Consider the following 243,793-nt stretch of genomic DNA (forward strand, 5'->3'; position numbering starts at 1 on the left):
GATTGTCATTTCATACGCCAAAGAATCCAAAAAAGGGACATATGCACTACTTTCACTAGATCAGTAGATCAACTAGCTGATGTATTTACCAAGCCCTTAAGTAAAGCTAAGATGAATGACATTTGTAACAAGCTAGGAATGTATGATATCTACATTAGAGCATGATGGGGGAGTGTTAGAAGTGTATATGTGCCTAAGGGCACTATGGTCTTTGTACCTTTTTCCTCTTTATATAAATACTTATAAGTGAGGGGGAGCTAAACTCCGACTCACTCTCTTCCAAAAAAAAAAAAAACCCTCCAACTCACTCTCTCAAACTCTTCTCCTCTCGTCTCTTATCTTCCCCTCTCAACACTAACTTAACTCCTAAAATGGACAATGCACTATGTGCCTTAGTTCTTTTAATTTTTTTCCTTTGTAGAACATGGAAATCTGCTTAGACTTGACCCAAGAAATTAAACAATGAACCATGAAAATCCGTGATAAATCAAAATGACTCACTCCTTACTATTTCAGTCCACACCTAATTGTTTTGATGCCACTGAGGACTTCAGCATGACTCATGATGGCACCGAAAGCCACTTTTTGGCCCCTTTTGTTTGGTTTTCTGTTCTTCATGCTGAATCACTGATATCTGTACTTGCATAATCTCTTCACTTTTGTCAATATTTCATACAACTTCCTGGATGGTCTAGTACTTCGTCAACTGCTCTACAAACAGAATTTTGTGTCTTTGGTAGTTTTAAGCCTTTTAATCTTCTTAGTTACAGCAGCACATAATTTTCTTTTTTTTTTTTCCGGTTTGGACTATTTTTAATAGGGAAGTGATATATCCGCCCCTTTTCATTGCTTGGGACACCCAAAATCAGTGTACGTGGCAATCTGAGCCATTGAACACTTCCCCAATGATGTTAGTCTGGCCTCTGCCAGTCATAGATACACCAGATTCGGGGATCCCTAGTAATGGAAAGGGGCGGATATATCACTTCCCTTTTCATAGTGCCAAATTCTCTTAGAATCTGAGTTTACAGATTTTATCATAGGTTTTTGGTGTTGGTAAACTTCACTAGAAATGGAAGAAAATTATTCTATTTTCTTTTTCTCATCAAATGCCGTTGATATATTTATTCATTAAATAAATCTTTTTTGCTTCAGCTTGGTTTGCCAGTCAAGGACAACAGTAAGTATATGTGTTACTTTGCTTTTTTACTTGATTTCGACTCCTTGTGGGCCAAAAAAAGTGAAGCAAAAGATTTTTTGTTGTTGTGTTGAAAATATCAGTTTCTTTCTGTCGATCTGAATAGATTATTTGAATTCCTTGATTTCAGTTCATTCTTGTTTCTCTGGAAAAGGAAAAGAAAAAATGTTCTGTTGTGTTGAAATATGTCGGTTTCTTTCTGTCTCTGAATAGATTATTTGGCTTCCTTGATTTCAGTTCATTGTTCAGCTGGAGCATCAATTGTTTTTCTCTTACAGGGGTAACTTTATTCTAACTTTGTCAGATGTTCTCATTAACTCAAAACTGTGATGCAGGCTGTAGTTACAAACCACTTGGTAGTAAGAGGCAGCTATCGGAGCCTCACATTGGTTATATATGGCAACACCGCAGAGGATCTGGGACAGTTTAACATAGAATTTGATTTGGATAGTTCTTTGGTCAATCTGGTTTCTTCACCTTCAGAAGGAAAACTTGAGGACCTCCCTCCTGCATTGCATTCAATTAAGTTAACATTTGAGGAGTCCATATCTTTTCTAAAGTCATTTGCTCTTCCAGTTATCGACCCAGCTATTTCCGTTGAAGTAAAACAGTTTTTGCACTTGATTCTTAAGATTTTTCAATTGTCGGATCTTGAGGACACTATTCATAAAGTTGCAAGTGCTCTTGTGCCGGCAGTATCCTCATATGTCACTAGTGAATTGTGCAGCAAAGAAGCTCCTTGTAATCAATACATCCAGGGTAGCTTAGTAAGTTGCCGAAAAGAACCCGAGCTTGTGCTTTCTGATGCTAGAAATGAGCTTCTTGAACTCTATAAACTGCTTCTACATGAATCAGGGAATGCGTCAGCTGAATTATTAGGGGAAGACATCATTCCTAAATCCAAGGCTGAGTTGGTTACTCCTGAATTGCTAGTAGATGGGTTCAATCAGTGTTTTCTCTTTAGAAGGAGATCTCCGACTATTGGGCTCTCATTGTCTTCTCAGGTGATTTATCTTTAGATTCATTCTTATGACTTCTATTGCTTATTAATTATGTCACAAATATCTCCGATATTTTCAAAATATCACGTTTTTATCACGACATTCTGATAAAACGACAAAATCTTGAACTAATTCTGAGATTTTAAAACTTGACTCAACTCAACAAAGCCTTTGTCCCAAACTAGTTGGGGTTGGCTAAATGAATCCTTTAGAAAAAATTCATGAAGAAGGTAAAAGGAATCTACCTGGCTCTAATCCTGGTTCTAGTTGGGTTCTTCTACGTGGATTATTTTCTTCCATTCTATCCTATGCAAGGGTCATGTTCTCTGTTATGTTCCTAGCTATCAAGTCTTTCCTCACTGTTTCTACCGAAGTTGTTTCGGTCTGCCCCTACCTCATTTTACTCCATCAATTTGGCACGAGTCGCCTCTTCTCACCGGAGCATCCAAAGGCTAGAAGAGTGGCAAAGTTTTTCGGCCGGCTGCCAACCTGATGCCAACCCTCCTCCTTTATCTTGGCTTGGGACAGGCTTTGAAAAACACATGTGGAGTTAATTCTGAGATTTTAAAAATATAGCTATATTTTCTTTTTTATCATAAAATATCCCTACAATTTCGCGGTATTATCCCGATATTTTTACAGGATTTTAATTTTATATTTTTTCTTAAATTTAAGGGCAAATGATTAAAAAAATGCAAAGTTTTATGGAAATTGTTAATAAAGGGTAGTGATTTGAAAATTATAAAATAAGGGGTGTGAGGTGAGAGAAAATGTGTTTGAAGACAAATATACCCCTCCTACCTCTTTTTTCCCTCCACTATTTCACCTATCCCTATACACTATTACCTTCTCACCTACCGCCTTCTTCCTCAAGGCATTTCTAACGTGGAAAACTCCATGAGAGGGTTTTGAAGGTTGCCATTTACCTACCACCTTCTTCTTCCTCAAGGCTTCATGGAAGGTTTTTGAAGCTTGCCATTGCCATTGTAGTTTTGGAAAAAAACTCCATTGCCAACGTTTCCAAGCTCCATTGCCAATGTTTCCAAGCTCTATTACCATTGTAGTGTTGAAAAAAAAACTCCATTTGCAACGTGATAAAGGTCCATTGCCATTGTAGTTTTGGAAAAAAGCCCATTGCCAACGTGATATAGCTCCATTGCCATTGTAGATTGGAAAAAAAATCTCCATTGCTTATTTGGGTGCTAAACATAGCTTCGGTTAGGTTTAACATCTTCTCTTCATGTTTTCATATTTTTTGTGCTTTGGTTTTTTCACCCTATTTATGAGACTCTTTGTTTGGTTGCAATGTTTATCTTGACCTCTCTCTATCTCTCTCTATGCATACAATCATGTTTGGTTACATGTTAGAATCTAGTGGTTCCGGGGTATAAAATGTGGTTCCGAAGTGGTTCCGGGGTAGAAAATGTGGTTCCCTAGTGGTTCCGAGGTATAAAATGTGGTTCCATAATGGTTCCAGGGTAGAAAATCTGGTTCCCTAGTGGTTCCGGGGTATAAAATGTGGTTCCCTAGTAGTTCCGAGGTATAAATTGTGGTTCTCTAGTGGTTCCGGGGTATAAAATGTGGTTCCCTAGTGGTTCCGAGGTAGAAAATGTGGTTCCGTAGTGGTTGCAGGTTATAAAATGTGGTTTCCTAATGGTTTCAGAGTAGAAAATGTGGTTGCGTAGTGGTTCCGAGGTATAAAATGTGGTTGCGTAGTGGTTCCGAGGTAGAAAATGTGGTTCCCTAGTAGTTCCGGGGTATAGAATGTGGTTCCCTAGTGGTTCTGGGGTATAAAATGTGGTTCCCTAGTGGTTCCCTAGTGGTTCCGGGGTATAAAATGTGGTTCCCTACTGGTTCCGGAGTAGAAAATGTGGTTCCATAGTGGTTTCGGGGTATAAAATGTGGTTCCCTAGTGGTTCCGGAGTAGAAAATGTGGTTCCCTAGTGGTTTTGGGGAATAAAATGTGGTTTCCTAGTGGTTCCGAGGTATAAAATGTGGTTCCATAGTGGTTTCGGGGTAGAAAATGTGGTTCCCTAGTGGTTCCGGGGTATAAAATGTGGTTCCCTAGTGGTTCCGGGGTATAAAATGTGGTTCCCTACTGGTTCCAGAGTAGAAAATGTGGTTCCCTAGTGGTTTCGGGGTATAAAATGTGGTTTCCTAGTGGTTCCGGAGTAGAAAATGTGGTTCCCTAGTAGTTTTGGGATATAAAATGTGGTTCCGTAGTGGTTCCGAGGTATAAAATGTGGTTCCGTAGTGGTTCCGGGGTAGAAAATGTGGTTCCCTAGTGGTTCCGGGGTATAAAATGTGGTTCCCTAGTGGTTCCGGGGTAGAAAATGTGGTTCCCTAGTGGTCCTGGAGTAGAAAATGTGGTTCCCTAGTGGTTCCGGAGTAGAAAATGTGGTTCCTTAGTGGTTCCGAGGTATAAAATGTGTTTCCCTAGTGGTTCCGGGGTAGAAAATGTGGTTCCCTAGTGGTTCCGAGGCATAAAATGTGGTTCGGTAGTGGTTCGAGGGTATAAAATGTGGTTCCCTAGTGGTTCCGAGGTATAAAATGTGGTTCCATAGTGGTTCCGAGGTATAAAATGTGGTTCCGTAATGGTTCTGGGGTATAAAATGTGGTTCTTTAGTGGTTCTGAGGTATAAAATGTGGTTCCCTAGTGGTTTTGGGGTATAAAATGTGGTTCCCTAGTGGTTCCGAGGTATAAAATTTGGTTCCCTAGTGGTTCCGGGGTAGAAAATGTGGTTCTCACATCGGGCCCGTACGGGCCGGGCGTGTCACCCGGATTTTTGCCGTATTTTTTAAGATGTTTTTGGGAAATGTTATCCGCACTACCAACACTCCTCACTTTATTAAAAGTACGGTATGGCCCGCACCATAGGATGATCCAAACCGTCCATTAGATGGGCCACAGCCTAAATAGGTTGTGCCCCAAAAAGCATTTCCGTAGGTTTATCCTAACCCTCTGATTAGAATGTTAGAGGGTTGGTCCTAACCCTCTATAGATCGGAGGGTTAGGATCAACCTATGGAAATGATTTTTGGGACACAACCAATTTAGGCTATGGCCCATCTAATTGACGCTTTGGATCATCCTATGGGGGGCCATACCGTACTTTTAATTAAATGAGGAGTGCCCTCATCAAAATACAGTAGTGTGGATAACATTTCCCTTTTTTTGTATGGGAATTTGCTAGCCACCTTTGCCGAGGCAACTTCTCGGCTTGTGGCCCATCCTTTGATGCAAAGATATGCAGAAGTAATATGGGTGCAAAGGTGGCTAGCAAAAGCATAATTGCAAAAAATAGTAATCATTACTTGCAAAAAATAGTAATCATTACGGATTTGTGGATGAAGTGCTAAGTTTTAAATGAAAAATTACGAAAAAATGGAAGCAAAGTATTAAAATTACAAAAAAATACCAAAAGGATGCACTAACATATGACAATTACCGAACTACAAAGTTTGACTGTCTTCCGTCGGAAGTCCGAACGTTTGTTCGGAAGTCCGACTCGGAAGTCCGAACAAACCTTCGGACTTCCGAATGGAACCAATATTTTGGTTATGTATACTGGCTTCCATTCGGAAGTCCGAAGTTTATGTTCGGACTTCCGACGGAAGCCAGTAGAATAGGGATAATTCCAAAGATTTTTATTTTCAAATTGAGTAAAAATTCGAAGGATAATAGGGATATACATTGTAATCTTAGTGTCATGCAGGCAACCATAAATTGAAGCTTGATTTTGATGTTTTAGAATAAAAAAATGCAATGAAAATGGATTTATCTTGAAAATGGGGAAAACAACAAAATTCAGTTTTAAGCTTAAAATTCATTTTCTCTGCATTTTGTAACACTCCTTCGATAAGTTTATCATGAATAAACCCTCATGATTACCAAACCCTGTTGTAAAAGGCAACCTTCAAAACCCTTCCATGGAGTTTTCCACGTTAGAAAAGTCTTGAGGAAGAAGAAGGTGGTAGGTGAGAAGGTAATAAGTGCATAGGGATAAGTGCAAAAAGGTGGAGAGAAAAAAGAGGTAGGAGGGGTATATTTGTCCTAAAAGTCTTCTTCTCTCACTTGACAACACCTTTTTTATAAATTTCAAATCACTACCCTTTGTTCACAATTTAGCATAAACTTTGCATTTTTTTAATCATTTGCCCTAAATTTAATATTTTTGTATATTTTTTAAATAATTTTATTTTTGCCATTTCTTCCCAATATAAACCTGAATTTTTTTTTTTTTTTAATATATCCCGAGATTTTCCCTTTGCCGAGGAATTCCCGAGAACGACATTTGTGACATAGCTTTTTATGATATTGAGCATGAATAGAAGATGGGTATTTCTCGTTTTTTCATAGGCTTATGTGTCTTAACTCTTTCCTGACCTTTCTCTTTTGTTTTTTCAGAATGAAAACACGATTGTAGGATTGAGTGTGGCTCTTCTATTGTGCTCTGGAAGTGAAAGTTGCTTTTACTTTGTTAATGGTGGCGGAATGGATCAACTTGCTCGTAGTTTTTGTGATGACATACAGAGATCAACAGCCATTACACTGATGCTGCTTGGAGTTTTTGAGCGTGCTACTCGATATGCTATTGGGTGTGAAGGATTTTTGGGATGGTGGCCTCGCAAAGATGAGCATGTACCAACTGGTAGTAGCAAAGGTTATAGCTATCTATTGAAGTTATTATTGCAAAAACAGCGGCATGATGTTGCCTCTATTGCAACCTATGTCCTCCATCGATTGCGTTCATATGAAATTGCAGCTCGATATGAGGTATAAACCTAAAACTTAGTAGTTGCATGCAGTTGGTTTATGTCAAGGTTTGAAATTTCGGTTTCGGCTGTGGCTGAAACCAAAATTTTGGCCGAAATCCCGAAATTTCGGCATAAATTTCGGATTTCGGAAAAATAAATTATGTACGGCCAAAATTCCGGCCGGCACCGGAATTAAAATTTCAACCGAAATTACGGCATTCTGGCCGAAATTTAAAACCATGGTTTATGTTCAAGGCTTCAGTGGCAGTTTTCTTACTGTCATTTTTTACAGTCTGCAGTACTATCTGTTTTGGGAAGTGTCTCTGATCTTGGCAGCGTTACACATGTTGGTTTAAACTCACTCATCACTGCCAATTCTCAGCTCCAAAAACTTTTGGTCAGTTGCTGCCTTGCCAACTTTCGTATGTTATGTTATTTTTAAAGAATATTCTACTGTTATGCATTGCCCATGTTTTATTGCGACTATCAGTTATTAGTATATGTTTGTTGACAAGTATTGATACAGAAATTGTTAAATTTGCGCGGGCCAATTGAAGATCCTTCGCCGGTGGCTTGTGCAACCAGATCATTGGCTCTTGGCCAATCAGAAGGATTGTTATCTTACAAAGCAACAGGCAATTTGATTGCGTCATCAAAGTATTGTTTTTCTAATTGGGATATCGACGTACACTTGTTATCACTTCTCAAGGTACAGTTCCTTGTTAGCGCTGTGTCTCCATTATGTTTTCGATGATTAGATTTATTTAACATTTTAATAAAGTTTTGATTGTCAAAGTATCAATATGTCCGCCAAACTTCTGCAGTATTAATTTCAAATCTGGTAAAATAATATAGTTTTAAAACTCCCGTGGGGCTATAACTTGCTTCAATACCATGAAAAGAGGTAGGGAAACATAAATCTCACCATAGTTTTAAAACTCCCCCAAGTCATCATGGACTATCCCGAGTCGACTCTCTTTTACCTTGTTCGCGTTCCGCATTTTGTTGCCATGTTCTGCGTTTTGTCCTACAAAGCCAATAAAAACTTCTTTGACTCTCCAGACCGCGTCAACCGAGTACTCGACCGCGTCATGCTGAGTTGACTAGGATTTTGTTTGGCTGTGTTTTGACCCGCATCTACATTTTGAAACACTGAATTTCACTATAAATTGACAATTCAACCGAACTTTTGCAGTAAATAGAAGGGAAAGGTCAATAGATTGGATACTATAATCACTTTAATGAGTGGGGTTTATAAAACTTTAGTTCATAAATCATATAGTCTAAAAAATTTCCACCAAAAGTCAGTGTTGGTCCCCGAATCCTTCTAACACCCTGAGGCCAATCAGAAACCTTAATACATCCATGCATTTTCTAAGCTAAATTAAAAACCCGTGATGTTTACTCACCAACAAAACACAATAGAAGTACACACCAAATCGAAGGATGGTCAAATTAAGGTGTGCATGAGGTATTTTCATATGAATTATACCAAGTATGATTTTATTTAGTTTTCACGAAGTCATTGCATACACAGACAAAAATATCATTGATATTTTCTAAAATATTGCGATATTTAGCAACTTTTTTTTATCAAATGACAAAATCTTGAAAATTTTCCAAGATTATGAAAAATCATCAAGATATCTTCATATTTTATTTTTACGGTGAAAATATTACAAAAATATCGCGACATGTTCACGATATTATTTGGTGTTATAATTTTGTTCTTACAGTTTATTTATTTATTTTTACGAGTTTTTTCCTGATATAAACTCAAAAATAACAATTTTTTTAAAAATATCCCAAGATATGCCCTTCTCGAGAAATTCCGGAGACATTTGTAACTATAATTGCACAACCCCTCCTGATGGAAATTGATAGAATTGGAGTTAATAGGATGTTATGTTTGTATATTCACTTTACCGAGGAAATTAAGCTAATGAATCACACCATGAAGCTTTGGGACAGGGTAATTGAGCATAGACTAAGAAAAGAGACTAAGGTGTTAGAGAATCAGTTTGGCTTCATGCCTGGACGATCGACTATGGAAGCTATCTTCTTGATTAGGCGGTTAATGGAGAGATTTAGAGAAAATAAAAAGGACCTTCATATGGTTTTTATTGATTTGGAGAAAGCGTATGATAGGGTTCCCATGAGTGTTATGTGGTGGGCCTTTGAAATGAAAAAAGTGCCTACTAAATATGCTAATATGTTAAGGATATGTACGATGAAGCAGTAGCTAGTGTCAGAACTACGGATGACACGTCTAGGGAGTTTTCAATTACAATAGGACTGCACCAAGGATCAACTCTAAGCCCTTATCTTTTTACTCTAGTTATGGATGAACTTATGGAGGGTATCCAGAGGTCCGTGGGGTATGTTATTTGCAGATGACATAGTATTAATTGACGAAACCAAAGGAAGAGTTAATGCTATGTTAGAGTTATGGAGAACTACTATGGAATCCAAAGGTTTTAGACTGGGCATGACTAAGACAGAGTATATGGAGTGCAACTTTAGTAATGTAAGGAGGCGGGGCGAGGCGAGGATGTAGTAAATATGACTAAGATAGGAGGTACGTAATAGGGATATCTTTCGCTATCTTGGTTCAATCCTACATAAGGAAGGAGAGATTGAAGAGGATGTTAACCACAGAATAAGAGCAGGTTGGTTGAAGTGGAAGCATGCTTCATGAGTTCTGTGCGATTGTAAATACCTACCAAGTTGAAGGGAAAGTTTTATAAGATAGCCCAGCCATGTTGTATGCCTCAGAATGTTGGGCCACCAAGAAGCAGCATGTGTATAAGATGAGTGTAGCGGAGATGTGAATGCTTAGATGGATGTGCGGCCACACAAGGTTAGATCGAATTAAAAATGAAGACATCCGTAAAAAGGTGGGGGTGGCACCAATTGAGGAGAAGATGAGAGAGCATCGCTTAAGATGGTTTGGGCATATCCAACGTAGGCCTTTGGATGCTCCAGTCAGAAGAAGTGACTTATGCCAAGTTGATTAAGTAAAAAGAGGTAGGGGCAGACCGAAAACAACTTGGGTAGAAACAATGAGGAAAGACTTGAGGGTTAGGAACATAACAGAGAACATGACCTTGGATAGGATAGAATGGAAGAAAATGATCCATGTAGATGAACCCAACTAGTGTCAGGATTAGACTTAGTCAATTTGAGCGGGTAAATCCTTTCACCTTCCTCATGAAAATTTTCTAAAGGATTCATTAGCCGACCCCAACTAGTTTGGGACAAAGGGTTAGTTGAGTTGAGTTGAGTATATTCACTTGACGATGAAAAATATAAAAGGTCAGATACAGATGCAATATGTCTGAATATTAATAGAGTAATTTGGCATAACTGATTAGATATGAAGAATATAATTCAAAAAAGAAATGTTGGAGCTTTCAGCTGTATAGTTTGGGTTGTCAATATCTCAACCTGTGTTTAAAAACTCGGGTTTGGACAAGAACTTAGCCAAGATAAAATTATAGTTGACTTGGGCGAGTCAATGATTGAAGGTTTTTTCTTGTCGAACTTGAAATTGACTGACCTGACATTCTTTTTGTTTATCTAATTTTCATTAACTCAGGCAAGTTCGAGGAGACTTTTGATTGACTCTGGTAAGGCCAAACTCGGTCGAGAACTTGGGCAAGGTAAAACCGAGTTGACTTGGGCATGATCGACACGTGAAGTTCTCAAACAGTGGTCTCCGCAACCTTCCCTTAACAATTATTCTTTGTTCCTGAGTTTGTGACAGTAGAGTCTAATGTTTTCATTTCATGGCATTCTACAACCAATATATGCCAGCCACCATGACACCAATAGCACTAAGTTTCTTCACAAAAGACATAACCTCCAAATGTAATAGGAAGTCACTGAGCAATCATCTTTGAAAGTTTGCGGGTAGTGTTTCTACATCCAAGTTTTATTTTAAGCAATGGAAGTCTAGTAATGAACATTTGCAAATTCACCACGACAAAAATTTAAGTAGCATAATAGAATTATGTGTATTTTTGTATCATTTGTAACATGTGCAAATGTTATTTCTAATTATGAACACTTTTTTTTTATCAAATTTGTTAATTGAAAAAACAAAATTCCTTAGATAGAGAAGGCAAGTGCTAATAATGTATGGCGGTATACTATAATTTGAAAAGAGATGGGAGAGTGTATTTTCGTTGTTTCGTATACTTACTGATTATCTTCTTTTTTAACATACTATGTATATTTCAACTTTGACTATAGTTTCCCTCTATGGATATTCATCTTTCTTTACCTATGATGTTGGGGAAATGCTTTACTGTTTCTTACAATTATTTATGGCTCTTGGAAAACAGGAGAGGGGATTTCTTCCGTTATCAGCTGCTTTGTTGTCGTCTCCTGTATTACGTTCCGAAATTGGCCGTATTATGGACATATTCACGGACATTGCTGCAACAATTGAAGCCATTCTTCTCTGTCTTCTATCTTGTCACTCAGGTCTTCTTGATGTGACCCTCTCTCCTTTATCCTGTTAGTGGTTTTCATGGTAGCTATCTTACTCGTTTTTTGCCGCAGGCTTAGTTTTCCTGCTAAATCAGCCAGAAATCACCGGAGCTCTCATCGTTTCACTTCAAGGTGTTGAAGATATTGATAAGACCGATTGTGTGCCTATTAGATATGCAGCTGTTTTAATATCAAAGGGTTTTGTTTGTCATACGAAGGAAGTTGGAATGATCGCTGAGCTCCATCTTAGAGTGGTTAGTTTCTTCTTGTTCTTTTTGCTGAAGATTTCAGACGATGTTTGAAATTTCGGGTTCGGCCTCAGCCGAAGCCGAAATTTCTGTGTAAATATTAAAATTTCGGTACAAATTTCGGTTTCGGTCCCGGCCGAAATCCGAAATTCGGCCGAAATTTAAAACCATGATTGCAGATACACCTTTCCTTTGTGGCCCTATTGCGTTCAACCATCTTTGATGATTCTTGGGTGCAGGTAAGTACTATTGATCGTTTACTTACTGCATCTCCTAACTCTGAAGAACTGTTATGGGTTCTATGGGAGCTTTGTGCTCTTTCCAGGTATTAAAGGTTCTGTCGATCTTTTTTTTCATTGAATACAAAATGTACTTTTTCGAGAGATGCGGGCTATAATGTGCAGGTCTGATGCTGGACGTCAAGCCCTTTTGGCTCTTGGACATTTTCCTGAGGTATTGCGATTATCAATTTGCCATTTCATGAATTTTCACCTTTTACTTAGAAGTTGGGTTTTAAGATATTGCATTCTAGTTGCTTACCTTTCTTTAGTTGTTGGCCTTTTGGCTCCAACACATTAGAGTTTATTTGCCACTAGAAGGCGAACAAACAAAAACTCTTTGCGTTAGTAGAGTATTTATATCTGTAAGCCACAGTATACTGCTTTCATTGCCTCTCATCTTAAGATTTTCAAGGTTGTGATTGTATAGGCTGTATCAATTTTGGTGGAAGCCATACGTTCTATCAAGGAGTTGCAGCCAGTAACTTCAAATAATGGTAGGCTATGGATTGTGATTGGAAATTTGTTTGGTAACATTTTTAAATTTCTCTCTCCTTCATTTGTGTCCATGTTCACCCAATCACTTGTTTCAAATCTTGAATTTCAGGAACTTCGCCATTAAATCTTGCAATATTTCACTCAGCAGCGGAGCTTTTTGAAGCAATTGTTACAGATTCAGCTGCAACTTCTCTTGTTTCTTGGATTGGACATGCTGTGGAGCTTCATAAGGCTTTACATTCATCTTCCCCCGGATCCAATAGGAAGGATGCTCCTGCAAGGTTGTTGGAATGGGTAGACGCCGGGGTAGTTTATCACAGAAACGGGGCCATTGGACTTCTTAGGTATGCTGCTGTTTTAGCTGCTGGAGGAGATGCTCACCTTACTTTGACAAGCATTCTAGTATCCGACTCGATGGATGTTGAAAATGTTGTTGGGGATTCGGCTGGTGGTTCAGATATTCGGGTTATTGAGAACCTTCTGGGGAAACTTGTTTCCGACAAGTACTTTGATGGGGTCACCCTCCGTGATTCTTCTATTGCACAACTCACAACAACATTTAGAATTTTGGTGATCATTTCAGAAAATTCGGTACGAAATGACTTTGAATCAAGGTTTTAAATTTCGGTTTCGGTTTCGGCCAAAATTCGGAAAAAAATAAATTGAATTACATTTTATTCCAAAATTTCGAAAAATAAATAAAATTGTAAAAAAAAAAATAATTTAATTTTTCCGAAATTTCGGTTGAAATTTGGACAATATCCTAAATTTCGGGTTTTGTGGATTTCGGTTTCGGTACCGTCCGAAATCCCAAATTTTGTCCGAAATTTAAAACCATGCTTTGAATATTCATGTGTTTGGGATCAGTAGACTTCTTTCAGACTGATTATTCTTTCATTGGTGAAGGCTGTGGCTGCTTCTCTCTACGAAGAAGGAGCAATTACTCTTATATATGTGGTTTTGGTCAATTGCAAGTTCATGCTTGAGCAGTCTGCCAACACTTATGGTATGTCCCTTATGCTTACCTTTTTCATTGGTTGAATAACTTTAGCTATGTAAAAAACAGTTGATCAAATCATCAATTGATGGATATCCATATCATGATAACGGAACGAGTTGTGGGTCCCTTGCAAGATAGAACTACTGTATGCATTTTGATTAATCTTCTTATGCTTTGATTGTTGTTAACTCTGCACATGGTACTGAAATGTTCTTGGAGTAGCTTGTGTGAAACTTGTCCACAGTTGTACGTGCTGGATCAGTATTTCTAACTGTTTTTAAAACTAAAATTACCGACGTGTGACCAACTTGTGGAATGTTACATAAAAGATGCAAGGCCTGGTGGTTTATTTCATTTCATAGAAGAATAGAGGTTGTAGGTTTGAAACTTCACAAGAATTTTCTGGGCAGTTTTGTTAGAAATAATATCATCAGAATTCCAAAGTCTTGTGCTTGGGTGGTGGGAGTACTGGAGTAGTACTAGGAGGGGTCCTAGGAAGTCCTCGTTTTGCACCCCTTATGTTGTTGGGCCTGTTGCTCTGTTGGTTGAGGCTTTATACCTCGAAATTGAGGTCACAGGTTCAATCCAGCTTCTCTAAATAAAAATAAAAAAAATAAAAAAAATAAAATAAAATAAAACCTTTTGGGAAGTCAAGATAAGCTATAAAAGATATTGTAAACTACTTTAACATGCATGTACTCATCTTAGTTCGACCATGGGCCCTCTTAATGATAATATTTTGTGTATATAGAAGATCGTTTAGGATTCTAATGTCTGCTTCAGCAAGGTTTTAAATTTCGACCGAAATCTGAATTTTCAGGTTTCGGTCGAGACCAAAATCTGAATTTTTGGGTTTCGGTCGAGACCAAAATCGAAATGTGTAATACTTGAAACGTTACTTTATTTCGATCAAAACATGGGGGGTAAAAGGTGGGCCCCACCATAATGCATAGATTTAGGTAGAGATGGTAGACCCACCACAGCAATAACGTTAGGGTAAAATGGTGGGCTCCACCCTAATGTATAGATTTAGGTAGAGATGGTAGATCCCACCATATGTAGTGATGTTAAACCTCACCACCACTTCAATAACATTAGGGGCAAAATAGTGGGCTCCACCCTATGCACATATTTGGTTAGAGATGGTGGGCCCCACACCCTCAAAACCTGAGGTGTAAAATGGTAGGCTCCACCCCATACAAAATATGGTAGTTCCATCCCATCAATAACATGAGGTGTAAAATGGTGGGCCCCACACTATGCATGGTTTTGATGGAGATGGCGGCCCACCAAATCAAGTGTAAAATGGTGGCCCACACCCATGCTATGCTTGGGTATAAAATGTTGGGCCTCACCCTGTCAAAATAAAACCTGAGGTATATTAAAGAAAAAGTTTTCCAATAAAAATTTTTCTTGGAAAAAAGCGAATGACAACGGAAAGAAACATACTTAGTATATAGAGAGCATTTCAGCTACGTCGCGACGCAGCGTAAACCCATTCGTCGCCACGCGACAGCCGTTGGGTTACGTTTGCGGTCATGATTTAATAGCTTTAAAATCCACTTGAAAAAGTATCCGGTTACCCACTTCATAAATTTTTCCGTTTTTTTAGGACGAAGAAAACACCCATTTTCCAATATTTTTTTAAGAATGGCAATTGCCCAGTTTCCATTGTTGCCCGGTTTCGTGAAACTTCTCTTTCACAGGAACTTTCGTCTGATCGAAACTAAAATGTTTTCCTCCCTCGCGCTTACCCGGACTAGGTATTATGCAAATCGAGGTTGAATGGCGGGGCTGAATCATATGGTATCTGGAATGGAATTTGATTGATTTGGAAGAGATGTTTAGAATGTTTCTGAGTATTCTTTTTTATGCTTGGATATTTATGTACTATGACTGGTTTCACCATCCACAAGAACTTTGAACAAGGAGGAACCAAGCCTGTGAACAAGTGACAATATATTGCGGACAAACTTATGAATATCTGTTCATCAGAATCATAATGCAAGTTGTGGATGGAAGGAAGAAGGGTGAGAGAAAAATCCAAGCTTCATTCAATCCTTGGTTCTTGGGGGTATTGAAAAACTCAACCAAGTGATGGAAGATTGCTTTCCTGAATTGGGTTTGGAACCCCGAGAATTGTGTGGAAATGAGTTGGATTGAGTGGGTTTTCTTCGTCCTTAAAAAACAGAAAAGTTTATGAAGTGGTTAACCGGATACTTTTTCGAGTGGTTTTAAAACTATTAAATTGTGACCGCAAACGTGATCCAACGGCTGTCATGTGGGTGACGAATGGGTTTGCCTCTGCGTCGCGACGTAGCTGAAACGCTCTCTAGTATATATTATAGATTAGCAGTTGGTGTTCCAATCATTCTCTTCTCACCTATCCTTTTGTGTATAGAACCATGTGAATACCTTCTTTTGGCTCGTAATTGGTGTCGTGAATTGTTGGCCAGTTACTTTCCTAACCTTTGGGGTTGTGTTGTCAACCCTAAAACCTCAATTGCGAACTATATTGAGTGGGTTTAGTTGAGAACCAGAAGGCTATCACACTGTTATTGCAAGAAGGCAACTCCCTTAGAATATCTAATGACCTCTTGCATCTCTGCGGTGGTTTGTAAGAACAACTTCTCTCTTGAGGATCATGATGGTGAGCTAGTATGATCTCCAGAGCATAATGTTGTTTTCTTCCTCAAATCATTCTATGCTATGCCTAATATTGCTTCCCCTGGTTCGAGATTTCCCAATGTTTGGAAATCATTCGCATCCCCTAGAGCCACGGCATTCCTGTGGTGTGTTCTTTATGGTAAAATTTTCATTGGGGACCAATTTGTAAAGAGACATATCTGTGAGACTTGGGGTTGTGTGCATTGGGGCTTTCGGCTAGAGAACTCCACTCACTTATTCAATATTCTACAATGATTCAAATCAAGAGCATCTTCTTTGGCCCGTTCAACTTGTAATCGAATATCTCATTGTTGTCATTGCTCAAGTTCCTCTGAGGGTGATCGTGTAAGTCGGTGAGCAATGGAAGATTTGATTGCCTTTGGATAATCTTCCTTAAGCAAATAAGGATATTGTGGAAGGATAAGAATGATCGTATTTTTAAGTCTATAACCCACTTACCATTCAAAAAAATAAAAATAAAAATAATAAGTCTATAACCCAATTGGTACAGTTATTAATTTAATTATCGTTGAAGTTTCAAAGGCGGGCTTATGAAACTAAATGATTTGCTGGTTTTACTGTCCATGATATATAATTTTTTGAACGGTATTACTGTCCATCATTTTTAATTATATTTATATAAGCGTGGACTTCTCCCCCACTGCCAGGCCTGTCGAGGCTTTGGCTCCCCCAACTGAAGGTTGAATCAAGTTAAATTTTGATAGTAGTGGTAAACTCCTTAACCAGAATGAATCTACGATCCGTAAGGCGAGTGATGATCCATAAGACGAATACTGGAGGGTTTTCTCCTGCCATAATTCTCGGGCATCCCCTCCTTTGCAGGTCTCTGTGCGGATTGTGATGCGACAAAGGCTGGCCGAGGTTCGTACTGTATGGAACATAATCAGATTAGTTTCTCATATTGGACCTGCAAAGCTGTGGGTAGAGGGTCATTCCCTCAGCACGATTTGTGTGTTTAAAAGGGAGGCCCCACCTCCCTAGAGATTTTGATAATTATATAGAGATTTTTGATTTATTGAGTGGAGTGTTCCTTTTCATTATCAGTAGAGAAGGAAACCCTTGCGCTGATTAGTTGGCAAATTTTGTGTATCTTGCATAGGATTGGTGTTATGGCATGAGATGCCTAGCTTGTAATTTTTCCTATTTTTTCTTTTCCATTTTGCTTCCTTTGCTTGTATTGTTGTAACCTGGTTTAGTGTGTTGCTTTTTATAAATTGTCTTGGAGGGAGGGACAAAGAAGCAAGTTTTATTTATACCTTCACACTATGAGTGTCTGATGAAAGAAGCATTAATTGCTACAAAATATTGGTGGCAATAATGAAGCTCCATCACCGTTTGCATTATATTTGGCTCAATTGTATCCTCAAATCTTAAACAACATATGATAACCATTTGGACTGACAATCTTATCCTCTTAGAGATAGGTAGTCTATTTAACTTCCTACTCGGAAAATCAATTTTCCAAGGCCTCCTTAAAAAATATAGAAGAAAAAATCTTGGATCTCTTCCTCCAAACGTTTCTTAGCTTTCCACGTCACAAAATTTGAACCAACTTCTCTTTCCTTTATGGGTATGGGCATCTCTCCTGTCAAAAAATTCTGAGTTTTATAGCCTTTGATCTTGTCACCATAAAATCTCCTCTCTTTCCCCCCCTTTTTTTGAACATATGATTCACTAAAAAGGAAAAAAGAGCAAAGAGAACTGGGTAGCATAACCCAAGATACAAAAAATATAACTGACCAAAAGCAAGATAACAACTTCACCTTATAGTTTCACAGAACTAGCTCATTACAGTCTACACTGGAGTTAATTGACATTTCTGCCTACGAGTTCCTTCACAGTAAACATGGGTGAATGGATACTCATTGAATTCTAAAAATAACAAACAATTCTCTAAAATATCTTATGAAGCACCAAGGAGGCCTTGAATCTCCCTTAAGCCACATTATGGTGTTGAGCTGTCACCCTTTCCTCAGCAATTTGGGGTCTTTGATTTGATTGTTCACAGAATCCTGAGGCCATCTAGTATCTTCTCTGACCCAAGGGTGTAATCTCATTGGATGCTGTATATTTGGTGAAGGAGGTCCTGAACAAAAGATTAGGCAAAATTTCCCCTTCGCCCATAGTTCAATTTCCTTCAGGCTTGGATAGGTGAAGTATGGAAAACAAGCGCAGAGGTCACCCCTATGGGGAGTGCTTTTTCTTTTCTTGTTCACATATGTGGACATGCTATCTTCCTTGGATGTTCGAGGACCTTTGGAGGCTATGTCACATACGGGCGAGAAATTGTAACTGTCGTGAAAAATCGCGAGATTTTGATTAAATGATAAAAACGAATTTATCACGAATATCTCGCGATAAGACGAATCTCTCGCACATTTATTGCCATAATTTGCTATAAATTCTTGAATTGGCTTAAAAAAATTAAATTTCCCTTGATTATTCCTTCACTCTAATATCACGATTATAAGAAACAAATCCCAAAGATCCTAAAGCCTTCGACCTGACCCTAATTCCGGGTTAAAAAATTTATATATTTGTTTATATATTTTATATTTATATTTTTAAATAATTTTATTTTTGCCATTTTTTTCTGATATAAATCAAAAGAATAAAAAAATTTAAAATATCCCGAGATTTTACCTTGCCATGAAATTCCCGAGAACGATACATAGCTTGGAGGTTGGCCAATTGAAAATTTGGGTTCTTTGTTTAGTGATAACGAAGGTTGCGGAAAATTCCATCTGTAATAATTAGGAACATTTGATTTTGAGGTAATCAGCTTGGACTCCATGTTTAGTATATATTCCTGCAGTAAATATTTTTGTGATTGATCTTTGAATGATTGTAGTGCCATTGTTAGCATGGGCAATGCCATCAAGTTGTATGAATGCCTTCTATTTTACTTGTGGAGTTATTACTTGAATAGGTCATCACCATTGAGTTAAAATTCGACTTATGTTGTAGCTTGGTATTTGTTCGAAGTCTATTTTTGATAAAAAAAAATCATACAAACATTGGTGAATGATTTGCACATAACTGAAATATTATGATAGATATTACTGTATGCCAATACTCAACTCAACTCAACTCAACTCAACTCAACAAAGCCTTTCTTCTAAACTAGTTGGGGTCGGCTAAATGAATCCTTTTAGAAAAATTTCATGAAGAAGGAATCTACCCAGCTCTAATCCTGGCTCTAGTTGGGTTCTTCTACGTGGATCATTTTCTTCCATTCTATCCTATCCAAGGTCATGCTCTATGTTATGTTCCTAGCTATCAAGTCTTTACTCATTGTTTCTATCCAAGTTGTTTTCGGTCCGCCCATACCTCTTTTTACTCCATCAATTTGGCACGAGTCGCCTCTTCTCACCGGAGCATCCAAAGGTCTACATTGGATATGTCCAAACCATCTTAAGCGGTGCTCTCTCATCTTCTCCTCAATTGGTGCCACCCCCACCTTTTTACGAATGTCTTCATTTTTAATTCTATCTGTATGTCAATATTATTGTATGTCAATATGAGCTATTATTATTTTTGATGTTCAGGTATCATATTTGTAATTTGTGTATATTGTTATTTTTTTAATGATTGGGAGTTGTGCTTTGGATTGGTTTCTCGTACAGATTACCTCGTTGATGAAGGAGCAGAATGCAATTCTACCACTGATTTGCTTTTGGAACGCATTCGCGAGCATAGCCTTGTTGATCTTATGATGCCGTGCCTTGTACTATTGGTTACTCTCCTGCAGAAATTACAGGTATGCAATGTTGATTTTTATGCTTCTCAGTAGGATTGTTCTTGTTTATAGGTGGCCTGATACATTACATTCATTCTCTGTCATTTTTTCCCTTAATTTTTATCCACACACAAATTATCAGCATAAATGCACTAGAGATATATTGAGAAAAAAATATTTGTACATATATGCAGCAAAATGGGTCCTAGGTAAAAACGTTTAGCATATAATAGACACTAATTTGATAATAGATGTGGTATTGAAATCATCCACTCAATAGGTATACATCTTTAACATGAAACTTGTGGATATATGAAGAATCAACAGAAACATGGGCTACATTGTCAAGACATGCAAAACCAAAGAGTATAGAAACAAGGTTTCAGATTTCGGTTTTGGTTTGCATTTCGATTGTGACAAAAAATGGAAATGTGTCAGTTTTTTATCAAAATTTTGGTGGACATCCTGTAAAATCATGGAATTGTATGGAAACATGCAAATGATGACAGTGGGTTGGAGATCTTGATAAATAGATAGTGTGCTTGGGAATCATATCTTGCATAAGTAGGGTAGTTGAGATCTTGATAAATAGATAGTGTGCTTGGGAATCATATCTTGCATAAGTAGTGTAGTTGAAATCTTTACTTAAGTCGATTTCCTCATTCATATTATCATTTCTTAGTTTAGTTGTTCATTTTTTGTCATCAGACCTATTGTCTTGTACGTTACATTGCGTTATTTCGGTAATCCACTAATATGACATCTATGTGATGCAACATATCCAAATCATTTCTTAGTTTAGTTGTTCATTTTTTGTCATCAGACCTATTGTCTTGTACGTCACTCTGCGTTATTTCGGTAATCCACTAATATGACATCCATGTGACGCAACATATCCATTTTGTTCTGAATGGCTACATCCTACATATCCAATTTTGAATTTTATTTTTCCTACTATCTTGCTAATTCAACATGTTTTATTTTAGATTCTTCCAAAATTTATGGAATTACTAGCTACTTTATTTGTTAATACCATGGATTTAAATTTCGGTTTCGGTCTTGGCTGAAATCAAAATTTCGGCCGGAATCCCAAAAATTTGGCCGAAATCCAGTAAAAAGAAATTAATTAATTATTTCAGAAATTTCGGCTGAAATTTCGGAAAATACTAAATTTTTGAAAAAAAAATTGAATTTCTCGAATTTTGGCCGAAATTTGGGAAATTCGAAATTTCGGATTTCGCGAAATTTTGGTTTCGCTCCCAACCGAAATCCAAAATTTCGGACCAAAATTTCAGATTTCAGACGAAATTTAAAACCATGATTCATACTAATCGTTTATTGCATCATTGTATTTGTAGGAAGCAAAGGAGCAGCATCGGAATACAAAGCTCCTGAATGCCCTCCTAAAATTGCATCGAGAATTAAGGTGATTCAATTTTTTTTTCCTATTTATGCTATTTTCAATTGATTTTATTATTTGCATTGAACACTTCATATTATGATTACAGTCCCAAATTAGCAGCATGTGCAGCAGACCTATCCTCTCCATACCCTGGTTCCGCACTTGGTTTGGGAGCTGTCTGTCGTCTTATTGTATCCGCACTTTCTTGTTGGCCAATATTTGGTTGGACTCCTGGCCTATTTTATTGTCTTCTTGAAAGTGTTCAAGTTACTTCATCATTAGCCTTGGGTCCAAAGGAAGCCTGCAGTCTTCTGTGTATTTTGGTATGCATTCTCTTCTCCATATTTTATTTAGAGCGCAAACCCGAGTCTTTTGCTCAAGTTTCTTCGTTAATATTGGATTTTAAGTTTGGATGAGTTGTAATCAAGGATTGAAATTTCGGTTTCGGCCTCAGCCGAAAACGAAAACCGAAATTTTGCTCGCAATTTCGGTTTTGGTGGAAATTTCGGTGAAAATCTTATAATTTGGGCGAAATTTTTAAATTTCGGTCCCGGCCAAAATCCAAAATTTCGGTATTTCGGCCGAAATTTAAAACCATGGTTGTAATGTTGAATTACTATACCATTCAAAAAAATGTTGAATTAATAATTTCCATTATTTCTACTTCATGTGGAAATAATCCAGATTGAATTAGCATTTCTAGGAAAAAACTATACTGAGTTGAAAAATAGATCTTTTTTCATCCTTAATGGCTGATCTGAATTACAATAATTGTGGCTAACATTTATGATTTATTTGCATCACAAGGGTGATCTTTTTCCAGAAGAAGGTATATGGCTTTGGAAGAATGGGATGCCCTCATTAAGTGCTCTTAGAACTTTGGGCATTGGCACATTATTAGGGTCTCAAAGGGAGAGAGATGTTGACTGGTATTTACAGCCTGGACACCTTTCAGTACTGCTAAACCGGTTGACGCCACTACTTGATAAAATTGCCCAAATTGTTCTGGATTTTGCCTTTACTGTATGCACTCGCCCCTAAACTATATTTTCATTTTCTAGTCTTTTTCTTCCCCATATGGAGGGAAATCAAATATTATTGCTGGTTAAACCATCTATTTTCTTTGAATTGTTGTTAAAATTTCCTGTACGACACTTATTCCTTCACAGGCTTTGGTGGTCATACAAGACATGCTTCGAGTTTTCATAATTCGAGTCGCATGCCAAAAAGGTGAAAGTGCTGTTGTTCTTCTGCGACCAACCCTTTCATGGATACACGATCACGTTTTTGATTCATCTTCTCTGTCTGACACAGATGTTTTCAAGGTATATCTGCTGCTGTTGTTTTGATTTATCTTCTCTGTCTAACACTGATACTAGTTTTTTTTTTTTTTGGAATGGTGACACTGACAAGGTGCCCGGCACAATAACCCTGAAAAATCTTGAAATGGGGACACTCATACACACATAAAATTACTAATTATTAATCATAATTTGCAACATGATAAAATTATTCATTTAAGGAGTTATATATGTGAGGATTAAGCAACAATAGGTCTACAACAAGCATGAGATAATTTTATAATAGTGCATTCTTCAACACCCCATGATAGCATGGTTCTCTTTTTGTTTAGTCTTCAATATGCAGAGGGATAAGAGAGACCAACAAACATGCAGTGAACATAATATTAGAAGAACAGTTTGTTTTGGGTTTTAGGTTTCGGGGGGCATAACAAAAAATATTAAATAAAGAAGAACTAATCATAAAAGATGAGTTAAAACAATATTTGATTAATAGGACTGCCAATAAATATTTCACAATTGACAGGGTACAAAAATATGTCAACTCGCCCACAGTAAGTTGACACTTCTAACAATATGCTTACGACTGTCGGAAGGCGTGTTGACATCCGTATGAATGCTGAAGTGCCGATGCACGTGTCAGCTATAAATTCAAAGTATCGGGTAAATCGTAGCTTCTTCAAGATCTAACATCGGAATCTTTTTCTCTATTCAGGTGCATAGGTTGCTTGATTTTGTTGCTAGTTTGTTGGAGCATCCACGTGCTAAGGTTTTTTGATCTAGACCTCATTTTGAAAACCAGAATCATTGTATATTTCTTCAATTTAATATTGTTTTTCTGTTCACCAGGCATTGTTGTTGAAGGAGGGGGTTGTTGGATCACTAATAAAAGCACTTGAGAGCTCTAGTGATCCAATTATTTTAGATGGAAAGCAAACTTCAGAAAGTAAAATTCCAGCTAAAAGTGGCTTAAGCTTGCTTTGTTGGTGCCTTCCTGTTTTCAAGTCCTTGGCATTAATCTGTGATCCCCATTTTGGAGAATATGATAAGTCAGTAAAATGCGTGGTTACATTTCAAGATTCTATTTATGTGTTTAGCTGAAATATATTCATGCATACATATTGTGATTATGTGGTATTCCTCTTTACCATTGTGTAGATGCTCTTTTGAATTATTGAGTACTGAAGATTTCTCCTTGATCGGGTGCCATATCCTTAGATTATGCAAGGTAAGCTTCTTGTATCATGTCATATAATCTGGACACCGCTTTAAATATTTACAACAATTTTCATCTCATTTACAAGTGAACAAAGATACCTTGTTTTTTGAAGCATAGCAAAAATGTTTGGAATTGCTTATGTTCCTTCTCCTTGATGTTTTGGCGTTGATGCTCTTATGTTAAATGTTACTGTTGGACGGTCCTATCTTGACTGTTGGACAGTCCTATCTTGAGAAATCCTCTAAAGAAGTAAATGGGAGTTGCTAATTGTGAACCAGCTTTGGACTTGAAATCATTATGAAAAGCCAAGATTTTGCGATGTTCCCTAGTATTTGCATATGTTCAAAATTTTTTTATCTTGCCCTACTGTTTTTGAAAGAAAATACTTCGTTGAATTGACTGATCTTCTCCTAATTTAAGCATATTATTATTATGATATTTACAAGAGAGTTCCATATCATTTAATGCATGTGTGGGGGTATAGCCCACGAAAGGGCCCGCATGCTCTTTAAGTAAAGCGTAAAGAGACTTTCTTTCTTTTTTCCTAGGTTTAGTTAGCCTTTTCTCTTATTTAAATTGTGTTTTAGTTCAATATATAAGGATATGGTATATTTTAAAATAGGGGGCTTAAGTGAAGGGTAATTGTGCATTTTCACCTAAGATCACGTAAGGTTTATAACGGGGGTTATGCCCCATGCATTTTCGGGGTTTTTAGATTCTATTTTGTTTAGGAAAAAGAGAAAACTCTCTTTTTGCGTGCATCTTCCAATTCGTGGAATTTGAATGGCGCTTAGGGCTGGATTATGAGTATTTTCCTTTAAGTAAGCGATTTTCATTGTCTTTATTCTCTCTTTTTCTTGATTAAGATTTATCTATTGCTATTTGTTTGAATTATTTCTTATTTTTGTTTTTGCCCTATATCTGTCCTCCAATCCTTTTTGGATTCGTTCCATTCTTTTTTAGCCTTGTGATTAGAATTATTAAATTCTCTGATGTTTAGTCTAGTTCCGACAATACTTGACCAGTTTTAGTGGTTTTTTTGCTGTTGAGACTAATAAACCTTATCGAGATATTTGCTCGTGTATTGAATGTTTGTGTGCATTAATTGGACATGCATGGGCTATTTACTGCAATGAGCATAGTAACTGTGACTTAATGTTCTCATAAGCGAGATGTTCCAGAGTTGGACATCATTCCTTACCTTTTTCATTATCCATGAACAATTCGTGTCTTTACATACCACATAAACTTCCGATTGACTGTAACTCGCCTTCTTTCCTTTTCAGGTCCTACCAGTTGGAAAGGAATTAGAAGCTTGTCTTCTTGTTTTTAAAGAATTAGCTTCTTTTAGTCAGGGTAGAAGTGCTATTGCGTCCATTTTACAGATCGATTCTTCTGATTTTGAGGAACCAGAAACAGGGAAAGAAAAGGAAAAGGATGGATGTAGTAATCTCTCAGCTGAATATGATTGGAGAAGTTGTCCTCCATTGCTAGGTTGCTGGAAAAATTTACAGCAATCAATTGATGCTAAGGATCACATTTCAGTTTATGCTGTTGAGGCTGTCAATACTCTGTGTTTAGGTGCTTTGTCACTCTGCATGGAAGGCAAAAAGTGAGTTCTTCTAACGGTACTGGTTTTACTGTTTCTTCTGGCTTCGTATATTAATATGAACTTGAATATTGAATAAATGCACTTTGACAACTTACTGTCAAACAAACTGTGAATCAGTACCTATCCATTCACAAGTTGGAAGATATGCCTTTCAAATCCATCTTTCTCCAATGTAATGCATGGACCGAGGGATTTTTTTTTTATGTAGCATTTTTGAGTTTCTTATATTGCCTAACTTCTACCAAATATTGCGCTCAGATTTGTAGTGTCCATTGAAATTATGGAATTACACTTGTTTCTATGTTTGTGTCATTGTTTTTTTTTTTTAAAGGTAAGGAATTTATTGATGTGGAACAACAGCGTACATACGGCAAGGACAAGGCATCCCTCAAAGTATAAACATCCCAAAAACCCACTGACCAGTCCCTAAGGCGCTGCCTTCCTTTCCTCTATATTAGGATTTACCACCGCCGTCTTTTCCTTTTCTGCTCTGTCTTTAGCCAATTTATCTGCTTGTTATTTGCTGACATATTCATATGGTTGAAACTAGAACCTATAGTTGAATAAAGCTTCTTATGTTGGAAATTATATCAGCTAGTTTCCATGGTCCAGCTGCTTTGTTACTCTCTCATGTTAAGACGTTTGTGGAGTCACCTTCGATGATTGATGGGCCTGACATGGATATTCCGCACCAGCTTAAACCTTCCTAAGGAGGGCTCTAGCTTCCGCCTCGTTAGAATCATGCACCCCCACCGGACCCGAAAAGATGAGGATTATGCCGCTGTTATGATCTCGGAAGATGCCACTAATGCTTGCACGACCCGAGTTGCCTTTGGAACTACCATCAAGAGCTTCACCCAACCACATGGGGGATGCCGCCATCTTGGGATTACCTTTTTCTTTATACCTTTTTCTGTGATGATCGTTCTCTAGTTTCTTAGGATGTCGACCATGCAGTAAGTGGCAAATTGCTTATTGTTCCTTCCCCATGATATAAAGTCAATTTTGATTTCTAATGCAATCCTTTTCAGCCTCTTTTTTTTTTTATCCTCGAATATGTGATTGTTCCTTTCCTTCCAAGTGCGCCAAATCAATGCATCAGATACTAAGCTCCATAGGATTTTTCTCGCTTTTCCAAAAGGCTCCAAGCATTAGTTAAGAATGATATATATATTTTGAATGATAGTTAATAATGATATTCTTGATGTAACTTTAGAAAACTTTGGGAAACCCACAAAATTCCGAAGCTTGTGTTTATGTGACTCCATAATCGATGAGCAAAAGGGTAATGCACCATAAGATGATCCAATGACTTCCTCATTAAAATATGCAGCTGTTAGCAACATGATCCAATGACTCTACGAGTTATCCTTGATCCAATGACTCTACTAGTTATCCCCGTTCTTACAAAATTTTTACCCTTTTTTTTTTCTCCACGACATCTCAAGGTCAAATCTTCCTTGTATTCAACTTATTATAAGCTCCAGTTGTAAATCTATCCTTAATTAAGGACTGCCCATACATAATCACCAACCTAAAACACCACCTTTCGCATATGCTTTTCAGCCGCTGCTTTCTATTGAGCGTAACTGGCTTCAATCTGTTGCCATCTTGGCGCACTTGCTCGTGGACGGATTTAAGGCATTCAATCAAGTGTCTAGCCTTTCCCCCGAGTCTCCACCCGTATGGAATAGGCATCACGTCAAAAGCACTACTAGGATTCTACTCATACACGAACTCAAATGGACTACGCTGCGTCATTACATTACTTGATCGATTGAAGACAAATTTGGCTTGTGGCAATATTTGATCCTATTGCTAGGATTGTTCCCAACTACGCTCCACATTAGATTTCCCATGCTTCTTTTAATACTTTGGTCCGGCCATTGGTTTGGGGATGACAGACTGAATTGAAATTCAGATTGGTGCACATCTTTTGGCATATAGTTCTCTAAAAATGGCTAACAAATTTGTGGTTCCTATCTTATGTGATGAATTTAATGACACAGAAGACGGACAATCTCCTTGAAATAGAGATTGGCAATGTTGGAAGCATCTGTCTTTTCCTGCAGGCACTAAAGTGTCCCATTTTAGACAATCTATCAATGACAACAAAAATTGAATCCGTGTCTCGTGTTTCTTGGCAGCCCCAGCACAAAATCCTTGCCAACATCAGTCTCCAGTGTGGATGGAACAGCATTAGTTGTTCTTAATGTAGACACTTGGCATATATAACATCGCTCCATTTGTCGAGTCACATCTTGCTTTAGCTTGAACCAAAATTAGTCAGCCTCAATTAAAGTCAAACATATTTTCCCCTCCAAACATGTTTCAAATTTCCATTGAAACTGACCTGATCTCTCTCTTTGCATCCCCATTGAAATGCATAACCAAATCAAAACGTTACATACTACATTTTATTATACTGTGACTAATATTTTTATATTTTTATTGAAAAATAAAAAAATCATTAATCACTTTGAAAAAAGCTAACAAAATCAAGGCATGGGAGGATATAACCATCCCTTTTTCAAATCCGAAACTTGACCGAGTTTTGTCGGAGTAGAACACGCACCCCTACATCCCTGGCCCTACTTGAAGTCTACAATTACTTCATCAAGAGACAACTACTTTTCACCCAGAAAATAGAAGGACACGTGTGAAAAATAATAAGAACAAAACAAAACAAAAAGAAAGCTCACAAATAGTAGAAAGAACTTAGAAGCAAGAAACAAGGGGGGGTAGAAGAGTCTAAGGTTGGGAGCGCTATGGGAGTGTCAATGCAATATTTTCTTTGTCTTTCGAAGTCCAAGTACATAAAAAAATAATAACTTCTAACCAACCATATTCAAATATATCTTTCAAAATTTAAGTACATCAAAAAGTAGTAATTTCTAGCCTTCTTCATTTTCATGCCCTCTTTCTTCGTGCTTTATGAAGAGGACTTTGTGCTTGTTCCAATGAAGTAGTTTGAAGAGTTGGAGACGTTTGATGCGCCGGATTTCGAACATACTAGCATAGAATGAGGTGACAACAGGTTGGGGGCGGTGGCGGGAGTAGGGAAGCGTGGGGTGTAGAAGAGTCTAAGGTTGGGAGCGTCATGGGAGCATCAATGTAATATTTTCTTTTTGTCTTTCAAAATTCAAGGACATAATAAAAACGTCATTTCTAACCATATTCAAATATATCTTTCATTATTAAAAAGTAGTAATTTCTTACCATCTTCATTTTCGTGCCCTCTTTCTTTGTGCCTTCTGAAGAGGCCTTTGTTCTTGTTCCAATGAAGTACTTCGAAGAGTTGGAGAAGTTTGATGCACCGGATTTCGAAGATACATGCATAGAATGAGGTGACAACATGCTGGGAGCGTCACAGGGTTGTGCTCCTTGGAAGCTCCTTCTTAAGTTGCGTTGAATCGCGAGCATGTGCGGCACCCATGAGGTAAGTTTCATGCGTCTAAGAGCAAGAATAACACCCAAAAAGCGGAGGATAGAAAAAGAAACAGAGAAACAGAAATGGAGATAAGAGAAGATGAGGAAGATGACACTTTTGAGTGCTTTCACTTTTGGCTCTTCCAATGGGCACATTCCTTGTGGCCTTCCTATGGTCTCCTACAACTGTTGCACATGTAGGAAGGTTTAGTTGTTGAAGTAATAGAACCTAGGGTTTGAGCCTTGCAATGACAATATCTCTATGACTGTTAAGGCTGCTCATGTCACTACGGTTCTAATCGGAGCCTAGCCATCCAATTGTGTAGCAATCCTTAATATTCTCTTTCTTGCTGCATTTGCTTTTTTCCTTCATCAAATTAAAAAGGGCCTTACCAAGATCAGAACAGTGAGGAATGATTTCACTGCCTACTGTTCCGTGCGTAGAGAGTTTGGATACGAGTTTTTTTGGGAATGTGATTCCCCTTCGTTTTTTTTCAGGGGTCCCCTCCCTCTTCCCCCAATCTACATCCTAAGACATGGTGAGATGGTTTTTTGGTTGCCCTTATGTACAAAGGCATTGCCTGTTCCCCTTTCTGCTTTTTTTTCCTTTTTATCTAAGGTGTTTAAAGCTTGATTGGCTGAATGTGCGACGTTATAAATGACGTTTTCAGGGGTTCATATATCATTTCACTTTCCGTAACAATTGTATATAGTTTTAGGAATCGTAAATAGTTTTTGGGAATCTAACAGTTTTGTAGAGAGAGAGAGAGAGAGAGAGAGAGAGAGAGAGAGAGAGAGAGAGAGAGAGAGAGAGAGAGAGAGAGCATTCTTTCCCCTTTTATAGATTAATATTTTATGGAAAGAAAATTTTATGCTTGCCAAACATTGCCAATGTATTATAAGACTTTGTTTTTCTCTCTTTTGACTCATCTTTATTTTTCCGTATATCAATTTCTTTTTCAATATCAAGTGCTAGCATTTATTCTTCTTCTTAAATCGATTATTTGTTCGGTAACTCATTAAAATCCAACTCTACCTCAAATTGCACAAGATACTGCCAAAGTGTTTTTCATTTTTCTTTTGCCTGCAAAAGAGAAATAAAAGAATAAAACAAGACAAGAAATACCAAAAAAGAAGGAATATAAACTGAAAAAGAGTCAAATGAAGAATAATTGGAAATAAAAAGAAAAATTGCGGGCAAAATAATTAACTTATTTGTGCTTGATTCTTTGAGAAAAATGGCAGAACATACGTTGGTCTCCATCCAACTCACTTTTCGCTTCATGGCAATTTTCGGAACCTTATGCATGCACTTTCTTGTATACAGTATACACCCTTGTGCCTCCCCCCATGGTCGATGGGCACGGTAATGGGATGAGATTCATGTCAGATAAATTAGTGTTGTCAGTTCTATACTAAAGTTCATCCAATGTTACCAATTGTGGATTTGAGACATTTTGCTGGATTTGATTTCGCTTTTGAATCGTCTGCGTATCTTTTAACTCAACTTGTTTTGGACCTTCTGTAGTTCCATTATGCATGAGGAATATTTTCAAGTATGAGGTCCTACTGATTATTTTCATGAGGAATGATAGATGCAAGGGTGCCCTTGCATAAAGAGCCGGAAAAGGGCCCTTGATTAGATCCACATCATTTTTGGTAACCTTTTAAAATCGGTTGAGAAAGTAACTTCGGTTACACTTAATGATGTGGATCCAATCAAGGGCTCTTTTTCTGGTTCTTTATGCAAGGTCGCCCTTGCATCTATCATTCCTCTATTCTCATTCTCTTCTTGCCAATCTTTTGTTTGGAGTTCAAAAGTTTGACACTTCTTGCCTGGTTCAATTCTGAACACGTCCACCGGGTGTTTGGTAGTTTAGTCTGATCGTTCATTTTACTTGTTGAGCAGTTTGGAGGGAATTTTGGTATTGAGACGTCTTTTTGGGCTTCCATGTGATTTGAATAGTATGGATAACTGTCACGAAGAAAAGTTGAAGGATGTCCATGAATTGTTAGCTCTGTTGGATCTTAGAAGTATGGATGAAAATTCAATGTTTTCATATACAAACACCCCTTTATATCAGGTAATGTTGTTCTTGAAGTTTTTATTTTTTTAATGCTGCAGTAATGATAATAATTTTATTTTCCTCTTCCGATTACTACTTTACTAATCTTGTATAACATGCTCAGGTTAAAGAAACGATGAAATCAATGCTGCTATTGCTTCAGAAGCCTGCTGTTAAAGTTCAGGGTGAAGATGTGACCTTAGGTGAAGGTTTCCCTTCATCCCGTGGAGTTTTAATTCCTTCAAAAACCTTTTCACCTCATATGTTAATGCCATCTCAAACCATGATGAGCTCCATAGATGAGGACACTGGATTGTCTCTTCCATTGATCAGAAAGTCAGATGGTAATGCTGAAAAAGGCGGCAATTATTTTTCCCTTGGAGGTCTTGCAGACAAGTTTTCGTGGGATTGTCCTGATTCCTCAGCAGACAGACTTTTAATGCCAGTTCTTCCTGTAAAGAGGAAAATGACTCCAGTAGAGGGCTCAAACAGGCGTTCAAGAGGGGACAATATTGAAAACATGGGGGCGTCAAATGCATTTCCTCGAGGGTTGGGGGCTCCTACTGTCCCTTCTGGTCCTAGTCGTAGGGATACCTTTCGACAGCGTAAGCCTAATACAAGTAGACCCCCTTCTATGCATGTGGATGATTATGTTGCAAGGGAAAGAAATATTGATGGTCCAAGTAGTGTCCCAAACATTGTAAGTTCTGTCCAGCGTGGAGGATCTACTGGAGGGAGGCCTCCGTCTATTCATGTGGATGAATTTATGGCCAGACAAAGAGAGCGCCAAAATCCTGTGGCTATGACAGTTGGGGAGGCGGCACAAGCACAAGTTAAACATTCACCGCTTGAGAATGGCAATGACCCAGATAAATTCGATCGATCTAGGACGTTGAAAGCTGATCTGGATGATGATCTTCAGGAACTTGATATCGTGTTTGATGAGGACTCTGAATCTGATGATAAACTGCCATTTCCTCAACCAGATGAAAATCTCCCCCCCGCTCCTGTCATCACAGGGGAAAGTTCTCCGCATTCAATCGCAGAAGAGACCGAAAGTGATATAAATGAAAGCTCTCAGTTTGCTCACTTGAGTACGCCACCCACATCTATAGTTGATGGAAATTTACACCCAGAGTTCCCTTTGAGAAGGTCAGTTTCCCGACCCGAGATCTCAATAACTCGAGAAGCGAGCATTTCTTCAGAAAAGAAAAATCCGGGGACAGAGCAAGCTGATGACACAAAGTGTGCGCCTCCACTTAAAGTCTCCAAGGGATTCGATGCCACTTCAGCAACTAACTTTTCGGCATTTCCTCCTCCATACTATAACAAGGTTTCTACATCATCATCTGTACCATCATTAGGTGATTGGCTTCCTCCAAATTTTTATCAGAGGGACAGTCCACAACAAACAACTAGTGTTTCTTTAGGGTTTCAAGGATTTTATGACCAGAGACCTTCTGTAAACCAGCCACCTTTACCCCCATTACCCCCTCCTCCATCAGTCACATCCGTATCCCCAACTGCCGACCCTGTTCAAACTCATTCATCTACTTATGGACAGCCTATAAGAGATGTGCAGCCACCACTTCCGACAAGTGCCTATCCTTTACAAGCATTTGATGTTAGCGGCTCTAGTTCCATATCAGCTCTCCATGCGAGAGAAGATAAACCTTTCATTCACAATTCCTCAACATCTTTGCTATTGCCTCCAATTAGTACATCTCCATTCCCTTCTCATCTTAATACAGAGTATTTATCTGCAGTTAGCAACAATTCTACATCATTAACAACTCCCCATCCTATTCTGGACTCCAAATATTCTTGGGCTAGTGTCTCTTCTGGCAGTAGATTGCATGATGAGACCAACCCGTCAAGTGGGTCCGGGAGACCACCTCCACCACTGCCTCCTATGCCTCCGCCGTACTCAGCTTCTCCAGTTACACAATCATCTATAATGAACTCAAGTACTTCCTACCAAACACCTTTTAATGATACAAGGATAGGAACATTTTCTGGAAATAATCTACCTTCTTATATGCTACCTACATTTGCCCCACCCATGCTGCTTGGTAGGCCTGCGTCTATACCTGGAACACTTTTTAGTAGTACACCTGGGCAGCAACAGGGCCAGACCCCACCAACTCTATCACATGGCCCCAGTTCTCAACCTTCTACTCAGTCACTGCAACCTCGTCCACCACCGCAGCCACCACAGCCTCCTCGACCACCTCATCCTCCTCAACATCCTAGGCCACCTATTCAAGTTTCCCAACAGCAATCGGAACAAACAGTTACATTGCAACAGAGCTTGAATTCTATTCAAATGCATTTACAGCCATTACAGGTTCCGCAACAACTCCAAATTCCCCAGATGCATATTTATTATCCACCCCAACAGCAAGATCATCTTTCACAACCTCTGCAACCACAGGTTGAACAAGGCCAACCACAGATACCACAGCTAGTTGATAATGCATCCCTGCAACAACAAGATTCAGGGGTGACCTTACAGCAATATTTCTCTTCGCCTGAAGCCATTCAGGTATGCATTTAATAATATTTGTTCTATGGAATTTCTGTATTGAACTTGACCAAGGTTTTAAATTTCGGTTTTGGCCTTGGACGAAACTGAAATTTCAGCCGAAATTTGGGGGAAAAAAAAGGAATTTTATATTCATTTTTCAGCCGAGGTTTCAGAAAATTCGTAAAATTTTGAAAAAAAATTCATTTTTCCGAAATTGAAACCAAAATTTCTGTAATATCGGAAATTTCGGCCAAAATTTGGGTTTTTTGCGAAATTTTGGTTTCGGAGGATATCGGTTTCGGTCCCAACCAAAATCCGAAATTTTGGTATTTCGGCCGAAATTTAAGACAATGAACTTGACCATCATCACTTTTCTTTAGTTCGGTGCTGAGGTGATTATTTTTCCGTGACAGTCTTTATTGAGCGACAGAGAGAAGCTTTGCCAGCTTTTAGAGCAGCATCCTAAATTGATGCAGATGCTTCAGGTTTGACACTACTTAGTGTGACTGTTTTTGCTTTCTTGTTTTATGGTTTGCTTTTCTACTTTGATATCAGCGGTAAAATTCATTATACAGGACAAAGGGGACACAGAAAAATTAAAGCAGTTAAATCGATTACTGTACAATAAAGTCCATAGTTTTAAATCTGATTTAGAATTTGTTTTTTCTTACAACGGAAATATAGTGAAGTTGAGGTGCCCAATCTGTAGTAGTGTTAGGATCCTAGAAGGATTATAAATTTTTTCTGGTCCAGTTGATGTCAATGAGTATCCTTCAATCCCAATATGATTTTCAAATGCCAACTGAAACTTTTACCATGTTCAAGTGGACATAACTTTGCTGCCATTGCCGCCTTTTCCCCAGCCAATCCTCTATGACACCATACCATGTTACATTTTTTAACATCACGGCCCTCCCAACCCTCGTTTCCTGCTCCAAGTTTCTAATATTCCACTCTTTCCTAAATTCTTTATAGTACTATAAAATGAAGCTGACACCTAAATTTCAAAGTGCTCATTTTTCAGTTCTTTCACATAGTGACAATCAAGAATGCCTCGTATTGTTGAATGTGCTTTGTAAAAAAAAAGAGAGAGGGCTCATTTCACATAGTGACAATCAAATGTGCTTGCTCACATTTGATTTGACTGTTTCATACTTCATTCATCTGTCATTCTCTCATTTGTCAGCTTCTCTCTCTCTCTCTCTCTCTCTCTCACACACACACACACACACACACACACACACACACACACACACACATGATTTGAAATAAAATCCAATTTGAAGACATTTTATCCTTGCAAGTTGGAGAAATTCTAATGTAATCCACTTTCTTTGTCAGTGACCTAACACTTGCTTGATTTTGTGTGATTAATCAGGAAAGATTGGGCCAACTTTAGTCATTAATGGAACGTTTGGCATCAAACCATTTATTGCCATTCTCTGCTAACGTAGTGGAAGAAGCTTCTTTTACATCTGGTGGAATAACCAACTCCACCCGGCAGATTGATGGTGGTGGTTTTGACTTTCTGAGGATAAATCCACAGGCAAAAATGTTTCTTTTGTGACATTCATGTATCATTGAATTCCTTAATAATTAGAATTTTATATGCACGATCTTACCTTTTTTTTCATATGTGAATAATTTTTGCTTTGCTGGGAACTACCCAAAGTATCAATTTTTCTCATCACTCATGGTGGTGGTGACTACTGTGTTGATATATTTCATCCTATAAGGGGTGGCTAGTGGCTAAGATCACAAAGACCAGCCACAACTTTGCTCGTCAAGATTTTAGCAAAATACCTTGGCTAGGGCCTAGGGGAACCTCCCCAGTGTGAATGTGGAGCACCATATTGTCTTTCTTTTTCACTTTTTTTTTATCTACTTTTCTTATCACTTTTCCTGTGTCGGGAACTTGATGGTTTCTGCCCTCAATGAATCTTGCTCATATTCCCTTACTCTTACCATTTCTAAAACCCTGGAACTTACTTCATGTATGCAAGCAAGCAGCCCCTTAATCGTATTAAATGAAACAAAAAACGTTTACATGCTGATCAGCTTTCATAAATGACCCAGCTCTTTCAAATCAACACTAACCCACGGAAAAATCAAAAGAATGCCAAATCTGATCAGCATTTCTCAAGCCTTCAACCTCCATTATCATTATGTGAGCTTCTTTCTCTTTCTCCCATAAGGATTATATATATGTGAAAAAGCCTTCTCATGCACATTCAATCAAAGTAAAAGATGTTCAAACATAGTAGAGGTGAGCAAGTGGTGTTTGTAATCCTCGACTAAATCCTGGTGCCCACCCCATCGTCAACCAACACGAAGTGATTGGCCCATCGAAAGATTGCCTGTGGCACCTAAAGTTCAGCCAAAAATGGTTTTTAACAGAGAAATAGAGCAAAAAGTTGATAAAATAATTTGGAGAGCAGGCCGAGACGACGACCAAACCCGTGGGTCGGATCTGACCGGCCCAGCCCGCAAAATGTCGCGTGCGTTTTCTTTTATGGTTGAAAACTTGAGCCAAGACAAGTCAGCTCGAACCGAACAGCTCTAGACACAGTGTTTGCCCGAACCATCCGGACAAGAGCTGTTATTGGAGTGGTTTGACCGGTTCAAGGACTCGTGGGGATCAATTTTAATGAGTAGATCAGGTCTTGGGTTTTTTAAGACCTTGTAGATCTGTTTTGAGGTCTACTAGGACTTTTGAGGCCTGAATGATTTAATTATAGTAATGCAGGACATCGATGTAGACGAGTAGCTAGACGCGATGATAGAGTTTATGATGTGGTCTCTGATGGATTCGAGATGCAATCCCCCAAACTAGAAGGAGGCGATGTAGGAAATCGATGTGGACAAGTACCTATACATGATGAAATCCAAATGGATTCTTTGTATTCCTATGGTGTCTGGATTCTACTGAATGCACCAGAGGGCTACGAGCCCGAGTGGATATGAGTGGATTTATGAGAGGAAGAATGACCCGAAATTGAAAGGTGGAGACCTATAAGGCTAGGCTACTAGCAAGAAGGCTATAGTCAAATGGTTGGTATTAATTATGATAAAGTCAATTGTGATTTTATTGGCAATAGCATTTGAAATCCCGGTTTGGCAACTAAGAGGGAGGTGAATTAGTTGTCTGTATACATTTTTGTCCTTTTGAAACTTTCACCAAGTTTACCCTAGTTTAAGTCTTAGATTAATCAAGTTGAATTTGATAGGTAAAGGTGACTAATGTGAAATGCACTCAATTTAATTAACAACTGGATTAACTAGGTGTTTGTCCCTATTAGCAATTATAAATGTGCAAAGGTTGATTCAAGTACTAATCAATAAAAGCATAATCCAATAAAGCATAAACAAAGTGAAGAATGAGATAAAGAGATAAATACCACACAAGAACACGGTACTTGAACTAGAGGTTTACTCCACTCCCAAAATTTGTTCTCCTTGGGATCTCTCCACTATTTTTCTCTTTGGCTTGGAACCAAGAAGATGAAGAATGGTATCCTCCATGTCTGTGGCAATCAAAGGAAGCCACTGATTCAACTTCCGAGGCATCTGTTTTGAGAAAGTGTGAAGTTGAGCGAGGAGTAGATCGAGCTGAGGTTATCAATTCAGATAACCAACTCGGTGATGTTTTCTTATTCTCCTATATTTTTATTTGCGTCATCATTGATAATCTAGTAGTCTAGGGTTTCTGGGATAAAGAACAAGGGGAAGTTTTGTTTTCATAGTTTCCACAACCTCTTCCGTTGTGTCTGGATCCCTTGTTCGATTAACAAGAATAGCAACAACCTTCTAATTTGGGATTTTTTTCCTTATTTTCTAGCATGATATCCTCACTCGGCATCCTCTCAAATCTCTCTCTCATCACCCTAGCTGCTCCTCTCTCAAGCTAGGTAAACATTGGGTGAATAGGGGTTGAAGTTTCTATATTTGAAAGTACCAAGGTGGTTTAGTAGTACGGAATTTTAAATGTTGGGTGGACTCTCGTGAAATTTCAATAACTATCTAAGGACTTGGACCTTGAATGCATGGACTCTCGAGTTACAAAGACTTCAATCGGGACTTTTTAGTCACGCGGACAATGAAATTGCACATCAGTCATCAGCAACTACACAACTTTGTAGTCATAGAGGTTTAATATTCATTTTCTTACTATTACTTAGGGGTTTGTAGGTCCTGCTAATAGATCAAAATGCTATGTGCGTTTGTGGGCCCATTAATAGATCAAAATACTAGTATGCATTTGTGGGTCTCACTAGTGCCTCCAAGTTGTTGTATGGATTTGATATTTTTGTTTTTTTGTACTGAAAACTTGCCTTGTTTCCCCTGTACCTTGTTATGGTGGGAACTAAAATAAGAAACTGGCATCTTTTAGGTTTTTCAAAACCTGTGAGAGAGGTTTTGCTCTTGTTACGAATAAAAAGCAGAAGAGAGAACAAGTGAGAAACGTTTCTACTTAGAACGTGGAGACTCTTTGTGCAGCGGCAGATGCAAAAAGGAGGAGAGGGGGGGGGGGGGGGGAGGTTTCTTCTCTTGGTGTGTTTTTTCTCTTGTGCTCTGTTTGGATGCTTGTAGATGTTGGGAGGATTTGGAGAAAAAGAAGTCAAGGGGAGATTAAAAGCAAATCAAAAGGAAATCAGTCAACGGGGAGATTGAGAGCAAATCTCCCATATGTTGTTTGGTTGCGTTAGGAGATGTAAAGGAGGTTTTTTGCGGTATTTTTTAAGATTTTTTTGGGGAAATGTTATCAGCACTACTGTTTTTTATGAGGGCACTCCTCACTTTATTAAAAGTAAGGTATGGCCCGCACCATAGGATGATCCAAACCGTCCATTAGATGGGTCATAGCCTAAATAGGTTATGCCCCAAAATTATTTCCCTAGGTTGATTCTAACCCTCCGATCTATAGAGGGTTAGGATCAACCCTCTAACATTCAGATTGGAGGGTTAGGATCAGCCTATGGAAATGATTTTTGGGGCATAACCTATTTAGGCTATGGCCCATCTAATGGACGGTTTGGATCATCCTATGGTGTGGGCCATACCATACTTTCAATAAAGTGAGAGTGCCCTCATAAAAAAACAGCAGTGCTGATAACATTCCCCTTTTTTTTGTATAGGAATTTGCTAGGCACCTTCTCCGAGGCTACTTCTCGGCTTGTGGCCTATCCTTTGTGCAAAGATTGGCACATGTGCAAAGGTTGCTAGCAAAATATAAAGTAATCATTACGAAAAAAAATAGTAAAATAGTAAGTTCTAAGTTTTAAATGAAAAATTACGGAAAAATGGTAGCAAAGTAGGACAATTACGAAAAAAAGAGGATGTAATAACATATTACAATTACCGAAAAATCTACAAGTGAAAATTAAAAAGTTATTACAATTACATCCCGCGAATTTTGAGGGTTCCACGTCGCGCCCGACACCCCGGCCGTTAATTTCTCTACCAAACACCCTTCAGCAAATCTGAAGAATTACAATCCCCCCTATTTTTCTCAAAAAAACGCAACCAAAAAGAGCAATAAGGTTTTTCTTGGGTTTTTCTTGTGTATGATTTTGGTTGAGATGACAAGGGAAGAGGACAGATTGTAAGTTTGCGGGTTAGTCCCATTTTAATCATTTTATTTTGTTTTCTGATCGTGCTCTCGCCCTTAGAGGTAGGCATCTTGGCCGAACCACGTAAAATTTTAGTGTTCATCTTATGGTTTAGGTTTATGTTCACCTTTTTGTTTATTTGTGCACGATCAGATTGGATTTGCTCCATGGATTTTTCTCATCACAAGTCAATGCCTATAAGATCTTGGTGTATTTGAACCACCATCCTCTTGAGAAACTTCATGTCATACCCAATTTCCAGGGTGCTCTACTACTTGACCTAAAGATCCACATTGTCTTCATGAAATTCAAGCAAGTGTCAAGTATGGGAAAAAATAAAACTTGAAAAGCAAAAATATCAAATCTGAAAACGGTTAATATGAGGTTCAAAAGCAGAGAAATTATGTGGTGTAAGGGCTTACAACAATAAGACCTTTGTACTATGGAAGTACCACCCTTTGTCATTTGATCCAACAGCAGCTCATCAAAAAGCTCAAAAAGTGAGCTGCTGTTGGATCAAATATCAAGAGCGATTCCCCTACCATATTGTTGTAAGCCCTTACACCATATAAAATCTCTCGAAAGCAAGCTTAGATTAAAAGGTCCCTGCAACCGAATTTCAAACATTGACCTTGGGAGTTGGGACTTCCTTAACCAGTACAACTTCATTAATCAGTAAATGGTCAAAATGTAAAGGGCTGAAGGAGACAAAACCTGTTGCCTTGGTTTTTGAACCAAGAAAAAGTAAAAAACAGTGCTTTCCCTTGGATTAAAAATCAAGGAAGTGAGGGTTTGTCTCTCTCCGCCCTTTATTTTGACGGTCGGGCAGACATGATACATTGATACTACTGTACTTTGGATAGAATTTGTTCTTTCTTCCTAGTGAAGTCAGCAAAGATGGCCTGCCTAGATCACAAAGATCCCAACTTATAGAATAGAAAAACAAACAAAAATACCTCTTGGGACTACAAATAGTCGTACTAGGCTAATAAAGAAATTTCTAGAGATACTTCTGATCCCAACTTATAGAATAGAAAAACAAACAAAAAGACCTCTTGGGACTACAAATAGTCCTACTAGACTAGTAAAGAAATTTCTAGAGATACTTCTGACATTAATTACCTTTGCCTCCCAATCTGAAAAAGGATTTTAGATCATTAGAGACTAACTTTTACAAAATGGTATTGAACTCAAAATTAAACGTCCTTCCCCATTATCCACAAACCCATCCTTAATTTCTTCTTTAACCCTCTAAACAGCTCTTTAAATACTAAAAGACAAGATGAGTAAGAGAAAATATCAAAATATGGTTGTGCTGATATCATTTTCTTTTCGCCAATATCTACTATTAAAAAAGGCACCCGCCCTTAGCGGTAATCCAACTACGCAACAAAATCCATTTATACTCAGACCTTGAGGACCAAACACACCGCCATTAAAGCCATCTTTTTACTTAGTGCACCAAACCCTCGTCACCTCTTCATCTTCAAACATGTCTCTCCCCCAAAATGAAACCCGAAATGGAGAACCCCACTTAGAAAGCTTCAAACCCTTCTTCCATGAATGGATAGTACAACAAGATCACTACCTACAAGAACTCCTAACCTCTTCAAGAAACTTCATAAATGGTGACAACGAAGAAGAAAAACTCAGACCCTTAATAAACAAGGTCTTAGAGCACTACGAATACTACTACAGAAACAAAACTTGGTCAGCAAATCTCAACATATTTTCCATGTTATCACCCAACTGGACAAGCACTCTCGAAGATGCTTTCCTTTGGATAGGTGGGTGGAGACCCAGTATGGCTTTTCACCTTCTTTACTCAAAAGCAGGCTTACAACTCGAGACTCAATTCGAAGATCTTGTAAGGGGGATTACAAATGGAGATTTGGGTAGTATTTCACCGAGTCAACTCGCTCGAGTTGACGAGTTACAGAGGGAGACTATTAGAGAGGAGAAAGAGATAAGTGAGAAGATGGCTAAGGAGCAAGAAAAAGTGGCTGATCCTTCTATGGTGGAATTATCAAATTTGGTGACAGAGAATGTTGGAGAAAATGAGAATGGAGGGGAATCTGTGGAGTCTACTTTGAGGCCTAAAAAGGAAGGTTTTGAGATGACTTTGGAAAGGGCTGATGATCTACGGTTGAGGACGCTTAGAAGGGTGATTGAAATACTTGGGCCTTTACAGGCCGTTCATTTTTTGATCGCTGCTGCTGAGTTGCATCTTAGGCTTCATGAGTGGGGGATGAGAAGGGATGATGAAAATGGGGGTGCCCATTTGTGAAATTCTTGGCCATGTTATCTCCTTATTATGTGCTACTCTTTAAGTCTTAACTAGAAAATTTGGGCTTTTTGCATTTCTTCTTCTTCTTCAATGTCTGGATTTAGAGAGTAGGATACTAAGATGATCGGGACCTGCATCTAGTTTTATGTACAAGCACTTAGCAGTGGTATAGGACAAATTTTGAGAAAAAAAATAACCTTTTCAAAATTTTCTGCTTTACCATTGTTTCATTGCACATGAAGAAAGTGACTTTAAGAGTTCAAATTATAGTTGTATTTGGAGGGACTTTCAATTTATATTGATATCCTTCTAAATAAGCCATACTCATAGCATATGTCCCTAATTCATGTAAACATAAAATTTCATTGGAATTTTTTTTTCCTTTCTTGCAATCCAAACCAATTAGTCTCTACATCACTTGTGAGGTTAAGCAGAACTGGGGCCACGTTTGGATACCGGCAAGATTTAGATGTGGATTTCTCACATTTGCAGTTGAAATTTGGAACTGGATCAGATCTTTAGGCTCCCAAATATGCTACAACAATGAAAAAAACCCGATTTTGAAATATGTTCTGTAAGATATTATTTGGAAATCAATATTTGTGGCAATTACCTTCACCCTCGCTGCTCCTCCACTTTTGCTGCAACAGCAACCAGACACCCCTCCCTCCCTCTCTCCCTCTTGTACATCATGAGGATGATTGATGTATTTTGTATCCAAAACTCAAATCCAAATACAAATACATGAGGTATCGAAATATGGACTTAAATAATTGTCAGATACTCACATAAAGAAAATCAAGTACAGTAAGACTAATTGGTTTTAGAAAAAAGAAAAAAAAAAGATAGTGTTGCCCACAATTAGGAGATTCCAACTATCTTCAGGTGACATTGGCAGTGCACCTCTAAGCCAACAGTCAACACATGAGTATGAGAAAATGAAATTATCTTTATAGGAGTAAGAAAGTTATTACATACGCTGATACGCAAACACGCAATTTTTATGCGATGATCCTAAGCAAATTCCACTTTTGATTGATGCTTATTGGATTGATTGAGTATTAATCAATATTCGATTGATTGGTCCGAGGTTATCGACAAACAAGATTTGTCCACATATATTACTCAAAAGAATCGACACAATACGCCCTTTTCCCCTCCCCTAGTTTATTAGTAACAAAACGGATTCTTCCGATGTATAAAATAAAAATTCCAATGGCTTTTGCTACTATGACCTTCCCAACCACGACCCCGTTATAAGTTCTATCCATATACGTTCTGATCGCCAGTTCATACTAGATCCAGTTGCATTCTATTGAAGACTTTACTGATATTGGCACTACCAAAATTTTATAATTGCACAGACCCTGTTTGTCTTCTTTCTTTAAACATCTGTCCAATGTTATTATATTTCCTAGGAGGCTATTTGAAGCCAATTAAAGAAAAGACAAACAGAGTCTGTGGGCCCCACCTCTCCTGTACAAGTTCCTAGATTGTTATGCTCCATCCTAAAAGTACTTATTGGGGCCCACCTCTCTTGTACGAGTAGTAATCTCTTCGGTGCCCACAGATTTCTTTGAAATCTAGGGTGGTTTGTATCTAAGAAGTTTGAGAAAATCCAGGACAACCCCTTTTCCCCTGGGAGTATAGATGGTGTTCAAGCAACTCCATTAGCGATTACATTCAATTTGTTTCAATAAAAAACAAAGGGCGATGATATTGTCACCCCCCTGCGTACGCATTCGCCCCCCTTATTAATGCTTTTTGACGTCAAATCAAGCCAAAAGGGGAGCGAATGCGTAATTTAGGGGGGGGTGACAATATCATCGCCCAAAACAAATACATGTGACTTGGATTGTCTCTTTTCTCTTATACAGGTTGTTATGCTCCATCCTAAAAGTACCTATTGGCCCCACTTCTCTTGTACAAGTCCAATCACTTCGGTGCCCACAGTTTCTTTGAAAAACTAGAGTGGTTTGTTGTATCTAAGAAGTTGAGAAAATCCAGGACAAGCCCTTTTCCCGTGGGAGTGTAGATGGTATTCAACCAAACTCTTCATCTTGTTTTCAATAAAAAACAAATACATGTGACATGGATTGTCTCATTTTCTCTAAAATTGGCAAAGATGGACTTCAGTTATAACATCTCTCTCTCTCTCTCTCCACGGTCAAGGTAGCAAACATGCCCGGCCAGGCAGGATACGGGCCGGCCTTTGTCCACGGGTCATGCCCGTAGTTAACAAAACTCCGCATTTTATTGGTGCGCCGTTTAAAACTTTCACAATGAATAAAACTCTGTTTTTTTTGGGCAAATATTTTAAACACATTTAAAATGCGTTTTAAACACGTTTTTTTGGGCCAACTTTCCAATTTCACCCCACCATAGTTTGTAAATGACAAAAATTCTAAACTCATTTTATTGTGTTTCTTTTGAACCAGTATCGTATTAAACTCGAATTTTTGTCGTCCCATTTTTTAGGAATGCACGCCATCTAGATAGTTTACAATCAAATATTATGGCAAATTTAGACACATTGCATACATAAACACATACAATATGCAAATCTACACACAAACCGCGATCAATCCAGTTAGATTTCATACCCAAGCAAGGGAAAACTTTGTCAAATTGTCATAGAGTGCATGAATCGATAGTCTCACTCTGCTTCTGTTGCTAATGACATTTACACACCCGGACTGGTTACCTTGCCCGAACGGTTTAACATAAAAAAAAAAAAAACAGGTAAACTTCATGAATACAAAAATAAAATATTTACAATCAAATGCCAAATGAATGGTCACCGAAGGTGACTTTGAATGATAGAAAGAATAAGAAAATATAGTTTCCTTGGAGATCCTATTTGGCAAGGCATAGACGACAAAATTTTGGCCTTCTTGGGGATCCTACCTGCTCTTTGTAACTCACTGGTAGGATATAGAAGCTAAATCACACCAACAAGCCTCTTTTTACAAGCCCAGGGAAGATGCCCCTTCTGAAAACCTGAACTGTCAGTGATTTTCTATGACTTGAAGATGAAGCTTTGCAATCATACCAGGCGTGGTTGGCCAACATTGATGAAAGTGCCAAAAATGTTATGGGGGTTTGGATGTTTTGGGCACGTCCTTGCTGCTTTTTAATAGAACATCATAATTGATAGAAGCCAGTTGAGACAAGTTCTGAGCACATAACAAAAGGCTTAAGAGATTATATTGAGATCAAACAAGCCATGAAACTACCAGGAGTGGTAGAGGGTTTTACCTTGAACGAAAAATTACTGAACGAGTACTTCACAGAAAGTGTGGCGGCTCCAAAATCCGCCAGATTACCACATTCATCCCCCTGTTTCAAACAAATAAGAAAGCAAGGATCAGAAACACTTGGACAACATATACAGATCCATAGATCCAACTGATAAAACCGTGTTTAAAAAATTGGGTGGGGAATAGTCCCACCCTAAAAATTGGGGTGGGTATACCCTATGTCCAAAAAAAAAAAAAAAAACTATTTTTACATCTTCATCTTGCAAAAAGCTGGCTGTGCTGCAGCTACAGCTACTGCTGCATGTATCACTCATATCTTCGAAATCATCAGCTACATCAGGGGCCTCATGGCCATCTTCTGCTGGATTCCACACATAACGGCTTGTGAAGTAACTTGTGTCATAGGCATCTTCAGCTGATGGAATAAATGCAGCCTGCAAGAAATTATCATACAAGTTAATAGTCATGGAATGGTTGCAAAATGCCCAACTCAGTAAGGAGTATGTATGATTTCATCACCTTTTGCCTAGCCAGCGTATCCCAGTTGATGTTTTTGAAAAAAGCATGTCTCTTCACCTGTGAGAGACTTAGAATTATTTTATGTTTATGTGGGATTGTGATCATTATAATAACTTCAGAACAGTATATCTTCAACAATAAACAATAAGGTTCTCACCTCTCCAGCCCCTGTTGCTCCTAGTCTTTGGACTGGGTTTTCAATCAGCAATCTGAAAGCACCAAACAATAATATCCAGCCAATCATTTGTTAATAAACATGTTTCTGGATTGTTAATAGAGAGTCATATATATATATATATATATATATATGAGGAAAATGATTGTGAGCTTGAAGCTCATATAGCTTATATGAGCTTGAGGGCCCAAACACATATGGGCCACATTGTTAGGATGATCTAAAGCATTCATTTGAAAGGGCCTTACATAGATAAGGTGTGTACAAAAAATCAGCTCCATAGGGTCATCCTAACACATCCAAAAGTGGAGGGCAAAATGGACAGACACCGTTTGCCACAAATCTGCCCATTTTTGCCCTCCGCTTTTGGAGGGGTTAGGATAATCCAATGGAGCTGATTTTTGGTACACACCCTATCTATGATGGGGCCTTGCAAATGAATGGTTTGGATCACCACATAAAATGTGGGACCCATGTGTTTGGGCCCTCAAGCTCATATAAGCTATATGAGCTTCAAGCTCACAATCATTTTCCTCATATATATATATATATATATATATATATATATATATATATATATATATATATCAGCGACATGTAATGAAAGTATTATAGAAAGAAGTCGCATAAAAGATGTTCCATTACGTAGAAACAATACTACCCATGCCAGATGTTCACTGAGGTACAGAAACTTTGATGGGACTTCAAGCTGAAGGTAAGTGTCTGTTCCATTTTGGAAAGGGCCCTATCGACAGTGGAAGCAGACAGGATTCACAGGAACCCGTGAAATGATATGGGACCACTATTTATTGATACACGTTCCGTCACACCAATACAAATGAAAACTGGTGTATTATTTTTGGGGTGATATTTCATTATTTTTGGGTTGTATTATTTTGAATTTTGTTGTCTGTCCTATTATTTCCTCGTTGCGTTGTTTGGAATTTTGCCTTCTAAATTTGTATCAATTTTTCTGCTACTTATTTGTTTATGTTTTTGTAGTGCTAGTGTTGAGATTATGTCATGAAAATCCATGGTTTTTTAAAGGTGCTATGCTATGATTTTCTTGTAATTTTTGCTTCGTATTTGTTTTTAGTTTTTGCTGCTCTTGATTGGTTTGGATTTTTTTATAACTATTTAAATATTTTTTCGTAATTTGATTTGTGTTTCTTACTTGTTTTGAATAAGTTGTTGATTGTTTTGTATCTATTGTTGATTATTTTTTCTAGGATGTTTTATTTAGATTGTTTTTTTATGAGATTAAGTGAGATTTTTTAGGTTTATTTTGCTATTTTATTTGTGGGAATAGTTATTTAAATGTTTTGACTCGCTTTTGATTTGTAGCTGACAGTTTTTGTCCCTATTTTTTATTTCTTCATTGTTATGCATATTTTCTCTCATTGCAGAGTTCTTTTTAATTATTATCATTATATTGGAGTGATATTTTGTTATTTTTGGGTTGTATTTTGGATTTTGTTTTTATTTGTTCAATTATTTCATTGTTGTGTTGTTTGGACTTTGGAATTTTGGCTTCTAAATCTGTATCTATTTTTTTGCTATTTATTTGTGTATTTTTTTTGTAATGCAGTGTCCGTATTATTTAATGAAAATTTATTAGTTTTTTAAAGGATAGTTTTATGGGCTATTTATTTATAATTCGTACAGTAATATGATTTTTTTTTTTTTTTGCTTCTTATACGTTTCGATTTGTTGGTGCTCTAGATTGGTTTTGCAACAATTTTAATCATTTCTGTAATTTGATTTCTTATGATCTTTACTTGTTTTAGATAGGTTGTTCATTGGTTCGATATCTGTTCTTGATTATATTTCTTGCATGTGTTGTTTAGATTGTTTGCTTATATGATTAAGTGGGACTTTGCAGGCTTCGTTTGCTATTTTATTTGTGGGAATAGCTATTTGAGTGTCATGACTTGCCTTTGATTTGTAGTTGACTGTTTTTGTACCACTTTTGTGTATATTTTACTTGTGCGGATGGTTCTCTGCAGGTATGAATGTCTTATTCAAGAGTTATGGTTTTGAGGTGTATTGGATGTTTGTCGACTACTTTCTCAATTTACTTCTGGTGTTTGTATTATTTCATGAAAATTTATGCATTTTTAAAGGATAGATTTATGGGTCATTTATTTATAATTCGCATTGTAATATGATTTTTTGTGAATTTTACTTCTTATTTGTTTTGATTTGTTTCTTCTGTAGATTGGTTCGGATTTTTTTGCAACTATTTTAATCATTTTTTGTGTGAAATTTTTTGGAAAACTAATGAAGATATAAGTGTGAAATTTTGCAGGGCTGGTCAACCAGGCCAGCTCGGTTGATCGAGGCAGCGTGACACTGAGACCAGGCAAACAAAAAAAAAAACCAGTAGCCTTCGGGCGGTCGACCGGGTCTAGGTCGGTTGACCAGGAATGGCTGAAAAACTAGTTGTTAAAGCTACAACGGCTGGTTCTTGGGAACTTCACAGAAATTACCAAATAACCATTCAAACGCTAGTTTTAGTTCCTATGCTTATATAAGGGTTCCTGAACCTTTGAAACCGAACTCTAACACTCTCTAAACCTATTTGAAAATGCTTAGAGTGATTTAAAGCTTGTTTGTGCCTCTCTTGACCTTAGAGCAAAGGATTGGAGCTAGGAATCATTTGTACATCATTTTTCAAGAAGATTGTAACCCTTGTGAAGGGATTTTTGTTTCTTTCTTTCAATCATCAAGATTGTAATTGGGGCGAGTGTGGAGACGCAGAGCCATCTCCAAAGCGAGTGTAGGAGACGCAAAGCTATCTCCGGTTGGCGAGTGCTGCGGTGCATAGCCATCATTGTAATTGGTTTAATTCCCACCATTAAGGGAATTGGGTAGAGAAGCCACCAAGGGTATTGGTGGAGTGGAGTAGGCCTTGGTGTGGATCCTTGGACCGAACCACTATAAAATCTCTCGGTGTACTCTTATCTCTCTCTCTCTCTATATATATATATTTCTTTGTGCATTGTGATTTAGCTTCCGTTGTGATTTTAATTTTCTTATTTGTTCTTGTTTTCAATTTGCGATTAACAAGGGAAAAAGTTTTTAAAACCCAATTCACCCCTCCTCTTGGGTTGCCATCTTAAGAATTGGGCCAGTAACATTGGATTTTCAAATATTAACCATCATCACCAAAGAGCAATTATGGGCATTGTGTTAGAAAAATCATAATACAAAAATCTACTTGTCTATGACACTTACTTACTAATCAGGTCATATGCTTCATGGCTCATCACCTCAGGAACTTGCGGCCAGGGTATATCTCGATTCATTATGTTATCAAAAATTTGCTGCAGCAGAATAGGAGACATTAATATAATATTGAAAAAGATACAATATAATATTTGTATGCACATTACAAGAAAACGATGCAACATTAAAAAAAAAAGTCAATTGTGGAGTATTGCCTCAACAAAATAAGTAAACGTAGAACTATTAAGCTTAGTACTATGTTTTTTTGCAAAGAAATACTGAGCTTCCACTCAGTAGATATAAGTAGAGAAAAATAAAATAGGAACAACACATCTATACCAATGTGAAATTACCAGAATACCTCCAAATTAGGAGCCACTCTTGCGCATCCACACAAATGTTACCTGGAGTGCAGGCGTTCCGGTACGTGGTACTAGAACGGGAACGCGGTATCACGCTTCCATGTGGTAGATAGAGACTACTAGGGTAGCTATTTTGGTACATGAAACTTTGGGAAAGCATTGTTCGGGTTGCTCCGTTATATAAAACTGTGAATTTTGTGGACTGCAGTTCTTTTATTTCTTCCCAATTCCTAACTCACATTCCCAACCCTAAGAAATGTCACCCAAATGAGCCGTTGATAAAGATCTTTCGGAAACGCCACTTGTGGCGATCAGGAAGGAAAATGACCCCATGTATAAAAGAAAATGTGCGAAGAGACACTGAATTGTGGGCATGGAAAAAGAAGATAAAGAGAAGCTCAGAGCAAAGATCTGAATGAACCATGCTTGCTGGTTTAGGGGATTAATTGAATTGAATGGTTTATGTTCTACATAAAATGAGAAAAAATTACAGAGATGTGCAAATTAGATATAGTATTATGGTGTTGTGTGATCGAATAAAAAATGAAGAAATCCGTAAAAAGGTGGGGGTGGCACCAATTGAGGAGAAGATGAGAGAGCACCGCTTAAGATGGTTTGGGCACATCCAATGTAGGCCTTTGGATGCTCTAGTGAGAAGAAGTGACTCATGCCAAGTTGATGGAGTAAAAAGAGGTAGGGGTAGACTGAAAACAACTTGGGTGGAAACAGTGAGGAAAGACTAGAGGGCTAGGAACATAACAAAGAACATGACCTTGGATAGGATAGAATGGAAGAAAATGATCCATGTAGACGAACCCAACTAGTGTCAGGATTAGACTTAGTCAATTTGAACCGGGTAGATCCGTTCACTTTCTTCATGAAATTTTTTCTAAAGGATTCATTAGCCGACCCCAACTAGTTTAGGACAAAGGCTTAGTTGAGTTGAGTTGAGCATTATGGTGTTGTGTGATAGAAACCATTTTGTTTGACTTATATGTTGTATACTGCCTGTTGCATGCTTTCATGTCACTGAATATAGGAGGCTAAAAGGTGTATCTGCTATAAATTTCTCCTACAACTTGTATAAAAAATATGCATAATTTAGAGAGGAAAAAAAAAACCTTGAACAGACATAATAATCAACATGACAAGCAAAACCAATTACATTGTTTTCAGAACCAATTGGAGCTTTGCAAATAAAACTCAGATGTATACCTGTGGATGTCCTGCATTGAATGGTGGAATGCCAACAAGCAGCTCAAAGAGAATAATACCTACAGACCACCAATCTGCTGTGGTGCCTACAACCAAACAATATGGGAACCTAAATCATTCATTAGAAAAAAAAAGAGAGAAATGAGGACCTTATCAGTTACCCACAGTGGAGTGTAAAGAATAATCAATTTACTATGATTACAAACCATGGCCCATTCCTAGAAGTATCTCTGGTGCCAAATAATCAGGGGTGCCAACAGCTGAATGCTTTTGGCGCTCTTCCCGTTTCTGCATTTGTGGTGTTGAAGATTGCCTAAGTTCATCATCATCTACGATGAGAGTAGTGCCGCTGACTGCTGGTCCAGATAGGTCATCCGTGCAGTTGATAAGACCAACTTTAGAGAGCCCAAAATCTGTCAACTGTAACACACAGGGTTAGCTCTTTGTGACAAATAATCAGTAAAGTCACCAAGTTCTTCTAGAAGTGAGCTAACAAAAACAACATGGCTCTAAATTAGTACAAAGAAAATAGGAGAACAAACACCACGAATATGGAATCCCAATTAAGACACTAACAGTTGTTTGAAATTACTATCATTAGATAGAAATTATAAAACTCAGATTAAAAGAATGAAAATAATACCTACTGTTGAATGGATTCGAGATCATGGATTTTTTGCTATTGTCAAAAGTGGGATATAAGTGTCTCACCGCTTGAGGGTGAGAGTTAGCAGCTCCCATGTGTGTATATATATATCTGTGTGTGTGTGTGTGTGTGTGTGTGTGTGTGTATAGTATAATTGCATATAAAGCAATGAAATTAGTTAAATGTTCCTGGTAAGATGGTCAATGATGACAGGAGGATCCATGATGACAGGAGGATCCATGAGGACAGAAATAACGTAAAAACTCACAACCACAACGGTGACAGAACAATAATGAAAGAAGGAATCAGGAGCGGGGCCAAGACACCATACCGCGGCTTTGAGGCATACACAGAGGACAAGCAGACATAGTACCACTAGACAGAAGGAGGATAGGTACTATCATAGGGAATCGGAGCCGCGGAACAAGAATAGAAGGGATGTCGAAGATGATTTAGACCATGAAGGAGAATAGTTTAGGAAAAAGAATGGAACAAGAGGGTTGCTTGGGAAGGAATTATAAGAGGGGGATTAGTTATGAAGATTAGGACTAGATATAAAGGTTAGGAACAAGAAGGGATGAGGATTCGGGTGTGAGGGAGAAGGATTAGAGTTAGCTTAGGGGTTTGAGAAGGGCAAGTTAGGGTTTCGTGAACGAGGGAAGTGGTGGGGATGTGGGAAGGTGATTAGGGTTTGGGAAGGGTCGGATTAGGGTTGGGAAGGGTCGGATTAGGGTTTGGCTAGGGTTGGGGAGGTGATTAGGTTTGGGAAGGGTCGGAGTGGGGTTTGGCTAGGGTTGGGGGTAATTAGGGTTTGGGAAGGGTCGGATTGCGGTTGGCTAGGGTCGGGCTAAGGTTTTCAAGAGATAGGAGGTCGGGTGAGAGTTTGGCCAGGGTTTTAGGGATTTAAGAGTTTTAGGGTCAGTTTGGAGGGAGAGAGATAAGGGTCGTGTGGGAGAGGTGAAGGGTTGATCTGATGGGGCGAGGTGGTGGGTCTGATGGCGAGGGCTGGCGGGTGGAGCCGTAAGGAAAGATGGTTAGTGGGTGGAGGCAAGAGAGGTGGAGGAGGTGGGGCGAGGGAGGTGGCGGGTTTGGATTAGGGTTAGCCGGTTAGGGTTAGAGAAAGAAGGTAGAAGGAAGGGAGAAACCAATGGGAGGTTTCAGTGGCGGTCCCTAGGGCACAAAAACCCTAGGGCATCAAAACCCTAGGGCTCTAATACCATGTTGAGAGAGAGAAGAGAGGAGAAGAGAATGTGAGTTGGAGAGTTGACTCCCCCTCACTAATATATGTGTGTGTGAAGAAAGTACAATGACCAGAATGTGATTTCCTTCCTCCTTGATAGCTATCTGTGTTCTTTTTCTTTTGTACTATATTTTTACTATATTTTGGCCATTTTCGTCCTTTGAATGAATCTTTTCACCATTCAAAGAAAATGCCCTTAGGCACATATACACCTTCTAACAACACATATTTCACATAAGTTTCTCGTATGTTCCCATGCGTTTAGGAAATGTTTCCCCATTTTTTTATCACGTTTCGGAAATGTTTCCGAAACGCATTTTAGGGGAGACGAGCTTCCCACCTGCCCAAGGAGTTTCTAGCTACTATGGTTTAGAAGCAAGAATGGATCCTTTGCAGCTTTCTAGGAGCTGTTTTGAAGAGCTTGTGTCCAAAATCCAATTGATTGGTTGCAATCTGCTTGTTTTTCACTGTTTCCAGTTTTGGTGTTTCATGGTCTATTTGGATGGAGGGTAGGGAATTAAGGTGGCAGCTCAGTAGGGACTTAAGGACAGAATGGGCGAGTAATACGCTAAATAGGTGACTATTTTCACAGATCTGCACTGTCAAAACAATCTAAAAATTCTGAACGGTTGGGACTGGATAGGGTTTAAGGGCAGGTCTAGGACATTTCTAGGACTTTCAGATGTTGGAGAATTTCTGCAGTTTATGAAAGGTCTGAACAAACACGTGCAGGGCTTCATGATCATGGATTAGTGCTAGTTTTATGGTAAAGCTTAGCTATAAAAAATCAGATTTAAGGGACTGATTTTAGGTGTTTGATGGGCACAGATTTAGAAGTCGGTAGTGTAGGGGAGGGGACTGTGCATGCAGGTTTTAGGACTGGTCGTGTTCAGTATAGTTCGAGAAAATAGGTTTTGGGTTTAGGTTTCTTGGGAAAGTAGGGCAACGGTGTGTATGTTTGAAGTGAAATAAAGTAGGCTGTGAGTTGTTAGTCGCATGGTTTAAATTTCCACCGAAACCGACACAAAACGACAAATGTTTCTGTTTCCATCAAACGATACCAAAATCAGAATACATACAACTCAACTCAACTCAACTAAGCCTTTGTCTCAAACTAGTTGGGGTCGGCTAATGAATCCTTTAGAAAATTTTCATGAAGAAGGTGAAACAATCTACCCGGCTCAAATTGACCAAGTCTAATCGTGACACTAGTTGGGTTCGTTTACATGGATCATTTTCTTCCATTCTCTCCTATCCGAGGTCATGTTCCCTGTTATGTTCCTAACTATCAAGTCTTTCCTCACTGTTTCTACCCACGTTGTCCTCTTTTTACTCCATCAACTTGGCACGAGTCACTTCTTCTCACTGGAGCATCCAAAATCAGAATACATATCGAAACAAAAATCGTAAGTGCATTAGTAGGATGCGTTATATAATTATATGCATTTGAATTGCATGGAAAATGTGATTTATGTATTATGTATACATATTTATATGAGTTACATGTAAAATATGGTATGCACTTAATTATCATACATGTGCGACAGCGCATGTCACTAGGTGTTCTATGTAATCAAACCATTATGGATGGTTGTCTTGCATATGTGATGGTTTTTAAGTACAGTCAAGGAGGAAGACATAAACAACCTTAAGTAAAGAATAAAATAATGAAAATAACAAGTCGTGAGTTTCTAACAACATAAACAACCTTAAGTAAAGAATAAAATAATGACAATAATACACAAGTCATGAGTTTCTAACAGTCAACTATAATAGTAAAAGTAATCTGTCCACATTAATTTAGGCAGAAGATTGGACTATATAATCAATTAAGACATGAAAAAAGATAGATAGCAACCTTGATATGACCATCATGAGCAATCAGTAAGTTATCTGGCTTCAGGTCATGATGAACCACGTTCAAGGAATGTAAGTATTCCAATGCAAGAACCTGACACCAGCTAAAACTTGATTAGCAAAAAAATAAACAAGGTACGACTGAAAACTTATACCATGATCTAAATTGAACTATTCCCTTTCTAAACCAATAGCTCTACAAAAACAAACATAAACACATGTTGATTATATAGCGAGGGATACACCATATCCTTACAACTTCTGCTATGTACACGCGTGCCATTTCTTCATCCAAACAACCTAAATTTCTCAACAAGGAGTAGAGATCTCCTCCATTCAAGTACTCCATGACCAGATAAAGATTTTCCCTACATGTGAACGAATAGAAAAATCGGACCTGTTGGCCATTAGACACAGAATCCAAGTTAAGAACATAATCCCACCAGTTGGATCTCACCTTGAAAGATGTAAAGATAATGGAACTTGCTCACCACAAAAGGGTTGCGAACTGATATTAGGATATTACGCTCAGCCAAAATACTTTCCACTGCTTTTTTTCGGATCATATCAGCCTTTTTAAGAACCTGCAGAGTTGTTGAATATGTGTCAGTACCGAATATTTAAACGTCAATGTATTTGTATTAACTCAGGTACAGTTACAAATCTCCCCCTTTTATAAAGAAACAAATCTCCCACATTCACAGTGATACCGTTAATATTTTACTTGTCCATATGCATTGCACTTATTTTACACTAACAGGAAAGAGAATTTGTGGAGGAGCAATTAGATGAAGTATACAATGAGAACATTACAGATATTCAAGGAAACTACTTATCAGAAGAAAATACATCTATTGTAAAGACAGAACAAATACCAAATGAAGGATGGTAAGAAGAAACCAAAGCAAGCCAGAACCAGAACAATCAAGGTGACTCATGCTAGCCTCGGTAATTCACAACTTCATCTTTTGTGCCATGATTGAAGACAGATTTAAGACGATAAAAGAAAAAGATTTGCTACCTTCAAGTGATGCCAGTACCTATAAAAAGAACAAGCTTGGTCTGAATAAAATCAGAGAACTCTAACAGTGCTCTTATGATGAACAAGATCATGTTCTATTTTAAAAATTCTACATAGGAGGATAGTTTTATCATTGAACATAAGTTTATAAGGTATCTGATGAGATCGAGGACCAAGTGGAGGGCTCATCTATATCCTTCTGTCATGTCAAAAGATCGGCAATAGTGATGTGGATAGGATGATAAGGTCTGGGTTCACAAGAATAGTCTTGAATTATTCAAGTATCTGCCGCCACGAGGTGTGTTAGTTCCTTTTATTGATCGTTCTTATAGCTATCTTCTATTGACCATCTCGGTCACTGGTCTTCCCATTTTCTCTTATAAATAAAATCCCGTCAAACAAAAATATATTAGGTTTAACTGTTTAAGTGATTTATTTCATGTTTGTCGGGTTTTGAGGCAGGTGGTATGTCCTCCTCTTGTATCATTTTGCGTAATATCAATAAAATTTAAGGTGCTGGTCCAGGTTCCTATATAATTTTGGAAGATAAAAAATCAAAAAAGCAAAAGAAAAACCCCATGAAAATGGGGCCCACCATAAATAGTTCATTACATGCATTAAATTAAAAGAAAAAATAAAGAAAAAAGCAATTAGGGCTCATGGAGAAAAAGCCCATAAAATCCTAAAATATCCCTATGAAAGCATGAACATAGACTAGACTAAAAATGTGTGGATGATCCCAGGGACCACTAGGACTAACAATCCAACTGCAGTCACAGTAAAGGAGTTTTGTGTGTCCTTTTCTGGCACTTGCATAAATAAGTTTTGCTATAAAACTTGTCGCAACCTGCCCAGCATCATATAGTGATGGGATACTAATGAATGAAAGTGTGGCATAAAAATGTGTCAGTTCGATAACCACAACACCATTTATGTTTCCGCAGAGATGGGACTTGCAATAGATATACATGCAGTGTATGTGAAAGGGATAGCTGACATGTGTATATCTATAAAGAGAAAAAAGGGAGTTATTTGAAGTAACACTTACATAAATAAGTTTTGCTATAAAACTTGCCGCAACCTGCCCAGCATCATATAGTGATGGGATACTAATGAATGAAAGTGTGGCATAAAAATGTGTCAGTTTGATAACCACAACACCATTTATGTTTCCGCAGAGATGGGACTTGCAATTGATAAACATGCAAGTGTATGTGAAAGGGATAGCTGACGTGTGTGTGTCTATAGAGAGAAAAGGGAGTTATTTGAAGTAACAAATCTTTTAAGTATATTGTTTTGTAAGCCAAAAGAATACTGTAAAAGTCGTAAAAATAACAACCAATTTTCAATATCAAAGCTAGGTGGATTACTGTAAAATGGGTTTAGCAACTTAGATGAAAGGCCGAAACAGTTTCCAAATCACTTAAAGTCATCCTACCATTTAAAAATCTTGAAACACGAACATTAAAAGATTTTCAATTTTTAAGAAGATAAAGGAATCAAAGAACCTAAAAAATTCAAGGATTGTGCAATTTATCTCACATGTCCTTGCTCTCCAGTTTAGGAAGGGATATTCCACTTGATAATCTCATATGATGGGTCATTTTTTTTTCAAATTAAAGTAATACCTTTTTCTTTATATTATAAAAGCAGACACAAATCACAAAAATCACAGAAGCGGAAGCTGACGGACGTATTGGGTACACTACCTTTATTTACATCGAAGTAATATTGTGTTCTCAAATCAACCTTAAGGATAGACATAAAATTTGAACAAGAAATCAATTGCAACAGGAAAGGAAAATAAATAATTTAAGCAAGAAAACAACAGCTGGGTACGTCAGCATGGACTATTATATGCTAGTTCTAAAGGTCCATCGTACCTAGAAGCATAGATATCTACCTTAATAGCAAATAGGTCTCCAGTTATTCTTTTCCTTGCAAGAAAAACTCGTCCAAATGCCCCTCGACTGATTGGTTTTATAATTTCAAAATCTTCAATAGATGTCCGGTCACGGCTGGTGGGTTTCAAAATTTCAACATTTTCTATAGATTTCTGGTCCTTAAGATTTGAATTGATGGGGCTCGCCTGTACACAACAAGCCGTATCTTCCACTGAACCATCTTCATCAAATGTCATAGTTGATGAATCTACAGTTCCATCAACCATCTTCATCAACTGCAGGTACTTCTCCCTACATAGTTCAGGAAATATAAAACATCAACTTTGCAAAAATGGCTGCATTAAAGGCTAATTGTGATAAACTACATGGTAAGTATATTAAATAACAGAAAAATTACTAAATATGTGAATCACATTGTCTCCAAACTCACTAGAAGGCTCCAGCATAGGGTTAGATAGCTATGTACAAGGTAAAATAAAACAATGAACTAGGCTGCCAATGAGAACCAAACTATCAAACTCACCGCAATAACTTCTCTATTCGGCGTCCAAATGTCTCAACAATAAGGGCATCCACCTTCCTATCCTGGACAACATTTTGTAGTACTTCTAGACTAGAAAGCAAATACCTCAATGAGCCCTTATCATTAGTGTTTACGCTTGCAATGTAACGAGCAATATTCAATAGATCGTGTATCTGCCATTTCATGAGTAAGATAAAAAAAAATTATAAAATTGAAACAATGTCGACGTAATAGAATTAGAGCAAACTAAAACTCTTATGGATAAAGCGAACAACTTGGAAGGTCAAGACTAAAACTACGGATATAGCAAACAAGTTAGAACATCAAAACTGAAACTCCATGAATATAGCAAACAAATTAGCAGGCCAAAACCCTTGCGACAGAATATGTTTAAACATCTCCAGTTTGTAAGGTAAGAAGGCATATGAAGCACCAAAGATGAGTGGATAGTTTGCTAAAATAAAAGTTAACAATGAATTGAATTAAATTAATGAAAAGAATACAGCCGACTTTGGGTACAGAAAAACTAGCAGAAATGGAGGATTTGGAATGTCATGATAGATATTACATAAAAGCCAGACAGTCACACCAGCATTGAAAGGCAGAAACAAAGGGCTGAGAGTAGCTAAAATGGGTACTATTAAAAAGAATACAGCCGACTTTAGGTACAGAAAAAATAGCAGAAATGAAGGATTTGGAATGTCATGATAGATATTACCTAGGAAGCATGGGTACTCTCCCAGGGCTCCCGTACCCGTACCAGACACGTACTGGGTGCGGGTACGTTTGGGTACGCCCTGGGTACGTCTTGGGTACGTACCCACATTTTGAAAGGAAAAAAAACCCAAATTTGGTTGTTAAGTGCGTATCGGGTGCACACCCACGCGTACCCGACACATCCTGCTTCTCCCAGCTGGTGTCAATCCTTCCTGCTTCGTCTCTCTCCTCCCATGTACTTAGTATTTACATGTAAACCATTTAAGTAAATGTCTTTACTATTTTATTGTCCATTTACTTAAGTAAATGTCATATTACATAAAAGCCAGACAGTCACACCAGCATTGAAAGGCAGAAACAAAGGGCTGAGAGTAGCTAAAATGGGTACTATTAAGCTGATACTTCATACCAACTTAGGACTGGATTGAAGAATTATTTAACTATGGTATAACACAATTCTAACTCTGCATCTACTCATAGGAATTGTAGGCAGTTACTACTTTATGATTAATAAAATAGGTTCAGGAATGAAAACAGTAAGGGAAAGGATAATTGAGGTGGTCTAAAATTTAGCCCCACCCAAAGTGCCTAAAGTAGTATAGGAAATTTTGTCATGTAGGTTTTTAAATCTTCTACATTATCCACTTAACATCCAATTTGTTATGAAACTGCGCTAAAATTAGCCCCACCAAAATCATCCAATGCTACCAACTTCCACAAATTGCCATTAGAAAAATCCTATGATTTGGTGGACCCTTTGAATTTATTGCCGACACAACACCCGTGTCCACACGTGTCGACACTCCTTTAGACACTTCTAAGTGTACTGCTAGAAGTGTCAGTAACTTTGTATGTATGTACATGTATGAGTGTGCCACTATTTCTAGATTTTTAGGGGATTCCATGTCAGATACCTCATATCCTTATCAAAACCTGGTACACAAATCTATATCCACAAAACATGATTATATGTACTTTCTATTTAGCCATGTCCCCGTTTCTAAATTTTGGGAGTTTGCCGTGTCTGACTCTCCGTGTCCGTGTCCACAGATCATAGGAAAAATCCTCCTTGTTCTATAAATGATGCAAAATTTGAAATGGAATGCAGAGAAAGGAAAGCCTCAACAAAGATAGCAACGGACAAACATAAACAGAAAACCCTAAAAAACAAACAGCTTGATCATGATCCTCAAAAGGAAAATAATCTCTAACAGAAAATTTGGTACCTCTAAATTTGCTTGGCTTCTGCCTTTGACTGCAACTTTCAAATGAAATGATGAAAAGGCTTAGTTTGGTATCTCTAATTATAAGTTCGAAACCAAAACTAACTTTCTAATGGCTCATGTACCCAGGTAATATGTTACAAATGCTACCATCATGAACAAACTATGATATTGTTTGGTGGTGTTGAATGGTAGAATATGAAAGATTTGACATTATCTTATTTTCTAAAATTAATTGTAATATTAGTTCAGAGCTTCTTCTTAATGTTCAAAAGAAATTATAGAACTTTTTTTAAATGGCGAAATCGTAGAAATTAACGAGTATACAATAAGGTTTGATTTCAATTTGAATCTACCCCCTCAAGATTTTATAACACGGGTTTGAAAAATAAATTCAGTTCCTAGACCATTTTGTCCATATCTGAAATTTCCCTAGCGACGTGTAACATCATGAATTCTGGGCAGTCTCGAGAGACTACTGCGTAAGGGCTTTTTGAAATGTCCCTAACGCTCCCACCCCACCCGGGGGTGATAGCTTTCCCGATGAAGTGACACTTCCTGCTTATACAATTATCTCTGACGAATCGAATATTTTGATATACCAAGGACCCGTTTTGTAGCTCTTTGATTTGTCCCACATACGAGAAAAGAAACAGATGGATTTGAAACAAGTAACAATGCAAAGGCATAAAAATATTAGGGTCAGGATATCCCTTCCCTCTAAACCGGACATGAAGGTCTCCTCTCATCTGGCACTCTGCAGGGGAATCCTGCTTGTGTGACTGTTGTTCTGGTCCATCATCCCTAATCCTGCGATTTCCCTTGCTTGCAAGTGCCTATTCTAACTTCCTACTAGCTGGTTGAGCTAAAAAAAGAGTAACAAATAGTAACTAGTGCATCTGCCAATTATGTTGTTTGGGGGCTCTCGAACTGGGTTAGAATGGAAACTAAACCAGAATGGCTGCAAAGATGATCTTTAGAATGAAGCATGCAGTAAGTCTGAAGGAGCACAATGGCATTGGACTTTAATGGCAAGGGATTCAAATGATATGATGAATGATGAATTTGGGATCGCTTTTTATTTCATTTTTTTGTAAAACATCGTACAGAACTTTTGCAAATGTATAACCCACGTTTTGAATGTATAGTGTGATTTCTAGTTCTCCATTGATGTCAATGGTTCCAAATATTCGCAACAAAATCAAGACGTCATGAATTGCAACAAAATATCATGGTATATATTCCCCAACAACTGTATCTGGTAGAACTAAATAACAGACAGACTGTTTTATGCTTTTGGCCAAAACGATGAAACTGTAAAACAGGTATAGAAGCCTATTGCTAAACAAGATAGAAGAATACCTGTTGAAAGCTTTCATATTCTGTAATTGTACTCCTTCCTGACAATAGTAACTCAATCTGGCTAGTTCGAGGTGTCAACAATGGGGATCGCGGAGTCATGCTAGCCACTGATGAATCAGACACATGTTGATCAGTGATTGGGACACAATTTATTTTACATGACAGTGATGGAAAACCCTTGAGATCATCAAAACTCAAAGAGCTATTAGCTTCTGGAAGGCAATCAATGATGTCTTCAGAATAACTATGAGCCAAATTATTTTTATTAGGAGATAAGTCATCATAATCTTCAGTTATACTAGAGGTTGATGACTTTGTCACCTCAGGGCTTCCTACTCCTTCACTATCTGACCTTTCCGCCGTACAAGATTCCAGTATCCTTTCAAGAGTTTCAGCAACTCTCTCAAGCCGCTCATTTACACCTAAAATCTTTAAGTCACACCTATCAGCAATTGTACAAATAGTAGAGTGATCTTCCACATGTACTGTTGGCACCTCAACCTCACAAATCCGACAAATTATTGCGTTCTCATCAGCTAGATTTTGTTGATCTCTCCAGTGACCCAAAGAGGCTTTTAGGGGGCTTAAGGAAGGATCTGATAAATTGGATAAATGTCCAGAATTGCAAGCTGGCCTGTTCAGGTAATTAGTATTTTCATTAGAATCCATTTCTGTTTTACTTATCGGCTGTAATGTATCCAATTTCTGATTCTTTTCAGTGGCAGATGGAAATTTTTTCCAGGAAGACATCCGATCTCTGCTTGCTGGTGAATCATTACTTTTAGCGGTTTCACCATCTGACTGGTGTATATGGTGACCGAAATGATCTTGATTCATATCTGAACTATTCTGCCCCTGCATGTGGGACTTCCTTGTGTGCTTTGTTCTCATATCTTTCCCACTCAAGCTTTTAAGACCTGCGTGTGCATCTCCTGAACCTTTATCCAAATAAACTCCCAAGTCACTAAGTTGATGAAGTCCAAGAATGTGTTCATCCTCAGTTAAACCAACCTCCTTCTGGAATTGTAACAGACGCGTGCAACGGGTAAGGATGAAAAGAATGCGTGTATGGACTTGCTTCAGGATTCCTGTCGACAGCTCTTGACGTCGATCATCTAATTTTTGAACAATGCTTTCACACTTTGACCAGAACTCACTAGATGACAGCTTAGCACAGTCTCGGGCTACAAGTAACAAGTCTTCCAAGGTTTCATTCCACTCAGGATGACCCTCTGAATGTTTTTCAAGTATGTCAACCAAATAGACAGCAAAGAAGGCTAAATCAGAATCAACTTCTTCCTTCAAGCGGTCAAATTTTGCCCGGACAACTACCATGATCGCCTGCAAGGAACACATTAAATGTAGATATGAAAAATACTTGCATGCAGCAATAGTCGTCATAGGAAATCACAACTCAGAAGAGCTTATTAAAAAGAATAAGAATCAACAGTCAAAAATATAATACAAGAATCAAATTCTACACACACAAGTATTTAGGCATACATACACACACATATGGATCTATGTATTTATGTATGTGTAGGGTTGAGGTGCTATGGTCTCATCTCACCAAATGGTGAGATGATCCTAGTTGTCCATTCAGTGGGTAACGATCGCCAACCATTGATATTCAATGTCCTTGATGATACATGTGGCATCTCTACAGATTGGTGAGATTTTCCATTATGAACCAACCAGGGTGAGCCCCGGCAAGATGTGTGGTCGCCGCATGTCTAGATCATGGCCATATCAGGACATTTTCCATAACTTATATAATAAGAAAATAAAAAGTGTAACGACCATTTTTTTTACCCTTCTCTCAATTCTATAAATCTTGAATTTTAGACCGTTAGATAGTATATCGAGGATCGAGATCATCGATCCACTTTAGACCGACCCTTAATCCCGAAAATAAGATCTCTTATTCATCCTTGATCTATTTAGATCAATCAGTCTAGGGATCAATGGCCCTTGTTAATCTATTCTATATTTGTTTTGGTAGCTTGGGGATTAAGTTTTTCGCGGAAAAATAAATCATTTGAAGCGTATTAAATAAGAAAGTAAGTCATATTTGGGGAAAGCTACACGTTTTCCCCCTCATGGGAAAACGTGCAGTGTGGGCCCACCATCATTAAATAAAAACCAGAAAAAAATTATAAAGAAAGGAGGAGATAAATAAGGAAGGTTGGAAATTTGATCTCCACTTTTGCGGGAGATCTTGCACACACACCACTTTTGGTGGGATAGATTGATTCACTTAAAATTCAAATTCCCTAATTAGTAGCAAATTAGTTTATGGATAAGATCTTGTAGTTATAAGATTTGGCAATTCACATTTATTGCTAAACAAAAAGGAAGGAATATATGTGATTCCCTCATATCACGCCCAAGAAAAGTGGGACGCCCAACTCATGCTCTCTCAAACTCATGCCCCACTTTTTGCTTCATATGAATATTTTACTTATATTTTGTGGGCCCATTAGGCAATCAAGAAAGAGATTGGGTTACTTAAAGATTAAGCAACCATATAGAGATCAAGTTAGTTGAGAGATTCATGGGATCTTGAATTTTAAATTTTGGGAAAGTAACAAAAGCAACAAAAAAAAAAAGGTATAATATATAAATTGGGCACTCTCCCTCCCACATCCCAAATTGGACGCCCAAGAGAGAGAGAGCCATGTTTTTATAAAAAAAAAAACAAGAAGAAAAGGGGGGAAAGACAAGGAAGGAAAAGGAGTCCATTGAAGAGTTGGCTTGATAAATAGGGGAGGACTCAATTCTTTTGGTACTCTTTCTCCATTGATCAAGTAAGTTTCTTATCTCTATCATGTATCAACCTCAAAATCCATTCATGAGTATATGATTGTATGCTTTCCCTAATAAGATACTTTACGGATAGGTTGTAGAAAAGGGAATTTTATGTAGTTTTCAATTTTGTACAGTTGTGTGTGCAAGTAATAATAAAAAGGAAACTATAAATAGCCTTCGATTTTGACAATAGTAGATGCTCAGTGATTTAAAAACAAAATTTTATTTTGGGTCTCGAATCCAACACGGTATAGAATAATAATAATGATAATAATAATAGTGATTGTAATAACAGTAGAAATTTCTATATAATTTCCATTCCAACAGTTGAAGGTATAGAATAATAATAATGATGATAATAATAATAATGATTGTAATAACAGTAGAAATTTCTATGTAATTTCCATTCCAACAGTTGAGGGTATACGGGGTTACATACCCATATAAAGTTCACTATTGGTTTTGTAACTATTTTTGGGAATAGGAATCAGTCCGGATTTATGAACTTTCAAATATTTCTTATACTTTTGACAATTCTAAGGCATATACGACATATGAGATAATTTAAAATATTTTGGAGATCGAATAAATTTTATACATAATTTCTAAATTCGAGTATACACACACACACACACACACACACACACACAACCTAAATATCTAGTAATCTTACTCACACTGATATTTCGAAGCCAGTTGAATCGAAAAACTTTGTACTGCAAACTTCTATCCTAGTCAGTTCTTTTGACCCAATGATCATATGCTCAAATAAACTTCATTAGTACTTCTTAGCACAAAAAGGATAATATTAGTACTTATATGAACATGAAATTTCGTCAGTACTTTTGTAACTTGCTTGATTTTCGTGTATTTCTTCCTTCATTAGTTCCACATATAAAAATAATAATGTATATATATATATATATATATATATATATATATATATATATATGACAAATAAATTGCCTAATCAGTCTCTGGGTTGGTTGGGTCTATACATAGAATGCTGAACTGTGCCCTCATATGTATGAGGTTGTTGCCTTAAAAACATAGCAGCAACTAGTAGTCATATAGGTGTGTTTATTAGACTGTAAGCAAGGAAGCAGCTAATGCTTTTGTGAGTACAATCGCAAAATCTCCAAAAAGGGCAGCAGTTGTATCACTATAGGTACCCTATTGATCTTAAGGATGGGGGCTGCGTAAAAAAAATAAAAATGGATGAATGTTAAAAGAGTGTAGACAAAAAAAAATTGACTTTTACACATTGATTTGACTTCAGGACCACTTCCCTACACTTCTTAACAGAGACCGGTGCGTTCTTCCACGTTCATAAATCTCAAAGGCAGGTGATAGCTAACTTTGCTCATATGGCTTTCAATTCATGCAACAAGGATGGTGAAGTATTTTAAGTTTTATTGTTTTCTAAGTTATTCTATGGTAAATGAAATTTTGTCTCCTATATTACATGTTGGAAATGGAATCTGATTTCTAATAAAGAATTATCAGTTTATTTGTATTTTTCAATCATATGGAATAACTTGGAAGCCGTATGGAAACATAGGAAATATCCAAAGATGAAATGGGGAAGGGTGATGGGAAACCATTGAGTTATTCCCGTAATTAAAGGTATACAACTTGGGAGAAAAGCGCAAATCCTAGTTGATGTTGGAATCCTACGAAGACCAAGAGTCCCTAGGCGGTATGATCTACCGTAATAAGTCCACGTAGAGTCGGTCGTGTCGGCAAGGGCAACAAGCTAGTGGGAGCTGGAGTGCCATGGGTTTAAATGAAATTGATATGATAAGAATGTAGCAGATTTACAATTGTTCCTATTGTTATTGGATTATTCTCTTTCAGTTATTAGTACATTTGTTCACCTTAAAATGATTTTTCTATTCAGTTGCAGAAAATTTTGGTAAACCATTATTCTGGAAAATTTCAACTGTCTTATTTATAATATATGAATCTTGATTTGTTATTTTAAATTGAACTCTTATACTGGTTTAGTTTCTATCATCCTGCTGACCCTATTTTTCTCCCCAGGACTAGAGAACGTTAATGAGAGTGCATTTGCGCACGAAGACATTTAGGAGCGTAGGGGATGGGAGCAATCAAATAAAGGGACGATACAGCTTGGTCGTCACTTTTAATTTAGTTTAGCTTGTTTAGTTAAGACTTTATTCGGATGATTAATTGTTTTAAGTAAATGTTATGAAAGGGAACATTGTAGGGATTGGAATAAGAATGATGGTTGTTTAATTTTCATATATGGTTTAAAAAAAAAATTATGAGTATTTTGACAGGTGTTTGCTTGTAGTGATCCGGTCACGAAAATCGGGTCGTTACAAAAAGTATAAAAACTGTTTTGCACATGACCACAATTGCCACACATCTCAACAGCCAATGTAAGTATGTACATATATAAAATGTATGGTTCGAACTAGACAGGGAACAATTACCTCTGGATGGCTTAATCCACGAGGTTTCCACAACGGAAATGGGCGTACTCCTTTGGAATTTAATTCATGAGAAAAACTCTTGACATCAGCGGGAGATCTCTTCCTTCGACCACTTGTAACCCTCAAGATGGCTTGAAAGCGTGGAGATTGGATTTCTTTTGCAGTGTCAAAAGCGGCATGATGCTCCTGCAAGTATAATAAATTACAAAGTTACACTCAAATAAACCAACAAAGAACAATATAAAGATACAAAAATATGCACTAACTAGCAAAATTATTAATTGCCTTCCATGGAAAATGGGAAGCTGCCTATAACCAACTTATCTCGAATAAGTTCGAAGGCCATACAAGACCATTACCTCCATCTCTGAATGGTTTGGAAATGGACCCCTAAAGGATTTGGATTGAAACCATGGGCTCTTTTTCCCTGTATAAAGTTTTTCAAACATAAATAAATACTCAACCAAATCCATTTAGACAAATAGCCAGGCATCTTATCAATAATATGAACATAAGCACATTTGAAGTTACATCATAACTTCTTTTATTGTTGTGAGTTAAAAATTTTCCACTATTATCTAGAATATAGATAATGAAATGAACCCCATGAAACTAGTTGAGTGCAACCAAGGGGATATACAGAACATGATGGTAGATCAGGTGGATAATCAAATAATCAATTCTTACATCATATATTAATGTCCCTGGAGGAGCTCAGTTTATCCTCTTAGATTTTGGCATAGTTTCCACTTACCAACAAATACAGTTTAAAAATAATGCCGTTCAAAAGCCACAAACACATTATAAGACTTGATGATCAAGATCACTGTCAGCTCTCTCTTTATTAATTGTATTTATCTGGTTACCTCGAGTAAGCGAGTGACTATGGTCCATAACCTTGAGTCATGGACTAGGTGTTTGTCAGGACAGCATCAGAACAACATGACACATATATACAACCAAAACGCTTCAGATTTACATTATTTATCATAGGGTTCTTCAAACTTCACACCATTACATCAAGCATGTACAACAAAATAAACAAAGATTAATCAGTCCAACAACTCCCCCCAAATGTCACAAGTTTCAAACATAATCAAATGGAAAACAACAGGCATTTCATATAACCCCAATAATAATCAAAGCATGCCGAAGTCATTCATTAAGGCCCCTAAATGCTGCTATAGGAATAAAGGCGATTATGGCACTAGCCTCTCTTGATGGTGGTGATGAAGGAAACATAACCAAAACCACAAGAAAAGATAGAAGAATGAAATGCACAAAAAACATCTGTGAACCTGTATTGTATTCTCAGAGACAATTCCAAGCCGAGGAGCAAATGGAAGCATACCTTGTTTAGCCAAGAGTGGGTCATAGGGGGGGAAAGCCAATGAGTGTCCAATGGGACGAGCATCTCCATCTTTGTGCTTGCTCCTACCATTGTCGGGATCAGAAGGAGTGGGTGTGGTGGAGGAAGAGAATCGAAGGGGAGAAGGTTGAGATCTTGTTCGGATGTGGTTTAGACCGAGGGAAGAGGCGAGGATGGGAGAAGAATTGCCATGCCCTGGCTCCATGCCATCCTCTCGATCACGTTTACTGCTTTCCTCTTTCTCCAGATTCTGGACTTCGCTGGCAGAGTCACGGCGGATGGGGATTCGAGGGATCTTTCTCAGTTTGCTCCTTGTGATTGTCGTCGTCTCCTTTTCCTGGACAGGCTGTGGTGCCACTGGGTCAGATACATTAGAATTGCCATTTCCCCCACGGGCACTGGCATCTCCAGACTGAGAGGGCGTCATCAAGACATCGATGACAATAGATGTCTTTGGGAAAACCTTAGCTATGTTCCTAGAAAATTCATTTCTGGATTTTTTCCCTACTGCCTAGATCATGTCCTACAATTTTTTTCAGGATTTTAGATTTTACTATTGGGCTGACAAATTAGGCAAAACGACGACGCCAATTCATTTGATTTCAGCAAGAAAAAAGGTTGTGATCAACAAGCTATTTGATTGAACAACTGCCCACGAGAATTCTCCATTAACACGACGCCCAGAATCCTCATACCAAAGCAATCCATCAACCCTGCCATTTTTGTTGCTGCTTCAAGAATTATTGCCTTCCAATGAAAGATGAGCAAAATATCAAAAGAAATCCAGAAAATATGAGCAAAATATCTCAAATAATTTAATCGAATGAGAGAAAACAGCCTTCTAACAACATGTTACCCTCTTATACAACCAGATCTAGGAAAAAAATCATAAGAAATCCAAAAAAGAAAAGCAAAATATCAAAAATAATATATTAGAATGAGAGAAAACAGCCTTCTAACAACATGTTCCCCCTCATCTGCAAACAGATCTAGGAAAAAAATGAAAATAAATCCAGTAAAGATATGAGCAAAATATCTAAAAGAATAAAAAGAACACAATCTAACAACATGTTCTGCTCATTTACAACCAGATCTAGGCAAAAAATCAAAATAAATCCAGAAAATGAGCAGAATATCTAAAAGAATAAAAAGAAATAATCTAACATATACGTAGGGTCCAGCAAATGAATGGTTTAGATTGTCAAATTATGTTGTTTTCACTGCAGGTGCAAGCACGACCGTCCATTAAATAAACTATTTTTTAATATAAATGGCTGACCATATTTTTTTTATGGTCCACATTCATCGCCAATAAAATCTGTCATTGGGGATTTGCTAGGGACCATCGAAGAAAGCCATTTCGTGGCAGGCTGTTGAATGTGAGAGCGGCCACCTCATATGAATTAAATGGATACAACAAAATCTGCTGAAGAGCGAGCTTGTGTGGCTGCTCTCACATGCAACAGCCTGCCACAGAATGACTTTATGTGATGGTCCCTAGCAAATCCCATGTTATTGACATCAAGATGGGGTGATTTTTGTAATATTTTGGGTCGCAAGAAATTCAAAGAAATGCCTATCAAATGGATGGTTTAGATCAATCAAATATTCAACATATGATGAGGGCTGCGCTGTACCTTGGCATTCCTCCATAAGGCACAATGTTAGGTTGCACAGATGCTTGACATACATCGGAATTTCAAATGCCGACAGCAACTGATTTGTCATTTGGTTGCCAATATTACATTGAAACTCCCCTACCAAAAAAGTAGAATTTCCGTAAAAGAATAGTGGAAAAGGTATTTTTTTCTCTATTTCTCTCTCTTCCTTTTCTCTCGTCACTGTCTATATTTGTAATGACACCCCTACTTTTCCACTACTCTCCGAGAGGACTACCATGCAATCAAACATTACTTACTACTATTCCACTATTCTTCTAGACAAATCAAATGCGTGTCTTTTCCCTTTTGACTTCTTATTCCACAACTCTTCGAGCCACCCTGTTCAACCAGACATGGCCTGGGAAAACAGTCGCCTTAAACTAGGAGCGTAGCTTTTTTTTAAAGGGCAACCTGGGGTTTGGTGGGGACCCCAAACGCCAAACGGTTTACTTGATAAAGAGAAAGATGATACAATTAAGGGCACGATTAGCCATCCCTAACTCGGAACGTATGAGATCCAAAATTCGAGATACAAGGATCAAAACGCTAAGTAATCGGTACATGGGAGGGTAGCTTCATAAATAGTGATCTATTTTGTGGTTCTTTCTCATTGTTTCGCACTATAAATACCTCGGTCTCTGGCTGGAATCTTCTTCATTTTCCTCCACAGAGAAAAACTCGCTCTCTCTCTCTCTCTCTCTCTCTCTCTCTCTCTCTCTCTCTCTCTCTCTCTCTATTCACGAGCCGTTTATGGATACCAGATGCAGATGTTCTACACCATCGATCTTCATCTTCCTGCCGTCCGATCAAATTCTCCATTAACAAGATTCCCAAAATCCTTACACCAAAGCAATCCATCAACCGTACCATTTTTGTCGTTGCTTCGAGAATTATCGTCTTCCAATGAAGGTTTTCGACAAGGGGTAATTGTTAGAAGGGTTGTAACCCCGGGCAAAATTACTACGCGTAGCGGAACTAGAAATTGTGTAGAAAAAAAATTTCTTCAATTTTGCCCTTTAGCCCAGGAATCCTAGGGTCTAGATGATCTGATGATGATAAAAATAAAACATAGAATATATAAATTACCCCAGTTGTTGTTGCAAAGAAGAACCTCTGCGTGATCTACTCCTCGAACGGCCATGAACGATCTAATCGCCGCGACACCGCAAGTCGAACCGATGGATTCCTTTGTTTTGCACAAAGGGGTTGAGAACAACTTTTGTTCTTAGTTCTAATCTGATCTAAATCAGATCCTTGGATGGGAAAACAATTTTCTTTGATGGAGCTTTGGTAGTTTTCACAAAAACTAGAAGTAGAAGAGAGAGAAAAGGAGAATTGATGTACCTTCTTGGAGAGCACTCTTAAGAGTGTTTTTTAGCATGGGAGAGCATCCAAAAAACGTGCTCTGTTGGTTTATATAGAGTTGGTTTCCAACTTTTTAAAAATCCTAAAGTTTATCTTACAATTTGACTCAAATTGTGAAAACTAGTTCTCTAGACTATGGAAATTAGAAACCAACACAAAGTGGAAACCCCATAGGTTTCCAACTAGCATTGGAAGTGTTCCCAACCTTGAAAACCTATTTTTTTCTTCTACAATTTCTCCTACAATCTCTCTTTCTCTTTTCCTAGTAACTTCCCTTTCTATTTTCTCTTCAGAGAGACATTGGACAAGATTTTATTTAATTAAAAATTAAAGCCAAATCATATTGGTTATCCAAAATGGGCATCGTTGCATTGCGCCCAACTAATTTCGTCCTATGTGGATTTCCACGGTGATTTTCCAATTGAATATAAATTTGCATTTAGTTCTCCGCTTAAATAAATGAAATATCCTCTCATCCGATGGGATTAAAGCTCCATCCAAATTATATGTAATTCCCAAAATACCCCTTTGGTTAACAGTAGGGTGCAACTCGGGTCGGGTGGGTCGGGTTTTGAAGAACCCTACCCTACCCGAGAAATATCTCGGGTCGGGTTGGGTCGGGTCGGGTCGGGTTTTTTCCCAGAAAACCCATGATTCCCAAACCCGGCCCTACCCATGATAATTCTCGGGTCGGGTCGAGTCGGGTCGGATTTTTTCACGTTGACGCGTTGTAGGAAAAAAAAACAAATCTTCACACCAAAAATCTCTAAAATTATGTAATCAAGTGTATAAATTTAAGAAGGAAACTATATTTTCACATCGCAAACATGATCACCTCAATGAAAACAATTATATCATTATATTGAAAAATAATTTGCTATGTTATTCAAGAGATAATTAAAAATGTCATAGTACACTTACATAAGTCGGGTCGGGTTTTGGGTTTTTTTCTTTAAACCCGACCCTACCCAAGATTGAGCGGGGTTTTTAAACTAAAACTTGACCCTACACAAGACCCATGATTTCTAAACCCGACCCACGCTATTTTCGGGTCGGGTCGATGCGGGTTGGGTAAAACCTGACCCAAGTTGCACCCCTAGTTAACACTTTACTAATTTGGTATCCATTTGTGTCCCATAGTGCATACACACTTTGGAACTATGTAAATCTTTCCCTTTGCATCAAATGCCACGAAACTAGTTAGTGTGTACAATCCTATAAATGCGGGGACCCCTATCCAAAGGATATAAATGGGCCATTCAAGTTGTGAGTGACATCGTTGCAGAGATTTAACGGTTGATCCTGTAGAACCCAGAGATGGGCCCCACTACGATCTTGCTCCGTAGTCAAAACTACAATCGCATTGAATCAGTGGCCTCCATCGAGACGTAATCTTGAAGGTAACAGTCAAATCATCATACCCCTAATCACATCTAATATGTGCAAGTCCCTTCCCCTTTCTACATTTACTGAGTTGGGTCCTATAGAGGGTGGACTAAACTACCACGGGCCCACTTGTGGTATACCTTTCAGTCAAGAAGTTTGAGCCCGCAAATGCATTTGCTAAAATCATTTCAATATATATTTTGAAAAATATTTGATAAACATTTTATCAAATTCACTTGGCCAGGTAATTTTATAGGCCTACTGCTTTGACAAAAACTAAAGATGTTGTCCCAATAACTGTGCAGAGAATTCTATATCGGGTATCCCTATTAGCCTCATAGATTTGTCCAACACTTCAGTACTACCCTCAGGTGATCCTTACAAAAACCACTATTAGATAGACCAAGAGTGAAAAACGGACCCACAAACCAATATGATCCTTCAGGTCAAAGGACATGTAAAGGGTCTTGTCTGGCAGAATAGCCTTACGATCTCCTGTCGCTATTCTAATACGATCATGTTCAATACGCAATCCCATTGTCACACCCACTCTTATTCCTTAGGGTCCACTAATCAAGTGATTGAGATAAGCCACTCCACTCCACGTGCATGTAGGCAAGATAGATGCTAGTTGTGTACACGAGGTGATGTCCAATCTCGACCCCAACAAAGAACCTTTAAGGTTTGCAAAAAAACGGACCAAGAGTGAAAAACGGACCCACAAACCAATATGATCCTTCAGGTCAAAGGACATGTAAAGGGTCTTGTCTGGCAGAATAGCCTTACGATCTCCTGTCGCTATTCTAATACGATCATGTTCAATACGCAATCCCATTGTCACACCCACTCTTATTCCTTAGGGTCCACTAATCAAGTGATTGAGATAAGCCACTCCACTCCACGTGCATGTAGGCAAGATAGATGCTAGTTGTGTACACGAGGTGATGTCCAATCTCGACCCCAACAAAGAACCTTTAAGGTTTGCAAAAAAACGGAATTTCATCTCTCTTTTCTTCGTAAGATCTGTAAATCCTTGAGCATGGAATTCCTACTTTGCTCCTTAAGGACAAGTATGTGTAAAACAAATAAGCACATCTCACATATTTATTTAAACAACACCCAAGAATGTTATGAAATAAAACTTTTATTAATAAATAAGCGAAGTACACTGGTTTTTAGGGCACTAACTCTTTCTCTCATCCCAACCGCCCACCCATTGAAATACTCTCTAAAACCAAAACTGAAACAATACGCAGACCAAATTTCAATTCAATTTTCTGCTCTGGGTCAACCCAGCCACCCTATCGTTATAATCTAAAAACCTCAAGTGAAACCCAAAAACGTACAAATCTCCGGTAGAAAAGATAGGGATATTGGCCGAAATAGCAGTCAGACAAGATTGGGACAAGTATTTAGATATTTTAAATAGAGTTGATAGAATTTGGGAATGCTCTTCTCACATACCTTGAACCTGACTTATGGGTCTTTGACAGCCCATGTAAATTTCCAATGGGAAAGAGATAAGAGGGTCTTGGAGCTTCTTGCCAGAAGATCTTCTGATCTGAATATAGAGAAAAATGGAACAAAAAAGAAGAAGAAATTCATACAACCTTTTTTATCTTCTTCTTCCCTTCTTTTGGAGATGGAAAGCAATTAGAATAAATCTAGATCTCACCTTCTTTCTCACTGTTTTCCAATGGGGATTTTCTCCATTGGCTGAGGTTTTTGCGTTGAAGAGTAACAACCCACCTATATTTAGGCGGCTTTCGCCCATTCCTCGGGTCCATTTGGACGCTGGGAGATAAATAGGAAAAATGAAACGGTGACGAATTAAAAGGATTGAAAGTAGTGGGAATGGGAACATTTTGAATTTTCCCATTCTAGGGTTTGTTTGGGGACAGGGAAAGGGAGAAACAGATAGAGCATGGAGTAAGCAATTGGTCGAAGCAATTCGTGCAAGGTCTCTTAAGATCTTGCCCTCTCAGAACAATCCGGTAAGAGAACGAATGGCAGGAGAGAAGAAAGTAAGGAAGATTATTATTTTTTTCTATGTTTAATTAGAGCACTGTGTTCAGTAATCCAAAGCAAATGCCTGCAACAAAATACCCATCCCATTTTGGACACCAATTTGTGTTGATTAGATTTTGGTGTATGATCAGGCTATTGGTATTTGGATTACTATGTTTTGATTTGATTCTGATAATGAAACAAACTCATTTTGTCTTTCCTTTTTAATTCCAATCAGGGGTGCAACTCGGTAGGGATGGGTTGGGTTGAGTTGGGTTGGGTTAAGTCCAATCCGAACCCAACCCGAGGAAACATGTACTCAACCCAACCCGACCTGATTTCCAGAGCCTCAACCCGACCCGACCCGACCCGAGGAACCCTTTCTTCCAACCCAAACTCGTCCTGAGTTTTTAAGCTTACTAAAAACTGAAAAAATGATAAAAAAATATCGGGTTTCACTCGGATCAGTTTGTTGAAGCCCTCAATCCGAACTCAACTCAGGTTAGAAAAACCCAACCCAACCTGAACTCGAACACAACCCGAATGATACCCAACCCGACCTGACTCGGGTTTGGCTTTTGACGATTAGTTGATTAATAAAGACAAGGTGAGTTTGTGTTATTATAAAAAATTGGATCATTGAACAATTAATGCTAAACTGAAGAAGGGGCCCCACTTATTCTTTTGCCTTATCAAATATGTGCCGTGCGTGCATCATAAAAAAACAACTCATATTTTAAGGGGTTACTTGACTGGATTTTGATGGATTGCATTGTATTGGATAAGTTTATACAAGGATAATTTTTATCCCTGAATAACGTTTTATTTTCTCAAAACAAAAACAAATACAAGAGGAATGCTAAACTGAAGGGTGCCCCATTGGATCACATCACTATAGTGCATTGATTAGTTCTCTCGGCGGTGTCCGGCAAGGCATTTTTAGAGGGCCTTTTCCATTTTCTAGGTGTGGGAAACGTAAAATGCCAAAAAACTTGAGAATCAAGTTCAGTAGCTTCGACCCGCAGAGCCCTTCTCCTTATTTTCTCCTTCTTTTGCGCGTAAATGATGAGATTGTTTGGAGTGACTCGAAGTCGCTTCCGAGATTCTCATCTATCCGTTTCTGTCTGGATTTTTCAGAAGAGAATGAGAAGCCTTGTTGAATACGCCCTTATTTTTTTCATTTTTCAGTGCTATTATAAATGCATTTTGATGACGTGGATCCTGTTGGCCTAGGTGGCAACCCAAGAGGGGTGAATTGGGTTTCTATTTTAAATGCATTTTGATGACGTGGATCATGTTGGCCTGGGTGGCAACCCAAAGTGGGGGTGAATTGGGTTTCTAAAAACTCTTTGTTCTCTTGAACCTTCCACATACAAAAAAAGAAGGAAACCCCTCAAGAGAAAAGTGTTTCTGCGCACGCACGTGCGCAAGGAGCTCCCTACGCATAAGTGGCGTGAAAAGCCTCCGATTGGTTCGTACGGCGGGTCTACCTCTGTGGGGTCCACAAAAAAGCGACCAATCAGTGGCTTTTTAAGCCACTTATGCGCAGGGAGCTCCCTGCACAGAAACACTTTTCTCAACCCTCAAACCTTTAAAGCAGATCGAGGTCAATTCAATTCGACCCCGATTCATTGATTAAACGCAGGTATGAGGGATCGAGCACTCAGAACTCTTAGCATCTTCTTGGCGCAACTCTAACTGCTGCCTCTACTAACTTGAGTGTCGAGGGGTTTCCCCGGAGTTAAGACTCTAACCTTATTTTGCTTCATTAGCCTTGCTGACCGTTCCTTTACCCCAACTAGACTCGATAAGGACCCTTCGATCGACCTAAGCCGGATTTGAGAAGCTACACCAAACAAATATAAAAAAGAACCAAACTGCATCTTTTGATTTCTGATGCACATCAGTTGTTACTCGCCGCAATCAACACAGAGACAGGGTTTTAATGAAGACAACTCACATTTTGACCAAGAGAAACATCTTTTGATATTTCATATCTATTGAAGTTTGACTTGCAATAGCAACAATACTATATAGAGTGGAATATATGCACTTCAACCCCATGTAAAAGGCATGTAATAACGTGTCTCTCATCTTCACCCACCTCACAAAGAAAGGAAAATGAATGGTCTGAAATATATGACAATAAATCCATTGCCATTAAACAGCTGTTATTCCTACAAATTTTGGGTTTTTTCCATTAAGGCTCAGGAGTCATAGCTTTTCCCTTGTTTGAGTTGTTGTGGTGGTGATCCCATTGATGGTTGTTGCACTAGTGCTGGACCTTTGAATTTGAGTTTTCTCTCAAAGCACCGAGGAGACATAGCTTTTCGTTTGTTTGTACTGTTGTGGTTGCAGTTTTTGTAGTAGTTGTTCTTTGTGTTGTCCTTGTCATTGTTGGTGTTGTTGGAGCTTGAATTGAGTGATTTCAAAAGGTGAGGATGAAGCTTCTTCATATCAGATAACTGAACGGGCTTCAATAAGAACTCCTCTGCTCCACCTTCTAAGCACCTGTTCATTGAAAAAATAAGAGGAAATTAAATAAGGAAAAGAATGGGGTAAATAAGGTTCTCCTCACTAACCAATTAAGTAGCTTGCACTTATTGCTATTAAATGCATGGCATGCACGGGTATTAGAATTAGAAAAAGGGAAATGATATCACCACTACCATATTTTGATGATCGCACTCCTCACTTTATTAAAAAGTAAAGTATGGCCCGCACCATAGGATGATCCAAACCGTCCATTAGATGGGCCACAGCCTAAATAGGGGTAGGAATCAACCCTCTAATATTCAGTCCCTCTATAGATCGGAGGGTCAGGAGCAAATAAAGTGAGGAATGCGATCATCAAAATACAGTAGTGGTGATATCATTTCCCATGATAATTCCACATTTCCCAGCATTTTCTGCAAAAGACAAACGAAGAGGGTGGAAATGCTACAAAAGAGTCACTAGGGGTGCAACTTGGGTTGGGTCGGGTTGAAGCCAACCCGAACCCCACCCAAGGTAGCACTACCTCAACCCTAATTAATCCGGCCATACACGAACCTCAGGTTGAGGAAGGTCAACCCTAACCCAACCCATATAACCTGATTTTTCAAATCAGGACGGATTGGGTCTGGGTTCACCTAGGGTAAAAATGAAAATAAAATAAAAATTGGTTTTGTTTCCCAATAAAATCTCTATAAAATTAGGGAGACGCAATCGGGTTTGGGTTGAGACAGGTTGCCCAAGGGGTCAACCCTTATAAGTTATAACCCAAGACGAAATTTGATGGGGTTGGATTTTCCCAACCCAAGCTGAAACCGGTTTAAACCGGTCGTGATCATGTTGGGTCCGATTCAAGCTGCACCCCTACACAAGACAAACTAAAGGGGGTGAACATATTATTTCACCATCGTTGATAACAAGTGGGGGACAATTGCAAATGTGCCCACAGAGGCACAGACTCAAATATTGAATCGATGGATCGTTGATAACAAGTGGGGGACAATTGTAAATGTGCCCACAGACTCAAATATTGAATCGATAGAATTTGCTAGTTAAATCTTAACGTTTTGATGGTAAGGGATTCATCCCAACATTGACTCTGTCCTAGGACTCCCTAAATCATGTAGGCTGGGTTTGGAACTTAGAAACAGAACGAAAAAAGAAGAAGGTAAAACATAAAATTTAATTAAAAAAAAATTCAATAGAAACATCATTCCGATTAGGGTGGAATCAGAATGCCACCACTCGGGGCCGGAAACAGATTCCAGCATTTTCCCCTATTAATTCTGCCTTGGTGACATTTTCAACCCTTGATTCTTTTCTCTTTATTGAACCAAATGGTGGAATCAAAATAGAATATGGACTCCACCACCTGATTCTGGAAATCCAAATGCACCCATAGAGGAATGCCAATACTTAGAGATATGAGTTTTTATATGGTGCCCGACTGTGAAGTACCGTCAAAGCGGTACCACCCTTGATATTTGATCCAATAGCAGACCACTTTTTAAGAGGCTGCTGTTGGATCAAATATCAAGGGTGGTACCTCTGCTGTTGGATCAAATATCAAATTGATGTTTAATTTCGTCACAATTAATTAGTTTCGGGCTCACAATCGGGTTACAAAATCTAAAACAAACGGGGCCTTAGGCCCCTTAGCCATTGTTTCATTTTGGTCTTTGAGAATCAATTTTGAATCCAAAACTAATTATTGGAGTTCAAAGTAAACATAATTTTGAGTCCAATTGTCATTTTAGGATTCAAAATCAATTCTTAAAAGCCAAAACAATAAACGCCTAGGTACTGTTTGTTTTGGATTCTGAGAATCGATTTTGTGTAAAAAAAATCGATTCATGGAAAAATGTGATGTTTGGTTCTTAGTGTAAAATCTTTCTTTCCACTGACATCAGTTCTATGTCACTACAATATGTGTGTTCTTGTTAATGATATAGAATCAATTTGAGTAGCATCAATTCTACAATAAACCAAATGTCCAATTCTGACATGAATCAATTAGGTACAAAATCAATTCCCAAAATCTAAAATAAGCATGGCTTTAGGCACTTTGGTTTTGGATTTTGAGAATTGATTTTTAGTCCCAAACTGATTATTGGACTAATCATAAGCACTATATTTCAGTCTAATGATCTGTTCTGGACTCAAATTCAATTCTCAAAATCCAAAACGACGGGACCATAGGGAACAATGCATCATCAATTTGACACGTAGTGAAGTGATCAAGACTTCATCTAATGAGCTAGTGGAACATGATCCTTTATTGGGTAATCAAATGAGGAGTTTGGTGGGTGATGGTTCATATTCAATTGGCAAAAGTTTATACTGCAGTTATTATATTATGGGATCTGCTAGGGACAATCGTAGAACACATTTCGCGGAACTGCTGTTGCATGAGAAAGCAGCCACATATGCTCAGATTTTGTCTCATTCATTTAATTCAACTGAGGTGGCTGCTCTCTCATGCAACAGCCAGTCTGTGAAATCCCTTCTGCGATGGTCCCTAGAAAATCCCTTATAATATAGGGCTTACATTTTCTAGTCCTCTGGACTAGATAAATCATCTAGTCCTACGGCTAGAAATACAGTGAGGCACATGTGGTTGGATGGTCCAAAGCATTCGTTTGATAGGCCATGACATATATAGGGTGTGCCTAAAAAATCATCTCCATAGGACTCTGATAATTTATCTAGTCCGTCGGACTAGACTCGGACTAGAAACACTTTTCCCTATCTGACCTATAACATAAGGATTATCTAATTAATAAGAAAACAGTACTGAAATCACATTTGAGCTCACCTGTTTATCCGAGAAGGCACGTTCTCTGATGACATAATCACCACAGGGACGTCTTTCCAAGAAGATTTCTGCAGGCGTTAAGCCATTGAATTAATGAAATTTGAGTGAGATGAAAATAAAAAAAACTGTGATTATCAGGTGATGGCATCAACCTTGACTCGCTTCAGTAAATCGTAACCAGTCATCCCAGGCATGCAGTAATCTGTGATTATCAAGTTCACATTCACCTCCTGCCAGGTATTCATATTTAATGAGCACAACCATAGACACCACATGTATGGTGGAATCAAAATCAGGATCTCCATGGACTACTTTCTTTTCTTGGTTTTTAGGGAAAACCTTCTTCTTCTTCTTTTTTTCGTTTTTGAATAATCATATAAGAATGGCCTAGATTTTGAACAATGGCTCCAGCCTGGGTTGGAGGAACTTGGACCTCCAACCCCTTGCTAATAGCCTAATAGCAAGGGGTGTGGAAATATTAAGCATCGATTAATTGATATTTCCACACCCTCGGAGCCAAGTTTTGTTCAAAAGAATCAACCCGAGTTTTACACGGTGTGTGGCCGTATAGTTCAGTTTTTTCAAAAGAGTATTGTACGGACCACTCATGGGATGATCCAAACTGTCCTTTTCTGAGGCCACAACGTAAATAGACCGTGCCCCCGAAATCACTTCATATGATATGATGTTTCTAACCCTCTGAAAAAACCGTTCACTTACTCTTTGTTGTGAAGTTAAAGAAGAAGAAGAGGATGGAGACGATGAACAAGCATCAGAGTTTTCAGGCATCCCAAGATATTCCAAAGCTTTAATTGCAGATTCCACACTAGTTACTGCAACAACAACAGAATGTAGAAGAAAGAAGAGAGAAAAAAAACCCATCAAATTATACCCAGAAAGATTCTAAAAAAGATAAGACAATTTTTAAATAAACAAATTAAAAGTATGAATGTTATTACCCTGGTAAGAAGAGATTGTGAGAAGCTTCTCGAGGAGCTTCCTGTCAATGAGACTATCATCAACTGCTAAAACGTGGAAGGGTTGGGGTGGGTCTTCTTTCAAGGCCATTTTCTTGGCTTCTTATTTTTCCTCTTGTTTCTATAGTTGAGGGATCCTTTTATAAGGAGAGGTGACCCTTGGTATTTTTCACTTAGGTTTGAGTAGGTGAGAAGGAACGTGGTCTATGATCTTCTTAGATTTTCTCAATCGTGTCATTAAAAGCGACTGATGGTCTTCTCTCCCCCGAATCTTGCCACTTTTTTCCACATTTTTGTCATCCCTTCCTTTTTTTTGCTTTGATTACTAAAGAAAATCAGGGGTCATGTTCCCATTTGTCTTCTAATGAAAAGATCTCTTTGATTACCAATGAAAATCCTCTCTCTCTCTCTAAATGCAATGTCGGTCTCTCTCTCTCTCTTTGTGTAAATGCCAGGTCGGTCTCTCTCTCCCTCTCTCCCTCTCTCCACCAAAACTTTGTCACATTAGTTCATGTATTAGGGTGTGACATCATCCGGTTATGCACTTTATGGATCTTGAAAAATTTTCATTTAATTTCATTATTTAGTATTACCATAGTACAAAATCGGAAGCCCAAAAGGCTACAGTATCCTTTTCTCTAAATTTTCAAAGTTTCAACACGTACAAAATGTCTCACTCTACAAGCATACTACTAAACTGTCTTATAACACAAGAGAACTACATCTACTCCATGCATCAAAATGCAGTCAATTCAACCTAGAGGATAAAATATAAAAGGAATGAGCTACCACGGCTTAGTAAGTAAACCCTTCCTAGTTCAATTACTAGTAAAACAAATAATCACACAGGAATAGTAATTAATTCTGTCAATAGGTAATACCATGAACCATGTTTACTTGATTTCAACTATAGTAATATGTTTCTAGCTTAATAACAAATATAACTTAAAATAATTGGATCCAAATAGAGAGATCCAGGTTAACATATGCTAGACCCAATGGTGTCTAACCAAATGCATGTGTTCCTCGATGCCATGGAACAATCTTCATGACAAATGCTCTCATATTCATGTGTGGATCAAATTAGGCCAGTTCAAAGTTACCAGAGAGGTGAGCTCCTCAAAGTGAGGCCTAAATGACTAGCTCGAAGTTACCAGGAACAATGCAACAAATATGGAGGTCACACACACACACACACACACACACACACACACACACACACACACACATATATATATATATATATATATATATATAGAGGAAATGGTTTGTGTGCAGCTGCACAAATAGCTTATCTGTGCATGGCTGCCACAAACCATGGGGGGGCCACATTTTTGGAGGGATCTAAAGCATTCATTTGGAAGGCCCTTCCATGGATAGGGTGTGTACAAAAAATCAGCCCTATAGGATCATCCTAACCTTGCCATCTGTGGAGGGAAAAAATGGGCAGAAACAGTGTCTGGCCATTTTCCCCTCCAACTTTGATTTGGTTAAGATGATCTTATAGCTCGATGTTACCAGAGGATATCTAGAAATATTGTAAAATATCTATATTAAGATCAATATATCATAAATGTAGAAGAAAACAAAATCAAGCATTCTTCATTCACGTTCCCTGTCCAAATTTTTTTTATCATATATAACATGTATATCATGTAGCGTATGACATCAACTTGTAATTTAATTGATATTTGACAATAATCATGGGCCAGACAATAGAACATAGTCTTTACCACTTGAACTAGAGGCCAAACTATAGAACATAGTCTTTACCACTTGAACTAGAGGCCAAACCCCCAGAATGCACTTTCCTTAACACACCCTTGCAAGCAAAACCGTTGAAACTCCATTGTAATGATTCCTTGTTAGAGTAGAAGAGCTTTCAAATGAAGTGAATATCTAGATCTTTGCGCAACTTTTCCTAGCGAATTAATTAGAGCTGGGAATGAAGTGACCTAAATATGTTTTGTGCGAGTGATTTTGTGCATTTGTTTTCAAGTAGATATTGGCTTCGCGTCATCAATTTTATTATATCAGAGGATATCCGCAATGTATTTTCTTCGAGAGAGCAGCATGCTGTCAAAAATTAATTTGACTTCGACAGCAAGAAAGAAGATGAGAGGATCCAATTTCTTTTTAGAGAACTCAATCTCAAATTGATGAAGAAGATGATGGACCATAGTTGAGCCATTCCCAGTTAATATGATGCCATCAACATTGTGTTGGATCAGTTTAGTGAAGGCTCAGGAAGGGAATACCTTTGAGAGAGTGGATGTAAGCCATGTTTGGCCCAACCACTATAAATCTCCCAGTGCACTCTTTCTTCCCTATCTCTTTATCTTTATTATGCTCAGTTGATTCCCTTTACTCTTCTTCCTTTAATTTGTTAAATCATCTTAGAAAAGAACAAAAGCTTTTAAAATCCAATCCACCCCTCTCTTGGGTTGCCTTACATGCGGCCAACATTCTCTCACCATCGTGTATCTCAGTCAGTGAAGAGTGAAAAGTCGAAATGGGAACTCACAAATCCAATGCCCATATTGGGCACATTGACAATGCATGTGGGGTCTGCTTGAAATTATAAATAGTCTTGCGTATACAATAAGCATAAGAAGATGAATTGGACCAGTCTTGCAAAATTTGAAACAGACATTTAGAACCTGATGTCTTGATTTGAATAGAAAGGTATCAATTGCCATGATGGAATTAAAATTTTCACTTATAGCTCCAAATCTTTTACATTGACAAAATCCCAAGGATCTAAGTTGGGTCCAATCAGGTATGAGCATGGCACTAGAAAGACCCATTAGATGAACTTAACCACCCAATTAGTGGCTTGCAAATACAAATGAAAGTACAAATAAAAAGTTGAATCTTCCAAAACGGGAGAAACACTCTTCCCTTTCTCTTTTTCCAATTCCAAATTATAATTATAACGAGGGAGAAGAAAGCGCGACATAAAATTGAAGGGAACATGGAATAATAGATCTCCTAATGATACCTATGAAGACAGTCTGTATTAAAGCGTGGGAACATCTGACCCACAGATTGAAGGGTACCCTACAAATAAAATCTTGGTGAGCCCATCACTTTTGCTATGTCTACACTTTCCACACTTGATTTTCTGTTGGACCCACCATTTGACGTCGTATAAAGGAAAAATCACGTGTGGTGCCAACTTTAGACGCGTTTTCACGTGGTGGGATATCATCTACAGTTGCTTAGTACTTTGTGACTTTTCTTCCGTGTTATCTTTTTACCAGTAGAATTATTATATGTCGCTTGTTTTTCAGACGAAAGAGCAAAGTAAGGCACAAAGCATGGTACAGGAGCTTTGGTGGTGAGACCATCACAACTCTTTTATATGATGGGTGTCCATATTTGTTCTTCAAACAAAGGGCTTTGAAATACAAGTAGAGGCTACTTGTTCAATTTGTGTTAGGCTTTGCTACCGACGGGCCATGCAGAAAAGGCTTTCCCTACCCAAAAAAAGAAGAAGAGTAATGCTAGGGAGCCTGCGAATAAGTCCAACGAGGGGACGGAACAAATGGGTTTTTGCCACAACATCACAAGTGAAGAAATCAAGCCCTTATTTTTAGAAAAATAACAAAAAAAAGTAAACTTATTTGCACGCATGGCATATTCTCATTGTTGGGCTCTCCTATCGGTCATAGGCTCGGTCTCCACATCACTTCTCCAAAAGAAATTTAGAAGAAATTATGGCTGGGTTCTTCGACACTATTTTTTTTTTAAATGGCAAATTTTCTAAAAGAATCAGAAGGGACACCCGAAAGGGAATACCCAAAGTTATAGAACAAAAAATAAAAAACTAATTACACAATGAATAGGACACTATCGACACTATTGATTCTTCGTTCTCCTGAGCGAGCAAAAAGGGTAGAACAAAATCGGGCTGAGGGATTCCATTTCATTCGGATAAAAAACATTTCTTCAGTTATTGGTTTGTAGATACAGGCAGACATTGCCTGTGTTAAAGAACATCATTCTCCATATTTTTCCAAATATTTGGTTATGGAATCAAAAAAGCTTAGAAGTATTATAGAGAAAGGTTAACCAATATAAACTATATTTCTGTGCATTTCTATGCCATGTAAAAGAAAGTACATTGAGCATAGTTATATGGGGAGTGATAAATCGACTCCCCATGTGTCTTTCTCTCTCCTCCAGGTTAGAGAGAGAAAGGGGAGAGAGATAGACACATGGGGAGTCAATCTATCCATTTGGGGAGTCGATTTATCACTGCCCTGGTTATATTGATGAATCAAACTATTCATATAGGTCCCCACCTTAGATATGATGTGCCCAAAGCTGCTTTCCCTAGGATGATAACCCTCTGTCTACATTCATTTACGTATTTGAAATCGGTCAGGTAAGACCGAACCATCTACTAATGACTCATCCTTTGGAGTCAAAGTAGTTTCATGCCAGTCGTCACTTTTTCAGGAGATGGAGGCAGCGGTTATTCTCAAACAAATGGGTATGTAAAATTTTAAAAAATAGTAGACCGTTATAGTGAGTTCCCTCTGAGGGACGTGGGGTAGGAGTGAGCAGTTACATGTGAAAGCTATAAAAATTAAAAAGGAACGACTGCATCAGAGAAAGTGGTCCCAGAACAAAACATCAAATTTTCATCGTTTAAATTTATCTTTACTTTTTGGCACTGTATATTTACTTTTCAATAGTTGCGGTTTATCTCCAATAATTTAAGACACGAAGAAATGGATTCATTTTCTCACGCCAGCCTTTTTCGTTAATTCTCTATCCCCCACACTGGCGTTTGTTTGTGTTGTTTTGTTTGGAGGTTAATCAAATACCTATCGATCTCTAGTTGTTTGCATTTTTAGTGCATCGATACAATCGTTTGCGTTCTGCGCATATCGTTCAACGTGAGTTGTTCACATTCTACGTGTGTCGATGTATCGTCTACATTCTGTGTGTACTAATATAAACAACCATCACTTTGGCATTCTGTCATACTTAAAAAAGTCTTCGGCTTAAAAGGCATTAGAGCTCATGGTAGAAGTGATATTCCCCTTTTTCTCAATCTCTTGAAATCCAATCCTATGGGACGGAGGTCGATTACTCCTAGAATTGAATTTTGGAGTTTTACTAAATGGTATACCCGTGCATCCATCACAAATCACACACCACTCACACTGACCGACTTGTCATCACACCCGGGGTAGACTGAAACATTTTTTTTTCACGCCCAATGGGCTCTAGTGTGATGCATCATCAAATGACTCCTACTACTAGACATAGAAATACAAATGACGATGCTACTGAGAATCCTATTGATTCTAATATTCCCAAACGCTTCGGGACTCAAGATCGAAGGACTTCTAATAGGGAAAATCTACTAGGAGAATATTCTAATCCATTCTCCCCAAGTTGAGACAATTCTCTACCGGGGACTAATTCCCGATGCACCGTCTCACTTTAAGACGTGGTTACTGTGTAAGGTAGCACCTAGAGGAGAATTCTCATGAGTTATACTAGATAGTAGCTCAGCAGATTTCTGAGGTGATTAGGCTTTTTTAATCCTCTAGCAAGAATTTTTCCGCAGGTCAACTGTATCTTTGGTTTGGTTTATGATATAATGGAGCCAATATCACCAGGTCAACCACCCATTTGGCAGGGCAATAGACTGGTCCAGCAGCTGCCATACATTCGATCATCCTTTCTTAGTTTTACTGCCCCAGTAGATGGCGGAATTAGATTCGGCCAGTTCTAGATGTTAACTAGACTCAATCCCATCTCAAGAGGCCAATATAGTGGCCCACTTGCATTTTTTCCAGGAGAATCAAGCAAGATTTCGGTTCGGAGATATAATTTGCCACCAACTGCGACAGTTCGTATCAATGTCGATCCTGCTATGCCTCCACAACAGGCCAGGTCATCTGTAGAAAATCAACTCGTAAGACCATAATACAAAGTGGAAATACGACCGATCCTAATGGTAGTTCGCAGGTCGATGATGGAACTAGTTTTCAGGGGAACAATAACTGAAATCAGAACCAGAACCAACCTCGTGAACCACCACAAAATCCCTAGGTAAATCCTTATGGTGCACCATTTTTCGGCGCTAGGGGAAACTAGTTCAACTCGACCTAGGCTCGGTCATAAACAACCTCTTATTCGGGAAAATTATATTCCCCAATATGTCATCCTAAATTGAAGGAGATTGGGCTCAGGACAATGTTTTGGTTCGCAGTTTACTAAACCCTGAGATGGTGAAGGTTTCATGCATAGTCAAGAGGAAAAAGTGAGTCTTCTAGGATCTCAAAGAGAAGTAGAGCCTGGGCCTCATGAAGGATATGTTTCAGGTGAAATGGGTGTGAAAATGAGCCTGTGTTATTTGTCAAACACGTCGAAGCTCTCAGCAATGTATACATTAATAGATGCCAAGGTCAAGGTCCAGAGAATACACTGATTCTGGGCTTGAACCATTCAAGGTGGTGGAAGAAAAGGGGTACTCAGACCCATTAAAATTTCACAAAAAAATAAATAGGGGAGAATGGATCACCTTGCCTAATGCCTCTAGTTGGGCTGAACCAACTAGTGGGGGAAACTTTGATTAAAATACCAAAAGTTAGTTGTGGATATGCAACTCAAAATAGCCAAATGTGGATGTCGAACCCAGTGAGAACCAGAGGCTCAAGATCCATACCCCTTATTCCTTTGTTACAGTCCTGAGTGGGGGCCCCGCCTAGTTATGGGATTGGGTGGGATCCAGACTCGATGTTGAACCGAGTAATGTACCTTACCAATACGCCAAAAGCTCTATAGCTGATGGAGGCAAGGCCCTTTAAACCTGTCCCATACCAGGCTGGGTCCTACCCAGGCTGGGCCCCACTCAAGACTGTAACATCCACATCTCCTTTTTGTCTTTTAACTGCACGACCCTCTTCAAAGACCCCTGTTTTTTAACCCATCTTGCTAACAAGCAAGTGAAAGTAGAAGAAGATAAGCCAAAAAGCCCATTTCAAGATTTGTTTTCAACAGCTACATGAAAGAGAAGGCTAATTCTGTGAATTAAGCCCTTGACAGGCCTGTGGGTGGGAGGGAGCCGGAGAAGATCCAAAGTTGTTGGGTCTGGAAAAATCTAGGGACTTTGCTGAACAGGGAAGCTAAAGATCAGCTCTTGGGGTTTGATCCAGAGAAAGCATCACCCTTGATTTCTGTGGCAAATTATATTGCTTTCAGGAAGAACTAGCACTGGCAGGGAGGTTTGCGATACGAATGTTTGTTTATCAGAAAGAAAAAGGTACACATGAAGTTTATGTAATCAAAGCTTTGAGTGTTACTTAAGAATTGCAATTGAATAAAGACAATTTCGTATCGAATTCAGCAAAAAAAAATAAAAAAATAAAAATTCAACTCATGTTCAGATTGATCCACTTCCCATTGAGATTGATTTGGAAGAGGGTAGGGGAACCAGAGGTTTCTTCACTCAGAACACAATAGTGGGCCTTTAAAATACAAAGAATAGTAAGCTCTTACACTATTCAATAGAGCAGGATAGAACAATAACAAACTTTGATCAACTTCAACAAAATAAAATAGATTTCAAGGTGTTGCACTAGTCGCCAAGAACAGGAGGGATTTATTGGCTTTACTGCCCCTGACTTTACACACTGTACAGAACAAGATCCTGAACTTGGCATAGAACATACCTAGAACTTGAAACTCTACTTCACCCACTATGCCTTGGGGTGAATCCAGTCTCCTTGGGATCTTCCGAGTCTTTTCTAGGTCGATCCAGATAAAAGATTGTGGAATGCAGATATCATCCATTCTCGTTGAGGTATCTTTCGGCTATTGCAGCATGAACTGCAGCGCCAGTAGGAAGGACGTCTTCGTCGATCATGAAATATGGAGAATGACCAGTGTGAGTCGACCCCAATGTCTCATTCCTTACGCCTATATAAAAGAAGGCTGCGGGGACCACCTCGGAATAGAATGAGAAGTCTTCTGCACCCATCATTGGTGTAACCACCCTGAAATTTTCGGACCCCAACAAATCGATGGCCACCTTCCTCACATGCTCAGTCATAAGCTCGTCGTTCACAGTGGGTGGGTAAAACCGATGCTCCTTCTCAAAGAAATCAACTGTAGCCTTGCATCTGTAAACTCTAGCTTGCTCTACGATTACCTATTCAAACGTAACAGATGTTAGACACTTTGAAGAATAAAAGATATGTTAAGAAAGAAATTCAGAAGTTTTGTGAATCAGTAAGTATGATCAACAACTAAATCGTATTACAAACCTCCTCTATTCTTTTCCGGACTTGGTAGAAACTAGCATTGGAGAAAGCCCTGAAGGTTCCACCAATGACAACTGATTCAGGAATCAGGTTAAGATTATCACCACCACTGAATGAAGCCACTGATACAACCTGAAATAAGTGTACGGAAAGTGAGAAACATGACTGGTGATATCGATAACAGAACAAGTTTGCCTGGTGGAGTCCAAACAGGCAACTAATTTAAGGGAGTTGCACCATATGTGCTGAGATTGTTCAAGAGACAAGGTCAAAGCCCAGTTAAGAATATATCATAGAAAAACCTTTTAGCAGTAAAATTTGGTCATGTAGATCTTATAATTTTCCGGAATTTGTTGATTTCTCTTTACAAATTTAGAATGGAAAAACTCATGTTCGTTGTGAGATCACTAAAGGGTAGCTATTAGTTTACTGTCTTATTCATATACATTGATTTGGCCGACACTTTGAATTTATTGCCGACACACGTGTCGTGCACATGTCAACACTCCTTTAGACACTTTTAAATGTACTGCTACAAGTGTCAATAACTTTACATGTATGTACATGTATGAGTGTGTTATGATTTCTATATTTTTAGGGGTTGTCATGTTAGATACCCGATACCCTGTATCTGTGTCAAAACTCGGCACATGAATCCGTGTCAACAAATCACGATTATATGTACTTTATATTTTAGCCGTGCCCATTTCTAAATTTTGGGAATTTGCTGTGTCCGCCACTCCGTGTCAGTGTCCACACACAACACTTGTGTCCGTGTCCACAATCATAGTTCATATATTATATGCAAATGTAGAAGTTTGGCTAACAAATACCAATATCAACCAGAGTGAAGTGGAAGCATGACCAGTTCTAATGCATCCTTGATGACTTAAACTCAACTCAACTCAACTAAACCTTTGCCCCAAACTAGTTGGTGTCAGCTAATGAATCCTTTAGAAAATTTTCACCTTGATGACTTATACAGAAAAAAAAATTCAGACAACCAGGCACAGATTCATGGATGCAGTAATACATACATACCGAGGAACATGTCATTGTCATCATGTCATTTAGAGTGATTGTATCAGCTTCATCATAATATATTATCAGGAAATTGCAGAGCTTTTCAAAAGCAAGGATTCTAATTCTCTTCCAAGCTACGAATAAAGATAAAACATAGGTCATACATTGCCCACTGCATGCTATAAGATACAACCATTTAGCTATCACTTAAGATTAATGTGTAAAACAAAACAGAATGAAGTTGAGATTTAGTTGTGTTCCCTAAATTATGTTCCACCAACAGATCCACCATGTATTTTTAATTCATTTTAACTTGACCATAAGAAAGTTCCATTTTCGGAGAGGCAGATGACAACTTCTCATCTGGCCAAAGGTGAATGAAGCAAAAGAAAATCTCCCTCGTATTTTTTTTCACGCATGTGAATAACACTATGAATTCAGAGAACCTCCAATTACATGACAAAAAGGAAAAATTTTCAATATATAAGCACCTGTGAGTCCAATGGATTAGCTTCACGAGACACGATATTCTGCAAACTTATTACTGCAGCAGAGGTAGCCAAAATGGGGTCAACCGAACGGTGCGGACTCCCAGCACGGCCCTCTTTTCCACTTATCACTGCTTTGAAGAAGCCGCATCCAGCAAGCAAGGGGCCCGGTCTAGATCCAATGACTGATGTTGGATGTTCATGTGATACATGAACGGCAAATATGGCCTCAACATTTTCGAGGGCCCCATCTTCGATCATTCGCTTAGCACCTATCCCAGCTTCCTCTGCTGGCTGAAATAGCAGCACAGCAGTTCCCTGTTATAACAATGAGAGATAGACATTAGAAATAGCCAACCCCAGCTAGAAAAACATATTCTTTTTTTCTGCATTGCATTCGTGCCAGATACATAATCATGTTTTTTTTATTAAGAATGCATTTAGAGAAAAAGACAGTTGTAAAAATCTTTATAATTAAGCAACTGTTCTAAAAAATCATGCGCTTTCAAGTCAAATCATAAATTGTAAGAACAGGAATGCCTCAATGTCAACTGAAGGAAATGATAAACTCAAGATAGTAGTACTATTATGTCAAAAGGAAGGAAATCGAATTATTATTCTCTGTTAGGGGTTGTAGTAGTTAACTGTTATTCACATTGTAGTTTTGGTATATTATTTATATTTGTTTTTGTTTACATTAGTAGGATGGAGCCCATCATGGACTGCCCTAATGACAAGGATGTTAAAATGTATATATAAAGCAAAGTGGTCATGGGCTTTGCTCTCAACCCTCACAAATTCCTTTCTCCACTGTTTCTTTGTCTTTGCTCTCGTTAATTCTTTTGTTTACTTCTCTTCGTCTTCCCCGCGAATTAGGTTCTCCTCCAAGGTTTCTCTCTTTCCACTTTTTTATTTTATCATGGTATGAAAGTCAAGATCCATCCTTGTCTTGCTTCGATTTCCTTTACTTTCTTTTCCTGAAACCCTAGAGTATACCTTCTCTATCTTTTGTTTTTTCTCTTTCTACGTTGAATCCCTTGTGTTGAGCAATCACTATGGTGTCCACACTTTCTTGTGCAAAAAAATCCATGGGGTTCTCTATCTGAGTGCTCTAGAGTTACCAATCAACTTATTCCTCTTTTGGTGCTAAATCAAGGAGAAAGTTGTGCTATAGATCTGTTTTTATGAAGACTGGACTGTGGTGTTGTTTTGCTTGAAATGTGGGTTGTTGTGACCGCGTATAGAAGTTGTGAAGACCACTAATATTGGTAGCAGCAATCCATTATTCCATAAGAGGACTAGGCATGTTGAAGAAGATTGCCATTTTGTTTGTGGAAAGGTTATTACCAAACTGATATATACTCCATCTGTAAGGTCTAAAGATATTTAGGCAGATGATATATTCACGGAGGCTCTGGTATCCCCTTCAACTATCAGGGGGCCAATGCTGTGGGAATGTTATCGCGTGGGCTGAGAACCATGGCCCGGCCCCTTGGAGATTGGCAAATGTATTGGAGTAACTACGGTACCTAATCCGTTTTATACATCCTAGATTGATGCATATGTGGAGATCGGCCAACGAGATGGCGGACGGACTCGCGAAGGAGGGGTACAAAGGGAGGATACATCGGTGATTTTCAATGAGTCCAGAATTGGTTGCCAAAGTGTCATTTTGTAGTTTTATTGTCAGTTCTACTGCTGGGACGTCTTGTCCCACCCCTGTAATTTTCTTATCTTTGGGAATAAAATAGTAAACTTTCAAAAAAAAATAAAAATGATCAAAATGGCATAATATGAAAAGACTTCATACACAAGCCTCCAAGTGCGAAATTCACATAACTTGTTCTACGTTAAAATATTCATTAATGGATTACAAGCCACTGAGCAGACAAAACCAAACCGAGACAAAAGCCTCAAAATTCGTGTGTAGCCTAATCAGGGAAATCATGATACATTTGTTTGATAAAAAAAACATATGCTCTTTAATTATTTTCCAAATGGAACATATTTGTTTCATTTTTCAGGCCATCATTCATATCCATTGAGCATCATCAGAAAGAAGGATAAAATGGGGAAGACATGCATTCTTGGTCTTTGTCCATTCTATTGGTGTTCTTTCTACAGGATTTAGTTATCTCTTCGGGCCCATATATCGAAAAAATTCTTATTCAATTCTTATAAGTGAATACGGTTTCTTGTTTTGAACCGTGATTTGGTCTTCCACTGAAATCTACTTAAATTACATCTGACCCCTAATCATCCGCAGGCGAATCTCAAAGATTGCAAGAAGCACATTCTCATTGAGTAAATCAATTTGAAGGCCCACCACTTGGAGGCAATTGATTAAAGACTCAAAACGCGATGAGTCTTAGTGTGGATTATAATATTTGATATGGTGCCTTCTGATGTCTTCTTATATTAAGTGGGTTCATCACCAAATATCTAATCTCTAATTATACTATTGGGTCCTCTCTGTATAATAATACAGTCATAGAGTCTTCCTGGGCAACTACTATTGACACATCTCCTGCACAACATGTTTGATTTGATCCAAAACCCCAAATTGGTTTTGACGTTTAGTATCAGAGTAACAACAAAATTGTTTCAATGACTTCATCTGTCACAAGCAAACACAAGCAAAAACCAACCTAATGCCATACACAAAAGGATAAGTAGTTTTTGTTTTCTATTTTGATAATTGTATGTATGTCTTTTTTGATAATTGTATGTATGTAAAAACAGTTGAGGAATTCAAACCTCTAAAAGATGTTCGCGGGTTTTCAATATCTTGGCAGCACCCAGAAGCATGGCCACATGCGCATCGTGCCCACAGGCATGCATTTTACCAGGAATTTTGCTCTTGTGCTCCCACTCCACAGCTTCCTAAAAAAAACATATCACAAGGAGAAAGTAACTGTAAATCATCCACTTAATGAAACTTTTTGGAACTGGTTGGATCTCCCAAGAGACATGAGAGGGGCTATTAGATGTGATCAGCTTAGTATTCCAAATTGTCGAGTTAGATAAGTAGTTTATATTGTGGTGGGTTTCTTTAGTATTTTGTATGGGTTTTAGAGGCAAGGTGGCATGTTCTACAATCTAATGTTAACATAATTTAACAGAGTGAATAGCAGAAGCAAATCAATTTGAAAGAATTTCGAGATACCTGAATAGGAAGAGCATCCATATCTGCCCTGAGGGCAACAAAGGGAGGATACCCAGTGCCAATTATCGCCTTGACACCGGTCTCAGCCAACGGAAAGCGATAACTGACACCCATCTTATCAAGTTCTTCCCTGATCAAGCGACTAGTCTCTATTTCTTCATAAGCAAGTTCTGGGTTCTCATGGATTTTTCTCCTCAATCCCTTAATCCAATCAACAGTGTCTTGCCGTGTAGCTAGAGAGAGAATCTCCTCAGAGTCACCCTTATTCCAGAGTCTATGGATTGAAATAGGACAGAGGGTTGAAGGGGAAGTTGAGTTGGCTTGGTTTGAATCTTTTGGGGTGAAATATGAGGGGGAGTCTTTGTAAGGGAGGTCTAGATTGGGAGCTGAACCTCCTGTGCTGCAATTAACAAGCATTAGAAAGAGAATTAATGAAGATAGCATGAACCCCATTTGTTGTTGTTCTTCCCCCTTCTGTTTGAACAGGGATAGGGGAACAGAGAGAAGAAAACAGAGAGAAGAGGAGAAGGACAAAGGGAGAAAGAACAGAAGTTATATATATATAAAAAAGGAGAGGGAATAAGATTCAATGGAGCACCTTTACCTCGTGGGGATAATGGGCAAGCATGGGTGTCATTGTCAGTGGAAATGTGGAATTTCATTTTATAGTCTTATTAAAACTCACGTGGGGGCACTAAAGAGAGAGAGAGAGAGAGAAGGTGGGGTCTCATTGCTCCCCACCACTCACCTGACTTGGCCTATCGAATGTCTTTTTCATCACCTATTGTGCATGTGGCTGATGCTGCTGATCCTCTGCTCAGCTCAGCAGAGAGAGAGAGAGAGAGAGAGAGAGAGAGAGAGAGAGAGAGAGAGAGACCACATTTTTTCTCTTATATCTTCATTTTCTGATCATCTGGAGAAAGAGAAGATGAAGAGCAACTCTGGACGTTTTGTCTTCATTCTTCACATGGAGATTTAGACACTTTCACGGGTTGTGTTCCCAAATGGTAAAAGAAGGTGCACCGTCTGTCTTATTTTACCTGTTCTTATTTCCTCTCTTCCTCTTGGTCCTTCTTTTCCTGCTTGGGAAGTCAAATCGGTGACAATCTCTCTCTCTCTCTCTCTCTCTCTCTCTCTCTCTCTCTCTCTCTCTCTCTCTCTCTCTCTCTCTCTCTCTCTCGTATTGCGTATTGGAGAAAGAGAAAGGCACGCCATACCGGATAAAGGTTGCAAACTAATACGGATTGAGATAATTTTTTGACTTCACTTCAACAGTGGAAGTACAAAGACCCTTCCCTTCCCCCTCGCCATGAGAGCCCAACCTCAATCATGCACTTTGGAGTCCCATTTTAAATATTTTATTATTTATTAGTGTCTTTTTCTGCTAGCATTTAATACACATCGATTCCTTTCAAAACCTAGCCTTCCAATGGAAACCCTACTGTTAAGAACGGCTACGTTATTAGTTATACTGGCAATATTCTTTGAGCCGTTGTTGTCAATCAACAGAAACTCTAAACTAAGAACAACAAAGCTATTAAGTATACCGGCATTGTCTCTTCCACTTGATCTGAGTTGATTAAGATAGATAGTCAGTCGGTAGATAAAAAACAACGACGTTATTAAATATACCGCTAACGTTTTTCCCACTCCAACCGTTGTATCCACTGATCGAAGATCACTCTAATCAGAAACAACAACGTTATTAAATATACTGCCATCGTTTTTCCCACTCAAACCGTCATATCCACTAATCGAACCACCGTTAATTGAGGTGGTCGACTCCCAATCACAACGTTATTAAAAATACCGCCATTGTTTTTACCATTCGAACCGTTATATCAACCAATCAAACTATCGTTGATTGAGGTGGTCGATCGCTCCAATAAGAAATGACAACGTTATTAAATATACCGCCAACATTTTTCTTACTCTATGAACGACAACGCTTCTCTCTTTTAGTGGCAAGCTATAATATGAAATGAATCCTATAGAAAATTCGTTGGGGCGTTCATGGTCCTCTTGATTACTCCTTTCACCTTCTTCATAAAATTTTTCTAAAGGATTCATTTAGCTGACTCCAACTAGTTTGGGAAAAAGGCTTTGTTGAGTTGAGAGGTGAGCTATAGTTGACGTGTAGTCTCGTGCTACAAATCTAAGGAGGCTATCTGGGCTCTGATAGTGTCTGGAAGGGCAATATGATCTTTTTTCCTCATGCGTGTTTTGACGTAAAGTCTAAAACTATCTGCAATCCGTATTAGTTTGCAACCTTTATCAGCATGGCATGCTTTTCTCTTGGTGAAATTATATGATGAAGGAGTGGGCATGCTTATCATATATTCATCATCTCACGCTTGATATTTGATCCCACAGCAGCATACTTTTTAAGTTGTCGTCGGATCAAATATCAAGGGTTGTACTTCGTTGTAAGTTGAATATGAGCATGTGAGCTTGGTCATCATATAATTTCTCCTCTTACTGTTTGGGAAGACAACCGGTGAATGTGTCTTTCTTATGGAGCGGATTAATCTAGTCACTTAATGCTTGTATAGAGAAAGAGAAGAAGAAAAATGGTAATAATGGCATATGTATATACTTGAAGTCAAAAGGGTCTTTTTAACTGTATGTCACCATCCCAATGCGAGAATAGTTGAAAGTACGCGGCACCTGTCATTCAAGAAAACAAGAGCAATTCTGAGTCATTTTTCCTTCAAGAGAATCAATACTACGATTACAGAAACTATAACAGATAATCTGATTAAATTTTTTAGAAAGTTTCTCTTCATGGGAAAGAAAAATACCTAGGATGACAGTGCAGTCTCTATAATATTACTTCATCTGAGCTAGCTTACACTTAGTCCACACAAAGGAGATTCAATGATCTTTGGATACCAAATGTATCAATTGTCAAAGCCCCACACAAATAATGTTTGTTTCAAGGTACAATGTACATTCATTACGTGAGAAAGCACTATCATTTCTAGGTGGGTGCTCAAAGAAAGGGGCACGTTTCAACTTCTCCAACCAAACATTGCGTGGATCTCCATCACCTTATCAATTCCACCAAATTTTATTGATAGTCCTTGTAGAGTCTCTTCCAATCATAAATCGTGGGTTTCTCATAAAATTTAATCAAATTATTAGCCATGGAGACCACAACAAATAAGGACTGATATCGATGGTCCCATGTGAAGGCAAATTTTTCTACTCTTATCTTCTTATCTAGATGTGAGCTGATTATAAGGCCACATACTTGTCCTATTTTTGGAGTAAAAATGTTAAAATGATTGTGTCCCAGAGGGTGGAGAGATGCTCTGTCTTAAGGGCTGAAATGGACATGTGAGCCACTGTCTGGACCACAAACTTAACATGAATGTGATAGGGTCTATTGATCTGACATGCGAGCACAAATCGGGCTAGTCGCTTTTGAATGAACTTTGACAATCCTAATTTCTTATTTTAGGAATTTTCCTAATTACAGAAAGCAGTTGAATTGACTACATAACTCATTAAGGGCGGCGTATAATCCACAAAACAATTATATCCTTTTTTCTTTTTCTTTTTTTCTTTTACTGGTTTTCATTTATTTTCGTCTGCAATTGTTCTTCTAATCATCTCGTCCTCCTTCGTTCTCCGAGACTTATTCCCATGACGCCGAGTACTAGAAGTAGTTCAGTCAATTGCCAACTACACTTTGATGAGTTAAAGGTTAGAATATCGTTGTTGTATGGCCGAACACTGTCGGAAATCCTTAGTGTTTGATTGCGCGGCACTGTCATGAGAGAGAGAGAGAGAGAGAACCATTCTCAAAAAATCTCAAGCAAAATTTCACCTTTTTGTAGATTTTGGCTTGGATGTCATAAAGAGGGACAAGAATGCCACATCATTTGACATAAAATAATTACCCAGGTGACATCCCTGGGAGTCTCCAGATGTTCAATACTATATTGGCAACCAAACATGAAATTTTGTTGACATTGCACCCAAATGCCAATCAAAATCCTTAAGCCTCCCTAGCTTCTGTGCAACCAATCACACAATGATTCCCGAATGAAAGAAGTGCACATTCAGTCATTCACATGAATGAAATTATTATGAGAATATTTCTAACAAAGAAGTTACTTTTTAGAATAATTAAGTAGAATAAATTTTAGAGAACGTGGTATTTTTTTAGCGAAAAGTTGATTAATTTTAGTTTTATTTAAAAAGGTACTTTAAGTAGAATCTTGAGAGCATTTGATATAGAATTAAATACTTCAGTTGTTCTCTAAATTATTAAAATAACAGGGTTGCCTTTTTTCAAGTGGTTAATACTGGTCGCAGGTTTTTTTTTAATAATCATGCCTTTTCAAGTCACTACAAAAAGATAAAGGGAAATGGTATATTTGATTTTTTTTTACTTGAGACAACCCCCTCTACTGCAAAAGACAGTACTCATAAATACACTAGAGGCGGCTGTCCCAAGTAAAAAAAATAGATAATTGTATCACGTACTCCCGCCCCCACCCCCAAAAATAAAATAAAATAAAATTGGGTAAGCACAGTTTGAAACTAATGCTGTCAAGTGGCTGTTTGGTTTGAGGATAAGCACGATTGAATGTTGGGTGGTTTGGTGCTCATTTCTTTGTCTTTTTGCATGTGTTACAACATCTAAACGGAATCCCGTTTTGCTTGTAACCCTCATTTTTAAAAGGGTTTTGTTAAGGAGTGCCCTGGTGCATTGGGAATGTGTTTTCACATCTATTTTCAACGAAAAAGTGTTAAATGGGTGATAAAAATCCCAAAACATTCTCAAAACATGTGTGAAAACTAAGGGTGGCAACGGTTCGGTTTGACCCCAAACCGAAACCGAACCGAACATGCTTACCTCCGAACCGAAATCGAAACCGAAACACTCCAAACCGAACCGAAACGAACCGATCATACACTCCAAACCGAACCGAACCGATGAAAAGGGGCATATTTATCATTTTCCTATGAAAAGGGGCACATTTATCATTGTCCAAACCGAACCAAACCGAAACCGAACAGAAATTTGAATCGGTTTGGTTTAACCAAACCAAAACCGAATTTTTGGTTCGGAATCGGTTCGGTTCGGTTTGGTTGATTTTGCTACCACGTTCCCAATGCACCTTAATGAGTAGTAGGGCACTCGCTAACAAAACCCTACCCTGTTTTAAAAACTAAAGGGAAATGATTTCAGCGCTCCGAGAAACATGCACTCCCATGTTTGTCGTGCAGTGTTTAAAGGGCTTTAAGAGCTTTTTGATAACCGTATAATTAAACACTACATGACAAACATGGGAGCGCATGTTATCAAAACTAGGGCTGCAACTTGGGTCGGGTCGGGTTTTGAACAACCCAACCCTACCCGAGAAATATCTTAGGTCGGGTCGGGTCAGGTTTTTTTTTCGGAAAACCCATGATTCCCAATCCCGGCCCTACCCATGATAAATCTCGGGTTGGGTCGTGGTTTTTTACGTTAACGCAAATTTTTAAGGAAAACTCTTGTTTGGCAAGGCAACTCAACTAATAGAACTAGAAAAACTCAAGCATGACGAACTCTTTAGTGCATTAACTAATAACTAGTCCAAAGAGAATAAATTGATGCATTACCAAATGAAAATGATTATACTCATATGTGATAAACAACAAACTATTTAGTGCAATAACTATTTAGTTGAAACTTGAAACCCTAGAGCTAAAGGGGGGAAACAAATAGAAGATGGAAAGAGTCCTTGTGATTGCATGCGTGCGTGAGTTGTACTTTTAAGTTTTCACTTTTAAAGTAACAAGATTTTAGAAAAAAAAAATACATACTATAACTTAAGTAACTCGGGTCGGGTCGGGTCGGGCCCCTTCAAACCCAGCTCGACCCGAGATTCATGTGGGCTTTTGGATTGTAGACCCGGCTCGACCCGAAACCCGAGAAACATGAACCTAACCCAAGCTATTTTCAGGTCGGTTCAGGTCGATGCGGGTCGGGTAAAACCCGACCCAAGTTGCAGCCCTACGATTCAAAACATTGGAGAACTCAAATCATTTCCCAAACAAAATCATCTAATTAAATTTTAGTTACAACTCATTGACCGACCGTCCTCTAAGTCATATAATTCGAAACAATCATCTTAGACAGTCATGTTTCTCTCTCCACAGTTTGTTAACTAAAATATTTTTAAAATTAGTAGGCAAAATTTGTTTTATGTTCATTTTTACAGCATAAAGCAAATTTTACGTCCATTTTTACATCGAAAGAAACGAAGCCTAACAGAAATTCTTTAAAAAACTCGGTCAAATGACTTCCGAGTGCTATAAGATTTTGAATCATTCGTCGATGATCTATCAAAATGGTGTACTGCCTTCATTCTTTTTTAGAATTTACTGGATTATTCACGTCGTTCTAGAGTGTTTTCAGCATGTTTTCTTACACATGATTGCTTATGCTCAAAGATCACTGTCTCTAATTTCACGACACAGGATCCCAATTTAAAAAAGCAATAGAGGCATCTCTTTATCTATTTCACATATGAAATATATTGTTAGAGATTTTGAATTTTCAAAATCTTGGTTTCATGACAAAATTTAGTGTATTTGGAAAATATGTTTTAAAAGTGTTTTGGAAAAGAAAAACTTTTCTTTTAAAAAAATTGCTTTTTGTAAAGAGTGTAGAAGTGTGGTAGCAAAAATATTTCCACATTAGAAGTTTTAGAAAATGGAGATAGGTATATAAAGCTTCACCCATTTCTCTTCCTTGCTTTGTTGCACAATGGATTTTAGTCATGGATGGACCCGTAGGAGGGTGCAACGCACCGCACACGTGGCTTGGGCTGTAGGGTGTCACGAGGAGTAGACCTGGCAAAAAGTGACCCGGACACACGACTCCACCCAGCCCGCCCTTAAATTACGGGTCCGAGTCACCAATCAGTGACCCGTTTGAAATTGACCCGCGGGTCCACCCGGCTCGTCAAAACTGGGCCGGGCCGGGTGGACCCGCTGGTGCTCGTAGAGAAGTGCAAAAGGTTTTCTTTTGGCACCTTTTGGTTTTTTTTCCGTAATTGTCATAACTTTTACTTTTTCTATGTATTTTTTTCCGTCATTGTCATAACTTTTGCTTTTTCTACGTATTTTTTTCCGTAATTGTCATATTTTAGAACATTCTTTCTGTTTTTTTTTTTTTTTGATAAATTTTCTACCTTGCTTCCATTTTTCGGTAATTTCTCATTTAAAACTTAGTACCCATGGTTATTATTTATTGCTAGCCACCTTTTCACAAATCGTACTTCTACCAATCTTTGCAGTTTGCACCATGGCGACAATAAGACAAATCTCTCCAACAGTCAACATAAATGGGTTGCGAAGGTGGCTAGCAAATCCCTATACAAATAAAAAAATCTTAAAAAATATGTCATGTGGCCCGCGGTTGACCTGGGTGTGGGTCCAATCTTAGTGACCCGTAAAATTTTTCGGGTCATTTTGACCCGGCCCGCCCGTTTGCCAGGTCTAGCGTGGAGAGATTGGAGCGGTTACATTTTTTCTAGATTTGATATGAACCATCGGATCAAGATCGGATGTGATCCTGAGTGGGTGCGATCTGCACCGTAGGATTGCTCGGATGTGTTTCAACGGCTAGTACTGGATCGGCCTTGATATGGTGCGTTGGATCGTGCCAAATGGCTAGTGTCCGATCGGGTGTAATCTGGATCGTTGGATCATGTCCATTCACGTCCCAACGTTCAAAAGTAGATCGGATGTGATCTGAGCTGTGAGTTGATGATAAATCGCGATCTAGAGGCTATAGGGGGAGGATGGGGTTGTACACAACCTAATTGTCACTTCGGGATTGATCTGGACTATTGAATCGCGGATGTGGGCGACCTAACGGCCATATTTCAAACCGACCTAAGAAGAGGCCCTGTAGAGGTGGTTTTCAGTAGGGGTGCAACTCAGGTCGGGTTGGATCGGGCTGAGGCCAACCCGAGGAGCCATTTCCTAACCTGAACCCGACCCCAACTCGGGGATTCAACCCGACTCGACCGGAGGAACCATTTCCTCAACCCGACCCGACCCGACCCGATTTTCAAATTGGGTCGGGTTGACACGAAATTAAACACATTAAACCTTTTACCCTTTAATGGTTTCTGTGATAATGGTTCACTGTTCTAGGATAAATTCACCCCCCCTTTAGGCTTTAAGCCTTTAACTTTTCTATTTGCCTTGAAACTTAACGAATAAGTAACGTGAAAGGGGGGATTTTATGCATCAGCGGGGTATAATATCATTCCTTTTTAGTTTTTTGACTTTTAGGATTTTAGGTAATATTAAAAGTAAAATAGAAAATCAAAATTTTTGAGAGGGAAAATCAGAAAAGCAAATTTGCAACTTTCATTTTGAATATATTTTATTATTTTAAAAACACAAGTCGGGTTTCGGGTCGGGTCAGGTCGGGTTCCCGACACCCCAACCTAAACCCAACCCGAATTCAAATCGGGTTGAGTTTTTCCAACTCGAATCCAACTCGGATTTCAGAAAACCCAACCCAACCCGGCAAAAAATCGGGTTCAACCCGTCGGGTTCGTGTTCAACCCTACGCGAGTTGCACCCCTACTTTTCACACTGAAAAGATACCAGAGGCTCTATTAAAAAAAATAGAACTCCATCATTTCTTAACATAAACGAGTTTGCAATATTGTAGTGCGATCTGAGATTTTCCGTACATATTTCTACTCTCTTACAAAGTCCCCAAGTTCATTTTACATACTGTTTTCATTCTTTTTATTGTTCTAGATATTGTCATTCTATAGAATCGACATCTGGAAATTTCTCAAAGGCTTGTTACTCTCAAAGGGCATTTCGGATTTGATTCCGCTTATGCATAACATCATCAAATATTAGTAGGACATTCCTATTATGCTTCATTGTATCTTGGAGGTAAGTTCCCCTTTGCACACTACTGGTATGATCAGATTTTGTCATAAGGACATCGGTATCGCGCCTTGAGACAAACCAGTTTCTGTTTTCCTACCATCAACTGTACCCAATTTTCTCCAACATAAATGTCACCATTCAACTTTGTATTTTCTTGACTTTTTTGCCTTCATATATAACTTGAATAGTAATATAAAATTGAAAAATTTTCAATAATATAAAGCAATACAAGTGTCAAATGTCAAACATTGATTAAATATTCTCTATTTCTCTCTCTCATTTCAATGACTCGAATGGCATCACAATAATAAAAAAAGAAGAACAATTGAATGAAAAAGATGTCCCGACACAACATTGTATTTCGTCAACTTTTCTATCTGAACTCTGAAGACCGCCTCGAATGGTAATGTAATGTAACGGAGAAAAATTAACCATCATACGAATCAATACAAGCATCAAATGTCAAAAGTAAATTACATATTCAAAGGCATGTGATTGAAAAAAAACAATAGAGGCATCTCTATATTTATTTGACGGATGAAAAAATATGCCACCACACAACTTATTTTTTTCCTAAGACTCATCTTTCCGAAGACAGATACACGCCTCGAATGGTAATGTAATAGTGAAAATTTATCTATATATGAATCAATACAACTGTGAAATGTCAAATATCGATTAGATAGTCTTTCTTCCCCCCTTCTGTCATTTCTTGGTTAGCATGAGATCACAATAAAAAAAAAACAAATAGATACATTTATATATATGGGCTCACATTTTCTATTCGATCGGCTAGATAACGTTATCTACTCTGTCGTGAGAAACACAGTGGGCTCACATTGTTTGGGTGATCCAAAGCATTCATTTGATAGGTCCCTAATATAGATAGGGTGTGCCCAAAAAATCAGCTCAATCGGATCATCCTAACCCTCCGATTTGTGGAGGTTTATACCCGTCCATTTTAACCTCCACAAATCGAAGGGTTGGGATAATCTTAGGGGTGCAAGTTTGGCTCTATGAGCCCTGACCATTCTTGAGCCCGAAAAGGGTTTGGGCTGGATTTTCCAACCCCGACTTAGGGTTGGGTTGGGTTCAGGGTTGATACCTCGGGTCAGCCCGACCCTAAGTTTTCTATTATAGAATTGAACCATCTGTGCATGTTTCTTTTCTTAATACTTTCTATTATCTTGGATTTATGTTTCTTTAGATTATTATTATTGTCTCTGCTGCGTGTCATGTTGTTGAATTCATATTGTTTTATTTTGTTCCCTTTCTCTGTTTATTGATCATTTTATTCTATATGATATGTGGTTATTTTATTTTTGGCACTCTTAATAGGTATTTGCACCAGGGCCAATCAGGGTCAGCCCGGCCCGGCTCAATTAGGGCCAATCAGGGCGGGCCAGGGTTGCGTTGAGCCCTTCAGGGCGGGCATTGGGTTGAGGTTTCTTTGGCCCTAACTCAGGGTCAGGGCCAAAGATCATGGGATCCATGGTTGGGCTAAGATTTTGAAAAACCCAACCCGACCCCGCCGCCCTAGATAATATTATGTAGTTGATTTTATGAGCACACCCTATATATGTCGGGGCCCATCCAGTGAATGATTTGGGGAAAATTATTGACCGACAAAAGCACTAGTAAAGTCCACATATTTGGATGGTTTAAACCATTCATTTGGTCTCTGCTGTATAGTCATTGTATGAAAAATCATCTCCGTAAAATGTTCCAAACCCTTTGGGACTGTTCGGATAAAATGATTTTAAATTCTTGGATTTCCTCAAAATCCCGGATGGGAGAGGAGAGAAGAAGGAGACCATCCGTCATTTTCTAATTTCTCGACCCTCTTTTCGTCGAGCGAGACAGTAGGTGATCGTCCTGTGTTTCCAGGTTTTAGAAATCTCAGGATGGGGAAGAAATCTTGGATATCAAGAAAACAATTGATATTCAAGATTTTAAAGAAGGAGACCGTCCATCGTTATCAGATTTCCCGCCCCTCTTTTACAATCCTTTCAAACTAAAACATAGATTCTAAAACCCACGTATCCAAACAGCCCCTTAATTCTTCCATGGAATATATATCAGTTCTCGAAGTGATGAGAGAGGGACAGGAAGAGTGGGAGAGGGAGAGAATTGAAAGCACAGGGATGGGACGTCGAAGTGGTTACAAAATTAGATTCCTCACTCCTTTTTTTTAATTTATTGCCCTAGAATTGTGACGGTTTGCATCATAGATGATGCTTTATCCGTTTATGAAAGGGAAATGATTCCCTTTTCTTCCCAGGCCACCGCCTTGTAGTGTAAAAATAGTAGCCATAAATACAATAGAGGGGTTGCCCGGGTAAGAAAAGGGAGTGAATATATTCCTTCCATTTTTTAAAACCTCATATTTGCTGACGATAAAGATCAAGTTGGCGATCATAATCCACAGATTAGAACGAAAGGAGGCATTGTTGTGGGCATTGCTGTGGGTCCAACCCATGACACGGCCCCCACCCTATCTACAATAGGAAACAATGGGATCTCAATAAACTCCTATTTAGTATAAAAGAGAGGGAAAAATGGAGAAATTTACATTTTAAATGGCAAAATTTTTGAAATTACCAGTCAAGCTGGATTTTCAACTTATTGAGCTGCCAGGTTCGCTGTGACCATGACCCATGACATGGCCGATCTGCTTTTTTTGAGCTTCAAAGCACGGATGATGCTGGCATGTCTCACCCGCGCAGCATCGTTCTACCCCCAACTACTACCGTTGGTGGGCCGAATAGAACACATGTGTTATAATTTCTTGAAATGGGTATCATTACCAGTATTGACCTCATGATAATTTCTTAGGAATTGGATGTCTTTATCATAAGGGTGCGCAGTTCGTGAGCTAGAGCTCAGCTTGCGCTTGAGCTTACAATACCCCATCTCTCATAGTTGTTTGACTCATCCAACCCATTCATTCTATAGCACCTCACATAGATAGGATGTTCCTAAGAAACCATCTACATACCATAATCCTAATCATCCGATCTATAGGAGCGTAATTTCTAGCCATCTATTTTAAACCTCCACAAATCATAACCCTCACCCTAATGATAACAATAATCCTAACTATAACCTATAAAACTAATGGGTTGGATGAGTCAACCAACTGTGGGACATGCTGTTTGTGAGCTCTAGCTCACAAACAATATATCCTTATCAAAATTTAAGTTTATGATCGTTTCTTTATGAATGAAATTATCAAAAAGGCCATTTAAATATTTATACGAGTAATCGTTTGGGTGAAACCAACCTTAAATTTAAGAGAAAGTTTGTTAAAAATAAATTAGTCATAGAATTAGTTTTCTATTAAATTTCTATGGTTATTTAAGTTCTAGTTCTAATATGATATGGAATGATTCACGTGGAGAATTTTAGGTTGCGATTAGTTGAGTTTCCACAGGTTTGGTTTCTTTTTAAAACAAAAATGGATTAATTGTTAGGTTATTTAAATAAGATATAGAATGGTTCACCTGAAGAATTTTGGGCTGCAATTACATGAGTTGCCCCACGTTTGGATTTCTTTGTATAACAAAAATGAATTAATTGTTTGATAATTTAAGTAGGATCCATAAAGAAGCAAGTTTCCAATGTAAATACGAAATAAAGGATTTACTGATAAAAAGGTGGTTTATCTCTATAAATGCTCTTCAAAGTATGTCTAGTTTTGACGATAAGGAGAAGAGAGAGAGACAACAGAGAGAGAGAGAGAGAAAGAGAGAGAGATTTAGGGCTATGATATTTTCACCCCCTGTAGTATGCATTCGCCCCTCTTTTGACGTGATTTGACGTCAAAAGGCGTTAAAGTTGCCCACTGTTCACGTTATAAGAGGGGGCGAATGCATGCCGCAGAGGGGTGAAAATATCATCTCCCCTTGCCAGTAAGTCAAGGCTAAGGATTTTGGGTTCTGATCTTCGAAGGATAGGGATTACACATATAAAGTTAGGTTCGTTTATTCAAAACAAATCTATCCACGAAATCTTATACTCAAGCTTCGCCTTCAAACACCAGCAAAGAACATGCAGCGACTTTAACCCCTCCATCTACAATCCCTGGTCAAATACTGTGTATACTAACTCACATTCTCTATGGGGTGCAAACGAACGACTCCCATCACATCCAAATTACTTAATTATCTTTTCGTCTTCCAATGCTTGCTTGGCGTACTAAATCACTCATGCATGAGACAGTGATAAATATGTGATAGTCATTTGTATAAAGCATTGGCTAACAAAATCCAACTAGTTTACACATGGAGCCCATGACCCATAAGTGTCAAATCTGTGCTGGCGGGAGACTTGGATCCATGTGAAAGGCAATTTTTCCTACTCGTCATTTTCCAAATGTTATCTGCATCTCGGGCCACAAGGTTTTGCTATTTCTATACTAAAGTGCAAAAATATTTGAGTTGTTGCTCTAAGATCAACTTGTTGGGCTTTCCAAGGGTGATTTTCCCAAACAGTGCTAGGAAAATGGAAGTATGCCCGTTACTTTGATTTTTTCCAATTTTTGGTGCAACCATAAGGACCCTTAGGATTTGGTGGGCAACATACTTGATTCCATATGTAATGATTGATATGCAAGAACAGTTGTGATTGAATGTAATGTAGTTTTCTTTGTAGCAGATTAAAAACATTTATAATCCATGCCTAGCAGCCATGACTCATTCCACCATATTCAAAAAGTGTTTGTGATTGCTCCAGAAGAAATGAAACAAAAGATCTTATTACGAATAATTCCAACAATCTCGGGAGAAAAAGGAGGCATTTACCTATTACAGAGATGATGTGATTTGATTTTTTAATATTATCTACTTATTATTTATGATTTACTATTTACCGACCAATAAGGGTGTCAATTTTGGCTCGGGCTCGGAAGCTCGCTCGAAATAAGCTCGGCTCGATTCCTTAACGAGTCGAGCCGAGCCCGATTTAGGCCAGGCTCAGCACGGCTCGGCTTGTTATGAATTTAATATATTTAAATATATATATATATATATATATATATATATATATTATATTAATATATACACTAAAAGGGTTGTCCAGAGAGTGAAAGGGGGAGGCAAAATATGTCACTTCATTTTTAGAACCCCATTTGTTACTTGGACCACCCCCCATAGTGTAAAAAAAGTAGTCAAATTACACTAGATAGGGCTGTCCAGGGAAGATGAGGGGTGTAAACTTAATATAACCCGAGCTCGGTAAGGCTCACGAGCCTGACCGAACCGAGCTTTTGAGCTTAACGAGTAGAGCCAAGCCTGGCCAAGCTCGGCTCGGCTCGGCTCGTTTACACTCTTACCGACCAACATAGATAATGAATAGACAGGAGTTAATATCATTCCGATTGCAATTATAAAAGTAATTAGTATTTTTTGCACTAAAAGGTATTTCAGGCTGGTAATTATTTAAAAGAAGACTACCAATTCTGCAACAAAACCACTCATTTCTGGCAGTGAAAGAGAGGTTAGCAATTGAGAAGCTACTGAACATGGTAAATATTTTTGGCATTGAGATAGATACTCCTCCCATTTCATCGAGATAAACAATTGAACAGACCAACAATTTTGAAAAGGTAATGACATGTTCACCCTTTTTTTTACTTGGGACAGCCCCATCTAGTGTAAAAGAGTAGTCATAACTCATAAGTACTCAAGAGGGGGCTGTCCCAAGTCAAAAGGGGGTGAATATATTAGTTCCCTTCAAATTCGCCCACATTTAGTCTGAGCTTCGTCCCACCCGATCTCTATCTCCAATCCATTCGTACGTCGAATTAGTCATTTAATTAAGAAAGGTCTACAGCTGAGATTAACAAAGAGACTTGGCAACTCAAAATCTGGATACTAATAAGGGCAAATGATATCATAATGGTACTCTACCCATACTTTTCTAAGGAAAATAACCATGGGAAATAAAATTCCAGGGACTATTATGTTTGTGGTTTTTCTTTGAAAATCCTAAAAATTTCATTTTTGAAAAAAAAAAAAACAATCATGGAAAATGAGTTTACCAAATGCTGTGAAACTCACCCCTTGGAAAACATTTCCAAGAAATTTTTTTCCCTAAATCCATTGTTTCAATTGCCAAAATGCTATCAGAACCAGCTTAAAAAGTACAATGTGTATGGTGCCATTGTTGAAAGGGAGATGTGGAAATATCAGTATCATTTGAAATTGAGTGCCGTTATGGAAACAATACTGTAAAGTAAATTATAGACTTGTATTATCAAAACAAGTGAGTAGTGGTAATAACATTTAACTAAATCAATCATCATTTCATCACCCTTACGTTAGGAGGAATGATGTTGAGCCAACATATCCCATCACTTGATAAGACTCTGAAAGCTGGATATGACAAATGGAACCCACAAAAATTCAAATAATGAGCGAGACCGTTTCGGGCGTTGGTTTATATGTTCCCACCAAAAGATTTCCAATCACATCCCATCATTTTTTTGTTTTCTTGAGTGTTGTCGGTGTTCCTTTATAACAGACTCCGGTCAAAAGGGTTAGATTATACGACCTTGATGTCAAAATATCAAATGTCAAATTCATCTCTTACTGGCACTCCTCTCTTGTTCTAAGTAACTTTATAAAATTGACTAAAACTCCAAAAGATTTGAAAATTACTATTAGTGGTGACTTGTTACTTGTGAGCATGGATTAAAATTTCGGTTTGGGTAACCATTTCGGACATTCCGAAAACCAAAATTTTGACCGAAATTCCGAAATTTCAGTTGAAATTTGGTACTCCCGTTCGAAATTCCGGACAGAAATTCCGAAATTTTGTAACGTTTTTTTTTTTTAAATAAAAATTGCATTTTCTCAAAATTTCGGACCTAAATTCCAAAATTTCAGACCGAAGTTCCATGTGAAGGCAAAATATTCAAATCATTAGCCATGGAGACCACAACAAATAAGGACTGATATCGATGGTTCCATGTGAAGGCAAAATATTCTACTCTTATCTTTCTTTTCTAGATGGGAGCTGATTATAGGGCCACATGCTTGTCCTATTTTTGGAGTAAAAATGTTAAAATGATTGTGTCCCAGAGGGTGGAGAGATGCTCTATCTTAAGGGCTGAAATGGACATGTTAGCGACTGTCTGTACCACAAACTTAACATGAATGTGATAGCGTCTATTGATCTGACATGCGAGCACAAATCGGTCTAATAGCTATTGAATGAACTTTGACAAACCTAATTTCTTATTGTAGGATTTTTCCTAATTACAGAAAGTAAGGGGCCATTTGGATACGCGGATTTTAGAATCCAAGTTTTTAGTTTGAAAACAGTGTAAAAGAGGGTTAGAGACAAGAGAAGAAGCAGACCGGCCGACGTTTTTACTTCTCTCCCTTCTTTCCATCAACAAGAGAGTAGAAGATCCTCCCATTTTCCATGTTTTATAAAACTCAGGTTGCAAGAGAGATTTTTAAAACCTGATTTTCTTGCTTAAAATCCAAGGAACGCTGCCAGGACAGCACACAGCTGCCTGATCATGAACCCTCTTTTACATTGTTTTCAAACTAAAAACCTGGATTCTAAAATTCGCGTATCCAAACGGCCCCTAAATGAATTGACTACATAACTCATTAAGGGCGGCGTATAATCCACAAAGCAATTATATCCTTCTTTTTTTTTTTTTACTGGTTTTTTTTTTTTTCGTCTGCAATTGTTCTTCTAATCCTCTCGTCCTCCGGCATTCACCGAGACTTATTCCCATGACACTGAGTACTACAAGTAGTTCAGTCAATTGCCGACTACACTTCGATGAGTTAAAGGTTAGAACATCATTGTTGTATGTATGGCTGAACACTGTCGGAAACCCTTAGTGTTTGGTGCATGGCACTGTCATTATATATATATATATATATATATATATATATATATATATATAGAGAGAGAGAGAGAGAGAGAGAGAGAGAGAGAGAGAGAGAGAGAGAGAGAGAGAGAGTACCATTCTCAAAAAATCTCAAGCAAAATTTCACCTTTTTGTAGATTTTGGCTTAGAGGTTATAAAGAGGGACAAGAATGCCACATCATTTGACATACAATAATTACCCAGGTAACATCCTTGGGAGTCTCCAAGGTGTTCAATGCTATATTGGCAACCAAACAGGGAATTTTGTTGACATTGCACCCAAATGCCAATCAAAATCATTAAGCCTCCCTGGCTTTTGTGCAACCCCGATTGAAAGTAGTGCACATTCAGTCATTCACATTACTGAAATTATTATGAGAATATTTCTAACAAAGAAGTTACTTTTTAGAATAATTAAGTAGAATAAATTTTAGAGAGCGTGGTATTTTTTTTAAAGAAAAGTTCGTAAATTTTAGAGGGTTTTGCTAACGAGTGCCCTTAGGGCACCCGTTAAGGTGCATTGGAAATGATATGTTACACATCTTTTGATAATAAATACATAGAATACAAGTATTTTTATCAAACAGTGTAAAATGATTGTAAAATATCATTTCCAACGCACGTTAGGGCACCCGTTAGCAAAACCCTTATTAAAATAATTGGGTTGCCTTTTTTCAAGTGGTTAATAGTTAATACTGATCACAGGTTTTTTATAATAATCATGCCTTTTCAAGTCACTTCAAAAAAGAAAAAGGAAAATGGTATATTTGATTTATTTATTTTTACTTGAGACAACCCCCTCTACGGCAAAAGAGTACTCATAAATATGCGAGAGGCGACTGTCCCAAGTAAAAAAAAGAGATAAATGTATCACTTCCCCCCAAAAAAATAGGGTAAGCACAGTTTGAAACGAATGCTGTTAAGTGGCTGTTTGGTTTGAGGATAAACATGATTGAATGTTGTTGGAATTATAATGACCAAAATTTTTTGGGAAAAAGCAGGGAAGGAAGGGTGAAGTGGTTATATGACCGGGCACGAAACCGAGTAATGTTGGGGGAACCCGTTTTATGACCGGGTAGTAAACCAAGTAAATCAATTTATTTATTGTCAAGACATTTGGAGAGACCAGCCACCGGGTTGCCTCGGTTGAGCTTAAAAAGAAGGCTCACCAAAATGTAATTATTGTAAGACAATGACGAAAGTTGAAGGTGTGTTTGGCATTTTGGTTGGTTTCGTGCTCATTTCTTTGTCTTTTTGCATGTGTTACGACATAAACGGAATCCCGTTTTGCTAGTAGCCCTCATTTTTAAAAACTAAAGGGAAATGATTTCCACATGCACTCATAAGGGTTAGGGCTGCAACTCGAGCCGGGTTTTACCCGACCCGCATCGACCCGACCCGAAAATAACCTGGGTTGGGTTCAGGTTTCATGGGTTTCGGGTCGAGCCGGATTGAGCATTCAAAAGCCCGCATGAATCTCGGGTCGAGCCGGGTTTGAAGGAGCCCGATCCGACCCGACCCGAGTTACATAAGTTATAGTATGTACATTTTTTTCTATTGTTAGTTAAAAGTTAAAAGTGAAAACCCATGCACCCACTGTTATTGTATGTGAGTGTAATTTCTGCTTCTATGAGTTGAGTTGATTCAAGCGTTTGATTCAGCATTGTTTGATTGTAATTACAACATTGTTTGATTACGGCATTGTTTGATTCAAGTGTAATGTGAGTGTAATTTCTACTTCTATGAGTTGAGTTGCCTTGCCAAACAAGAATTTTCTTTAAAAAATTGCGTTAACGTGAAAAAACCCGACCCGACCCGACCCAACCCGAGATTTATCATGGGTAGGGCCGGGTTTGGGAATCGTGGGTTTTCCGAAAAAAAACCCGACCCGACCCGACCCGAGATATTTCTCGGGTAGGGTTGGGTTCTCCAAAACCCGACCCGCCCGACCCGAGTTGCAGCCCTAATAAGGGTAATAGTTTTGGTGAAACCGACCTTAAATTTAAGAGAAAGTTTGTTAAAAATAAATCAGTTTCTTATAGAATTAGTTTTCTATTAAATTTCTATGGTTATTTAATGTTGAGAAAACCCACCTGGCAGACCGATCCGATCGTGCACAAATTAGACGAAAAAGATAAAATTAACAAGCAAGAAACACGATCTTCCACTATGAGAAAACAATATACAAGGAGTACAATGGATTAATCTCAAACCCACAACCTTTTCCTTGCTTCTCACACCCAAGACCGTACACAAGAGATAATGGGAGAGATAAACCCGAAAAAGAACCTAATAGAAAACCCCGAGATGAAAACCTCTTCTCCCTTTCTCTCTTTTTTCTTCTCTCTCCTTTGGCAGCCGACACACTAAAGACGTCTTGCTTTGCCGCAACCCAAGAGAACAACACTTCGCTTTTTATAGTTTAGTTTTCCCCAAAAGCTAAAAATAGAAATCTCTATTGTTGCCTTTGCCTTCCTACCCAAGCAACCACCGTGGGTCGGAAATAAGGTAACTTTCCCAACATTTAAGTTCTAATTCTCATACGATATGGAATGATGGGCTTTAATTAGTTGAGTTGCCACAGGTTTGGTTTCTTTTTAAAACAAAAATGGATTAATTGTTAGATTATTTAAATAAGATATGGAATGGTTCATGTGAAGATTTTTGGGGTGCAATTAGGTGAGTTGCGCCACGTTTGGGTTTCTTTGTATAACATAAATGGATTAATTGTTAGATAATTTAAGTAGGATCCATAAAGAAGCAAGTTTTCAATGTATATACCAAAAAAAGGATTTACAGATAAAGAGGTGATTTATCTCTATAAATGCTCTGCAAACTCTAGTTTTGACAATAAGGAGAAGAGAGAGAGAGACGTTTAGGGTGATGATATTTTCACCCCACTGCAGTACGCATTCGCCCCCCTTTTAATGTGATTTGACGTCAAAAAGTGTTAAAGTTGCCCACTGTTCACGTTATTAGGAGGGTGAATGCGTATTGCAGAGGGGGTGAAAATATCATCTCCCCTTGCCAGTAAATCAAGGCTAAGGATTTTGGGTTCCGATCTTCAAGGATTAGGATTACACATATAAAATTACGTTCATTTATTCAAAACAAATCTATCCACAAAATCTTATACACAAGCTTTGCCGTCAAACGGTAGCAAAGAACATGTGGCGACTATCTACAATCCCGGTGGCCAGGGCGATGCCAGAAATTTTGCACAAGGGGGGTAAGTATTAAAAAAATATTAAAAAATAAAGGTATATTTTTTTTCCCAAAAAAATTAAGGGGGGCAATTGTCCCCCTTCCCTTTCAAGTGCCATCGCCCCTGGCGCTGTCGCTGGACAAATACTGAGTATACTAACTCACATTCTCTATGCGGAGCAAACGAACAATTCCCATCACATGCAAATTACTTGACTATCTTTTCGTCTTCCAATGCTTGCTTGGCGTACTAAATCACTCATGCGATGGGACAGTGATAGAGATGTGATAATCAATTGTATAAAGCATTGGCTAACAAAATCCAACTAGTTTACCCATGGAGCCCATGAACCGTGAGTGTCAAATCTGTACTGGCAGGAGACTTAGATCCATGTGAAAGGCAATTTTTTCTACTCTGTAATTTTTAGGGGTGCAACTCGGGTCAGGTTGGATTGGGTTGAGGCCAACCCGAGATAGCATTCCCTCAACCTTAACCTAACCCAACCCAACCTGAACCTTGGGTTCAGGATGGTAAACCCTAACCCCCTAACCCAACCTGCCTCTAAATCTTTCAACCTTAACCCAACCCATCTAAACCGAAATCGGGTCGGGTTGAGTCGGGTTGGTTCGGGTTCACATTGTGCCAAATGGAAAAATACAATAACCCAAAGAAAAACAAGATAAATTAGAGGATGAAGGTCGGGTTCATGTCGGGTCGGGTTGCCAAGGCCTCAACCATAACCCAACCCGAAATTAAATCGGGTTGTCCTTTCCCAACCCAACCCGAGCCAAAATCGGGTTGAACCCATTGGGTTCGGGTTGAGCCCGACCCAAGTTGCACCCCTAGTAATTTTCCAAATGTTATCTGCATCCCAGGCCACAAGTTTTTGCTATTTCTATACGAAAGTGCAAAAATATTTGAATTGTTAAGCTCTAAGATCCACTTGTTGGGGTTTCCGATGGTGATTTTCCCAAACAATGCTTGGAAAAGGAAAGTATGTCCGTTACTTTTATTTTTCCACTTTTGGTGCAACCATAAGGACTCTTTAGGATTGGGGGCTGATAATTTACACCCCTTATCATTCTGCGGACACCCGCATTTAAATCTTTTGACCGGCTGAAATGGGTTCTCGGTTACAACAAAAACAGTAGTTCTACAATGACGTGAATACCCTTCAATGAAACCCTAATTCCATCTCTCTCTCACAATCAGAATCTCTAACCCTAGTTTCCGCATTCTCTCGCCCCAAATTTGCATCCAATATATGTAACTCTCGTTACCTCTTTCTCTCGCACGACCAAAATCGAGAGCTTCATGCTCTCTCTCTTTCTCTAAGCTCAAATCGAAAGAAGACGCTCCCATCATCATTGTTTTGCAAACAACATTTGAAACCTTTGCCCACCATCAGAGGTATGCCTCTCTCTCTCTCTCTCTGACTGTGAAAATATCCAATGACTATGAAGTGGGAGTTTTTCATTTTGGGCGATTAGATTCGCTTCTCAAGTGTTTGGTGAAATGCACCAGAGGGATTAGATTTTCTTCTTGTTGGGTTAGATATTGGTTTGGCTGTTAATTAATGGCTGCAAGCTTAGTTATTTATCACTGTGAAATTTCGTTATTAACAACAAGTTATTAGATTGGAAATGACTTAATGATTTTAGTTGTGAAGTTAGCTGATAAATAAAATTAGGTTGTTTATAGGATTTTGTTTTCTGATTTGCTTTAATAGTATTCTTTGATCTCTGCTTAATATACAAATAGTAATTATAGATTAAGAGAAGTGTTAAATTGTTTTGTTTGTACATAATACTTATGTGGCTTTTATCTTCTTTTTTATTCCCAAGAAGAATTGCATCAATTGCTTTTAAGTCGATGCGTTTGTAGCCACGTAGCATGTGCTATTCATTTTAATCTAACTCACTAACAATTTTGTTCACTCTATAACATATATATATTTTTTCCTATGATGGATTTTCAAAGCCAAGAAGAATGCCCTAAGAATATGGAAATGCTTCTACCTCTAAAGATGAAGTTTGAAAATCGAGAAGAGCTTCTTCAGCATGTGTCCAATTTTGCAAAATCCCAAGGGTACATTATAAGCATTAAGAAATCGAAAAAGACAAGAAAGTTATCATTGGATGTGATAGAGGAGGTATTTATAGAAATACTCGTAAGATTCCAGATAATCTTCATCACAAGGACAGTTGCTCACACTTGATAAATTGTCCATTTAGAATTGATGGTAGAAATATCAGCAATGGTTCGTGGATACTCAACATAAAAAATTTGGAGCACAACCATAAAGCTTCAGAAGACATCTCAGGTCATCCCTCCAGTCGTCGGCTTTCAAAAGAAGAGGCTTTGTGAATTAAGGAAATGACTATTGCTGGTATACAACCACGCCAAATGCTTTCTTCTCTTAAGCAAAGTAATCCACAATTTTTATCAATATCAAGATATGTCTACAACTGTATTGCCAAGGTTCGTAAAGAGATACTAGCAGGTCATACCCCAATCCAAGCTTTAGTAGATGAACTTGCCAATGGTAGTTTCTACTACAATCTTAAAAATGAAGAAGAAGGTCGTTTGACACATTTATTTTTCGCTCGCCCTCAATAGATAATATTGAGCAAAAGATACTCTAATGTTTTTATGATGGATTGCACCGATAAGACCAATAAATACAAGATGCCATTATTTGATGTTGTTGGAATGACATGCTTTAGTTCTTCATTTTATTCATGCTTTGCATTTCTACCGAAAGAGGAAACATAAGATTATGTATGGGCTTTGGAAATGCTTGATGACATGCTGGGGGTGTTTCTCAACAAATAGTATTTGTAACAGACAGGGAGTTGGCCTTGATGAAAGCCATACAGATTGTATTTCCAAGATCTATTAATCTTTAGTGTGTATGGCATATTGATAAAAATATTCCGTCGAAATGTAAACGTCATTTTCAAGATGGTGACAATTGGGAGGAATTTTTATCTGGTTGGAATACTTTGATAAACTCTCCAACCGAAAATGCAGATCTTGAAGCTTGGAAATGATTTTAAGATAAGTTTAAAGAGAAGGTGATTGCTATCAATTATACTTCGAACACTAGGCTTCCTTATAAAGAATATTTTGTAAAGGCATGGACAGATGAGCATCTTCACTTTGGAACCGTGTTACTTCAAGGGTAGAAGGTGCTCATTTGCAAGTTAAAAAATACTTACAACTTTCAACTTGTGACTTTTATTTGGTTAAAAGGAAACTATGTCTAGCTATTGAAAACCAGTTTCAAGAAATCAAAACCCAGCTTTCAGCAGAAAAGATTAAAGTTCCTCATAAGTTGCGTATCACCTTTTTCCGTGAGCTCGTTATCATGTATCCGTTTTTGCATTGGATAAGCTTTTCGAACAATTTGAGTTGGCTACAACTAATTCAACTTTGCGCACATGCATGAATCACTTTACGGCTACCATGGGGCTTCCTTGTGCGCACAAGATAAGATATTTATTGGATGAACGTAAGGTATTGTATCCAAGCGATGTCCACTCACAATGGCGAATAGATGATCGAGAAATCGATGATATGAATTGTTTTAAAAACAATCGAGAAGAACAAATGAAAAAAATAGTTGAGAGCTTGCAACATGAATACCCAAAATGGCTCACCTCTCAACAAGAGATTGTTTTAAATCAACTTTTCTCAGGTAGTGAACACTTCTACACCTATGCTTCACGAACCTAATGTTCAAAATCCGAGAGGATGTCCACCAACATCAAAGAGTCGAAAGACAATCAGCACCACAAGATGAGACCCTGCATCATTCGAGATTGTGGAAGCAACAAGAAGATGTAGTAAATGCGAAGGCATAGGCCATAACAGTCGTACATGTCCTAGACAAACCGTAGGTACCGCTTCAACAGCTTATTTTTCTATGCCCGTTCCAATTGGGGCTGGAACTGAAATTGGCATTTCTGAAGTGGGCACTTTTCCTAATGAAACTATTGGATTTGGGAACAATTAGCAAATGGTAAGTTGCTTATATTGCTTGCAAGGGCAACTTATGAAATTTAATAATGTGATGTATTTAAGATTTTCTTTGCCGCAGATGGAGTTTTTTTTCTATATACCCCTCCCCCAAACTCTTTGCGGAGGTTCTTTTTTGTCATATTGTAGGAAAGGTAAGAATCTTTTGTCATGACCCCTTAATGACCCCATAATGAGTTTTTCTTTTGTCATGACCCCAAAATGAGTTTTTCTTTCCTTTTTAAAAGGGCATTGATGTGTTTTCATGAATTATTTTGTAGGAACCTTAGAAGATCGAAGTGCCACTCATTCAAATCTGAAGCCTTGGTTTTTTTTTTTACCATCAAAGTGTCACTCATTGATTCGAGCACTTCTCGAATATATCAATGATTTTGTAGTGTGTGACCATTTTATTATGTAAATCACCCCATGGGGTCATTATTATTGAAATACCTTCCAATTTACTTTTAGATTTTCATCAATTAAATGATTTGAATTCTCGCAATGTGTTGAAAATGAATCAAATCGGTGCAAATTTACGGATCTTGGTGGATTCGAACCACCATCTTCTTGAGACATATTTCTCAAGTACTCTGCCCGTTTTGAGCTAAAGATCCACTTGAATTACAAAAGCATCAAAGAGGATGGTGTTTTGGACGATGACTTGTTCTAAAAAGATAGCCAAATTCCAAATAGCTACTTCCATAATGAAAGCATATACTTTAATAAACATGTTCTATTTGATATGAACAAATTCGTATCAGGTACATAACTCACCTCTCTAATCCTACAGATCAATATGTTCAATTCTATTGATAATATTTATTTGTGTATGTGGTTTATCTCCTAAAATAAAGACATGGATCTTCCTTTAAAGTTCAATCCAACTACAACCAGGCTCTTTTCTTATCCCTTAATCCGAGGAGAGATCTCAAATAATAGAATCCAGTTTACATTCCATTCCATGGATGAATTTCACCACTTCTTCGAGCTTTGATGCCCTTCCGAGAAGATCAACCATGCTACCGTAAAGTCTCTTCATCTTCTTCGATCGAAAATAGTACCATCCATTTTCAACCAAACCAGCATGGCTTCAAGCAAACAAAACACCCACCGGTAAAGAGATACTGTTTCGATTCGAAAGCTGTCATGGATTCGAATAGTTCTAGAGCTTCTTGAATGCGTCCGTTCTGAGCATGACCTGCTATCATTGTGCTCCAAGAAATCACATCTCTTTCAAGCATCCGCTCGAAAACCAAATTCGCCTCCTCCACACATTTGCAATATGTAACCAAAAGTACGTTGTCTAATTCATGCATAAGGCGTACAACTCTATTTGGTATGCTCTGAGATACATCAACAGGCACACACTCTCTAATATACAACAGTATCAACCTTCAAATATAAGACATGGCATTCAATAGCCTCAATGGAAATACTACAATTGTGAGCTGTCCTGTTCCAGTTTTGTCTTGACTTTTCAACAATTCAATTTCTGGCAGCTCTATAACCAATTGTAAGGCATCCAATTCAGAGAAAAAAAATCTGCAAAAATAATTCCTTGACACCGAAATTGAGGACAAACTATTCAAACGTGAAACTTTCGGGTTTTAAACTTGATTTCTTGGCACAAATTCAATCCGGATGGAGTTGACTCAACAACAATCAGAATTCTGTTAGGGATTGAATTCACATTCACAACCTCCAAAAATTTAAATTGTAAACTCAATAAAAAAGGATATGAGCAAAGGTATAGAAATACACAAATTCTGCACTAAAGGTGTTGCCTTGCCTTATTTTGAGCTATCTCATGGCGTTGATGACCTTGAGGAGGTTCCCTTGGTAATAGAATTTTGTTAATTCATGGATCAAGGTGGAGGGATCAGAGCATGTGGGGTCTAGTTTGTTGGAGGGGTCTTGGAGGGAAGCTTTTAGGCCTGAAGGCAAAGGATCGCATCTTCGCCTTGGGTTTCTCCTGCTTGGCCAGAAATGGTCGTGTCCATGGCGAGGGTTACGACTTTGCTTAGAAGAAGAAACCTTTCTCTGCTCTCAAAGAAAAACTGCTACTACTGACGATAGATTGAAGAAAGAAAGTTATTGGAGAGAGAGAGAGAGAGAGAGAGAGAGAGAGAGAGAGAGAGAGAGAGAGAGAGAGAGAGGTTCTAGATTTGGGCTCTGTGTGAGAGAATGAGGAAACTAGGGTTAGAGATTTTGATCGTGAGAGAAAGATGAAAGAGGGGTTTCATTGAAAGGGTATTTGTGTCATTTTATAACTACTGTTTTTGTTGTAACCGGTAACCCATTTTAACCTGTCAAGAGGTTTAAATGCAGGTGTCCGCAGAATGAAAAGGGGCATAAATATCAGTTTTATTACCACTACTCACTTGTTTTGATAATAGTAGCTACAGTAATGTCTCCATGAGTTTTCATAACGGCACTCTACTCTCTACAAATTTTAAAGGCTCCTGATATTTCCACATCTCCCTTTCAACAATGGCACTATACACAATTTACTTTTTAAATTGGTTCTGATAGCATTTTGGTAATTGAAACAATGTATTTTTCAAGGTGTGAGTTTCACTTTCACAGCATTTGGTAAACTCATTTTCCATGAATTTTTTTCCCAAAATTGAAATTTTCGGGTGTTTTCAAAGAAAAACCACAAACCTTGGAATTTTATTTCCCATGGTTATTTTCCTTAGAAAAGTATGGGTAGAGTACCATTATGATATCATTTGCCCTTATTAGTATCCAGATTTTGAGTTGCCAAGTCTCTTTTTTAATCTCAGCTGTAGACCTTTCTCTATTAAATGACTCATTCCACGTCCGAATGGATTGGAAAATAGAGATCGGGCGGGACGAATTTCAAAAGGGCACTAACAGTAATATATTCACCCCTCTAGGTGTTCTCATGACTACTCTTTTACACTGGATGGGGCTGTCTCAAGTTAAAACAGAGTGAATATATCATCACCCTTAACTAAATCAATCATCATTTCGTCACACTTACGTTAGGAGGGATGATGTCGAGCCAACATATCCCATCACTTGATAAGACTCTGAAACTGGATATGACACGTGGAACCCACAAAAAATCAATAATGGGCGTTGGTTCATATGGGCCCACCAAAAGATTTTCAATCACATCCCATCATTTTTTGTTTTTTTTCCAGTTTGGTGGGTGTACTTGATAACAAACTCCATCAAATGAGTCAGATTATAGGTCCTTGATGTGAAAACTTTATAGAATTGACTGCAACTCAAAAGATTCCAAAATTACCATTCATGGTCGATTTTCTACAATTGGCATGTTAGTTTTAGCCGTACCAAAAAAAGACCGAACTACCCTTTTAGATCAAACTAATAAGGCTAGCGATTTCATGAAAGTTGTGGAGCAACAATTTATAAGTTCCAACAAGGCTATGGCCAGCACCCTGATGAGCAAGATGTGTAAGATTTTTTATGGACCTGCATAGTACATATTTTAGCTTTTGTAAAACTGGATTGTAGAGAATGTTTGATTATGGTAAAGAGTAATCCAGCTCGGCTCATATGCAGTTAGTGGTCAATAAGGTTTGAGCCGGGAGTACCTTAGCCACGTGGGATCACATTGGAAGGGGTATGGTAATGGGTTAATAATGTGTGGGCCCGTTGTAAGCCTAAGAAGGTTTGTGGGCTTATTTGAGGAACAAGAGTCCGTAATGGGTAGGCTCTAGGGTTTCCTTTATGTTATTATAAATACGGGATTGGTCCCTGCTCTCACATATAAGGTTGTATTTCTTTCCATTAGAATACACATAAGGAAGCGGAGAGAGTAGATGACCGCCCATAACATCCTTCATTTTGCAGACAAGTGATATCATCTTGGGTTCGAACGCCTCGTTTCTACTAAGGACCAAAAGTTCTACAAGGAGGTATGTATGCCAGATCTCTTCTCGTGTTTAATTTGTTCAATCACATGCTTATGATTTGATCGCGCAACTTAAAAGTAGTTTTACAAGATGTCATCGATGAAATGCTCAGGCACAAGTGGAATCCATTTTTTCAATGCGTCAGATGTTGATGTGTCTCACCTCCATCGTATTTTTCTACTCCTACCTCCTTAATATACAAAAGTCCTCTCCCACCTTATTTTCTTCTTCACCCTTACCCAATATCATCAAACTATAATCTTCTTGACCGCCGTCCTCTTTTACATATTTTGCCATTCGCCCTATCTCAACTCCATCAAATTTGAAACTTGGCATCATAATTCAAAGGTCCCGTCTTCCTCTTCCCCCCTATTTCTCTGATTCCTCCGTGTCAATCATGTCATCCTTCTCTCCGGTGAACAAAGTTGCTTGGGGTTTCCCTCTACTCCTAGATAGAGGAGACAGGAATTTAACCTCAAAAACTATTTCTTCGCAGTTTAGTAATTTATCGTCACAGTTTTATGAGAACATCCTGTTCCACAGTGTTTAGGGCCTCGGACATCAACAGGAAGAACAAGAATACCTAGAAGATGAAGCATGTCATCCCGCTCGTCTATTTTATTTCAGAATCTCTGTCCATCCTAAACTAACTATTTTCTGGTCAATATTACTTTCCGGTTCTATACCTCCTGTTAGACCGAAAATCGGTAACAGGTACGACAGTGACGTAAGAGCTGAGCTGGATGACCAGAGGAGCTGAGTCCTGAGGGACCGGAGTGAAGGGGAGCGAAGTGGCTGAGTCCTGCTATGAGGGCTGAGTCCTGCACAAGGCAAGCGAGGTCAGAAGACCAACCCGGGTTTTACTCCGGACAGGCCCTTCGACACTCAAGTTAGTATGAGCAGGAGTGCAGAGCTTGTCTTAAGAGTTTTGGGGTGGAGAGGGTTTTTTGAATTACCCATTGGTTTGAGCTTTGAACCCCTATTTATAGGGGAAATCGTGGTGACGTGAGATGACCTGTGCGAGGACAGGTGGCGGCCTGTGAGAGGCTGGAGTTCACCTACTCCAGGACAGGTGGCGGCCTCTGAGAGGCTGGAGTTCACCTACTCCAGGACAGGTGGCGGCCTCTGAGAGGCTGGAATTTTTACACCCCATCACCTCCATTTTTCAGTTATCTCACTTCTTCATCCATTTCAGGTAAACATTTGAAAGCAGACTCGTCTGACTATATAGGTACGTTGCTTCATGTAAAGCAAAGGATCTGTTGGGAATTTAACCGGGTAGAACTCACCCCCAAAAGCTAGCCATTAGAGGGAGGGTGCCCATTCCCTTATAACCCATCCTCATCCAATTCACTTATCCGATGTGGGGCTATTTGCTTTTGAGTGGAACCCCGACAGGATCATAGGCGTCCATCAATACACTTTGGAAAGCAGAGAGGGGAGCCAAATTCATCCAAGTTATTGCGATGAGTATCCAACATTCTCGCTGCTGTTCTGATTGGTCATGAACTCCTCTATTAGTAGGACATTCTTGATTCACTTAAAGAAGCGGTGCAGATTCACAGAGATTCCGTAAACGAGGGCCAATTCCAATGCAGATTCACAGTGATTCTGTAAATGAGGGCAAATTCCAGTGCGGATTCACCGTGATTCCGTAAATGAGGGCAAATTCAGCCCAGTTTAGTTTGGAATATTGGGCAACGTTTGTGAAGTCTAAGGTGTCCATCTATACATGTGGGAAATTAATTTTTTGTTTGAAACTTTGATGAACACGAAATGAGAAAAAGATACCAGTTGATGGGGGAAGTGCATATATTGATGAGGGTGAATAAGATATCTTGGACACTATGCTAAACTAAGTCCCCGAAGTTGCCAAGGGTTGCATGTAAAAAGATAAATCAAAGATGTGATTTGTGAGGGCCTCAAACCCATCATAGGTTCGGGTATTTATAGCATTTTCTCAAGTTTTTATAGCACTTTCTGGAGTCATATCAACATTCAGGGGTCTTTCAAGATGCCTTCCTGCACTACTCTCGTACTCTCTCTTCGCATCCCATGCAGTGATTTGAGGGGTAATGGTTTCGTGTGACATGTGGCGCTGCACTCTTATCTCCATTGAAAATAATGGCAAAGAATCAAAGTACGAATATTCAAGGGAATAAATGCAGTAATCTCCCAAGATTAATGACAAATCAAGAACAATAAGGTGCAAAGAACATGGATACCTACATACTCGGAACCGAAGTACAACAAAAAGGTAGAGGATGTTAAGTCATGGATACCTAACGCGATCCACTCCATAGTGGATGAAAAAAACCCTGTGTTCACTATCCCAAGCGAGCTGATTAGTGATAGGAAGACGTCTTTAAAAAAAGTTGTTTGATATGTTCCTTGAGAAACAGGTCCCTATTGGAAGAAGTTTGGTCCTGGGCAAAAAGACAATGGGCTCTGCCGCTTCTAAGCAAACCGTTCTGCATTAGTCCCTCATTGATGTTCTTTTGCTTTGAGTCCCAAAACCAGGCTACTTTCATTCTTCGGCGGGGAGGTGAGGCTTTGGGTGGATACCTAGTTTCCCTTCAACCGTGGTCCCCTGCCTTAAATACTAGTGCAAGAACCGTGAGACTTAAGTTCTTTAATATCTCACTTCATGCTCGGTCTCTTTCCACGGTGGAGACTTTGGGTCAGCACTTTGGACAAGTTCTGGAAACTCCGATGTCAGGTAGTCATGATCACTACTTGGAATTCGCTTCTGTTAAGGTTCTAACTTTATTGTGGAATTGTTTATCATCCTTTATTAACCTTCTCGTAGATTCTACGGTTTATCCAGTTAGAGTTAAGATGCTGGATGAATCATTAATGTCCTTTAATAATCCCTTAGCAGAAGGGGATTCAGCCCCCCTTGGCCCCTTCTTTTGATGTCTCTGCTGATCCTCCACCGGTGGTTGAACCGCCCATGGGTGGGCCTTTACCGGCGGGCTCTGGGGGTAAATCTGTCATTTCCAAGTCGAAAGAGTCGTTGGACAAATATGTCCCAAAATTTGAATTATCTTCTACTTCGGAAATGGAGAAACCAGCAGAAACTCTAAAAAGTTTAGCCCCATCATTGAAAGGAAAATCGGTCAATCCTGGGGAAGGACCGTGTCAGAAGCCCTTAAAAGCTAAATCTAGTATTTTCACTGGAAAAGCCTCCAGAAAAGATATTTCTGATTATCGTAATCTACAACCCCTGTCAGTGGAAAAGGCGATCAAGATTAAAAACTGCTTTTTTAAGAGCCAAAAGAATAAAGAAGGTTTAAAGCCTTGAATGATATCAATAGTCACATCAAAATGTTTCGTGTCAATCCCTCCAAAAAGGGCTCCTCGTTTCAGAAAGATAAAGTCGTCCAGAAGGGGCGGGGTGTGTGTCACGAGAACTATCTATTAGCTACAAAAGAAGGTATTTCTCTATTTAAAAGAAATCTCTTGGGTTCTGGAAGAAAAGAAGAACCAAGAAAATCTAGCCTAGCCTCCAATTTTAGCCGCCTCCTCAAAGACTTTGATAAGCCCTTCAAAGCCTCCTCAGTTGTCATGTCGTCCGACTCTGGCTCTTCTTCTAGGAAGAGGAAGGCGGTCAAATTTGAGATAGATGATTTACAGTTTCTTAGGGCCCTGCAATATGATGAAGCAATAGCGGCAAAAGTATGTCCAACGCCTAAGAAAATTTCCATAGGAATTTAGAAGAGACGATGGAAACAATTTAAGAAGGATGCACTGGCCAACAAGGACAGCCTTCTAAAGGTTTCAAGGAAGTCCGACCCAAAAGAGGCCTTTGTTAGAATCTATAAACTTTCTTTCTTTAAGGAAGCCCTAGAAGATAGGGGTGTTCATTATTCAGTTATAACCGAATAACTGAACCGAACCAAATTGGTTTGGTCGGTTCGGTTCGATTTTTTTCCTTTTCAGTTCGGTTTCGGTTATTCAGGTTCGAGTTCGGTTATCTCAAAAAAAAAATCGGTTAACAAAATAACCGAAATTATAGATAAAAACCATTACTTTTTCAAAAAAAAGTGCTATATTGGCACTCCGTAGGATGATCAAAACCGTCCATTTGATTAATCACAACTTTATTAGGCTGTACTCAAAAAATCATTTCGATAGGATGATCCTAGCCCTCCGATCCAAACCGAGATTTTGCTTTTTTCCCTCTTTTTCTCCCACTATTCAGTTATAACCGAATTTTTACTCGTTTCGGTTTTCAGAAATTTCAGTTCGGTTTCGGTTATCGAAATTTGATAACCGAAATTATTTCGGTTACCAAATTTTGGTCTATTCGGTTCGGTTATAACCGAACGAACACCCCTACTGGAAGAGGAGCGGCGAGCTCGTCATCCGCGTTGGGAGGAAGTTAGAGCGGCAGAGATTGAGTGCTTGGAGAAACTGACGGGTACCTCAGTAGATGTATCTCAGGAGTCAAGGGATTCCCTGGATCGGGAAATCAGTATGGAGGTTTGGAGTCGGATGTGAGAGGATCTGGATAGACAAGAGGCGGACTCAAGGTTGATAGAATTTTTGGAATCAGAAGAGAACAAAGTCATTCCCTCTGAGGAAATGGATGAGCTGCTGGCTATAGGAGATGCCTTCGGAATAGGTTTTGACGATGATTTGGAAGCCACAAAAAATTTGTTTCGGTCAATGGCTATTAGGGATTTGAAAGAACTAAGGAAGGTTGGTATTGAGAAGGAAGATGATGAGAAGGGAGCCGAGGGTAGTTACCCTGAATGAAAGGCCTTTAAAAAAAAAATAGAAAAAGAAGAGAACGTGAAGGAGAAAGAGAAAGAAGAGAGGGAGGAAAAAAGGAGAGAGAAAAAAGAGGAAGAAGAGAATAGTAAATGAATAGACAGAGAAATGCAGGAAAAAAGGAAGTAGAACTCAGTAAGAATTCTTCATTCTAGCATTTTGGTGGTATTTAGTTTCGTTTCTCGTCAAGGAGTTTCAAAATTGGATTTACAGGTCTTCTAGGGTTACTTCCCTTTCATATTCTTCCAGGATTTCTATCGTTTAATAGCACTGTAAAGTGCCTGTCACTATCCAGGAATTGTCATTTTTCCATAGCTAGTTTGAGAGATTCGTTCTTTCGCTTAGGCTTTCCTATCTGGATATTTTAACTTTGCTTTATCTTCCTGGAAGTTTCTCTTTTCATCTGGATTTCTAGAGATCCTGGAGGCAGTTTTGGTAGTTTTCACATGATCCAATCATCTTGGAGTTTCAAGAGGTTTTGTTTAGGAGTTATTTAACTATTCGCAGTTTTGAAAAGACACGGGTGATAGTTTTAAAATATGGGTATAGAAGATGTAACGAATGCATTCTGTAGAATAGAGGAAAGGAATGCTTGGTTTCTACTGTAATTTTTTGATATTTTGGTTACTTTTTTAATTGGTATCGGGTATGCCCGTGCCAATTCACCTTAATATTTTGTATTGCAGGCTGGGACTCCCGGTCCCGAATGCTATCTGAATATTAATGAAATATGTCACTTTTCATAAAAAACATAAGGTGCAAAGAACATGGTACAGATATTAGCATTGATATCCAAATATTCATGCAGGAAATAATAATACCATCTCATTGCTCTTTTACTATATCAGATCCTCAGAGATCAAGATTACTTTTTCACTTTCTCTGTCAAGGTAACAGTACATAGATCATAGAAATCAAGGCCCTGTTTACATCACTTTGCTTTCAGATATTGCCCACCCCACCATGTTCTCAAGCTTCAACCCAATTTTGAACACATTCTCCAATTCATTTGCACAACAAATACATGCCATATCAAAGAGCAACCCCTTTTCAATCCAAAACTACCGTAGGTAGCTTTAGAGTTGGATACATTTTACACTTTAGTACATACTGAAATGAAAATTCAATGAACACAAAATTGCCAATCAATGTTTAGCATTCAACGATTGGGGAACATTGGCTGAAGCAAGAAATGGAGCATCAACAACTGTTGCTATGACATCCCCAATATTTACCTTGTCCCCGGCTGTACAGGCGCGCTTCTTTATATAGCCTAGACCAACATGTTCAGAATCTCTTCTTCCAATTGCATAGCTCGTGAGCTTACCGACCTGTTTAGGATTTTCAAATCTCATTCTTCACTATGAACAACAAAACATAAGAGTGACATGGATGGTTAGAACTTAGGGGGCTGTTTGGATACGTGGATTTTAGAATCCAGGTTTTAGTTTGAAAGCAGTGTAAAATTCGGGATTTTACAATCCATTATCCTGGATTTTAAGTAAGAAATCCAGGTTTTAGAAATCTCTCCCCCACCCTGAAATTTCTAAAACGACAATCTCCTATTCTCTCGCTCGACTGAGCGACGTAAAGAAGGGCGATATATCAGAAAGCGATGGACGGTCTCCTCCTCTCGTTCTCCCATCTAGGATTTTGAGGAAATCCAAGATTCTAAAATCCGCGTATCCAAACGACCCCTAAAAGTTAGATACCTTCTGACCGTCAACTGTAATTGGGCTTCCTGGTTCTGCTGGGGCAGATAGATGAAGGCCCCACAATCTCTGCTTAACCCCATCGTAAGTGACGAGTCTAGAAATGGTCTCTTGACCTTTATAGCATCCTGAGGAGATGTGTGTTAGCACAATAAATAATCAGAGCAGTTACTGTCATAGCTTAGAGAGGAGCAAGATACCTTTGTTCAGTGAAATGGCTCGCCAAAGACCGGCCTCTAGGGCATTGAATTCATTAGTAAGCTCTTTTTCAGGAGCTGGCCTTCCTGTACAAGTTAAATTGGTGTTAGATGAGTTATTTCTACATCCTCTTCTCATCTACCATTGCATCGTCTTATTTAAAAGTAAATCATGCATGATTGGCCAACAAGAGAGAATGTCTCTTGCTAATCGATCCCATACAATTGAGTGAATCCTTTGGCTACCAACTGGGCTTTGTAGTTCTCCATGGATCTATCTGCTCTACGTTTCATAGTATATACACACACTTTACCACATGTTTTTTTTGGAAACTCAACCAAGTCTCATGTGAATTGATTGCATTAGAAGACATCTCTCTAGTATATATAAATATAAGAATCCTAAACCAAAATTATCATAAAAAATCTTTGATTTTATAGGATTTATACCTAAATTTCCAACCAAAGCTGAAACATTTCCTTTTCCATGGTGATTGAAACCGAAACCGAAACCAAAACTGAAATTTAAAGCCTTGTACAAACCAACTAGCAGCAAACAAAGGACTGATTCAAGTGTATATCATTCTTTGCTTGTAGTATTAAATTTACATTCTGACTTAAATATTGCTTTACACAAAGGTAAGAGGTTGTGTACGGTTGCATACTCATCCCACGTCTAACTTTGTTACATATGAGTCGTTCTCTCCTTCCAACAGAGCTCTACCTTTCATCCATTGTTTAAATTAAATCGAGTTTCAAATGCCTAAGCTCAACCACAATCGAAGGAATAATTGAAGAGATGCAGACATTTGAAAAGAATCACATGAGACTTGGTTGAGTTTCCAAAAAAACATGTGGTAAAGTGTGTGTATATACTATGAAACGTAGAGCAGATAGATCCATGCAGAACTACAAAGCCCAGTTGGTAGCCAAAGGTTTCACTCAATTGTATGGGATCGATTAGCAAGAGACATTCTCTCTTGTTGGCTTGTTGCAAAGCTCAACTTAGTTAGAGTTCTTCTCTAACCTTGCAACAAGGAGCAGTCACTTCACCAATTTGATATGAAAAATGACTTCACGGCAACTTCCAAAAAGAAGTCTACATGGATATTCCACTACCTTTCCAGGTAAGGAGGAGAGAAAAAAAAGCATGTCGGCTGAAGAAAGCAATCTAAGGTAGGCTGAAGAAAGCAAAGGCTTAAAACACCACAAGCATGGTTTGACAAAGTCAATCCAGCTATGAAACAAATAGTGTTCAAGAGAATTTCAACATATCACTCGCTGTTTATCCGACGAATGGAGCACAATATAAGAATCTTAGTGGTATATGTAGATGATAGAGTTGTCACCGGCAACGACAACAAGGTCATACAAGATCTAAAAAATCATTTCGGGCAGACGTTTGACATTAGTGATGTTTGTCACATCTGAAATAGTCCTTGCAATTGAAGTGGCCAGATCTAAGCGTGGCATCTTCATATCTCAAGTTTGGGAGCAAAAGCTGGCAAATTGTTCCTTGTAATTGAACCAGAGACTGGACAATTAATTTTTTTTTGGGGAGGGGGGGATATCTCTGAATGACCCACGAATCTTTCAAAGACTTTTTGGAAAACATATTTATCCCATCATCACTTGCTCCAACATTGCGTTTGTTTTATGCATGGTTTTAAATTTCCCCGAAATGACAGAAATATTTCCATTTCCATCTCCACCGAAATGAAATCTACATGATTTCCTTTTCAACATCATTATTTCCTTGAAATTAGACCGAAATTCCCGAAATTCGACCGAAATGATCGGACTGACAAAAAAAAAAGGAAAGATGTTATTATTTGCATTTCATTTCATTTCATTAATATAGAGAATGATACTTGGAGGGGGGACTGGTCAGTGTACTCTTTCTACTTTATTACAATGTACTTCTTTATTGACTTTACAGTTTCAGACATGTGCGACAACGCATGCCACTAGACTGTCTTGCTTATGTGATGGTTTATACGTATGTATTTGTGCATAATTTCCTAAAGTTTCATCTTTAAATTTCATCATTTGCATATGTTTTTAAAAGATAAAAAAATTTCGTCATTTGCATATGTTTCAATACGTTTTCGTGATTTTACAAGACTTCCACCGAAACCGAAATGTTTCCGCTTCCGTGCCAACCTAAATCGAAATCAAAATCAAAATTTAAAACCTTGGTTGTATGGTTAGCAGATTTATACATTCTCCTCAAACTACGCACCTAGAAGCTATATGAGAATCCTATGGTACCTCAAGGGAACACAAGACAAGGTGTTCTATATGCTAGAAGGGGTCATTTGACTCTAGAGGTATATGCTGGTGCAGATTCGGCAAGCTCACACACTAATTGGAGATTTAGTAGAGGCTATTGCACCTTGTTTGGGGTATTCTAGTCACTGAGGAAGAATACAGTCATTGCGCATGCAAATTTTTTTTTTGCACACTAATTAGAGACCATAAGTTGCCATACAAACTCATAAAAGGAAAAGGAAACCTGGTTTGAATTTATAGATTTTAAAAAGTTTACATAATCAGGTAGATCTCAACCTACATACACTACTTAATAATATTATGAATACAAATGCCCCGCAACCCAACCATCCTTCTCTAGGGGATCTGTCTAAAGTTTCATCTTTAAATTTCATCATTTGCATATGTTTTTAAAAGATAAAAAAATTTCGTCATTTGCATATGTTTCAATACGTTTTCGTGATTTTACAAGACTTCCACCGAAACCGAAATGTTTCCGCTTCCGTGCCAACCTAAATCGAAATCAAAATCAAAATTTAAAACCTTGGTTGTATGGTTAGCAGATTTATACATTCTCCTCAAACTACGCACCTAGAAGCTATATGAGAATCCTATGGTACCTCAAGGGAACACAAGACAAGGTGTTCTATATGCTAGAAGGGGTCATTTGACTCTAGAGGTATATGCTGGTGCAGATTCGGCAAGCTCACACACTAATTGGAGATTTAGTAGAGGCTATTGCACCTTGTTTGGGGTATTCTAGTCACTGAGGAAGAATACAGTCATTGCGCATGCAAATTTTTTTTTTGCACACTAATTAGAGACCATAAGTTGCCATACAAACTCATAAAAGGAAAAGGAAACCTGGTTTGAATTTATAGATTTTAAAAAGTTTACATAATCAGGTAGATCTCAACCTACATACACTACTTAATAATATTATGAATACAAATGCCCCGCAACCCAACCATCCTTCTCTAGGGGATCTGTCTCTTCTCATATGATAGCAACAACAAGGTACAGCCAACCTTTATCTTGTCTGTCTGCTGTCACAGACACAGAGTCCAGCAATAACAAGCTTGTAGCCTCCAGCTCTTTATTGCTTGCAACGAGAGAGGATCATGTAGAGTAGCTGCTTCGCTATGCAAGATAACTAAATAAATGAATGCTAAAGAACGATAGATGTGGGACAATATATTACTCCAAACAGAAAGGAACACTAATGACAGTTCCTTTCCAACAAATCACCGTTATCGTTGTCCTCATCATCAAGAACAATGTCTGCTGTGTCGTTTCCTACCCACAACCTTGCTTCTCTCCACTTAAACCTAATCCTTAGATTTCCATTTGCATCTGCCCCCACCACCTCACCTTTGCTCACATATGTCTCCATTCCCGATCCCCACCCCAGTGTCACCAATCCCCTTCTAATCTTCACCTTCAATGCTCTCACCACCTCCCTCCCCCATGCCTTGCAGCCCATATCCTCTCAATGAAGCATAAAGGCATCCAAAGTTCCTCATCTCCTATCCTGTGCACCACACCAATACTCGCATGACTAACCTCTCCCCATTGGTACATCGGTTTCACCACTAATCCCCTCCCCTATGTGTACATCCTCTTCCTCGACGCTATCCACCTCCGCTAAGTCCAGCATCCAGGTCTTCAAGCCTGCCGGGCCATACATCCTCAGTTTTCCATTTGCATCTATTGCAAATATGATCCCCACACTTGCATGGCTGTTTCTTCAACTTTACCTGGTGTCCAATTAAAAGACCATCCACGCTTTCAATGGGCCATTGTACTATTGTTATGGACTATTGCTACTATGCAACCAATGAGTTTATGAGTGTTGGCTGCTGTCCCTCCTGAAGCTGCTGTAACATGTTGTCATTTACTACAACCATATGCTTCTGATTTCTTTGAAGATTGTGAACTGATACCATAAATGAAAGTAAGCCTATGAACATACACTTGTCATATGTACAACTTACTTCTGTTAGTACAGTGGGCCGAATAACCTCCTGTGGGCCCAATCAATAAAGGTTGCCTTGGGAGCCTGGGGAAATTAAAGTTGTTAGCTAACAATGGACCAGCTATAACTATGAAGACTGGATCCACAAAAATTGTAAGATCATGATGTTGTGGAATTTGTGGAACCGCATGTCAATGCCAATGTAATGTTAATGGATACCTCGAAAAAAACAGGTGGAAAAAAACACTGATTAATCAATCCATAGCCACCACATAAACAAAGGAATATTGATAAATACGATGAAAAAGTATCTTCCTGACACTAAAAGATCATATCTGCATCAAGTCCATGTCTGCCCATTTTGTATTCCTAAACATATATATTATTGAAATCGGCCATTGCAAGATCTGATCCAAAAACAAACTAACAAATCAGGAGCTTTAAAGGGAAGAACCCTAGATTTCACATGGAAACTCTAGAAGCAAGGTTTCCCTTCAATTGGTTACACAATGAAGTAACAGCCTAATATATGATAGTGAAAAAAAAAAGAAAAAAAAAACACGAAGGTTACGGGTTTTTCATCAAGAGGGGGTTTTCTTCCTTCTCTCCCAATAAACTGAAAACTACAAAAAAAAAAGAACCATGAGCCGGTCGCCTTGATATTCAGCCTTTTAATAAGAATCATGATCGAGCTTTGATATCAAGTTCAAAGGAAGAGATCAAGAAAGGGAAAAGTAGAGAAGGTAAAATATAGAAAGAGAAAAGTCTAATCTTTCAATCGAGGAGATTAGCCCCACATCGATTAATTTTAAAAACTGCTCTAGGGCTCCTAAATGTGTGAAGGGGTTTTGTTCTTCTAGCTTAGAAGAAAGTTAGTCAACATGTAGCCTCTAGTTCATTGGGGAGCCCCAAGCCTTCTTGGGATTAATTTTTTCCACTTTGATATTTTTGATATTTAAATGGCATACCTGTAGACAATATTTGTATTACCAGATAAACTTAAGAAGTTTCGTTTATTTAATAGACGAAGCTACCTTGCAGAAAGCAAAATATATCAAATTGGGAAGAGTATCAAATTATGATTAAGACATAAATAATTACAAGCATGCATGCCATACTGTATTTCTTTAGTTCGGCACGAAATATAGCATGCTTTCTAAAGCCTACAGGCATTTCACGTGCAATATATGATTGACAAGTTCAAAACCTTTAAGTACTCTTAATCTTTCCCAACAATGAGTTCCCATAGGTATAGCACCAAGGCTTATAAGTGTTTCCCAGACTGATACAGCGGCAGCTGGTGACAGCAACAACGAAAAACCTACTTCAGAGATAACATTGCCAACACCTACAGTTATTGGCATTCCATTCACCTGCACAGTGATAGAGAAAATTGATTCTTCTATGTGAACAATATATAACAAAATCTGTATTGAAAAATATTTTTAATTTCCCCTTTTTCATTTCTATCATACAAATTATTTACATTCCCATGTATTTAACAAAATTATTAGAATGGGTGTTTCCGAATAGAATTTCCATATTTGTAGACATGTGTGATGCTTGTATTAGAATAATAATTGGCAAGCAGAAAATTTCTTAGCATCGCATCCGATTCTAGAAATCCGCAATCGATGTTCTGTGAAAGGAACCATACATTCAAGAGCCTTTGGAAAAGAGATCATCCATTGATATTTGAAAATGTGTATAGCATATTCAAAACAGATCATCCATGGAAATTTTGAGATTTTATTGTTTATAAAAAAAAAAAAGCAAAATATCACGTTATTTCTGAAAATATTGAAGATATTTGTGGATATGGTTCCGTTATTGAATGGATGAATTAAAGCTCCCATTGCACGCTTTTGTCCTACAATGTTTTAAGCAAAGAGCACCAAATTAGGGTTAGATCCAATTTTTCATGCACGAACAAAACACAATGAAATCAATCATCACCTTGTAATGACTTGTCTCCACTTTTGATCAAGGTGTAGACTATACACTTTCACCAAATAAATGACAAGCGATCATCATCATTTCTAGTAAGCAAGCTATCTATGTATCAAGAAAAAAAAGTAGCATGAGAAGGGCTGTTGGAAGGTAAATTCAAAGTTAAGGGTATCTTTATAATTTTACATTGTTTCAAGTACATATATATGGGTCATTCAACCACTTTTGATGGTGGATGAAATCCTCCCTGAGGGAGTCGTCTTCCCTCCTTAGCTTCAACATTACTTTTGCACGCATTCCAGAACATGCTCCCATATAGGTTAACTAGTATTTTATTATCTTTGGGGTCATTTGAAGAGGTTTTATATGGTGTCTGCGCGTACAAGCAAGAACACCAGAAGAAAAAAAATTACATCGGGGCTCCCTTTATTGGAAGATCCAAATCATTCATTTGCTGGGACCTGACTTAAATAGGTCATTCCCCAAAATCATCCCTATAGGATGATCCTAACCATGCAACCCATCCTAACTATGCAACCCATAGAGGTTTAAAATGGACAGCATGGTATAGGATCCTCTATAGATCGGAGGGTCAGGATTATACAGGATTATACTTTTGAGAAGATTTTCGGGGAATGACCTATTTAAGTCGGGCCTATGAGTTGAATGGTTTGGATCATCTAATAATGTACGCATAATTTTTTTTTTAGGTGTACTTGCATGCAAGGATTGAAAGTTCGGTGGAAATTTCAGTTTCTGTGGAAATTTCAGTGCAATCTTATATTTTCGGCCAAAATCCGAATTTCGGTATTTCGGCTGAAATTTAAAACCATGCTTGCATGCACGTGGAGACACCGTATAAGAACTAAATGTAGCATAAAAATTATGACGACAAAAAACTAAAAATAAAAATCCCTAAAAATCCACCGAAGGAAAATTCAAGGTCAAGCAGGGTTGAAATTTCTTGGAATCGAAGAAAATATTTTATCATGGTAAATCTTTTCCATGAAAACAAAGTTTTTCAAATGCATAAATATCATTTTCTAAGGAAAAAATCCTTCAGAAAATTTATACCCTAGACCCAAACAGCCCCTTAAGTTCTCTCTTCATAAGGAGGAAGTATTTTGGTCATTTATCTAAGACACCATAAAGTGATTGCTAGTTCCTAGGAGCTCTCAGTAGTACACCGTTCTATGCAAGTCATGAAAGTCAACCATCATCCATTTTTCTGGTGCTCAATTCAAATTATTTGTGTTCGCTTCTACATGCAAGTTAATTTTCTTTCAAACACAAGAAATGCTTGAAACCTTAATATTCAAAGAAAAAAAAACAAATGATTGAAACTTTATGAATATTCCTCAAAAAATATCAGGCTATGTCATTGAGGCCATAAAGGAAGACTTTACCATTTTACACTGAAAATTTGGCTCATAGCGGATGAAATTATCCAACACAAACATTGAGTGGCTCATGAGCAAAAAAATAGGTCTCACACTGTCTAGAAATCCAAGCCGTTTGCTTTTCAGGCATTCTTTAGTAGTGTCACAATATGAGACAAGAAATGATAGAACGAACTTTTCTTGGCAAAACAAGAAACTCATAAATAAAAAACATAGGAGGTAAATAACGACCTTTGGCATGATAACAAAAAATCAATTTTTACGAAGTCAACAAACAATAGCCATAATTTGAGGACAACCCAGTTCACTTTCTCACCAAAAGACTTCTTAGATGTTATACAATAATTCTATCAATTTTCATAAGTACATATTCAAAAGGAAAACACTGTAAACTTCTAAGAAAAAGGATATTCCCATAATAAATCAAGACAATTTCATTCCAAATCATGCTTAGAATGATAAGTGTGTAAATTCAATAAGGAAAATATAATGAAAAAGTATTACTTGCAATAGCAAAGCTTACACTATAATGTCGATGTGTACCATATGGTTGTCCAATGAGATCGCTTAAGTTTAGCTCCTCCATTACCTTCAATATGTCACAATATAGTCATCGGAAATTCACCAAATTTGAACTAAAACAAAAGATGATCTCGAAATCAAAGCATAAAAGGAAAGAGTGACTTGTTTAGCATAAATTAATGCAATGACATACTTGGTTACTCTTAGGTCCGATGAGAACGAAAAAGCACGTTTGTTTAGTTATGTCATGAATTTCTACCTTATCAGCAAAGAAAATGTACCTAGAATCATGGAAAAAACAATACAATACATGACATCAGTTTCAAAAATATATACAGTCGATTATTTAAAAAAAAAACGGAATCATTTCAAGTCTGTATCACATGATGTAGTAAATCCATGGATATCTCCAAATCAATAAGAGTTATACAATATTTTTATTGGTAAAGAACTGTATTAATAATTAGGAAAAAGGAGGAGCAACCCCGCAACCGAGATGGACTGTACAAGGGAGACGAATAAATAAAGAAAAAGTACAACATTAACCCCCTCAAGGGGGAAGAAAAATATGTAGATCTCCAAGGCATCAATCGCCACCCCTTCCCTCGCTAGTCTTGAGAATCGCTATTGGATGATCTTCTTACATGGTGGAAGGATATTGGGGATCCTGCCATTCGGTCCAATCTCTCATCTATCCAATGGGCATACCGTCAAGGATGGGAGAGGCTTAACTTCAATCATTTATAACATTCAAGGAATCGCCTTCGACAATAACTTGATTAAGGATGTCAGGATCAATTAGTCCAATGCCTTGTAGTATCGCTCTAATTTCTGTCTCATTGGAATCTGCAAACCCAATAGGGCCTAAGAAAGCCCATTTTGTCGCACTGTCATCATCTCTCAGTCGACCACCCACTCCAGCTAGCCCAGGATTCCCCAAGCTTGAACCATCAAATTTTAGCAAGGTTTTAAATTTCGACCGAAATCCGAAATTGTGGAATTGGGTGAAATCAAAACGTTACAAAATTTCGACGGAAATTTCGATCGAAAATTCGTTTTCCCCGAAATTTAAGGGATGTCTCCAAAAAATCTGTTATTTATTTATTAATTATTTAATATTATCCCAAAATTTCAGCCGAAATGGCTATAATTTCAACGAAATTTTGTTCGGGATAAAATATTATCCAAATTGATTTGAAACGAAATTTCGGTTTCGGGGAGGACCGAAACGCATTCCGAAACCAAAATTTAAAACCTTGGCTTTAGGTAGCCGTGGCTAGGTGGATCCCGGCCTTGAGAAATAATCTTCATATGCTCATTGCTGGTGCAAACCTCTTTCCACCCATGCTAGACTCAGTGACCTTGTTTGCATATCAATACATCCATAATCTGACAAGCTATAATAAATTCATAGTGATTATGGGGACACTAGGTGTTCCACAAACATCCTAAAAGGAAAAATTATTAATTTGGCAATGAACTTATAGACACTAAAAAACATGGTTGAAAGACGGCTGATTTATGGCAAACGAAAAAAAAATTCACCGGAATTATTATTTTGGCTTATACACCAGAAAGTAATGGGACAAACAATTCCGATTATCTTCAAAGTAGCCCCTGCCCCCTAGAAACCGTGGAAGATTTCACAAGTCTTATACCACGTTCTAAATAAACCAATAATGGCATTTTCAATAACATCACTAGCTTTCCCATGACAAACCCAACCTTTCAAACCAGTGGCAACCAAAAGCTGCATAAGATGATAGTTATTGATTTTAACTAAGGTTTGGGAGGATTGGAAGAAAGAAATGCGATAGCTCAAACCATATAAATAACAGTCGCAAGTTCTTTTTCTTTAGCATGTCAAGTACTAATTTTGTTTGCCCATTCCTATCGAGATGATGCTGCACTATCATTAACCTGAAGGAAAAAAATAGTGCTCAGATTTACCATATTAGGGTTGAAAAGATTTTCGGGGCAGATGCTACAGCAGGATGTGTGGGGCCACCATACCTAGTGCCCTAGAACTTAAGATGTAGGTATGCAACTTTAGGACATAGTTGCATATCAAGCAAACCTTTAAAGAAAAACTAAGAATAATGCAACTATAAAGGAACATAGTAGAATATTACCAAGGTTTTAGATTTCAATTTCGGTGGGAATCTTGTAAAATCACAGAAAAGTATGGTAACATATGCAAATGATAAAATTTTAAGATGAAACTTCAGAAAACGCTAGAATAAGCACAAATACATACTTAGAAACCATCACATAAGCAAGAAAGCCATCCATAATGGCTTCATCACATCAAACATGTTGTCACACATGTAAGGAACAATAAAGTCTATAAAGGAGTACGATTTAATAAAGTATAAGAAAGTACAACGACCACAATCCCTCCACGAACCTCAACTCTATGTCAATATGACATAGAGATATGAAGTGGTATTGGTCCCATGCCGATTCAACACAATCCAGATATGGTATTATCTAATAAGAAACTATTCCAAAAAAAAAAGAGCAACGATATATTTAATAAAAAGATATATAAGAAATAATGTCACGGGCATACTTAGTAAGCATTTCAGTTATGCTTCTGCAGGTTATTGGTGAGACTAGCAATGCTATGGCATTTTTCTGCAAACAAAATAATCATTATTATAAACTCAGGACCAACTTGACAGAATAATTACTCATAAAATACCAATTTAGAATGACTGATGTCATGGTAAGAAAAGGTTACTCGTTTTTTTTTGGTGAATCGTAAGAAATGTTACTCGTTACAAAGACAACAACAATATTTGTGGAGAATTGTGGCATAGAATTACCATAACCCATGCATGGGCAATATCTATAGTGCGAGCTGTTGGAGTTACAAAAACAGTATCGCATCCCTGCATATTAGGATTGAAAGGACATATCAGTTAGTGTCACCACAACCTGGAAGAAACTAAAACAATACTATAGTAAATAAAAAATAAAAATAATAATTCACCTGCCCTTCACGGAGACACTCAAAATTTGCTGTGGTCTGGTTGTGAAGAAACTGAATTCGATCTTCTCCAGTAACTGAATGTTGGTTCAACCGACAATTTTCACAAAGCAGGAAATTATTTAAATTTTCTCATACTAATACATTGTTTTGAAAGATTCAATAAAAGTAATCTTATCTGAGTATCCTTGTCATATATTCAGGATACTTATTTGAAATTGTTCAACGTGAAAGGAAGATAGCAAAAGCCAACAGCACATAACAAGGTGTGCCGAAGAGAAGAAACGTGATCTTATTCCTCCACGAACGTATCTCTGACCAAAATTAATTAGTTCCTACGTGAACATACTTATTGGAACCTCATAATCCAAAGACCGGAAAATAATAGAAACGGTTAGAAATGGAGTTAAGGTTAGAGAGAGGAAGAAGAAGAGGAATGGAGAGTCTTCACTAGGGAGCTCCTCATGTAAATGATGTATATATGGGGCCAAATAGGGCAACATGTGCACAATGACTACAATACCCTCTACAGTACATATAACACCTAATCTACCCTTACATGTAATTCAACACCCCCTCAAGCTGGAGTGTATATACTATAAAACTCCAACTTGCTACAAAGAAAACTACAACAACCAACGAAAAAATAACAATACAACAAAAGGTAAACAATAATCTCATGCACACAGCCAGCTTGGTACAACACTCCTCAAGCCAGTGTCGTGAATACATAATGAAAAGAATAACAAAAAGATAGTGACGGCCACGAGAGCACAGCTGTGAGATCGACAGCCATCAAAACAGAGCAGCTCCCCCAGAATAAGCATGAAGGCAAGAGTAGTATCTTTGATGGGAGTAGTAGGAGTACTACTCTCATCTCTGGTATTGGTAGTATCTCTCTCCGCCTTGGACTTACCTTATCCTCTGTCCTGGGTGTTCCTAAGTCCCCATTCAGTTTACATTCTATTAGCCAAATTACGAAACATCTTCATTGCTCTGTTCCATTTTATCCTTCTATTGTTTGTTTCAGGAACTCTCGACTGGGAGAACGATTGGTTCGGGACGTGAGGTGAATGGGCTTTATCGTCTGGACCCTGCACTAGCTCGACGTCAAAAATGCCTTTCTTCATGGTGAGCTAACTGAGGTTGCCAAAAAGTTACACTCGGACCTTTGGAGTTGATTACACTAAGACCTTCTAACTAGTCGCAAAGATTCCTTCTGTTCGGGTCCTCATCTCCCTCGCCGTCAACCAAGGATGGCCCCTGCACCAGCTCGATGCCAAAAATGCATTTCTTCATGGTGAGCTCACTGAGGAGGTTTATATGGAGCAACCTCTTGAGTATGTTGCTCAGAGGGAGAGTTCTCCCCAGTGTGTCGCTTGAAGAGATCTATCTACAGCCTAAAATAGTCTCCTCGAGCATAGTTTCAGAGATTTAGTGATGCTAACATGCGATTTGGCATGAAGCAATGTACAATTGATCACTCGGTCTCCAACCATCAGCCTACGGCTGGATGTGTTCTCTTAATAGTTTATGTTGATGATATTATCATTACTGGAGGTGACTCAGTGGGGATGCAGAAGCCGAAGACCTTATTGCAGGAAGAGTTTTCCACCAAAAACCTGGGCCCTCTTAGGTACTTTCTTAGCATTGAGGTAGCCTATTCCACTAGAGGTATCTCCCTCTCACGGATGAAATATGTGTTGGATTTACTTGATGAGACAGGTTATCTTGGAGTGAAACCTGCTTCTGTTCCCATGGACCCGAATGTGAAACTTCATCTCGAATACGGAGATTTATTAGATGACCCAGGTAGGTATAGGAGGTTAGTTGGCAAGCTCATATATCTCAAAGTCACTCGTCCAGACATATCATTTGTTGTTGGAGTCGTTAGCCAGTATATGAGCTTCCCCTATACTTCACACTGGGCAACAACACTTCAAATTGTTAGGTACTTAAAAAGTGCTCCAGGACGAGGCTCATTGTTTAAGAAGCATGGTTATAAGAAAATAGAAGGGTTCACAGATGCCGATTGGACAGGATCTCTAGCTGAAAGGAGGTCTACCATAGGATATTGTACCTTCTTAGGAGGCAACCCAGTGTCATGGCGAAGTAAGAAACAAAATGTTATAGCTAAATCCAGTGCATAAGCCGCCGAATATAGAGCCATGGCCGACACAAGTGGAGAACTCTGTGCTCACTTTTGTCAAAGATCAGATTCCCCTTTCCTCTCCTTCTCAAATGTATTGTGACAATAAGGCTGCAATCCATATTGCCACAAATACAGTCTTCCATGAGAGGACTAAGCACATTAAGGTAGATTGCCACTTCATCCATCAAATAATCCACAAGGGAGAGATATGCATAGAGTTTACTAGATAAGTGGATCAACTAGTTGATATGTTGACCAAGCCATTAAGCAAAACTAAGTTGAATGACATTTGTAACAAGCTAGGAATGTTTGATATATACATTCTAGCTTGGGGGGGAGTGTTAGAAGGTGTCTATGTGCCTAAGGGCACTTTAGTCCTTATACTCTTCTCTTTTATATAAATACATAAGTGAGGGGGAGCACACCCTAACTCACTCTTTCATCTTCCTCTTCTCTCTTCTCATGGATTCTAACAGTTTTGATGTCACAGTCTTTGAGGGAATCCATTCTTTTATGCCCTTGGCAAGAGTTGGATTCTACTTTGCTAGATTGTTCTTAGGGGAAGAATTTGTCTGTTTTTGTCCCTCTTCCTATTGTTTCTGACGATCCAAGTACCACATAGGAATCTTTAGTTCAGCAGACTACGAGGTCACTCCAGGTATATTCCCGAGGACCACAAAATATATTTTAGACTCTTCAACAATCTCCATCTTGCTCTAAGGGTCCTCCTCCGACTATTCCCATCGCTTTGTGTAAAGGAACACATTTTTGCACGAAACATCCTATTGCTGATATTGTTTCTTTTTTATATTTGTCACCCTCGTTTTGCGTTTTTGCCTTGTCCTTGTCTGTTGTTTATCTTCTTAGATCCTTTCACTAAGCCCTTCTCCCAGATGGAAAAGTGCAATGGATGAAGAAATGGATGCATTACATCATAAAACAAGTTAATATAAAGAACTAGGTTTAATGCTTTTGTTCAACTATAACTTAGAAAGAAGCCTGACATTTACAAAATCAACACCGTTTTTTATAAAATTGTCTTCCATTGATATATCTATATGACAAGCATCCATAACATAAGATCAAGACAACATATACCACGTGTAAAGTTATGTATACAGAAATTATGTGCGATTTGTATGCAACACATCAACCACACACCAACGCACACGCCACATCTTAAATAATGGCTGTGCTAGCATGGTATTAGCATTTACCAGAATACAATGCCTTTCATACCATTCCATTCGTGCAAAAGTGGATTTTTATTTTTTTAAAGATGTTAATATATGGAGATTTATTGTTTCACAAGAAAACCATTACACGTCCATTATAGATCACTTCATCAAAAAATAACCCCTATAAATAACAAGAAACGATTCAATGGAGAACCAGATAGGTTTAGCAATCAAAAGGGATACATTAGAAGATCTATAAAAAAGTTTAATGAAGAAGAAGATACCTCTAATCCGACCAAAATGAGAAAGGTCCACTACCTAAGATAATAGATACCATGGATGGAATTAAAGCCAAATTAATAACCAAAAAGGTTCAGCTACTCAAAAATAACTAGGGTTCAAAATAATAGTGTCCCCAATTCAAATAAAACATAAGCATAACTTAGCAGACATTGCAATTCAACTCATTCCATTGTGATCAATATTGAGAAGATAAAAGATAATTCAATCTCAATTTAAAATTTCTACATGTTAGTAAAAATTCTTGTGTGCCATGCACAAGCTCCCATCAACTACAACACAACTCAACTCAACTCAACTAAGCCTTTATCCCAAACTAGTTGGGGTCGGCTAATGATCCTTCAGAAAATTTTCATGAAGAAGGTGACTCTGGAAAGACCTTGGCATGCTAATTTATGAATGGCAAATATATTCTTTACATGTTAGGAAGATTAGAATGGAAACATACATCTTCACATGCGAATTTATGAATGACACATATATTCTTTACATGTTACGAAGATTAGAATGGAACCACACATCTTCACATGCGAATTTATGAATGACACATATATTCTTTACATGTTAGGAAGATTAGAATGGAACCACACATCTTCACATGAGAATTTATGAATGACACATATATTCTTTACATGTTAGGAAGATTAGAATGGAACCACATATTTTCACAAGTCTGTTAAAAGATTCCCTCCTTTCGAGATATGCATCAAAATCGCATGAATACGTAGTAGTAACCCAAACAATGTGAGGTGTATTTATTGTGCCGTTGCTGGTTGCCTGGTTCTATGAGTTACATGGAAAATGAATCAAAGATTGAATAATAAATAGTTTAACAACATTTACACCAAAAATTTCGAATAGCATAGCTTTGACCAAGAAAATAGTTACCATGCTTGTTAAATCGTTTTGAGTTGCACTGTAACTCCAGCATTCAAGTTAAATCAATTGATCGTTGATCTTGATTAGTGGTAGAATGCGAATCTTTTCTTAACTTTCTGGCTCAAGCATAATTAGATTGTAAATACTAATTACTTAAGTAATCCCAAGCCTTCTTACCTGTCTTAAACTGTCCCATTAAAAATAAGTTGATGGTTTTAGGAAATGGCGATCCACATCAAATTATTCATGTTGTCAACTCTCTAATCTGCATATTGCCCATGGATTTAAATATCGGTTTCGGTTTCGGCCTTGGCCAAAAGGCCCAAAACTAAAATTTCGGCCGAAATCCGGAAAAAAAGTATTAATTTATTATTTCGGTAATTTCGGCTGAAATTTTTGAAAATAATATATTTTTGAAAAAAAAATCAATTTGGGAAATTTGGGAAAAAATTCGGATTTCAGGAAATTTCGGCTTCGGACCCAACCGAAATCGAAATTTAAAACCATGATATTGCATAATCATCATCATTCACAAACGGTTCCAAGATTGAACCATCTACGTATGTAATAGACCTCATCCAACCAGAAAGTTCATCAAAATGGACCAAAAGTTACAGATCTCATCGTGAGGTTTGACTTGAGTAGTTTGAATAGTGTTTGAAACCAATTCATTCAACAAATGAAATCAGCTCTGAAAGCATCCCTCATTTCATATGCTCGGGACATAAAAAGACAAATTGATGCTATGAAATGCTTTCAAAGCACATGAATGCGAAGAAATACCCAAACATTGAGAGGTGTATTTATCATGGCATTGTTGGTTCTAGAAGTTACATGGGAAATGAATCGGAGATTAGACTGCTAATGAATAATAAATTGTTCAACAACATGTACACCAAAACTTCCATATGGTATGGATTTGACTAAGAAATCAGTTATCATGCTTGTTAAATCATTTTGGCCTGCACCAAATCTCCAGCATTCATGTTAAATTACAAGATCATTGATCTTGATTAGTGGTAGAATAGAAATATTTTGTTAGCTTAGGCTCAAGCATAATTAAACAGCTAATACAAATTACTTAAGCAATCTCAAGCCTTCTTAGCTGTTTTGAGTTTCTCCAATTTAAGATCAATCAATGGTTTGAGGAAATGGTTATCCACATCAAAATATTCACATTGTTAACTCTCTAATCATGATTTATCATAATCACAATCACTCACACAACATTCTAAGACTGACCGAACTGTGTGTGTCTTATAGACTTCATCCAACTAGAAAGTTAATCAAAATGGACCAGATGTTATAATTGTCATTGTCACTCTAAATGTTATAATTTAGAGTTATGATTATAGCTTGAATATACTTTGAAGCCAATTCATTCAACAAATAAAAACAGCTCATAGAGAGACAAAAATCAAAGGAAGAACTCAAAGCACTTCCAAACAGCAACCAAAACCATGGATTTAAATTTCGGTTTCGGTTTTGGTTTCGGCCTTGGCCGAAACCGAAATTTCGACTGAAATTCGGTAATAAAAAAAATTTATTTTATTAATTCCGAAATTTCGGCCGAAATTACCGAGATTTCGGAATAATAATGAATTTATAAAAAAAAATCAATTTTTCGAAATTTCGGATTTCGCGAAATTTCAGTTTCAGTCCCAACCGAAATTTCGGATTTCGGCCGAAATTTAAAACCATGACCAAAACACAGAACAGAGAAGTGATGAAGATTAAATAAAGGTGACCGTTCACAATATCACACATATGGATGGATGGTGGTCACAAATGCTGTGGTGAAATCATCACCACTCACTGAAATAAAAAACATATCATGTGAGCCTTGTCTTCAAACAATTCTTAAGAAAAAAATGGCTTATGTCCCCACCCTCTACCAAAACTGATTTTTTTTTCAAATTTCGGCCGAAATCCAAACCAGAATTCGAAATTTTTAGATTCCGATCGGATTTCGCAAAATTTAAAACAATGGTTGTGAGGTCTACCAAGGTGACAAAAGCACGGGAGCTAAAAACCAGGATTTCAATTTTCACTGTCAATTTCATTGAAAATAATGAAATGAAGAACTCTGGAGGAAAACACCACAAATGTCAAAACAATAGAACAATCCAAAACCATGTCTCTCCCTAGCCTGTTCCATTGCGCTGATGTCAACATAAACATGCGAGCATCAGCTCTTTTTTTCTTTTCTTTTTTTGAATGGTATATGCGAGCATCAGCTATACAGTTGTAGATTTCAATCGTATGAATAGTGATTAGTACAAAAGAATTCTGTCCAGTAATTCACTCTTCGGCAAGTTTTCTTCCTCCAAGTCCTCATCGTTCCTGCTATTTCCCCTCTTCTTTTTATTCTAGTAGGATGTGTTATCCATGCCCCGGGATGCCCTTGCCCTTGTGAATATGGACGATTATATACACCACGACTTGGCTTTCCCTTGTATTTATAATAGTGACTTGGGCCAATTACAAGAATACCTCTTTTGTATGGTACATTTAGTTGTCCATGCCCTGGGATACACTTGTGGAGTATAGACGATTATATACATCACGACTTGGCTTTCCCTTGTATTTATGATAATGACTTGGGCTAATTACAAGAATACCTCTTTTGTATAGTGCATTAGCTAAGAGGCATGAAAGGAAAATCCTACCTAATTATATACACCTAGATGTGTATATACACTTATTTACAAAGGCCATTGCATGTAACTTATATACACCTAATAATGGCCTGTCTAAGTCGTGCATGTTCCACAACCTTCACCCATGATATCATAGGGAATTAGAAGCACCCTTCAGGGGCTTTGGGGGCATCTAATGCAGCAGATGCTAGCAATTGACCAAATGCTCCAGTGTCTTACGCGAGCACAATGAAATCTGGCATTTCAGGCAATGATCAAATGGGGCTCTCTCTTAAATTTGAGATTGGGGCAGATGGAGTGGATCTATCCCTGAGGAAACTATTGCCCTGCTGGGAAACAGTTGAGAAGATGTCCAACAGGGGAATTCTCCATGAACAGACCAAGATACGGCTTCTTGTCCGGTTGGATGGAGTGTTTTTAAATGAAAAGTTTTGATCTCGCGATGGTAAAGGGGCTCTTCTTACTTAGTTTGAATCCCAGATGGATGCTGATTTCTCATATCTAAAGGACGCTGGAATAGGGAAGACAGACTTATCTAACTGGAAATGGGAGGGAAAGGACCATCTTGCTTTGTATATTTCATGAAATGAAATTGAAGCCCTAAAAGTGGTCCAGAAAAGTTCCGACTAATTAGGAAACCAATGGGAGCCAGCCCCATATACATCTAGAGAACAGTTCCGAATATAACTATAGAAAACTCAAGAAACAATCATAAATCCAGGGTTTGGATATAAGAGCGAGGATAGGGGTACAGAAGGTCTTGCAATAGTGATAAATACAGTTCTGAGCCACCAAAACTCATAACCTGAAAAAAGTCGAAAACAAACTAAAAAGTCGATAACAAACTCAAAAGCAAAATGATTACAGTGTGTACTTGAGTTTTCACCAAACTCAATAAGCACTTTCTTGTGTTTGATCTTTGAAGTTTAAAATTTGCATAAAACTTACCTTCAGTTAAAATTTAATATTATAATTTAAGTTATACTCTGTATCTCAAATCAGTACTGAAAAAGTTGAGTCAAGTTGTCGAGTTGTCGAGTTTGTAGACTACAATGGACAAAGCAACAGCAAATGACAACCATTTAGTCTTCAACAATTAAATTGTTTCACAGAATTTTACAGCATTCCAAGAAGACCATATATCCCAGCCTTTCCCTTGTATAGAAGACTTGTTTTTAATGAATAGCAAACAAAAGTGAAAGCAATCACAAACCATTTAAGCAAAAAAATTCGAGCAAAAACATTGAAAAGGAGAAATACTGAAACCCACCACAACCCCGTCATCTGCTGCCTTTAATGCCAAATCATCATTTCCAAATGTTTCAACAGAGCCATCTTGTAAAGTTTTTGCTCCTGCATCTGTCATTGTTTCCTACATTGAAATATAAAATAAATTTGATACGCATAACAACATCGATCATAATTGAGAGAACAACAAGCACGAAAGTCAAGAATCCATATTTGCATGGTTTTGGCTTTAGTGATTACCAAACCTACTGCCCCGTATGGTAGCTAATACGCTTCCCTATGTTATCTTGGAGTACTAACGTGCTCAAAAAAAAGGCATGAAATTCATTAAACAATACAGTTTTTAACAATATAAAATGTATAGCAGTAACTAACAAATACCAATTTTCCAAACAGCATTTAGGTAAAAGCTCCGAAGACAGTGGCGATGATACGAATACCAATTTTTAAATTAAGACCCATAACGAAAAGGAAGAACATATAACTTATGCCAAAACCAATTTGCCAGGAAGGGATTTACATAGACGTTCCCATAATGCTGCCCACTACTAAGAATTGCTAAAAGCAGCAAAGAGGAGAACAATTAATTGGAAGACAAGCCCACCCATTAAGGGTGGCAAACCTACTTTGGAACCTGGATCCAGGAGATAGGAGCAGATTCATTTTCGTTATACTATGAACATGGATATATTTTTTTTTAATTCAGGAGATAGGAGCAGATTCATGCATTACGGACTCATAAAAAACTAAAATTTGATGGCCCTAGCTTTGAAAATCCGGGGCTTGTTGGGGTTGGAGGGATTATCAGAGACCATGTGATCTGGAGAAACTGACACTTTCAAGTGATTGATTCTTCATAATATGAGATGTTGGAGTTGAGATGTGAAGTAAAGCTCCTTCATTTTTGTGGACCTTGCAATCGTGGAGGAAGACTAGTTTAACGTTATCTAATGGCTTCAATCGACACCATACCTTGGAGATTTGCGGATGACATCAAAGAAATGCTAGATTGCACCAAGAGCATGGTTTTAAATTTCTACACGAAACGATCGAAATGTTTCCGATTCCATCCCATTGAAATGCATACCTAAAGAAAAACCGTAAGTGCACAAGTGGTATACTATATCAGTATGTATTACATAATTATATTTATATCAATCGCATGTGACATGTTCTGTATGCACTATGTATAGATATTTATATAAATTTTATTTGAAATGTCGTATGTATTGAATTACCAGACCTACGCGACAGCACGTGTCATGGCCGTTTGATATTATTAAATCATTATGGATAGCTGTCTTACTTATGTGATGATTTCTAAGTGTGTATCTGTGCTTATCCTAGCATTTCCTGAAGTTTCATTTTAAAATTCAATCATTTGAATATGTTACAATACGTTTCTGAGATTTTATAGGATTTTCACCAAAATTTTCAACCGAATCCAAAACATTTCCGTTTCTGAGGCAACCAAAACTGAAACTAAAACCTTGACTAAGGGCCGCAAGTTCCCTTTCCAGCATACTCTCTGATCAGCTAATTCAAAGGATGATGATCTTGCATGTGATGGAGTTGATGGAGAAACCGAAGTAGTTAAAGACCCTTACCCTCTTTGAGGTTATGTGATACGACAGCCATTTTCTGTTTTCCTTTTCCTTCTGTTGGATCCATATCGTGATCGGCCATGGGTAGGTAGCTGTATTTCTCTTGCTACATATATTTATTTATGATTGTTCAAAAAAAGATGGCCTTAGTAGTTAGTACCATCTCTATTAAGAATGATGTATTCAAGGTATACTGCAATAACAACCATGCCTCATCTCCTCCTTTTTCTGAATACAAGATGATCCGCATACTCCATTAAAGCCCAATTTCGAACAAGGAATGACCATACCTCTCTCTCTAACCAGGCGAACTGAAGTTCCCATTTGAGTTGAAATTACAATGCCTTCTGTTAGGTGTGTTCTTGCATAAAAGCCGAATTCTTATTTTCTAATAAGTGTTGCACATCTTCAATGGAGTCAAACTTAAGTATGCTAGAATGCCTACGCAACCAGGGTCTTTCAGTTGTAATCAACCCATTTCTAATAGTTTGATAATCTAGTCTTGATGGCAAGATTTTACCAACCAGGAGACATCCCTGAGTGTCTGTTTGGTTGCACAAAAGTTGGGATGGCTTAGGGGTTTTGTCGGCATGTGGGCATGAGGGTGCCTCGTCAGCAAACCACCCCCTGTTTGGTTGTCAATATAGCATTAAAATCCCTAGAGACTACCAGGGATATCTCCTTGTTAATCATTCCTTTCTAGTGACGTGTCCAACAAAATCTAGGCAAAAAACCACCAAAATGGGTGTTTTTGCTTGGATTTCTTAGGAATGATGTGAATACTACTTTACAAGGATGACAACCAAACACTAATTACCACTATTCTACAAGTTAAGTTACAGGGAAATCCAAGCTTTTCTCCCCATTGTGGACTACTTACAACATTCCTCTACGAGGTAAATAACTGCAACCAAACACAGAAGATATAGGGCCTCTTTGGATGATACCTCTAAAACTTATTTGAATATAATATTACATGCAAATGGTTTTGAGGTTAAATATAATTATTTGCGAATAACAGTTGCAATAGCATTAGAAATGATATAGAAACAATATTGTTCGTAAACAATGGTCAATTTTGGTGCCATCCAAAGAAGCCCTAACTCTCCTACACGGTTTCTATATGGTCAGGGGAGCAAACACCACCATTGACTCCAATTTCTGTGTAAGGTCTTATGTGGGCAATCATTGATCTAAGATCGACGGTCTAGATTGAAGAATTGGATTAAATGTGAAAGGTATAAGGGTAATCAGTGCATCTCATCTGTATTGAGACATGAATGATTGGTGTAGCCCTAGATTGAAAAATTCCCTAAATGCATTAACCCTAAGGTTTATATTTGTTTGTCAGATGGAATTTCATAAGAAAATAAATATATACATACGAGGATGTCGTGGTCGATTGGTGGAGGAGTGAGGTGGAAAGGCAGAGCAGAAGCAGAGACAAGGGGAGGTCGATAGCCCTTTGTAATGTTGGAGAATGAGAGAATTCGATTAGGGCCATTTGGAGCGTGTGATTTACACGTGGGGAAGAAACGTGGTGGGTTTGTTGCAGAGAGAAAAGCTTTCGTTCCAATGAATCCAGTGCAAGAAGAGACGGACGCCATGGACGTACGGACAAACACTCGGGGGCTACAAAAACGGTAATATCTGAACCCACCCAGACCAGCATTTTACACGACGAAGCATAAGGTATGGCGCACAAACGTGAAAATGGTGGGAGCCACACGTGTCGTGTCATGTATCCTGAGGTGGGTCCCATAACTACTAAAATCCTTCCATCTCCTCTGAAAGTTGAATCTTATTATCTCTCACCACTGTAGAGAGGGAAATTATGTGATGTTGGATTTTTAATCCAAATGAATAGTTTCAAATATCGACCTAGGCTCATAGGGCTGCCACTACAGTCAGCACATAGATGGACGAATGAGTTAGTTTCTATGAACTAAATCTTCATATTCCATTAAATGTGACTATTAGTGGTGTGCTTTGAGTGCTCTCATTAGTTGTGACCTTTGGTCTATCCCATTAATGGAGACTCTCGGCTTGCTCCCATAGTCCCATGTATGGAAGAGAACAACCTTTATTGTGAAGGTTCCAGACCATTTTTCGTGTAACAGGAAAAGCCAACCCTTTTTTTTTCCGTGGATGAGTTCCATCTGATCATGTGAGATGTTGGTCCATAGTTAAACCTAGTGTGATTACGTTCCACAAGAAAGATTGTAGAGCATTATTTGTATTGACAGATAATCTCGAAGCTTTGCCTTTAAGTGTTTGATAGGTGCACACCAACACTTAATTGTTATTCCTGAAGACGGTTCGGTCATCAGATCCTTGCACCGGAATATGGCCAAATAAAGTCTGTTCGATGACTTACAACAACTCTGCTTTGTTGAGGATTCATTACTTGGATTGGTATTTTCCATTTTATCTAAGTTCTTAAGTTTGCAGTTTCTTCTTATAGGTCTACCTTAATTGCTCCAGCATATTATACCAAAGTACGTAAAATACCTACTGTTAGACCTAAAATCGATAACAGGTACAGCAGTGGCGTGAGAGCTGAGCTGGATGACTAGGGGAGCTGAGTCCTGAGGGACCGGAGTGAACGAGGAGAGAGGTGGTCGAGAACGAGTCCTGCTATGAGGGCTGAGTCCTGCACAAGGCAAGCGAGGTCAGAAGACCAGACCGGGTTTTACTCCGGACAGGCCCTTCGACACTCAAGTCAGTATGAGCAGGAGTGAAGGGGAGATGTCTAAGAGTTTTTAGGGAGAGAAGGGATTTTCATTACCCCTTGGTCTGAGCTTTGATCCTCTATTTATAGGAAAATCTGGTGAGGTGTCCTGGACAGGTGGCGGCCTGTGAGAGGCTGCAGCTCACCTACTCTGAGACAGGTGGCGGCCTGTGAGAGGCTGCAGCTCACCTACTCTGGGACAGGTGGCGGCCTGTGAGAGGTTGCAGCTCACCTACTCTGGGACAGTGGCGGCCTATGAGAGGCTGGTGTTTTCACACCCCATCACCTACCAAAAAAAGAGGAAGTTTAAACTGAATGGAGCCCTTGCAAAAAAAAGAGGTGAAAGAGCTCCCCCATTGGCTGCAAATCACCATCATGGTCGACTTTTCAACAGTTAGGAATGCATGATGGTGATGTGCAGCAAATGGGAGGGCCCTTTCACTTCTTTTGTGGAAGGGGGCTCCCTTCAGTCTAGAATTCCTCCCAAAAAAAAAGTAGGTAGAATATTTAGGAATTTGAAAAAATCTTTCTAAAAATATTAGAGGAGCTGTTAGATGTGATTCATATTTCATAAGGATTACCACAGTTCAAGATAGAAAGTTTATTTCCTTCCTTCTATGCATATTTTCTGGCAAAGCCAGCTATGTCCTTATGCACCATTTTTATAGATAACTTAGATAAGTTCTGTATATCCACTTGTATTCCTGCCAGTTCACATTTTTTAAAAAGGAAAAAGGAAAGTGATGTATTCACCCCCTTTTCTTTCTTGGGCCACCCCACTATAGGGAAAGAAAAGGGGGCGAATATATCATTGCCCAAGAAAAATATAACTAGAGCCTGTTTCATCTCTGTTGCGATTAAGGACAAATGTTTTTTAATCCCAGCCCTTCACAAGAAAGTGAAGGCTGATTTTAATCACGATGGAGGTGAAGAAGCCCTGTATAGCTATGCAATCATATGACAAAAATGGGGTGATTGCTAAAAAAACAAGAACCGGTTTGTTTGGCTCTTTATTGGCACCCACTTCTTGGGCTACCACATATCCAACTTGGACCCACCTTGATTGGATGATTCCAGACTCTGGATTGATCAAATCCTGTTTAGTGGCTTCACTGAGGAAAGTTAAGCCATTGATTTTCTTTTTTTAGGCCTTTATCTTATAAATTGAATGTCCTTTCGGCAAAGGACCAAGAACATGTGATTAGCCTCATGTTCATTTGCAAGATCAACGGTCTCGATTATAGATGTATGTCGTACGGGACCAAGAATTGATGCTTGGATTGTTCCCATGTGTACTTGGGCTCCTTTTATAACGGGTACTAAATCCATATCAGGAAGTTCCTAGTCAATTTTGAGGTAAGTTAAAACATGAAAGTGATTGTTTGAGATGAGACCCATACAATTGGGCCTGGCTTCCCAATCCAGCATGGCCCGACCCAAGTTGCACCCTTAGCCATATGCCAACCTCCTTGGCCACTCTGTCTGTTTATTTGTCTGCCGACCACCTCATATGATGGAACTCCGCGTTGAGAAACAAGCAGAGGTTTCTTGTCTAATGTCCACTGAGTTCAAAGGGCAAGTAGCTTTGCTACTAGCCCATGCAAGAGTATTTCAAGAATTTAAAAGACATTTCAAATAGTACAAATAATGTGCTTCTTTTACGTTCAATTTACTCATTAGCTCATTTTTAGAGTTTTCAGTAACATAGTGATGGCGAATCTTACATAACCTTTGCATACATATCTGAAAATGCATATAATTTGTACTACTTCCATTGATGGAGCAGACAATTCTGCATCTAGATCTTAGTTGCATTGCGAGATAGCGAGCAAGTATATAAATAACAGAACTCAAAATCAATATTCACCTTTCCCTTCTGAAGAGATGGATCTAAGAACCAGATAAGGCTTTGGTTAGGCTGCTCTGCAATGAAGCAATGGAATCTATAGCGGACTTTGCGAGCCAACTGATCCCTACCTTGACCCGGTGTTCATCAGTGGGTAATCTCCACAAGTACGCAATTTTCCTTGCTGCATGGGAAACCATGGCACATTGGTTAGGAGATTAATTTGCGGAAAATAATGCAGAGGCATATGTTGCATACCAGTATGACCGATGGGGCCATCCAATGTTAAACCATCAATGAAACTCGGAGTTATCGCTGCATCATTCTTTCCAAGAGTCATCATCTCACCCAGATTTTGGAATCTGCATTTCAAATGGGTTCGCATTATTGAAAATGGAATCAAATGGAGTCGCATTTGTTCCTAGAGACAGCAGTTTATCACTATTAGGGGTGCAACTTGGGTTGGATCGGGTTGAGCAATTGCTAAAAAATGAATTGGAATCAAGAGGAACCTGACCCGATTTTATGGTAAAAGATCAACCCGAGTTCCAACAAATCGACCTGAGTTGAATCCCTACTCACTAGGTTCATTTTGCATTATTGTTTTTTGAATGGTTAAGAGTTGCACTGCTACGGAAAAAGAAGAAGAAGGGAAATCCTGTAACCGAGGTGGTCTATACAAGACAGGAAAAAAATGAAAGGAAGAGAAAAGAAAAAAGTACGGCTAAACCCCTCATGGGGGAGGAAGTCATATATCTCTATGGCATCCTTCTCAACTCCTTCTCTGGCTAGTCTATCGGCATAACTATTTGCCGATCTTACATGCTGAAAGGATATGAAATATCCCTCCACTCGGTCCGTAATCTCGCCGATCTAGTTCATTGTGCATTTTTGAAAATGTATTCTAAGGGAGTCATATTTATTCCTAGAAATGTATCACTATAATTCACTAAGGACACAGCATAAATGCAATCTACAAAACATCAATTAGAACGAAATCTAATGAAATAAAAATGCATGCTATATGTATACTCCAGTTGCATTCAAATGCCAGTTTCAGGAATACATCATGCCACAATATGAGTACGATAGCTTCAAATAAACGAGTGCATAATCTCTTCTGCGAACATCACCCATGTAAGTAGGAGTGCCCATCTTATGATATTAGTCTCATATACACTCATGTGGCTATATAACATGTAGATGCATTTGTACCCCTACAAGTAGGTTCACTCACAGTCAGGGGTATATGTGCCTGCATCAGATAGGTGATTGCATTTACTTAATATCTAGTCATTACATATATTGGAAAGAGCCTTTAACACTTCGTCTCTAATAGAGGAACAACAGTTCCATGTATAAACTCCAAGTTTAGATATGAATTTCGTCGTCCACCAGTTTGTCATCAAAATCCCTACCTCTTTTCTTGTATTTTATTTTCACATCCCACAGAACCCTTAGTTCATTTCCACAAGAACCTTAATCCATAACCACTCCAAGTGGCACTCTCAAACCTTAAATCCCTTTTCCATGTAAACTCAGATTCCCTTAGAACCCCTAAACCCTGTCTCTCATCTCTTTAACTTCATATACCACCCGCTACTAGTAGAGACCGTCAACCTTAGATCCCTATTCTGGAACTTACATCCCTCTTTCCAAAAGTCCCAAAACACTAGATCTCAAGAGTCAATTTAGTTTTTGGATATTAGAGAATCATGGTTCCACTTTATCCGCTGCTTGGTCATGCATTTAAAACCAGAATGGGGATACCATGGACCCCCATTTTTCTGACTCTACCCCAAAAAACATATGTAAATACAAGTCTAGTACAGAGTGGACTCGCACTCATCCATGTTTTCCAGGTAAGCAGGAACCAAGGTTAGATAAGATCCCTATTCCAGCTTTACCATCCACAAACCAAGCATCACAAACAAGACCTACAAAACCCTAAATCCTAAATCTTAGATCCTTTCAAATCAAATCCTAGACGACTCACAAAATAAAAGTCCCTCTCTGTTCTCTTATACCATCTTTTTCGCTATGTTATAATGGTGACCTTTTCTGAGGACCTCCAATCCACAAGTGATCCGAGTATCTGAATGAAATTAATAATCTGGTTGCTCATGCTGATCAGGTTACTTATGCTTTGCAGGTCCTAGGTAGGTAATAGAATACATCGAACCCATACATGTGTGGCTCTAAGGCTTAAAGTCATGGGTATGCTTCCCATTGACGCGAGCTCGAATCCCCCCGGGCTTACCCGATGCGCATGGTTTATGGGTGACTGCGTGCAACCGTAGAGAATAGTCCCACCCTAAAAATTGGGGTGGGGATACCCTATGTCGTAAAAAAAAACAGTAATATAATACGTTCACCATCACCACTACGACTCAACAAACAACTTATTCTTCTGCTGCATTGTAACAGCTTTTCTACTTTGTTATGAAGTGATGTTCATGCTCACTTGCATGATAGCAGCACTCCTTATATGTTAATAATCAAACCTCAATGCTTATGTGGTCATATTGTAATGAGTAACACCACATGGACATTGATGCAACAAGTCCTTTTAACAATTTCGATAGGACTTCAAAATTCCTCTCATCTGGCCAATAATGCACACAAAGTCCTCACTAGTCTCCGGTTGTTGGGTAATTGAAAAATATGCAAAAGTGAATGGCCAAATATATAATAAGTGGGTGATTTATTTTTTGAGTGGTATAATAAGTGGGTAAAGTTCTAACCTGAATGGCAAAAGAGGCCGATTATTGATTGCTGCCCAAAGATTCCAACCAGCAAAATCTGCTTCTTGAAAAGCAACCTGAGAAGGATTACAAAATAAAAAACAGAAAGACTACATCCAATGAATAGATGGATGAGAAAATAAGGAGAAATTCCATTTATAACCCGTAAAAGGTGTAAGTTGCCTTCTTCTTTACCTGTGCAGTAGCTGGAAGGAGCCTACCAGAGGAGTCCCTTAAAGCAGCAGAGTCACCAATAGCAAATACTTGTGGATGGCCTTTGACGCGAAGAGTTTCATCAGTCTCTGCTTGGCCCCTTGCATTTACAGGAAATACGTGGATTTGATTGCGGGGTTCCAATGAAGGAACAAGAGGTTTAGAGCCAACAGTCCATAGAACCAAATCTGCTTCCAACACCTGACTTTGCAGACCCCTTTCAGCCGGTTGAAGTTCCAAAATAAATTTCTGATGGTTTTGTTCTCCTGCAGTGGGCCCTTCCTTTCCAATTTCTGTCAATTTATCAGGATCTTTAGCCTCACTAGCTTTTCTTATGCAGCGCACAAAATAACCCAAGAATAGCTGAACATTTCTGGATGAGAGAACCTGGTCATACCAATAACATAGCTTAGTAAATATAAAAGTTCCAGAAAACAGACAGAATAAGTCAGAATAAGTAGATCAATGTCTTTACCATTCAAAAAAAAAAAAGACAGAATAAGAAGTTTTTATATGGTGTAAGCCCGTATAGTCCAGTATTTTTCAAAAAGTAGCATACGGCTTACACCATAGGATGATCCAAACCGTCCATTTGATGGGCCACAACGTAAATAGGTTGTGCCCAAAAAATCATTTTCATAGGATGATCTTAGCCCTACGATCTATAGAGGAATTACATATTATGGAAACCTCTATAGATCGGAGGGTTGGGATCATCCTATGAAAATGATTCTTGGAGCATAACATATGTACTTTGTGGCCCACCAAATGGACGATTTGGATCATCCTTTGGAGTAAGCCGTACGCTACTTTTTGAAAAATACTGGACTATACAGGCTTACACCTTACAAAATCTCCAGAATAAGAATATAAGTGAATTATAATTTGCAAAATAAGAATATAAGTGAGTTATAATTTACAGTAAATATCCAGAAATATTCACCACACGTACCTATGTTATCTTTGACAGCTAGCATACAAAAACTAGTATCTTTAAGTATAGGAGTGTAACATAGGAAGGAATTAATGGCACATTAGAGAAGGAACTCAAGCCCATCAATTCAAGTTTTAGCAGGTTGTCGCGTACATTTGGTAAGCATTCCAATAGTCCAATAGACATGGTTGCAGAACCAAGGTGGATCATGAACAAGATTGATGTATCTGATCCTAAGATAATTAAAGCTTTAGAATTTTCAATGACAAAGCAATCTTTGAATGGGTCTATGGTCCATCCAAGTGACAAAGTCGAACATCGAGAAATAGTTAATGGTCTTATCAGTGGATACGTGTATATCTCCCCAGCCCGTTGATCTGCCATTATTAATTGCAACCTGATTTTCACTTGTGTGAAAGCTTAAGGAGATTTAAGTTTTTAATCTAACTTGGATCTGAAATTTCAAAAAAAAAAAAAAATCTAACTTGGATCTGGAATGATTAGAATGCAAATTCATGTTGAAGTGGAGATGTTGAATTTTACACCGATTGTTGCGAAAGTTAGGATATTGGCTCGTGATTTGCAGTGAGGCTAAAAACTTCAAATTTTATAAGGAAATTAACTTATTCTTTTGATCGAAATCGGAGAATTGAAAATAAATAGAGGAAATTTAATGAAATATGATGTTTTCTGTTTCACCATTGTCAAATCTACGAGACAACTGATGCCCGACAAGATTTTCTTTCTGATTACAGGTTTCAGACCAATCTCTGCAAAGTTTCATTAAGATTATGCTTCATTTATTGTTATTCTGTTCAGGATTATTGAAATATAAGATTGCGATTCAATTTTATTTGAATTCATGTGCATTCAAGTTTAACATACTTGATCTCTATTGCTCCGATACCATAACTTGTTCTTAACCTAATCAAGCTTAAAGATGAATGAAAATAGGAGAAGAAGCCTAACAACAGAGAAATGGAGAATGGGAAAACCATGTCAATCTCACTAATTGTCTCTACAATACAATATTGCAGGATGAATGGCAATTACAAATGTACCCCAGTTGTATTGTATTTGAAATGAGGGATATACGACTAAATTTCTATCTCATTCTATACAATTAAGTTGTATAAATCCTCAAGTGTACAAGTATCCTTCCATACGACTTATATACACCCTGTACTTGTGTTATTTTTTTTCTAGTCCGGTACTTTTGTATATAAGCGCCTATTTTCAACAATTCTAGTTTTGAATACTGTATGTCAAAAGGTGAGGTCTTCTTTATTGGAAACTAAGGAACTACCTACCAACATTCTTTGTAGTGAGCATTCTTTCCAATTTGTGATTTGGGGCTTACATTCTTCTTATCAATATTGTCAGAAGCATATCGTGCTCCTCTGGTTGATAAGATCAGCCAAAGAATCAATGGTTGGAAAGCTAGACTTCTATCATATGTTGGGAAATTGGACCTTATCAAATCAATTATAAATAGTCTCCAACTTTACCTCAGATTTTCAGATTCCAAAGATGGTTATTCACAAATTGAGATAATGTTTAGAGATCTTATTTGGTATTGATGCTCTCTCAAAATGAAATAAAATGTCATTATCAGGGAAAATGTTTGCAGGCCTAAAGGGTAAGGCGGTCTTTGTCTAAGGCTCCGTTCACTTGTTTTCCCGGGAAGGAAAACAAATCCCGAGAAAAGAATGCTTGAGAAACTGACGTGGCAAAAGGAAAGGAAATCCCGAGAAACTGTGTAGGAAAAGGTTTCCCGCACCTGTTCACTTGCCAATTAAATATTGGTGGGAAACATTTGTGGCAAAAGAGTGGGATTTGGTTTCTCACATTTGTGGCAAAAGAGTGGGAAACCAAATCTCATCAAAATAGTGGGATTTGGTTTCTCACACTTGTGGGAAAAGAGTCTTTTCCACGTCATTTGTGGCATTTTCCATGTCATTTTTTGACATTTTCCACCTCATCCTGTTAGTTTCTCGGGGAAACAAGTGAACATCACTGTTTTAGCTTTCTCGGAAAAAAAAGAGGTGTTTTCCAGAGATTCGATTTCCCGAGAACGCAAGTGAACAGAGCCTAAGGGAACTATTGGATTGGAATTGTGCAGCTCTAACCTGACAAACATGGTTTGTTGTAAATGGTAGGAAACCTCTATGGTTTGAATGGCTAAACATGAAATAAATCAAAGAAAGATCAGTTAGGGATCTCAAAATAACATCAACATCTTTCTAGGGCTGGAGGAGTATTTTAAATACTATAGATGTTAAAAATGCATTAGACTTCTATTGGCAATTCGGAAAATTCTATCTTTTGTAAAGACCTGTGGCATGCATAAGGAAAGACTCTCTGACAAACTTCAGAATTGTAGCATTTATGACCTTGGTATTTCGAAAGACACTCTTCATGGAGATTACTCCATGAAGAGAGGTAAACTTTCCTAATTTTAAAAGTTATCATCTTATTTGGTTCAAAGGTCCCGTTACAAGGAATTCCTTCAAGCCATGGAAGGCAATCAAGGGAGATTAAATACGAACGAATTAAAGAACTAAGTTAGTACATATTCTGATTGTAGCATAATTATAGATTAGCTAATTTTACATACACAGTCAGCCAAAAGAGTAATGTCCTAAAGATTAGAAAGATGCGAGGAAATATAGCCAGTGCACCCAAACAGCCATGATGTAACAAAGTAGCATTGTGTATAATACTGTTTGTTTCCATTAGAATCACAATTGTACAAAAAAATTGGTAACCTGTGTCACAATCTGGACATCAAATTGGTAACTTGTGGGTCCACTCTTGGATATGGAACACATTTTTCAGATTTGAGGTGTGATTAGCATTGACCACTCAGGAGAAGGTGAAGTTTCTTTTATGTATGGCAAGAACAAGCTAATTAAACTATTAAAAAAAGCTAATTAACTAACATGGAAATGACAAATAAAATTATGTGATGTGAAATGTTTTCCATAATATCAATGGCTTAAATAGAAATCAGGACAAATCACAGAATTCACAAACGAAGCGTTTAATAACATTATTCATTTCAGATGACCGAGTTCACCAAATTACAACTCTTACTTTTAGTGCGGCTTCTCTATTTCCAGGTGGGGCAGCCGGACAGATGGTAGTGTCAACATTGATAGCTTGAACTATTCCTTTATCCTGCAACCTCTCTGATATCGTAGCAGCTAACTCAACTCCAGCGTAACCACACCCAACTACCATCACACGTATAGGAGATGAATCCTTACCAAACGTTCCTCGCTCCAACATTCTTAACTGGGTATCAACTTTCTGCATTAAAAGAACACTGAATTTGTTGAGTCCATGGAAACCAAATAACATTATGTGAGTGGAATACTTCTTTCTATCCAAATCAGAATTGATGACCCATATTATCAAACTTCAACTGAATAGAGAACAATGAAAAAATTAGCAAAGAGTGGGCAATAAAGAAGACAACTTATATGAAGAAAATTAATGTACTGCTCTCAATATAATATTCCCAAAGAAGAAAGTCTGATATTTTTTTTCCCAAATTAATACTCCATGAACATCCAACATGAACATATCCATAGGAGGCCAAAAATATTCTTGGGGATTACTAGCTATGTCAATTTATAATATACGTGAAAAATTCAAACTGTTTTACTTCACTAACTACATGAATGATATTTACCCAATAATTTTAGCATTATAATAATGTATTTGAACAAGTTATTCATTAATAAAAAAACAGGAGGCAAAGTCCAGGTCAATTGTCTGACTGGGACACTAACTGGATGCTTATACATACTCAAACTCAGTTACATGCATTTATGTATTGTGAGAAAAACAAGCTTAGCCATGCATCTTTAGTTAGCCATCTTAGACCAGTGGATTTCTAAATTAGTTGGGGGATGTTTGTAGCGGCAGAAAATTTTCGCTTTTTCATGTTCTTGGGGAGGCCAATGAGGTGAGTCATTTTAGCAAAGGAGGGTGCTTGCAGGGATGGATTGAATTATAGGGTAAGCTTTTCCCTTATTGGTTTTGTGTTGTAATTTTTTTTTCTGTTTCCTCTAATAAAGAATATTGGACCAGTTGAATATCAGAAACACCTACCAAATGGTTATGTATTCATTTTCCTTGGCTATTTTACTGGTAGATACAAATGTTCTGGCTGTATATACTCAGTTCTTTCAAATTCCAAAATTTAAAGCATAATAGCACAACAAATTCCAAGGAAAAAGACAAGGAAGAAATGTGGAGAACCGCGTTGGACTTGGGGACTTATAATAAGCTTCCAAAAATACTGCGATAGCTTGCATAAATAATTGTGATTCTGACAATCCTTACCTGTGCATCCTCCAGAGACGAGAAAGGTAAAGCAAACTCTTGAGCACCCGGTACAGTATCAAGTTTAGGTTCAGCCCCCAAAGCTAGAACCAGCCTGGCTGCCAGTAGAAAACAATGTAACATCAACCAGTACATTTCAAAGCAGCTAAAGAGAGAAACATGATACAGGATAGTGTAGAAATGTCAAATGTTCTAAGTATCAGAAACTAATGTAGTATCTTATAATATGTAATCAACTATGTAAATAATTTCAAGTATATTTAGTCGCATAGCATCATGGTTTTAAATTTCGGTCAAGACCGAAACTGAAATCAGCCGAAACTGAAATTTCCGAAATATACCAAAATTCGATCAATATTTTGGAAATTTCGTACGAAATTTTGTTTAAATGCTTTTTTAAAAAAATTTACAAGATTCCAGCCAAAATTTCGTTACAAAAAAATGAAATTTCATTATTTTACCGAATTCCGGCCTTCGGTTTCGGCTGAGTCCAAAACCGAAACCGAAACCAAGATTTAAAACCATGCATAGCATACAGGTCCTGTCTAAAGTGGAATTTCCTAACAGACACAATAGAACTCAACTCAACTAAGCCTTTGTCGCAAACTAGTTGGGGTCGGATAATGAATCCTTTAGAAAATTTTCATGAAGAAGGAGAAAGGATCTACCTGGCTCTAAATTGACCAAGTCTAATCCTGACACTAGTTAGGTTCATCCACATGGATCATTTTCTGCCATTCTCTCCTATCCAAGGTCATGCTCTCTGTTATGTTCCTAGCCCTCAAGTCTTTCCTAACAGACACAATGCGCTCTCTAAAAAATATTACCAGTCATATTCAACAAGGACTCCACTTTCAAGATGAACAGTTCCACCGCAACCTGAACTTGTGGGCCCATTTGTTCCCAAATAATCAGTAGGGTGTAAAAGTTTCACTCTGTCTTGGAAAAATTGTACACTGGTATTCGCCAGTAAGTCTGAGAAGCGGGGTGCTATTTCCCATGCATCTACTTCTGCATAGAAAATTGAGATTAGGTAAACCATATTACAATCAAAAGAATAAGGGTAGAAAAACAGAACCAAGGCATTGAAATAACTAAGATGGTAAACTCAGTTAAGCTATGGCACATCATACCTCCGGAAAGAAGCTCATAGAGCATTGGCTTAAAAACAAAACGATCCAACTGATCTACAAGAAGGACCTGTATTTTTCGTTCCAAATCAGCATCTTGAAAGCCATTCAGAAATCAAAAGTTCATAGAATAATTCTAAGCCTAGTCCCTTAACTAGAGGGTTGCCCCCTCTACGACACCAATGCCAGAGATTCCGGTTGAGACATTGGAATATTACAAGCCTACTTCTAATTTAGAAACGACCCTCAAAATGATCCAAATAACAATCTAATTCACAAAATAAAATAAAATTTACATAGCCAAGGTGCAATAACAGGATGACCAGAATATGAATGAAAATTTACCAGGATAGTGAGCATAGATGATAGTTTGTTATGATGAAGATCAATGGAAAGCATCAAAAGTAGAAACCACAACACAAATATATTCCCAAAAAATAATCAAAGTTTAGGGAAACTCGAAGCAACAACCTGTTTCCATTTCTTTAGGCCATGAAATCTATCCCAGCAGAAACCAGTACAAACACTTATTAGCATGAGAGAATCTCATAGATAAAACCATGAAAGACCAATTCTAGGTTTGCCGTATTGCCTGCTACAAAATTTGATCCTCTAAAGGTGTGTACAATCTGAAACAACGCTATCCTCTCATTAGTGTCCAGGATCCCACACATACCACAGCTGGTTCTCAATTTATTACAGTAGAGATTATCCTTCATTGAAAAATTAGGAAACAAAACTGATCAGAAACGGGAAGTATCTTAAACCAAAGGGTATTTTAGTGTGCTGAGAGTTCTTGTGTACTTTCTGGGTGTGCTGAGAGTGTTGAGGGGTGTTGCAACTTGCGAGAATGCTTGCTGTGGGTAGGGGTGAGATTCATATGTTTGAGCCTTTCAAACTTTAGTTTTAAAACTCCCCTGCGTCATCGTGGACTGCCCCGAGTAGACCCCCTTATACCTTTAGTGCATTCTGCGTTTTCCTGCCGTGTTCCATGTTTTGCCCTATAGAGTCAATAAAAACTCCTTTGACGCTCCCGAATTATGACCATGTCAACCAAATACTCAACCGCGTCAACCGAGTACTCGACTGTGTAATGCCGAGTTGACTAGGATTTTCTTCAGCCACGTTTTTTACCCGCATCTGTGTTTTGAAACACTGCCCTAAAAATTAGTTAATAGTTTGAGGTAATATGCATTAGTTGTAGATAATTTATATTTTGCCGTTTTTGGATTGAGGTGTCGTGGCAATGGAACATGCGTGGGGTAGAAAAGCAACAAGCGTGGAATGCCTCGTGTGAATGCCCTCACTCACATCATAATGTAAATGACATTGAAAAGCACTTAGTTAAGAAGCCTATAGGGTTCTCACCGCATGTTGACACAAATCATTCAAATTGAGTAAACTCTAAGCCTCCAAAGTGGAAGCAATATTTGGAAGGATCTTAAGTCACTAAATTGCTGTGAAGGAATTCTCAATCCAAGGTTTCGAAGAACTTCATTTTTATATTATGCTTTTAAATAGGCATTTTGGTCCATTATACTGGTAATGATTTCTTTCACCAGTATCACTAGAGGTCAGACCAAAGAGGACCATTTCCCTTCAATATAGAAAATATAAAGTTTAAAACATAAACATGAGCAGAATATATGACGAAAGTGCATCACCTTCACATTTTCAAAAAAGTATTTAGTTTAAATGGAATAGCAAGACTTCAAAAGCAATTAAAATCTGACAGGTCGAACTACTAACTCAAAATGTAGTATGAGAATTAATTTGCATGGGACAATACATCGAACTAATATAACAATTTAACCACAAAATTACTTATGAAACCACTAAGAAAGGAAACAAACTTTCAACATCGAAATCAGTTGAAAGAAAATCACTACTATGATGTGTACAGAAAACAGAAGGGGGTAACCACACAGAAGTGGTACTATTAACAACATTGCGTAAATGCAAAGCATTCAAGATGGGTTGTGGGTGGTTTATCAGAAGTTAGTATATTAATGTTGAATGGAATAACAAAATAGTTCCAAGCATTGAATCCAATATATATATATATATATATATATATATATATATATATATATATATATAGGCATATGGAACCATGACTTTACCTGAGGTTTCTTATCAGAGGGCCATACAAGAGATTCCAGTCTGAGAGCAGTATATAAACCTCCAAATCCACCACCTAATATACACACTCGTGGCTTCTGTACGATGAGATTACATCTGTTAATTACAAAAAAGGAAAAAAAAAAGAACATATAAATGAATAGGGCTTCAGCAATACAGATAATTCAGCCATAAAATTGGAGTGCCAAATATAATGTCCTATTCCAATCAAAGAACAAGGTCATAAATGATAACATTCAGGGACTTTAATAATACCTATTTAAAAGAATAGGTGATAAAAGAATTCTTGCTTTATTCTAATCATCGAGCACTCAAGTTACATATATTCTCTGAAAATTTTGAATGCCAAGCATGCCAAATGGAGCACATTCCTACAAGAGTACTCATCCGTCCTTTAAACACATGGATGGAGTGGAGATACGAGCAACTGAGGCGTTGAGCCGAAAGATTTATCTTCTTCATTCCATGTCAGCGAAAGTCGTCGGGTTTGAACAGTCAAAGCATCCCATTAGGGTGTTGTTTTTGTATCAAGGTTCTGGGCCACCTCAGCCCTAAATGTTTCTTTCCTTCTCAATAAATGTTTATCTTCTTCCAAATGACACACACACACACACACTTCTCGTCGATCTTGGTGAAATACTTTGATCAAACCCAGTAATGTGATAAGTAGGTAACAACTATCTTGTTCAATCTGTTCTCAATCATTCCGCTCTCTTATTCACATCTTAGATTCTCCTCTATCTTTGTGATTTTAAGATTTTATTGTTCTCGTGAGATATTGCTTTGGATTCCAGTCATAATAAATGTTAGGGATAGACCTCAAACCCCTGGATTGATTCAATTGGAGTGAAATTCCACTTCATCAAAAATTGGGCTTTTAGTTTTCCTCTTAGTTATGCATCAACATGACTGTGAGATGTGTTCCCTAAAACAATCTCACATGAATGCTTATGTCATTGTTTTAAGTCAAGTTTTTGGCAAATGGAAAAAACAAAAAAGATGACAGAGGGTTTTAGAACAGAAAAGGATAAGTAAATATGTCTTGATCAAAATCCATATTTGAATCTATCTAGGAGTGAGATCTTGATCCACATGGAATTAGAGTAGAGTGCGAACTACACATGATGGGTTATTTATCTTCCACTCCACATCACGGAAGATTATGTACGAGTTTCAAATATGAACAAAGGTCTACAGCTTGAATGAAATCTTCTTCATCCATGGCTTTCATACCATGTTAGAAACTGAAACTAATATTAAATTTATTCATGCATTGAAATATTAGGGATTCACCAAAGGTGGTCCTAAGCTAAAAGAAAAAAAGACTAATGCACTCATCCCTAGCTTATATACAAGTCATATTATGTTCACAATTAATGTCTCCGTTTGAAATACCCCCACCATCTAAGACCCACTTCAAAACCACTGAAAGTCGGAAATAAAATCATCTTGGCTGGACCTTTTGTGATTATGTCATACCAATTATCAAAGCCACTAGATAAATATCAGCACAATCAAATCATGAATTTCTAACCCCTCCAACAAAACCATTCTAGAAGGGATAAGAAACTTCTGGATTCTATGAGATAGAAAACACATGAAGGTATACAAGTGAAAAAAATTAAACAAATAAAGATTAACAGCATTCCAATAGTTCATTTGATGCCTGCAATTATAATTTTTGACTTAGAAATAGTGCAATAAAAGTTGAATGAATCTCTTGATGAAAGATTCCACGGCAAACATCAACAACTGCTCTCTCTGTGGATGCAAAAGCTCGTGATAATGCAATTTTCTATAAATGATCGCAATAATCAGAGATATATAATTGAACAAAAATCTCTAAAATATCCAAATGTGAAAGTGCAACTAACCTGTTTATCAGGCCAAGCATATGATGATGGTTTTGTTTCTCGTTCAAATGTCTGCATGTTCCCCCCATTCTTCCCTGTTGTGCCTGATGCAATACTGCAAAAGCATTGCCCAGGAAGTCTCCTAAACATCGATAAGTTTGCCATATATCTTCTTTGAGACCAAGGGAGTAATTTCTCCCAATTCTTTGAACCTCCTAAAATAGCAAAGATAATATTGTTAATAAGGTCCTAAGAGAGACGGTTGTGATCATCTTATCCAAATCTAGTCATATTAAAGAATAACCAACAAAGATAGCATACTATCCATACACAGTAAATTCAACAAATAGGTGGCAAGGGAAATAGATAAACCAATCCCCATCTATTCGTGCCTAGGCACTTTATCAACATCCCATAATTCTACTTTGTCTTCCATTTTATGAAAAAAAAAAAAAAATCATATCTTTAAGATGTTGCATTCAGCATACTTAGAGTTGGCTTTTGGTGCATTATTTGGGATGTAAGCAACGTGCTCTTATTCCTTATCATTGGCATGTGTGGACCTTTAATGTTTAGTTGTCTAGATGAAGGTTCTAAACATTAGGGAACTTTAGCCTTAAATGACTGTCAAAGTTAGCAAAGTTCCTCTTTAGTGACGAAAAAGCTCAATTCCAATAAAAACAGCTAGTACACCCAAGCGCCAATAAGGTTTGATAGAGTCTTTCATGAATCTATGAGGAATATGCTCTTTTTATGTAAATCTGTTACACGAGAAATAATCACTGGGGTGTCATACCATTTTTCCTTCAATATCTTTTATCCATACCTTGGGGAAATTTTCATTTGACAAATAAGGGTCACCACAAGAGAGATCTCATATTGGGACTGAAACCATGAATCTATACCAAAGCCATTCAACAAGTAAACCTTGGGGATCACTATGAGAGAGATCTCATACTGCGACTCAAACCATGAATTTCTATCAAAACCATTAGAAAAATGTCAGAAAAATCAAACCATAAATGTTTATCGCCTCCAACAAAACTCTTTTGGAAGGGAGGAACAAGCTTATGAATTTCATACAATAGAAAACAGATAAAGGTATACAGGTGTCAAATTTTGAACAAAGGCACGTTCAACTGATAATCTCCGAGAGCTCATTTCATGCCTGCAATTACAATTTTCTGACTTAGAAATAGTACAATGAAAGTTGAATGAATCTTTTGATAAAAGTTTCCAGATCAAACATCAACAAGTTATCTCTCTATGAATGCAGAACCTCGTGATAATGCAATTCCCTATAAATAGGTCAAAATAATGATACGTGATTTTGAGTTTTGCCATTCTTTATATAGACAAACACATTGGTTGACAACAAATAATTTTGAAGTTGATCTTTCTAAGTGAATTACTTCCTCTGTTGATGTGTGCTGACATAAAATTAAGAGAACTTTTGATCGATACAAATGAAAAGAAAAATAATGGAACTGAGTTGTAGGTGGTTCAATAATAATAACTCTTATGGATGGTAAGCATTAAGAAAATATATCCCCTGGTCAAAAAACAGCATAAATTATATTGGGAATTAACCGGGTAGAACTCACCACTAAAAGATAGCCGTTAGAGGGAGGGTGCCCATTCCCTTATAACCCATCCCCATCCATTTCACTTATCCGATGTGGGACTATTTGCTTTTGCATGGAACCCCAACAAACTAGTTATCTCGTAGAAGAGAGAATGTAGTGCCCAATCCAAACGATCTAATCTGCCATGGGATACCAATCATATGTGTAATTTTCTTCTTTGTTTTTTCATGACAACTTATCCATAGGTTGTGGAACAAAAAAGGTTTTATTCTCTCTAAATGCTTGCATTTTTAGCACATCTCCTAACTCAATCTTTATCCTCTCAACTTGTGACCCAACTACATTCTGCTGTGCAAAAATCCCAGTACCCTTTGAATGAATCAATCGAATCTATACAAATCCGTTCTGAAATTTGTTTTATAGGACCAGTTTTGGATAGTCATAACTGGTATTATATTTTCCAGGAACAAAATCAACATGTTCAGGGCAGATGAGAACTTATTAAAAAAGAACATGGCAGCCTTTTTGCATGATAACTAAGAGAAGCTATGTTGAAAAATCGAATCAATCTATTTAACCCACCAAAAATATTGTAGACTTATTTATCTTAGACATAAAAGAAATGTACTAATGGTGGAACATTTTCAGTAGCATGGACTAGTTAGCTCACAACCCCAACTGGGCATTATAGGCCTTAGAAATCCCAAAATGAAAGAGCTATTTCTCTACAAAGTATTGTAGAAATTTGGTACAAAACAAATGAGAAACAGAACTATTGAACAAATGAAACTCAGAGAGAGAGAGAGAGAGAGAGAGAGAACCCACGTCCAAGTGGCTGGAAAGTGGCAGAGGCAAACATGGCCATGGAAGGATTCCACTACGCTCCTGAATTGCCTTAGCTTAGCCTTGGTTTGCTTTGTTTTTTGCTTACATAGAGGAAATATTGCTTTTGTGCTTGTGGGTGGGGCTCAAACCAAACGTGGCACTTTTTGCTCCAAGGGCATTGCTTGGCCCCCACTAGAGTCCCATTGTTAAGAATCAAGGATCAAACATGGGTCCCGCACTGGACATGAGTGAGATCAGGCCCTTGATGGTTAAATTCATTTCATCCGTAAGATTAAGGCTTACAAAAAGTCAAAAATCAACAATTTTTAGCTTCCCTTGTGGGAAATATAAACCAGGAATAATAGATCTAGGAGCTATAGGATCACCGGATGATGATGGACTAACTACAATTGGACTGGATTTGTGTTCACCTTTCGGATCAACGGACCCAATCACAACAATGAGGGGAATATGTAGCCCAAAAATTATCATTCCAAAAAGGAAAGTGATATATTCGCCCCCCTTCTTAACTTGGGACACCCCTCCGCCACTGTAAAATAGAGAGGGTTGTCCCAGGTAAGAAAACCTTTTAACCGTCTTTTACATTTTAGAGTGACATGCAGCCAATGGGTGAGCCCTTTCATCTCATTTTTGCAAGGGCTCTCTAGCAGTCCTCAAATAAGGTTATTATTTTTTTACCTGTCCACTCAATTCTCCCCTTCACCCTCCTTCCCTGCACAATTGGCCCATGAGTAATTTTTTCATGGTCGCCAGACATGGCCTGATAGTTTCATTAGGAGTCTTATTTTTTGTTGTTTTGGAAGTTGGGTTGGTTTTGGTTCAAGAGAACTGGTTAAGAAAACTAGGTAATTTATTTTTTATTTTTTCATATGAGCTCATGTAAACACACTTTCCCTTCCCCCTTCACACAATTGAGCCCATGAGTTCCATGGTAATAATGTTTTATGGTCTCCAAACATGGCCTGATAGTTACATTAGAGTCATATTTTTCCTGTTAAGTTGGGTTGGTCTTAGAAATTGTGGTTTTGGTTCTAGAAAACTTGTTAAGAACTAGGTAATTTATTTTTTCACTTTTCATAAAAGCTCATGTAAACTCACTTTTTTCATTTCATATTTATGTTTTGTTCTTCTTCATTTGATACTAGTGAACTCATATTTTCTCTATCATATTTTTTTTCTCTCCTCCTCGTGGATTGGACGAACATGTGGCTAGACTGTGCTCTTCGTTTTTTGTATTTATGCACCCGCTACGCCAATTGGTATTAGAGTGAGTCCTTGGCCTCTAACAAAGGATCGGGTTGCACCAATCCCACAGATGGTCTGCCAAGTTATAATTGTGAAGAACAGCACTATGCAAGAAATACATGCTAAATTGCTTAGCTGACTAAGTCTTTAAAGTGGATCTCTCTTCTTTCAACAATGGGCTTCATATTAAAGAATTCCTTGATTGCCTTTTGGTGGTAGATCAATTCTTCAACTACAGAGATTCCAGAAGAGATGAAAATCAAATGGTATATAGAAGGATGGAAATATCAATATACATGCTATAAATTGTCAATTGGATTTCATTTTCTGTAACCATCACTCTTTCAAGTGACTACTTAGATTTTTATCTCACAAACCTTGCCATTAAGGACACCCAAACATCAGTAATGTATGAAACCAGCGATTTGCTAAACACGAATAATGTTTAGAGGTTTGATCTGGGGATAAACTGTCAATGCCAATCCCATTCATCATCCTAACTGAGGCCCTTTTGGATTTTGGCAACTGATTGTGAGTCCAAAACTGATTATTGGACTAAAAAGTATGTTTAGTTTTGAGTCCAATAATCAGTTTTGGACTCACAATCCATTCTCAAAATCCAAAACAAACAGGGCCCGAGTCTGATGTGGTTCCCAACTAACATAAGAAAGTTTGGTCAGACCATTTCCACCATTGGGTGTAACGGAGACAAAATTTCCCTTGTACTACAAACAAAAGGTGTACCCTGTTTAAGAAAAGCTAATTTAGACATTAAAAGCAAACCAAACCGCAAAGTAAGGTCTGAGCTCCAATGAAAATATTATTAAAATGATGTTTAGCGAGATATTAGAACCCACAAAACACAGTTCTCAAACCGATGACGTTCAGAGAGAATTGGATAAAATGTCAACATGGGTCTGAGATTGGAACAACAGCAATGCAAAATGAATGACTGGAACAGAGAGTCAAATTTAATGGTCGGTGAGAAGCTCAAATCCAAACTGCATGGGGCAGAAGACATAGTAGCTTCCATCCACACCGTTGGTTTCTCATCATCGCCAAGCCGAGCTCGAGGGACCAGGCAGGCCAATTCGATCGGTCGTTAGCAGATATTAATGAGTTAGCTAGCTGTGGATGGCAAAGGAAAGCCCCACTTTGATAACTGTTGCCTGCAAATACAAGAAACATGCGGTATAACATGCAAGGGATCATCTCTGTGTCAAAGAAAGCTATAAATGGTGGTTTTAGAAGAATGCCGAGGGTTTTATTTTATGGTCACTTCACATTGATAAAACTTTCATTAGCTGGAAATTCAAATAGGAATTTGGTGATTTGAGACAAGTTCGAATGGAAAATCAGGATATTGTGGGAAGCTATAGAATGATACAATGAAACTAACCCTTCAGAACCTTGGTTCGTTCTGTTTATTTTCCAGGAAAATAAGAATACACATTGTGCATTGCCGGAAAATCAAAACCTGAACGACTTAGGTAAATCCGGTGTTCATTGTAAGCAGAAAAATATTGTTTACAATTGATAAGTAAAATCTCATTTACCATTTTTTTTTATATTTAAAATCTCATGTACCATTCAAAAGTAAAATCTCAAGTATTAATGGGAAACACTAGTCATTACTACTAAAATATCAGTATACTGTTTCGCCAGGACAGCCACAATGGTTCCAGTGAGAATGTGTGTGTGTATATATATATATATATATATATATATAAAGTGCCACTGATTTCTATGCATGTGTTCAACTTAAGACATTGGGAGTGGAATAACCTCAAAAGCGCCTTGATTTCTGCTGAGGTGGGTACCCAGTATTTTGCATTCCAGTCCCGGGATCTTTCCTTCTCAACTGCTTCAAAAAGTAACAAAGAATTTGTTTGTTTAAAGTTTTGATAATGAATCAGAAACTTTTAACTACATTTTGTCACTAAAATTTCCAAGGATCAAGGATTAGACCTGCTGCGGATGAGCCTGAGCGGGAGGACCACGTTGCATAGGCATGGCACCGGGATTGAGGCCACCCATTCCTGCCTGAGAAGCAAGGTTAAAAGCTGCCATGCCTCCACCAGGCATCCTTTGCATGCCAACTAAGGCCGGCATTTGACGTGGGGCCGGTCTAGCAGTCACAACAGAGGCTGCAGCCATACTCCCAGAAACCACATTTCCAGATGATACCTGACAGCAAAAGTTCGAAGATAAGCACAAAATCCATGGACCCAAAGAAACTCTAGGGGGGTGCATTCGGATACCATCATTTTAAAATCCAGGATTTTTTTTTTTAAATCTAAGGTTTTGATGGATAAAACCCTAGAGAAAGAGACAATGGGGTGGACATGGAAGTGACGAAGCCATGCCTCCTCCCTCAACAAGTAGCCTGACAAGTTTCTTCAACCCAGGTTTTAGAAATCTTAGGATGGAATAGAGATTTCTAAAACCTGGATTCTTTACTTAAAATCCATGTTATTAGACTGTAAAATCCAGGATTTTAGCCACCCAGACACAACTTGCAAGCTAAATCCCAGGATTGTAAAATCCGGTTATCCAAACGGCCCCTAACACATGGTATGCTACATTTAATCAAGAACTGCATGAAGGTTCCCAACGCACAAGGGCATGTTAAGGAAAATACAATGAATCATCGAGAAAGATGTCAGTTCGGCGTTTGAACATAAGCAATGTGCTAATATTTTTTATTTTTTGAATGGCTTATAAAAAAATTAAATAAGAGTATTTTTGACAAAAGATATAATGAATGAAACACTCTCATCCAGCTCATAGATAAATATACTTTTGTCAAGACATTAATTTAGCACCTTAATACCCAATTTCTCGATATTTCCTTGCAACTAAACTTGAAGCAGCAAGGGGCTATATGGTGCACATGTGCTAATATTTATTTATTCATCTTTTAAATCATAAACTATTGTAGATATGCACAACATTAGTGTGCACGCCTGCAATGCCTGTAGTCAAATAAACAATGACTTCCAAGAATGCAAAATACACCTACAACATATCAAGTGCTCTTTAGAACCAGTTACAACTACTGATTTTTATGGTGTTGTATCTTCTGTGTTTTATCCTCAAAACCAGTGACTCACTGGAGGGAACCACTTGCGGATCAAATTTAAATACAGAAAAAAAAAAAAAAAAAAAAACTGTTCCCGAAATAAGTAATAAGCACAAGTATCTACAGACATTTGTAAGTGCACATCGCAGATCCAAACAGCATGCACAAACATGCAAAGAAACATACAACCATGGTTTGAAATTTCGGCCGAAATACTGAAATTTTGGATTTCGGTTGGGACCGAAACCAAAATTCCCTGAAACCAAAATTTCGGTCAAAGTTTTGGAAAAATGAATTTTTATTCAAAATTTTAAAAATTTTCTGAAATTTCAGGCAAAATTTCAAAATAAATATTTAATTCATTTTTTTGTTCCAAATTTCGCCCGAAATTTCAGTTTCGGTCCGAAACCGAAATCGAAATTTAAAACCTTGCATACAAGCTAATATGTGTCCACATGCCGCAAAACAGCAAAAGTATACAAGAGGAGATCGATTTTGCCTTACTTTTAACCCTCAATAATCCATCACATTTTTAATTTAACTACATACTAATAAAGAAAGCGATTTGGAAAATATGAGAACCAGCATATCAACTTTCAAAAAATTCATCAAACAAAAAAATACTAACAATCTATTGCGAATTCAACAAGAATAAGGCGACTGCCCATATCAGAAGTTAAAAAAGGTGATTTCATAGTTAATGAAAAATAACTAAAACTGAAATGTTTAAATCTTTAGAAGATGCAAGAGAATTCCCATGCAATACCGGTTGAGAAGATTGGACACTGGTTCCTTCGAAGTCCGTAGCTGTGTCCACAGGACGGGCAGGATAATTAACAGCTTTCTCTCCCGGTTGGCAAGGTACCAGTGCACTGAGCATTGATGCCACATTTACCTGGTCAAATAATGAAAATATGGCGGAATGTATGCCTCATTCACCATGATATCCTACTGGCGAACATTTTAATGGCATGCAAGCAAAGTGTAATGATTTTTTTTTTTTGTATGAAAAGATTCATGCATTACTGTCTATACTAAAAAAAATGATTACAACAGTCTAGAAAATTTTTTTGAGGAAAGGACATCCCAATCCCAAATACAGACTTACTTCCGCCCAGGTAGTGGATCAATCCGGAAATACCTGTAAAGTGAACCAAGATTGGCAACAATGGTTAGTGGGAGACACAGTAGAAGAATCAAACTGTACTTGGAAACATTTATTACCAAAAACGGTTCCAATAATCAAGTAAGAAGTTCAATATTATGTCACAAGCAGAAAAAGGGGTCATCGTTGATGCCAAGATTATCTAATAAATATCAAACATTCCAATTAGTGACTCAATAAGGTTGGAGCGAGCAGAATATATAGATGTTGATTTAGACTCTAAATAAGTTAAAGTTAAGCAGACAAATGATAAGTGGTGTTTTTCTTTTCTTTTTTTTCTGGTGACACAGGCCAAATGCCAACTTCACTTTCAACAGTCATTCAACATAGGGGCAATAACATGGTACACATAAAAGAATCTTTCCCATCAGATCACCATTTTATATCTCAAACAAAAAGGCCCACATAAAAGGTGCAACCACCTATTTCTGGATTGAGATTTGCTGAAGATTATTTAGGTGCTATGAATTTTTTTGGAGAAAAACTTGAAGAATAAGTACTCTTTCTTTGCCATTTCAAAAAAAAAAGGTACTCTTTTCTTCATCTTTGTTGCTTCCTTGAATTTTACTTATGGCAGAAGGCCATCTCAGACAAAACTGTCCTCCTTGAATTTCTTTCTTTTATAATAAAGTGCCCTTTCACTAAAAAGCCCATGAAGGGGAGGTTAATTTCTTTCAGCCTGAGAAGATAGGTTACGTAACACATTTTTTATAAGGGTGTTCATCGTTTATGTTAACTTACCAACTTCTCCAAAAGCTTAAGCTATTGAAGAAAGGCGTTATTTATCTTTTATACTTTAACACTCCCCCGCACGTGTGGCCTAATTGGCAAACACGAAGAAAGGCGTTATTTATCTTTTATACTTTAACACTCCCCCGCACGTGTGGCCTAATTGGCAAACACGTGGCACATGTGGTCCCACTTTGGGCTGACCATCTCATGTGGATTTTTGCTATCCCGGAGGTTTGAACTCGAGACCTTTGGCTCTGATACCATGTTAACTAACCAACTTCTCCAAAAGCTTAAGCTTTTGAAGAAAGGCGTTATTTATCTTTTATACTTTAACAGTTTACATAACACATCTTCTATAAGGGTGTTCATCGGTGCACTAGTTTAAGTTTGGAAAGAACTACTATGATAATTTCATACTAGGCTTCCATGTAAGGAAAATGTTCCTGAGAGCACTTTCATATATGGCATGTGTCCACTCAAACATGAAAAAACATTTTGTTAATCCAGGCATACTTTTTTTTGAAGTTTGACAAAATATATTTATACTATGAGAATTACATTAGGGACCAGAGGTCCCAACTTGCATTTACATAGTATAATTGGTCAAGAGTATACTCCTGACCTAAAGATGAAACAAAATAGAACTATTCTTAATTACATTATGATAAGGATAAGTAGCACTAATTCTTTCAGCCAGATCATACTAGCTCCCTTAATTCTGTGGACAGTAGGTTTCAATTCCGATCCGTTTCCGTTCCAAATGGAATTTCCATAGCTTTTTTGTAATGGAAACTGTAATGGAACATACCAACCTGTGTTCTAGTTTATTCCAGATATTTTTTCTATTTGTTATCATTTTCCTAGAAAAGTTAGATGCCTTTAAGGGCCTCCTATGTTGAAAAACCATCCCCAATCTTTTTTTTTTAAATGCATAAATTGATGGTAGGAGAAAACCATCCCCAATCAAATCATAGGGGTTTGACTATAACAAAAGCCTTTCTTTACATGGATTATATAGGATGGTACTTACATTCTGTTGATGTTTTTAATAGACATTATGTTGATTTTTGATAGATATTACCATGATACTAAAAATGGTAGGTCTGATAAACTGTGTAGATATATTTTGCTTTAGTTTTTCCTATTGTTCTTTTCACTTTTAATATTGAAAAATGCTAAAAAGATGGTGTGTGTTAGGCTTGTTCCAAACACACTCACCAGGGCCTGCTTGTGCTACCTCTGAGATTGGGTCCGCTGGTCCGACCAGTGACAAGAGGTCCAGCCAAATGCCGTTGACAACACCATGATCGAATTATCCTAGGTCCTTGATCCATCAAGCCTCTTTCAAGGTTTTGCCAAGAAAAGCTATATGGTTGGTTTTTGTAGTTTTTTTTTAACCTTATGCATGGGATGTCAATTTGGCATGGGACCAATATCACACGGGTCATCTCATGATGTTCTACAAGATCAACGGTCTTGATTGCAAACACATGGCCCTATGTGGGACCCTAGAATTGATTGTCAACATTGATCTTGATGGTATTGTCTGCTTAGTTGCTCTCTTTTATTTTTATTGTTCTAATTTTAAAATTTTCAGCTTTCCTCATATTTTCCGAAACAAAACATCAAAACATTCCACTCCAAAACTAAATGGAATTTATAACTGTGCTATGAATCTTAAAGATCATTTAGATGCTCTGTCTCCATGTAGTGAATCTATTAAAACTTTTGGTAACAGAATTAAAAGGACGAAAGCAAACTTATTTAGACCCAATTAAGATTTTTACAAAAAAACTAAAGAAAATGAAATCAAACTTAACTTAGTTCATTTTTATCGTTCATTACAAAAAAAATTAAATCACTACAGTATACTTTTGCTCCATTATGAAGCAGATAATATAGTACCTTGTCTGAAAAAAAAATCTTAATCTCTTAGAGGAAGTACGATCTTGATCTATTTGGGGAGACACACATGCTTGGGTACAAGTGACTAAGTGAGTTGACACTGCCATAGAATCAAATGGCATGTTAAATAAAGTCGATGGAAACCCACTTATTGATGCAAAGAGAAAATTCAATGACTTTTTGGTAAGATAACTACCTATCCCTCATTAGACTAGACATTGTCTACACATTTAGAAGCCTCTCCGGGTAAAGGGTATCGTTTGGCAAACATGGTTACACACTGGTCGAGGCCTACATTGATGCGGATTGGGCAGTATCAGTTAGAGTGCAGATCTACATCCAACAACTACTCATTTGTTGGAGGTAACTTGCTTAATTAGAGTAAGAAGCAACCTATACTTTCCGGGCTGAGTGCAAAGAAAAATATAGATATATGGCACATGGGGTGTGAGAGATTTTGTGGATAAGAATTTTGTTGATGCAAGTTGAGCATTTGATTTCCAGAACCGATGAGCCTACATTGTGTTACTAGGACTGCAATCGGTGTTGCAAATGTTGCCAATGGAGATTAGGGTTAGAGGGAGGAAGAAGAAGGGTGAAGAAGATGGGAAGTCTCTACTCGGGAGCTCTTCATGTAAATGATGTATATATAGGCCCTAATTAGGGCAACAATGTACAAAGACTACAATATCCCCTACACTACATGTAATGCCTAAACTACCCTTAGATGTTATTCAACATTCCCCCTCAAGCTGGAGTGTATATACTATGGAACTCTAGCTTGCTACAAACAAACAACTAAAAATAACAAAAAAGTACAAGTACAATAATCTCATACATACATCCAACTTGGTATAACACTCCTCCTCAAGCTGGTGAGATGAATACATAAAGAAAAGTGTAATAATAAAAGACGCCAGATACCATGAGAACAGAATCGTCGAGATCAACGGCCACCAAAAAAGAACAACTCCCCCTAAAACAACACTATGGCGAGAGCGATCAAAACAGGGCCTCCCCCTGAATGAGAGCCCGGCAAATAAATCTGCAACAACGAAAGATCGAACAAAAACACCTCGGCAGGAAAATATCAATGATCCATCGAGCAAAAAAGGGCACACCAAAGACGCGCACTACTAACACCGGCAAAGTAGTACTGGCTGAAAGAGACATCAGCTGAGTAGCACAGCGCTAAGAGGATAAGAACAAGAATCGAAAAGGTGATCGGAACCAACCAACAAAGGGGGACACCGTCGTCTTGAGAGATAAGGCAACGGCAAGATATCGTCGCCTGAAGATAAGAAGAAGAGGAGATGAAGATAACCAACCAACGATGAGGAAACCTTCGTCCGGTGACAAGGTCGACGATATGAACATCGCCGCTTGAAGAGAAGAAGAAAAGGAAGAGGAAACCAACAAACGATGGGAAAACCATCGTCTGTAGACAAGGTCGATGGCATGAACACCGTCGCCTAAAGAGAACCAACCAACGTGGTCGACGAGGAAACCATCATCTGGTGACATGGTCGACGAGGAAACCATCGACTGAAGAGAATACCAACCAACAAAGGCGGAAAGCACATCGTCCGAGGCAGATAAGGCATATAGCCATGACAAAGCAAGTAACAATACGAAGGACGAACAATGTGAAGAAGCCTGAAGATGGCAACACAAGAAAAGTCGACAAGAAGACAACAAGATAAGTTGATAAGAAGACAACACTAAAACTCTCCCTAAAGAAAAGACAACAAAAGAAGAACTACATGATAACATTCCCCCTCAAGTTGAAGGCCAGATACCTTTAACTTGTAACAAAACGAAGACAATCAAAGCACCACACCTCTTTCGGAACTTTCATCAAACACTTGGTGGGCACCTTGGAGAAGAAGACAAAAGACATGAAACACAACGGATATAGAGGGAGAAAAACAAAGATGAGGATGGAGGACAACAAGACAACACTATGCCACACTTGCACAACAAGACAACACTCCATACGGCAGCCAAAAAAAGGCGTGAAAAAGAGAATGGCATAGAAACCCATCTGAGAATACTAAACTCCAACATGCAAGTGATAGATTGATTCCACAAAGAAATATCAATGCTAAAGCAAGAACAGAAGTCTCTGTAAATGGGGTACGAGTGGCTTAAATGGAGCTTTCAACGGTAAAATGGACAAATGCCCAAACTTGAAAATATCTGAAAATGGGGAACGAATGATGGATGATAAGGTAGAGAGATGAGAGATGGAAGAAGGATCTAAGAGACAGACGTGATGCTTTTTTTTTTGTTTAGAGAGAGAGAGAGAGAGAGAGAGAGAGAGAGAGAGAATGCGAGAATGGATTTGCACAAAATGGGTTTGCGCAATGCATATTCACAATGAGTTACGACAAATCCAAAAAAAAAAAGAAAAACAAGAGGGGTTTAGTGAGAGAAAAGAGGGTTTGTGCGCAAAAAGAGAGATTTGAGAGAGAATATAGGGGAAAGAATTTTTAGGGATTTTGTCAAGATATTTTTGAAAAGGAAAGAGATTTTAGGGAGAAACAAATCAGCGCAAAACCAGAGAGGATTACCAAAAAAAAAGGTCATGAGAGAGATATGAGTGACAGAGAGAAAAGGGGGGGGGGGGGGGGGAGAGATGGGATGGAGGGATGAAACTCTTCTTTTCTTCTTTTACTACGATCTTTGCTCTGATACCATGGAGATAAGGTAAAGAGGAAGAAGAAGAATGAACAGTATGTAGTGTCCACTAGAGAGCTCCTCATGTAAATGATGTATATACAATAGGGCAACAATGTACAGAGACTACAATATCACCTACACTATATGTAATGCCTAAACTACCCTTACATGTTATTCAACAGCACATAATCCAATCCAGCATAATAAGACAAAACAAATTGGAGTGGACATGCATTGCATCAAAGAAGTTGGAAACTAGACACAAATGCACATCTTATGTTAAAGACCATAATTTTCGAAAATGCATTGGGTGGTCAAGAAATGCATCCCTCCAAAAACACGTTTCCGGAACGTTTCCGAAGAGTGAAAAATTAGGGAAACATGTCTGAAACGCATGAGGAATGAGTTGGAAACTTATGTGAAACATGTGTAAAACACATGAGAAACGTGCGGAAAACGTATGTGAAACATGTGTAGAAATCATATAAAAGAATTATGGAATATGTCTTAAATAAGAAATATATAATAAAATAAAATAGAAATAAGTAAAAAATTATGCTAAAAAATAAAAATATGTGAAAAGCATATATAAATTATACATGTATACCTCTAATTTAAATAAAAATTATCAAAAAATATTATAACGACATGCATTTATGTGTAAAGACTGTAAAAATTTGAAACTAAAAAATTCCAAATTTACAAACACATATTTCATGTTTCCCTTGTGTTTCATATGTGCTTCCCTTGAAGTTTCTAACGTGTTTCCTAAGACGTTTCTCATATAATTTTCTATCGCTTTCCAGTTTCTCGTCTCCCCACTATTTTCCTCCCGCTTCTGTTTCACATTTTGCTTTCCAAATACGTTTTCCAACCTAATAAATATAGTTAAGACAAATAAGCAAATTGATGATACATTAACTAAGAGTGTTTACAAAGTTCATATACATGAGATTTTATCCTACTTGGGCATGATATATATCTTCAAACCAGCTTGAGGGGGAGTGTTGTCTTGGGCCCTATTGTAGGTTTTATTAATTGTCTTTATTTATTCTTCTTTGGTTATTTTTTATTATGTAGATGAGGTCTATTGGCTTAAGTCATTTATTAGGGTCAATCTTGTAATAGATGTGAGGGCATTATGAATAAACACTTTTGGGTTTTCGTGGGGTTGCACTAACCCATATGATTTCATTGTCCCTGTCTTGTCTTCTCTCCTCCTTTCACTCTTCCATAAAAATACAAACCCTAGTTTCTATTTCTATTAGTAGAAGGCTTCTGCCTTATGCAGCTACATATGCACCCAGCATCAACAGCTACATATGCACCCAACATGCGTTTAAGAAGTACTTACTTCGGGAAGTTTTTAGAGTGATAAATGGACAAGTAAATGGTCTACAACTACATAAAGTGTCTTTTGACTAGCATTACAACTGAAATTTAGGCAATTATTTGTCTTTCCTCAGCTATTTTCTTGTTAAGACAAAACCATATCCTATTCTCCTTATTGTCGGTTGTTACGCTATGAGCTTGTTTTTTTTTTCTTAGGTTGAATTTATGTTTGAACCTCATGATTGTAATTCTATTTCATTTAATGTCCTGACAAGACAAGTAGATGTTTTGACCAGAAAGATGGATCGAGTAATGCATGAGATTCAATTCATGCGATGAGGATTAGCCGAAGCCACACCACAGAGGTTGCAAATCCTTTGGAGAATTCAAGCAATAAGCCTTCCTAATTTTTCAGAAAGAATTCTAGCTTGTTAAATACTATTTTAGAAGCATTTGGATTTCAAAAGGCAATCCAGACGTTTCTGGTGGTGTAGGTATATTCAGAGATTGTAAGCTAAGCTTTGACTTTTCTCATTTTTATGGTGTTAGTACTAACTTGCAGGCTGAGCAAAGAGGCATATTAGATGGCCCTCGTTATTGTAAGATCTTTGGCTTCGTTGAGGTTTGGATTGAAGCTTTTGGCAAGGTTTTGATTGAAATGATTAAATGCAAATAAGGATCCTTCAAACTCTATAAGTTATTCCCGGCAGGATTTAAAGGATCTCATTGCTGAGATCTAGTAACAGATTCTCTAGCCAATTTTGCTTGTGACAAGAAATGTGATCAAGTCATTTGGGAGTAAAGAACTTCCTAGTCGTGCAAGGGGGGCTTTAAGAAGTGATGTTTTGGGTATTTCAAAATTTTAGTCCAATTGATTTGTTTTTGTTTTTTTTTTTTTTTTTGGGGTATTGAGCTAAGTTGTATATTTCGTTTCGGCCGAAACGGGCCGAAATTTCGGTTTCGGTCCGAAAACCAGAGCGAAATCCAGTCGGAATTCGTTTCGTTCCGTTTCGGCCAAAATTGTCTGAAAAGGCGGAAAAATTAAAAAAATTACGGGAATGCCATTATAGCCGTTGGGATGGTTTTTGGACCATTCTACCCTCATTTTATGACTGTTTATGACCATTTTATAGCCGTTGAAAGGGTATTTTTCATCTTTTCGCATCCACAAGCATGCACACGACTATATGTACCTCATTAACCATTGTTTTTCCACAGTCTTCTCTCACCCTTCTCTTACAAACTTCATTTACACACTTTCCCACAACCTAAGATCTATTGAACTCTAATCTTCTTTTAAGTTGTTCAAGCTTCTCTAATTTTCTAACAATTTCTGATTATTTTGCATTTTTTCATATTTTTAATTATTTAAAAAAAAAATCCCTCTGGAAAGCAGAACGAAAAGTTTAGACCGAAACGCGGAACGAAATGGCCAAAACACCGAAGCGTTCCATTCCGGTCGCCAAAACGAAACGGCGAACGAAACGGATTTTACAACTTAGGTATTGAGGCTGGACGACACATCCTCCTTTTGAATCTTTTGTTCACTTTTAATAAAATTTAACGAGCCGGCCTGGGTTCCTAGATAAATTATGGGTTATTAAAAAAAGAAAAAATTTGTTTTAAAGTTGGAAAGTGTGTAGAATTAGGAATTATAACCTTGGAAGGCTTTGGAGTTATAAAGGGCAAGTATATGGTCTATATGGGGGGTCATTGAACTGATTTTGTAACCACTACAGAAAAATAAAACAAATGCAAGTAATTTTGTCCTAATTCTTACATTGGGAAGGTTTTGGAGTCATAAAGGGCAAGTATATGGTCTATATAGGGGCTCTTTGAACTGGTTTTTTTTTTTTTTTTTGAAAAGCAATAAATTCCATTAATGGTAAATTAGCATTAGGGACCAGTAGTCCCGTCCTGCTTAAACTTTGAACTGGTTTTGTAATCAGTACTGAAAAATAAAATATATGCAAGTAGTTTTGATTTCTGTACGCCGCATTCTCTTTGAGACAACACCATATTTTAATCCCATTTTGTCATTATACTAGTGTATTTCCTTTTCTATGTTATTTTCTCCTTGAGATAACACCATATCTTACTCCCATTTTTGTCATTTTTTGAGATTTACACTTGGTTTTGTTTTAGAGGGCGAGCCTTGGTACAACAGTAAGGTTGCTCCATTGTGACCTGGTGGTCATGGGTTCGAGTCATGAAAACAGCCTCTCTGCAAAGCAGGGGTAAGGCTGTGTACATTTAGCCCTCCCTAGACCCCGCAATGGTGGGAGCCTCGTGCACTGGGCCGCCCTTTTACACTTTGTTTTGTTTTGAGTTGAATTTGAGTTCAAAACTAATGATTTTTATTCTATTTCTGTTGCACCAAGATATATCATAATATTCAGTGTTAGGACCGACAATAGACAGTATATGTGCTCTTACTTTGACATACATTGTGAAGTATTCGCATAGCAAATTCTGGAGTCAATTGTATAGATATTGTTGTCTGGCATATTGGCATGGTATGCCAGTTTTGTAGTCTTTGGCCGTTGTAGCCTCCTGTGGCCTACGCGGCTTGCTGGCTTGTGTTTTTGTTTTCTATTTTTATATGTTTATTTTAACTGTTCGAAAAATAACAATCATCAATTAATTATATCAATCATGTACCAATGAACACAACAGCCTGTAAACCATGAGTGGAGTACCCAAGAAAGAAACATGCCTCAGATTTCATTCCAATTGTGTAGCAACATAAGGACAAAAAAATAAACAAAAAAGATAGAATGAGACTTCAAATATTACTCGTGCTCTAGTGCTTGTGCTGCAGTTAAACGCTTCCGAGGATCATATCTGCATGAGGAATAAGTATCTAAAATTAGAAAATGATTTAGGGAAGCAATAAGTTATCCAGCATTAAAAGAAGTGATCATCAACATATGAGTACGCCATGTCTGATAAGCAAAATAAATCTAACTGCTACATAAGGCACTGTATTAGAGGCAATATAGTACAAGTCAGTACAAGTCTCTTTATCAATCCCCATTTCATAAGTTTTAGTGCTCAAAATAATGTTAATTCCATTTGGATTTGTACTGTTTTCATGATGCATTATAGTACCCTAGGTTTCGCATAATGCTTTATCAGATCCATTATACACATCATTACTACGAGATGCAAACCAATATGTTGATACTAGGTTGGAAAATATACCTGCAGCTAAATAAGTTCACTGCAGTAACGTGGAAAACACATTGCTTTGTTTCTTACTGTGTCCTTTATCTTGTAAAAGGGTAGAGTTGTCATTAAAAGCAATTATGCACAGTTGCGGATACAGATATGGGGTGCAGCAACATGACACAAAATTTTCCTAAATCAAGGACACAGTTACATATATGGGTGTCCTACATCTAGGGTGTATACTGTACAGGATAGATGGTGTGGCATGAGAAGCCTAGCTCGTAGGCTTTTTGTTCTTCTTTCTTTTCCTTTTCTCTATTTCCTTTCTATTGCTTCCTGTGTGGCTTCCTTTTATACAGATTTTCATTTGTTATGGTTTGTACGAGAACCCTACCTTCTTTGATCCACACACACAATTTCTTTCCTGTCGATATCCCAACCTACAGAAAAGTGGGCTAATCCAACCAATCTTGCTTGCACAATGGAAACAGTTTCTCCTCCTTTTCACAAATAGGAAGTCAAGGATTAAATTTGGATACCAGAAGGATCACCGTATATAACACAAAATTTCTTCTCATTGATTGCGTGCTCCTACTCGCACGAGCCTAAACTACAAGAGGCGTGGCATCGAATCCGATACAAGATAACATGCCACATCATAGCAAACAAGAAATCAGCATTTGGCATCTAGTTAGGTGTAAAGCTGGCCTAAATCAATGTTCATAAAAAGTATCTAATGAATTGGAAAATTAACAACTTGATTGTTTCATTCTGAGTCGGAATGAAGAATTCATGGCTCACCCAAGATCTGGATGTAAATCTGCTAGGTAATGAACCATACTCAGGATAGTGGAGCACAACGACTTATTTTAAATTTAATCTGACCGTCAAATACTTTTCTGATAAAAATAAAAGTTGTAGATAATTCAAATATCTTTCTATTGATAGTATAATTTTAATCCTTAAATTCCAATTCTGAGCAAGGAAGTTATGGCCCGCACAAGATCCAAATGTAAATCTGTTCAAATTTTATACCGTACTCCAGATAGCGGACCTTAATGACCCTTTTCTGATCTGATCAGACCATCGGATATTTTTGGGACGATTACCCTTAGGTGTTCCCTTGATTAGAATTACATTAGAAACTAAATAGGGGTATTTTAGAAATTTACAATCACTCCAAGATTTGACCCTGAAGACATTGACGGTTTGATTGACTACATTAAAACTTATGATTAAATAAATGATAAGATATGTACGCAATGGGGGTTTATGCATCACAAGTCATCAAGAACGTTCTTGCGTGATCAGGTGGTCAAGATCCTAGGTGTATGACATATGTGCATATTTTCGCAAACCAAGAAAGTACATAGTTTAAGGACCATGCATTGCACAGCACCAAGGAATGTCGTATAGTTATAATAAGTGCAGGTTCATTTCTGCGTCATTATGGTGGCACACCAAAACCAAGGATTGGGGCCTGCACAGAGTTTGTATATGTCACTTCTGGATAATCTGTCGGACTAGTCACCCCTTTCGTACACCGGTAAATCGGGTGCCCAGGGTTATGTTTTTTTTTTTTTTTTTGAATGGTAGTGCCCAGGGTTATGTCATGATGATGATATGTTATGACCTTCCCGTACCACTGCCATAATGAGTTGTAGGCGTGGGTAATACGAGAGGTGGGTATTAGTATTCATCCTTTTTTCGACTAAGCTCATCGAGTCTATGCGCATATTATTACATTGGGTTGGGAGATCCATATGATGCCATATTGCACAAGTTTTTCATCATAATGTAAAAAAAATGTTTTATCCAATGCATGAATCATAACATTTTAATGTGAAACTAATAAAGGAAAATCCATCATAATCCACCGTAAATGATTGTTTCACTCGTAGTAACAGCAGAATAATTTGGTCTCCTATGTTTAGGAGAATTTTTTTTGAAAGAGAGCTTTAGTCCATAGACATGTTGGAAAGTTTGGAAAAGTGCTACATTAAATCATTAGGGAAGGATCAAAGAATTTGGATCTGGAACTCGGGGGGAGAATTCTTGGTGAAATCCTTCTATCATCACTTAGTGCCATGTACTGTGTTCTCTAAAGTGGCCAAAGTATGGAGCAACCAACTGCCTCCAAGAGTTTGTGCCTTTGCGTGAGCAGCCATCTTGAAAAGGATACAAACAATTGATTTCTTGAGGAAAAGGAAAATGATAATCATAGATCATTGCTCCCTATGTTTAGAGGAGGGGGAATCAGTGGATCACTTGCTAGTGCAGTGCAAGGTGGCAAGAGAGTTGTGGTGCAGACTATTGTTGAGGTTCAGAGTTGCATGGGTTCTACCGGGTAAACTAACTCAGTCGTTTGATAATAGGCATATGTCTCCTTGGAAGGGAAAAGGGAAAATATTGTGGGATGAATCATTGCAATGATATGGATTCTTTGGAAAGAAAGAAATGCTAGGGTGTTTAAAGGATTCTCAAAAAGAACTCTCTTCCTATTTAACAAAATCATAGCACTCACAATATCTTGGGTTAGAACCATTCTAAGTTTTGCATTTATGCCTGCTTATGATTTGTGGCATGGATGGAGAGTGATATGCGAGGGTGTAAGGAATGAACCTAGAATAACCCAATCTTGGGAGCCACCCGCTCAAGGGCTCTTAAAACTCAACTTCGATGGTTCTAGTACGGGAAATCCGGGCCCATCTGGAATTGCGGGAGTTTTAAGAGATGACCAAGGGAATCTCATATGGACCTTCTCGGGTCCGATTGCGATAGTGGATGCCAATGAGGCGGAAGTAAGGGCCATTCACCATGGTATCAAGCTTCTTATTAATATAGACATCGAAAAGGGTGGAAATTGAAGGAGACTCAATGAATGTGATAAAATGGCTCAATAACAATCACTCAATACCGTGGAGGTTTGCGGCGCTTTTTGATGAAATTCAAGACCGAGTTGGAGAAGCTACTATAATAGCCTATCAAGTAAAGAGATCCGCAAATGGCGTAGCGGATAAACTAGCTCGAGATGGGGTTCTCCGGGCAAGCATGGAGCAATTTGATTTTTTACCGCCGTGAAAGATCTTCTGTACTTTGTATTATTTTTGCTCTGTATATATTATTATGACCTTCTCGGTCTCTTCCTCTTTATATTAATGATATTCACCATTCAAAAAATATGTTGGTCTGTAGTTCAATTTTAATAAGTACTGATATATGTTGATATTTATTAAGAAGATTAATTGGAATATTATCATCTATTTATGCCATCTTTTTATGCTTCTAAATGATATATTAAAATTTCTTTTCCCTTATTGAGTTTATGTGGTTGAAACTCACACCTTAAATAATTTTAGATGTGGACACCACTTGCGTTCAAGAGGACTATGCTAAGGAAGGGAACTAGAGGAGTGACGTCTTAGTGATTTTGGGATTAGTTTTCTTTCTGCATTTATTTTAGTTTTCTAGTTCGGTGTTATGTAAGTCTTGGGGATTATCTTATGTGCACTAGTGAGCATGAGTACAATATTATAGGAATGGTAGTTTAGTCATTTAGCACACTAAGGGTATTATGATCATTTTATTTTGAAGGGTATTTTAGTCTTTTTTCAGGATTAAACATTTTAGTCGTTAGATCCTTTGGTGTTTAATAGTTGTGCTTGTTCTTAAACTTACGTTGGTTTGTGTTCTCAAGAGATATCCATCGCGGGTAGGAGGAACCCACGCAATGACATGAATAAGGTACCTATTGGCGGTGGTAACACACTAGAGAGCATTAATCAGACTGTTCATCCCCTAGTCACCTTGGTTTAGAACCAGGCAGGCCCATGGGGTACCGCACATGATCAATATTGCATGGGGCTGCACAAATGATTCAAGCATTTCCAACCCCTAGAATTCAGAGATACTACAAATCCGTTAGTTGCGGCTGATTGGCTATGTCAATTGGACAGAATTTTCGATATGATGGTCTGTAAAAATCTACAGAAAATCCATTTAGCAACTTTCATGATGAGGGGAGAGTCAGAGACTGGTGGGAGTCAGTCTTGAAGATGTATCCAACAGCAGACATGGGCTGAATTAAAGCAATCATTCGATGTCAAATACTTTCCAGACCATGTACGGGACTGTCTTGGGCCCAATTTGTCTATCTGAGGAAAAATGGTATGCCCCGGACATGGCAGATACAGATGAGGCCAAGGCAAAGAAATTTGTCCATGGATTCAGTTCGTATTTGATGGGTAAGGTTAACATATTCCAACCAAAGACATTCGCCAAAGCCGTTTCAAAAGCGGAGATCGCCGAAGAAGATCAACAGGCCCTGAAATCTTTGAGGAATCAGAAGACCAATAGGCCTTATAGAGCCAACAGAAGTTATGCCCAATTGCAAAGACGTCAAGAATTACAGGACATCTTCACCTTATAGTGGACAACAACATCTCTCTATTGTGGGAAACGAAATTGAGGGACATGTTTGAAACTAACTGGAGCATGTTATGGGTGTGGAAGGACCAGCCATAAGATTAGCGATTGTCCAAGAAGGGCCCAGCAGCAGGTCAAGAAGCCGACTCAGCAGCAGCAACAGTATCAACAGAGGCCCATTCAGGGCAATAAGCATAGGCCAAATCAGGATAGTCGGCAACGAGGTGCATAGAGACTCCGTCAAGGGAAACCTCCAGCTCAGCAGGGCGGAGTTTACGCACGCACCCAACAGGATGTGGATGCATCTAATGCGATTATCGAAGGTGTCTTGATTATCGGTGATATAAATGCTAGAATTATGAGACTCGGGTTCCACGAATTTTGTCTTATCTCCTCTATTTGTAAAAAAGAGGAACATAGTACCAGAACCCCTAAGCTTTCCCCTGAAAATTGTGACCCCAGTGAGTGATGTAGTTGAATCTGGTTTCAGTTGTAAGGGTTGTGTGGTGAGAATTGGGAACAGGGAATTACTTGTAAACCTAGTCCTTTTAGAGATGAATCACTTTGACTTCATCTCAGGGATGGACGGGCTGGCTTTGTACCATGCCAGTGTTGATTGCTTTAGTAAGGTAGTGACTTTTGCAATTCCTGGAGAGCCAGAGTATTGTTTTAAAGGTATGATGCAACCGAAGATGATCAAACTCATTGCCACATTAAAGGCGGTGAAGTTATCCGAACATGGGTGCGAGAGCTACCTCGCCAATGTTAAGGTTGTAGATGGTAGATTAGCAGTTTCTGTGGAAGATTTGCATGTAGTTCGAGAATTTTCGGGTGTCTTTTCTGATGAGATACCAGGACTTACTCCGCCGAGAGAAGTCGAGATCTTAATCAAGATTGTGCCAGGTTCAGTACTGATCTCGAAGGCTCCTTACCGGATGGCCCTAGCAGAACTAGGAGAATTGAAGTCTCAATTAGAGGCACGGAGGAGTACTTGATAAAAACATACTTCTAACGTCTCTTTAAAACCATAATGAAGCCAAAATAACTATCTTCTATTTTAGTCAGAATCTGGATGCGTGTTCAATGAGAGACAAGAGGCTTGATAGTTTCTTGAGGGACACAAGGTCCATAGACAGGTATAAGTTACTGTCTTAAAATACACCATTTTTGCAACTGCAATATTCGCTTTAGCATTCATTCTCCAACTTCATCCCTAGATGCCTTACTGAAATTTTCCATCCATGTTCAGCAGATAGCAGGTAATAAAAACAGGAAACTTTTTTCTAATGATAGATAAGCCAAAATGTATTAAAAAGGGAAGAGGGGAGAGAGGGCGTGTGTGCGTGCGTGTGTGTGGGGGGGTGGGGGGGGGGGGGGGGGGGGTTGCGTGGGGGGCGGCTCTCCAATAGGGAAATAAAATAACCACCAAACAAGAGACACCGTAGAAAAGCAAAAGAAGAAAAGGGAAAGAACACCCCTAACCAAAACAGAATTGCATCACCCCATTATCATCTACAGAAATGAAAACCAGATGAAACAGAAAAGCTGAAACCGGTTTGTTAATTAAAAATCTTACAAATTTGGATCCTCAATATACCGCAAAATTCTACAAACAAATCATGGTTAATATTAATGCAGGCCAAAACTAGTGTAAAGCCAAGAAGTGTGAATACTTTAACTTGTAATTATTCAGCAAACCTTGCATGTACACCCAAAATGGGTGTCACTCCCTGTCGGATAATTCACACCCCTTTAAAGGAAGGTATGCGCCACACTTTAATGCTTTTTAACGCCAATTCACGTTAAAGGGGTGCGAATTATCCTACAGGGGTGTGAATCTATCATTGCCCTATTTATTTCAATATTTCATTGTTCCATAATGGCAAGATCTAGCAAATATTTGGACACAAGGAAAAAAAGAGTATTGTTAAGTTTGAAAGTGTTACGTACTCGAGCATTTTTGAGAGGAGATCGTATGCAGGGCTTTTCTGAGAAAGATGAACAACACTATAGAGACCAGGGTTCTCACTGTTCGAAGCGCAAAGCAAAAAAGAAAATCCCAAATTAATACATCATAAATGGATCTATAAAAGAAAACAGGAAAAGACAATATGAGCGATTCCAAGATTTTATGCGTCCACTGATTTAATTCTCCTTATGAGAAAACAAAGAATAGAACTCACTACTTGTGCCCTTGGATATGTTGTTGATCTGATTGCCAGTGCGGAAGATTCACAAGCGTAGGCCACTTTTCTTGCGTGGGATGCCCTATAGTGAAGATATATTTTTGTTGAAAGATCCTATAGTGAGGATATATAGCAACATTCCTGTAATGAATTATGAAACCCCCACAAAATGAAAGTAGGCAAGGCAGTGCCTTCTTACCTAAGACTTTAAATATCTTGTCAAGCTGGTCAAGCTGCAAGAATTATAATCTATAGTTAAAGAAAACCCAGAGAAAAATCCGGCGATTCCATCAGCACTATTGAGTAAAGTTACATCTTAAAACAGAACTACGTTATGACAAAAATGTCTTCCTGTACAGAAAATTGTAGCAAAAACTACTCCAGCACCTGAAAAGGATTAGGTGTGGCTTTGACTTCCACCCCTTGAAATAGTGGCTTTAAAGTTAGTAACTCGGCAAAAATGCATCCAACAGCCCACATATCTAATAACAAATTAAGGAGGCATTTTACACTCGGAGAAACATTCATGAATTGGTATTGACAATTAATGTAGGAGAGAAAAGGATTTGGAAGGATCATAATAATACAAATAAATATTGTTCTAAAAGGATACCGACAGCACTTGTATAATGCTTAGCCCCAAGGAGCAGTTCAGGTGCACGATACCAAATAGTGACCACAACCTGTGAGTAAACAGTGGCCACAAATATCAGCTCTCAATTGAAGTACATCTTTATATGATATACATAATCCTATAACAAGCAAGTGTGAAATACATGGAAATACCATTACATTGTTCATTAGTGCATATCTTTTGGACACAAGATAGTTCAAAGCAATGTCATTAAGATCAAATGGGCTTCAAATACATTTGGTAAATCAAGAAATACCTTTGGACGCCAAAAAACTCAGGTCTCTTCTCCACTAGCTCGGCTTGGAATGTGGTTCGTAACAAGACTTCGCTAAAAATTTGGTTTAAGTTTATTTGGAAGGATTTGCTGTTGAAAATCACTTGCTTCGTTCGACGAATCTTTGAAAGGGCGATCTCAGTGGAAGAGTAGAGGATACGTTCATTCCTACCCCTTCAAAAATGAAATTATTATGAAGATGCTAAGGAAGAACACCTTGATCATCTTGTAGTCGAGAGTGATCTCGCTAGAGGTTTGTGGAACCATTATGTAAATATTTTAGATATTCCTTTGGAGCATAATAAATCTATCTCCGCTAGGCTTCTCCAATGGTTTAGTTTATCAAGGCGAAAAAAAGGTTCAGGTTTTAGGCTTTTAGCTACTCATTAAAAATCATCCAATCTCTTATCACAAGGGAGAATTGGAAGGAAAGATGTAAGCGTCCACATGGAAGGAGTTTTTTAACCCCCCAATATTATATTTAAGGTTGTTTCAACCTGGAGCAACTCGATCTAGATCTTTCACTCATATTTGCGAAAGCTCTCCCTAGGAGTGTATGGCTCTTGGTACCATTGGTATTTCTACTAAGAGAGTTTTGAGGCCTAGAAGCTTAATGAAAAAGTTGAATGTGAATGACGCTACTAAAGGTATTCCTGATAGATGACACTACTAAAGGTAATCCTGGTATCTCTGATGGTGGTTGTATCTTTAGAGATCATAAGGGTAAGCTCATGCCGCCTTTTCCCATTTTTATGAGGTTGATACTAACTTGCAGGCTGAAATGAGAGGCATTTTAACTGGTCTTAGATATTGTAAGGTCTTAGGGTTCATTGAGGTTATGGCAGAAACTGATAGAAAGGTGTTGATAGATATGATTAACTCCAATAAGGAACCACCTTGGTCTATTAGTTACTATTGACACGATCTTTTGGGCCTTTGACATTAACCATTGGTTCTCACACGAGTACAAAGAAGGAAATCAAGTAGCAGATGCTCTTGTAAACAACGCTTGTGTTTTGAGAAGAAATAATACTTTCTGGACGTGAAAGGACCTCCCCAGATTCACTAGAGGCGCTATGAGATGCGATTCATTGGGCACTCCTGGTACTCGGTTTAGTTTATTCGTTTGTTTTTCTTTGGGTGTGAGGAAAGGTGGCATGCCCTCTTGTAGTTTTTTCTAATAACAATAAAATATAATGTGCATGGCCAGTAAAAAAAATCAAGAAATGGCTATTTATAAAATCTGGGTTAGAGAAGGCCATATCATTGCAATGCCCAACTAGTATTCAGCCCAAGAAAATTTAACCCTAGATTAAAAAAAAAACTCAAATAAAGAAGAGGCGTCAATAATGGAAAAACCCAACCCAAAAGCATTAACTTATGTCACTCTCTTAGTTATGTACAATTACAAGATTGAACCTTATCAGGCATTACAGAGAATGAACTAGTAAAAAGGTAAAAATAAATATAAAAAACAAGATGATACAACCTGCCATCTCTACACTCACCCTCAAATGGATATGTTGGGATATTAGCACCAGTTTGTCCACTAAATAGTCATGACGAGCACGGGTCATCGCCTTAGTAAAAATGTTGCCTATATGATGTCGGAAAGCAATGTAGCAAAGAATGATCATTTTATCTAAGTATTTGTCATTTATGTGGTGGAAATCCACTTATATATGCTTGGTCCGTTCATGGAAAACATGATTATTTTATCTATTTTATCTAAGTATTTGTCATTGATAATTTTTTCTAAGTATTTGTCATTGATGAGGTGGCAATTCACTTCTACATGCTTGATCCGTTAATGGAAAACAGGATTAGAAGCAATCTTGATGGCACTCATGTTGTCAGCGAGGTATCGGGAAATCAAGATTAATGTTTGATCGGTGAGAAGGTCTCGTAACCAAATAAATTGACTACATACTGACAACATCGCCATATGAATCTCTGCTGAAGATTTAAAACAGTGGGCTGTTTCTTAAGAGAGTGACCAAAGTAAACACACACTACTACCCTGTAGTCGAGTGTCGAGTATCTGGGCAACCATACTATTAGGCATCTGCATAGGCTCGAAGGTGAAGTGATGGTTCTGACAAATAAAGCATGCCAATAGTGCTAGTCCCACGCAAGTAATCTATTGATTCAATCGACTGTTGTAAGATATAATCATCGGGAATGTACCGACTAACCACCTGAACAACATGAACAATACTAGGGCAAGTCATGGTTATATATATATATGAGACTTCCAACGAATTTTCTAGAGTGTGGGACCTGAAATCCTTTTCCCTTCATCACTTCGCCATTTCACATTAAACTCAACAAGTGGATCGACACTGTTAATATCTGTAAGATGAGATAATCCAATTAGGCCCTGAGTACACTTTATTTGGTTAATAACATAACCACGGAATGAGTACTGAACTTCCAAACCAAGAAACTAGGTGAGTGGGCCAAGATCTTCATCTTGAAGGTACTGCTAAGAAGTTGTTTCAACTGGCAAATATTCTCAGTATCACTTCTAGTGAAAAGTATGTCATCGGCATATAGGAGGAAAATCGTAATTCGCTGTGATCACGAGAAAGTGAATAACAAACAATCATGAGAACTCTACATATATCCTGCTTGAAGGATAACAATGTGAAAACATACAAACCATGCTCCCGAGTCCCAGGGCCTGCTTTAACCCATATAATGACTTTGTCAACCTGGAAAGTTTAGATGAGCGATTGTAGTAATCCGGAGAAGGTCGCATATAAACTTGTCTTTCAGCTGCCCATGAAGGCAGGCATTTTTTACATCCATTTGTGATATAGTCCACTAATTTTGAGCAAAAAGAGCAATCACAAGCCTCTCTGTCATCATCTTTACCACGAGAGCAAAGGTCTCATCATAATCGGTGCCATACTTTTGCTTATAGCCTTGGGCAACCAATCTGGCCTTATACCTCCCAAGGAACCATATCCCATGTATCATTTTCCATTGACATCATTGCTTCTCTCAAACATGGGATTTGCCAAGCTTGCTGATAAGTAGGGGTACAGTAATAGAATAAAGAGAGGTAAAAAGAGATAGATGATGAGGTTGACTATAAATATGACCACGAGGACACACAACGGATGAGCTATGAATAGAGGAATCAACAGATATGCAGGGATTAGAGACACTTATTGGTAAAGATGATAAATAACGATCGTGTTCTTTCTCATTCTCTGGTTGGTGAGAAAATAGAGGGGTGAGTTTTATCTACTTTATTTCTCCTTCTGTAAACCGGAAGCTTTGTCTTTGAAGAAGACAATAAAGACTAAAAAATCAGGGAGAACAGGAAGTGAAGGCTGGATTGACTTTGTAACGTACAGAAACATGCGTAGAAGTACGAATATGACAAATGTTTGGATCATAGCACTGAAATCCCTTCTGATTAGTGCTATATCCAACAAAGATACACAAAGCTGCTTGAGTAGAAAGTTTTGTTCTTTCATGCCTTGGAAGACGGATGAAAAAACACCCAATTGGACAAAGAAGGGGATAATTGGGCGTTCTATGGAACAATAAATAGAACGGGGATTCACCATTCAAAACTGTAGAAGGATGACGATTGAACTAGTATACCACACTCGGCATTGCTTCCACCCAAAAAGTATGGAGAATATGAGAATCTGAAAGAAGGGTTTGAGCCGTCTCTAATATGTGTTGGTTCTTTCTCTTAGCTCGGCTCGTTTGCTGGGATGACATCTTCATTTGTCAAAACAATCTGAAATTCATGTGAGCTATATCCCTCCACTAACACGCACACGCCAAGGTTTTAAATGTCGGTTTCGGCCACCACTGAAACCGAACGTGGAAATTTTGGCCGATGTAAAAATGATAAATTTTCAGTTTTTATAAAATTTCCACCGAAATGTCTAAAATTTCGGTGGAAATTTTGACGATTTATGTGGACATCATGAAATTTCGGTGGAAATTTTCTAAAGGGTAAAAAACAAAATTTTAACCAAAATTTCGCCGATCTTGTAAAATTCAAATTTAGGGTAAATTTCATTTCAGCCATGGACGAAACTGAAACATTTCAGCTGAAATTTAAAACCATGGCACAAGCACACACCAAATAGAAGAATTTTAACTAGGCAATCAAACTGAGTTTTCACCATAGAATATTGTTTTTCTAAAAATAAGTAAACTCTTCAAATTTATCATGCACGAAATAAACCCAAGTACATCTTGTGCAGTCATCAATAAATAACACAAACTAGTGGTACCCAAATTTAGAAATTATAGGAGATGGCCCACATACATCACTGCGAACAACAAGTAATGGAGTGGTTGCAGAGTCATGATGAAATGGAAATGGCCGTTTAGTACTCTGATTCAACCCACAACTCACACGAGACTTATCAATAGAACTCAACTCTGAAATTGTATGGCTTAAATAATCATTTCTAAATAAAGTCCCCAAACACAGCAACATATGCTTAAATAGTCATTTCTAAATACGGAAAGCAAGGTAAAAATAAATTAATTTACAAATATCAAATATCAAATATATGCACTTTTTTAATTCCGAATTAGGGTTAGGTTGAAGATTTAAAGATGTTTAAGAGAATTTTACAGTGAATGAGAAGTTCAAGATATTTTTTTTATAGTCAACTCCCAATTTATCGCGATAATCCACGAGAAAAACATGAGAAAATTGCGAGAAATTCAATTTCTCGCGATACAAACATATTTTTATGGCTTAATCAAAGTATCGTAATTTTATCATGAGAAAATGGATTTCTCGCCGATATTTGTGACATAGCCATCCAGCATCAGTCGTTTCCTCATTTGTCAACTATGGGTTCTCATGGCATGATAACCCCATGGGGTGATTACTGATTCGCATGAGGGGAGATTGCTCTCAGGGGGACATATCTTACACTCCGTAACAATGTGGCCATGATTCTTGCAGTAAACACACTGGTTCTTTTTGCAATGGGCAGAAACATGTCCCATCTCCTTGCATTGGTAACATTGGACCTGGACAAATCCCATGGTCCATCTTTCCCTTTCCCTCATTGAACTAGGAAAGCTGATCCTATTTCACCTTCTCATCCAATAATAGCCTTAGTGTTCATTCTGGTCTCCTCCCCGAGTAAGTTCTCCGAATACCGAATCCATACTTAGCAAAGTTCCACAACTACGATTATTTGCCCTCATAATTTCATAATCTGATCACAGTTTCATCAGAAACTGCATCACCCTTCACACTGATTCCCAAAGATCGTCAAGACATGTTGTGACCATAGGTTCATAAACCCAGCATAATATTCCCAGGGGTGTCAATGGATCCAGACGGTCCGATAGATAGTCCGAATCCGAACTTTAATGGACGGGATATGGGCATACTAGAAAGATCCATGGACGTGTTTTGGATCCTCATCATAGGATCCGAAAATTTTTAGGATCGGATCCAGACACGCAAAGAAAATCCGATGGACAGTCACGATCCGAAATATTTTCACAAAAATACCCTTATAAATTATGTGATAGCATATGTAGTGTGCACACATGTCTGCAATTTCGTGATTCACTTTCCTTTCCTCCATTTTCATTGATCGATACATCTCTCCTTCTTCCTCCATTTTCTCCCGTAACCCTAATCCACTCAGCCAATCCATTCACGCCATCGCTAGTCACTCACTCATACCCTGATCCACTAGGCCACTCCATTCCGTCGATAGTCAAAATCTTGTCCTGCATGTGCTCCATTGCAATAACTAGAAAGAACTGACCTGTTTGGATCAAATTTTTAACTCACTCTCAATTTGCAGTCTTCGATTTTTAGTCAAGATTAAAAAGAATCACATTTTTATTCATTAGTGTATTCAAAAGACATGTTTAGATTCCATTTCGTGAACACCTCTGTTCATGGATTTCCATCATTATGCAACTACTAGGGCTCTGAGTCATTTGGGAGATATTACATATCTTATGATCCAGTGAAGGATAGTGGTTTACTCGTAGTCGACTAAGCATTCCAACTTATTTTTAACATTTTAATTGTGTACAATGTTAGTAGGACATACTAGGACTCTCCGATGTACGGTCCAATTTGAAATGGTTTGTGACCGGGACACGGGAAGTAGGATCCTAAGAACACTCCGAATCCGATCCAAACGATGAGGGATTTGAATGGATAGTGACTGAGACATAGGTGGATCCGATATTTACCTCCCTGATCAAATGTAAAAATATCAAATTTTATCTGAAATTCACGGGACAAGACTGATTGTTGGTACACATTCTCCAGATAATCCCACATCTCCTTTGCATTTGTAAAAGCCCTCATAGGTGTTCTGGTCCTATGTCACAAATATCTCCGATATTTCCAAAACATAGCGTTTTTATCGCGAGATTTTGATAAAACAACAAAATTCCGAACTAATCCCTAGATTTTAAAAATATAGCGATATTTTCGTTTTTATCATAAAATATCCCGATAATATCGTGATATTATCCCGATATTATTCGATATTTTTATTTTATATTTTTTTAAAATTTAATATTTTTATATATTTTTTAAATAATTTTAATTTTACCGTTTATTTCCCGTTTTAAACCCGAAAAAATTAATATATCCCGAGATTTTCCCTTGCCGACCAATTCCCGAGAACGACATTTGTGACATATCGGGTCGAAGTATCCACAGAACTCAGAACCCAAGCTACAATCTTAGCATTTTCCATTTTCCATTTTTGGTACTCGTTAACATTCGTAATTTCAAGTTGTTCCCTCTAAGGAGGAACTGAAAATGAAATCTCTATGTGGTGAAGTTCTTCCCATCAAGTTTCACCATCAAAGTATCGGCTTTTTCCCTGCCATTGTTGAATATGGGATTAGCCCTAAAAATTTGCACTTTGGGCAGGACATCACACACCAAAAGTACCATTTTTTTATTTCACGGTAGGGAAAGATTTCGTAATCTGATCGCTAATCACCCACCACAAATGGAAGGATCACAAAAAAGGGCAAGGTGAAGCGGGTTTCAAGACCAAACACAAACGATTGCGAAAAAATGATCCATAAAACTCCTGAAAAATCTTCGCACACAGCTCATATAGCTCTTTAGCTCATATAGTCGGGCCTTACTCCATTCGCTACGCTCATGGTGACCCGGAAAGAAAGGTGGAGGTTTCCCTACTTTCCAAACTCTCTCAAACAAACCGTAGATGAAAGAAAAGAGGATCATGAAAGCGCTTTCCTTCCTGATGAGTAAGGACCTCTTTCTGAGCTTTCTTTCCATTTTGGAGAAAGGGATGATGATGATCTACTCTCTATCTTCCATAGCTCAACCAACCGACCTTATTCTGTGGTGAGGTCACTCTATCAGCCTCAGTGGATTGGCGAAGTGGGCAACCAACCTCTCTAAACAAGCTGAATCAACATTTTTATTTTGAACAATTCGATACCGGGCGAAGAACACACCAATGCAAAAGATAGAACTCTCTTTCATTGATCTCATCTAAAGTTCCAAACTCTTCATAACCCTGCTCTAATACCATATCAATCTAATATTCAGCCCTAGAAAATGTAACCCAAGATAAAAACTCAAATAAAGAAGAGGGTGCTGAACGGGGTGTCAATAATGAATAAAATAACTCATCTGATATTATTGACAGCATCTGTTAATATCTCATCTGTAATTTTCCTGGTAATTTTCCTTTCCCTCTGATATTTTTTTTTTTTTTGAATATTGGCGAAGAAATATTAATAGAAGACTGAGGGGGTCCCCCAAAAACATACAAGAGGAAAATAAAACTCCCTAGGGACAGAACCTGACCCGGGAAATACAAATAGGATTAAGGAGGAAGAAAGTCGAAAAGATCTAAATCCTGCTTCGATACGCCCTCCTTTGCCAACTTATCAGCTACAGCATTGGCACTTCTCCTCACATGCTGAAAAGAGACCTGCATGCCTTGTAATACGTCTTTCATCTCGTCAAATAAGTGAAGAAATCGCCACGGAGGGCCCCTTGGGCCCCTCAGCCATCTTATGACGTTCAAAGAGTCGCCCTCCACAATACACCTTACTGAGTGGCCCCTGGCCTCACTCAGGATCAGGATGCCTCGATGCACTGCTTTTACCTCCGCTTCATTCGAGTCTGCTATGCCAATTGGACCCGAAAAAGCCTTGAGTACCGCACCATGACAATCTCTCAAGACTCCTCCAATTCCTGCCAACCCAGGGTTGCCTAAACTTGAACCATCAAAGTTTAATTTGAGGTTACCTGCAGGAGGAGAGCACCATATCTGTTGCGGGACCGGCACATTTTCGTGACTGTTGCAAACAACTCTCCATCCTTCCCACAGATCAAACGCCGAAATGAAGCGAAATAAAGGGAGGGCTCGCGCCCAAGATATAGAGAGGGCAATGACCTTAATAAATAAGAAGTGGGCAGATTTAGCCTTTCCCTCAAACAGGCGAGAGTTCCGTTCGACCCAGATGACCCATAGAAAAGCCAACAGAGAGAGCCACCACAGGCGCTTGCCTTTTTTACCCCAAGGTGAACAATACCAGCCTTCAAATAAGTCTTGCAGAGAGGATGGAAAGACCCAATGTATTCCAAATCTGTCCAAAATTTTCCCCCATACTTCCCGAGCTACTCGACAGTGAATGAAAATGTGGTCTACCGATTCCCCAGACGCAATACACAGAGCGCAATGGTCAATTATTAACATATGACGCTTCCGCAGAAAATCCACCGTTTGGATCCGATTTTTTAACGCAGACCAGGCAAATAGACATACTCGAGGTGGAGCCTTGATGTGCCACACCTTTGCTTCCAGAGCATTAACCTCAGACGGCACCAAACTGTGATAGAAAGAGTTGACCGAGAACCCTCCTGACGAGGTAAATCTCCACAATCTTCTGTCATCCCCTGATGAACTAATATAATTCTGCTCCAGCAACTGAAATAAGCTTATCACCGATGGCATCTCGCGATCAAAGAAGTTCCGACGAAAGAGTGGGCTCCAGGTAACTTTACTCACAGAGCGCTCATAGCACCCTTTCACTAAAGCTGACTTATCCGCCGCGACTAAGAAAAGGTCCGGGAATAAGTCTTTTAATGGGGAGCTCGAGCACCATTTTGAGAGCCAAAAAGAAATTTTGTCACCGGAATACACACGGAATCTAATTCCGAGATCAAATTGAGGGATAATGCATCTGATATCACGCCATAATGTCACTCCAGGTTTGTTGAATCTGTTGAGAGATACCCACTCCCCTGAATCAGCCCCATATTTCCCTGAGATGACGTTGACCCACAATCTGTTTTTTTCTTCGCCAAACCGCCACAACCATTTTCCCATCAGTGCTTGATTTACCTGTTTTATCCTTCTAATTCCGAGGCCTCCGCCTTTGGTTGACTTACACACCTCTTCCCAGCTCACTAAGGCCAGAACCCGCTTCTTATCAGATCCCCCCCACAAAAATCTGCGCTGAATTTGTTCTATACGCTTGATCACAGACACAGGGCATTTACATAAGGATAACTGATAGATGGGAATGTTGGCCAAAACGGCCTTGATCAAAGTTAATCTCCCTCCTTTAGATACCAATTTCCTTTTCCAAGTATCAAGACGGCGTTCGATACGTTCCACAATAGGAACCCAAGCCTCTTTAGGAGGTCTCCCTATACCTAAAGGCAAGCCCAGATAAGATGCCGGCAGACTATCCAACGAGCACCCCATAATACTGGCGAGTCGAGAGGCCCCTTCCTCGCTTAGATGCACCGCATAAAGTCTGGATTTAGAGAAATTCGATCGGAGCCCAGACACTAATTCAAAGCACCTAAGAATAGCCTTAAGATTAAGAATCTTTAAGGGCAAGGGAGAGCTAAAAAGGAGAGTATCATCCGCAAACTGCAAATGCGAAACTTCGACTCCATTGACACCACATTTAACCCCGGAAATCAGCCCCTCCACTTGCCCTTTCTTTAATAACACGCTAAGGGCTTCCGCAACAATAACGAAGAGAAAGGGAGATAAAGGATCCCCTTGACGCAAGCCTCGGGACGATTTGAAGAATCCTTTAGCAGAGCCATTAATGAGGACGGAAAAATATGCTGAAGATAAACAACTTCGGATCCACCCTCTCCACTTCTCACCGAAGCCCATTCTTTGAAGAAGATAGTCTAAACACTGCCAATCGACCCTGTCATATGCTTTTTCCATATCCAACTTACAAATTACTCCTTGCTCACCCGATCGTGCCATCCAATCCACCATTTCGTTGGCCACTAGTGCACAATCTAATATTTGTCTCTGGGCTACAAAAGCACATTGATTCTCTGAAATGAGAGATGGAAGAACCCTCTTTAACCGTTCCGACAGAACTTTCGACAAGAGCTTATACAGACATCCAACCAAGCTAATAGGACGAAACTCCGACACTCTCACTGCTCCTTTGGTTTTTGGGATTAGAGCAATAAACGTTGCACCTGTGCCGCGATCCAGCACCATGCCTGCGTGGAAAGCTCGAAAAAAAGCCATTATGTCGCCCTTCACATACTCCCAGCAGGACTGAAAGAAAGCGAGACAGAATCCATCTGGCCCCGGAGCTTTATCACGGCATATCGAGAAAACCCCCTTCTCCACCTCCTCCTCTGAGAACGGGCTTTCCATCCCCATAGAACTAACATCATCAAGAGAATTGAAAACCGCCTCGTCGAGCCTCGGCCGCACTATATCATCTGCAGAATATAATTGCTTATAGAAATCTAGGATTTCCAATGTAATCTTCTCTTTGCTATAAGATAGGGATCCATCCACTTCTAATACCTCGATTCTATTGTTTCGACGCCTGGCACTGGCCATATTATGAAAATAGGCCGTATTTTTATCACCTTCCTTTAACCAAAGAACGCGGGACCTCTGCCTCCATGAGATCTCTGCCTGAAGTATGCAGCCTTTATGTTCCTCTTTTAGTTTACCCAGTTCCGTCAAGTCATCTTCTGTAGCATGACTTTCCTCATCAGCCATAGATATTTCTCGGATGCGTGCTGAGAGCCAAATATTGCGCTCCTGAAGAGCCTCTAGACGGAGAGAATTCCACTCTTTAAGTTGTTTTTTAACATGACGGAGTTTCGCTCCTATAATCCAATCTGAGGCGCCTTCCACGTTGTATGATTCCCACCACCCCCCCAATCTCTCTACCATGTTAGGGATTTCTAACCAGGCTAGCTCAAATCTGAAGGGAGCCGGACCCCAGGACTCTAATCTTGGATCCAACAACAGAGGGCAATGGTCAGAAACAGAATGCACAATCGCTTTCTGACACACCTCCGGGAACAAAGAAAGCCATCCAGAGCAAAACAAAAATCGATCTAGGCGACTCTTGCTGGAGCTCCTGGACCAAGTGAATTTAGCCCCCATAAGAGGGATATCAATCAGTTCATTATCAGCAATAAAATCCGAGAACTCAGACATATTTTGGGATGATCTGCGACACCCCAGCCTTTCTTCGACTCTTCTAATTTCATTGAAATCTCCCCCTAGACACCACGGGTGCCCCCATTTACTCCTAACCAGGGTAAGTTCCTCCCACAACTGTCTCTTGGCCGACCCCTCTGTTGGACCATAAACGCCCGAGAAGGTAACCACTTCTTTATTACCCAGCTGTCTCAGAACTATTGAGACGGAAAACTGGCCTACCCAAGAATCCTGGATCTCCCATTTTGATTGATCCCACATGACCAAAATACCTCCGGCAGCACCTTCGGATGCCAAAAAAATCCACTCCCAATCGGAATTTCCACCTAAACTCATGATCAGAGCACTGCTGACTTCCCCCATTTTTGTTTCTTGAATACAAACTAAATCTGGTTTGTTCTTTTTAACTATTTCCTTGACCTGTGCTTTTTTTTCCAAAGACCCCAATCCGTTAACATTCCAAGAGAGAATCTTCATTTACAACTGGGCGTTCGCTGAGCACTTCCCCTGGAGCAATTTCTACTCCTGATCCGCGGATTACGAGTCGCTTTCGACACATCTGGAGCTTTAACGTAGGAGACATCGGATTTTAGCTTGGATAATTCCCGTAACATCTTCCGTACTCCTTCAATACTTGACGGATCCGAGAGAGATCGATGATCCAATTCTCGAAGCTCCGCCACTTTAAACATAGCACGAAGTTGATCTTCTAGACCGGAATATGTCAATCCCAATACTCTGCTGGTAGATATGATGTGATTCACAAAAATCTCTAGAATCTCTGATTTAGGATCGACCCAGGATATAGGACGAATATCTTCTTCCACCCTTAATACTAGCGCTAGGCTATCTTCCACAAGGTCGTCACAAGGATCCATACAATCCAGACTAGAATCAGCCGCCAACGGAGGCTGCCCCTTAGTAGCTTGAGGGGGACCCTGCATCTGCTGATTAGATCGGTTATCAACTATACCATACGCACAGGACTCCACCCCCTTTGTGCTAGAACCTACTCCTGAACCATTGGCCCAGGCCCTTTTAGCCGCACCAGGGTGTGGAAGGATTGACACAGTATTTCCGGGGGTAGTGTGAGAGAAAACCGCCTCATCGATTGCCAAACATCCCTCCTGACGGTTCCTGGTACCCTCTTTTTGCCCTCCCAAAAGATTCTCTTCATAATTCATTTCAGAAAACACCTCATCTAAGTTTACCACCAGACTAGATTTTCCGTCCACCCTATCAGTATCAGGAAAAAACTTACGGGACTTCGAAAGCTGAAGGGACTCGACAACATTCGAGAACTGAATAAGAGGAGAAAATGGGCTTGGATCATGAGCAGAACACCCATCAATCTGGCCCACAATCTGAACGCCAGAGTTAAAAGGAGAAAGCCCATCAATCTGGCCCACAATCCGAAAGCCAGAGTTAAAAGGAGAAAGCCCAATATTCTCTTTAGCACCTAGGCCCACTGCTTTATTCAGAATAGGAGGGGCCCACCGCGGCTTAAGACCCCGATCCAATGGGTAGGAGGGCTTTATTTGAATTAAAGGGGAGAGATGAACTTGGGAATTTGGTCCAGACAAAAAGACGTTCCACCGGTTGGGCAAACTGCTCCCCTTCGCCACGTCTCCCTGGCACGTCATACCAGACGCGACGTGCCTTACACCCGCCACCTTCTCTGAGCTGAACACGCCAACACTATCTGCATGAGACACGTAAGAGGGTAGGTGAGAATAAGAAGACACGTCCAATAGTCCCTCTGCCGTATTCCTGCTATCTTGCACCGTCGTCTTCTCCGATCGAACATTGTCGGAATTCCATGGAGAGGCACCCCAGGACTGCTTGAGATTTGCTGATTGACGGGCGGTGAGAACATCGGGACATTTAGAACTTCGGGACGCCGTCACCCAATACACGACCTCATCAATACAAATCGGGAGTTTCACAAACTCAGGAGATAATGAAGAAGTCATAAGAAGAATGTTCGCTGACTCATATCCAGCACCTTCAACACAGGATTCATCTGTGGCTAAGACCCTTCCAATGCGACAACCAATTTTTCTAAAGTTTTCCACCATCCATGCATGAGTAGGGACCCCAACAACCGACCACCAGTCAGACGAGAAGTTCCCGGAGAACTTATCCTTCCAATCTCGAACCTCTTCAAAAGGGCTATCCTTAGCGTCAATCCATCTAAGTCTGCAATCGACGAAGGAGGCGTCCGGAGAGGAGGTTATAGCAAACTCCCCAGGGGCTATCGGAAAAATCTCAAAATCAGCTGAAGTTCTCGATACTTCCCCTAACCATTTTCTTAACACCGATAAATCCGGTAGAGCGTCAGGTTTAGTTTTACCCCAAAAAGTCCTTTGTAAATCAAATCTAGACCTCAGCTCGATAGATTCAGCCCAAATTTCCTCCGGGCACTTGGCCACCTTTTCAATCTGCTCCATTCCGACTCCATCCACCTCCACAGCCGGCGGCGACCCTACTAACTTTGACAGTCTCCTACAGGGGGTCCCCTCCAAGCGCTTTGGCTCCGTAGTCCGGAAGGTCTGCGTCGCAACTTTTCTGGTGGAGCTAGGCGGAACTGGTCGTTGGAAACCAACTGGGAAGTTGAAATCAAAACCCGACCACACCTTCTTACATTTGAGACATTCGGGCCTTCTTCTGAAGTTTACAAATTTACACTTAGTGCATCGCCAGTCACCCATGTTATTTGCTTTTCTTTTTTCCAGCACTCTGAGAAGCCTCTCCTCTCGTCTGCTTTTTTTAATTTGCCACCGGACATCTGAGGACTTCCAGTCGATATAGTGGCGATATCGAAGAGCTGATTGAACAGGAGGCCTGTTCGACTCCGACCCACTAGAGCGCATATTCTTTGTGTACTCCTCCATTCTGCCAACTTGCAAAAATCCCTAACTTTCGAACTACACAATGTGCAGACCCCTCTCGCCGTCTACATCAGAGGAAGAAACAGAAGAAGAGGAAGAGGGCGAACAGGCATACGAGACAGATACCGAAACGGAGAACGATGAACCGGAAGTGTACACGGTAGAAGATTCACACTCTGACTCAGAAAGAGATTCCACCGACGAAGACGAAAGAGGGGAGGAAGAAGGGGAGAATTAAGTTAAAGGAATTAAGTTAATGAATCTCTCTTTATCCGAATCTATAACCCAATCCAACAATGATTGCCCAAGTTCAGAACTTACACTCCAAATAGTTTCTAGGATCTGAACCATATGCATATCAGTTTGCCAAACATGATAAGTTCCATGTAAATCCTCTACAATCTCTATATTTATTGGGTAACAACAAATCCATGAATTGGAGACAGTTTCCTATGAAACCAGGAACCTTCAAATGTGTGGGGTACCCGACTCAGTAAGATATGATAAGGATAAGGTTGTTTTCCCTCTGATATTATATCTCATCTGTTAAAAAAATAACTTACTTTTACAGCATATCTAGGCAATCCACTTGTCAGGGAAAGCCTAATACTGCAAGGGAACTGACATTCATCCTCTATTGACAGACAAACTTGAAACAAGCATTTGATGACTCAAGATTTACAAATTCTACACCGGAATGTTTTGAGTGAAATTGAACAAAAATACATAATTTTGAGTGGTGATTATTTAGTTCATATAAATTTGAATTATATAATGTGATTGTTTGTGTAAAACATAAATCCAAGTACACACAAATAAAAGCTTGTATTTGGTGTTTGTGCACACATCCAAGGTTTTAAATTTCGGTTTCGGTTTTGGTTTTGGTCACCATCGAAACTGAAACATTTCAGTTTCGGGCCGAAATTTAGCCTGAAATCATGTAAAAATATGATTATGATTTCATTTTTATATTTAATTTTGACCGAAATTAAGGCGATTTCAGTGGAAATTTTGGCTATTTCGGTTAATATTTCATAAATTTCAGATGGAATTATAACATTTCGATGGACTATTTTAAAATTTCGGTGGATCTATTTAAAATTTGGGTGGAAATTTTGTACAAAAAGGCTAAAAACGAAATTTCAACCAAAATTTCGGTGACATTTCGCCGAAATTTCGGATTTTCGGTTCGGTGAAATTTCGCCAAATCTTGTAAAGAAACAACTTAATGTAAATTTCATTTCGGTCACGGCCAAAACCGAAATATTTCAGCCGAAACGTTTTGTTTCGGCCGAAATTTAAAACCATGCACACATCAAGATACTAATGGTCTGAGTTCAACTGAGGGTAACTCATGTCAACCTCTAAAAGACTAAAACTACAGGTAGATTCTTATCATTGTCAGCTGAACAACTCAATAATGAGTTGTTCGTTCAAAGGAAACAAACAAGAAAATAAATACTGAATCAAGTGATAAGAACAAAAAAAAACAATGCACTTGATTTGTATCTGGAGAAAATTCTACTAGTAATATTACTCATGTACCAACTTGCCAAAAGAATTTGTTAACATTTAAATCTGAAGTGAAGTAACTACAACAACAACCAACACAACTCACTAATAAAGAATACAGTAAATACCATATCCCATTTTCAGATAAAGGCTTCAAAGAATACAGTGAATATCATACCCCATTGTCAGATAAAGGCTTCAAGGGAGCATGATATATTCTTGCGAGTCCAAAATCAGCAATTTTTACAACTCCTTGTTCATCTCCCTCACCCATAACCTGTCCAAGGAGTCTTAAATGAAACCACTAGCGTAAAATGAGAGATTTGAAGAAATATAAGGATGAAGTATTCCATCACTAGCATATGAAGAAACAATCTTAATTAATCTGTTAACTTAGAATAGCTACATTGAGATGTTAGGTCCATACCAAGATGTTAGACGGTTTCAGATCTCGATGTATAATCCAGTTACTGCAGCCAAAAACTCTCAAACAAATTAAGAGAGATATCAAGCAATTATGTCACAGTACTATATGCATAGAACCATTCGAAAAAAATAAGGTACTCTATGCATAGTGAGAATACCACAGCAGAAACACATCCGATTTTCAAAATGAGAAGATAGAACTGTGCAACAATGGTTTTAAATTTCGGCCTAAATTTCGGATTTCGGTTGGGACCAAAACTGAAATCACCAAAATCCGAAATTTCGGCCAGAGTCCCAAATTTCGGCAAAATGCGATTTTTAAGTTTTTTTTCCAAAATTTCGGTACATTAATGAAATTTGCTTCTTTTTTTTATCGAATTATGGCCGAAATTTCAGTTTCGGCTATGTCCGAAACCGAAATTTAAATCCTTGGTGGCAACTAGAAACGCCAAGCTCAGATTGCTACCAGTATGGAACAACTGAATATTACCTATGAAGATAGTTCAGCCCATTGAGAAGCTGCCAGAGCAATGACTTAACTGTGTACGGATTAATAGACTGATTAACCTTTTCTCTGTGATGCCTGATAATTTCCTGTAAGAGGGAAGCAATGCAGGCATGGAATTTTAGTCACCAAGATTATTTTATATGAACTTGTTTTATTTGTCTCAGTGTAAACCAACTCAGCAACTATCAGAATTATAACGGCATTTTGTTGCCTAAATTAAAGACCATATCACATCAACAGATTAGGAACAAAACAGAACATCCAAAGCAGAAAGCCTGCAATTGGATAATTAATAAATGCTCATATGTTATGTATCTAGAGGTCGGAAACGAGAGAGGTTGAATTGAATCCATCATATAATTTATTTCTTCTCTCATGTATTTTCTCTCCTCTCTTACATTTCAAGTACACGATTGTAGAAGTTTATTCATGGCCTTGCCCCACTATCTTTTTTATCCAGCCCCCGTTTTCTGTTATTTTTTGAAGATGATTTCTCTCGCTACACTTGCATGTATTTCATTCAAAAGTCAGGTGTATTCTCTGTTTACTATCATTTTCATACACTAGTTATTGGGCATTACCACTCACATTTAATATTCAAGGAGTGATGGAAGTGGTGAGTACACCGCTCTAGAATTTCGGGAATTCAATCACACATGGCATTCGGTAAAGTTTCTGTGCCGGAAACACTAAATTATAACAGAGGTTGGGACTTTGATGTTATTTCACTCAGGGAACCCTTAATACGTGTGGATAGAAGCAAGCACTACTACCTACGTGAACAGTACACTCCCCTCTGTGATGGGACCATCCTAAGGTCTAAACTTTAATTTTTAGTTATCTTTTAAGCCACTTATCATGGTCTTTTCCCACCAATATCTTTTGGCTTCTTTAAGTTGTGAGTGTTTAAAATGGGACCTACAAGTGTATTACGAAAATCTTAAGTGCTATGGTCATTTAAGTCATTTGTAATTAAACACTTAAGTTGGTAAGTGACCTCGAGGGCAAACCTTGCAACTTAAAAGAAGTCTTATTAGTCTATTTGTAGTAGGAAATGTCCATGTAATGGGAATATTAAGTCATTAGGAGTTTGAGTTGAATTAGGAGTTTTATTTATTTTATTTTATTTTGAAATGGGGATTAGGAGTTTTATTTCAAAAAGGAAAGTGGTTACTTGAATAGAATAAGATAGAGTTCATGTAAGGAGAGGATAAGAATTCTAATTGGACTAAAAGGTGTTGTGCAACAAGGATTGGATTTTTTTTCAATTTTCACCCACAATTTCGGAATTTCATCATCAGTCGAAATATGCGAAACATGCAACTTTTCAGATAAAAAACAAAGACATTTCGGCTGAAACAATGGAAAAAATCAACTCCACTTGCAGAAAAGAGAATAACCACGAAATTCCTTTAAGATTTTTCCAAAAAAAAGGACAAAGATTAAAAGAAAAATAATTTCGGCTATGATTTATACCGAAATGTTTCCATGATTTTACAAGATTTCAGCGTCAATTTCGTACCGAAACCAAAATGTATCAGTTTCGCTGATGGCCGAAACTGAAATGTTTCGGTTTCGCAGCGGACCAAAACCGAAACTGAAAGTTAAGACCTTGCCTGAATGGGGGAGAGCGTTTTTAAGAGACAGCTGCTATGGAGGTGTTGAGGGGAGAGATGGAGATAGTGAGGAGAGTGGGAGGGGGAAGATGAAGTTCGTCATGATCATCAATGGGGTTACTAATTTCTTTTTTCATTCTGTATGCCAAATTTTTTACCTTTTCGCCTTTGAAGGAATGATTTTTCACCTCAAGCTTCATTTTCATTGTAGATAGTTTCTAACTACCCCATCCTTTGCTAGGGAGTCTTATCTCAATGCTAATGGGCATGTTGAAACAACACAGCCAGAGACACATTTTCAGTGAGTTCCCTAATTGAATCGCCCAAACTCCATGAGAATTCAGTTCTCTTTTTTTGTTTTTTTCTAAATGTTGACAGGCCAACTCTCTCACTAACCCACCAATTACACCCATGGAATCTTCGGTAATAAATGATCCATGAAAATTGGCCGATAGATGTTCCAATTCTTATCTCAAAGCCGACACCTCCACTTTCATAATCCTCGGCATCCGAACAACCCAGATAAGACAATGTTACCGCCCACAGATGATCTGTAATGATACCACCAGCACCCAAGGAGCCTGGGTTACCCAAATACCATCAAAGTAGCTTGAGCTGATTGTGGAGGAGGCTTCAATATCTCCACCATACTGTTATGACGTGCACACTAACAAGTATCTCATCGTCTGTTTTCATGCATTTCTTATTGAGATAGATTATTAGTTCCCATGTAAATCATATTTTAGAAGGCCATCCTGGAGGAAGGAAGACTGGCTCTCAGCCACATCATATGTTACCAATAATCATTACAAAGAAGATGGCATATCAATTACTTGGCTTTATTGCCATGAACAAGAACATCATCTGGCAAAAATACAACCATCATGCAATACAAATTACTTAAAGAGGAATGCTAGAGTGAAGGGCACCTTGCAAAAATCTGGTGAAAAGGCACCCCCATTGGTTGCATGTAACCAATGTGCATTTAATGCTCATTGACTTTTACATTTACTAAATGCACTTTGATTACATTCAACCAATGGGGACGCCCTTTCACCAGATTTTTGCAAGGGCCCCCTTCAGTCTAGAATTCTTTCTTACTTAAAATGTTCAAGGTCTGAAAATTTCTTTCTCTTAGAAACTGAAGAGATTGAACAAGAGAAGAAAGTGGTATGGAAAACAACCAAGAGAAATAGGGGTATGCTTACATAAAGGTCATGCTCAGCATAGTCAAATGCCAGATAGAGTGACATATCGGCATGATTGATGTGTACATTCACAAGTTTGACCACATTTTCATGAGAAATTTCCCGCAGCAACTGCAGCATCAACAAGGCACACCAGACTATGAGAACATAAAAAGATTTTTCTTATTACATAATAGCCCCTAACAAACAGCATACTACAAGATTATATAGTTACTATCATGGTTTTAAATTTCGGATATCGGTTGGGAACAAAACCGAAACCACCAAAATACGAAATTTTGGGGAAATGTATTTTTTTTTTCCAAAATTTCGGTACGGCACATTAATGAAATTTGCTTTTTTTACCGAATTTCAGCCGAAATTTCGGTTTCGGCTAGGTTCAAAACTGAAACCGAAATTTTAGACCTTGGTTAATATTGCATTTGGATATACACCTAAATTGTATTACGTAACTTCTCATATTACAATTTACACAGGGTTCAGATTGCAATTTGAGAATACACTAAAATGCACCCTTAATAAAGAAGATAAAATTAGTGCAAGCACATCATTCAAATAAGTAAATAAAATTATTACAACCATGACAAATAACTGTGACAATTTATATAATCCAAAAAGTTGAAAAGAGAGGTGCACCTAACTGGCAAGAAGCACCAACCAACGCTCCAATTGCAACCATTATTACAAACATAATAGTGTTGAGATGAAAGCATCACTGTGAATTCTAGCACTGGATTTTAACTCTTGCTGCCAATACTTTCCAGCAACCTTTATGCTCCAAGCATGCATCCTCACAGGATGATGACAACAAGCCACCCAGTTTATGTGACTAGTACCAAAAATTCAAATCTATAACTACTATCCTGATCCCAGTGGATATTACACTAGAAAAACATTTCTTAGAATCTACGCTGTTAAATTCAGGGAGCATCAAATATTTTTTGGGTACTCACAATTTGTGCATTACATGTCTAAGTCCCTCCAACATCCATGCTATTATGTTTATAACAAGGCCTGTCATTTTTTTATTTTTTCCATTTTAATATATTTTTGTTTTATTATGTTAAATTTTAGATTTGATAAAAAAATTGAGAGGTCTTGAAAGGAAAGATTGATTCTTTCCATGATAAAGGGATTTAATATCCACACTCCCTTATTTCAATAATGGCGCTCCATACTTTTTTAAATAGCTTTAAAAAATGTTACAGTTTCCAAGGTGTTTTAACCAGCCAATAAGAAAAGTTGTTTAACAAAGTGTGCAGTGCCATTATCCAAATGAGGCACCCACCGAGTGCCACGACAGTCTTCAAGCACCCTTCTCGACTGCCATAGGCCATTGTAGCTTGCCACCCAAAAGCCCAGTGCATTTGAGTTCCCCAAGCGACAACCACGGCCCATTTAGCTGTTGGAACCACCACTACTGCCATTATCTCCACCTGATCCTCCATTAACTCGACTTGTGGGATATTGGGAGACACATGACACCTTGCTAGTGGACTTTAGGGGAGTTAAGCAACCACTTATTCCCTTAAAGACTATACATAGCCACCTTGGGCTCCTAGAACACATTAGTGTTAGTGGCATTTCAGTAATTAGATTTTGTACAGTAAATATTAAACTCAGGTAATGAAAGTGTCAGCTCCGCGAATTGCAATGGTTTTCTTCTCCCAAACCATCTTCTTTCTTCACTTCTTCTCTTCTCTTCTACTTTTCTCTTTTTTATTCTTCCTCTTTACTTCGACATTGTATCAAAGCCTGACTGTGGTCCAAACTAAAAATTGAAGATCAAGACATCATCCACCCACATGATGCTCTCTTTTTTTCTTTTTCTTTTTACTTTTTTGTTTGAAAACATTCATATCTCGTAGTTTCTCTTTTCTTTTTTGTTTCTCTTCTTGTACGTTGCAGCTTTTCTTGGCTAGCTATGCCTTTTCCTTGTTTATAAATTCACATCTGTTCAAAAACAAAAAACGGTACGGCTGTATCCCAAAGTCATCAGTCGTACGTACGACTCCTCTAGCCTTTGTGGATCTCCTCCCCTAGCAGATTTGAGGTTTGAGATTTGCTCCTTGTGTTTTGTGAGAGGAGACTTGAAATTTTTCCAAGAGATTTTGTCAAATCTAAGGGATATTTGGATCTAGCGAAAAAGAAAATTAGTGTAATCTTTTTATTATATTTTACTTATCAAATTAATGAATGAAGTATTTTTTTTTCCTACATTTTGTGTCTATTTGAAGCACATGTATATGTGGTTCTATCCATTTTTAATTTAGAATAAACCTTATAATTTCAGATACACGCGATAAGACAAAGCATGTCATTAGGTGTTTGGTCTTGTTAAACCATTATGGATAGTTTTCTTGCTAATGTGATTGTTTTTTAAGTGTTTTTTGGTGTTTATTCCAACATTTTCTAGAGTTCTATCTTAAATTTCCAAAACCTGCGTGCATTTCTATTAACTTCAGTGATTTTGTATAGGATTTCCACTGAAATCCCCGATTGAAACCAACATTTTTCCATTTAGTGGTGACCGACATGTATTCTGAAACCGAAATTAAAAAAATTGGCCATGAGTTGTACTATCTTGGATACATGAACCTCCATAAACTCAGGCACAACTGTATAAAGCTAGTTAGCAGTTAAGCCTCTGACAAACTCTGGGTTATCAATCTTAAGGCCAGCTTCCCACCTCCATGAATTCTTGACAAGGTTAGGTTATAACCCTTATTGGAGTGAGATTATGGAATGTGTTTTTTAAATTAGACACTAACCTTGTTTTCATTCTCATTTGAAGAACTTCCCAACAACGCAAGTCTTTGGGTGAGAGCTTCTATTTTTAGCGCAGTTCTGCTACTTCTAAACTTGACCCGCCTTCTTCGGGTACGTCAGGCATCCCAACTCCACTTCCTCGAACTCTACCTTGATTGATTGGAGCCATGGAGATCAGAAAACTCCGGCTCTGATACTAACTAATGCCAACCCAACCTAAAGATAAAGGAGTTTACCACAAGAATCCGGCTACGAACTAGCAAACCCAAATAACAAAGCAAGGTAAAATGCAAGAGTTTCAAGCTGCTCCAGATCTTTTGACATAAGAAAAAAATCAGACCATTAAAAATTCATTCCCTACCTGAAATAAGACTCCCACACAACAGATCTAGGAGATTAGTTCCCAAAAAAAGAAATTAATATTGGCCATAGAAGAAAAAACATTAAATGGCCCACAATTGAGTTTTCAACTTCCAACTCAGTTTTGACCAAAAGAACTTCGGAATTGGGAAAATCTTTGTAAACAATGCAACAAACTGATCCTCAATCTGATATTAGAGGAAGAACTTATGCCATTTCAACTTTAAACTGTTTTATGGCATCCGAAGCTCCAAGGTTTTGATTGGGTTTGGCTTGAGGACTCCGATCAAGAGATGGCTTGGGCTGAGCAGAACTACCCTTAAGGGGAAAAAATTGAGTTTCGGGCTCTTTCTCAATTGCTTTGCTTGGTCCAATTGATCATAGAACTTCAGAGCCTTGTGCATTGCATCCCCACTTAAATTATAACTTAAAAGCCTATCATTCAGAGCTTAGATACAATCTCAAAGCTTCGTGCCCTCACTAAAAAGTAATTGCAATCTCGAAACCTTTCATCGAGTCAGCATATAGTCGAGATGGTCAAGAGCAATCAACACAGTAACTTTTGAACCATGCCTCTTAAATTGCAATCAATTTAAAACAGCAACCAATTTCTAAAACAATATAATTCAGAATAGATTACAAATTGTGAAAGGTTTAGGTAACATTCCGAGCCACATTTAATGAATCATAAATACAACCTGAATAGATGAGAAAACATTGCAAGAGCTAATTTCATGGGCTATAAATAGGGTGATAATCACATGCCCGCACAATCTATAAAAAGATATTGTTAGAATATGTGAGCTTTCACCATTGGATTGGGATGGAATAAACTATTAGAACATCTTAGGCGTAGATTAGGCATGTGGGTCAAATGAGTGATTAGGCAGCTAGATTACCTTAGTAATTAGGTTAGATTAGAATATTATATTATTAATTATCTCTTTCCATGTTTATGATAACCTTCTTTTTATGTTTATCATGTAAATGCTCTACATAAGCACTAATCGATTCTCTCTGTAATTCACCCAAGAATTAGTGAAATTCCTAAAATTTATCAGATATTGCTAAACAGACACAAAATCAAAAAGAAAGAAAAAATAAATAGCAGTTGCAGATTCAAGAAACGAGATGGGATCGAAATCTAACAAAAAAAAGAAAGGGAAGAGGGGGAATGGAGAACTGAAAAGGGTACCCTAATCTCTCTGATTGCGGTAATAGAGAGACCGTTTCTATCCTTAGACGGCTTGATTTTCTTGATGGCGATACATTTGCCCCTGTTGGCCGGCAGTTTGTTCCTTGCGAGGAAGACAAGACCAAACGTCCCTTCTCCAATCTTCCCCACAAGTTCGTATTGTTGCAACCATGCCGGGCTGTTACTCAGGCAGCTGCCGTTGCCACCTGCACCGTCACCCATCCCCCACTTCTTTTTCTCTCCACGAAAGATTGAGGCGATTTTAAGAGTATTTCCTCTCTAGAAGGAAGCCTTATTTCTGATTTTTTTTGGGAGATTCGTCAAACCTTTGTCTCTCGATTGAATACTAACAGCACGCAGGGCCGTGCCGTAAGGACTAATTGGAGTCGGGACCAAATGCATCGCCATCAAGAAATATGTCATTTACCTTTTATAAGAGAAGTGATGATATATCCGCCCCCTTTTCTTCCCTGTGACAGCCCCCTCTAGTGTATTTATGACTACTCTTTTACACTACAAGGGGCTGTCCCAGGTAAGAAGAGGTGGAGAATATATCATATACCTTCTATAAACTCCTGTGATTTTATAGGATTTTGACCAAAATCTACAATTGAAACCAACATTTTTCTTTTTTCGTGGTGACTGACATACATTCTAAAACCAAAATTAAAAACTTTGGCCATGAGTTGTACTATCTTGGATACATGAACCTCTTTAAACTCAGGAACATCCTCAAACCTATAAAGCCAGTTTGCGGTTGAGCCTCTGGCGAACTCCGGGATGTCAATCTTAAGGTCAGCTTCCCACCTCCATGAATTTTCACCAAGGCTAGGTTCTAACCCCTATTGGAGTGAGATTGTGAATTGTGTGTTTTAGATTCCTCAACAACCTCGTTGTCATTCTCATTTGAAGAATTCCCAACAATGCAAGTCTTTGTGAGAGAGCTTATATTTTTTTTCGCAGTTCTACTACTTCTAGACTTGACTCACCTTCTTCGGCTGTGTCGGGCATCCCAATTCCTCTTCCTCGAACTCTACCTCGAGTGATTGGAGCCATGGAGATCAGAAAACTTAGGCTCTGATACCGACTAATGAAAGACCAACTTACAGATAAAAGGGTTCACCGCAAGAACCCAGCTATGAACTCACGAAACCAAATAACAAACAAGGTAACATGCAAGAGCTTCAAGCTACTCTAGATCTTTTATTAATTTCATATGATAATAAACAAAATCAGAACCTTACAAATTCATTCCCTCATCTGATATAAGACTCCCACACAAGAGATCTATGAGATTGGTTCAAACAAACAAAAAATCAATCAACCAATCTTGGTCATAGAAGATAAAGCATTAAATGGCTCACAATTGAGCTTTCAACTTGCAACTCAGTTTTGACCCAAAGAACTTTGGAATTGGGAAAAACTTTGTGAATAGATTTTATAGGTCTTAGAGTCTTCTTTCCAATTCAGCAAACCGTTCCTCAATCCAATATTAAAGGAATAACTTTTGCCATTTCGACGTTAAACTGTTTTATGGCATCCGAAGCTCCAAGGTTTGTGCGGAGTTCCAAGGTTTCACTTTTCAGAGCCGTGTGCATTGCATCTCCACTTAAATTCGAACTTTAAAAAACTATCATTCAGAGCTCAGATACAATCCTAAAGCTTCCTGCCCTCACTAAAAAGTAATTGCAATCTCAAAACCTTTCATCGAGTCAGCATATAGTAGAGATGGTCAAGAGGGTTTAAGACGGTAACTTTCGAACTGTGTTTCTTAACTTGTAATCTATTTAAAACAGCTACCAATTTCTAAAACAATATACTTCAGAATAGATCATAAATTGTGATGTATAAATGTAACATTCCACACCACGGTTACTAAAAAGTAATTGCAATCTCGAAAACTCTCATCGAATCAGCAAATACTAGAGATGTTCAAGAGGGATTAAGATGGTAATTTTTGAACTGTGTTTCTTAAATTGCAATCTATTTAAAACAGCTACCGATTTCTAAAACAATATACTTCAAAATAGATAATAAATTGTGATAGATTTATGTAACATTCGACACCACGTTTACTAAAAAAAGTAATTGCAATCTCAAAACCTTTATTAATCAAATCAGCATATCGTCTCAAGACGGTCGTCACGAGCAATTGAAATTGTAACATATTTGAATTGTGTTTCTTAAATCGCAATCTATTTAAAACAGCTACCAATTTCTAAAACAATATAATAATTCATAATAGATTACAAATTATGAAATATTTAACTAACATTCCGCTCGCTTAATGAATTATAGATGAGAAAACCTAATTTCATGACCTAGAAATAGGGCACATGCTCACACAATCAATACAAAAGATATTAGTAAAAGGAAAAAAAGATTTAGGTAACAAAAAAGGAAAGGAAGAGATAAAAAATGAGGAATTGAAAAGAGAGAGAACCATGATCTCTCTGATTGCGGTGGGAGAGACACCATCCCCATCCTTAGACTGCTTGAATTTCTTGATGGCGATGCATTTCCCTCTGTTGGCTTGAAGTTTGCTCCTCGCGAGGAAAACGAGACCGTACGTGCCCTCGCCTATCTTCCCTACGAGATCGTAATGTTGCAACCATGCCGGCCTGTTACTGTTGTTGTTACCCCGGCTTCCGCCATTACCGTCACCCATTCCCCGCACTTCTTCCCCAAAAAGGAACCCTTTTACTGATTTCTCTTGTGAAATCTTCGTCTCTCGATTGATTGCTTCGAAAAAAATTTATAGGGAGAAGATATGAAGGGTGCCCTTGACTCGAGGTCTTATTACTCTGAACTTTGCCCTTGGTTTGGGGTTGTTTGATGATAGAGGTATGAGGTATCAGGTCTGGGTTTTCTAGGATAAGAGCTTATCCCGGGTTGCTTTATATTCCAGGAGATTTTGTTTTATGGGAGCACTCTGTGCAGGTTTGGTTAGGGGTTATAATAACCTGGACAGAACTAATTCGAGAATAGCGCCTTATTCATCATTTGAGCCAAGGGACAAAACTTGCCTCAATTTGATCTCTTCTTCCACTTTAGGTTTTTCTTCATTTGGCATTTGTGTTCCTATGATTGTATGGATTTTATCCTTACTGTTTAAGATGTGTGTTTGTTGTATGAAACTGTTAATTTTTTTCAACCACAAAACAGCTAATTTCACAATCCTTTTAAAATAAAAGATTAAAACTTTATATCTCTTGGGTGTGAGCATTGGGGGTAAAAATCAGCACTCAAACAGAGATGGACAGATGGCATACGGGGACCCAAACATGCGAAAGACAAAAGGGTAATTTCACTGCTCTTGTGGAAGCCTTAGAAGCTCCTAAGGGGCTGTTTGGATACGTGAATTTTAGAATCCAAGTTTTAGTTTGAAATCGGTGTAAAATTCTAAACAATCCATTATCCTGGATTTTAAGTAAGAAATTCGAGTTTTAGAAATCTCTCCCCCATCCTGAGATTTCTAAGACATGGAAACAAGGAACGATCTCCTACTCTCTTTCTCGACGGAAGGAAGGGCGAGAAATCAAAAAATGACGGACGGTCTCCTTCTTCCCTCGTCTCCCATTCAGGAATTTGAGGAAATCCAAGATTCTAAAATCTACATATCCAAACCGCCATAAAGCTACGGCTTCAAATCACAACCGCCATAAGATATTCTTAGAAATCGAAATTCCAGGAAAGCCAGCCAATAAAGAGAGAGTCCCAGAGTGGCAACTTTCCTAATTGGATGGGCACTCTTCTCTATGAATTGGGGACCAATGATCAGAGGTACGAATGTTGAAACCATCTTTCTTGCTTTTGATTAGCCTTTAGAGAGCTTAGCGTTCATCTGTTGTTGTTGCTGACTTAGGCATCTGGAGAGCCTCCCTGGAGTCCAAACTAATGTCTCTTCCTTACCTGCAGGTTGTAGATCTTCATCCTTGGGAGCTGTCTCAGCCGTTTGGATTTTAGCGGCAACAGATTGGCTTTGTTTGTGGGAAGTAATACAAAAAGCTTTAGAATCTGAGTATGGCACCTACGAGAAGCAATCACGCGGACTCTAACCGGGAGGTATGATCGCCTCTCAGGAACAGTTCACTGAACCGTCCAGCTACCTCCCATGAGGTTCCACCTCTTCCCGCCACCTCCAAAGTATCACAACAATAGGTAGCCATACCCACGACGGGAGGACCCGGTGCGTGACCCGACCACCATTCGCCTCCCAGAAGAGTTCCCAATAACTGGTCGGACTCGTCCAGCCGCACGATAGAGCTGGAAACACTAATGTATGCCATGTTATGTGCAATACCATATCTAGGCTTTGTTGTGGGTCTTGTGAGTTGATATCAAGACCATTGGATTGTTGCAAAGGGAACCATGAGATATTTAAAAGTTACAAAAAATTATAAGTTGACATATCAAGATAATGATTTGCCGGTAGTAGGGTACCTAGATGCTGACTTAGCTAGAGACTTAGAAGGTTTACATCCATATACATTCTCCTATTGGGGCTCACAATCGGTTGTCACAATCTAAAATGAACGGGGCCTAAGGGTGGGAGAAATTATACATTGCTCAAGCGGGTATGCGTGTAAGAGGCATCACCCATGATATTTGATCCAAAAGCATCACAGTTTGTTTTTAAGAGGCTGATGCTGGATCAAATATCAAGGGCGGTGCTTCCGTCGCGGGCACCCTATAATTTGTTTCTCTGGCGTGGATTAGAAATCCAATTCAACTTCTCACTGTGCCTCTCGGCAGGCTTGCTCTGCTCAGCTCATCTACCAATCACCAAGGTTGTTCCATCTCATCTAATGGTAGAATACGTGAGATCTCAAACTCATATTATGTTGAATTCACACCGTTGGATCACCATGGTGCCAAATTAGGCAAGTGGGTTGAATGGGGTAACCTAGCTAGATTAGGTAGCTAGCTTAAATTAGCAATTATGCTAATCTTAGTACGTAGGATTTTTAGAATTATCTCTTGCCTTGGTTATGTTTATTTCTTACTATGTGCTCTATATAAGCACACCTTGAGATCCATTGTAATTTATTCAAGAATAATAGAAATTCTCTAAAATTCTTCATCTAACCAAATAGCCAATTGGCCTGCCCAATAATCTCGTTCATTGGCCTAACTTGGCTCCCAAACCCGGTGCAGTACTACTACGTCTCACCTCATAAAAAGCTAATCTGATTGCTCATGACACTAAGGTGAGACTCATTCTTAACACTGCTTGTTTCATTTACTATCTTAAAAAGTTACATATGCAAAGTTAAAGAGGAGTACAAGGTCTAGAATAGAGAAACATGAGGTACCAATAAAAAGAAGGATTGTCTAGAAAAGCCTTCAAATTACATCCTTGGAATACGGTGATACCACTCTCGTACATCCCATTACATTCTCTTTTTTTTCTTTGAAATAGTGACATCTCATTACATTCTACCACGACTTTTCCAATCCATGTCATGAACAACTTCGCCTGACGGATAAATCGCTCCCCCCCCCACTCCAACTTTGTTCCTTAAGTTTTAAAAGGCAGAGAAAAACGTTAGAGGGGGTGAATTTATCCTCAAGCAGTGGACCATTCTCACAGAAACCGTTTGGGAAGGGGGGGGGGGGTGTGTGGGGATATCACTTCCCTTTTGAAAGAAGAAATGAAATTTCTCACATCTTAAATACATGCACATAAAAATATTCAGTCCCTCAACTAAATCTCCTCTAAATTAACCATAATCAGATCATTTCCTGGGGTTCCTTTTAGATTGTGACAACAGATTGTGAGCCCCAAACTAATTGGTTTTGCGGCTCACAATCGGTTTTCACAGTGTAAAACAAACAAAGAAAAGAAAAACTTCTACCAAGTTTTCCATCAGAAATGTTTTTCTTGCACCATACGCTGATGTTTACAGTCTTAATAAACTATCGCCAATGTATCGCTATATATCGGCCGTATCCATTCGTATCGGTATTGACAAATCTCCGATATGCATGATATATCAAGAATATTCGAGAAGACATCCGAATAAGGCCAATATCGGTCGGTATCGGACTAGGGTTCTGATATGGCCGATACATGAGGACCTTTAAACCGTGACCTCTACCTTTTAGGTTTAGTATTCCTGGTGAAAAACAATGAGAAAACAGAAATGGATCTTCTTTCTACAAAAGAGAGAGGCTAAAAAAATCCCTCCTAGATTCTTTATCAACATCCCTACATAATAAAGTTGTAATTGAAGAAGCAGAAAGAGGACAATCCGTCTTTTGAAGTGATAGATGCAAATGAAAATGTAACAGAAGAGCCAAACTCGCATACCACGGAGAGAATAGTAGTGCAAGCATTAAACTTCAAGGGTCAGTCTACAAGGGATCTCTCTGAGAGGTGAGATCTATGCATCAAAAAAATGAAATCGAAGATCTTGCACAAGGTAGGACATTTCAAGTATAAATCATTCAATTATGATACAAGTACAGGTACAACTTTGATTTTGATAATTTTCATCCCTCTGTTTATTTAAGCTCCTAGTCGGTTCTTATTAAAGTATAAAAGATAAATAACGCCTTTCTCCAAAAGCTTAACTGGTTGTTTCACATGGTATAAGAGCCGAAGGTCTCAGATAATAACAATTCAAGGGTTACTATTTTGATTCACCCTATTCCACTGAGGCAAGAAGTCTGGTACAACAAAAATATGTTAACCTCTTTTTTTACCCTTGTCATTATGATGTGTTCTCTCCAGATTCTTTATTTTACATATAGTAACATGGAATGTTACATTGGGGTTTATTGAGCGATGTATCTGTATAATATTTGTAGTTAATTGAATTGAGCTAAGCTATCGATTCAACTCCCTGTCTGTCTTGAAATGATGTTCATCATAGTTGGAATTCTAACAAACTGATCAAGTTCATCAACTGATCAAATCATCTCCACAGAAAAGGAAAGGAAAAAAAAATTAACATGTTAGGTGTTTTAGTATTTGTTTGATGCAATTACACTCCTAGTCCTCTGTCAATGATTTAATTCTCAGTTTTGATTAATTTTTTTTTAATAATTTTCTTAAATAAAATAAGCCAACAGTAATTCCTATATAATTTTATCTTAAAATTAAGAAATTAAAAAAAATACACATACGGGGGGTCATGACAGCCGGTAATTCCTTTTTAATTATTTTTTTTTTCAAAAAATTAAATCTTTATTGGCGAACCTGCCGTCATAAAGACCATTGTTTTTTTTTCTAAAAATAAAATAAAAGAAATTTAAAAATTTGACTACACTAGCGGAGTGAAATGCATATAGCCTCCGGTAAAAAATCAAGTTTTACCGCGGATTTTCTTACTTTTACTGGCGGTCCCAAATTTCTTGTAGTATTCAACCGGACTGATCACGCAAAATCTCTTAGCCTTGAATTAAAATGAAACCGAATTTAAAATAAACCTAACAGCTGATAGATTGAATAGCCTAAAAATGAACAAAGGCCATACAAAGTATGCATGTTCTACCCTAAGAATGTAAAGAACAAATACTGTAAGTTAAACTACCGTCACCAAGAAATAAAACTTCAAAATACTCACCTCTAAATGTGTGAACCGGAGGAGCAAGGCTAGATACCATGTGAAACAAACAATTACTCCAAAAGCTTAGGGTGTTAGAGTTGGTGTTATTTAATAGTTTATAATTCAACAAAGGGTATTGGGAGAGAGTGACTGAGTGAGGCATGGAGATTGGGATGGAAGTGTAAAGAGGGGGGTTGTGAGTATTCATACGAGAAGGAAAGATGGACAATGGTCGATTGAATATGATGGATAGCAAACAACTGTTCTTGCTTTCAGAACCAATGGCCTTATTAGCATCAAATTCATCTATTGAAGATCGTTTGTTCAATGTTTTTGCTTGCAACAAGTTACAAATGAAGCCAGGTTCTCATCCTTTTCATTGAGGTTTCTAGTGTTATTCTTTATTCTCTTTTAAAACGAAGGATAGCAAACAACCATTACATTTTTGCACACCTTTTATGGTTTAACTGTTTGAGAAATGATGTTTTCACTGGTTATGCAGATCTTTCGATAAAATCATTACTAACAACACATTTAGCAGTAGATTTACGACTAACGATAATCTTCCGGTATAACCATTAGGCCACGTTTGGATACCCACAAGATTTAGATTTGGATTTAGTTGATATTTTGAACTGGATCAGATCCTTAGATTTCCAAATCAGCTACAACAGTGCAAAAAATTCCGATTTTCAAATCTATTCTGCAAGACATTATTTGGAAATCAACATTTGTGGCAACTTCCTTCATCATCGCTGCTCCTCGACGTTGCTCCAGCAGCAGCAAGACATCCCTCCATCTCTCTCTCTCTCTCTCTCAAAATATTATCATGAAGATGATTGATGTATTTTGTATCCAAAACTCAAATCCAAATCAAAATACAAATGCAAGATGTATCCAAACGGGCCCTTACTGGCTTTGAGTTTCTCATTTACCTGTGGTCAAGAACGCAGATAAAATCCTAGTTTGCTGTAGTGAAGGGAGAAGGCACACCAATTGCCGTAGTATGCACGAGTTACGGGTTTTAAGGGATGTGTCACCAACTCCAAATACCATGTGAGATTGTTTTTGGTCTCCCTATGGTTTCTCATTGTTAAGAGACAAATGTGGCTTAAAATAAAAGGAGATGGTCACTCTACAATGGGGAACATGCCGACGACAAGAATACTAGCTAGTGGCTGGTATTGATGAGAAAAGTGACCAGAAATATCAATATGATGTTTTGTGGTTAGGTTAAAAAATACCTTACTCTTTTCCAATTTCCTCGACCTATTGTAAGCATGGATTTAAATTTCGGTTTCGGTCCCAATTTAGGCCGAAATTTGGTAAAAATATTATTTTTTATAAAAAAAATTCAATTCCTTGAGGCCAAAATTTGGGAAATCCGAAATTTTGGTTTCAGTCCCAACGATTTCGGACAAAATTTAAATTTAAAACTATGACTGTGAGGAAAAGAATCTCCCTCCAAAGAATGATATTCCAACAAAGAAATGAGGAGTTGCGGAAAATTATTGTTCTAATGGTGCAAACTGACGCAAATAAGAAGAAAAATTCCGAACTTTTCACAACAATAGTTCAAAAGGATTCTTTGGTGCTTTGATACTAGTGTTGAATTATTATTATTTTTCTTTCATAGATTTTGGAAATAGAATCTAAATCATTGATTTTTGGAGCCATTAAAGTTGTGGTCCTGATGGTGCAAATCAACGGCACTGATAATGCGCAAATCTGCCAAGTGGGGACACAATGTTGATAGTTAGGATTAGTGGTAGCCTAGATACCATTATAGTGATTGATAGTACAGGCAGACTTAAATAGGAGTTGTAGAGCTTTGACCAACTGCAAACTTTTTTGGAAGGTTTGCAATTGCTGGATCTTATTGCTCGCGACTCCACTGGAGCTCCTTATTATAGATTGTAATTTAATTTTCCATGTTTAATGCCTCTATAAAGGCCCTCTCTCTTTTCCTTCGATGCCTTGGGGTGCCTGTTCCTCTTTGCTTGGCCTTTGAGCCCCCTTGAATTTGTAATCCTTTCTTTTTTCAATATATCTGGTAAGGGTCCTGCCTAACCCAGCTTACCTACCAAAAAAAAAACTATCTTGGAAGGTTGTGGGGTCAATTGGGCAGGGATCCAATGTTAAAATTGGATCGTTCTCCTTTGGGAAACAACTCCCATGTAATCTCAATCCGAATTTGATTTTGCACACCAAACTTAATACATACACGCCCTAGTTTTGATAGATACACCGAACTCTTTGTTTCTCATATTTTATTTATTTATTTCTTTTTATTTAAGCCTATCATACCATCCATGTCATTAAATAAATTAGAAACTAAGGGCATGTTTGGAAACCATGATTTTTTTTTTCATGATAAACGGGCTTCTCTCTAAGTCGTGGTGAGGGTGTGACAAGGACAGACTTAGTGGGCACGACTAAGTTGACGGTGTAAAGTGGCTAAAAAAAGGAAATAGTATACCATATTTTGGGTAGTGATTTTTGTTTCCTGGTTTTCAAGGCTTTCTTCCCCCTTCCGTCACTTAGTCCCTCTTGCATCTATCCCTCTCTCAGTCTGCCTCATCACTTGGAGAAGATAATTTATCATGAAAATAAATTTGTGGTAACCAAATATACCCAAAAGAGAATCAAAAGAGGAAGGTATGTATCACCGTGTTACATGCCTAATCGACCGTAACACAATTAAACAAAAAAAAAATACAAGAGATGGCCGGGGGGGGGGGGGGGGGCGCTAATTTACTCTTTGCCTCCATTGGTCATTGGGGGGCCATGGCCATAAATTTCCTTTGCGCCCTCAAGCTATATGTGCCTCCGACGCTGGGAGAGAGGTTGATCCGATGCTACCCAATCTCCTAACGGTTAAATTCGAGAGGAACGATGACTCTCCTAAACGAACTTTCCTTTGCAAGAAAGGTGTGCTACATCACTAACCCATTTTCCCATTCACATGGCACATAACAACTAACCGACACCCACTCACATGACACATAACAAGTACCTAACCCCACAATTCTAAAATGTATAATCCTACAATAACTACTTTGTAACTAAATCATATCCACCATAGGGAAAAGTGTTGGTACTCGGTCGAGTATATAAGGTTATCTACTGTGTCGCTTAAATCAAAATTCATATAGGTTACTAACCGTTGATTTAAAGTAATCAAGCCCGTCCAAATAAAAGCATCTGTGAGAGAGATACCAGAGCAGAAACACTCTCTCCTGTTCGACTCTCTCTCCCTCTCTTCCTCTCTCCCGTCCGACTCTCTCTCTCTCTCCCTCCCGTCCGACGGAAATAGGGAACCTCTCCCTCCTCGTTCTCTCTCTCTCTCCCGTCCGACTCTCTCCCTCTCTCGTTTTTCCGGTCCTCGTTCTCTCTCCCGTCCGACTCTCTCTCTGGTATTTCCGTCCGACGGAACCCTACCTACCGTGCCGTGGCTTTAAAGCTTGGGATTTATTGCAGAAAATCACCGCCGTCGATTGAAAGCTTGAAGGTTGTTTGAAATATGGTAATCTTGCAGATTTATTAAAGATTTCTTGAGGGTTTAAAGGTACGGTTCTTCTTTAAATTGATTTTCCATTTTTTTGGGGATTTTTTTTCAAGCCTACCTTTCAATCTAATGATGCTTGCAAAAGAGAAGAAGGATTTGGTGGAGGCTTGGTGAGGGATGTGAAGGCACTCAATTTTACTTTTGGTAAAGTAGAGGTTTCTTTAGGAAAACAAACCCATCCAAGAGGATGGATTGTATAATGACTAGATCCGTGAACATGTTGAAGCTCTCCTCTATCATGCTTTAATGAAACTGTGAATCAAATGGTCTGAAAATGTATTAACTGTTTTTTTCTTTTTAAATAATTAATGTTTGTTTGTTAGCCCATCCAATACTAAGAACCCTTACAGGCTGGAAAAAATGACGAGTCAGATTAACAGTGACAAAGAGGCTACATTGCAGTTTGGAGCTAATTGGAAGTATGATCTTTTATCATTATCATTGTTTTTCCTAGCCTACTTTTGTCTGTGGAATATCATTCGGACTTGGTCACAACCTTCTTTGTGTTTGATCTTGGATTTTCTTTTTGACATCATGATTAGGCTAGGAATACAAGTTGCCTCTGTGAAGTTGAATGTGCTTAACTACCTTTATGGGATAAATCTTTGAAGGTAGCTATAGATGCTAGAGGGTATCCCTTTCCATTTTTTTGATACTTATCTACACCCACTCAACTCATTTTTTAGGCTTCCAAAATGGTTTAACAAAAATCCTCAATTTTTTTGTAAGTTATCTGCACCCACTCAAAACCCCTCTACGCTCTCATTTTTGGGGTTCAAAAATGAGTTTAAATTATTTTTAAGGGTTTCGAAATAGCACAGCAGACCCTCTCTTTCCAGCGTTAAAAAATTGCAGAAACTTTAGGGTTTTTAACCTCTTCATCTCGAAGCGTAATATTAATCAGGTTTGAGGATTGAATTAAATTATGTTCATATGATTGTGGTAATGCGATTCTTTTTGTTCAATATTGTGCAGATAGTGAAGATTAATGGCCTCCTCTAACCGTAGCGATTCCGGTTCAGTTGGAGAATTACCATGTAGATGTGGAATAAAAGCGGCTATTAAAATAACTCAGTCAGATGTGAATGGCAACCGAGGCCGGCCCTGCTACACTTGTGGATTTAGTGTGAGTAACCATTTAATAGTGTTTTTTTACTTTTCAGCAAAAGTTCAAATTACTAAAGATTATATACAACACACAGGAAGGAGGTGAAAAGAAGAAGTGCGAGTTTTTCGAATGGTGCGACAATGCTAAATACAATAGGGAATTTGGTTCGAGGAGGGACAGCATAAGTGTTAGTCAATGTCCGCACAGGTTGGAGGCCGAGGTTGGCGAATTGAAGTTGTTGGTGCAACATGCGAGTCAACACATTAAAGACATTGAAAGGTTGGAGCACGAGGTTGCTGAATTGAAGTTGTTGGGGCAACAGGCATGTCAAGACATTAAAGACACTGAAAGGCTGAGGCAAGAGGTTGCCGAATTGAAGTTGGTCGTGCAACAAGGGCGTGAAGCCGTTAAATTAGTGGAGAATGAAAATGGCTGGATTAAAGCGATTGGGGTTGTTGTTTTTTTCATAATTAATCAGTACATGGCATCCATGTTTTATGTAACTTTTTGGTTTGTTTATGTCTATATAGAAACGGGATGCAAGTCATCTTTTTCTTTTCTTTTTTCTTCTAACATTTTCACTTTAAAATGGTCATAAAATTTGTTTTACGCCCGTTTTACATAGAAAGAAACAGAGTCTAAATGTCCATGTTCAACGGGAAAAAATACAAATGTCCATTGCTCTCTTCACTCTGAACTCATCCTCCAATGTGAACGGGCTGCCATGAAATAGTGACTCACCTGCATGCAATCAGAGGAATATTAGAACATGGAGGTAAGCATCAAATGACAGAAGAAATAATTAAGAATACAAGATGAAGAGCAAGAAGAATAAAAGATGATAAGAAACTACCAAAGTTGTAACATTAAGAAGCTATCAAGTACCTATTCAAATACATTGATTTCTTCACTCTCTTCTTCTTCCTCTTCATCTTCATCCCTTAATGTCATCTATTGGCACATAGAAAATGTTGCTTCACATGAATAATAATTACAACATAGAAATGAGAAATTCTACAAATACAAAGTGAGAAAACGTGTACCTCGAGTTCTTTTTTACACGTTCTTGTATTATGGCCTAATTCTCCACATCTTTTACACTTTCGTTTCTTTGTTTTCGCTTGAGAGGTCTCTATCAGCGATTTAAAACGTGTACCAACCTTCGGGCGGCCCTTGGTTTTCACGACTTGTGGGTCATGAATATATATCCCTGCAGTTTCACGCACAAAATTGGATTGTACTTGGCTACAAGTATTGTTTGCAAGAATAAGTTGTCTCTCTCTTCGCTTGTTCACATTCTGCCAACCATACATCAAGTGTTTCATACACTTTCTTAAAAAGACTCCTATTACCCTTAAATTCATGTACTAGCCTTTGACACCTTGCTATTACACACCATGTTTCATAAGGAGTAACTTCATTACTATCTTCTTCGCCTAAAGACACCCCACCACCAACCCTACCATCAAGTACAAATCTAGCCCCGGTTGTCCATCTGTTTAAAATATATCGCTCTGGAATTCTACTCAATTGCTTCTTGGTCATAATACGAAGTATATGCTTGCACAAAATCCCTTCAATCTCGAATTTTGCGCACTCACATGTAGCCTTCACACCTTCTTCAGAATCATCATACAAGACCTTGCACCATTTCCACTTCTCTCCTACACTCAGTCCCACAATGTATTCAGTTGTGTTGCCATTCTTATCTGTTTTCGCATGCCAACAGTCAAGGCTATCCTTAAACTCTACTTGGAATCTATCAAACATTGTCCTGATATAACATTTGCTTGCTTCTTCTTCTAATTTGAACCTTGACATCAACACGGCCTTCGTAGTTTTAGATCTGAAATCTTCTTGGGACTCTGCTTTACGACGAAACTCAAGTGCCCTATCATATTGATCTACAAATTCTTTTAAAGTGGTGTTCATATTAACATACCCATCAAAGAAAGCATTGATGCTCTCACTGCGGCCACTAGAAGTCATTCCAGCTGTGACTGTATCTCTAAAATAGGCTGGTACCCAGTGACTACGTAGCTCCCACATTTTCGCTAGCCATCCATTTTCATTAATCTTATATTTCTCTACTAATTCTTTCCATTTCAACTCACTATCATGTATTTGTCTTGTATAAAACCATTTCTTGTAATTCTTGCAAAACTCACTATCAGTTTCTCTCATCGCTGGAACATGCTCAACTAAATGCTTGTGTATGTGCCAGGAGCAAAACCTATGGCGGGTGTCTGGGAAAACAGTTTGAATTGCATTTCTTATCGCCCCGTCCATATCTGTTATTATACAACCTGGCGCCTTCCCAAACATGCACTGCAACCATTGTTGAAATAGTCATGTAAATGTCTCCTCTTTCTCATCGGCTAACAATGCGCATCCAAATAGTGTAGACTGACGATGGTGATTAACTCCGGTAAATGGAGCAAATGGCATCTTAAACATATTTGTCCTGTACGTGACATCAAAAACAATGACATCACTAAACTTTAGGTATGCCTCTCGCGCCCATGAATTGGCCCAAAACATCGATCGCAAGTTCCCATCAATGTCCAACTCCATAGCAAATTGAAACTTAGGGTCTTTTGATCGTTTCTTTTGGAAATATTCTGCTACCAAGACACCTTCCTTACCCATATTGTTACCCCGCTTTTTCCTCAAATGGGACACCACCTGATTTGTTGTCAAAGCAACATTTGTTCCTTTACATGTGACGTTAATAGCCCTTTTAACACCAGCAAACTTCATCCCTATCTTACTTAGGTCATCTATCAAAATCTTACATGCTTCATTCTTAAAAAATCTATTGTGAGAATGATGCATTAGCCTTCTAGGTGGAGAGGTAAGCTCGTGGCAATGATCATCTTCAAAAGCTCTCACGTGCCACTTCTCATCTATCAAAGAGATATCCATCTTGGCATGACAGCCCTCTCTTACACTATGACGACGCTTCACTACTTTATCACTCTCTTTGTTATCTTTCATTTTTTTGAACCCCGCTTTATCACATACAAATCTCCTAAAAATCACTTCCCCATTTTTCTTTGACTTATAAGTTGTGTCTTTTCGAATTCCAAATCCCATACCCAAAGCATATAAATTATAAAACTCATATGCAGTGATATCGGTATCAAACATCTGGTCTTTAAACGGTTTGGAAACTAAATCCCCCTCATTACCATCCTTAGTAGGCGTATTAAATGTACCGCTACAACCCTCATTCTGATGTTCCTCCTCCTCAACCATAACAAATTCATTGACATATTCTCCATCATTTTGTAAGCCACCAGCTTGGGACGCCATGTCATCAACCACAATCAATCTATTAGCATCTATATCATCAATTGATAACCCAAAACCATCGGACATAGTGTCATCCATTAGCTCAAAAAAACTTAACTAATCCCTTTCGAATAGAGCTTAAACCCACTCTGAAATTCTACCTGCGATTCCAACCAATCATTCCAAACACAACAGTAAAGAGTTTCTTCAGCAAATAAACCAGAAAAATTAAATTAAGGCCTTATTCTTTTCAGATTATAACAACTGATTCTGACTGCCAAACCGATTATTGGATTAAGAATGAAACCAATAATCGGTTTTACACTCACAATTGCGCCAATTAAACCTGCAAATCTGTAAAGGGATGTAGGGGTTTTGAGTGGGTGCAGATAAACCGTGGATTGAAACCCTCGTTTTTTTTTTGTTCAAATTTATTACAAGCTTCTACTATTACAGATTTAAATCAACACTTTTTCCCTAAATCTGTAAAATCAACACAAAAATTTATCAAAAAAATGGAAAGGGATATTACAGATTGAAAGGTAGGCTTGAAAAAAAATCCCCAAACCGTGGATTGAAACCCTCGTTTTTTTTTTTTGTTCAAATTTATTACAAGCTTCTTCTATTACAGATTTAAATCAACACTTTTCCCCTAAATCTGTAAAATCAACACAGAAATTTATTAAAAAAATGGAAAATCAATTTAAAGAAGAACCGTACCTTTAAACCCTCAAGAAATCTTTAATAAATCTGCAAGATTACCCTATTTCAAACAACCTTCAAGCTTTCAATCGACGGCGGTGGTTTTCTGCAATAAATCCCAAGCTTTAAAGCCACGGCACGGTAGGTAGGGTTCCGTCGGACGGAAATATCAGAGAGAGAGTCGGACGGGAGAGAGAACGAGGACCGGAAAAACGAGAGAGGGAGAGAGTTGGACGGGAGAGAGAGAGAGAATGAGGAGGGAGAGGTTCCCTATTTCCGTCGGACGGGAGGGAGAGAGAGAGAATCGGACGGGAGAGAGGGAGAGAGGGAGAGAGAGTCGAACGGGAGAGAGTGTTTCTGCTCTGGTATCTCTCTCACAGATGCTTTTATTTGGACGGGCTTGATTACTTTAAATCAACGGTTAGTAACCTATATGCCTTTGATTTAAGCGACACACTAGATAACCATATATACTCGACCGAGTACCAACACTTACCCATTTACATGTACGTATCCACACCGCATGAAAGAATTCCTTGGATAAACTGTTCGTGGGATTGACCATCTAACTTAGATGCTGCTATTTTGTAATTTTACTGTCCCTTATTAACTAATCTTAATTCAGCAATATTTTATCCAAGAATAGAGATCGACGTGAAGAGAGCATTCAAGCCCAATGATAAAATAAACCACACGTTTGTAAAGGAGTGATTAAGAGAGAACACTCCAAATGGAAGAACATAAGCTTGTGGTCGATAAACAAATGAATGAATAAATAAATAAAATTCAACCTATGGTTCTATCGCCCAAAATAAGTGATTTGCTGCGCCTTAAACAACTCTCACACAATCAGACACCAAGTTAGGAGAAAACAACAAAAAAACAAGGGCAATGATAAATTCGCACCCCTCTAAACGTTAAAGGGGTGCGAATTTATCATCCCCCCCCAAAACAAAGCAAACCAAAGATACTGTCCAACTGTCTACACCTTATGGGCCCACCCATTCGTAATTTTACAGAAATGACCCTAGACTGCGACAACTGCACAATTAATTTCGAGGATAATTTCGGTATAAAAAGTAGAACGCAATTGATTGGCGTCCCGTGTAGAAAGCGCGAGAGCGGGGAGGGGGGGGTACTTTGGTTATTTAAAGAGAGCGCGGGGGTATTTAACGCACTTGACGTGTTTATATCGTGGGAGAGTGTATTGGATTTGGGAAGGAGATCACGTGGGGTGGGGCCCGTGAGTTTCACTTTACCGGAGAGAGAGAGAGAGAGATATTCCGACTTGGGTAGATCTAAATAATCGGGCGGTGTCAGGTAAAGAAAGGATCTAAGGATCGTAGAAAGGTGACACGTGGCTGTGAACCCCATGGTGACTGTGCCGGTTAGACCGGCTAAGACATGAGTGCGTCGCATTTCGACCAGGACGTGGACGACGGGCCCATTTACGACCTGACAGCTAAAATTCCAGAGAGAGAGTTAGATGGAAGTGGGCCCCACTTTTTTGCCAGCTCAGACTAAATGCCCCTCATCAAAAGCGACCGTTTGGCTCCATCTTTATTCAAAAAATAAAGAGATGAACGTTAATAACCACGTCCCTTTACTCTATGTTTTTTTTCCTGGCTGCTGATAACTATCAAAACAGGGTAATGCCAATATTGCCTATTTAATGTTTATTACAGGTGTCAAGTCTAATTAAAGTTCCTTAGAACCCAAATAAAAAAAGGTAAAAGACAAGCTGACTTTTTGCAATTATTAAAATGGTAATGCCAATACAGCTACCCTATTTTTTTCTATCTTTATGAGAAAAGGGAAGCGGTATGTTTGCCCCCTCTTCTTCCCTGGGCCACCTCTCTAATTAGAGATGCAACTTGGGTCAGGTTGGATCTAACCCTAACCCAACTTGAGATCGCATTCTCTCAATCCTAACCCAACCCGAGCCTCGAGTTGAGAGTGGTCACCCTTAACTCAACCAACCTTTATATCTCTCAACACTAATCCAACCCATCTAATCCGAAATCAGCTCAGGTTGAGTCAAGTTGGTTCGGGTTCACTTTGGGCCAAATACAAAATTACAATAACCTATAGAAAATCAAAATAAAATCAGAGGATGAAGGTCGAGACATGTTGGGTTGCCAAGTTCTCAACCCTAACCCAACCCAAAATTAGGTTGAAGTGTTGAACCCATCGGGTTCATGTTGAGCCCGACCAATTTGCACAATTCTACCTCTAGTGTTCTATAAATATACTTTTACACTATAAGGAGGCTGGCCGGGAAAGAAAGAGGCAAAATATACCATTTCCCTTGTGAAAAAAATGCAATAAACATTTTAGGAGTGGTCTTTGATGAGAATCGTGACTTGAATTCTAGGGACAATTTGGCCGGATGTTGTGAATGTTTTAACGTCCTTATCGATTTTTCTACCAAATGTAGGAGGAACACTCATCTGTTATGGTAAAGGCATGTCCAAGGCTTTTTGTAGAATTATACCCAACTACCGCCGGTTTATAAAATAACAAAAAGAGTGCCGTTACTAAAAGAAAAGGAGCGCAGATATCATTTCCATATTTCTAGACAATATAGTTGATAAAGTCGTCAAAGGACACCTTCTAGAAAATAAACCAATTGCGCAACTCGTAGTTTCGCTCAAAGTTAGGGGCATTCATAATGCACGTTATAAAAAAGGTGTAGGCGAACCATTCTAGGCTATTCCGCCAACTCACGTTGAAACAGGGGATGAGAGGAAGGGGTCAGAGAGAGGTACATAATAGTAGACTTTATGGTGGAAGCCCGTATCGTCCAGTATTTATCAAAAACTAGCCATTACTATAGGATGATCCAAACCGTCCATTCGACCGGCACGTAGTATGTTCCGCCGAAACATTATTTCCACAGGATGATCTAAACACATTAATTTATATAGGTTAGTAGTGTGTTTCCACAGGGTATGCCGTACAGGGCATTTTCAAAGATACTGGACAATACCGGCTTTGACAGTATTCCACGATGTATTTGAAAAAGTAGGGACATAATTGTAATTTTATCGAGAAAAAGCTTAGCTGGGGTATATTACCTTAGAGCAACGTTCCCAAGGCCGGCCTAAAATAACTCTCTTTCTCTCTCTTCTTTATTAATTTTTCCTGCTTTCTTTCTTCTGCCTTCCTCTCTGGATTCTCCCTCTGCTCCAAGGCAAATCCCTGCACCAATAAACCCAGACCAAGAAATATACACACAGAGAGACCATTTATTTTGTCTTTCCTCCTTTTTCTCTTTTGTTCAACGAAAGAGAGAGAGGAGAGAAAAAAAAAAGGGGGGTGTCGATATCGAAATGCTGCCTCCATTAGAGAGGCGGAGAATAGGAATCCAAGGGTGAAATAACAAAGAAATGCGGGAAGCTTTAAGAGATGAAGACTCAGAAGGGACTACTGTATGTACAGTGGTCCGCACCAGATCTCAATCCACAACACGAAGAGTAACACCCACAGCCAACTCCGCCACCACCTCAACCGGTGGAGCCACGGAAAAGCTCCTCCCAAACGGAGATCTCTACACCGGAACCTTCACCGGAAACGTCCCACACGGTACCGGAAAATACCTCTGGAAAGACGGTTGCATGTACGAAGGGGATTGGCGGCGAGGAAAAGCCGCCGGAAAAGGTAAATTCTCCTGGCCCTCCGGCGCGACCTTCGAAGGTGAATTTAAGGCAGGTCGAATGGAGGGTTTTGGAACCTTTACCGGATCGGAGGGGGATACGTATTCCGGTACCTGGACGGCGGATCGGAAACATGGGTTTGGGCAAAAGAGTTATGCGAATGGGGATTTTTATGAGGGGAGTTGGAAAAAGAATTTACAGGAAGGGCAAGGAAGGTATGTGTGGAAGAATGGGAATGAGTATGTGGGTGAATGGAAGAATGGGTTTATTTCAGGAAGAGGGGTTTTGATTTGGGCGAATGGGAATCGTTATGATGGGCAATGGGAAGATGGAGTTCCGAAAGGGAATGGGGTTTTTACTTGGCCGGATGGGAGTTGTTATGTAGGGAGTTGGAGTAAAGATCCTAATTATCATTTGAATGGGACTTTTTATCCTGGGAATGGAAAAGAGATGAATCAGTTGAGGAGTCCTTTGTTTTTGCCATTGGAGGAAAATTATGTTCATACTCCGTCGAGGAAAAGATCTTCTGTTGATGGGAGAGGGAGCTTGACGGAACGGGTTTTTCCGAGGATTTGTATTTGGGAATCTGATGGTGAGGCTGGGGATATTACTTGTGATATTATAGATAATGTTGAAGCTTCTATGTTTTATAGAGATGGGACGGGGATTGGGTTGGATCGGGGTTTAGGTTTAACACAGTGGAGGAGGAATCCTTGTTGTTTTACTGGTGAGGTTAAGAAGCCGGGGCAGACGATTTCGAAAGGACATAAGAATTATGATTTGATGCTCAATTTGCAACTGGGTATCAGGTAATTTGTGGATTGAGTGATGGGATTGGTGATTTTAGTGAAATTTTTTGTGGGGGTTTTATATTTGGGTTGATTGGTTTTTTTTATCTTTAGTGGCATTCTTTTGTGGGGTTTTTATGTTTGGGTTGATTGATTTTGTAGGTATTCTGTTGGGAAACCTGCATCAGTTAATATGCGGGATCTTAGACCGGCCGATTTTGATCCCAGAGAGAAGTACTGGACGAGGTTCCCTCCCGAAGGATCGAAGGTTACGCCTCCACATCAGTCTGTTGAGTTCAGATGGAAGGATTACTGTCCCATGGTTTTCAGGTATGGATTCTGTAAATGGGTATTTAGTTTTGATTCCATTGGGTCTGTATTTGGGTTCATTAGCCTGTTTTTTATTAGCATTGGAGGCTTGAATTTCTTTGTTTTGTGTTGGTTATTTGTAATATTATGCTGATTTTTTACTTTTCGTGGCTATTCAGACATCTTAGAAAATTGTTCGCCGTAGATCCAGCGGATTACATGTTAGCTATTTGCGGAAATGATGCATTGAGAGAGCTTTCTTCCCCAGGGAAGAGTGGTAGCTTCTTCTACCTTACACAGGACGATCGGTTCATGATCAAGACGGTGAAGAAATCTGAAGTAAAGGTTAGCTAGCATACTTTGTTTACTTTTGTAGCAATTTTCTTCTATCATTCACTGCTAATTTATTTTTCTATTAACTTTTTCATCAATGGATCTTCTGTAACATCTCTAAATTTTGCATTGTTATTTATGTGATATACTTTGATGATGTTTATTCGAGATTCACAAGCCAAGTTTGAATTGAACACCTCCATAGTCATCTGCTTGATAATTCCCATGCAGGTACTTCTTAGGATGCTTCACAGTTACTACGAACATGTTTATCGGTATGAGAACTCGCTGGTCACAAAGTTCTTTGGTGTGCATTGTGTTAAACCAGTGGGAGGTCAGAAGGTATGCAAATATACTTCGATGTGGAGATTTAAATTTTGATTTTTATTGTTCTAAAGATTGTGCTGGAGCTGTTTATGCATCGAATTGATCATTTGTCATACTGTTATTGTTGAAAACCAGGTACGCTTCATTGTAATGGGCAACTTGTTCTGCTCGGAGTATCGTATCAATAAGCGGTTTGACCTAAAAGGATCCTCCCATGGCCGTACAGCGGACAAGGCTGATGGGGAGTTTGATGAGACTACTACCCTTAAGGACCTGGACCTGAATTATGTGTTTCGGCTGCAACGGTCTTGGTACGAAGAGCTCATTAGGTATTTTTTATTTTGTTGTAACTAGTGAATTTATCTACGTAACATATTCGACTATATCGGGTTTTTCTTTCTGGTCTATAATACAATTCCATTTCTTTTTATGGGGTACATTCAGACAAATTGACCGAGATTGCGAGTTCTTGGAGGCGGAGGGGATCATGGATTACAGTCTTTTGGTGGGTCTTCACTTCCTTGATGACCTTCCAACAGATAAGATGGGACTGTCACCATTTGTTGCACCCTCCAGTAAGTTCATTTCTTCTTTTCCTTAGGTTTACTGAATATTCTTTTTTTTGAATGGTAAAGAGACCTTCATTCAAAGAAAGGGAAAAAAATCAAGGTTTACTTAATTTTCTGCCAGACACAGTTTATTAACGTTAACGAATCAATGAACTGAATTTATATGACCATTGAAGAACACAAGATGACAATTTATAGCTAAAAGTAGTGAGCCTCTACTAATTTTCAGGCAGAAAGGAATCATATCAAGTGGAAAGAGGTATATCTGAGTGTCAGTTCTTCGAAGCAGTGGCGCGCGATATGGATCACAGTCTATCTCCACGGTACTATATTCTGCTGGGATCTTTTTTCCTTCAATTTTAGTTAATTTCATTTTGTGGGATTTTTAAGTGTATGAATCCAAATGCCCACCTTGTTGGAAATTAGAAACGAAAATAATTTTTCTTCTCCATTGAATTTCAATGATCTCTGTTGATATGGTATCGGTCACTAGATAACGATGTCAATATGTGGTGATGGTGGTTGCTTATTTTAGTCTTTTCTTGGCTTAGACAGGTGTAATATCTTGTGGTCTCAGCCTCTTTCCAAATTAGATAGAAACAAGGTTTTTCAGTTATCCTGTTCGATTGGATTCCTTTCTTTTAAATTATTGAAAGGGTTTGGTTGTTTTGGAGAGATCGGGAATTATTCTCTCTATAAAAAGGTGGGTGTGGGGCATGGTTTGATTGTGGCATTTTGCCATTTTTAGGATGTAGGTTAGAAGATGTGTTTTCTTTCCTCTGGAGAATCCATCTCTTAATTTTCTCACTTGTTAATGTTTCAATATAATTCTGATTGTATTGAGAGAGCTTAATTGTTCATAATCAGATTTTAGACGTGGGTTTAGCTTCTAATTATCACAGGCCACATTAAAATTTACCAGCTGATGTGGAATGAAACTCTCTTTTTTTGGTAAATCGATAGTGATTTACATTCGTCTAGTGAGTAGGGTCTTAACATTTGGTTTCATGCTGTGTTTATTATGGGAAAGACAGAAAACAAAAGCCAAAACCTGGCTGTTTCAATCAACATGTATGAATTATTTCATTCCATTGATATTTGTTTATGATTTGACTGAAGTTTTTTTAAATACTTTTGCCTGCTTTAGCCGTTTGGATTTTTCTGGTGATGGAAGATCATTCTTGTCTGTAAAAAACCATTTGTTTGATGTGACCAGGATATTTGAATTATTGCAGTTGATTGATTATTGTTTATTACTATAAGGCCTTATGACAACCGATTGTGAGTGCCAAACCGATTGGACTCAAATTTAAATGTAATTTTGTGTCCAACAATCAGTTTTGGACTCACAATCGGTTGTCATAATCTTAAACGAACGGGGCTTAGGTATACAATATTTGACTGATTTAATTGATGATCAGTATTTTTTTTTGTGGGTGATGCAAGATCGATTGTACTTGGAGACAATTGCATTTGTTGTGATTTTTTTGGTTTGCAGATATGTTATGATATTCCATCTGATGTTTTGAACTAGAAACCATTGACACAATCACTTAAGCATATAAAAATATTTGACTGATTCAATCAAAGTTTGATTGTTGATTGTTTTTTTTTTTGGTGACGCATGATCTCGATCTTCTCCCTAGACAATTGCACTTGTTATATATTTTTTAGTTTTCAGATATGTTCTGATGTCTTCCAGATGACGTTTTGAACAGGAAACCATTGACAAGATTGGGTGCAAACATGCCTGCAAGGGCGGAGGAGGTGGCAAGGATTAGCGATTTTGATCAATATCAGCAGTATCAGTCTAGTAGCGGAGGGGATTCAACTCCAGCCCGGAGTGGCCAAACCTACGAAGTGATCCTCTACTTTGGGATCATCGACATCCTCCAAGACTATGACATTAGTAAGAAACTCGAGCATGCCTACAAGTCCTTGCAGGCCGATCCCACCTCTATTTCCGCCGTCGATCCAAAGCTATACTCCAAGAGATTCCGAGATTTCCTTCACAAGATCTTCATGGAGGACAAGTGATCGATCCCCCCACTAAAAAATTGAAAAAGCGATCATCCTAAGACCAATCGCTCTACACGGGAAGCACTCGGATTGAAAATTGGGCAATTTTTTATACGATGACAGAGGGGATCTAATCCGGGTCTAAATCTGATCGATCGAATCTTGATTGTGTGTTCAGTATGTTTTTTTGTTGCACTAGGACTTCCCAGAAGGTCTCACCTACTCGCCCAAGCACACTTAACCTTGGAGTTCTGATGGTGTATTCACCATGTTGTGAGCTGAAATTATACACAATTTGCGGATTGGTATCATTGGGTGCAGTTTGGGAGGAGAATTTGGACGACGGGCAGGTGATAAATTGGGCTGAATTTTGGAGCTCAGCCATTGGGAATTTGTATATGTTAATGGGGGTGGGGAGAATTGGATTATGATTATTTTTTTTTCTCTTTTTTGGGTAAAGGAAGAAAAATATGAAACAAGTCGGAAGCCAGAGAGAAAGACACTGATAGAGGCTTTTGGGTTTTACTTCCGAAAGATTTTAAGTTGAGGGGGGGAAATTGGGAATAAGAAATGTACAGCTAAAAGGATGAAAGACAGATACTAAATTTGAAAAAAAAAAGGTTGTGTTTTATTTTTCTCAGCTCTCTTTTGCAGAAGCTTACTGCAAAATCGTGAGAAGCAAAAGGCTAGAGAGATAGTGTGAGAGAGAGAGAGAGAGAGAGAGAGAGAGAGAGTCAAGCATGAAAAGAAGAGAAAGAGAGAAAGAAAGAGATGCGTGGGGTTTGTTTCCTTTATATTGTTTGGGCTCTCTTTTCCTTCTTTGGAGAAAACGAAGTATACAGCAAAGCAGAGGGCTCTTTCTTGGGTGAGATCTCAACGCTTGGGATCTCGGGAGAATTAACGGTAAATGACGTGTTATAAGCTCATTGGTTGAATTAAATACGAGGGTATTTTAGTCATTTATGAGAAAGCTGATACAGTATTGGACTTCGTGCCTAAGAGGTCAAAGTCTCTGCATCAGTCTGCAGACACCGTACCCTCTTCTCTCCCTCTCCAAGTCTTTTTCATTTTTTGAATCCTAAAGCAAAGGAGAAAAGATTAACAGAGACCGATATATCGGCCATTTAGACCACGATCCGATACATCGGTTGATATTTTTCGTTTTTTAGTTTTTTAATATGTATAACCCGATATTATAAATTAGATATTTGCCAATGTATTTGAATTGGGATTTGCTAGGGACCATCGCATGAGGCATTTCGCGGAACTGTCTGCTACATGAGAGAGCAGCCACATAGGCTCCCATTTAGTTAGTCTACTGATATTTGCACTTATTATGATGCTCTGATAATGAGCCGAACTTACCTTGTCTTTTCTGTTTTAAATGGCTGCCCTCAATTTTTTTTTTCTACTCAAATCCAAATATTCAGATAATTGAAAAGATGCTATGTAATTAGGCTACAAATATTTGCACAACCATGTTTTGATGATAAGAGAAACTCACCTTGTCTTTTGTAAGTGTGCGATTTACGAAATTGTTGCACAACCATTCATGTAGATAGGGTGTGCCCAGAAAATCTTCTCCATTGGATGATGCTAACCCTCCATTCCTTGTCCACTTTCGTACTTTGTCCGTTATAAACATCCACAAATCGGAGGGTTAGGATCATCGAGAAGATTTTTTGGGCACACCCTATCTACATTAGGGGCCAGCAAAAGAATGGTTCGAATCACCCAAATAATGTGGGCTCCACTGTATTCTTGGGATGCACGTGCATGCATGGCCGTCCACCGTATAAATGAACGTCGTGTGCTTCCATGGTTATGATCGGTTTGCAAGCTTTTCCGTCCCTGCTAATGAGGGTTGGCGATCAAAATGATGTTTGAACTTTAATGCTGAGATCAAATATGAAGTGAAAAGTGTCTAGATATATGAAGGTAATCACTCAGATCTAAGACAATTAAATTGGGGTCGTCTAATGAATCCTTTAGAAAATTTTCATGAAGCTCGGTTTGAGCTTTATAGAGCAGCAAAATCTTGGAAACTGAATATGTTATGATCTGATATCTAGTTCTATTTGCTTCTGTATTTTTGAAGTGAATTCAAAGGATTCTCAACTCAAATTTCTTATGAACATCGCTTCAATTATACAAACCGAGAGATAGTGAATTGAACAAGAGAGAATTTTTTCATGAAACTCAAAAATTAACTTTGTAGAATGATTGATTTTAGTTCTGAGAAGTGAGCTTCAATTATAAGTTCTTTCTAAACTTTCTATTTAGCTAGAGTCATCAAACCTGTACAATCTGGTAGCAGAATTCTGCTACACCAGGGGTTCATGAGTCAAGAACTAGCAGAGGCAATCACATGGTTTTCTGATTTTAAATAGTTGTTAACTAAAATTTCGTGGGATTAAGAGTTCTAGTTATTACCAGACCTGTGTTTTGGGGACTAAGTTACAGAGGAGGTAGTTTTTCTAGTCGACTTGTCTAGCAGAACATCTCCCAACCCATAGTTACATTAGCATGATCTTTACTCATAGTCTCCAGTGATAAGAAAGACTTCTTATCAAAAGGAATTCACAACAAGATTTCAGATTAGTTCACTAATCTGCATTATCCAGAAATTGATTAACGAGTCTTCAATTTCAAGTTCCAGTGTTTGTGGTTTGCTAGCTGAGTTTGAACAGCTTTTTTGACACCTTCATTTACCCCCTTGAGCATCACCTCTCTCTTTGCTCGGACTTAAGGCTCACCTACATAAGCAACTTGTGGATGTGATAACAACATGTGCCAACTTCCTTGCCCATCAAATACAGCTTACGAGTGCCTTCCTTCCACGTTCGTTACCCAACTCTCATTTGTTCTTTGAATAAAACGATTCTCATCTTGTAGGCCCAAACGGGTGCTCCTGTTGACCACGAAAGCAACCTTTCATACCAATTTCCGACACAAGTTGAACCAAAAACGTATAAATGACCCACGGAGAGAGACTAATCTTATTGGTTGCTCAAAAGCAGGGATGGCTTAGGGGTTTTACTTGGCATTTGAGTCAATGTCAACAAAACTCCTTGTTTGGTTCTCAATATAGCTTTGAAATTCCTGGAGACTCCCATGGATTTCTCCTAGTTAATCATTGCATGTTTGCTGATGTATCACGCTTGTCCCCTCTCTGTAACATCCAAGCCCAAAACTACAAAAAGGGTGGAATTTTGCTTGGATTTCTTGGAAATGATTCTTTTTCTTTCTCTCTCTTCTCTCTTTATTGGTAATGACACCCCTACCACTACTACTCTATGAGATAGACATCCGAACACTACTTACCACTATTCTCCGAGGTAAGTTCTGGCAAATTCAATGCTTGTCTCCTCCCTATTGACTACTTTCCACTACCCTCCGAGTCTATGCCGTTTAGCCAGATGGATCGTGACTAAGACATAGGTGGATCCTATCCAAGTGGATGTATTGACACTCAACTCTTTTTACACAACAAGAGGATGGCCCGGGGAAGAAAAAGGGTATAATGTTGTAAAAATGGATGTAGTGCTAATTTTGCTTGGATGTAAAAATGGACATAAAATTTATTTCACGTTGTAAAAATGAACATAAAACAAATGGGAGATGATATTTTCACCCCCTGCATTATGTGCACACCCCCCTTAAGTGGGCAACTTTATGTCAAATCACGTTATAAGTAGGGGTGGCAACGGGGCGGG

General features: G+C 38.3%; 9 protein-coding genes and 1 long non-coding RNA gene across 18 annotated transcripts in view; 4 read left to right on the plus strand and 6 right to left on the minus strand.

Annotated features, from left to right (window-relative positions):
• The window catches only part of EMB2016 (embryo defective 2016), a 52,621-nt gene extending 17,268 nt beyond the window's left edge, over window positions 1-35,353 (plus strand). For both annotated transcript variants that reach the window (XM_077356621.1, XM_077356622.1), the window contains exons 4-27: window positions 1,534-2,202; window positions 6,607-6,975; window positions 7,249-7,353; window positions 7,483-7,665; window positions 11,303-11,444; window positions 11,523-11,704; window positions 11,938-12,023; window positions 12,103-12,151; window positions 12,407-12,473; window positions 12,584-13,065; window positions 13,381-13,480; window positions 19,789-19,922; window positions 21,260-21,327; window positions 21,410-21,626; window positions 22,111-22,326; window positions 22,473-22,628; window positions 23,320-23,373; window positions 23,454-23,653; window positions 23,763-23,832; window positions 25,110-25,435; window positions 30,774-30,948; window positions 31,055-33,475; window positions 33,871-33,942; window positions 34,836-35,353. In XM_077356621.1, the coding sequence (XP_077212736.1) occupies window positions 1,534-2,202; window positions 6,607-6,975; window positions 7,249-7,353; window positions 7,483-7,665; window positions 11,303-11,444; window positions 11,523-11,704; window positions 11,938-12,023; window positions 12,103-12,151; window positions 12,407-12,473; window positions 12,584-13,065; window positions 13,381-13,480; window positions 19,789-19,922; window positions 21,260-21,327; window positions 21,410-21,626; window positions 22,111-22,326; window positions 22,473-22,628; window positions 23,320-23,373; window positions 23,454-23,653; window positions 23,763-23,832; window positions 25,110-25,435; window positions 30,774-30,948; window positions 31,055-33,475; window positions 33,871-33,942; window positions 34,836-34,856 (6,564 nt within the window). In that variant the 3' untranslated portion in view covers window positions 34,857-35,353. The remainder of the gene's footprint in view (window positions 1-1,533; window positions 2,203-6,606; window positions 6,976-7,248; window positions 7,354-7,482; window positions 7,666-11,302; window positions 11,445-11,522; window positions 11,705-11,937; window positions 12,024-12,102; window positions 12,152-12,406; window positions 12,474-12,583; window positions 13,066-13,380; window positions 13,481-19,788; window positions 19,923-21,259; window positions 21,328-21,409; window positions 21,627-22,110; window positions 22,327-22,472; window positions 22,629-23,319; window positions 23,374-23,453; window positions 23,654-23,762; window positions 23,833-25,109; window positions 25,436-30,773; window positions 30,949-31,054; window positions 33,476-33,870; window positions 33,943-34,835) is intronic.
• A 5,071-nt stretch (window positions 35,354-40,424) lies between these two features.
• Window positions 40,425-41,595, plus strand: LOC143848780 (protein DOG1-like 3). Its single transcript, XM_077357837.1, has one exon. The coding sequence runs from the start codon at window positions 40,559-40,561 to the stop codon at window positions 41,351-41,353; it is 795 nt and encodes a 264-aa protein (XP_077213952.1). The 5' UTR covers window positions 40,425-40,558; the 3' UTR covers window positions 41,354-41,595.
• Window positions 41,596-43,918: 2,323 nt separating this feature from the next.
• On the minus strand, window positions 43,919-73,766 carry LOC143849018 (putative serine/threonine protein kinase IRE). Of its 4 annotated transcripts, XM_077358069.1 has the most exons (19): window positions 73,329-73,766; window positions 73,118-73,214; window positions 67,224-67,988; window positions 66,232-66,299; window positions 65,873-66,058; window positions 60,606-61,946; window positions 57,304-57,476; window positions 56,780-57,071; window positions 54,347-54,439; window positions 54,112-54,252; window positions 53,857-53,949; window positions 50,319-50,532; window positions 50,113-50,198; window positions 48,545-48,633; window positions 45,290-45,341; window positions 45,133-45,189; window positions 44,865-45,047; window positions 44,612-44,692; window positions 43,919-44,529 (listed from the first exon to the last, which is right to left on the minus strand). In XM_077358069.1, the coding sequence occupies exons 3-19, from the start codon at window positions 67,666-67,668 to the stop codon at window positions 44,446-44,448; spliced, it is 3,678 nt and encodes a 1,225-aa protein (XP_077214184.1). In that variant the 5' UTR covers window positions 67,669-67,988; window positions 73,118-73,214; window positions 73,329-73,766; the 3' UTR covers window positions 43,919-44,445. The 4 variants fall into 4 exon arrangements, 3 of the variants coding, with proteins under 3 accessions (XP_077214184.1, XP_077214185.1, XP_077214183.1); XM_077358070.1 differs by lacking the exons at window positions 73,118-73,214; window positions 73,329-73,766 and adding an exon at window positions 68,098-68,345; XM_077358068.1 differs by lacking the exons at window positions 73,118-73,214; window positions 73,329-73,766 and having other exon boundaries at window positions 67,224-68,345.
• A 1,894-nt stretch (window positions 73,767-75,660) lies between these two features.
• LOC143848496 (two-component response regulator ARR17-like) lies at window positions 75,661-80,180 on the minus strand. The gene is made up of 5 exons (XM_077357453.1): window positions 79,928-80,180; window positions 79,689-79,801; window positions 79,121-79,198; window positions 78,969-79,036; window positions 75,661-76,171 (listed from the first exon to the last, which is right to left on the minus strand). Exons 1-5 carry the CDS (start codon window positions 80,034-80,036, stop codon window positions 75,868-75,870), a joined length of 672 nt encoding a protein of 223 aa, XP_077213568.1. The 5' UTR covers window positions 80,037-80,180; the 3' UTR covers window positions 75,661-75,867.
• A 7,161-nt stretch (window positions 80,181-87,341) lies between these two features.
• LOC143848436 (IAA-amino acid hydrolase ILR1-like 6) lies at window positions 87,342-93,452 on the minus strand. The gene is made up of 5 exons (XM_077357383.1): window positions 92,911-93,452; window positions 92,502-92,627; window positions 89,748-90,062; window positions 88,237-88,365; window positions 87,342-88,121 (listed from the first exon to the last, which is right to left on the minus strand). The coding sequence occupies exons 1-5, from the start codon at window positions 93,361-93,363 to the stop codon at window positions 87,756-87,758; spliced, it is 1,389 nt and encodes a 462-aa protein (XP_077213498.1). The 5' UTR covers window positions 93,364-93,452; the 3' UTR covers window positions 87,342-87,755.
• A 20,440-nt stretch (window positions 93,453-113,892) lies between these two features.
• LOC143848790 (uncharacterized) lies at window positions 113,893-117,449 on the plus strand. 2 transcript variants are annotated; one of them, XR_013235477.1, is made up of 3 exons: window positions 113,893-114,341; window positions 117,034-117,106; window positions 117,233-117,449. It is a non-coding gene; the product is annotated as an uncharacterized LOC143848790 (long non-coding RNA). The 2 variants fall into 2 exon arrangements; XR_013235476.1 differs by lacking the exon at window positions 117,034-117,106.
• An 8,988-nt stretch (window positions 117,450-126,437) lies between these two features.
• On the minus strand, window positions 126,438-150,378 carry LOC143847784 (Glycine cleavage T-protein family). The gene is made up of 12 exons (XM_077356548.1): window positions 150,064-150,378; window positions 147,097-147,198; window positions 142,272-142,305; window positions 138,661-138,734; window positions 138,494-138,559; window positions 138,238-138,302; window positions 135,859-135,946; window positions 135,667-135,732; window positions 133,001-133,166; window positions 127,551-127,634; window positions 127,351-127,478; window positions 126,438-126,969 (listed from the first exon to the last, which is right to left on the minus strand). The coding sequence occupies exons 1-12, from the start codon at window positions 150,283-150,285 to the stop codon at window positions 126,784-126,786; spliced, it is 1,281 nt and encodes a 426-aa protein (XP_077212663.1). The 5' UTR covers window positions 150,286-150,378; the 3' UTR covers window positions 126,438-126,783.
• A 2,667-nt stretch (window positions 150,379-153,045) lies between these two features.
• On the minus strand, window positions 153,046-169,146 carry NDC1 (NAD(P)H dehydrogenase C1). 3 transcript variants are annotated; one of them, XM_077357984.1, is made up of 13 exons: window positions 169,036-169,102; window positions 167,732-167,792; window positions 167,451-167,603; window positions 166,646-166,839; window positions 164,753-164,848; window positions 162,633-162,699; window positions 162,327-162,510; window positions 161,500-161,593; window positions 160,243-160,458; window positions 156,195-156,599; window positions 156,000-156,076; window positions 153,514-153,617; window positions 153,046-153,439 (listed from the first exon to the last, which is right to left on the minus strand). In XM_077357984.1, exons 4-13 carry the CDS (start codon window positions 166,787-166,789, stop codon window positions 153,300-153,302), a joined length of 1,527 nt encoding a protein of 508 aa, XP_077214099.1. In that variant the 5' UTR covers window positions 166,790-166,839; window positions 167,451-167,603; window positions 167,732-167,792; window positions 169,036-169,102; the 3' UTR covers window positions 153,046-153,299. The 3 variants fall into 3 exon arrangements, with proteins under 3 accessions (XP_077214099.1, XP_077214097.1, XP_077214100.1); XM_077357982.1 differs by lacking the exons at window positions 167,451-167,603; window positions 167,732-167,792 and having other exon boundaries at window positions 169,036-169,146; XM_077357985.1 differs by lacking the exons at window positions 167,451-167,603; window positions 167,732-167,792 and having other exon boundaries at window positions 164,753-164,867; window positions 169,036-169,127.
• A 1,957-nt stretch (window positions 169,147-171,103) lies between these two features.
• On the minus strand, window positions 171,104-218,755 carry CDKE;1 (cyclin-dependent kinase E;1). 2 transcript variants are annotated; one of them, XM_077356581.1, is made up of 16 exons: window positions 218,295-218,755; window positions 211,528-211,638; window positions 208,686-208,789; window positions 208,197-208,239; window positions 207,948-208,046; window positions 191,595-191,664; window positions 191,369-191,463; window positions 191,181-191,214; window positions 190,979-191,063; window positions 190,746-190,823; window positions 183,996-184,043; window positions 174,492-174,524; window positions 174,150-174,255; window positions 172,270-172,488; window positions 172,087-172,165; window positions 171,104-171,470 (listed from the first exon to the last, which is right to left on the minus strand). In XM_077356581.1, the coding sequence occupies exons 1-15, from the start codon at window positions 218,517-218,519 to the stop codon at window positions 172,088-172,090; spliced, it is 1,428 nt and encodes a 475-aa protein (XP_077212696.1). In that variant the 5' UTR covers window positions 218,520-218,755; the 3' UTR covers window positions 171,104-171,470; window position 172,087. The 2 variants fall into 2 exon arrangements, with proteins under 2 accessions (XP_077212696.1, XP_077212697.1); XM_077356582.1 differs by having other exon boundaries at window positions 172,087-172,162; window positions 218,295-218,753.
• Window positions 218,756-235,173: 16,418 nt separating this feature from the next.
• LOC143848128 (phosphatidylinositol 4-phosphate 5-kinase 2-like) lies at window positions 235,174-240,710 on the plus strand. The gene is made up of 8 exons (XM_077356960.1): window positions 235,174-236,541; window positions 236,683-236,850; window positions 237,009-237,174; window positions 237,394-237,504; window positions 237,625-237,818; window positions 237,934-238,064; window positions 238,288-238,381; window positions 239,777-240,710. The coding sequence occupies exons 1-8, from the start codon at window positions 235,466-235,468 to the stop codon at window positions 240,093-240,095; spliced, it is 2,259 nt and encodes a 752-aa protein (XP_077213075.1). The 5' UTR covers window positions 235,174-235,465; the 3' UTR covers window positions 240,096-240,710.
• Window positions 240,711-243,793: the final 3,083 nt, after the last annotated feature.

The sequence above is a fragment of the Tasmannia lanceolata genome, unplaced genomic scaffold (assembly GCF_043159265.1).
Source record: "Tasmannia lanceolata isolate RefF3 unplaced genomic scaffold, GAP_Taslan_0.1 ptg000016l, whole genome shotgun sequence".
Taxonomy (NCBI): domain Eukaryota; kingdom Viridiplantae; phylum Streptophyta; class Magnoliopsida; order Canellales; family Winteraceae; genus Tasmannia; species Tasmannia lanceolata.

Excerpts from the sequence above, each read along its gene's own strand:
- LOC143848780 (XM_077357837.1), top strand. The coding sequence starts at position 40,559 with ATGTCTCTCCCCCAAAATGAAACCCGAAATGGAGAACCCCACTTAGAA.
- LOC143849018 (XM_077358069.1), bottom strand. The coding sequence starts at position 67,668 with ATGACGCCCTCTCAGTCTGGAGATGCCAGTGCCCGTGGGGGAAATGGC. Across the intron at positions 54,253-54,346 it reads CAGTTCGCAACCCTTTTGTG|GTCCGATTTTTCTATTCGTT; the intron begins GTGAGCAAGTTC and ends AATGGCCAACAG. Across the intron at positions 44,530-44,611 it reads TCAGTAATTTTTCGTTCAAG|AACTTGTCTCAACTGGCTTC; the intron begins GTAAAACCCTCT and ends TTATGTGCTCAG.
- LOC143848496 (XM_077357453.1), bottom strand. The coding sequence starts at position 80,036 with ATGGCCTTGAAAGAAGACCCACCCCAACCCTTCCACGTTTTAGCAGTT. Across the intron at positions 79,802-79,927 it reads CACAATCTCTTCTTACCAGG|TAACTAGTGTGGAATCTGCA; the intron begins GTAATAACATTC and ends TTGTTGTTGCAG. Across the intron at positions 79,037-79,120 it reads ATTTACTGAAGCGAGTCAAG|AAATCTTCTTGGAAAGACGT; the intron begins GTTGATGCCATC and ends TAACGCCTGCAG.
- LOC143848436 (XM_077357383.1), bottom strand. The coding sequence starts at position 93,363 with ATGGGGTTCATGCTATCTTCATTAATTCTCTTTCTAATGCTTGTTAAT. Across the intron at positions 90,063-92,501 it reads CCCGCGAACATCTTTTAGAG|GGAACTGCTGTGCTGCTATT; the intron begins GTTTGAATTCCT and ends TTGTTATAACAG. Across the intron at positions 88,366-89,747 it reads CTAATCCATTGGACTCACAG|GTTGTATCAGTGGCTTCATT; the intron begins GTGCTTATATAT and ends CACTTATTTCAG.
- LOC143847784 (XM_077356548.1), bottom strand. The coding sequence starts at position 150,285 with ATGGCGTCCGTCTCTTCTTGCACTGGATTCATTGGAACGAAAGCTTTT. Across the intron at positions 138,560-138,660 it reads AGTGTCTCCGTGAAGGGCAG|GGATGCGATACTGTTTTTGT; the intron begins GTGAATTATTAT and ends CCTAATATGCAG. Across the intron at positions 133,167-135,666 it reads GTACACATCGACATTATAGT|GTGAATGGAATGCCAATAAC; the intron begins GTAAGCTTTGCT and ends ATCACTGTGCAG.
- NDC1 (XM_077357982.1), bottom strand. The coding sequence starts at position 169,075 with ATGGCCATGTTTGCCTCTGCCACTTTCCAGCCACTTGGAC. Across the intron at positions 162,700-164,752 it reads CCTCTGATAAGAAACCTCAG|GTCCTTCTTGTAGATCAGTT; the intron begins GTAAAGTCATGG and ends CGAAAAATACAG. Across the intron at positions 156,600-160,242 it reads ATAGAGAAGCCGCACTAAAA|GTTCTCTCATCCAGAAATGT; the intron begins GTAAGAGTTGTA and ends TGGTATGACCAG.
- LOC143848128 (XM_077356960.1), top strand. The coding sequence starts at position 235,466 with ATGCGGGAAGCTTTAAGAGATGAAGACTCAGAAGGGACTACTGTATGT. Across the intron at positions 236,542-236,682 it reads AATTTGCAACTGGGTATCAG|GTATTCTGTTGGGAAACCTG; the intron begins GTAATTTGTGGA and ends TTGATTTTGTAG. Across the intron at positions 237,175-237,393 it reads TGAAGAAATCTGAAGTAAAG|GTACTTCTTAGGATGCTTCA; the intron begins GTTAGCTAGCAT and ends ATTCCCATGCAG.